Consider the following 288,358-nt stretch of genomic DNA (forward strand, 5'->3'; position numbering starts at 1 on the left):
ATAGGAATGAAAAATTATCATATTGAAAAAGAAAAATGTTTTCTCACCTTGAAGATCCAAACTGCTGATTTTTAAGCTACTTGACAAGACTCAATATGACTTTTATTTTTTACCTCAAGATATCTCAATGATATAATCTAAATTTTCAAAGAATCTAATCACTTGCCATCCAGTGGATGTCACCACAAAATGTCCTGTGTGACTCTTTTGATGTATTTTCCTATAGCAGCAGTGAAGAGCTGCCTGGAAGAGCTCACTGCTCAGACTCTGCTGAGTCTAAGAGCACCAACACTTCCTGCATTGGATCTGTGGGTGTCAAGACTTTACTCTTTTTTTTTGGCTTGTAAAAGACCAGGTGATTCATATCCTATCCTCACACTCAAGGCAGCATGTGTTTGTACTGCCAGAGGGGCATGGGAGATGTTGGGTTTTGTTGGGAAGTAGTGATTCCCGCCAATGGGTTTATAAAAAAACTACTTTTGTATTTACTTGCTGGGAATAGTTACTAAGCAGATGAACTTCAGGCAAAGTCTGGGTTCAGGAGTCAAAAAGGGAGATCTTAGAACAAGTTACTTATTTACCCATGCCCAATGAGCTATCTTTGGCCCACAGTGGCTTTTATATGTGCATGACAGAGACATTTTAAATTTGCCATCTGAGTCTACAGGATCTCTTCAGTTACGTGTGATTGGAGTGACTGGGGTGGATGAGCGGGGTTGGGAGCATTACTGGAGCTGGGGAAATCTCCCAGCTGTGCATTCCTGACCTGGGTAAAATTCAGTTGCTCTCTCACAAGCTCCACAATTGTGCAAAGTCTCTGCAAGTTGCTCGGACTCACATTATGCTGCATCACACTGAGTGAGTTTTGAGGGATGACCAACAAAGGAACATTTGAGCTGACATGGAGCACCAGAACATTTGGAAGTTGAGAACAGATATAGCCAAGGAAATGAAACTTTTGTTATGTGATCTGCAACTTAATACCCCTGTTGTTAAATGGCCATCCTTACATTAAAAAAAAAAAAAAACAAAAAAAAACCAAGAACACCTATTGAGACTTTGATTCTATTGATTTCTTCCTTTCTGCAATTTGAAAACTATGTTTTAAACTAGATTTCCTATGTTTTACAGTTGCCAGGTATGGGATTAATTGCGGGTAAATTTTAAATCAGTGCAGTGAATGGTATGCCCTGGTAAGGTGAATCTGTCAACAGGATCCTTACTTTGCTTATAGATCAGTTTTTGAAATGTTTCCTTTGAGGAAGTTAGTTAAGGTTTCACAAAGCTATTGATAGGAAGTCTAATAGGGAAGATCAGTGTAAGATCAGATGAATCTCTATTGCTCGCTGGGGTCTGTAGAGAAGGCTACACTCAACAGTTTTGTATAAACACTACAGTGACTTTTTTTAATTGCTTCAATTCACATAGCTCTGGTCACAGAGATCAGTCTTTCCTGATGCCAAACATATGTAAAACACAATGACTTTTATTTTTCTTAACATTCAATGTCAAAGATATCTCCTGAAGCTCCAGGATGATCCACTAAGCACATGACATTTTGGCTCCAGAAAAAAATCGATTGTTTTTAGACTTGGGCAAAATTTTCAAAATTATATAAATGTTTTTGAGCCCAGTTCCCATTGCAAATTACTGCCCTATTGATCTCTGTGGGCTTTTGACTGACCAGTCACTGAGTGGATTTAGAAATGCATTTTATCTTCTGAATTTTATTTTAATTTAAAACCCACACCGTTGCAATCTCATACAGATACATAGAGAATAAGGCAGTCACATTGTTAGAGGGATCGGTGCCTGAGTGACTGTAATGTTGCACTTATTTTAAAACATCAGCATCACTATCTAACCCACTAAGCCCCTGAAATATTGCCATGATTTCCCAGTCTATCTGATCTTATGTGCCAGCAGGACTAATCATCAGTTGTTAGGCAAAACTGATCTGCTGAATATCTTACTGATGTTGAACTACTGCAAATTTCTGATGTCAAATTCTTTTTTAATTTGGTCTGTTTTGGAACAGAAGCAAGAAAAAAATTGTTTGGATGGTTCTTCAATAACCAGTGCAAGATTACCTTGTGCTCTTGGTTAGTTTAAAGAAATCTGGGTTCTACACCATAGAGAATTCTTGAGTTTGGCTCTTATTAACCGTCAGCTGAAATAAGTTTGAGTCAATGCACACTGAAATGAAACTTTCAGCTAAGCTCAGGTAGCAACTGGAGCCTAAGTTTGCCTCAAGTGGCTACTTTTACATCTGTGTTAATGTAGAGAAGCTAAGCAGTGAAAAAAAACCCCAGTTTTATCTCTTTCTGTGCTGTACTTGACTGGTTAGATTAATGTGCTATTGGTTAAGCAAAAAGGTCTAGGCTGCAGAAACATACACACACACCCTTCCTATTGTGAGCTCCATATTTGAGCTACAAGGAGGCAAATGCAACAAGGTTAGAAATGGTTTTCATTCTAATTCCCTATTTTCAGTGACTCATTACTTAAAGAAGTATTTGAGGCTGAAATTTTCCCCACTTAGCTTCTACCAACATTTTTTTTTTACCTATTAGAATATTAGGGGGCAGTTATAAAAGAATAGTGGAGAAAATTTCTCTGTTATTCTGACTTCTGAAAGAATTCTTGTGACATTAATAAATAAATAAATAAATATTATAGACAAGAAAATTAAGAATTTAAAATAGAAATTGGCATGGAAATATTCATTACCTTGGAGTATATCATGCTCTTACTGTGAAGAAAACTAGTCCTGAGTTAACTAAGCGTTATGGATTCATAAGATGGCTTTGAGCACCAGTTATGCCAGCTATAGTTAAAGAAAGGTATTCTTGTTGTACACAGTCTGTTGGTTTAGAAACAGATATTGCTTGATAAAATTACTCTGTGAGAATTGTAAAATATTAAATATTCACAATTACCATGTTATGCTTCAATCTTTTAGCTTTGAAGAAAACTACAACTTAAAATATTTGGAATATACCGTGTCAGCTTGTGAATTTGCAGGCTGTACAAGAGAGGGGTGGCAACAGCAGTTGTAAATACACATTGGTTTGCATTCCAGCCGAGCACCTACCTTGTCTGCCAGGCACATATGCATGTGTCTGTTTCTATAAGCATGTCTTGACATATTAGCTACTACAACAGGAGAAGCAGCATGTGCAGTAAGTTTATATAATGTTTCTTATCCTATTTAAATCTGCAGCTGCTGATTCCCTGATGTGTGCAGAACTGTGCTCAGTAAAGCCTTATTCTGATGGGTTGTAGCAACCTAAACAAAACTGTACAGCACTGTGGCCTGTTCCAGAAATAAAAAAAAAAAAAAAACAAAAAAAAAAAAACCAAAAACAAACAAAAAAAGAAACTTAATTTTGCATAGTCTTTTTTGGATGCAGATTCTTCTTCTCAGACCATGTGATCTTATACCAATCTTCTGATACTAATGCAAATCATGATACTCAGGCCTGAATACCCATCTTCACTACAGAACAGAACTGCACCAAAAAAGAAACAGTTCATGTTTTGGCTCACGTTAATGTAAACCAGCATATAAGCCAAATATGACATGGCTTTCCTTATACAAGTCAATCGATATAGGTGATTTCTGCCTTCAGGAAATTATACAAGAAATAGCATTTTATTATAATATGATCCTATTGTTATAGATGTGGGTCAGTCTATTTTTATGTGTGCTTATATAATGCAATTATTTGTCCCCAGCTGAAACTTGGCTTACATTCCATAGAGAAGAACAACCCTACTAGTTACCAAAAGATTAGGTAGTTTAATATAAATAAATAAATATCTATAAATATATATATATATATTGAGAGAGAATATACTATTCTTGCTCATTAAGATATATTTAGGTGGTATCTCCTTTTCATTGGATTGATGCTTACAACGATCTCATCCAAAGCAGAAGACAGAGATATTATGAATGGAAAGATATCATCATAATGTATGAGACAGTTTTTGACCAAAACTTCTGAACTGAGAATTGCAGTTCAGATATTCACATAGGCTGTAATGTAAGGTGCATATCTGAATTCAGTGTACATTTAATAAAAGCAATAAACCTTTCATGTACATGTTTGAGTCCCACTCTAAAGGACATTCTTCACTCCACTGGCTTTCTATAAAGCCTTGGCTCCAAACTCAGCACATAACAGAGGTGCCATAAGTTAGCCATTGATAATAGCTCAAGGTGAATTTGTGCCTAGCAGTACACTTACACAACAACATCACTGTAATTATTTCGGTAAGGTGAAGAATATGCATGGTGCTTTCAGGATGAACAAATGTATTTATGAAACTGCTACTTGCATCCATGCGTCCCTGAATGAGTGGTGAGAGGGCAAGAGACTTTCTCTTTGGAGCCATATAGGTCCATCATCCATTTTTAGCCCATGATCCTAAAGTCTTCTGTGTTTTCTTGGAACTTTTAAATGTTCCCTGAGAACTCATCAACACTCCCAAATGCAGCGTTCATGCGCTGCAAATCTAAAATTCCTTCAGTTTGAACTTCATTTTTCCAGTTTAAATATTTGGAGGTTATGTAAAGAAGGGTAGATGTGCTCCCCAGTACAGTACTATAATGATATTAATGATTATACAGTTGATGTTCCCATGCTGCATCATTTTCTTTCTAAAATTTAAGGCACAGAGGATTTTGATTTGCAAGAATTCCCTGGGGGGTAAGAAGCTAGGAGGGCTTGATGTAAAGTGCCACGTGAAGCTTATCTTGGAACATGTGAAAATGAACTAGTTTCAGCAAAAGTATCTTTTCTGAAGTTCAGTTCCTCTTGAATGCTTAAGAGCATGCATCAGTTCTGTTATCAGTGGATATTGAAATCAAATCATGTTGTGGGAAACTGCAAATGTAAACCAACATGAGTTGGTTCTTCCACAAATAGGCATCAGCCTGCACAGACTACTAACGTATACAGCTCTGTGCTCAAAGCAAAAAGAATATCCTGCCTGCTTTGTTGTGGTAGCCAGGAGACCAAGTTCTCCATTGAAGCGTGTTTGTCGAACCTTGAATTCTACAGCAAACAGGTACTCCCACCTCTTATTATTGTCTGTAATTATTTTACTAAGAATATTAGTTCGCATTTGTCATTATATTCTAGATAATAAATGAGATTTTGGCAGACTGATTTCCTAGCATGAGGGGTTTGCACATAGCTTTAAAGTCCAGAATAAAAACTCCCTTTTACTGACTGAAGCTACTATTTACATTTACATATTCACTTACATATATAGATCAATGAGAGCACAATGCCCACTGTGCCAGCACAGGAAATGTATGAGTTGACTCCACAAAGCCTGATGACTCAGGATCATTGGCAATGGAATATAAATTTCTCAGAATCTGAATAGTCCATTCGTTGTCAGTTGCAGAAACATGCTCCATTAATATTCTCTGTTGCTTGTCAAAGAGGGGAATGCTATTGCTGTGTGTCCACATGACACAACAGCACTGGAAAAATGTTATAAAGGACTCACTTCTTGTTGTTCTACATGGGTTGTTGGACCTAACAGCAAACAGGAGATGCTTTGTCTGTTGCTTTAATTGCAGTCACATTTGGCAGGCCTAGTGGATACCTGTTCTGCTGCAATCCTAATTCTGAATTCTCAGGTAAGGAAAACCTCTTATCAACATCCAAAACTGCTTTGTTCAATGTTTGCTGCATTTCTGGTTTCCTTCTACTGCCTTTAACTGTTGGCATCAGGTTTTTGCATTAGCCTCTACAAGGAGAGATCTCTTTGCTCAGAGAAAACCTCTGCATTATCTCACATACATCAAGCATGTATTGCCTGGTATATGCAATCTGTCACCATGAGTACTAAAAAATAAAGGAAAAAAAGGTGCCATTTACTTGTTTGAACACACTAATAGATAAAAAGTTTCGAAAATAAAGAAAGAAGACTCTTTGCATACTTTGGATCATTTGCTCTTATGTCTAATACAAACAATATTTGGGATTCTTTCCTCTTCATCTACTGCTGGACCAATTTATATTTTACTAGGAATGTCCACATGTGGCTGTGAGTCACTAAGTCTGACACATGTTGCTCTGAAAACTGCTCTATTGCTCTCCAGGGAGAGCAAGTTAGAACAAGTTCTCACCCTGCCATTGTATTTTATGGACCTTGGATGGGACTTCCTCCTCTTTTCCCCATGCTGTCAGGCTTTACTGTCCAAGCAGACCCACAGGATGAGCTATTTATTCACTTCCAGATATTTTTCAGCAGCAGTTATAGATCTAAAAATTCTATAAACAATCATTAAAATAACCTCTGCTTTTGTTGCCTATTTCAACAGAATTGTTTTCCACCTAAGAAGTGAAGACTGCAACCCTTTCTCATTCAGCTTCTGTTCCCAAGAGTGATGTTTATTCTGTGCTGCCTCATCAACTTGCCTACTTTGTGCATATTAAAAATACAGCCTTAGCTCTCAGAGTGACTACTAGCTTTTGGATGACAGGTCTGGAGTATCCAGCCTGAACAGACTGTCCAAAGTAATGCTCTGATGCAAGGCTGTTATAATCTTATGCACAGCTGGAGTCAAAGCCTTCTACTATGGGAAATGATAACGGCCCTCATATGCAGAGTGTGCCCACATACCTTAGGAAAGAGCATGCATGAATACAGTTCTGTGCCAAAAAAAGCTGTGGTGGTTACCCTCTTACCCACTCATAACCACAATATTGCTCATTATTATCCCTTAAAACTACATCTAGGAAAGTCCATTTTTAAAGACTGCAAATCTCCTGTTACTTCCCACTTTGCCCAGCACAGGCTCCCTCTTCCCCCTTTCTCTTCTTGACCCACTTACACTCTGCCCCTTTCCATACCACTTGTCCTCCTCTGTGGTGTGTCTCTTTTCTTACTACCCCCTCCTTTCCTCTCCCTCAGGACCTTTGTTCTTACCCATTTCTTTGGGCCTATCATCCATTCCAGACCACAAAATCTCTGCTGTATCTTCATACCTCTTGTCTCTGGGGCCACCTCCTTCCTGCTTCCTTCAACTCATTTAAGATCTGCCAGTGCTCCAAGCTCTCCCCTAATGTCCAACTCACATGTCCAAGCTTCTAACTTCAGCCTTCTTCTGGTTCAAGAGACCTCATCAGTATTCCTAATTTGCATTTGACTCACGCTTACAAATTACTTTTTCTGCTTTTGCAACTCATTATTCTGGTCCGAAGCTCCCCAAACCCTTAATATGCAGCATGGCTCTGGATTCATTCCTGAACTGACCCATAACTTTCCTATCTGCCTTTGAATTTCTTTAGGATGAAGACCAACTCTGGAAAGCTCTGTAGTCTTGCAACTTTGTGAAAGTAGGAATTTTCAAAGGCTTCATCAATGTCTCCAGAAACAAGGTCTCCCAAGCTGCACCTACACATACATCCAGAGCACGTTGGGCTGAAATCTCTTTGGAAAACACTGCAGTTTCTTTCAAGTACTCATGCTCAAGTGTTCTTCCCAGAAAAAAAAAAAAAAAAAAAAAAGACTGTTGCCCACCCAAGTCTCACTGTGGTCGGGAGTTGGGATGCAGTCAGGCAGGCACACAGATCTGAAAGCTAGGAGGTATTACTGGCTCTCCAGTTTAGCATGACATTTGTATCAACTTTGATAAATATGCCAGGATGAGTGGCAAAACTGATTATATTGATAAGTCGAGTCATTATTTCTTAACATCAGTGTGGACATCAAGTTCTTTGGACAGGGAGACAGTACTGTTGAGAGGAGCTGGAATTACCATGGACCGCAATATGCTTGCTTCAATTGGTAAATAACCACATACACCTTCTCTCTTCATTTGCAACTTCTTAAAGCTTTCAGACTTCCATTTTCCCGGCTTAGAGCTTTACATAACATTTACAATATTTTTTTCCCCAGTGATTGCCCTCAAACCATATTTCCTGTCCTCCAGGTTGGGGAAGAATCACTTGACAGACTGATGACTGTCACGGGTGAGAAAGGTCACACAATGAGCTGCACAGGTTATTAGAAGTGTGATAAAAAGGTCCCATGCAGGCTATTTTTGATTAACGAGGCCATCTTTAAGGCATGCTAATCTGTATCATAGAAATGAAGATCCCGGAAATGTCAAATTATTTAGTAAAAAGTAAATATGGATTCTCTTTTTCTCGGTTTATGTAGATACTTGCTGAGGAGCCATTAGATCACACAAACCCAATATGCAAACTGAATGGGTAATGTACATTACTTTACTCTCACCCCCTTAAATGGTACTCAAGATTTGGATTTTGGAAGCCATGTATATGGATGTTCATGCACATGCTCTTAGAAAAATAATCAGTATTTGGCTACAGCACAAACACCTATTCAACGAGTTACAAGAATACTCAGAGAGAGACCAAATTTAGCTACTCCAAAATCTGTCATTAAACATACTGCCAAAATCATATTAAATGCCATACTTACATATAGAAAACAAGTGTTTGAAATTCTCTGCCTTTGGAATACAGATGGAATTCTAGTATTAAATAAAATGGCAACAGAACTAATGTTTAAAGAGCATATGTGAAAAATACTTAATCTATTTTTACTCAATAAATTTTTATTGACAAAATAATGGGTTTATTATACATCATGAGCTGACACACTATGATTAGGGCAAGGATCGAAGAAGAGACAGAGAACAGAAGGTACCTTTATTAATTTCATATGTCCTTTTATTTTAATCAAAGAGTTATCCGTTTGACCCAATAAGGCAGCTATGTGCTGTTTCAAATCCTTGGTTTCAGTTGCTACTCCCAATATACATCCTTCACGGAGGTTTTCCACTTGTGTAATTTTCTGTAAGGGGCTACTCTCTAATAGTCACACACATGAGTATGTTTCCCTTTAAGATTTTCAGAGGAAAGGGACAAAGTCTTTCAAGCATAAATAAAATAATGGCAGATAACCAGTTGTACTCTTAGAAATGTATTTTCTTAACAGGGTATGTTATACCATCCCCCAAAACATCAATATCATCTGGAGAATAATCAGTACAGGTCAAGCATCCTAAAGAGTTTGAAAGTACACCAAATTGCACCATTCTTTGAATATCTTCTGCAGAGCCCAGCTAATTTAATGCTACAATAGAATAATCTAGTTCTTTGGCAACTGTCTGACTTAAGACATTTCAACAACATTGAACATTGGGAACACTGGGAAATAATTTTCAAAAAAGTGCTGAATGACTTCAGTTACAGTTTATTCTTTGTTTCTAACACATAAATTTCCTCAAGTAAGAGTGCACTGGTGGAAAGTAGGAATTTTCTCATCCTTTACTATTTTTTGCATCTGTGTTTTAGAAGAGTTAAAATATATGTTATCACTAATTACTACAATTAGGTTAATACTGTTTTCTGTAATTAGTTTCTAATGAACATATGTTTATTGATGAAAACTGCAGCCTATATGCAATGCCTTTTGAGCTGAAGGGATGTGAGTATTCTTATCATTGCTCATAATAAAACAACTATAATGTATTTTGCTTAGGCACCAATTCTGCAAATACTTAATTATGAGCCCCTTTCTACTGCTGTGAAAAAAATCATTTAAATAGACAGAAACTGTCAAGATAGTATGGCAAAAGCCTGATTGTCTGAACTGTTTGAACATGGACATAGTTTAAGGGAACAGAGTTGTCAAGCTTGGTTCTTAAATATTCTAACACAGGTTCTGAAGTAAATACTCTGCTGAACAGAAGCTGAGGCTAGGAAGTCTTGTAAGAGATGGAGCATCTCTGTCTCGTGTCCAGTGCAATGCTGTCCCCGTCATGGGGATGAGAGGGTAATCCAGTATGCATCCATAATACCTAAAAGGTTGTACTTAGTCTTGTCATTTGTATTTATTTCTATTGATATTCAACTGATACTTACTACTGGCTGCCTATTAGTATTTATCATTAATTCTGTTCTAGTAATTTGGGCCAAAGTTGGAAGTGTATTTGTAGAAGGGAGCATGTATAAAAGCAAGACAAAGCTTGGTCATTGATCACTACTGGGATTAACAAAAGATGTATTGAGATTTTAGAGTTATTTTAAGAGATATATAATAATATGCTAAACTATCAAAAATTCAGAATTTACTTTGTCAATTTTTGCCTTCAGGACAGAATTACTTTTAGGGAGATGCTGTGTGGTCGGAAAAAAATTTAGGATTAGTATAATTAAGATTGCGTTCTGTGTTTTTTATACTTTGCCTCAAACGACATATATATATATATATATACAGTTTAAAAAGTATCATATTTACATCTGATCACAATCCTCCATCCTCCCTCTTTCCCAGTACACTTAGGCCTTATACAGGTCTATGTTGTGTAATGCTCTTTTGCTAACAGATCTCCTTGCAGGTGAAGTTCATCCTGGGCATTCCCATGAAATAACAAGGGCCTTCAGTTTTCACTGTTTTCTGAACCAGGGACAGAAAATAAATGAGGATGATATTTGTCTTTAGGAATACAGGGCACCGATGGAGAGTATTCAAGAAGGTGAGCTGGCTAGGTTGTAAACGAGACGAGGCCCATCACAAGGAATGTGTCCATACCGCAGGCACCCCGTATTTCGGGAGCGCAGGAGGAGCCTGGCTCCGCGCTGCCTGGCTTCAGACCATCTCCTCGGGAATCCCCTCGCCGGCCGCGGCGGAGGGCAGCCCCTCTCCCGCAGGACCCGCGCTTCCCTTACTGGTGCCCAGCTGTTCTGCCTCTGCCCCAGGTCTGTTCTGCGCAGAGGATGGGGCCAAGAGCCACAGACAGGCTTGCCCGGTTCCCCGGCGCCCAACACCTAACCTCAGCAACACCTGGCGGGACCCCCTAGGACCGGACCTCCCCCTCCCCGAAAAGTGCAAGGCGTTATTTTTGAAAGCGCCCAAAATAGCGCGCGACTGCTGCACAAGTCTCCTTATTATTCCTCCAGCGTCGGCAGTAAATCAGGGGGAGGATGCACCTCCGCCGAAGCCCTTGTCGGCAGCCGCGTTTTCGGTGAGGGCGATGCCCGCCGCCGGTGCCGGCTGCCGGGTGCCGGCTGCGGGCGGCCGGGGCGCAGCGGCAGCGCAGGCGAGGGAGGAAGAGGAGCCGCGGCGGCGGCGGCGGCGGCAGTTTCCCCTTTCCCCAGCCCTGGCTCCGCGGGCGCATGCTCACTGTGCCCGCAGCCCTGGACCATATTTGTCAGGACTACTCGAGAGACGGAGAAAGAGAGAATTTGGGGGGGTAAGGAGCGGCGGGTTCCGATCTGATCCGCAAGCCGTTTAGGGAGCCGCGATGGCAAAGGCTGGTGACGGGTTTTAATTTTCCCCCTAGGTGAGGATGAAAGTTAGAGAGAGCGCGAGAGATAAAGGGACAGACGCACCTCCTCTCCCTCCCTTACGAAACGTATCTGGGGAAGGGGAGGGGGGCTTCTCCCCGACCACCTCGAGCAGAAAGGATGGAAGTTAATGCCGGGTAAAGTGGGCAAGTGACTCGCAAGTGGCTGGGGAGCGGCCGGGGCACCGGGGATCTCACTAAATCATAAGTGTACGAGTGTGAAAGAGGAACAAAAGAAAGAGAGAGGTGCCTGGTATTTCTTTTTCTCTTCCCAAACACATGAAGGGAGTACATGTATATATATATGCGCTGTATATTTATATACATACACAGGCACGCACGCACGTATGTGTATGTACATATATATATACACGGGGGAGGGAGCTGTGGAAATGTGTTTGGGGGGGCCTTTTTTTTTGGGGGGGGGGGGAGTGGGTTCCGAAGGGAGGGGGAAGGGAAGGGGAGAGACATTTTGCAGACTTGCCCCACCAATGAGCTTGTCAGTTGGCTCCATTTAATGACACTTACGGGGCACCGCCGTGCTGTTGGGAACAATGTGATGCGGGTGCCGCGGCCGGGCGGCGGGGGGAGAAGGTGGGGGGGCACGGGTGTGCATGTGAGCGCCGGGCGGGGAGGGAGCGGAGCGGAGGGAGGGGGCTCGCTGCCACCCGAGCCCCCCCTCCGCAGCCCCGGCTCTTTGTTCGCACAGGCTGAAGGACGGGGAGAAGTGCGGGCTGCGAGGGGGCAATGCGCAGCGGAGAGGGGTGCGAAAAAGGGTTTTTTGGTCGGAAGCGGCGAGAGGTGGCGGCTGCCGGGATATACCGGTTGAATGTGCCGTGGGTCCCCGTGTGCGAAGGCCTCTACCAGCGCGCAGCAGAGAGTTTGTATTTTCCGTCGCTCCTGCACTTTGTGTGATTGTGTGCGAGAGATATTTAAAATATAATCATCTCCCAATTTCCGCCATTTTGGGGAAAGTTTGCACACACATACACATACAAAAAAAAAAAAAAAGGCAAGCTTGTAGCAATTTTTTTTTTTTTTAAGAGACGGAAAAAAAAAAAAAAGTCTTTTGCTCGAGTGCTCAGTTCCTGCCTCTGTGCGGTGCGTGCGCCGCGCTCGCTGCGGCAGACATGTGAGGCGGCGGGGGAACGGCCCCTGCCCGCTTCGGGCTGCGTGCGGCGGCGGGGGCCGGCGCCTGTCACGGCCGCCGGCTCCGCGGGCCGGCCTCGAGGGGCTGCCGGGGGCTGGCCCCGGGGTGCCGGCGGTGTGTGAGAGCGCACATACACGTGAGTGCGTATTTTGCCGACGACGGGGGCAGGGAGCGGGGGGATTGGGGGGGGCAGGCAGGGGTAGGGAATAGGACGCGGCTTTTCTGTTAAGTTGCGCGCTCTCGCCTGAAGTGCGGCCGGGGTGGGGGAGCGGCCCCCCGCGCACATGCCCGTCTCTCCCTCCCCGTCTCCGCAGCCGGTGCATATAACAACAGGATATAGGCACACTTGTTCTCGCTAGCGCGTGTGGGGCGGTGTTTTTTTCGGTGGGGGGGGGGCGGAAAGCGATTTTTTTTTTCGGGGGGGGGGGGGAGGGAGCGGCGGCCGACGGGAAGGCGCTCCCGCGGAGCGGCCGCCCGCCCCTGGCCGGGGCTTCGGAGAGGCTGCCGGGGCTACAGCGCCCGGGGCGGGGGGCGCCGCGTCGGGGCCGCAGCGGCGCCCGCTCCCCACCCCCATGGTTTTCCCCCCCTCCCCGTCGGAGCGGGCGCACGCGAGAGCGTGAGAGAAAAAGTTGCAGCGCGGGGCCGGGCGCTGGCGGCTGCGGGGCCGGGCGGGGGCGAGCCCTCCGGGGAGGCGGCGTGTGCCGGCCCCTCCCGCGGGAAGGGGTGACTTCTCTGCCGAGGGATGCCCGGAGATCGGCTGCGAGCGGCCGAGGAGCGGGTCCCCGCAGCCCCCTAGAAAAAAGAGAGCTCGCCCCCCTCCTCCTCCTCCTTCTCCTCCGCGCTGGGGGAGGGGAGAAGGGAGGAGAAGGTAACATTTTTTAAAATTTTTTTCCTTTCGCTCGGAGGCAACCTCCTTTTCCCGGATCCCGGTCCCGGGGGGTGGAGGCGAAAGCGGGGGGGGTGGGAAGAAAAAAAAAAAAAAGAAAAAAAAAGCGAGGGACCCGGTAAACAAGCAGAGTCCCTCTCTCGTTGTGCAACTTCCTCAGGAACACTTAACACCCAGTTCCTCTCCCACCCCCGCCCGCACCGCGCTCGCCCCCACCGCCGCCCCCTCGCCGGGGCAGGGGGGCACTCTTCCCCCGCTCTGTTTAATTGCCCGGGGCGGGGGCGAAGGATAAAAAGGCAAATTCGGGAGGGAAACGGAGAGACTCGAGAACCGCTTTCCCCGAGCGCTCCTCCCGAGGAGCCGGGCGGCCGCTTTTGTCTCGGCGGTTCTGCCCGAGCCTGGGGAAGACGCGGACCTGAGCCCGGGTTTTCTCCAGAAAGTTTCAAGTGCAGCAAAAACACGCCGCAAAACTGGCCAAGGAGGGACCTCTGCTGGTAGGCCGCGGGCTGCCGGCGCGGGGAGCGGCGGCCGCGCCCGCCGGGCCTCGCCGCAGCGTTCCGGCCGCCGCCGCGCTCCGCCGCGCCGGGCGCAGGGGCAGCGGGCGGGGAGCGGCCCAGGCGGCTCCGGGCGGGCGCTGCCGGGACCGCCGCGCCCCGCCGGGGGGCACGGCCTGCGCGGGAGCGGCGGGGGGCGCGCCCTGCGGCCGTGTCGCTTGTCCCATTCGAGAGCGCGGCTCGAGTCCCCGGGGTTTTTAGGCTTGAGGAGCGGTGCGCGCGTTAGGAGGCCCCCGGAGATGCGGCAGCTTCCCCCGGGGCGTGAGGGTCACGGCCCCTTCCATGTCTTTTAATTACCTGTGCTTTAGCAGCGCGATGTAAAAGCTTTACAGCGAAAGGCAGCAGGAGTTACATTTCAGTTTTGTTCTATTTTCTTTATTCCGTATAGTTGAGTGGCACTGGACTGATCATCTTTGCTGTTTCTACTCATGAATGGATGCTCAGTCGTGGGTGCTAAAAATCAGGTGGTGAGCATAAATAAGGCTCATGATATAAAAAGTTTAGCCTATGTCATTTTAGGAAATAGTCAGTGCTCAGGATTGTAACACAGTTTTCTTAGTGCAAATCTTAAAGCTGTTCAGGAACCAATGCTTTTTACCATGAAAGCTACCACGTTCCCAGAAGTCTCTATGATGATGTCTCTGTACAAGAGAAACTCCCTGAAAGCAGTGGCTGAAGGCAGCAGAGCTTTCCACTTTTATCCGGGTGGTGCCGGGTAGGTGTTATTTCCCGGTGAGACTTCAGCAGCTTTGGCTGTGGTCTCCTGAACTGGTGCTGTAGTGAAGATGGCTGAAGCAATCGTCTCAGATGGTCCTTGTTGTCAGTTGGGCAATGGTAATAAACTCTGATTTAATTTGTGGTGTATGTTTTCCCTTCAGTTTAGAGTATTTCTTTAAAAGTTTCGATAACTTGTGATGACTTCTTTTCCTCTAACTTGTTGAGGGTTTTTTTTTTTTTTTGGACATCACCTGTTCTGCGAAGAGAGATGGTTGAGTTTTAGTGGGCTGTTCAATTTAATCTTGTCTGTTTTTTAATACTGCTGGTAAGGAGGATGATGGATTGTGAGTGATGGGTGTGAGGAATCAGTGATGAGCTGGCATGAGGCTTACTGAAGAAAGTGTGTAGTCATAGCTTGTGTTCCAGTAGTAGGACCGCTCATCACAATGGGAGATGCCAGCAGCTCTTTATGAATGGGGGAGAAGGGGGAGTCTATAAATGCAGTAACCTGCTGCATGTGTTTAGGAGCTACAAAATGTGAACTAATTGTTTATGAACAGCAGAGCTTGTGGCATCTGATAATAACTGGCAGATGAGGAAGAGGAGGGCATGAGTCAGACAAAAGGGATGCTCAGATGCATATTGTATTAACTTTGGGTAGGAAATAATTTGAAACAGGTCAGGTGATAGGAGGTGTGAAGATTCGGTGCAGGCGGTGTCTGCATAGGGGAAGGAAGAAGGAACAAATAAACAGAGAAGTTTTTTGTAACTTTCTGTGCCTGGTTCAAGCAATTAAGAGAATTTAAGACATAGGAAAGTCTTTTTCAAAGTTGTTGTATACAACTCTTGCTATCTGAGTAGGTTAAATCTCCACTCAGGCCTGCACAGACAATAATAGAAATAAGGGGACCATGAAAGCTTTGCAGAGGAAGTGCTTTTCTAGTGTGAGGTACAGGCTGTTTATAAACAGTGGTAAATTTCATTAGATGACAGAATAGCTTTGGTATTGGGTAACTATTGTTGTAGTGTCTTGTGGATATTTGGAAATGAGGCAGTAGATGAAGGCTGTGTGTAATTGTTACCCAGTCTCCAGCAATGGTACAACAATAACTGTGTTAACTTGCAGACTTGGATGAGGACAGCAGGAACCTCCTTTAAATGCTGGTGCAGACCCAGGCTTCACAGCATTTTTTAGTGCTTTTGTGGCTAGATTCTTCCTGTAGGGAAAAAAGGTTTAAAGCCAAAATATTGGGAAGCAGGAGCGAACATACGCAGTAGCCTTGGAGCACCTAGTAGTCAGAAGAGTAGCAACGGATAAAATAAGATTAAATAATGCTAAGGGAACTTCATCAATAGGAACTCTGGTCCTTTTCCTGTTCCAACCTTTGAGTGGCAAAGAATTTTAAGCTGTGTCCCTTTGTGAATACATATAAAAGCTATATCTGATCTTTAAAATACCTTGCTTGTAATAAACTTCATGAGCAACAGGCAAAATAGTGAAATTTACTCAAACAACTTTTTGATACAGAGAATAGAAACATGGTAGAGCTAGTAGTTTCCAAACAAGATTCCAAATAAGAATTTTGAGGAAAATGAGTATCTGAAAATACTTATTTTAATGAAATATTAAAATAATTAAACCTTTAAACAGTACAAGGAACAACACATATTAAAATGTGGTGGGTAGCATCAAAGAATTTTACCATTTCCTGCACTGTTCCTATTGTGGTTGTTTTTCTGTAAGTGAAGAGTCTGGTGCAAAAATATGAAGGGTGAGAAAGAGACAAGTGTGAGGTGTGCCCAGCTCAAAGAGAGGACTGTGAAGACAGAAGCAGGGTTCACCCCAGTGGGTTTACAGCCAATTGGCTTTGTTTTTGCTGTCATGAAGCTCAAAATCACTTCTGTTGTCAAATATAGGGGACTTACATTGCAAGGAGTAATTCTGCTTCATGTGGCTTTGGGAGTGTAACAAGTCAGTGCTGGTAATATTCACATTCTTACATGTTAAATAAAACTAAGCTGAGTATCCACTTGTCCCTGGTGTCTAGAAGTTGATGTATCTGCAGCTCTGGTACACTGAGTTGTTCCCTTCAGATCCACTTTGTTTTCCTTATTTACTGGGTATGGGAAAATGTGTCCTTTTAGCTCATGAGTGCTACACCAGGCAGCCTTGGAGATGTCTAAAGTAAATGTATACAATATTAGGACAAAAATGCTAACCTGTTGCCTTTATTTCTGAACATCCATCAATGCTAGTGTCACCCAGACCAGTGAGGCAGAGGGAGCATGGCTTGCCTGTACAAGGATATTGTCTCTCTTGGGATCTCTTTTTCTCTTGGAACTCACTCTTGATGTCACTTGCTGTGATCTTCTCTGGCTCTGTGTTCCCAGTTTTGGGTCTTCTCATAGGAGCTGTTAGCTAGAGAGAGGATCAGTATGGGGCGAATCTGCTAGGCTGTCTTGTCATGGCAGCTACACAAATCCTCAAAAATACAGAGATGCATAAGAAGAAGAGGCAAATATTGCAGACATGTTATACCAGGCTCGCAACAATGACTGGTGGCTTTACTGCTGAGCTCTTTCTGCTGCCCAGTGACCAGTATTGAGTTGACCCCACTGGTTAGAAATCATGCAGTTATCAGTTTAGATGTTAAAAATTCGGGTACGGGTCAGGTAGTTTTTTAAAGTGCTGAGTGGAAGAAGGACTCCTATTACTACTTTCTGATGTATTCACTACATAACCCTATAATTACTTCAAAAACTACTTCTAAGTCTAATTGGCATATTCCGTCCTGCTTCTTTGCTTTATATCTTTAGTCTCTCACCAGATGAAACTACCTAATTTTTAGTACTGTTATTCTCAGTAAGTATCTCTTCTGTGAGGTACACATTTATTGTTGAACCTGTTGGTAAAAATTAAGGTTTTTCTAAAGGATGTGTCTTAATCTTATTAAATGAGCTTGTTTATTTTAATGGCTTTATTACATGTGTCTGAAACAAAGCTAATGTTGAACTATTAATATACAGCACACTTCTCTTAAGGCTGTGAGGGCTGAGATAGTTACATCCCTGAAGGCAGATTTTGGAGATGCTTTTGGAAGATGACTGTTCCAAGTACTTACTATTATGTCCTTTCCTTCACATTAGATGGCATTCACTGACAGGCCCCTTATTCATCTAGTATTTTTACTACTTTTCTGGCAGTGCAGCAGCAGCAGCAATGATACCAGATGAAATCTCATAGAAGGAGTTATACTAGTTCAGAGAACTACATCTGAGCTTTAAAAACAAAAATTTAAAAGAGTAGATAAGGCATTCTTTAGTTTTCTTTGTTCTGAGATTTAGATGTAGCTATTGCAATGAGTTCTTCCTTTTTTAGTACCTCAGTGCTGTGACAATTTTACTGATCTGTATCTTGTTTCTTACTATCATTAGTAGAGAGATAAAGGCCTATCTTTCATCTGTTCAAACTTAGGAAAGCTGGAAACAGATACTTTGTTAAAAGTGATTCTTTTTTGTAAATTAATTTCTCTCTGCGTTGCCCTGTGACCTTTTCATTCCCACCAACAACACTTCTGAAGGCTGCAGAATGTGAAACATACACAGATTGTGCCTTTGACATTAATTTCAAAAGGAAAGCAATAATGAATGTCTTTAGACATCTTCAGAATGTATCATTATTGCTGTTTGTTACCTGAGGAAAGTTTCTTATGTGCAATTAAGTCAGACTTTGTATGTTTTCTTGAGACAAGTATGCCCTGAACATTTCTGTTACCAATTTTTCATTACCTTTCATGGTTTACTCCCTTTCTAAGTAGGCTAGACTCTTTCAGTTTTCTAGCCCCCAAGTAATTTTCGTGTCTGTAATGGGAGTGGCACTATGGGAGATGACAGCATCTGATGGAGCAGCTGTACTGTCTGATGCTCCTTGCTCTCAGCAGCTGCTGAGAGGTAGCATTTCTCCACAGCCTTCCAAGTCTTTTCCCAACTTCTATCATACCTTCCACAGAAATCATTGGAGCATATTTTCTGTAATAAACCACAGGAGGGTTGAGTGAAGTGTCCTCTAAATAGAATGATAATTTAAGATTATTTAGAGATTTCAGTTAATGCAGAACACTGCTTTGCCTTTACTTAGCCTTACTAATCCTAGGGAGCTTGTTCCACCAATGTGCTTGAACCAGCATGTTTTGTGTCCTTAAAACTTCACGGGTGCCTGGAGAGATCCCATTTTTCAGCTACTCTTTAGCAGCTTGGGTCATGTATTCTTGAGGGAAGGCCTGTGCTTCTGCCACTGTGCTGCAGTTCAGTTTGGTCAAGCCTGCTTGAATTTGTTTGCAGTGGTACTTGGTGCTCAGATCAAACAGAGATTCTAAGTTGTGTTGCAGGAGCTTGCCCTGAGGTAGGGTGGTGGATTTTGCCTGGGATTATAAAAGATGAGATTTATGGCTTTGGGGAATTTCTCAGTTTGCAGAATTTGTTTAGATTTATTGATGTTTTTAAAATGAATTCTTGTACATTTTTCTTATGGTTTTCAATACTTTCTCACAGAGAATTACTTAAAGGTGGGAAAGACACGTTGAATCATTTGGTTCTTCTTACTTCAAACTTGTCATGTGAAAGATGTGAAGTTTGCTCAAAAAGCATTCTGTGAACCCCACCTATTGTATGAAATAAAGGGGAATGCAAAGGCTTTTACTCTTAGCAGTATCCAGAGCAGGTCCAGCTCCTGTTATCTTGTTGATAACTGTGTAGTTGTTGTAGTGTAATGAAAGAACTCATGGAGTGAGTTGCTCAGGTTTTTAAAGACTGCTGCTAGAAATGAAGAGGAAACCAAGGAGAAATGAAAGGGAGTTCAGACTGTGTGCCCCAAACCAAACTAGTATGTGTCTGTAGTGGTGATGTTACAGTGACTGATACGATTTTTCTGATGAATACAATGTAAATTCAATTGTTTTTCATCCATCTAAGTTAAGTAAGTGTTTTTCTCCTCAACCTTTCAATAAAAAGCTTCTAGATGACCTGAGTTTACTTCTGCTTGGTTTGCATCTTTCTCTGTTATCAGAGTGAACAAATAGCGCTTTTTTTTTTTTTTTTTTTTTTTTTTGTGAAAAGTCAAGATCTCTACTATTTGCAGATTCAGAGTGGGACCTAAGTTAGAAATTAGGTTTTAGGGTTTTAGAAAACAAGGTTAAACTCTGAGGAAGTTCTCTATCTATTTGAATTTCAAATATTGATGCTTGCAGCAAAAGTTTGCAGTCTCCAGATGGGGTATGAGGCTTAGAAAGTGTTCATTTAAAAGTTCAGAGAGTTTACATTCCAAAAAGTTCGGAAAGTGCAAATTTCAAAAGTGTTGAGGTTTTGCTAATAGTTCACAAACAATGACAGCTAATTTTGCCACAAATTATTTCAGCTGCTAGGCATAGTGCAGCATTTCTTCAGAAACAAAGTTAATAAGTCAGATTCCACATGGCACAAATAGTAAATTAGGTTCCAGGCCACAGATTTAAGGATTGCTGGGTTTGTGAGAAGTGGACAGGAGAAAGTTGGTGGCGCTCACAACTGGCTGCTAGAAACACTTGCAGTTCAGTGCAACTGATGGTGTGTTTGTGGCAGGTGAGCTGAAGCCAGGGGTCAGAGGCAAATGCAATGTACTTCTGTTGCTTGTGCAAATTTTTTATCACAGAGAGGGATGTCCAGATGCACTATTTCTGAAGGTAAATATTATCTTCTCTCCATTCACTGTTCTGAAACAGAGGGATCCAGTAAAGTCAATTCTTGCAAAGCAGTAGGTTTCTCTGGAGTATATATGTGCTTCTCTACATGGAAATAAGTTTTAATAAATGCAATTCAAAATTTATTTTTATGGAAACAGATAAAGTATATTCAAGTGTCCTGAGTCAGACCAGGAAAGTGACAGTTTCAAATTAATTTTGAAATTTTAATTTGAACTTAGGGAAAGCATTCACATCAGCATGCTATCCAGTATTAAGGAAATGCCGTTCTGTTAATCAGTGCTAAATGTATTTAGTAGAGGCATGCAGTCATGTCTTGCCTTTCCTAGAACAGATGTTTTTAAGTGTGCTTGACATGTTTTCCTCATGTCAATTTATTTGCTGTTTGAAATTTTTCTTTTCTCTCCAGTACAGCCCCATTGCCTCCTAGTGTGTGAAACAGGTATTATTTTCAAAGTTTCAGAAAGATTTCCCCTTACTTTTATTACATCATGTGTATTATCACCCTTGTCATCAGTTGTCCATGTTACCAGTGTGCAGAGGGAAGCATGTGATACAAATCTGTGAAATGCATTAGAAGAAATATCTGGTGATACAAGCATTAAACCACTTACAGAATTTTCAGATAACTTTTTTTTTTTCCCCAGTACATGCATCATGAATGAATCTGCGTCTAGTGGAAATGGTCAGGAGTTTGATGTATTTAGTGCAATGGACTGGAAGGATGGCATAGGTACTTTGCCAGGAAGTGACCTAAAGGTAAGATACGTAATTTTTTCAATAAAAATATTAAATGACAAAAAGATGCATTTGAAAAGCTGGTGTGTAGGTATCTGTTTTTATGAATAAAACATGAATCTGCAGTTCTGAGTTAAGAGACTGTAGCCTGTTAGGTTTTAGCTCTGGAGTTTCTTGATTCAGTTTGTGGTGCTGGCACAGACAGCCATCATCCCCGTAGGAAGGCATAAATTAGCACTGCCTCACTATACAGACAGAATTAATCAAATGCACAAAATCCCAAAGAAATCTCAAAAGTGTGAAAATGCAGTCCACTTAGAGCATTATATTACTGTCTCACTAAGAATTTTCATACTGTCATTGACTCTCACGGTCTTGCATTCTTAGGTCTTTTTATTTCTAAAAATAGTTTATTTTTGCTATGCTTTTGTTATGTGGGTGCCTAGAAAGATGAATAAAGTGAGTGCTTCTGAGCCGGTTGCAGCTTAGAAATTTGAATTATATTGGAGTAGTAATTTTGCTTACATTTTTCACACTGGTTGAGTTTCCTGAATCAGTCATAACTCTTTTGTTTTCAGTTTCTTTTTATTTATCTGTCGTCAGAAGGTGTCCTTTGCTGTGCTTGCAGTTTGGATATTAGAGACTGTCTTGTACCTATTCCCTCTTAATTAAAGTCAATATTTTTGTATAATTCAAACTAATGTGTTTTGCTTGTAGTTTGTGTTTGAAAGGAATCTCACAAGAAAATACGTGGCATTTAAAACAACTTTTTATCTTTTGATACCTGGTATGATTTCTATTGTTGAAGTAAAAATTTAAAAAATGTTTGAAATTTGGGACATACATGTTGTGAATGTGTTTTTGTGTTGGTGTTTATGTAGTTTGTTTGTTTGTTTTTGTGGGTTTGTTTGAATTTTTGCTTTTAGTCACAGAACAGTAGAATAAATTTACAGAATAATTTTCTTTGCAGAGGACTTCAGGCCACCACCCAGACTGAGTACCCCAGACTTCAGGCTGGGTTAGATCAGGTTGCTCAGGATTTGGTTATCTGCAGGGCTGGAGATACCACAGTGTCTCTGGGCAACTTGTTCCAGCATTGTTTATGCTCATAGTAATTTTTTTCTTTTATGGATACTTTGTTGGAATTTCTCCTTTTGTATCTTATGCCTGCTGCCTCTTGTCCTTCTCCCGTGCACATCAGAGAAGAACCTGGCTCCATCCCCTCTATATCCTCCCATTAACTGCTGGAAGACAGCAGTAAAATCTCACCTTCTCTTCTTAAGACTGAGGAAATGGATTCACTCAGCTTCTTGCATGTCGTCTGCCACAGTCCAACCAGTATCTAGTTTGGTGGACTTGCTGCAGTATGAGAGTGCCTTTCATGTAGAAAGATTCCTAGCAGACACAGCAGCCTGCACATGCTCTCATCAATATTCACTAAAAGAGAATGTTGTGTTCCCCTGTCCTGCTGGCTGCCCTCTTGCTCAGGCAGCCTGGGGTACTCCTGGCCACCTTTGCTGCCAGGGCACATTGCTGTCTCACATTCAGCTCACAGGTTTTCTGCAAAGCTGCTCTCAGATAGTCAGCCCCTGGTCTGAACTAGTGCATGGAGATGCTCTGTCTCAGGTGCCTGCTTTGGTGGACCTTCATGGCATCTTGTGAGCCCATCTTCTTCAGCTTGTTGAGGTCTAGATAGACGGGCAACCCTGCCCTTCATTTCATCAGCCATTCCCTTCAATTTCACAGTTTGCATTTCATAGAGAAGCCTTTCTTGTACCTTTGCTAGTTTATTCTCTGGCTGAGTTTTGGATTTCTTAATTCCATGACTGTATACTACAGCAATATCACTATGTATCTTGTCTGTGAAGTTTCCTTTTCCATGTTCTGCTTACCTCCTTTTCCTTTTTGAACTAAGTCAGGAGTCCCTGGTTCATTCTTGATGGCCTTCATCCACGTTTGCCTAACTTGTACATTGACATGCCTCATTCTCTTCATGTGAAGTCCTTGGAGAGAGAGACAGATTTCTTGGGCCTATTTCCCCTTTAAAACAGTCTCCTGTAAAATCCTGCCAAGCAGATCTCTGAACAAGCCAACATATGCCTCTTCTGAAGTCCAGTGCTGCTCTTTCATTATTTGTTTCTCTGGCTTCTTTCAGGATTTCAGACTTCATCATGTCATAGTGATGATGATAGCCAATGTTGTGATGGACATCCACGTCCCTGAACAGTTCTGTATTTTTAAGTCTAGGCTTTAAAAAATTCTTTCTATTTTAATATGCAACATTGTGTGAAAGGGAACCATAGTATTGCAATATTTGAGCAATACAAAAGGGAACAGTGCAAGAAAATACAATAATCTCATATAAATCACTGGTTTGTGCTTTTTTCAGTTGTGGTTGCCCTGTGTCATACAAAACTGAAGCAAAGTTAGAGTCACTAATGAGTAGAGGAATGGAAAAGTTTCCATGTAAAGTGAGGGAAAGGAGCTGGGAGGTAGCTCAGGGTGACTTCAAGAAATCATATAGAAGATTCTTAACTATGTCCTTTTCAGGAAAGCATGAGCTTAATTTTAAGGCTGCTCTTTTTTCTTTTTTTTTTTTTTTTTAATTTATTTATTTTAATTTGGAAACAAACATATTTGTTTTTTGTACAGAGATTCTTTCTTTCTTCCAAGCATTAGGGGAGGTGCACTCAGAGATGCAATAGTAGTGCACCCAGAATGGTGAAATATACAGAGTATAGGCCAGGCAGCTCCTTTTTGGGTTATTATTTGGGGGTTTGCTTGCTTGTTTGCCTTTTGTTGGATACAAAAGCAAGGGGTTGAAGGGATGAAAGGGATGAAATTGAAATGGAGCCATTTTGACTGACTGAAGGAAGAACGTTTTCTAACAATGCAGAATTAGCCCAAGAAGGTCACTGTACCAGAGAACATCAAGATTCAGTGAGACTAGGTGTTCACACAGATACCAAAAGCAATTTGAGCTGTTAAAATACTAAGGACTTCTAAGCTTTTATGATAATTGTAACGACTCATATTTCAGGACTGCTTCTAAATAGTGATGGTTAAAATGGTTAAAAATGACTAATCTCTTGAAATTGTGAATGTGGTCATGGAAAATATGTTATGCTCCTTGTGGAATTCTCAGAATAGGGTCAATGAGGATTATTTACCTGAACTCTCCTGGTCACAGAGTATTTTATTAATGTGTCCTGAACCTAAAGAAAATGACCTTACAAAGCAGTAACTTTTTGTAAGCTTGTATGTGTCTTTCAAAAATTGTACTAGACTTGTTCTACTAAAGGTATTAAATGATTGTTTTGTATTTACATTGAAATGCGCTAGAAAAATCTGGTGAAAACACTGTAATAGCAAGATACTTAAACACAAATATTCTATTTTTACAGCTTGGTAATAGATTAGAGTGTCTGAGGCATTTCATAGCAAATAATAAGCGATAGCTTAAATAGCCATTGTTGACAAAGTATTGTTTAATTTCTCACATTTAGTCTTTTGTCTTCTTAAAATGTTAGGGGAAATTGAACAGTCATTTTGGCAAACCTGTATTGTTATCAGCATATTAACATTAAGTTAAATGTATACCAAAATATTGAAATGCTGCTTTCTAATATAGACATTTTAGGGAGTTACCTTATTGAAGTCCTTATTTTTAGTTGTATAAATAATATAGCATTTGCTTGTCTTTACTGCTTGCATGATGACGTGTCATACTTATTTTAATGTATGCATGTTTTAAGATATCTCTTTTATTGTGTGCTTTATTAAAATCCAGCCTGGGGTTATCAGGCAAGTATATATGAGCAACGATTCTTTTTAGAAACACTTCATTTTTGTGAATATGAGTTCCTGAATGGTGCAAAGTTGGTAAAATACTATTGTAAGTAGAGCAAAATGTTTTTGAAACATTTAAAAATAACTTTTCTCAATGTTTTCTTAAAATTTCTTAAATCTAACTTTTCTTATGGTACAGAAGAACATCTAAATCAGGAATAGATACTTGGATTATTTCTTTTTGTTATTTCCCAGTTGAATCAAAATGAGGGAGCCAAATAAGATATCAAGCTTCCATTCCCAGCCATGACACAGTCTCTTATTCCTGAATCTGTTTCTATTCCAGTAAAATGCTGAAAATGTTCTTTTCTTACGACTTTGGGCACTTTTAATTCTTAGGGTTTTGTCACTTGTAGTTGGAGAAAGCTGTGGAAATACATTCTTATACAGATTTTGTTAAAAAATCTTCAGCAAAAGTCGAGTTCACTCCTTGAATACTGCTTTGAGCATGCTATGTGACAGATAAATAGTGAGTAGTTGTGGAAAATGCTAGAATTTCACATCACACAGGGAATGGGGAGAATTAAAAATTGTACAGTATGATGCACTGAAGACTGAACAAAAATTTTAGCATTGTATATTAGTTCTTTCAAGATGTGTAAATAAAACAGAAAACTTGAATTCCAGTAGAATTTAAAATAGTTTACAAATTACAGAATGCCTTCATGTGGCAGGCAAAGTAATGTGTGCTCATCTGAAAAACATCAGTGCTTACCAGTTACTCTGCATGGTGTGAATGTAAATGTGAAACACTCCTCTTTTTTCTCTTTTTTTTTTCTTTTTTTTTTAAATCTCTGTGCTGAGTACACACAGTAACACCATGGCTTCAAGATTTAAATATACTCATTAAATTGGAAAAGCTGTAATAATTTACAGTCACTTCCTACTGTAGTGACAGAAGTTTATGAAATACTTCTTAATGCATTTTCTAGTGCAGTGTTTGGAAAGTGAGCAGTTATACACTGCCTGGACAGAATTTTGGTTATTTCCAGCTTGCAAATTGTCCTTGAACATAAAGGAAAAAAAAATAAAATTTAATGATGAAAAAATTAACCTGTAAATAAAGTTGGGCAGCAAATATTGTAGGAAACCAAATAGAATAGTGGATATGAATGGTGGAATAATGGCCAGTGGTGTTTGGTATTTCCAGCAGTGCTGTAAAGAATGTAAGAGTGATTTGGATTGCTGTGTTTTGAATGCAGGGGTGCCGCAGCTACTCAAGGCAGTAAAGTACATCTTCCACCTGCCTTTTCTGAAGTTGCGTTCCAGCTTTCCTGGGATAATTAATGATTTTAGAACAACTTATTTTCTCACACTGTTACGGAAACATTGGTAGCGTCTCGGGCGATAACGTCGTACAGTTCTTTTACAGTGCAACGCTGTTGCTGTTCTCTCATGGCGGCATGGGCTGCACTTGGAATCCGGAGAGGCAGGGAAGGTCCATAAGAGTGGTGTCCATGGGAAATGTCAACCTCCTGTAACTGATTAAATCACTGCAGGCACTGGGAAGGTGCTGCTCCAGAGAGAAGTTGGATTCCCTTCAGGGAAGGTGGTAAGGAATAGCTTAGGTAGCAGAAAGCAAGTTACATGGGGACTTCCTCTGACCATATGTGAACCTCAGCAGATCTACCTAGTGGCCTGGTTTTTCCACATGAAATTAACTTTATTCTGTTGCAATCTAATGTAATTAATTAGCTCTTGCTCTGCTTCATTGCCATAGATTTCTGGTTAAAACTTGGCAATGTCATAAAATGAGTGAACCTTATGTAAAGAAAAAAAAGACCAAAAAAGGAAATTCCACTATTAAAATCATTAAAACTGCAAAAGCAAGAAATGCTGGATTTAAGTTTGCCTTTGGATCTTTATTTGGGTTCCCTCGTGTGTATTCATGGTAGTCTTCCCTTAAGTGTTAACACAGTATTTTACCACAAAACCTTTTGTGCTATTTGCTGTAGTTGCTGTTAAATTTGCAAACAAGTGGGCAGAGGGTTTCAGGAAGGAAAAGTAATAGTTTTGTGGCTATTGCAGGTAAATCCCACACAGGAACACTTAGCACCACACTTGTTTCTACTGCAGCCTTTCTGCGCAATGCTGAACAACTCACTGGAACCAAATTTTTGGCAGGTAGCCATTTTTTATTTGTTTGCTAGCTTGGGCTTCCCATGAGATAGTAGTGTTTTGTGTCTAGAAATATTCTGGCCAAAATAATTTGGAGCCAGGGTTGCCTTGTAGGTCAACTTCTGGATCAATAAGCGTCATCTTGGCAGGCCTTGACTTCTGGCTCTGTTGCTGATTTATGTGTCACCTTAAAAAAGTCTGTTTAGCTGCAATTTCCTACTCAAGTGGAGATAATAAGGCAGACTGAGTTTGCAGTGTAGAGAAATCAGTGGGAAGCCCTCTGGTACTGAGATAATTCTTGAGCACTTGAAGTGGGATGGGGGGAGGTTTGGAAGAGCCTGAGGAGTGTCTAAGAATAAAGTAGATAAACATTACTGTAGACAAGACTGAGGTATTGGTATATACTGGGAAAATGTCGGTCTCTCTTACTAAAGGGATATGTTTTCTGATGGTACCTTAGCTTTCTGTTCAGCAGTGATGAGAGAATGCTCCTATTATTTTTATTTTTGGAAGGATATAATTTGATAGCAATTCCTTCCTGCTTGTGCCTGCCCAGATAGGAAAAAACCCTTTCTTTTTGGATGCAAATTGTTCTCTCTTCTTTGTTACTTCAGGATTAGCCTATTGCAGTGCTACTGAAGCATATTAAAATCAGCCTAAGATTGGTGGAAGTGCTTGCCTTTCTTGCTGACAGCATCTTTCCAGTGAGAGTGGGTCTGGCCTTGCCCCTTGGTTGTGGTGAGGAATTTAATTTCTGCTGATTGTGATTTAGGGAGCCCTACATATGCTGTGATCCCACTTAAGTTGGTCTTTTGCCATACTTGCAGAGTAGCAGTGTGCAGGCAGGATCCTTTCTCGTGATTGAAGAAGCAGAATTGGCAGGTGTGGGAAGAGCACAATTCCCCAGTATTCTCTATCCCTAAAAGAGTCAAAATTTTGTGACGAGGCAAGTGTAAGGGATCACGTGCTTACTGAGTGCTTTAAAATAAGCTGGGAGCAGAGTACTCAGAAGGATGAAGAGCTACCAAAGGGAGTTTTTTTTCCTTTTGTAAGTGGCTGAGAACAGAGATTTTGTTTCAGGAGTTACTTTACACTGCATTGTAACAGTAATTGCTAGAGTGCCTAAAGCTTTTTTAGATACGTGTTCTTTGTTGTACTTTGGGGTTTTTTAAAAAAGAAAATAAACAGTCATTCTGCTTTCAAACCATGTAGAGTAAATAAGACTGGCTTTACTGCTTGAAGAAAGAGTATAAAAATACCAGCAGCTGCCTCATTTTTCTGAATGCTATTCAGCCCTTGCCTGGGGCAGGGGTTCTGTGGAAAAAGTAGTATGTGATTGTGCATGTAAAGAGTGTATCACACACACAGGGAAGAGGGGTCTGGCTGAATGGACAAGCTCTGGCATTTAATAACTTATTCAACTTAAGTAATATGTTAAAAATAGTTTAGCATGTAGCAGGATGTGGTTGGACAATTCAATGGCGACAGACAATTCCTTCATTTTAAAAAGAGTGTAAAATGCTAGGAAAGCTCTGATTTATTTGAGGAGTCCCACTGAAACCACTGTGACTAAACAGCGATTAACACCAAGAATGATGGTAACTTTTTGCTAGCTAGAGATCAGAGTGTAGTTCTTGTATCACTGAAGTCCCAGGTGTCAGTCCTCTTGACAAACTTCTGTGGAATTCTGTGGCTTTAAGCGTAGCTACTTCATAGGCATCAAGTGTACTGAACATTTACTCAATTTACTTGTGTTTTGGATATTAAAAACTTGGCGAATTTCTTCTGAGAATGTCCACAATCACTGTTGTGGTGTCAAGATGTGTTTTGTTGCTGAAGTTACTGTCAGAATGGAGCAACAATTGTCTTTATTGCAATGAACTCTCTGTCCTTGTCTTGCCCAGTAGATGGTGATGTTGGCTGATTTTTCTAATTTATTTTAAAGCTGTGCATTAACATATGTGGAGGTTTTGTTCTTTTTTTTTTTTTTTTTCCTTTGCACTTCGATTGATCTTCCTTTATTTTTGGTTTTTTTGTCTGTCCTCCCAAATAATAATTTTACCATATATAAAACAATAGCAACTTTTATTCTGATTTGATACCTGTGGGAACTGATGAGATCTTTTACATTCTTAAGAGGGCACAAGTAACAGCAAGCATTGATAGTCTGATCTGTGTTGCTCTGAATTGGTCACATGTAACCGTGGGGACTTAATTTGAAACTAGATTGTATGCATTTGTTCCCAACAGGTTTGAGGTCTTAAGACTTAATCTACAATATGATAGATATTTTTCATTGTTTGCAATTTTTTTTCACCCCACAGAGAGACAAATGCTCAATAGTACTTTTATGAAATGTGGAAAAGAGAACTGAAAGCCCTTTTAGCATTTAATTAGCCCTACATAAAACCACAGTGTCTTCCAGCCAGCAGGATAAGGCAAAGAACATCCATTAGAAATGGAAATTCTCTAAACCCACTGGAGTTATGCTTTGTCATGTTCCCTGGAATTTCTGTGGTTCAGCGTAGCACATGGTGGGCAAAGAATGACAGGCTGAACAGGAAGATGGAGAATATTTTTGTAAGAACAGAAGGACCTTGTGCTTAGCACAATAAAATTGAGTTTGAGGAGGTACATAATTCCTTGCTCTATCATATACCAAGAGAGTAAGTGTTAGGGTACTACAGCTATGTATTCAATAGGGTAATGTGGCTTCAGAAAAAATGGGTACAAACTGACAATGAATACATGGAAATTAAAATATAAAAGGAAGTTTTTCAAGACGGAAATTCAGGAATGGACTTTCAGTTCACTGGTAACAGAAAACCTGTCATCTTCTGAAACATTTATGAAATACTTTGTGTGATACTATTGCTTGTAGTAGCCAAAAGCTTCATATTAGTGGATTATGATACTTGTTTCAGTCCTGTGTAAATTTTCAAACAATTTTAATTTTTTGGAAAATATTTTTTGAAAGTAATTTTGGTCCCAGTAGAAAAACTTAGCATGTGGATGGACAGAAATGGTTCAGAAAGTATTGATAATGTTTGATTATTGTTTATTTAAGCCTTGGCTTCCCTCAATATGTTCATTATCTATTGAATGAATATTAAAATTTTCCTGGGGATAAAATTAATAGTCATAAAAGCTAAAGTTTTAATATATCAAGGCATCATTTCCTGAGAACGTGAAAATGTATCTCAGCTCTGAGTGGAAGGAATCTCTAATGATGTTTAAATGGATGCTTGATCCTTGTGGATCCTTGATCCTTCTTGATCCTTGTGGAAACTGCAGACAAGGCAGCTGAGTAAGTTCTGTGTTGTATACTTACCTATTAGCAGCTGGACTCTTCCTGCCATCTCAGTTACAATATGTTTGCATTAAAAGAATTGCAGTTACTTGAACATGTATATTTTTGCCCTCATTACTTGCCTGTACCTGAAATTTTGGAAATTAAATTTCCTATCCAGATGCTATATTTATTCCTGTTTCTCTTCATGTGAATTTGTTCAGGAAAGCCGTTGAGGTTTCTTTCTCTTCTCTGCTGCTGTCTGATCTTCTAAGACCACTGGCTTCATAGCATGGGACAGAGAATCACCTTAAGAGATTACTTAAAATTTGCCAACAGGCATTTGACAAAAGCCAAGTGGATTGAATTTATACACAATAAGCTTAATAATTTATTATCTCTAAAACATTGAAGTGACAAAAATCAGTCTTTTTTGTGAGTTTATTTGTTAAGTGCTTAGTTATGGCGGCCTTTGTTTCCATCAAGGGGAATTTCACCATTTGATGCAATGAAGGCAGATTGAAGGGAAATCCTTTTATCCAATGCAAATTTCTGTGTTTACTAAAGGAGTTTTGTGACTTGAAAACAAATTTTTATTTCTCAGAAAGCTATGGATCCATCCTCAGAAGCTGGCTCAATGGCACTGTCACCTGCTGTGACATTTCAAACTGTCAAGACACCTGGGGAAGTGCTTGGGAGGACTGCCCTTACTGTATTTTAGCTTGGAGGAAATATTATGATGAAAACTTTACATTTAGGTTTTCTGTTGCCTACACTCCAAGTAGAAGAGACTTACAAATGTGTTGAATTTTTTTCATAGGCACATAAACCACCATTAATCTAGATCCTTTTTTGTCATGCTTCCAGCAGTATACACTAGTTGGCATGTTGCTCTGGCAGCTATTATCCTGTGACGACTTTGTGCAGCATGCTGCTTTGTACATCTATTTATCCTGTTTTTAAGTAGTTAAGCTTTGTCACAAGCTGTTCATGTCTTTTCCTCCCCAGCTAAAACCAGAGTATTACTTCCCAGGTCTGAGGTGTTGCCCTGGTTAGCCACAAAGAGCTTGGGGTATGCATTAGTGCTGATGCTGTCACTGGGAAAACAGGGAGTGAGAGCAGTCATGAATTCAAGTTTGCCTCCAAACAGCAGCTGACACCGATAAAGGCAAGGCTGCAGGAGTTACAGGAGTAACCAGGAGTTACAGTGATCAGTGAAGCAGTGCCCAGTTGGACTGTTGGGCCCTCCCGCCTGCTAAGGCAGTGGCAAGTTGTCACTCCCCATCACTGAGACCGTCTTAGCGTGGTTGCCTGGCTTTGAGGAGCTCCTTGAGGAGCTTTTCTTTAATAGTTCAGCTCTTGCTGCTGTTAACAGCCTCCAGGGAAAGAGAGGCTGGGAGCTGTCTTCCCTGCGGTTGTCTGTCTTCCATTGTTTGGTGCCTGTCAGTCAGCAGTGAGCCCTCTGGAGCCAGATGGGCTGGCAGGTCACTGCATTACCTGGGGGGATGTCCTTGCATTCCACAGTAGGCCCCGGTGGAGGAGGAACTTGTGTGTGGTATCAGGCCATTGATTGAACCATGCAGAAACAGTCCAGGTATTTAGGTATCCCAGGACTGTTCAGAAATACCTTTGGCATGTGGAAGTTCCAGCTGACACTGGATGAAGGTGTGGGAGAGTGTTTCGAGGAGCTGCTCAGTAACCTCCCTATGCCCAGCCTGTGGTAGGCTGCAGCAACCTGCAGGTGTCTTGGCTCATGTTCACAGCTTGCCTGCTGTGACACAGCTTTTGCAGAGTTGGAACTCTTGAAAGCTAGGAAGGTTTTCCCTCTGACATCCACTTGTTGCAGAGGCAGCAAAGCACAAATAGCAGAAATGAGCTTAACCAAAATAGGAACAAGACTGAGTGCGTAAGTCAGCTGTAAGACTCTTCTGAATAGTAACTCTACTGCTTTTCTGTGGTTGGAACAGCATGAATGTCTCTCCACAAACTGAAGCATCAGCACGTGATGTTTAGTGCATTTGGTTGCCTTTCAAAGTTGAACTCATGGTGTTTCAGTCCAGATGGATTTATCAGCAGTTTGTCCATGCTTTCATATCTGTAGTGAGCACAGCTGATCACAAGCAAAAATCTTAGCTCCAGACATCTTATGATTGTGTGAGAGCCTCTTCTTCCCTTTCTACCTCCTAGCCTATTTCTTAGCTGTTCACATTCCTTAGGACCTGTTGGCTCTTTGCAAATATTAAGGCTGGAAGGACTGTATTAGTGAAAGCACACTTTATACGTGTGTGTATATAGAGGTCACCTTTGCTTGCAGCCAGAATGGCTTATTTTCAGTACTGTACCATGGCAGGGTCCAAAGTGAGGGAGTGTGATGTGTTCAACAGCCTCTGGAGGCACAGAAAGGGTCAGTGTAGTGCCAGGCAATTGTTTCCGTTCCCATTTTCTCGAGGTAAAGTTGCCTGACCAGAGAAACAGAAATAGGCTTCATGCTATGGTGTTGAAGGAATATCCTCTCTGGTGGATGCTGGGGAGCTTTGAAGGACTCTCTCTGATGTAATTTTCCCTGTTGATAGCTGTTGATAAGAGCACCACACTGATAAAGACCTGTTCTCTGTGGCAAAGGCACCCCTTCACTGTTCAGAGCAGGGATCAGGGACAAAACACTGCCTTGAGCTAAACCCATGTCACCAGCTGGGCCTGCAAACCACATAGTGACTGGGAGGCAGAATTATTTTCATGTGGCAGTGCTGTAATCACTACAGCATTGGGAAGAAACTTTTCTTCTGGCAGCAGGACAGCTATAACTCGTGGTGCTCCAGTGTAAGCACAGCATGTGGGGCATTGTTGAGCCTTGCGTCTGGCTGACAGTAATATCACATTTAGCGTGTAATTAAACACCTCATAAACTGCCTTGAGATGTTTGTTTATGTGTGCTTTTTAGTGGGGAAGTACTGTGTTTTCAGAGAATGCTGAAATTTCTGTACTCTGTGAAGCATTTGGTGTGTGATGTTCATTCAGCTCCCTTGTCCTCAGAAAGAATACTCAGTGTCTGGAGTGTGTTATTTTGCTGGCAGTGAAAAGCATATGGCATGGGGATGTTTCCATGAATTTCTGTTACTGTTTTTTTATATGTGTGTGTGTAAGTTAGATATTGGAGGCATCTGAATCAGTATCTATTGCGAACTAATATTTATAGATATCAAAATGAATTCAGATTTGGCTTGATAGAAACAAGAATGGCTTGTTCTCAATTCCATGGGGATAAGCAGAAACAGAAAATAGGCAATATGATGAGGATACCATGTAAAAACTATATTGAATAGAAGATACTTCAAGAGACTTCCAGTAAATTTTTACTATGCTCTGTGTGCTATTTGTTTTGTCTTACAGTTTCGAGTCAATGAATTTGGGGCCCTGGAAGTAATTACAGATGAAACTGAGATGGAAAGTGTTAAAAAGGCAACTGCTACCACAACCTGGATGGTTCCAACTGCTCAAGAAGGTCAGTTAAGAAGCAGTAAACATTTTCTGTGGTAGACTGTAGTTTCTTTAATGCATCAACTTTCCTTAAAGCTTGCATCCAAAGAAAAAAAAACAAAATAATTTACTTACTTTAATGGACAAAGTATCTCTTACGAAGTAACCCGTTTCTTGGGGTGTAAATTAGTATGAAAATCAATTAATTTCAAGTTGAAAGGAAATAATTCCACCGTTAAACATCTGAAGTTCAATTACAGCCACATTTTTTTTTCCTTACAGTAATTTTCTCTAAATTTAGAATTGGTATTTTCCCTCTATTTAATTTGCAAAATAATAAGTTTCTTTTAATTACTGAGAATTTTAAATTACTGAATTTTTTGTTTAGCTGGTTCTCACAGACTGCCCACAGATTTTCCCAATGGCCTAGAGTTGATTTGTGCACTGCAAACTGCCTTGGTATGGTCAGCACAGCTGCTGCCACCGATGTTAGATGTGCAGTGTGTACCCCCACAGATGCCTTGCTCTTGCCAACTACACTTTCTTTTGAGCATTAAAATCAGTCTGCAGTAACAGTTAATGTTTATCTTAAATGGTAAAATTCTAAGAGTTGTAGTATCTTTCTGCCAGATCAAGTGTCTCCTGGATTTAAAATACTGAAGTAAGAAACACCTGTTTTGTTCAAGGAAAGTAAGAAACACCTGTTTTGTTCAAGGAAAGTTGGTTTACATGATCATAAATTACTGCAATCTTTTTACACTGACTCCAGTAATGATGGAGTAGTGTGAAAGAGAATATCACAACTGGTTTTGTGATTATTTACAGCTACCTAGTTTTTTTCCTCATTGGTATTACATTTTATCAACTTTCTTTTAAAATATGTATACTGTAAGGCCTTTGAAAAGCAGACATCACAATTTTTGTTTCATAATCATCCCTATAAGCACGAGAAGTCAGTGAGAGCTTTCCTTTGCTGCTCCCTCACTGTTAGTTCATAATTGTCATGTGGGACATTAACACTGATAGGAAAGTGGTTTGGGCCCTCCCGAGGTCTGAAGCTGCAGACCACTGTTAATGTGTTCTGTTGCAAGGCAGTGATAGTTAATTCAGGTTTCAAATCTGTGATGAGAGTAGCATCACTGTGACAGTGTAGTAGCACACCAGGTTTTCTGCTTAGACTGAGAGATCAGTTACCGACAGCAACTGCGTCCCCTCCAGTCTGACAAACTTAAACAAAAAATTCTGTTTCTGCTGAATTGAACTCTGTTTATGGATGTATAAACATATCGAGTAAGCATTCTGCTACTACCTTCCACCATCCTTGATTAATTTAGTGCTCCCCAAAAGCAAAAACACTGCTAAAATTTTCCGTTGTGAGAAGAAATAGTTATTTTGAACCACTTATGATGTTGGTGTGTAAATATAACATACATTATATATTCTTCTGGGGGAGATAGCCTGCATGGAAGAGTTCATTTGACTCTGCTTTCAAAGACAGTACAGTGCTTAAGCAACATAAATAGTCTGTGACTTGAAATTTGCCTTTTGGGGAGGTACAAAGACCACAACCTGCTCTGGAGGCTGGGGTACTTGACAGTGCTTCATACTTGCTTGTGAGGGAAAGTAACTGGGCTCTCTCGGGGATACAGCCTCTCCTAGGCGCTGTGTCTGTGGGGAAATTGCAACTTGGTATTTGAAGATGTCTTTGTTACAAGTTGAGCGATGTTTCACTTCTGGTGGACCTCAGGCAGGTTGAGCAGTAGCTGCTGCTAGAGGCTGCAGACTGTAGTCAGCAATTTGCTTCCAGAAATAATTTCAACTAATGTAAAGATAACTCGCCCCAACCCTTTTCTCCCAAATTTAGGTATAGGCCTACCAGCAAGAGATGAGGTCATGGATTCTAAACAGTGATGACTCTCTGAGCAGTCAGTGCCCGTTACAAAATTCAGTCCTTCCACAAGTAGCCACATCAAGCTGTGGCAGAACCATAGAATAGTGGGTTCCTTTCTCCTGATGCAATGTGAAAACCTGACTTGCTTGTCAGCAATGTGGACCTCATACACAAACACTAACTCCTAGGTCTTCATTCTGACAAGAGTGGTGTGGCTGATGTTTTTCTGTTTGCTTCGCAAGGCCTGCTAAGGATGTTTGGGAATGTATCACCTCTGCCTAAGTGAAGTTAACTTTTGTCATTGTGCAGCCTTTTCAGAAAAGACAGGGATCCCCACAAGGTTGAAGGAAACTGCAAAAGTGGATGGACTTGTTTTCTGTGAAAACTGTTACCGCTATGGTGCCATAGAAGAATTTGTTCCTGAAGGGAAATTTTGCAGCCAGAAATGTGCCCAACAAGTAAAAAACAAGTAGGTACTATAATAAAGCATAGAAACAAAGAATTTGGCATAAATGCAGCACAAGAGTGAAGTGGTGAGATAAAATGTTCATGGTGGGGCAGAGGGAGATATTCAGCAGACAAGTTTCAGTATCACCATTTGTTTATAATGTTCTTTCACTGTTTTTTGTGTAAATACCTTAACAAATTTGGTTTTGTCTAACACTGATATTGAAGGTAGTCTTTTTTTACTCAGTGTGCTGTGTTCTGCTGTCAGATGCAAGCAGTAAAACAGTCTATGGGATGCATGAATCAGTGTCAGACTCCCACCCTGTTTCAGTCATTGGAATTAAGATAATCAGTAATGAGATGGTTGGGGTGGTAAGTTAATTATAATTAAGTGCAAGAGCTGTTTTGTAGCCGACAGTGAGTGAAAACATGAACATACTGCAGTTTCTCAGTTCCTTTTTTTCAGTTAGTGCATTTAATCTCTTCATAAAAGCATGTTTGTGTTAGTGTGTCCATTCTGTATTGCATATTGCTACATTATGGCAGTTTTAAACATTTATGATTTTGTACATTTTCCTTCATTTTAGCTAATTGCTTCAAAGTTTTCTGTTCTGATTTCTTGTTTAGCAATTTGTACAGTCACATACCAGCTTTCTCCAACTGGATTTGTCAGACTTAACAATTACCTTTGCCTTCCTCTCTCTAAACTGCCCTGCAGTCCTAAACATTTTACAGTTTGCTTCTCCAGGAGACTTGATGGTACATGAGAAGAGACACACTGTTTAAAACATGTAAAACTTGTTCAGCATAAGCTGACAGCTTTCCTTTTACAGTTGCTATTGTGTGTCTCTCAGATTAATTCTTTTGACAGACTTAATTTTCAGTAGTATTTCTAAGAATATATTCAGTATTGTACTATGGGACCCACACATTTACTTGCTTTTTTACTTGTTTTATGAATATGAGAAGTAAAATAATATTGGCTTTGTGTCATTGTGTTACTTCTGTGATAGAGAGCCAAAGGAGGAAAATCCCAGCATGGAATGCAATGGGGAAGATGATTCTAAAGGCATTCGAAAAAGAAAAGCAAAAGTACCTCTCAAAGAAGAGTCCCGGGATAATGGGGAGAAGAAGGAGAATCCAGATGAAATTGTTAGTATGCATCATCAACCCATTCCTGCAAGTATTTGGGTGGGAGTTCTGCCTTGTATTGCAATGTCAGTAGCTCCATCAGTCCACAAAGAGAAGAGACTTCATCACTCTGCCAGAGCCACAATAAGTAGTTGGTTTGTTTGCCAATTTAATCATGCCTCAGCAGTAAATTGTAATTATTGACAATGATTTGATAAAAGCTGGTTTTGGTCTCCTTCCCCTACTTTTTTAAGAACAGAACAAAAAGAATTTAAAGGAAAAACTATGCTAACGTCGACTTGCCATGTCTTCAGCATGGAAAAAGAGGAGTACATATTTCCCAACAACCCTGTTACTTTGTCATTCTGCACATGAATAAATAACTATAGACCAATAATTTACTTACAAAGAAAGCTATACTGCAGTTAAGAAGGGAATACTTTGGATTTTCTTAATGTGATTTGCCTTTAAAAATCATAGCCAAAAATTTGTTTTGGTTTTGTGTTGCAGTTTATTTTACTTTTGTGGTTTTTTTTTTCCTTTGGAATTATTCTTCATTTTAGAAAAAGCTTACCCCGCAGTATCTTCCTATAATGCTTGTTTTCTTGTAGTATGTGTTTTCTTCCCAACAGCTGTGACATTATTGGGGGTAGCACAGTTTTTAGTGAGAAGGGTAGAGTTCTGCTACTACAGAATTGTCAAAAGGATGAAGACACTAGAGTTGTCAGGAGGGAATTTGCAGCTCTCTATATAGCAGTATCTTAGGCAAAAGTTAGGGGATACCTTATTTGTGTCCACGCATCTGCCCTCCCAGATGAGTACTTACTCTGCTCATCTGCTCAGGTGTTCACAAAAGTGTTAATACAAAAGCAGTGAAAAAAATTAAAAGGATCACAGTGCCATTTTGTATTTAATAAAGCAATTGTACATTTGAAAAAAAAATACAAAAAAAAAAACAGAGTAAAGCTGTGAGAGGTTTTCCTTTAAATAATTTTGGAAACATGAACATGCCAGAGATGCTATTATTTATCAGTGTCTCAGGTCTGCTGAAGGCTTCATGATCTGTCTCTGGGTCAGGCAAGGCTGGCTGGCTGAGTGCCAAATGGTGAGAGTCCTTCTGCCTGCCATTTTCATTGTGTTTGCTGTGATTTGTCACTGATGGCTCACTTTGCTTCTATTAGACATCTGCACGTTTGTTTAGGTAGGAGAGAGCTGGGTCAGTTTAAATGAAGTCACAGTTTAAACTTCAGTATCTTGATTTTTATCATACTAGCCTTCTAAGCTAATGAGGTTACTGTAGTTTTTTTTTTTTTTTTTCCTAATTTAGGAGGATAAACCTGAAGGAAGGATCTTGAGAGTCTCACAGAGAGCCAGGAGAAAAAGAAAAGGGGAGATAACAGTTTTGAAACAAAGTAAGTAAGATTATGAAACAAAAATCTCAACCGTCAGTTCTCCAGGTAATATCCATATCTTATTGGGAATTGCCAGCATTGTTTCACAGAATTTATATTCTCTATTGAATTTTTTTCATTACTGTAAAAAGACAGTGACAGTGTTATTTACAGCAATTACATTTTAAGGAAGCATAGGGGAGGATCTGGTGAGTGTAAATGCAACTAATGTGCATTTTAGGTTTTTTTTTTCCTTTTCATCCCTCTAAATAGTGCCAGTCTTAGAGGGAATCAGCTCCATTGAGTTCCCAGATGCTGAAAGAAATGTATCAAGCAGAAGTGAAAGTTTACTTTTGTTTCCTTGGGGATCAATTTTGCATCTTCATTATATGCTGGAAATAGACACTTTTATGGAACTGTTTAGGAATAATTGCTATAATCAATCCAAAGGGACATATACTGCATCAAGCAACATAATAAAACATATTTTAAATGAGTGCTGTTCTTTCAAGCCATTTGTATGATAGATAGATAGTTTTAGGAAGAATGGGAGAATCAGCTGCTATTATATCTCAGTGGTACACCAACCACAGACCTATATCTTGCCCTCCAGAGTGCTTCTTACAGTAGATGGGGAGACATTAACAGAGGTTGCCTGGCCACTAATCAACACAGAACTCCAGTTAGCTCTGATGTGCACCAGGCAGATTAACTACTGGTTGAAGATGCAACAATAAATGTTATGAAAGATCCCCCTCCCAAGACAGCATCGCTCCTGAAATGTTTCTACAATTGCTTCTAAGGCTGAAGGCCTTCTAAGGCTGAAGAGATAAGAAGCGTGTGAGACACAAGCACAAAGCTGATGCTTTGTGGAAATCACTGCTGCCCACTGAAAGAATGATTTACAAATTTCTTCTGTTGTTTTTTTAAATTTTTATTTGGGAAAACATCAATATAAATGTATGAACTGGTATCAAAGACCAATTTGTATTCAGAACCAAGTACAATTAATTTCTCTAATGGAACAGATAAAAACTGGGTAAATCCTAAATAAAATGAGTGTGCTCTAATGGTGTTGAGAGGTCACTATCACTCTGAATTTTATTGTCTTTTGGTTACATTATTGTAAGCTTTCTTCAGGAAAGTTTGCCATCACTATTGTTATGGTTCATGTTTTAATCATAAAAATGCTAAGCCAGACTGTTATTTAAAGGATTTATTTTTCCTGTGAGTAGCCCACAGTCTGGATCAAGCCAGAATCACAGTGTGAACTGTGATGAATCCTTCTGACAGTGTGAGCTTATGGTCTGAAATGCTAAGCTGTCTGTGCAGAGGAGGCATTTTAGGTGGAGATCAGAAGAGCAGAGTAGAGGTGTATGAAAGTAGATACATATGTGGCCAGGCTCCAGCCATCTGTTCTTGAAGTTCTTGGCTATTGCTAGTGCAGGTAGTGCCTTATTTTCAAGGCCTGAAAACTGTGACTGTAGCCATTATTAAGATGGACTGTAAGCAGTATTGCAATTACTGTGTAGTGTTCATACTGTGTGAACAAACCTGAAACTGGAGGTTTCTGTCATATGCTAATGACATCCTGAGGAAAAAAAGCACTGGTGACAGTTCTGAGGACTTGCAGAAAATACTGTTAAATCACTGCCTTTCTACCCAAAACCATCAAACTACAAAGTGATGGAGTAGGTGAGAAACAGTCTGAATACTGTTAAAGAATAGAGTATTTCAACCCCGATTAAAAAAAACTTACTATGAGCAGTATCCACTTGAAAATGCTTTCCAGTTAAAGAAGGACATGGGGGGAAAAGAAATCCCTTAAAATACTGAGCTATTTTAACGAATTTGAACTCAACTTTTTACACATTTGCGAACTGTATATCTTAATGCTTCATAGGAGCAATAAGGAAAAATGTGTTGGAGCAAGACTTTGTAAATTGTTCTTGTCACCTGAAGGAGCTTTTTCTTGTTACTTATCAAGGTTTAAACTGCTGGAAATGTTTCTGGACAAACCAGGAACCTTCACATTCCTGGTGCCTTTCAGCCTACAGAACTTCTTTTTCTGAAATAAGTTCTGAACAACACCATGAGTGCATTTCATAAAATGTAAATTTAAGAATGTTATGAACTTGTGTTGTGAATTTTTCTTCTTGAGATATTAACAGTTACAGAATTATTTCCCTGTTTTATGCTTCTTTTTAGCTGTACCCTCTAAAGGAAGGCAAGTATGGTGTTGGGCATCCTATCTGGAGGAAGAAAAGGCCATTGCAGTACCTACTAAGCTTTTTAAAGAGGTATGACCTTTGAAATTTAAGTCAGTCAACCACCTAAGATCATGCAATTCCTAGGCAGTCAATAAACAAAAATAATTTGAAGATTTTATTCTTTTCTCGGGAAAATCTGCAGAATGAAAATAATGCCGTGTCCATCAGCAATTATGAAAGCAATTATCTCTCTCTTTTTTTCAGAGAATTCTGTTGTTATAGATGAATGCTGTCAAATCAGACTGCAGAAAGCAGATGCTCTCCCAAAATCTGCAGTTCTAACCATTCCTTCTAGTCTCTGAAGCTAAAAAATGTGATACATACCCACACTTTTTCATGCTGTATCATTTTCTTTAAGTATGTTTAGAAAGGTGGTACAAAGGCCATCTTTTGTCTTGTTGTTTTGATTATATTACCTGTCTTTTCTTCAGCTTCTGCTGACATTATATTTTGTTACTACATCAGATACTACTTGTCTTGTTCTCCTTTGGCCTGTCATCTGGTTGGATGTCACATCATCATGTCCTGCTTGTCCTTTGCCTGCTATGCTTTGTCATTTCAGTGCTTTCATTAGTGCCACCTCTCTTGCTTGGAAGAGAGCTCTGTATCCAAATCCACAAGATTTCTGTGCTGTTATCTTCCCTTGCAAAACCTGGTGAAACATATGAACATACCTCAGCTGCTGTACTCCTGCTATATGTTACTTTTTTTTGGATATTTCTGTTCTTACTTGTAGTCTGTTTCTTGCATCCATTTCTTTCTGTATGCTTCGTAGTTCAGCTATTAAATCTTCTCTGTGGGAATTAGCTTTTCAGCTTACACATGCAGTGTGTTGCTGGTCTTTAATTGGTGGTTTAGTTGCTATTGAGTTAGAAAAGTGAAGAACTGGGATTTAGGTTTACAGAATCCATAGATTTGTAGGTGCAAGAACAACAGTCCCCTGACTATCTTCAGTTGTGAAGATAGTGCTATATACTGGTTCAAAAATTAGCAAGAAAACAATCAGGATAAAGAGTGCCCTAGTGGGAGGATAGATTTACAAAGCATTGCTCTGCCTGTCTGAAGGTCCATGAAATGCTGTTGCAGTACAAAGTCTTTGCAGGGCACTGGACGTGGTGCTAAAGTCTGGAGTTATGTGATGTTTCCTCCACATTATACCTTTCCCATCCAGTGCATCTTAATTTAATATTTTCTTCCAAAGTCTTTAGCCCCTGGGTAATGCTTGATTTAGTGTGCAATATTTAAAGCCTGTAGCAGAAAGAAAATTCTTAATAACACTCAGAATTGGCCAGGTAATGTTTCTCCATTTTACAGATTAATAAGCAAGCCACATAAACAGGTTAAAAAAAAGCCCAAACCAAACATCATAACCAATCATGAATCCTTGATTACTGTTTGGATTTTGAGAGTTACTCTTTTTTTCTTTTTATTTTACCATTTCAGAAGCCGTAGTTTTCACTGTGTTTTGTATCCTTAGTTAGGAACAGTCAGGATGATGGAGGGTCCTTGCCATTTCCTTAGACCTTAGGGTGATTTCTAAGCTGTGTCTCACAAGGTTTCCCTTCCTTCCAAGTAGGTGGTACCTCTCTGAGTACTTCCCTTGGTACCCTTCTCTTCCCTTTGGCTGCAGAGGTACTGCAGCTGACTCAGGAGCATGTGTCTCCTAGACAGAAACAGAAGAAAAAGGGGACATTTTAAGATGCTTTTCCTCTGGGTTTTTTTTTTTTTTTTCTGTAACATAAAACTTACTGTGAATTTTCTAACCTGTGGAAAACTGTCTTCAGTTTTGGTTACTTATTTTTCTGATCTTTCCTCCAATTTAACCTTAATATCTGCTCCCTTCTGTCCTCTTTAACAGAGGGATGATGATGCCTGCTGGTTGAAAAGGTGGTTGATCCATCCTGCTTAGCCTTGTTTTCACTTTAAGTTTTTTGAAAGATATTCTTCTGGGTTCATTGTAATGTGATGTAAGGGTAGTCATGTTCCTGCAATGTAGAAATTCTCCTGGAAGACTACATAGTCTGGACTCAGCATATAAAGGACAGCAAATAGGCATCTCTACATACAAACAGTGTTCAATATTTCTGCCTTTCAGTTCATCTTTCATGGCCTGAGATGTGGAACTGAAAAGGCAAATCAGTCATTGTTGAGATTATTATAGGAATGAAGTCCACCAGGAGGGTGTCACTGTACAGGCTGAAAATTAAATAATCAAATTGCTAAGATGTTTTACTGTAAATTAATGAAAAAAGTTGAAGATAAAGGGTGTCATCTTTGCCTTGACGCTTTTGCTAATTCTTCCTAATTTTCTTACATACTCTCAAGTTTCAAGTCATTGTATTTTTCAAGCAATCATCAATTTCTCTTTTCCTCTCCACATTTTTGAAAACTTGAAACTTCAAGTGATTTATTAGTTCATTCAGAAGCGTGAATAATAAATAATGATTGTTCTGTTCCTTATAAAGATATTGTGTCTTTCTCTGGTATACTTTCAGAAGTATTGAAACTTCTTTTCCATTTCAGTATCAGTCTTTCCCATACAACAAGAATGGATTCAAGGTAGGGATGAAGCTGGAGGGTGTGGATCCTGAGCACCAGTCAATCTACTGTGTTCTCACAGTGGCTGAGGTAAGCAAGCAGCCACATTGCTGGGTTATAGTAGAGACTGAAATGAAATGAAACAACAGCAGCTGAAAACCCTCACTCTAACCTAACAGAGAGACAGAAACTTATGTAGGAAGATGGTTTTTAAATTAATAATGCTGTATTCTTTCTGCCTGATAGATATGTAAAGAATATATCTGGTGTCAATGCAGCTATACATATATTTAACATGCGCAGCTACCGAAAACAGTATTAGACTAGTTGGATGATGTGTGGTTTCATCTGTAATCCTGTACTTTGTATTTGAAAGAAAAATTAAATAGAAAAGAATCACAACAACTGATACACAGCAGTTTTATAGAAGTTTGATAGTGTTTGCAGTTGCTCCATTCACTGATACAAATACCTAAAATTTTCTTGTGTTGCTGTTGTGCTGCAACTTTTTCAGGCTGATGGATGCAGAAATTGCCTGTATTGGCAACCTGTGCAAGTTAACATAAAATAGAAACCCAGTTTTTCTTTTTGCTGTGGGTCATGAAACAGTTTTTCTGATGAACAACTTCTTTGCTTTCAATAGCGAACCTGCTTCTGAGGCATATTTTGTATATCTTTTAAACATACCTTCCTTTCATTTTTGCATGGTTTTAATGGGTTTTTGGATTTAATTTATGAATTAAAATGGGGAAACTAGAGGTTATGTCACAGTACAAATGAAATATAAAATAGGGTTGATGTTGAGATTTTCACTGATAACTGCAGTAAATTTATGGCATTTGACACTCAGGGAGATGTGGAGAACTTCCATACAGAGACAGTATTGTGTCCTGTTTTTCTCCTCCTCTCAGTGGTTGACTTATTACTTCATGGAATAATGAAGTTCTGGGGAATACCTCCACTGATTTCTCATCTTTACTTAAACAGTTTTCAGTATCACTCTGGAGAGCCTTTTGAACATACTTACTGTTCACTGCTCCCTTGCATATCAGTTAATCAGAATAGCTTGAGAAACTCATTACCTACACTTTGTCCTCAGTTGTATCAGATGTATTCATGCTCTTCTGTAGGGCTTGTGTTTTACTCTGATGCTGGGTTGAACCATTGTCAAGTTTTTGAGTGCTACTGACAACAGCCAGCTTTCAGTTAAATTCTTTTGACCAGAAGAGGAGGCACTCAGACTGAGAATAGCTTTGCCTTTTAGTTCTCTCCTTTTTATCGAATGAATTTATTCATCTAATGCTAGATTGGGCAGAATTAAAAGCTGACTGAAAACATACAGTTATTATATATAATATTGAATGGAAGTGGTTATGTGTAGGGCAAAGGTCTTAAAACATACTGTTGTATGCTGTCAATTCTTGCTTTTAGGTTTGTGGCTACAGAATAAGACTACATTTTGATGGATACCCAGATTGTTACGATTTCTGGGTGAATGCTGATTCTTCAGACATTCATCCTGTTGGATGGTGTGAAAAAACAGGTCACAAGCTTCATCCACCTAAAGGTATTGCTTAGTTTAAATCTCTGTCTTATGCAGTTCTGAAATGGAGAGTACCTGTGTAATGCTGTAATATTTTTTTCTGGCAGAAATGTTTTCATTTGTTTAGTCAAGGGTATTTGAAAATGGCAAATTAAATACATATCTTGCCTAAAATTTCCAGTTTGAAAGCATGCCCCTTTTATTCAGTGGAAATTCAGAGAAAGCAAGAAAACAAAATGGGCCATCAGAGTCATCCATAAGGCATTAGGAAAAAAAAAGATGAGCAGCAAACTTAGACCCCAGCTTATTGCAAGGAAAATGGCAGCATACTGGTGACAAATATGCTTAAACTGGGGTCTCACAGGCAGCTGAGGATCCTTTAGTGGAAGGTCTTAGGACATTTTTGCTGCTGCATAATGATCCCTGTTATTGTACAAATGTTGGTACAGACTAATAAAGACTATCCTATTTCCACAAAGATTGAATCTGAAATAGAGACAAAAAGAGGAATGAACAGATCAATAGGGAGAAAAAAAGGTAAGATTGCAAGCCTGAAAGTGTAATTCATACATGGATTATGTAAATGGTATACAGGTATTGAAATGTGTGTAATTTACTCGCATAATTTACTTCCATTTCACATTGTGTAACTTCTTTTGGCAGTTGGAGGGCATCTGCACTGAACTGTACTATGAAAAATAGATAAATGTGGTCCTTTTGGAATATGGAGGGAGTATGTGGGGATGAAGGGAACAAGTCCTGAAGTCTGGAAAGTGAGAAATAAATGACTGTGCCATTTTGGCATACACAATGAGGGTAGTATAATGTGATTTAGAAGGGCTGGAAAATGAGGACATGTACAAATTCAAGAGGGTGTGCTTCCAGAGAATTATAAAACTGTAGATGTAAGGGCTCAGGTGTGGAAGGTGAGAGTAAAGCCACTGGAAGTGTAGAGGCAGGGGGCCTGCCAGTGTGTGAGAGGATGGCATTTCTTTGTGTGAGCCTTGAGAGACATGAGCTGCTCTTCTGAGACCTCTGCAAGCTCCACTCTGGCTACAGGGTGCTACTTGCCTTGGGACACGGGCATAAGTGGCCATGTAGCAATAGCAATTTCTTGAACATAAATAAGAATATCTTAGAAGGTTGGCCTTCACTGATGTAATAACTTGTATGTAGCAAATGGGTAGTTCCCAGTTACAGCCTTCCTGATGTTATTACAGTGTGCTTAGTAAGTTTTGCATCTCTGATGAGGATTTGGTACCTTTTTTACATCTTATGTGTCTGGTTTAGAAAGCTTTTGTTAACCATGAATGATTGCCTCTGGAAGAACTTTGCGGGGTTCTGCTTTTTCAAGGGGAAGGATAATATGCCAGTTGAAGGTTCTGTTTTAATTGGGGTGGACAGATTGGTTGTATTTTCCTGTGTTATGGCATTTTAATAATGATTTCTGTAGTGCCCATTGCAAATTTTACAGATGCTAAAGCCAATGAGAGTTATGACATAGCACACAGTATTTATATAAAATAGCGCCCCAGAGAAGAACTCAAAGGTTTGTGTTAGTAGCCTTTAATTTTCCAGATAAAATACAAATTTATGACCTTCATGGTATAAATCCGAAGCAATTTGGAACCTGGTGGTCTGCCTTGGGGGGGCAGGGAATGGGGAATGAGGGACATGAGATAGGAAGAATATTATTCTAGATGTTTTCTGAAATGTATTTCTATCCGTGTTTATTAAAATGGAAAGGATGGGTAACTCTTAGTGCTGCTGGGCAGGACAGGTCTTGTGATGGGATGTCTCCCATCCCCAAAGCAGCAGAGGCAACAGGCAGCTTCTGCTGGGCTTCCAGCAGATGTAGGAGAGCTAAGGGGCAAAATTGAACTGGGTATCACAGAAATTAAAAAAAAGATGGTGTTCAGGACACTATTCATTTTGTGTAGAGGAGGCCACTTTATCTCACACAGGCAAAATCTGCAGCAAGAGGATGGATGTACATGTATATATATGCATGTAAAAATTGCATTGACTGATCTATATCTGCAGTGAAAAATCAAATTGACCTTTGGTCTTGTTATGAGAGATGAATTAGGAGGTTGAGATCTCCCTTTCTCATTTGGTGACAAAAAGACCCACACTGCCCAAAAACTGCTTCACAGTCTACTAAAACCATTTTTTCCCATGGGCTTTGTCCTAGTCCCATTAACTGATCCCTTCACTCATGCAGTAGGTGGAGTTTTTTATTGTCTACTGTGAGCTTGGACTTAGGTTTGAATACTCTCTAGAATTACAAAGTGAAAATGAAAAGCCTAAATATTGTATTGCTTTAAAATGGCTTTAAATAGTACAGCATTTGAAATATAACATACATACATTTGAAATAAAATATACATACAACATAAAAATGGTTTCAAAGCTTGATACACAGCTGTACTGTATCAAGACAAGAGACAACTGGAGTATAAGGAAAGTATTTTTCTTTGAACTTGTAGGTTAATTTATGTTGACTACTATTTAAAATGAAAAGTGAGAAACCCCTATGCAGAGAAGGTGAAGGGTTTTAAACTTGCGGTTCCTGGGATAACATGAGACTCTCAGGTTAAACAAAGCAGTTGTCTCTGGCATATTTGAGTAATGCTTCAAGTATTAAGAGTTAAGAGGTGACACATTTCAGTAAAGGCAGTCACTCACTGAAATTTGTTGTGGTTTGGTCTTACTTTACTGGGTTGTAACATATTGACTAAAAGAGATGTTTCTACAACTGTTACATAACAGAAAAATGAAGGAGGAAACCTATTTGCTTCCAACTCCTAGTATTGTTTTTTAGATTAGAACTACAAATGTTATTTGGAGGATTATTTTATGCAGTTCAGTATATTATGAATTATTTGTATTTTTTCCCCTAAGAAACTAAACATGAACAGAAATACAGATTTCATTTCAAGTGTTGTATAAACAGAATAAAAAATGTATAATGTCCATACAGGGGACAGTTTATACTGTAAATTGAGAAGGGGTCCTGAGGCATTGATAGGCTAACTGTTTGGTATAACCTAGGGGGTTTGTTTTAAAGCTAGTAGTGGTGATGCTGTATTAGTGATAGCCTGATGATGTAATACGGTGAAGTCTGGAGAAGGAGGGATATTTTTTTCTTGGACTGACTGGCACGGTGGGAAGAACTCTGGGACCTGTAGGTCTTTTTTCTAATTCTGAAGTAAAAGCAACAGACTGAAAAGCAGCTGGAGAACACTTGTTGGCTCTGTGTGTGTGTCAGTGAGACCAACAAAGGGAAGTTAGGCAGTACCTGTGAGGTAGACAGGTGGTGGTCAGATAAAGTTTTCTTGGGGAGAGACAAAGAGGTGACTTTTAGCCTGTGCTTCTTGGAGATGTTCATTCAAAGGGAAGAAACAGAAGTGTAAAATTGGTCTCTTACTGATAACGTGTGCCCTGTGTCTCATACCCATCATTTCTTGCCCTTCTTTTACAACTCTCATTTAGGATATAAGGAAGAAGAATTCAGCTGGCCTTCCTACTTAAAGGCATGCAAGGCTCAAGCTGCTCCTAAATCACTGTTTGAAAACCAGAATGCAGTAAGTACTCACTTGTTACTAATGGTGTGGTTGTGAGTATGCTCATGTGTATGGTAGAGACTCACAGCACATTTCAGTGATGGCAGACTTGAGTCTGAAATATAAAACAAAAGTGTTTACAGCAAAATGAATAACATTCTAACATTCACCACTGCACAGCTAACCTCTGCAGTTCCAGTTAATTACTCTTCTACTTATTTGTTTAAACTTCTGATGCAATCTTAAATTAAAGATTTGTTATTTGTACTCTGTCTTGCACCATAATCTTGTGGAACAAGAATGGTCTTTCAGAGGGAGTATCTAAGACAGCTAAAACTAATACATTTCATTTTAGCAGCATGTTTAGGACGTTTTTTTCTTTCATAAACTAGAAGTCTTAGTGTTTGAGCATCTCTCATGTCAGCTAATTAGGCTGCTGCCACTCTGTTGGGACAGTTAATTGTGAAATTTGGAAATGGCAGGAATATAGTGATTTTGGATGATGGGGAGATTTCTGGATTTATAGTATTTATCTTCAGTTAAATGTCTTCCTCTCTGTAGACAGTGATTCCGTCGGGATTTCGAGTGGGGATGAAGCTGGAAGCCGTAGACAAGAAGAACCCGACTTTCATTTGTGTTGCCACGGTAACAGACATGGTGGACAATCGTTTTCTGGTTCATTTTGACAACTGGGATGAGAGTTATGACTACTGGTATGATGTTCTTGTTTTGTATCCTAGTGAGATGTATCAGAAATGTGTTTGCTTTAAGTGCTGTTTTCTGTGATACTTTCCAGACTGGTGATACAGTTACCATACCAACATTTGTTGGATTTTTAAGTATGGCCACCAAAGTAGGTCTAAGTGGAGGAATTGATTTTCCCATGTCAAGTTGCATGTAAAAAATGCTGAGGTTGTGCTAAATGGGTGTTTGTGTGTGCTGCTGCATCTGCAGTTGTGGATTGATTTCAATAACATATTTTCTTTGAGGTTGATCTCTTCAGTGGAGAATATACACCATGATAATGAGACTAAGTGTACTTGGAGTTAGTTTTACTTATAATTGTAAATTGAACGAAAGACTGCATGTATTCATAAGGTTCTTGATCCACTTATGTTGAAACCGAACTCTAGTCATGTTCTATAAAGCATCAGGATAGTGGCAAAACCTGGTTTTAGTCCTCTGCATTCTATATTCCAGTGGAAACTGAGATCCTGCTATCCTGACCTGTGTTAGAGGTAACCTTTATGCATGTTTTATGGTGGAGGGGCTGTGTGTATCTATAGGAAAGTCAGTGGATGGAGCAGGATGTACTAGGACCATAAAGATAGTTATGGAGATTTAGGCTGTTACAGTACAAGTTTGTATTTGCACTTGGACCTTCATTTGACAGATCATTTGGAGCAATGTAGTTTACCGTACAGTCTTTGGGAGAGTAAGTTACTGCACAACAGGTAGAGCATTATTATGGATCCCCTTTATGGCTGGGCAGGCCTTTTATCCCCTTTTTGGCAGTGGCAACTGAATTATATAGCTGAGCCTATAAAATAAATGAAGAAAAATTTCTTCATCTGTATTTGATGACTACTTTGGCACTACATCAATGAGAATGTCACAAAACTATAAAAGTAATTTCTAAACTTTATGAGTCCATCTCTTGAAATAATAATTTTGTGGCCATTGTGACAAATAAACTGAAGTAGAACTGAATTATTGAAGCAGTAGTGAACAGAGAGTTAGGTGACGTCAAGAACTGAATATCAAGATAATAGGCCATACAAGTCAAAGACCAAAAAGATTAGCAATTATTTTCACAAAGAAGTAACACAAACCATGTATTTTCTCTACAAAGCATCTGGAAACTGGGGACTGGGGAAACTTAGTCTGAATATCTTGGCACTTAACTGTTCACTAATAATAGCTATGACATTAATTAATAACTAAAGTGACAGGCAAAGCTTTTAGGGAAAACACAGTGCAATATAACCCATAGTTTGTTCAGAGGTAGCATAGGCATCTTTCTAAAATACTGCACTCTATATAGCAGACATAAACTGAATTTCAGACTTGTTAATATTCCAATGTCAACAGGAACTTTGTCCACCAATCTTTTCAGAGGAGGCAGAAGCAGTTTTCAAGTACATAACCAAGCTTTACATTTATAGTATTAATTAAAGTTATAGTATCCTGAAGTGGTTTTTCTGAATTTTATATGTAGAATACATGACATAAAACCCTCCTAAAAGGATGAAGAAAATTTGAAGTGGAAAGCTTATAGGTTTTCCTGTAGGTTTTCAGAAATCATTTGAGCTGTGTTTACACTGAGGTCAAGCTTAAGTTTTGCTCTTTTGTGAAATTGTGAAATACCTTTCTGGAAGCAGCAAGAAGATGCTCCTGGAAGTACTGTACATGGAAATTAAATTCTCAGTAATGTGGCCTACCTCTCAGCATTGCATCAAGAATAGTGAGTAGAGAAAGAAAGAAAATGAGAGAAAAGAGCGGCAAATGAAAATAGCAGTGGAGTGTCTGACCAAAAGAGAGCCTGAAAATGTAACCTGAATGCATCCCACTCACATTTTTATTTTTAGATATCAGGTTTGTAAGGGCCTTAAAATATCCTAGGTGCATACATTTCATGTCTACCAACTTCTGTCTCTAACTAAAAATGAAAAGGTTTTCTGAGATTACCCAGAAGGGAACCTCACAGTTTCCTTGTGCCTGCATGTAAGTTTCAATCTCAGAATAATAATGAAGGTGAAATTACTTATTTTGTGTATGTTGGTTATTTTCAAACAAGTACCTCGTTTCTCTATATTCCTTTTGTGTTTTATTTGGAGTAGACTGAACTTTCTCATTGAGGTTAAAAAAAAACTTTCCTATTTTTGGATACCTAAAAGAGAGTTGACTGATATTACTGACTTCAGGCAACAGAAACCCATTACGATTGCCTAAGGGTTTTTAGGCTCCAGGCTTTCAGCCTGAAGATACTCTTCCTTACTTTCTTTCTGAGCATTAGAAGATACATTTTTGGTTGAAAGTAAGTACCCTGGCTAGAATTAGTTATTACAGCAGCTCTTTAATGCGTGGTCATGCTACTTTCAGTGTATTATAAATCCTATTAAATTTTCTTTTGATAGTGGCTTTTAGATTGGACAAAAGTGAACAAAATTGTCAAATTCAAGATTTTACTTAATGAAGGAAAAGTTTGACCTATACAACATAAGCCTCCAGGTCCTTTCCATCTGTTCCATCTCTTTTGATGAAAAATAATATTGCTTTGAGAGCTGAAGGCATTCTCTTTCAGTGGAACTTCTCAATTTTCTTACCATTGTCTGAACCTGGAAATGGAGTAGGGAATCTTTCAGTATGTCAGAACTATGAATTTACTACAGATCCATCCTATATTTATTCTTCTGTTCCCTTACATCAGATTTGCTTACACACAGATTGGTGTTGCCTTATCTTCCTATTTTTTTTTTTTTTTGTGACCAAATGGAAACACAGCCAGAGTTCATGAAAGAGTTGAAGCTGTGCCAGCTTGTTGCTGTTTGCCCACAGGAGAAGTGGTGCAATGGCTGTGCTGGACATATTGCATCCCAGACTTGCTGCATCAGAGACCTCTGGGTGCCCTCACTCATCCTTGGCTTGGTCTGAACTTCCCCTGCAGAGAAGGTTGTACAGGCAGTTTTTGGGATCAGCGTACCAGGAGTGTGTTAAAATACAATGGCTCATGTGCTGCTTGCTGCTCTGTTCCTGTCTGTCTTGCATAGAAAAATTATTTCTGAAGCCTGTTGTGAAAGTAAAATAGCTTTTGATTTTTGGAACAGACTGGACTTTGTTGTGGGACTAAGAAGCCAGCCCTGTTCTCCATCAATATTTACTACTTTCCTAGCAGCCAAGTCCTTAAAAGTTGTACTCTGCGTGTTTAATTTTTGAGATAATTAACTTTGCTCCACTCTCTCTTTGAAAGGAACCATCTTTTTGGAGGGGTTATATTATGTCAAAAAAAGATAAAACAACCTTAAAAAAGCATGAGTCACAGTGCATGCATTTATTTAAATAGAATGAACCATTATCTGACCCTAAATTTCTGGTGAATCTCCTCACAGCTTTCTTATCAGACTTTAAATAGAAAATATGGTAGTGCCATACCACCTCTGGATGCATGCTATAACCTCCTGGATTACGTTTTGAGAAGCCCTGACCTAAAATGATACCAGCTTTATACTTGTCAGTGATGAAGTATTCTCTCAATTATGCACTAGATGGGGCTGCAGGATAGTTTTTATAGTTTTCTTCTTTTTTTCTCTCTGTCGGGTGACTGACATGTCACAATCAAGAACTTGTGTAAGTAGCATTCTTGAGGGCACATTATTATTTATGGGTGTATGGGGCATGTGTGTATGAGTGTTTTTTGATAGGTAACATTTTCATTACAGACTGTATCTACACTTATTAAAATGAATATCAAAATATTAAAAGGTTTGTTTCCCAAAAGGGAAAACCAGAAATAATTTCAAAACAGAAAATTATTGTAACACATGCACTTACTGTAAAGACAATGCTGACCATTTAATTAAAAATGGTTGTCCAGATGTCCAGAGTATCAGGTGGAAACCTGTTTAAGAAAATACTTTGCTGAAATAATTATGTATTAATTTTTTCAGCAGCAAGCATTATCATCCATCTCTCTTGATCTAGTTAGGATGAGCTGTATATGTGAAACAGATTTTTGGGAAAAATTAGCAGGACAGGTGAAAGTGATCAGTAGAACAATACTAAGTTGTCTTCCATGTGTGTCTCCCCCACTGGGATGTGCCCTCCTGCTGTGAGTTAAGGACTGTTGAACCTTACACGTGTTCCTTTCAGGCAAAGTTGTGCACACACCAGGGAATCACGTTGTCAGCTGCCCTTGGTTTTCCTTATTGCAGAACTATTTCCTAGCCATTTACATCATGTAGTTCTTCCCTGCTTTGATGTTTTTTTCTGTAGTTAAGATGTCCACAACTCAGCAAGCTGTCACTTGTTCTGTCCCTCTGTGTGGCTCTCTTACAGGTTCAGCTGGTGCACTCTGCTGCTTTTGGCTCCACTTCAGCTTTCTGGATTAGCTTCAGTTTCCAGTATGGATATTAGATTTCTTTTTCTGTCTGCATGTTCTCACACAACAGAAAGAATGGTTCACAAGTGACATGAATTGTGTGGACATTGCAATCTTGTTTTATTAGTTGAGCGTGCATTTGTCACGACTCTACTGCTCGGCAGAAGGTAATGTTGGTGCTCTGCTGTGGTCCAGGGGTAGGTAGGTTTGGAGGTGCAAAATCCTGCTCCTGCTAGTGTTGGTAACCTTTTTTGGCCTAGTAAGCATCCTCACAATTCATGGATCATCCTGTTTTATGAAGCTTGTGAGCTGGGTGATCTGCCTTCTGTTTTGGAACAAAGGAGATAAAAAGCTGTGGGATGTGGCAAATTGATTGTGAAAGGTCAGCATAGCCTTTAGCATTCCAGTTGACAACTCTTTGGGGCTTTATCTGATGAACTATTGTTGTTCTTCCAAGCTAGATGTATATCCATTGAATAACACATATTAAAGCATAATAGTTTTACTTTAAATTGAGTGTAACTTTTACTGGTCTCTAATTTCTATTGTTAAATAAACTGTTAGAAGCCGAAAGGCTGTGTGAAATCAGTAGGTGAAGATGGACTGTGTGATCTGATTTTGCTGGAACAGGGATCTTTCTTTTTCCAGAGTCCACTGCAGGTGCAGAAGCTGCTCATAGGCTTGTCTGTAATGACTGGGTTTTTTCTTTTAAAGCAAATCAAAGTTTGTAGATGTTTTATAGTGCTGTTTTGCAATGCTGTTGAATCACAGATTGCTTTGTGTTCCATGCTCACTGTAATGTCAGAGCGTCTCCTAGGAATGCATCTTTCATTGCAACATTCCTTGGTCATTTGCTTCTTCTTGAATCTTCAAGGCAAGAAGTGTGTGCAGTGGCATTCACTTTTCAGAGTTTTATTAAAATGAATGTTCAAACTATGCTTGAGAAATCAAACCAAACCAAATACATTTAGAAGGTTTGTCCTGATAAGTGTTTTTACACATCTGCTTGATTATTTTAATTATAATACTGATAATACCATAGTGATCCTGACCATGGGACCTGTTCCCAAATTTAACATGCAGGACTTTTGAAAATAATTTGTGAACTTTACTTCAAAACATTTTAGAAAGTAAGAGGATATGTCTTTTCAGTGCAGAAGTATGTCTCATACATGTAAAACTCCCAGTGTGAGAGGGATCAAAGAGAGGAGTGCTGCCCCATGTTCTTGTTAGCTTCTCTTCAGAGTTACTGTAAAGAGAAAGGAAGAGGCCAGAGGAAGCCTGAAGGACTCACTGGTTTTTTCTTATTTTTTTGGAGGTAAAACATTTCTAGAAATCAGGTGCTGAGTTTTAACAATGCTAAATTATCACAAAAGGTCTCTTGCTTTCTTTTATTGATGGAAACTTCAGCGATTTAGAGAGTACCTGGTGTGATACTATGAATACTAAATACATACAGTATAGCTTTATATATTGTAGGAGGACAAAAAGTTGGTATTCATGAACTGAATTAAAATCCTTGGCTATTGTCAGAGCCATTACAGAGTCTGTCTAGGGTAGGTTTTATCAGCTTGGAATTATCTGATTGGCATCATTACAAAGAAATACTAGCAGAATTGTTTCACATATATATAGCCACAAGATAATGATGTTATGTTGGCCAGTATTTTTCATCATTAGCGCTTCACTCTGTTTAGGTAGAAGGCTAGAGGAGTCCTTGTGGTGAGACCATGTTCTGGAGCACCCCAGCCTGCATTTCTGTTGTAGAAGATTATCCATACTAAGTTTTAGACATCATGTAAAATACTTTTCAGATTTAAAAAAAAAAAAAGGTTATTCCAAGTATTTCAATTATGATGTGCTCCTTCATTTTTCTTCTATGCAGTGAAGGTTGAAAACTGCAGTGTGGTACAGCGCAGGGTCCAGTCTACAATCTTTTCTGTGCTGTATTTCCTTTGCAATCCCTAAAGTAAACTGTGTCCCAGATCTGCAGACCTGGTGTTTTGAATCTTAAGACTATGGAGTGCCTGCATAATTTACCTTTAGTTTCTTCTTCTCTCATGCACGGTTCATTGCACCCTTTTAGGTATTGCACATTACCAGCGTATGATATTTTAGAAGTATATTAATTAAGGGAACCTAATTAATTTGAACTTCCAGCATGCTAATACTTTCTGGGTAGATACAGATAACGATTATTTTATAACACTCAGAGAGAGCAGCCCCACACTGTTCGGTATTTTGCATTAGTAACTCGGATTGAGGTACAGTAGAGAGATTACCTATTATTCTCAAGCCTAATGATGGAGACATTGACTTCAGAGAGGGATTAAATAGAAAGTAGTTCATGAGTGGTTTGGTGTTTTGCTCAGTTATTATTATATGAAGTATGTGTCTTCATGCATGGTTGCTCTCTGTTTCTTCTTTTCTCATTAAGTATTTGAGAAGTGTTTAGAAAACACGGGAGGCAGACATGGTGTTTGAATCTAGACAGTTGCTTGGCTGCTTAAGGTTGGTTTCTTGATCTCTCCCTGGGGAACTGGGAATGAAGGCCTTAGCTACTTCAGCTTACTCAGGCTTCACTTTTTTGGCCTTGCTGGGTCCTTGCAGTGAGTGGGACACTGAGCTTGTGGCGACTGGAGAGATGGAAATGCTGGTGGGGTTCTCCAGAAGAGAGAGGCGGGGCATAGCTGGAAATATTTGATGTCAGCTACTGTAACACGTTTAGGGATAGGAAATAGTGGTGGAGAGAGATGGTACACTGTGAAACTGAATTTATTTAACTAAAGAAGAACTTAGGTGGGGTAGGCTCCTAAGAGAAGCGAGGTCCTTAAGGGCAGATGTATATGGGTATTTTATTGCTATAATATATGAATTTTCAGCTAAATAGAGGCAAACGGTGTGTTTGCACAGTGTAGTGCAATGCCATGCAGAGTGATGCTGGCCTTTTGTGTCAGCAGCGTGTTTCTTAGTCATCTTGGCTACATAAATACAATGTATTTCATTAAAAAAGCACTGTCAATTATTTGGCCAACTCAAAAACCTTCAGTAAGTATCAATGCACACATAGTTTTACTTTTCCTGTAGATCAGTTTTACTTTTTGCTTTTACTAATAATATTGAGTATGAATATAATAATTGTAGTATATGCATTATATGTTGTGTACACTGTGTTTTATTGTGCAAAATGTGTTATATTGTGAAATAATATCCTAATATGTAATAAAGATAAATAGTTCCATATATAATAATTTAATATTACAGAAGACTTAAACAGGTTTTCTCTTGTCTGCTTTTAGATCAGTTTCTTTACAGTGTGTGTTTCTTTTGTTTGATTTTGTAAGAGGACTTGATAGCCAGCACTCACTTCTGATTTTGTCTGTGCACAATGCACCTGACCCAGTGAGCACAGTGAGACCAGTCTCTCACTGTGTGACACATGCCAGCACATGTAGCTCACCCTGCCTCCGTTAGTCTTCATGCCACAGGCAACAGCAGTAGTGCAGAATAGGATGCACTTTACAGAAAATATGGGAAGTTGTTAACCCTTTGAGTAAGAGTGTTTGATCTGTTTTTTAAGAGCAGTTTGCAGTCTTGGATCACTAATTATTTCATGTAGTTTGGGGCCTAAATGCCCTTTTTTTTTGTTTGTTTGGTTTTTTTTGTTTGGGTCTTTTTTTTGGTTTTTTTTTTTTGGTTTTTTTTTTGTTTTGTTTTTTTTGGTTTTTTTTTTTTTTTGTTTGTTTGGTTTGGGTTTTTCCTTATGTGCTGCTGGGTGACAGTAACATGTTTATAGCTCCATTTAAGTCACTCAGGATCCAGTTCTGAATTTTTGTTTGCTATTGGCACTGCATTGCAGTTATACATGATTTTCTCCTCTGCCTTCAGGTGCAACTTAGACCATTAATCAAGATCTTAAAGTTTTTGGTTTCAAATTTTGGTCTTGCCATTGCAAGACTCCATCTGTCTTTGATGGGATTATGGTGTTCTTGCAACTAGCAAACGTGATTCTACCAAGAATCTCTGCTTGGGAATTTTTCAGATCCAGCATCATAGCTTCTCAAAAGAGATCTACCACTAATTTAAAGGACTTGATTTTCTTGATCTTCCAGCAAAATTGTAAATAAAAGTTTATGCTTGTATAGGTGGTAACAAGTCTGTGTTAGATGTGTTTGTGTCTTCAGGTTATGTTTGCAGTTTAAGTTGAAGGTGTTGTGGGTTGTTAGGAATTTAAGTCTCTCTTGTAGGTCTTGGTTTGTTAAGCATAATAGGATGTCTGAAGAGCTGCATTTTCAGGCCCTTTTTTTCTCCCCTTCCTCCAGGTGTGAGGCAGCTAGCCCACATATTCATCCTGTTGGATGGTGTAAAGAACATAAAAGAACTCTCATCACCCCACCAGGTTTGTAAATTGTTACATGTCTGAAAGATTTAAGGTGGCTATAGTCATCTAGCATCGTTAAAATTTACAATATGGTTTCTGGTACCTCTCCTGAATTTTTTTCTTTCTGTAGTCAGGAATTGATATTTGCAGAGCTGTAAATTTTTTTACAGGACTTAATATATTGAAAATAGAAGTATAATAGATGTTTGGCATTAAGTATGCAAATATATACTGATTTAGTAAAGAGATATCTACTCATAAGATATCCCTTGAAATCTGAACAAGTTTGTAATTTTGGCTGAATGGCTGACAAGTACTGTAAGACTCACATTCTGAAAATGCTGATAAAGCAAATTCCAGATGTGTAAGATCATTGTATAAGACAAACATCTTCATGTGAACTGAGTGTGCAAGGTAATGGATTAATGAAAAAATTGTATTAACATGATTAAAGAATCAAACTTGTAAGGAGTCTTTGCAGTGAAGGAAAATGCTATGAGAGAGATGATAAAGGAGAAAGGAAGTGTATTCATTAGTGTGAAATTTGAGATGTTTTTCAGGACTGTTGTGTATGGCTGGATGACCTAAATGCCCTGTTGCAGAAACTGGCGTCTGGGGTCTGCGAACATGGAAAGTTTTAATTGCTTAAAACCGACTACGACAAAAATTCTAATAGCCAGCAGTCTTGAAAAGTCGGAAGCAGTCTGTCTGCCAGGAGGTTAATTGCAGCCTATTATTCAGTGAATCCCTTGCAAAACAAATTAGAATTGGTTTCGTTCTCTTCTAGCTTATGAATTCTAACATTTAAACTTCAAGTCAAACTTCTGGTGCAGAGTAAAGTTGAAGGACAGGCGCTGCCTTTTCTTTAACAGCCAACTAGAGTCTTTATAAACATGGCATTTTCTGAGAAAGGCAACATCTTCTTTGATGACGTCTGTAGATTATTCATAAATGTCCAGGCTATTTTGTTAGAAACTTAGTAAAAAATTGCTCACTAAAAGACTAACAAGTAGACAGGTGTTCTCAACTGTGATACAAAGCTATCACTGATTAGGTTGTTTACCAGTGAATGACTGTTCATTACTTGAATTCATTTCCTCAGTTAAGTGGACAGATTTTTCCAGTCCACATTATTTACATTGCAGAGGGAATCACAGAATATCCTCATATCCAAAGCAATTGTGTACAGTAGTTACTCAATAGTGTGTATGAGCGGATTGTTGACTCTTTTAACCTGTATGGTGAATTTATCCAAGACAATTTAGAAGAGCCTTTCTTGCAATTATTTTATAAGTCCAATGTATAAATCAAAAGAGTATTGTTCAAGTGCTCGGCACTCTGTAAATTATACATTAACTTCATTTTTTTGCACTGCTGTATTTAATTTTGCTCATGTTTCTTCTGTGCCAGATTATCCACACGCTAAGCATTTTTCTTGGGAGAAGTATTTGGAAGAAACCAGTTCATTACCTGCACCTGCAAGGGCTTTTAAAGTGGTGAGAAAATGCTTAAATTTCTTTCATGCGTTTAATTAATTGTTTAAGAAGATAACACATATATGGTGTTCCTATGTTTCCAAATGTATCCAATTAATTAGTTGCATATAGGTGGTTTATTTTTATGCAAGTTTGCAGTTCACTGTTAGAAATCAGATTATTATAAATAACTATTAATGTATTATTTTAATTATTATAAATGGGATTAAATGCTACAAATGTATTACTAATGAGTGTAATTTTCTATGGAAAATTACTGCCTACTTATTACAAATAATGAGATAGGTACTGAGTCATGATAACATATTTTGAAGATTTGTATTTCTGTACATTTTATATGGTGCAATAGATACAGTGTAAAAATGAATGAAAGAGATTAGTCTGCTTGTCCATCTAGTCAATTGTCTTGGGCTTGTTTTCAATGCCCTTTAGCAGACTTTTTCTTCTGCAAACTTGCAGCTATGGATGTGGGCATCCATAGGCAGCTCCCCAGATTAACTATGGGTTTTGTGAGCATCATCTTTTTCTTTTATCTTTGTATTTGCTAGTTTCTTTCAGTGATCCATCTTTTTGAGCTCTTACCATTTCAATGATGGTCACTACTGCAGAAAGGAATCACACAATGGCTTGAGCTGGAAGGGACCTTAAGTATCATCTGGTTCCAATCCCCCTGCCATGGACAGGGACACCTTCCACTAGACCAGGTTGCTCAGAGCTCCATCCAGCCTGGCTTGGAACACTTCAAGGGGCTGGACATCCACATTTCTAGGCAACCTGTTCAAGTGGCCCATCATCCTCACAGTAAAGTATTATTTCCTAATATCTAATCTAAACCTACTCTCTTTTAGTTTGAAATCATTTCCCCTTGTCCTGTCACTACATGCCCTGTTAAAAAGGCCCCTCTCCATCTTGTAGGCTCCCTTCAGGTACTGGAAGGCTGTAAATAGATCACCCCTAAACCATCTCTTTTCTAGGCTGGAAAAACCCAATTCTCTCAGGCTTTCCTCACAGGAGACCTGCTCCATCCCTCTGTTCATCTTGGATTGCTGTTGGGAGCCAGCATTGGGTGCTGGTACCTCCCAGCCCTTGTCTCACAGCACACTGAAGCATGTTTGCCTCAGCTTTTCATATCAGAGACACTAATTCTCAACTTCGCTAAGAGCTGGATTAACAAAAGGCAAAATGTGGTGATTATAGCAGTTCCTGGGGTCAGTAGATTACCAGAGGTTATTCATGACCTGCAGTTTATCACCCCAAGGTGTGTCTGTCTTAGTAATGTTTCTCAATCTTACATTCTCAGCACAAATACCCCAAGCAAGGATTAGGAAGTTATTTGGTTATATCTGAGACAGTAACACTGTTTTGTGTTGTATTATGGGAGAAAATTGAGTTCTTAAGCTGCAGCTGAAGGAAAAACACCAACTCTGCAAAGTCCTAGAGTGGCAGAAACATTATTTTCACAAAAATTAGAATAAACCTCATAACTTGTCTTGTGAATATGTTCCTTTAAAATGGAAATAATTTGCTTTAGTTTTCATAACTACAGACGACAAACACAAAATCTGATACTCCTACCAAAGAAACTAATTTTATCAAAACAGTATTACAAACCCAGGCATTTGGTCCTGTTTGTTACTGTTATGCTGTGAATTAGTTATGTTTCCAGTAGGAGACTGAAAAAGGGTTTGATTCATGAAACAAAAATACATACCAGAAAACACAAATATGTCTCCTGTAGACAATTTCATAGACATTTCAGGCAGCTGGTATGTAATGCCTTATTAAATACTGTAATGAAACTGTTGGCCAAAACCTCTAGGAAAACTTTTCTAGAGAATTTAGGAAAAAAAACGGATTGAAACCAAATATACCCATTTACATCCTTGGATGGCTTAATCCAGTCCACTCCAGGAGAACCTGGAATCCCAAAGTGGTTACTTTGTTTCACTGTATTGATAACAATAGTTTGAATTATGTTTTTATGCTTGAATTTCTAGAAGAGGGACATCAGATTTAAAAAAAAAAAGGCATAAAGTTTTTGATGGATTATATATATTTTATAGCAGCATCAGATTTTGAGGTTTTGTTGTTCACATAGTATTGTTCTTCTTTTCTAGAAACCTTCTCATGGCTTTCAGAAAAATATGAAACTTGAAGTGGTTGACAAGAGAAATCCAGTATTTATCAGAGTAGCAACCATTGTAGATACTGATGACTATAGAATAAAAGTAAGTTTCTCTGTCTTATTGTACTATCCTACTTAAGTAAATGATGAGGACTTTGTACAACTAAAATCCTGTAGCTGTAAAATTAACCATAGAAAGAAATTAGTGGTATTGCTCTGTCCTGCTAAGCTTTTGCTCTTGCATTTCACTAATTGATGGATGCATAATTCCTTTGGAATGGGTTGTTTTATTGTCCTCTTAGATAGTTGTGCTGAGGTGGGTAGTTAGAGAGCAGAGTTGAATATATTGGAAAATTGCTTCAGGAATAGTTGATAGGAGACAATTGTCTATTCTATCAAGAAATGTGATTATTTAATATCAAGTGTCAGAGAGCTGCTTTGATAGTTGTATTAGGGACTGTAAAATATTTGGTTTAGGTTAATTGAATCCATCTCTATAATTTCTAAGGGGAAAAGAGAGATACATGTGATATATGAAAGAGCCCTGATCTTTTGTCCTTTCTCAGTGATTTCTGCAGTTCTGAAGTTTCTGTTAATTATGGGCTTTGGATTGGATTAAGCTAAGTTAAGGTATTTTTAATGTGTTTTGCAGAAGTTGTGTACTTGAATTAATTTTCTTTCATTGTACAAAACCAGTTTCCACTCTGAAGGCCTTAAGTGTTAGAAGGGCTAACATATACCAGATAACCAATTAGAAATGAAGGATGTGTATGTTTGCAGTTCGTACAGATTTACTAGGCATACCTGTTACTTCAAGTAGGAGAAGCTGACATTTCATTCTGAATCATCTGAATTAACTGCTGGTAGGAAGTCATCAGAACTAGTATCTTCACACCTACACATTTTCTACTTCAAGTCGGACATGCAAAATAAAAAAAAAAAAAAGGAAACAAAAAAACCCCATCCCAAAATAAAGAAAAATCCCACTCCCCAGTCTAATGTATTAAATGACAGGATTTGTAACTTCTAGGGCAGTAATTTGACTCTGTAGTGTCTGTTGAAAGAGCTCTGTTTGTGTGTGTGTCTGTATGTATGTGCATCCACACCTGGGTGTGTGAGAGATCTGAGGAATTTACTGGTACAGAGGTCATGCAAGATTTGAAGATATTTAGCTTTCATGTGAAAAAATGTGTGCATAACCCATACTGCTGCTGTCCTGTGAAATCACATGATTCATTTTCTCTTCAGTTTCAACTCTTAATCTTGTATAGCCTGATTTTAGTAAAATTGTTGCTTGTCTGATGTGGGGATTGTTTGTCTTTTATAGATAAATTCCTTTTTTTGTAGTCCTTTGCTTTACTGCTCTTCTCTTCTTAAATCCAGTTCAAACAAGAGATTTAAAAACATTTGGATTTTTGTGTGGTTTTTTGAGAGATGAAAAAGGCAGAAATTCATGCTTTAATTTAAGTATTAATATGAGAACTAATGTGAGAACTGCATTATTTCTGGGATTTGAGCCTGACAACACAGTAAACAACCATATGACATATGGTTGTTTACTGTTTACTTTAGTGAGAGTATGCCTGAGTCCAGAATGTAAAGTACATGTATTTTCTGTGTAACTTAAATAGTTCTCTGAAAGTGACTTCTCTACTGGACATGTCATTTCTAGAGACTGCTCAGGTAAACTGATTTTATGGAGAATTTTCCTGATCTAAAATGCACTATTCTCCTTTTTGTATTTTAGGTTCATTTTGATGGCTGGGATAGTATTTATGATTATTGGACTGATGTTGACAGCCCTGATATCCATCCTGCAGGCTGGTGTACAAAAACTGGACACCCTCTTCAGCCCCCACTTAGTAAGGGAAACCACACTGTAATGTAATGATGGTAAAAGGCATGTGTGCTGTGCTATCATTTTTTCCCTGGCAGTGCCATTCAAAGAAAAGAGGCCACTAGGATATGCAAAATAATTGCAAATGTGACATTAAGTGCAAAATCAACAGTCAGTAATTAATCACTTTTTAGTAGATGGCTTTATTGACCCTTACTGCAGTGGAAATACAAGAACTACAGTCAAAACCAGAAGTGATGTAAAAGATCTGCTGTGTAAAATCCTGGCCCTCTCAAAGCCAGCACTGAAACTGCTGTGGCACTCAGTAGGGGTGTAGGGTATCACTCTTAAGATCCTTTGTTCACATGTCTCTTGATGGTTACTCTGCTTTTTGGCTCAAAGGAGTCCAGAGTGCAGTGAGAAGGCACTGCTTTCAAATGCTGTGGCAAATCCTCAAAAACAATGAACTTCCTTTTCTTCTTCAGCTGAGCAAAGAGGGATTAATGGTGCCCACTTTGAAAAGAAATCTAACAGAAGCATGGTACCAATAATAACACTCGATTTACCAGCTTATCCTCTCTGGGGATTTTGTTTTACTTGTTGAAGAAGTGGGAGAGGTTGGAGGGAGAAGAGACTTTTTGATTAATATATCCCTGCCTTGTCCACTGTGTTTCTGGATAATGTCAGTGAGATCACTTTAGCCAAACTTTGAACAGATGAGTTTTTAAGTGAGTGCTCTTCTCTGAGATTGGTTTTTGTAGTGACTTTGAGGTATGGTTTGCACAAGTGCTGAGTATTCACAGCTGTAACAAGGTCAGAAACAACTGTGCTTGGAAAATAAGAAATGCTGAGCAATGCCAAGTACTCAGGAAAAAAAATAATGTAAAATAACTGAGATAAGTCACACACAGTGTGAATGTGTTACCTGAAAAATCACAATATTTCAATTCAATGTCTCTAAATGCCAGGAAGAAATTATTCCTATCTAGGGTGTGATCAGAGTATATTCATTAGTTTTCTGAGCACTCCAGCAGTACAGTGATGACTGCCTGTTAGGAAGTTAATCATTCTGCCTTTAGAATCTGAATAGAGTGCCATAAGTGCCAAAGCACAAAGTGAATAACAAGAAGACAGGATACTGCATATCTGCTTCTTAATCTGAGATGTGCTGTCCTGTGTGCTGAATGAGCAGCCCAGTGGGAAAAGTAGTCTGTGGCCACATAAATGAAAATTGTATCATATGGCAGAAGAGCTGAATAAGGTTACACCACTTCTATTATGTAAGATTGATTTATAAATAAAAATCTTAGCCTAGGTAGGAGTATAAAATATGTAAATTCATTTTTTTTGGAGACATTAAAAGAAACAAGGTACAGGTGCCCAGCATATGTAACATGTCATCTCCTCTAGCTGGTGGCTTAGGAGGCACTGCTCATCCCTTTTAGGATGTGATTGGTAGAAGTAAATTTCTGTTAAGCTACAAAAGTTAAGATGGATGATATGACAGGAGAGGAAGTTGACCATCCATTAAATAGGAAAAAAGTAACAATCTACACAAATACTTATAAAATAGAGTGATTACTGAATAAAATATTAATCCAACGATATGACTTTGTTTTATAACCATATAGAATATTTTTTAAATGTTAATATTGCTTCCAGGTAAGTTAAAAGGCATTTCCAGACTTCTGGAGGGGTTTCACGAGGAAAGAAAAAAATATTTTGCAAGACAGTTTCTGTCTCTGTCTGTATGATAGGACTTTCAACGATGAGGTCCAGATCCCTGCCTTTCACATTAGCAGCTTTGTGTGAATGCTGTGCAATGTTAGCAATATTAGTCTATAGCAGTTCCCAGTATTCATATATTCATACTGTTTTCAGACGTAATTAAGTCATCATGAAGGATTATGACCTTTCTGATGGCAGTTAGGGAATGAAGAGCCAGGTATTGGTGTTGATTTTAACATTGTTTCACAGTGATACAAACAGCAGTTTCTCGTGTCAACATGGACTACTAGTTGTAGCTCTTTTAAATTACACTTTTAAAGAGTTCAAATTTTTTAAGTGAAGAGAGAATAGTTATAGGGAGGTTTTTTTTTCAAAATCAGAACATCAGTGAAGCAAGATTTCTCTTTACAGAAATGTCCCTATTCAGATAACTTCTCCTCCGAGTCCACTTGCTACATTATAAGCATGATTTCTGTATAAAGGTAGAGAAGGTAAAATTCCCTGTTCTCTCACCAATTACAGTCATTAAAGGCTATAGAAGTCTTTGGACTTCAGTGTAGTGATAGTTTTGTAATTTTTGCATAGCTGGAACACTTGGTAAAAAAGCTTTTAGACTGCTCTAATGATACATAATAATTCTGTCTTTCATTATCCATCTGCGAGCAAGAATCTTTCATCTGGAAAATATTTAAATAGACCTTTTCATGTCTATGTTGTTATCTGTAGGGGATGTTTCAAGTTCATGTGCTGTTCAAGAAGAACTGGTACTAGAGGGGGACAGTGCATTCCTGCAGAGGCACAGCAGGTGTTCCCAGTGTCATGTGCTGGAGCACGGCTGTCTCTCACTTGCTGTGAAACTGTGGGTTATGTGTTATGTTAACTTGGGCCTCAAAACTCCTTATGGCATGCATCTTTTAATATCTCTGCAGGCATCATTGTTACAGGTTGATGAAAATCAGGTAGACACATCAATTCAGAGAAGTGAAAATGTCAGAAATCTGATGGCTTGTTCTTTTTAGTAGTATTTTCAGCTTTTGTTTTCACATCTTTTTTACTGGAAAACTTCAGCTAAAAATGTGTAAGGACAGTACACATTACAAACACATCCCTGTCTTTAGGAACAGGGATAGGGTAACTTAATTTTTCTGTGCTCTTAAAAGACAACCAGGTTCCAACTAAATGTAGATAGTAGAAGAGAAATTTGATGGCATGCATCTCCTCCAAGATTTATGTTCTTTATATAAATGTAGTTCTGTTGTAGAGATTTATTTGCACAGAATAAAATTATTTCTCCAGTGGGTTAGGTTGTTTAAATCTCCATCATGCTTTTACAGAATGTATTATTAAAGTGTTTCTATTTACTTATTTCTTCATGCTTGCTACAATGCACGGGTATTCGTGCATACATATAGAGCTTTTAAATATTAAATCATTTTCGTAAATCTCATTTGTAATTTCACCTGGCATGCAGGTCCCTTGGAACTGGTTGAAGCTTTAGAGCATGGAGGGTGTCCCACAGCAGGATGTAAGGGAGTTGGACACATTAAAAGAGCAAGACATATCGGCCATCATAGGTATGTTTTGTGAAATTGATTTTATTCTTTCAATTGAGGGATGTGTGCAGATGGTTCTTCTAAATTGTTGTTCATAAGAAAACAGATCCGAGCTGGAAAAAAAATAGGAAATCTTGTAAACCTAAATATGCAGTTATTTCAGTTGCCATGGTGAGCATGCTGAAATAAACATTAGCAATCTGTAACTTCATTTCACCAGGGTGTGCTGAGATAAGATTTGCTGTACATTACTTTTTGTCACAATTGGTAGATTCAGTTACTCTGTATTTTGTTCCTTTGAGGATTCCTTGGCTTGCTGTCCAGTTTGCAGAGTGTTACAGACAGATACGTATAAAGCAATAACTTTTGAACCTTTTGAAATATGAGGCCACTGATTTTATTATGGCTTGGATGTTCTTGTTCTGCTTGGTTGGTAAGGGTAAGGATTTGCTTGTTGGCTTGGAGCAATGCTAGAAAGGAAATTCCAATTGACATATTCCTGAATGACAACTTGCTGCTTCTATTTAGTGCTTCTAAAGATGCTTTGTTGGACATCTGTCTGAAGTATAATACAGAAATATGGATATCCCATCCTAGAGTGTAGTTGATATTAGCACTGGAGAATGGAATGGAGGGGACAGAGAGACAATGACCGAGTAAATGGGAAACATTTCCCAAGTTGAAATTTTATTATTTTAAAAATATTTACAGTGTGGGGTGAATCCAGGCTGTTTCAGTAAGGGATGTACAAATAATATAGTATGTTAAGTTGAGAATGAAGAACCATAAATATCATCCTGTTAGCTTTTAGCAAATTAGAGCTTCCAAAAGTTGTAATTTTTCCATTACACAGTCATAAAATTCTCAAATGTCATATCCCTTTGTTCTTCCTCCTCTCTGATGTGGTTAGTGGACTGTGTTTTAGTTATTTATCTTTAAAGTACCTTTTCAAACTGCCTTGATCCAAGAGCGAGCTCTGCAATCTTTTCACATTTTTGATAAGAGAATTATGTCCCATTGACTCAAATTATGCTACAAGGTTTTGCTGGTGAATCACTATGTGTTAAGGTCCTGACTAATCCCTATCAAAGATACCTGGCCATCAAAACTCACTGTATTACTACATTTTGATATGCAAAAGGAATCTTCTGCTGCAAGTTCTTCCCTGTCTGCAGCAGAAGCATTGTTTGTGCTGTCAGGAGCAGAAGAGTTCCTGATGCTAGGACAGGCTTTATCCCCAGGAAGGGACGTAGCTAGGATATCTCCAGTGACAAAACTTGTTGCAGTATGAACTGGGATGGAGTTGCCATGACACGGTATGCCACACCACTCTCTTTCAGACTATTCTCACACTATTCCAGTTGTCTTTTTCTGTCTGTTATTTTTCTTTTGTTTTTTTTTTTTCCCTCCCAGTTTTTCTACCTTCCCTTTTGTACTTTCCCTTAAACTCCTTAAACAGTCAAGTCAGTCTGTAACCGTATTGTAACCTTCTGCATTCATAGCATTAGTCTGTTGCATCCTGGGTTTAGTCCACTGCAAATGTGAACTAAACTAGATTTGCCTAAAAAGCTTCCTGACTGCTTATCTGAAACCCATTTGATTTCACATTCTAGTAGACTTGAGTCTTGTATGATTTTATTATTGCATTTAGTCTGGGAGGCAATAAATTCCAATTCCTTATCAAGTGCTATCTCAATTACTTAGAATCAGGTGGACAGTCCATGGGTTTCAGCCCAAAGTTCAAACTTAAGAAAAAAAAAAAGTAAATTTTTCTGGAAAGTTTTTCATTTATGATCTCTCTAAATAAACATTGGCAATAAAAGTTCTAATGTTTTAGATGGAAAGGATGAGTAAGAGCTATATGTCTATTTACTTTGTGTAGCCTTTGCTTTTATAGCTACCTTTTCCATGCAATTTAAAGGTCGTTATACTTATTCATCCTGAATATTGAGAAAAGAAACAAACTTGTGGCATTTCATTGTGCTTCTTTTTTTACTGTAGCCTAAGCAATCCAATTATTTGCACATTAACTGATAGTTCTAGGGTATAAAAATATAACCAAGGAGATTTTGTTGAAAATAAGACAGATATTTGCTGTTTCATAGCAAATATATTTTACCAGTAAGTTTCTTATTCACTAGCTATTGATTTGCCCTCTGTGATGATATTCTAGTTTTGTTCTTGAGTAAACAAGAACAAAACTAGAATATTTTCCACATTTTTCTATGGAAAATATTGAGATTTGTTCTCTTCTGGAACCTACAGACTTGAGAGTCCAGGTTTCCACAAAAATTCTAACATTGCACCACCACTTTTTTCCTGAACTAACCAAGAGATTTTGAAATTTGTACAATTTTCCACATCAGGTAGCATTCCCATAGCTCTTTTATCTTGGCAACCTTGAAATGTATTTAACCTTGCTTATCTTGCTTTTTGTGATGAGGTGCAATGCATAAATGCCTGTGTGCAGAAAAGATGATAATTTAAAATGCTAAGTAGTTCTGAAATAATTTTGAGAGCTTGTTCCTTAGGAATCAGATGAAAGCCTTGGTGGTTAATTATATAGCAGTGCTAAAGCATTTACTTTTTGGAAAAGTTGATGTTACTAAGGACTTGGTATCTATCAACAGTTGATCTAGAGTTACGTGTGGCACAGCTGAAACAGCCTGATGTAGAGGTTGTTAGCATTGTGCAGATCACCTGCATATTTATGACTGTGAATTGTATACCCTGATGTTTAATGCATGCAATAATTCTCAAGTTCAAGCAGGAATGTGAAGAGGTCAGTTGTAAGTAGTTCATTAGAGTTTTGAGTCAATTCTTCATGAGTAAAGATTTTTGCCCGAAACTTCAAACTTCCCATGCGTTATGTGTAAGTTGAAGTGAACTGAAATGCTGGGGTAGAGGCTGTGTTGTATGAGAACACATGTTATATAAACATGGAAATCTCAGCTCAGCAGGAGGTCACATATTTTTTTTCCAGTGGTTTTTGATGCTAGTCTCAAGGTCATTTGTACCAGCCAAATCCATTCTAAAGCACTCTTGATTTCTTGATTCACATTTAGACTGTTGAAGCAGCTTTCTCCTGAAAAATGACTGCTTTGATGATTAACATGCACTATAATTTCTGAAAGAGAATAGTTAATATTGATTGTTTTGAGACTAGTTAAAAAATGTTTTCATAAAGTCTGAAGTAAAGAGATCACTTAACAAAATCCATCAGCAAAAATAAGGGCTGCTCTAGGCAGTCTAATCCATCCATTAGTCCAGTCTGGAGCTCTCGTACAGCTCTCATACAGCTTCATCTGTTGGCAGTGCTCAGCAGTAACTTGCACCTGAAAGGCACTGAGGAGCTGGCGTTGGTGACATTTCCAACCAGTACAGCTGAACCAGGAGACCTGTCTATAGCTTGATACAGGTTTGCAAAATATTCCAAGTGTTCATAAAGACTAATAATCTAGATTTAAAAGTACTTGTCGTGGTTTGACATGGAAGTGATTTTTTTTTTTCAGGAAGTTGGGTCAAACCAATCAGTGGTCAAGTTTGGATATTGGCACCTGAAGTGACCACTGAAGATAGGGATACGCCTCTGAGAACACAGGGGGTTAAAAGCAAGAACTCCCAAGAGCTCGCTCTCTTTGGTTCCGGTCAAGGTGCTGTGCAGACCTCCCCTGCCCAGCCATGGGGCTGGGTGGGGGAGGGGAAGCCATGAGGCCTGGTCGAGGTGAGCCGAGGGGTAGAAGGACTGGAACCGAGCCAGCTCCTGTGGACGGAAGGGTGGAAAGAAGCGGAGATGTCTTTGTCATTCCCCCCCCAGAGGGAAGAGATAGAGAGTCCGGACGGCACCGGTAACTTTGCCGGCGCGGAGGAGAAGGGGGGGGGGGGAAGGCGCCCAGCCTTGGCCTTGGGAGTCAGCTGCTGGGCAGAGATATCAGCCGTCCAGGGAGTCTGAGCTTTTAACCCTTTCCTGAGAAATGAAGACTTTGTAAAATATTGCTCCTCCTTGATTTGAAGTAGAAGAGAGACAGTCTGGGATCCGAGATGATGGAAAAAGAAATTTTCGAGTTGGAAAGAGATGATGGAGTGGCTTGTGGCTGGACTTCTCTTGTTAACCATAGACTGAACCAAATTCTCCTAACAGAAGCTGCACTTAGGGTGGTGCGTTGGTGTGCCAAGAGACCTGTTTCAGTGATCACCAGCAGAGGAGTAAAGAGAAGGTGTGGAGAAGCCCTCTATCTTCAAGGAAGAAGAAGAGGAGAAGAGGACCTCTGTTCTTGGACCCTCAGCCCCAGGGGAAAATGGGGGGGACTGTAGTCCCAAAATGAGAAACTGAACTGTTGTCTCTTTTGGTCCACGGCAAAGCATCCTTAAAGGAGCCCTATGAGCAGTCTGTCCATGCACGGTGGTGAGAGCACTGTGACATGGAAGGAGAGTGTCACCATGGCAAATTTTCTTCGGGCGATTGCCATGTGTGACATGGAAACACAAGGGTGGCAATTGTGTTTCCTGGGGGGGGGTCTGTGGCACAGGAGAGACTCCTGTCTCCCTTGAAAGACTGAGTATTCGAATATCTGAAGGGTGGCAACTTGATCAGGATCCTGGGTGGTGTCTCACTGTTGAGTTTGTTTAGGAATTAGGTGGGAGGAGGAGGGGTGTTTTAGAAAGTCTTCATCCAGGATTTAGTGTTTGTAGTTTTTATAGTAGTAGTAGTTTAATAAAGTTCTTTCCTTAGTTACTAAGTTTGGGCCTGCTCTGCTCTGTTCCTGATCACATCTCACAGCAATTATTTAAAAAAAAGTATATTTTCATGGAGGCGCTGGCATCGTGCCAATGTCAAACCATGACAGTACTTCATATGCAAATTCTTAGACCTAACAGAGTGCTGCCTTACTCTTCTTTAGGTTAAGAGAGATTCCTGGCCTATGTTCCCTTCTAATATTAGGTGTAGCTGAGAGTATTCTGTCTGGATTCTGTACTTCAGAAAATTTGCATACTGCTACGAGATAGGAGCATCTTCAAATGTCTGGAGAAGACTAAGGTCCATGCCTATCAGCAGCCCAGTTTTATCCTCCTACCCTTGAACTTTACAGAAAAGAGATAGGTATGTAACTGCACCTAGAGATAGATCTTGAGTGTGATAGAAGAGCAGTTGCAAATAAACACAGTTGGGATATGCTACTCAACACTTCTTTTTCATCAGACAGTTCTAGAAAAGGCTAGAAAAGTAAAACCTCTGTTGACTTGAAAATCCCAGGCCTGTAATCAGAATGGTGCATTGTCTTTTTCTCTCTTCATCTTTCATGATTCAGTAAAAACAAAAACTTATTTTAATGCTCAGTTTTTACTCACCATATGTAGGACTCTGGAAACAGTGGCTCCCTTTCCTTGGAAAACTGTGTCATGGACACACATACTGCCAGCCAGTCTGCTGCCAATTCAGGTGCCCTGCAGACAGCTAATTATTGTGCTGTGCTGATCCTTTAGCCTTTGGAGATGGCTGATTACTCTCGTGTGCGGGGGGTGTGTGTGTGCCAGGTGGTATTAATGTGAATGTTGGTTTACTGAGGCAGCTCCAATGATAATTGAGATCTTTGTGTTGGACTGGTTCCAAAGCTGAGGGGCAGTGCCGGGGGCTGTACATTCCTGTCAGAAGAATAGCAGAGGTCTCACATTGAGTAACTACTGCTTTTGCTTCCTGCCATTCTTCCTGAGCCTCTGGCAGACCTTGGAACCCTCAAGCCCAGGACATCTGATCATTTTGGAAACTTAACTTCTGAACTTGTGCTGTTTTTAAAATGATGTGCTAAAGCAAAATGTAAGCTGGAGTAGAAATCCAGGTTTAAGGTGACAGAAGAGTTAAAAATCCTTACTTAATATTAAATAACCTAAACACCAAGACTTCTCAATACTTGAGATGAGTTGTGTTAAAAACTTACAGTCCTATATAAATAGAATACTTCTATTATGTAGGAATAACAAGGTTAATTTTTTTCATTCTTTGTAGTAGACAAGTTAAAGTCAACTGAAGGCTGGAGGTATTGAGATTCAGGAGGATTTACTGATTGATCCAAAGCCATACAAAGGTTCATTCATGCTGTGTTTTGTTGTAACCAAGCTAACAGTGGAAACCACATGGGTTCTTTTTGTTGCCTCAAGGAACAGTAACATCAAAAGACTATCAAGGAGTTTTTTAAAAACTGTACAGCAACTTGAATGATTAATTACAGAGAAAAAGTCATCTGAATCTAGTGTTCCAGAGCATTGTTAATATTATAACTATTGTTAACTGAAAATGTCATTTAACTTCAGTTTTCCCAGAAAATACTCAAGGGAAAGGTAGTATATAAGCAGGCAAGTTTTAATAAAGGAGTGAATTTTTAGGTTTTTTCTTGGGGTTTTTTGGGGTTTTTTTGTTTTGGTTTTTGTGGGGTTTCTTTTGTTTTTATTTTTTTTTTTAATTTAAAACTTTTTAGTGTTGTTGGTAAACAGAAAACCTGCTGGAGTATGACAATTATATTGTCAGATTTCATTGGGAGTGTAAGGCTTGCTTAATAATACACAACTGAAGTTAAATACCACATTGGTAGTGTTCAGTGTTTCCTTGTGTCAACCCTTTAACTTCTCAGAAACATTGCTCAAAACACCACTGTGAGCCTAGGAAGCTGAAAGAAAATTACATGCTTTTCCCTATAGCAGTGGCAGAACTGAGATTAACCAATATATTAATGAATTTCTGAAAACTGTATTTCATCACAGTGGTATGTATTTGTCACAGCGAGAACTTAAATCACGCTAGCATTGGTGCCTTAAAACCTTTTTCTGAGCAGAAGCCTGTATCTTTTATCTTGTATTTCTTTTGAAAGGGAAAAAAAGACATCATTGTGATAGATGCAGCAGCGTAAGTCATCGGGCAGAGGCTAGTCCTAAGACAGACAAAACCAGTAGGTTGAGAATAAATGTAAGTAGACATATATAAATAGATTTAAAATAAAATGCCCCATTCTGCTTAAGAGAAAGTAGAAATAAAAGGTGAATGTTCCAAGTTAATTACTATTTGTATATTTTGTTCTATGTCTCTAAAAAATTTCATTAACAAAAGCATACCATATTTCAAGTTTAGTGTTTTATAGCCAGTTGGGTGGCTGGAATCTAATCTGATTTGGATGTGTAACAAAAAGCTCCTCAGAAGAAGGCAAAAAGATTACTTGTGTGCTTCATTGGATCACCTGGGGATATGGCTGCATGTCCCTTTATTGCACTGTACAGACTGTTATGGAACAACATCTGCTTGGAGTAGCCTTAACAGGGATCTCATCTTGATTAGAAAAGCAGAAACTATTCTATTTTCTTTCCTCCATAATTCAACTTCAGCATAGCTATACAAGGATTTTTAAATAATAATATTAAAAAAAGAAAAAGTTGATACTGTTTTGTTTTCAAATGAGCCAACTGAAGAAATCAAACATACTGTCAATGTCCTGTCTTCAACCCCAGCAAGGGCTGATTGACTTGGACTTAAGAAATTTTCTCCTTTTATGCAAGTGCTGATAGAAATGTAAATTTTCACCAACTTTTTGTTTATCTTGGCAACATCAAAATTAGATTACTAATATTGGTCCAACCCCGTTACAGGAGCTGCTATATACTCATTCTGAACCCAGAGTTTTGTTGGTAAGGGAAGAGGAGAGTGTACAGCATATTTTAAATTAGAAGGCCTTTTTCTTTTTTAATACTGTGCCTTTTAGAAAGAAAACTATAGTGAAAGCTATTGTTTTTCTATTAATTTTTGAAATTTGGAGTGGCGGGGCTTATGGCTGTCAAGGTAGAGTTGTTCATATTAGACAGTTCTCTTTAGAAATTATGCATGTAACAGTAAAACAAATTAAACATTGCAGTGATTTATGCAAAGATGGGTGGTTACAGTAGCTTCTTTCTTGAAAAGAAAATAAGCAAAATTGTAGAACATGGGGTTTTTACCTTTTAGAATTATGGAAGTCATTGTAACAATACAGGTGAGTAGGAAAGCATAATTTCAAAATACAGTTAATGTCATAGCTCATGAGCCACAAATGGAGCATCATATTTATTACAGTCTGTCCTGTATCTTAGATAGTTTTGAAAACTTGAGTGTGATGCTATTCACTATTGTAACATGTATATACTATCAGAGTGTAGGATATTATCACTGATGTGTTGAATATGTGGTCTGGCTGACTAATCAGTTGAACACTGCAGAGCATTCTACTGAAGAAAAGTCCTAGTTCAGCCCCATGTGTTTTGGTTTGTGTTACTGTTTTTCCCTTTCCTGCTTCTTGTGCAAACACAGGTTTTCTGACTTTGGTACAATTTCCTCATTTCTTAGAGCAGTATTTACAAGTCATTGTGTCAATGTTCATTGTCAAATTATTTCCCTAGCAGGAGTGCAGGGAAACAGGGAGTGTTGAGTGTTAAAAAAGACTGTAAAAATATCACAGTCTTTTAATGGAGTATCACAAAATGGCATTTGCAAAGATGGGACACTCACTGCAGTAAGGGGATGTGCACTATTCCTCATGGTTTGCCCTTGAAATACAGCTTTTGTGTAGACATTACATAATAGAAATATCCTCCATCACTGAAATAAATAACCATGGTAATACGACTTTATTTGAAGAGACATGGGTATAGTCAAAGGCATCCTGTGTTGTATGTATAAATACCATTAAAATTATGAGGGAGCATGCTAAACATTTATCAAGCAGTTTTCCACAGTGAATGTTGTAACACAAATAAATACAATTTGTGTTGCACAAGTTGCTGTCAAAAGAAAATGTAAAGTTGAGTTTTTTTATTTGATGGATTTATTAACATTTTAAAGTACGACTAGTTACTACATTTTTTTAATTCTTCTTTATATTAAGTTATTGCATCTACTTCCAGGAAATTCCAGTGTCATTTTGTTTGAAATCAATAAATGTCTGAGAATAAGGAGTAATTGTTCTTCTTCAACTTCTAGTGCAGTCAGCTGTCCATATTCAGAGATGAACTTGAACAAAGAGAGCCTCTTACCTGACCGATTGAGTGGGGAGATGCCAGCAGCGAGTCCTATCCCCAGAAACAGAAAAGTGGAAACAAATGAGAGATCCACCTCTCCTGTAATCAAGTAATTATGATTGAAGCGATGTCCGTGACTAACAGCAGTATTTTATTTCTGTGTTCTCCAATGCGATTTATAACTGTGCAATGACTGAATGGTTTCAGAAAGGCCTGCCTATTTATCTACATTTTCATTTACAGGGAAGAAAAATAGTTTTTCCAGTGCTTGTCAAGAAGGGCATGGAGCTGTCAAAGACTGAGACTGATTTTACTGTCTGTAGTTTAACAAGAGTTCGGTTTCATCTTTGGTGTAACTAGTGGTTAACTGGAATTTAAAATTGAATGTTGACCAGTTGGTTTCACTTTAGAAAATTATTTCTTTGTGTTCCTTTTGTTTGCTGTAGTGGCATTATTGATGTGACTGTAAATTAATGTAGCTCTTTGAAGAACAGCCACTATTCTGTCATTTCAGTGGAAGTGGGGAATCAGATTACTGGGACTGAGTTTTGCAAGAATAATGGTGAAGTCTGGAAGCTTTTAAACAGGAGCACTGGGAAAAAACAAAGGAGTGCGATACCAAGATGATTATTTTCAGCTGATTACTTTATCTCAGAAATTGTGGATACTGATCCCTGTGCTTGTTTTGGGCTATCTGGGAAAATAGAGAATTTAAGAAGGAAAGGAAAGGAAAGGAAAGGAAAGGAAAGGAAAGGAAAGGAAAGGAAAGGAAAGGAAAGGAAAGGAAAGGAAAGGAAAGGAAAGGAAAGGAAAGGAAAGGAAAGGAAAGGAAAGGAAAGGAAAGGAAAGGAAAGGAAAGGAAGAGAGGCTTTCCCTTCTTTTCAAGGGTTACATTAATGTAAATGTAAAAGTGTGAATGATGTGAAATGTGAAAATGTGAAGATTTCCAGTTCCCACTGTAATGACCACATATTTTCAATAGATGGTATTTCAAATTGCCTTCTCAGAGACAGTTTCAGCTTCATGCTTTAAAACCCAAAATGTTCCACTGTATTTGATTGTTTTGTATAAATGTAGGGTTTTAGAAATCTGAAGTGACTTAATTACTCCCTGGCAGGTAGCCTGCTTACCACTACAGTGAATCCACTAGCACTTTGAGCAAAGTCCTCAGTGGCAGGGACTGTGTCAAGTGCTATTTTTTCATTGTCCCAATTAAGAGGCTGCATAGAACACTTTAAAGGCTGCACAGTGGTATGTTATGGGACAGAAGGTATAGGAGGAAAATAATACCTCAAGGTGTTCTTGTGTAACAAATATTTGAAGTGGATAACTTATTATCAGAAGTTATATTAGACAAATTCTGTTCCTGTTGAACTGCCTAATCATTTTACCATTGACTTAATGGAGAAGAGAGTTCTTTATTTTGATTTCTGAAAATGCCATGTATACAATTTTTTTAGTGGTAAGTAAAAAAATTTCTCTGTATTTCTTAACCAAAAAAACCACCTTGAATGTTTTCAGTTTACATTTTGTGCAAGAGAAAATAAATTAAACAACAGTTTTGCTGCTTCCACTTCTAAACATTTTGTTAATTTGTTTTAAACAGTGACAGAAAATGCCCCAGCCCTGGTCATGTAGGTATGAAATCTTCACCTCACAATCGACCATCAGGGAAAACTGTACCAGAAACAACCAAGCTGGAAGATGCAGAAAATAAATCTCCTTGCAAGAAGCCCCTGTTATGCAATGTGAAAGAAAAGAAGGCACCTGGGTAACTCTCAGTTCCTTTCAAAGTATTGAGTGTTTGGAGTCAGTTCAAAATGCAATTTACCAAGCAAAGCAGTCCAGTGATTTGTGTGTGGAATTCTTAGAAGCCTTGGGGAAGGAGATGGAAGCTCTTCAGCTCTCTTTATCTTAGAAATAGAGGGGAAGGGAGTATCACAAGGTATATAAGAAATAAGAAATACATGTCAGAGGAGAGGAAAAATACAATACAAATGTTGGAAATTGAAATTCTTCTTCCTAGGTTTGTGTCCAAATTAATATATATATACAATTATGTACAAACATGGAAAAATTAAAAGTAGTTCTTTAACTTTCAGCATCTGGCACGCATTCTTGACAGAAAATGGCATGAGAACTTTTTTATACCATAAATATTATTCTCCAGTGCAAGTTTGGAAAGTATCTTTGAAGCTAAAAATACACAATTCAGTGTTTTCATGGGGATATGTGAGGCAATAAGATTCCCTACATTTTTAATTACGTACAGTTCCACTACATTCTTTTATTGACTATTTTCAAACAAAAATAGATGACACCCTGGAAGATGATGTGTCATTTGTTATATATTTACATGAGCTACATTATTTTGTGTTCATAATATATGAACTGTGTTAGCAATAACAGTGTCTTGAGAGACAGACAGGAGAGTTGGTATTTTATGGTAAATAGCCCACAGTAAAGCTGATGATTGAAATGTAACTATCTTGTTAAGAGTTGGACTTTGATGATCTTTACTGGGTCCCTTACAACTAAGGATAATAAACAGCATTCACTAGTCATACTCCAGTGAATTTAAACAGCAAAAAAAAAAAAAAAAAAGATGGCTGCAAGTGTAATTTTGAAATAACCTGTGTTAAAAAATAGTTGTAATTCATCATTATAATCATACTTACAGTAAATTCACTTTTTTTTTTTTTTAGAAAAATCCTTTGGCTTTACAGACTATCTCTTAAGATTAATTGAAGAAAAAAAATTTTGTCTTATATTTTTAGAGGATGTTATCTTTAGAAGACTTAAGATAACCAATACTTGTGCTATCTGTTCACTGTGTTGAGTCAGTTTCGTTAAGAGAATAAGTCTTGTGCCAGCTTTGAACCACCCAGAGACTTTGCAGCTTGTATTTCAACTGTTTGAATACACTGATGACTGGCTGCATTTTATCATCTGGCTTTCCTCATTCATTATGTATCCAGCAAAGTCATGGAGGACTTTCAGTTGAATAATCTCCCTTTGAAAAAGGCATGAAAAATAATGTTCACAACATTAGGTATATATGAACTGCTGGGGTAATAAAATATTGAGCATCTGCTTATTGCAATACCCAGTGGATCTTTTTAGATGTGTATTCAAAGTACACATGCATAATTGAAGACATAGATACACACACTTGTGTGGTCTTTAGTTGCTGAGCTCATAGTGTGGATTTAATTATGTTTGACTCCAGTTCAGTTGTGTATACCTTTGTATTCAAAGGTAATCTTTTGCTTCATAGAAGTCTTTCATTGAGGAGCCAACCACAAATGATCCCAAACATGAGTTTTATTTTGTTGTGTTAAATCTAAGTGGTACTCAGCTAACCTTTGGTTCCACTTACTCCTTTTCTTTTTTTTCTCTCTTAATTTTTTTGCCTCTCTATGCATCAAACGAGTATGCTAGAAAATTTTGGTTTGCAAAAACATAATTATGTACATAAATACTGCAGTGTGTCCCTCTGGAATGTTCCTGAGATTAAAAGTCATGATAAAAATTACATGCCTACAGCATATTCAATTTTAAAATATTTTCAGAGGAGCAAAAGAATTTCACTGTAATAAAAATTCTTTACTGGAAATCTTTACAGTGAGGGAAGCTGAACATTCAGACTTGGGAATCAAATTATACTTGCTCTTAAAAAAAAATCTATTTGTCTTCCAGCCTCTTACTCAAAACTTTCAATTCATGATACGGTCATATTTAACTAATGAGGTCAAATTTCTGTATGTATGCTGCTATGAAAATTGCCCTCAAGAAAATAGGGACGTACTTGTTTCCTCACAGGATTTGGTGATCTCTCTTCCTTAACTGAATTACAGCTGTCATTTCCTTTGCCTTTGGGATTAATTGCACTATTTATTTTAGCATGATACTTTAGAAAGTTTTCTGTGTTTGTGGAGTTTGGAAAATAAGTTTTAAGTGAATAAATCTTTCTGAGGAAGATACTGTGAAGAAGTCCTTTGTGGCACAAGAAGTTGTGCCTGCTGTATGCATTCCACCGGTATTAGTTGTTATACTATTATTATTTTTGTCCTGTCATACTAAAAAGGCTGGATTTCCTGATCTGCAGTATTCATTTTGCACCATTAGTAGTGTGATAATTACTTTTCTGTTGAAGTCAGTGAACCCGAAGCTCCTATTTGAATTAGTCACAAATGTTTTCTTGTATGTAATATATAAATGGTATTCAACAGTATAAATGTAAACAGTGGAATTAAATAGGTCAGTTTCTTCTATGGATTTGTGCTTTGAGGTTAGCTAATCTTGATGCCTAACAAAGTGTTAGGTGTGCATCTGCTTTTCATCTGTGATTTTGAGATTTGTTAAGGTCTTCTTGTTGACTCCTTCTGTGGTAGATAATAAAGCATCAGTTCATATAGTAGTGGGATTTCTTGTAGTATTGACTCTAAGAATCATTCTGTCTGATGCCTATTTTTAGAAAATGCTCATGATGTACTTAGTATCTCCAAGTGCTCTGAGTATCTGTGATGGCTTAGTAAGAATTGGCCAAAGTGTTCTGAAATTCTTAAAAAACAGAAGTAAGTAGACACATAATGTCATCAAATTCATATGACTTCACATTTGTAAGAAACCAGGAAGTACCAGGAAATACATCTGGAAATACCTTCTGAAGGTAGAGTTTGAAAAGGAACTTCCCAAGGGCTGACTTTATGATGGGAATGTACACACCTCACACATCCCCACCTTGAGAAATTCCCTTATTTCCACATCTCTTGCCCAGTTCTTTTCAGTAGGAGGAAGACATTCCCTCTCTGCAAATTTTTGGGCTGGCAAAGCTTAGGGAACAGCTGGATAAGAAGTAATGCAAAAGCAGATGCAAAGGAATATAGATATTTTCGGTGATATTTTCGGGATCATTAGCAGCTGCACAACAGGGTGTCAGTAACTGCGCTGACAAGGAGTTGATGCCCTGTAGAGATGAATGTTGGGCAGAGGAAAAGGAGTAAGTATTATTTCAGACACCTCCTGAAAATGGCCTGCATAACCAGCCAGGCTTTGTAGGACATGCAACGATAAATGTGGGTTTCACTCTTCCCACCTTATGATATGCACACATCCACTGCCTCTGTTTGTGTATCTTTCAGTTTCAGTTATTAAGTCAAGTGTGTTGGTATGGTTTACATAATCTTAGTTTACGCTATTCTTGAGCCTTCTTTGCAAAATTCATGTAAGTAGTCATGCCATTCTGTGTAAGCCAGAAATAAGATCCTCTCTATTTTATAATGATACAGCATCCTTTGTGTGGGAATCCTGGTGTGTCAATAGTATTGCTGGCAAGAGATGTCATCATGCTTAGTGATTTTTACGATGTATTAATAAAAATTGAACATCTTCTTTTCCTCAGTGGAGTACTACAAACAAAGGATGCCATAAAGCACAAAGAGTGTGAAGATGAGGAGACAGAAAATAAGCCACTCATTTCAAACGAAATCAAAGGTAAATTGGCAGTTTTTCATTTGTTTCAGATGAAAATCTGCAGAAGTAAAGAAGTGTGATGTCCCTTGAAATTCCCATGAAACTATTGCAAATTATTTTCCACATTCACTGTCTGTGTCCAAAAATTTCTTGACAGCAGCACTTTCAGCACTGTGTCCTGGTTTGGGACAAATTTAGAAGGGAGCTTCCAAAGGGATATTCCTTAAAGGGCAAAATTCAGCAGCCCTTCCCCCTGCCTGTTAGGGAGATTATGTTGTAATCATCAAAGCTTTTCCAAGAACTTTATCACAGTTGTAAGGATGAGTGCAAAATTAATAGCAGTATCAAAAAATCTTATTTCAATAATTTTTTTCCACTGACTTTTCGAAATAGTTTATTAAACCAGTCTGAATTGTAAAGGTATAACATTCACTTATTGCCTCAAAAAGGTATTGAAAGTTAAAGCATTTACACATTACAGATATAATTCAAAATTAAGGTGACTTAGTTAACCCAGCCTCAGTCTTGTTGAGGGTGATGGCCAGATTGTGGCTTCTCATTGGTGAGACAGGAAAGTTCTCATATGGTCTCCAAAGATTTCTTCCAGCGTGGACTTTTCTTCTGTTCAGTGGTTCTGTGTGGCTGTATGTACTGCTGTAGCAAAACTCCTGGCTGTTCACAGATCCAGTTGGACAGACTGAAGCAGCTGTTCATTAATGAGTTTTATCCTCATTGTTTAGAAAGAGAACAACAAGAACAAATCCAGAATATCTGTCTTATATTTGCTAATATTTTCACATGTGAACCTTAGTATCAGGCTTGTTATTAGACTGAGTCAGTGCATTGTTGCAGTGCAGCTTTGCTGCAATAATTTTATTAACTGATAAAAGGTCAATGCAAGTTAAGTGTTTTAATTTCCTAATCTTAATTCCTTGTGCTTTTAGATTATTTTCTATAGCAATTTTTGTACAACAACAGTTTGTAAAGTTTTCATCAAAATTGAGTAATTGACTTGAGTAACTCCGTTTCTTCAAGAGCTACATGTCTTTCCTTTTAAGTGAACTCATCTCTGTAAAATGCAGGAAATTCTTTGAGACTAGTAAAGCTTGCATAAAGACAAAAATAAGGTAGTGGTTTATTTTTAAATATTAACCTGGTGCATTTTTTTAATCTTAAGACATTATTTATTGGCCAGTACTTTTCAGATAGATCTGAGGCACTCTGGTGAGTGTGTAAAATTGGAGAGATTCCATCTATTGTAGGAGCTGTAAAAAAGCTGTGTTTTGAAACACGTAGTTCAGAATTCTAGAGAAAATGCATCATTAAAAGAAGCAAGTCTCTAAAGCAAATAGAAGAGACTTTTTAGTAATTTTTAGCTATTTTGTTTCAGCAGGAAGGAAACATGCAGTTTTGATGTTAACCTTTGCATTATTTGAAACAAACAAAAAAATTCAAATAATTGGGAGCGTTTTAAATGGTCTGGTATTGTTCTTTTAATTCTAAGAAAACTGGCCTGATTTTGTGAAGCATTTTGAATTTCACAAAATTGACTGTTTTTCACCAACAACCTCTGCTTGCTAGGTTCTTGGATAGTTAGATTTAGGAAAATAGAACATTTTCTTATATTACTGTCTGGAAAATTTTTCCTTTTTAAACACATAATGTTATGTTATTTTGTGTTTAGGTAGGATGACACATTTAAGCTGTAAGATGGAAATGGATCATTAAGTTCTTGCTATCACAGTCATGGAAATCTCAAGATAAAATAATTGTGAATTTATGAACTGTCACTGTTGGTACCTTTGCTTGTTGCCCTGTTTTTTTGTCATGTCACTTACCTTGTTATTCTTCAGCCTACTTTTGCTATACTCACTTGACCAGTTCCCTACTGATAACTTTATAAAATGGGTACCGCTGTCTTCCCTTTGTTTGGAGAAAGATTATTTGGCGCTAAAGAACTCCACTGAAATCACTGCCCCCTCATACTAACTTTTTTTACGGGCATCAATCTTGTGCTTAAAAACCTTATATATGCTAAGAGCTACACCCATGCAGGAGGCAATGAGCAGTGTTAATGGTCTCTCAATAATGCTAGAAAGTATTTGCCACTTACTTTCTATGAAATGTAAGTTTATATTTTGTTCTGTGATAACTAACTAAGAAGATGGTGATGAACTATCAGAGAGAAGGGATAACAAGGTGGCATAAAGTAAGAACAATGTAAAGGCAGGTTGGCTGATGCTGAAACAAAATGTCAGCAGAGAAGACATGGTTTAGGTTTTAAAAGTGTGAACTTTGTGCATCTGGCTGCTATCTCGTGGAGCTGGCAAGTAGATTTTGTTTTTTCACTTAGGTGGTTGAAGAAGCTATTCGTGGCTCTGTGATGGCTAACCTCTGGTGCCACTCAAGTTACTCTTCTCCTAAATGTTCCAGTTGAGATGTAACTTGGAATGTATCTCATATTTTCTATGGCCCAGAAAGACAGATTGCCCCTCTATGGGAAGCAGGGCATGCAGAGTGAGAAATACTCCAGAGCATGTGGGTAGGGAAAACTTTCAACTGTCTGGTATTAGAGATATAGATTGTAGTCAAAGTGGTGTGTTCTGGGCTTCCTGTTACAAGGTTACCCACACTAAATCTGAATTTCTCTTTTTTTGCTGTTGTGGTTATATCTGCCTCAGGGCTAGGAACTTTTTTTTTTTTAATTTTTTCCATCTAGTTGAGTAAACTAGCACATCACATGCTCCATTTGTGCTCTTTGCCTTACCTGTGAGGCAGACACTACACAGACTGAGAATGCTGCTCTCTGTGCCTGTACCTGTGTGCTGTTGTGTGCATACACACATTTAAATGTGTGAATATGGTGTGTGATTTGTGTGGTATTTTCATCACACAGCATTATAGTCGACTGTTTATGTGGCACTATCAATATATTTCATGTTGTGCTAATGAAAGGAAAAAACAGCTGAACACTTACATTTTCAACTCATGAGAGACTTGTCTAGAAGGAAAAGATGAGAGGGTAAAGATGGGGAGGGGTTTCGAGGAAACAATTAGAAAGATACTGTTCAGTAAAATATGCTTTACATTCAGCAGAGTTGCTACCTTTCACATTCTTTACTCATTGAGATTTTTATTAGTATTAGAGTCTCTAAGGAGCATTTGAAAAACAACAGTGAAGTGTAAAAAGACATTTAGGGAACTCTCTTTGAAGAATGAGAATATAATGGTTAAGGAGTCTATTTAAAAAAAATGAATGAATGGGCTGACAGTGCTGACTAAAAGGCTTAAGAGTCAACTTTAGAATTACATGAATTAATATGAAATGAGGATAAATCTTGAAAGTAGCAAAAAAATTAGGCTAGAGGAGCAGAACAACACAAGCAAATGTAGTAACATCCTATGTTAGGTGTATTATAGATCAGCCCCACTGTGCTGGCAAAAATCCATAATGGGAATTTATGCAAATGTGTGAAAACTAGAACAGTAAGGATTGGGAGAACTTATGGTTAATAGCAGCTTCTCAAAAATGAAAGTAGAATGGAACTGCAACAGAAATGAACAATCCAAGCAAAAATAGCATAGGGATTTGTGAGTAACTGCATGAACCATGTCATTAAGAGTAACTTGTCATTGTGAGTAACTGCATGAACTATTAGGCATTAAGACTGTATTTTGTTGGCTGTTCCGTCAGAAGTGAATTTCAGAGGTTTTCCACAATTTTAGTTGGCAATTGGGAAGCACTTGGGCCTGAGTTCAGAGAGCAGGCATGGTGCTTTTGCACTGCCAATGGATCTAAATGAACAGGGATGTCATACGCAGTTTGACATCATTTGAGATATGACTCTTTGCTCTTTCCTGCTGCACACATCTGCAGCTGCTGCTTTTCTCCAGACAACAGCAGCATGTGTCTGAAGACACCCTCCCACCAGTACATTACCTCTGGGGACAGTGGGATGGGAGATCATTCCTTCCATTATGGATGAGTGAGATAAAATGCAGCACGGAGGAGTTTAATGTTATTTTCCAAACAAAACATTCAATTAAAGTGGAAGCAGAGAATTTGCAGACATTTGCGTTTTTTCCTCAGAAGAACTGAAAAGCATTTTGTTGTGGATGAGCCATAAATGTTGTGTGGGCTGGAACTGTATAACTGATTCACTTGGAATTTTGTAGCAGTGCAGTGCTGCTTTTGATTTTCTAACAGCTCAACCCCAAAATTAAGTTAATTCTTGTATTGCTGTACTACTATTAAATGTGAGTGTTATTTATTGTACCAAAATATTTTAAATTGTTTGACCTTTGGTGCGTTATGCTAACAGCTCTGATGGCATGGAATTATGCTGTGTTGAAAGAGACTCCTTCCATGTAGGAGTAGTTATATTTATAGAGCCAATATAATGATAGTCATGCTACTGGAAGAACAGTCATGGCACTTCCAATTCTGGTATGGCGTTCATGGCATTTTACTATTCAAGGAAAACAGTACAGCTTGTGTAGGGAGGCCCATGAATAGAAATGAATGTGCTTTTACTGAGACTGATCTCATCATCGACTGAGGGATTTAATTCTTATTTCTTACTTCCTGTTGCTGAAGATGTTGAAGAACCCAACACGCAGAGGCTTCTCTCTCAACCAGTTATCGTGTCTTCTAAGTTGCAAATCCCTGGCCTACCCTTGCGCTGGGAACAGCAGAGCAAGCTCCTTCCAAGTGTAGCTGGGATCCCAGCCAGTAAAGTTTCTAAGTGGAGTACAGATGAGGTAGGTTCCCCTTTTGTCTTCTATCTTATTACCACTGTCCTTGAAGGCCGATTCAGAGCTTTAGATTATCCCCATAGATTAAGAATAATACATGTGTACTCAGACGATTAGACTCAGCCAGACCTAACGTAAATGATCCCCAAAATGCTCATTCCACTGCCATCCAGCCCCAGAAGCAGTATTAATTCATATGTGTATTCATACAGATAAATATGTGTGTGTATATATATATATATAAAAGCATATTCATTGGTCTTGTAAAGAGAAGTGCTAAATGTATGGCCCAGCATATCAAGTGCTCATGGTCTCCACTACCAACATTTAGTCACCACACAAACATTCTGGAGGAATGGACCCAATTGTAGGGGTCTGCATGAAGCAAGAAGCTATTTCTGGTGCATAGTTTGGATGTGGCACACTGCTTTGGAGAGTGAGAATATAGTGTAGAGAGGAACTGTATGGATATGGTCAGGCCATAATACCTGATTTTAAGATTAGAGACTCTGTTCAGGTATGTAACAATGCTTAGACAGACAGAATCTTATCGTTGCTTTACTTTCACAAGAACCTGTGACTGTTCTCTGCACCTAAGGCAGTTGGATCTCATTTAATCAGAGAAAAAAAGAAGTATGACTCTATGCACTTACAGAAGAAGGTGGAACACCTAATATGAGACTGTAAAAACAATAGCTAAAAGACTTTAATGTCTTCCAGACTATTTTGAGAAAAAATGTGTCCTATTAAATCTTCTGTTGTATGCTTTGGTGGCAGGTCTCTGAATTTATACGAAGTTTACCAGGATGTGAAGAACATGGCAAAGTGTTTAAAGATGAGGTGCGTGAATTTTATTTCAAAAAGACAGAGACAACAAAGCTTGGTAGAAATACATATAAATTAGTAGGATGAAGTGTATGGAATCATAGAATCATCAGGGTTAGAAGAGATATTTAAAATATTAGGTCTAACCCTCCAACCCAGCACTATCCCTCTAATCTCTAAACCTTAGCAACCAGCACCAGATCCAGATGCCTCTTAAACTCTTCCAAGGATGGTGACTCCACCACCTCCCTGGACAACCCATTTCAGCGCCACATTGTGTAAAGTCAGATGCAAATGTATGGAAGATCAGGTTGGTTTTCAGGTCATGAAGTATGAAGAAAGTAAAGAGAAAACCAGTCAAGTGATGGCCCGTGTTTTTCCAACTTTGTTCTTGCCAATTGAAATTACTTACAAACTTTGTGATTTACTACTGTTCTCTCTTGATCTGGTTGGACAAGATTTATAAGCAAATATAAATCTTAGTTCTCCAGTATGTTAATAAGTAAAACAAAGCAGAACAGTGGTTCGAGATAACCATCTCTTAAAACTCATTGCATCTTGTCCGATCACATTTAGCTATTGATGCTCTTCCTCCTGATATAGCCAATTTATGAATATGATTTAACTGAGCAAGAATTGAGAAGATCTGAAGGTTCTGATGAGGTTCAAAGGAGCATGTACTCACTCTGTGAGCATGCTAGGTGTGCATTTCTGTCATCTGAGAAGACTGTTTTTCCAAAGTTGTCATTAGGAATGGGTAGGGCTTTTAGATACATTAGGCCTTATAAACTAGGTTGTCTTTTTTTTTTTCTCCTCCGAGGTTTGTTATTCCTGATTATGCTTAGCTTCAAGAAGGCAGTTTGATCACAAATGCCAGAGTGATCAGGTGCTTATCCCAGCCAGATGACCCGAATGGGCAGAGTTAGCCAGACTTTCAAGTGAAGAATAATTTTAGTGCTTAGACTTGGGAAGGCACCTCCTGAGGAAAATGCATACAGATGGCCCCGCTAATCTCCTGCAACAGAAGTTTGCAGGCTGTGCTGTAGACTGTAATGACTATTATAGCTGCTTATCAAAGGACTGAGAGGCTGCATCTCTGGGCATTTGGCACTAGCTCAATTGTTGAGCATTTTACTATTCAAGCCTGGATCATCCCCTGTGTCACTTAGGGTGTCTCATCAATGAATTTAGAAATAAAAATTGGCATATTGCTAATCAAGTGAGCAAACAGCAAGTGCCGCGGAGATGCTGAATCCGTAACACTTTCATTCTCAGAGGTGTGAGAAAATATTTCCCTTCTCTAGGATTCAGCATCTCAGGCTTTGTCTGTGACTAGTAAATTAAATGTCCTCCACTGAGATCAATGAGGTCATTGAGGCATGGACTGGCTGACATCAGTAGGTAGAAGATGCTGGTTCAGACTTCTACTATGGAAATGAACCCTCAGCCTGCTTCTGTTAAGATGCTTCAGCTTTTTATTCGGGGGTCCCCAAGTTCACACACTTCACGAGTTCTGAGCCCACCAAGTCTGGCTTTGTGTACAAAATGAGTAGAAAGTAATTGTGGGTTACCACATGATTCTGTTCTGACTGCAGTGTTCCTCAGCTTAGAGTGCTGGGGTGTCCTTTGCTGCATATCTGAGTCAGAAAACTTGTTTCCTAGCCCTACAGAAATTTAGTCTGTTTTTATCTCAGGTTAGTATCTTCAAGGCTAAGCAGTGCTCCTATCTAACCATAGTTGCATTTTACATATAGCTATCCAGCTTACACAAAAGTTTACCTATAGATACCCAAGTGATCCAAAGGTTACATAGGAAATGTTGGCCCCATTGAAGCCCCTGAAGTGAGGACCCTGGGGACTCTTCCTGTTGGGATTTAGCACTCCTGCTGAGAGAGTGATTTGCTTACAAGAGAATGTTCATTTGTAATGTTTAGTAAAATATCAACAACACAAAGAAAACATATTCCGTGTTCTGAAATGTTCTGTTATGTTTGTGTCAAAGAGGCAGTTTTATTAGCCCTATATTCATCTGGGATCAAATTCAATTCAATTTGCTATTTAGTGAGCAGAGAAGTGGTGGCCTGAAGGGGATTCCAGCTCTGTAGCTGGGAGTAAAATCCAGAAGCTTCTCCTATGGATGCTTGCATAAAAGGAATAGCTAAGATGTTCAAAAGCATTGCTGTGCTTCAATATAGTTGAATTATACTTAATTTATCCACTTTACTTTTCAATAGGTTTTATATTGTCAGTATGAAAATGGGAACAGTTTAGCTAAAAATAAGCCAGATGGTTGTTTTCGAGCAGGAAGAAGATCATCCTGTTCTCTTAGACTAGCTGATCTGTCTAAAGGTTGAAATCAAAGCTCTCCTGAAAGTATTTGAAAGTGCTTGTATTCAGCCAGTCCTTAACTTTGTCTGAAGTTAGTGGGACTTTTCATGTTTTCTGAAACTTTTATACTGCTGCACTGTCAGACCTATTAATAGCTTTGTGTGTTTTTCTTTTAAAGCAAATTGATGGAGAAGCATTCCTGCTAATGACCCAATCAGACATAGTCAAAATAATGAGCATTAAACTGGGACCAGCCCTAAAAATCTTTAATTCCATTCTGATGTTCAAAGCTGCAGAGAAAAACTCACACAATGAACTTTGAAGATAATGGAAAGTGTGCATGAACCAGCTTTCTCCACGGGAGCTCATGTTTTATTCAAAGCACAAAGACTCACTAGAAGTGTTGAGTAAGGACTCTCAGAAAGGAAGAAACTTAAGTTCAGCACTGGTGGACTATTTCTATTCTCCTGGAGCCAGTACACGTCTGATCCTTCTGGGAAGTGTTCAAGCTTTTGGGAAGGTACTGTGCAACAACTGAGTCAGCTGGTCTTATTTACCAAACTAATGGCGCTAATTCTCCATGGATGGTTAGGATCCCTAACTCTCTCTGGACACCAAGAAAACCTTCATTAATTATTTATGCTGTATTATATAAGGGAACGTTAATATTTTCTAAGGATTCTTGAATTGTACTTCATGTACCCATTTTACTTTTCAGAAGATTTTACTTCATTTTATCAGAATAAAAACTGATCAGCCAAAAATTAGGCTACAGGTAGCCAGATGAGACTGTTATGGCTAATGTGTATTTGTGCCATAGTTTGAAAATGAAACACTTAATGTTACATATGTGACACTTTATGCTACAGCATATTACTTTACAGATAATAAAACTGTCTGTTTGCTTGTAACAAAACAAACCTTGTTGGGGTTGAAATTATAATGCTTTTTTGATAACTGAATGTTTTTACTTTTGCACGATTACAAAAATGTTACGTGAGTTTTGCCACCAGCATCTTTAATGTATTTTATCAAAAGACCAGTATAGAGAAGGCTGCAACTGAAAAATAAAGTTCGACTTCATAGAAGATTTTTGTTTATGCTGCACAATAGAGTCCCAGCCATTTACATGGAGTCTGCTACAGTTTTTCAGAACATGGAAGAAAATAGGAGTATTTTGAGGCAAGGAAATTAGCAGAAAAGAGATTACATTCAATCGTGTCTGCACTTCCCAGTCTTCAGCATAGTTACCACAACAATGGAGAAAAACTGTGCTCAAGCTAGGACTGCTGCCCTGGTTTCATATTCAACCGAGGTCTGATTTCCCAGGGGTGGGAGAATCATTTTACTCACCACTTTCTAGCTGAAAACTCTGATTTGTAAATGAATAAGGCATATGGGGAAAGGCAAAGCACAGGGAAAAGGATACTTAAATGCTTGTGGTGCACCGGTGCTAGGTGTAAAATACATGCAATTCACTAGGTCATTAGCAGGCTGCAGATGTCACCAGCAGGTACTGAGGTGAGGCAACCTCCTTTCTTGGAGGATTATTATAGGGGAAGTCGTTGCACGTGATATATATACACCCAAGATGTAAACCAGATGCACTTTATATGGGAGAAAGCCTAGCTACCTGTATACTGAGGACTGCTCCAGAATGTTACTTTGCAAGAAGAGAGAGAAGAGTTGGATCAGGTTTTTCGGCAGCCCTCTGTTTAGTGCTGCAGTGGGCAGTTGCTCAGCTGTAGAGCTGAGAACAGAACATTCCCATTGCACAGAGTTTGGAGAATGTTACATCTTCCCACAGATTTTGCTAGGCTTTTCTTTGGCTAGAGTTCTTAAGTTTTCACTCTCTGTGTCCCTTCCAGATCGTGTAGGTGACTGGTACCTGCCATAATATGAGGTGAAACAGGGTCAGTATTAAGTAAGTTTCATTGCTCTGTTAATTTCCTCCCATAGCATTGCATAAATAATATTTTTACATTTTGTTCAATATGTGTATGTTCAAATTGCACTCTTATTGTACTACAATACAAATAAAACCTGAACTGGAGCCTCTGTTACCTTTGTGTGTGCCCAAGACTTCCAGATAAACCCAGCTGCTCCTGATGGATGTGGTGTGGAGTGATTCCTCACTGTAGCTCAGTTTGGCCAGAAGTTTTAAAAGAGCAACTTAGCTACTGCTTGTAGCTCAATCTCCCTCAATCAACACTTACTCCCAAAGCTCACATCCTGCTGGCCATTACAATCAGAATGCCATTTATAGCCCTGGACTTTGTCACCAGCAGCAGTTGAAGTTGCACAGGCAGATAAGTAAAAAGCCAAATTCTTCTGTTTTCTTTCATTCTCTCCTTCCGTGTAGTTTACTTTCCTTTACCCCCTGTGTCTGTCCTGTGTGCCAGGTCTACAGCCTGCAATGATAACCAACAAAGAGATTTGCAGCTCAACAGAGATTACCTGGGGATGATAACACCTCCCTGAATTTTTATATACAACTACTTACAAAGTACTGTGGTTTAAGAAATGGATTTAAATTGATACTGTTTACAAGATGTAGAATAAACATCACTTGAGCCTAGTTTTTTTATTCATGCAGCTATCACATACAATAATGAGGACATACATAATCCTTACTTTTGTATCCCATGTGATGAGGTAGCTGAGCATAGCCACCTCTGTTACAAAAACTACAGCTAACAAATTCACTTGGACACTAAAACCACTCATCAGACCTACTGAATCTGCATTGGTTTTTGTTTTGTATCAGTGGTAGCCCAGCCCTCACACTGATAAAGGTTCCCTGCGTTCCATGAGAACCATCTGAAGCCTATAGCAGGAGAGTTTGGCCGTCAAATGCAGCCATCTCCTCTCATTCTGAAGGATCTCCCACTGTAATCACCACCTTGGAGTTACCCCTGCACAGCCAAAATTTAACAAAGCTTCTGAGGTCTTCCAGGCTGTGTGTTTGAGTGTTTAAAAAATCATCGCGACCACAGGTGCTGCTTTGCCTACGCTGACATTTTTGAAATTGGTGGGAGATTGGTCTCTAATAGAAAGCAGTGTTTTAATAAAAAGCCAGTTTTATTTCTAATTAATGCAATGGGTCCTGGCTGCTGTTCCTATCACCAGGCACTTGTCCAAAGCCATGCACTGCCAGACAGTATCCCCTGGGATTTTCAGACAGGAGTTAGGAATAGTGTTAGGAAAGAGAGAAGGCTGTGGAAGAAGAGAGGAGAGGGCTTCTCCTCTGTGTGCGCAGACAGAGTCACCATGTGGAGAAAGCTGATTTGTTCCGGGGAACAAATTTGGAAAGAAAATGAGTCGTTCCCTCTGCAGCACCAATGCTGTGGTTACCAATGCACATGGCAGCATCCCAGATAAGTAATTCTTGCTACTTTGAGAGCCCATCTTAGAATCCCTGTTTAGTAAATTCAGGATTAATGTTAAAACAGAATGCTTAATACAAGAAGAAAACAGTAAAAAGTCATCATCCTGCAAACTGAAAATCAGGCCCACCATTTTAAACCACAAAAATTATTATATTCGGCTCTCAGCAATCATAATATTATGAAGTAATGGTAATAAGTAAATGTTTAATTTGTGCCATTTCAAAATATTAATTGTATTACCATCTAAAGCAGTGAAATACTCATGTTGACTCACAAATTTTTTAATTCTTACAATCAAAATATCTGAATATTTCAAATGCTCCATATAGAAAAATAATAAATAACACATGAATTGAGAAAATTTTATTATCTCTAGACTGTTCTAAAATCTATATTTAAAATAATGAAACTGCTTGAGTTTTAATTTGTTTTTTAGAAGTAGCCAGTACAATAAAAAAAAGGAGGTCATTACTAAACATAACTTCTAAATATACATACACTTTCACTAGAAAGAATGGCACAAAGGGATTTATTTTGATAAAATATCAAATGCTTCTGAGAGAAGTGCTGGGTGCACCATCAGATACCGGATACTTGGGTGCCTCCAGCTCTGTCTTTACCAGGGTGGGCAGGGATGCTGGGTTCCTCACCTCAAAGACCAGGGACTCCAGGAAATTCAGTGTCCTGTGGATTCTCTTTGGGTATGGGATATTAAACACATGGAACGCAGCCACCAGCGCCGCCAGAGCCATGGTGCAGTCATTGAGCTGGGCTAACTCTTCCCTTTCTATGTACAGGGCAAACTCGCATGAATTCATGTTGAAGGGGTTTTTCACTTCCAACACTGGTGTCACTGCCTTTACCTAAATTTAAAAAAGGGTATTTCAAATGATGCCACAAAATTGCTACAATGAACAGATCAGAGAAGGAAGTAAGCCTGATAACACTGCTTTGAAGTTTGGTAGTATTTCTGTGAGTATTTCTACTCAAAAGATAGGCTAATGTCACCTCTTCCCAGAACTAAGCTGAGCCACCAAAAGGCCAGGTGATGTGCAGTTTATAAAAGGAAGAGAGACCAAGGCTGCTGGTTGTCTGTCTCCTACCTTCTTGTTCACTGCAGCAAACAGACTGGAGTCATCTCCAAAGACCTCTGGCAGGACTAAACATGCAGCAGTCATTTTCATATCTGTCAAAGGCAAGGACTTCTATCAAATTACAAATGAAAACTTCCTGGCACTGGAGTATCACCCTGGATAAACAGACTGCAGCCTACGTAATAGTTAACAGCTCAGTAGTAGAGCTGTTGTTCAGTCCACTTTGAAGAGTAGTTTGTACCACAGTCAATATTTAGGCAACTCAGCTGGTAATGAACATTCGTGTCAAATAATTCATGGGTCTCTGCTACTCAGTATTACAATTCAATTCTCCTCACAATACGTAAGTTGGTCTTTGGGTTGCTTTCAGTTGAGTTTGTAAGCTGAGTAGTCTTCCTGCTTTCACTGCCCTTCCCCAAACTCCTCTCTCCCCAGTAAACTGGAAGTCCGGGGAACCCTGTTTCCAGGACTCTGCTTTGAATGCTGTGGTACCAACTGGTGCTTCAGAACCTCCTGGCACCTGATACCTGCTATCCCTCTGGCTCAGCTGTTATTGACTATAACATCTTTTTTGCAGGTCAGGCTTCTGGTGTCATGTGCTTCACTGAACTTACTTTGCCATGCATTTATTGTCTAGGTGCCAGGTCAAGTTGTTTGTTAGAGAAGAACAGAAAAGTAAAGGCCTTGGGACTTTACTAAGGTATGAGTCAAAATCTCTGTGGACATGCTGCATAAGAAAAGGGAAAATTACTTACTATACCCATAGATTTCCTTGGCCAAAGCTATGAAAAGAAAGTCCATAAAGGCTTTCTGGATTAGACTATTCATTGAAGAATTTTAATCTATCATGAGTACTTTTGTTTTTAATCTTAGCAAAGGAAATCCACAGAATTTTAACCTACACTTCTTGCTTCTTTCAAAGATGACCTGGCAATAAATGGAGTGGAACTGCTATAGGACACTCATGTGTTCATATGGTGTGACCTTGGATTGATATCCTGGCATTATGCCTGTTTGATAGAAAGTGAGTCTAAGGAGGACTTCTCAGAGATCTAAGCTTGGGCACAGGCAGTGGCAGCTCGGGAAGAATGGCAATTCTGAGTGACTGCTTGGAAAGTTTTGTTGCTGCAGGACCACACTCCCCAGACTTCTCAGACTGAAAGAAGCTGAGTGTCAGCAGGTGTTTGCTCCCCCACAGCCAGGGTACATGGACCTCACCAGAAGTACCAGTCTGTGCCCTTTTTCCTGCAGTGTGTCTCTGCAGAGATGAGGTGCCTGAAATGGTTAGTGAGAACTACTTCTTTCATTTTACTGGGGTAAAGATTATAACCATAGAAACTTGACTTGTAAAGGAAATTGTGTCTTTTAGGCCATTTCTAAAGCAGAAAATTAGTTTTCTGTGGGTATTTTTAGAAAATAATAAGCACTCGTATCTAGGAACACATACTTCTGCTCATCTAGCAATGCTTATTTTAAGGTAATTACTTACTTTATCAGATCTGCAGCCTTTTATTCAGTGAAAAAAAATTCAGTACTTGACTGACTTAATTTTCCTACTAATTTAGTAGCTTTTATTCTCAATGCTTCACCATCACTCTATATTTTCAAAGAAACCATAATATTTTTGAAATGTGTGTGCAGTACAATTGAAACTAGTTTAGTTACATAAGTAAGAACAATTAGCTACAACAATATTCTGATATTCAGAGCATAGGAGATTTGTACTGACATTTCAGAACGTCTTCCTCTGTGTGCTGTTTCAGATTTTCTTGCAGCATAATGTTAATTGGATTATTCCTCACCACATACAAGGACAATATGTTTTCTGAATAAATCTCTAAAATCTCAACTGTTTTCTTATAAATGTCCATGTGTGTGAGAAGCTGGAACTCCCTAAAAAGCTAAAAGAAAAACAAGTATTTGGTATTGCAAACTTTAAAACCAAAACTGTAAACAATGCATGCACTTTGAAGACAGGATAAAACTAGCTCAGTTAAATAAGATTATAAACTTAAGAGGGTGATGTAATTTTTTTTCAAAGTAGAGAAGGAATACATCAAGTAACACCAAACAGTGACACCAGTGGTACGTGTGGCACATGTCTACAGATGTATCACATTTATAACACAGGATTCAATGTCATTATTAAAAATAGTTCTGTTACCTGATAAGGGCATCTTAAGAAAGGAAATTGTCTAAGAATATCTTTTAAAGGTGTCTTATCTCTGATCATCTTTCTCCGTATTTCTATTGTTGCATTCATTCTGTTATCCACTTCTTCCCAGTTCCTCTGAGTCTTCATATACTCTCGATTAAGCCACTTAATATGTAAATCCATTGCACTGCCTTTAAGATGAGCAGGTTCTTCCTATGAAGAAATTAAGGACAGAATTGTAACAAATCAGCATTTTTATATGATTATTTCGCTTTTTTAGCTCACGTTATTTAATGTGACTACTGTGATTTGAGCATAGCCAAGCTCAGCAGAAAGGGTAGTGTGGTTTCAGTTCCAGCTCTCTGAACTCACTCTCGTATTCTAAGTTAGACTAAGGTCTGTTTTCATATAAAACTATACCTGTCAGCCAAGTCCCCCAAGCCCAAATTGCATATTTGAGACTGTTCATGAAATTCCTGTTCCTGTGTCTGGTTTGTCTCGTTGTGGTTTATTGGACATGAGTAGTCAGTTCTAATGACAACTCAGTATTTAGCAATATTAACTCTGTATTACCAAGAGAATTTTAGTATCTTCCTCTTACCCATACAGGTCCTAAAAGCAGGACACCTAACTTTCCCATTTATGCAGCTGAAACTTTTACCCCCAAGGAGTCCAGCTGAACTAAAAAACCTCTTATTGAAAACCATTATTTGAGCAGTTTGACTTTTAGTGCTTTCAAAAAGTATTTTTGTACATGAGGATAGTTAACAACCTTCCTCAAAATTATCGTTATTGTACCTGATGTAATTCCAAAGCCAGTAATTACTAAGAGGAGGGGTGGCTATCCAAAGCAGTAAACCAGCTGGAGTAGCCTGAGTGTGTGTAGCTTATCCATCAGTGGACACAGTGAATTTGCTCACTGAAACAAGCTGAGGGACATGGAGCTGCACAGTTGGTACAGTTACCATCCTCAGGCTGCATTGCTGCTGGCTTTTCCTGTCTGTATTGTCACTGATGCAGCTGTGACTACACATGTGGGTGGTCTGTGGGTCAATGCCAGAGGGACTTAAGACACTTCAAAATGCTCCCCAGAACATTTCCGACATAGAGCTGTGAAACGCACAACATCCCAAACCACTTTGCAGTGCTCTGCATGTGCAATTAAACTTTCCATCTTAATTAACATCCTTCTTTGAAATCATGCAGATATTCCAAGAATGGTTGTACAGAGTACGCAGTGAAAAACCTGCCTCTCTCCTAGTATATATCCATAGGTACCAATAACCATTGGCATCACAGAAGAAAGTAAGTTCTGCATGCAGGACAGTTATCTAATTTGACCCCTGCATGACTCCCTGGCCCTTGCAAGGGTTCTGTATTAGCACAGTCTGCACTCTTCCTAATAGGGGATTTCAGTCTTCATTGCGTTACGGCAGTAGTGTTGTATGAGTTTGCGAGCCCCAAGTTGGGCAACTCCCTGGGGGCTCCCCTGGGAGGGGACACCCTCCCGGAGCAGTTCTGTGTCAGGAACGAGAGACGCATTGAACTTTTTCGGTCCTCAGCCTCAGTTTGTTGTTATGTTACCAAAACTTCAGCACACTGTCTGCACCAGACTCTGTGTGCAGGAAAAACAGCACAAAAATGGCTAACAATCTCTTGTTCCAAGACCTTTTAAGTCTAATTAAAAACTAAGCTACCCAATTAAGAAGTGACACCTAAATTATTTTTCTTTCTAACCCAATAACTGACCCCTAAAGACCCGCAATGCGGATTTTTCTACTCAGTTACAAGATACCACCTACACCCAAGAAGAAGAAAGAAGAAGAAAGAAGAAAGGAACTCAAGACAACACCCTATATCCTCTATAGGATCTTGAATACATCTATAACATACTAAAAATCTTGAATGCATCTATAACATACTAAAAATCCTGAAACCTAAATTTTTCACCCATATGACATACTACACTACTCTCTACAATCTCTACAATCTATTTCACACTTTTGTGGTTTCTAGTTTACCTTGAGGCTTTGGAAGTTTTCTCCATGAATGAGGGTCAAAGTCGGTGCTCCCCTGGGGGTCAGGACACCTCAGAGCAGAGAGAGAATATTCCCAGTGCCCTGGGTTTCCACAGTGTTGTGACCAGCTTGCGTAGGCATTCCCGGCCTCTTCCTCAGAGGACAGGAGCAGAGGTGGAGAGACAACTTAGTACCACACCCTCCCCACCTGACTGGGAGAGGTGCTGAGAAAAAGTATAAATGATGAGTATAGGCAAGTTCATCAAGACTTCACTACACTGGGGGTTGTGGACTCCCAAACTTTATATTTAATAGCCTTCAGTCTTTATAGTTATATAGCCTGCAGTAGATTTTTTTTTCTCCTTCAATTACTTCTCCCAGTCACTTTTCCAACTCTCATAAAATCATACTTTCCACAAAATCCTGCCTTAAATGTGGCAGTTTAACTATACGCTGTCAAAGGAAATGCATTTATTTGTTTTTCTCCTGCTACTTCTGCTTCCTAATTATCATACTGCATTCAAAACCTATTCAGATGTCATATTCTGTCCTCAGCCATCTCTTTTCCAGATGAGACCATCCTAAGCTATTTAATCATTCCACATATGAAAGCTTGTCCATACTTTCAATTATCCTTGTTACTGTCTTTGCAAGTTTTCTGATTTCACTGTAATCTTTATGAAATAGGTGCAGTGTAACTTAAAGTACTTGTTGAGATGTACTGGGACACCACAGGGGCATACAGTGGAACAATGCATTACCTTTTGTTCCTTTCTTAAATAATTCTGTGTAATCAACTTTTTTTTTTTTTTTTTTACTGCTGCTTAGCATTGTGCCAGATATTCTTTGGCCTAGTATAAAAATAGCATTTGTGAATGGTGCTAATAAGGTCAGAGCCCATCACTATAAGTGTTGTTAGGATTGGGTTTTCTCCTTGTGCCTTATTTTCCATTGATCAGAACTGAATTTTATTTGCTGGGTTTTTTTTCCCCTGGAATGGGGTCCTCCTGCAGTTCTTTGGTCTTTAGTATCCTTGGTAGCATCATAAAATGTAATCTGCCAACTAGTCTACTTTTTCCATGTCATTTAGAAATATATTTAACTGCTTAAACTAAGCATTCATAATATTTTCCACTGTAAACCCCAACCATTTCTGCATAGCCTTGTTTGTTCTATCTTTTAACTGTTTATCCATTCAAGGACCTTCCTGTTTATCCCCTCAGATTATACCCTCTAAGAGCCTTTGAAAGGCATGTGCTAAAATCTCTTCTGAATTTAAAGTAAACTATATCAGCTGGATTGCCTGTGTCCTCAGGGTTGTTGAATACTTCAAAGATCTAATGAATTTGTGAAGAATTAGGTCTGTTTACCAAAAGTTTGTTGATTCCTTCCTAATGTGTTAATCTCTTGTGTCTGCATTACAGTTCTTGCCAACTTGGCCAGTGAAGACAGAAGGTTTCTTGGTCCATATGTTCTCTAGCTATCTCCTGAAACTCTAAAAACTGGCATCAAATTAGTTACCTCCAATTATCTAATACAAGAAAAATTGTACATCACAATTTTAAAATTACCTGTTTTACCCTTGGACACCACTGAAAACTTTGTGCAAGTACTTGATCCTGGAAATGTGTTACTACTCATTTTAGTGAATTATTCTGTCCTGTTTACTGACATGCCAGTCTTGAAACAGATGCCCTGATACTGCCCATGAAGAATGGTCCCAGTAATGTGATCATTTGAACTCACCTACTGAGAATCCTTGCAAAATTTCTCTAGTTTTTCTGGTATAGCTTTACATTCTGCCAGCCATCCTGTATCTAGGGAGTATACCTTGAGCACTCCTGCCCCTTAGCAGCATCAGGCTTCCTGCTCACCCTGCGTGAGAAAGCCTTTATAACCAGGGCAGAAAAGGCAGAAAGCCACAAAAAAGAATTCTGTGTAAATGTCCACCAGATCACTCAGAGTCATCAGAGCTTTGTTTTGCTGCTGGTGTGTCGTCTCTGCAAGCTTCCTGCATCAGCCTTTGATGGCTTCTGGTATGAAATTTATATTGGTTACGGCCATGAATACCATCCTAGTATTCACATATTCCCAACTGGGCCATTCAGCTATTCCTTAACCTGCTAACTTGCCCTTGGACAGGTTGTCCCTTGCTTCACTGTGACCAGTGCACAGAACTAAGGGACGACCCATTCTTGTCAGTCTCAAGATACCCACGCTTTCTCACACACACAAACTTGGGCAGTTGTTAGGGATTTTAAAATTACATTTATGTTTTTATGCTGTGCAAGAGCTAGCTTGAAGTCTCTGACTCCAAACAGCTCTTTCACTACTGGTTTCTCTTGTGGGTCTGCTTTCAGGCCTCCTACCAATAAAGGAGGAACTTCTTCAGCCAGCTGATGTGGAACATGGTGGCTCATTCCCTGAGGGCCTGTCACCTTCAGTGTCTTACTTGCAGAGATAAGAAAGCAAAACAACTCGACCCAGTGTGCTGCAACCACAGACTGACTGACTGGGCTGCTTAGAAACAAACACCAAGAAGAAGTTGTGACCTTTACGCCAGCTTCTCTCCAGCCCCCTTGTCAAGGCAAACACTGCTTGATTTGATGGACTTTCCCTGTCCTTGAGACCTAGTTTACTTGATGATATTATTAATTAGCTAAAGGAGACCATTTGACATTTTCAGCAGTGGCAATGGCAAGCTATCAATAGAAATATGGCAGTAGTATAAGGAAGAATTGCTATCATTGCTGTTTATTAGGGGGAAAAATAGCAACGGAAGGCCAAACTTTGTAGCGTAAATCATCTGTTACCTGGGAGTAATACAAGCAGAAGTCAGTGTTAGAATTGGTTGCCTCGCCTTAAAGCAATCACTATCTGTAATCTTTCCAACTTCTTTGATTGTGAATAAATTGGCTTTTAAGGTAAGTGGGAAGGTGAGAGATGGCTTTCTTTTGGTGGAAATAAGTTATCTCAGCAGGCACCCGTTTGATTGGAGAATGATTCCAAGTATCATTTAGAATATTTTATAGCTAACTTTAACATTGCAGGAGGAATCTGGGTTTGGGAAGCTGGTTACTGAACTATCAGCCCACCACTTGCTTATTTAGGGAGGACTCTAGATCCTCTCCACTTCAACCATCACAGTGAGAAAGCCAGTTACAGCACAGCAATATTCCAGTAAAATTTGACTATAAGGTTAAAGCTCAGTTATTTTGATAATGTGCAAAACCAATCCTATCTAGACCAAAGCTGGGATGTCTTGTCTCAATATCTGAAGAAGCCACAGCTAACAGTTCAGCATGTATACCAGACAGAACTAAAAAATAGCCTCATTAAAGAGGAATCTTTACTTCTTGAGGTCACCCAACCCCTCTGGCTAGATTTTCAGTTGTGTCACCAGTAACATCCATTTTAGTTGCAACAATAAGAATGTTAATTGGTGATATTTCATTATTTTTATATACAGAACTTTGTCTTGCTTAGCAATGTACATACTTAGTTTATAATGTAAAGGGATTCCATTATTTTTAAACAAAAAAAAATTTGATAAAAAAAAATTCTGGAACCAACAAAAATTTATCTCAGTGTCTTTAAATAAGAAGCTGCCTTATCATCACAAGCTTATGAGAAGTGCAGCAGAAGAGAAAAAAGGCAAAAGGATGTGGAAAAGAAGTTAATGAGGTAAGCAGAGGTTACCCAGTACCTGTCAGAGTAACCTAACCCTCGCCTGCAGGATGGTCCTGCCAAGGCTCCAACTCAATCTGTTGGATTCACACTCAAAGGGTGACAGCAGTAGAGAGCCCATGCCCGCAATCACTCTTGACTTCTTGGCATCTCAGGTATCTGTGACTGAAGACTCCAAGTCTGGGAGGCACACAGGTTGTAAGGCTCTTTGCCTACACTTCAGACGCCTTTTGACTGTGACTCCTCACCTGCTATTCACAGTTCTACTTGGAACCATATACAAGCAGATTGTGTTAAGATGCTGACATTAAAGCAAGAAAACATACAAACAAAAACTACTGGACTCCAAATTCCTAATTCCTCCCATCTCCTAAAGCAAGAGGATAGTCACTTAATTGGAGGCAGATTTCTAAATAAAGGCCCAATTCCTAAATGTCCTTTTGATGGATCTGGATTCTTCCCAAGATCCAAGATTGTATTAGCACCTTCTTATAAAAAAGCCCCAGTTAGCAGGGCACTTTTATGAAACAGTGTCACAGCCAAGACAGTGAAACTGCTACATCAGTTTGCGAGGAGGGAGGGAGCAATTCTTATGCATGATGTGATCTCCAAGGTCTAAGCTTTCAGTTACTGTTGAAAGCCAGCATCATAAATCGTAAAGGACATGAATGTTAACACCAAACATGACTGCCTAATCAAAGAGTGATGAAAGCGCCTCTGGTGTGTACAGCAGACAACTCATTTCTCTTTACATGGGTTTAGACCAATTCCTGAATGTTAAATGCAGCCTAATTGTTGCTAAGGTCAAATAGCAACCTCTTTTTTGAAGAATGCCAACAGGACCTACTGGCTCCTCAGTTTGAGAGAGTGAATTCAAATAGGAGCAGAGGAGTTAAAGAGGTATATATGAGGACACTACTGCATGCTGTCAGTCTGCTCAATGCCAACCAGTGATCCAGGTTCCTCACCCGGGATGCTCTGGGAATATTCCTTTGAGGCAACTCCTTTGGATGGAGACTAATCTGCTTGCTGGAAAGCAATGTAAAAAATATGTGATGGTAATGACAAACATCTCCTGGAAGAGTGGTGCCATGTAGACAGGTCAGTGACACCAGCACTGAATGGGAAGTCCTGTAACACCATACATTAGGACTGGGATGCTGACGGGTAGTATTGTTGGTACAGCTTCCATCTTTCATTATTATTGCTTTTGTCAACAGAGCAGCTGTTAATAATATTTCCTTTGAAAAACACATTTTGAATTTTCCTTGCTAGATGCCAATGCATATTCCAAACTAATGTTATTGCTAAGAGCATTGATGCTGCTAACACTTCTTGGTTGCTGGGTCTACTTGCATTAGTTAGCATCAACACTCAAAGTACTTACACAAGAAAGCCTGACAGTAGTTAGGACTCTTGTTTGGAATAATCTTTTCCATTAATTGGCTTTTATAACTTCTTCAGGGTGAGAAACAAGCTTTCACAGTTACTTAAGCAAGCATAATCTCTGTGTCTTGATATTTGAATACTGAAAAGTGGATCTTTCTATTTTGAAACACGTACAGACACAAGGCATCATAAAAGCACAGTGTATAAAACAGTTTTTTGCTACCACTGTTGTAAGGGACAGTCCTTTTTTCTGTGGTGACAGTCAGGATCACTGGAATGACATTTACTATGATGAACATTGGGCTGTTTTATATCAGGAGGAGTGATCAAAACACTCAAGGACAATTAGAAAGTGATGGTCTGCTCAAAAAAAAAACAAAAAACCAAGCACTGGAGACTGATCTGGAACAAGCATGACTCTAAAAAGGCAGGCTGTAAATTGGGCACTGCTCAAGGCTCATCTTCTCATCCTGGATGAGTGGGAGAGAATTGAAAAGACATTAAAACCATGCCTCACCTCTCATATCCAAACACTGCACACAAAGACAGGTGAAACAGCATGGACAGGCTGCTTTCAAGCAAAATGAGCGTGTAACCATCAGCAGGATCCACACTGACTTGTACTCCTATGAGATGTTTAATTAAGGCAGGCTTTGCTTTAATTACACATAATTGCTCTTTTGAGCCAGGTAGACAACTTCAGAGCTAGATTTACGTGCCACAAGTCACCTAAGTCAATCTATATCTGACCACAACAACTGCTTTCTGATTTTGTAAGCTGCATAAGCAAAATGACAGAAATCTGTTTTCCTCTACCAAGGGACAACCCGTGTTTGACAATTTAACTCACAGAATGATGAAGACACTGGCTGACACAAATAAGAAGTTGAAGTGCAAGATGTGCAAGATGTATGACGGGGATTTGCATTTAAAGCTTTTGCTTTGACTTAAAAGCATTGTAAAATATTAACTAAGCAACACTACATGCTCAAAGTTTGATGTACGCACCTCAAAGTTTTAGTGGAAAAATCACATTACAGCAGTTCGGTACAGCCATTGAATGATCAATGATATATGCATGCTCACATTCTGGCTGTGCAAACATTCAAATGCTTAATTTGGAGACCATTAATCTTAGAGGGAAAGGTGCTATCACCCCAGTTTCATTTGTGCATGGCATTCTCAGTATAGATGGCACCTAATGCTGTACCTGCCAATAGTGCCATAAGATTGAGCCAAGAGAATTTCTGCATCTCATACACAAGCTGTTCATCCTCTGAGAACTTTACAGATATTTAGCTCTCTTTTTCCCTTGGTGTTGCCTTATTTTTCTCATTCCTCCATTTTTCTCCAGCTGTCATTTTCCAAATCCTATTCTTTCTAGAGCCGTTGAAATCTTGTTTCAAGTTTCTGACTCCTGCAGTGGCATAAGACCATTGACAAACATGATGTTAGTTATCACCTCAGAGAAAGGCATATCCCTAGGAAACGTCTAGCTTGCCTAATTTATCTAATCTGAGATAAAAGAGACTCCATCTCACAGGGTAGACTTTACTCAGTCCGATTCCTCCTTTCATCAGAAACGACAATTTCCAGATAAAACCAACAGGATAAATTTCACCATTTTTGTACTGCATGATAACACCAAAGCAAGCACAAAAGGTGCTCCTCCCAGGCCAGGGGTCTTCTCTGCTTTTCATTTAGTCCTCTTGGCACAGAATTTACACATTCACCAGTTTCAAAATTCCTGCTTATCTTCCCTGTACAGGAATATCAGTAGATGTCCAACTTTGTGAGTTAAAGTTTCTGCAGAATCCTTCCACTTCTCCCAGACAAAGTACTCATCAAAGCATTTCTTTCTCTATCCCATTGACACAGAAAGAAGATGGTGTGACAGTGCCCCTTTTATAAATTGTTTTCATTTTGTTATTCCCAGCTCTGCTGGGTGTGGCAAATACTCCCATTTATCTGCAAACATCTACCGCTATCTTAGCTGACATCTTGTCAGATCCTATTTTTCCTTTTCACACCTAACTCCAAATTTATTTGTGTGGCAGCTTCAGAGAAACCCTGATGACCTCACAAACAGGCTGTCACAGGATGTAAGAAATCAGAGGCTTTAGAAGAGGGACTGTACTCTCTCTCCATTTTTGTTTAAGATCAAGAATTAGTAGCAGTCTTCTAGCCTGCTATATTCCCTTACGGTTCAGGAAGCTTAAGATACCTTTGGGTAGTCCCTTTGCTGAGATATTTTCTTATTTAATGTCTGGGATGGATTGAAGGAGTTTAATCCAGCTGCATAGATATAGCTATTTAGTGGCTTTTGAGATATCATAAGGGTATTCCAGAAGCCTCTGGGAGTTGCAGAATATGATACTGGACCTATGGGAAGCACACACCTTTCTGAATTGGCAGGTTGAGCCATGCAGGATATCTGTGGGCTTTTTAATTTCTGTTTTCAGCTAACTGAATTGATTGTGAAGTCACACATTCCATGAACAGCACTGCTTGAGACTGGCAACATTTCCAAACTGAAAGTTCTGAAAGGGAAAATTTGCCCTTTGGTCACTACCCCTATGAAAACTAAAATAGTGTTTGAGCCATAAGCTCTCAAGGTATGCAAGCCAGTCATTAGTTCTAACCCCATTTCCTTCTCCATCACCTTTTGCCTTCTGACAATGCTTTGGCCAAGGACTAGGTAGGTCCTATCTTTCTGTTTCTTCTGGCTCCCGCAAATCTAGGGCACTTCCTATTACAACTGGCAGGAGGTGGTTTCCCTCACAGCCTGAAGGACCATAAATCAAACAAGTCCTTAGGGCAGAGGAAGAGGGTTTGATGCTAAAAAATAATGAGAGCAGTCAGAACAAGCCACTGAATGGCTGGTTTAGCAGTAATCCCTCCCTTGCTGCAGAGGGGAGACTGGCTTGCTTTTCTTATGTATTTTAACAGTGTGATCACCCTTGTCATGGAAAGTACCTTCCATCTGCAGCAGATGAAGGTCATTATCATTACAAAATACCATTCCCTGGATTACTGCAGCTCCGAGATATTTGCCTGACTGTGGAAAATGGCTGAGAAGGATTCTCACAACATAGCCATAAAATTTGTTCTTTATAGAGGCTTTCCTGATAAAACTCTAAATATCCCTCAGACGCAGAGGCTCAAATTAATGTCTGCCAGGCACAGTCCAAGCTTCTTTCCCTGGTGGTGCAACCTGATGGATATTTGTAGGGAGCATAATTTAAATAAAAATCTCCTTTAGTGACAGACACCTCTAGCTTGGGTTTATGCGCTTACTTACCATCATCCTACTGCCCTGCACTTCCTCAAGACTTTTCACGTGATGCTAGTCACTAGAAAAAGAGTTGCTACTCTTCAATCGTGTTTGAATATAATTCTCTGTAATGAGGAAAGCATCAGCAGATGTTTTAAAGAAACTGGAGCAGAAAGATGCTGCGCCTGGAAGCAGTGCCCTGCCGAGTATGCTCGAGCTGCTTTTGAAGGAAGAATGCCTGGTTGGAAGATAAAGGGGCTTGGGCAGTCCAAAGGGCAGACATCATCTGGCTCAAAAACAACACAGGAAGCTTGTCCTGGCAAGCAGCTGGATTTTCACATGAAGAAGTAAAAAGATTGGTTAAGGGTTTTATTAGTAGTAATAACTTCATTACTCTTCTCATATAAAAAGAAATACCAGGTATAACAGTGAGACATTTCCTATCAGTAAATAATCTTTTCATCACTTTAATGCCATTAACAATCCAAGACTATACAGACATAAAGCACATATGACAGAGTGACAGCTTATGACTGCTCAGAAACTAAAGCTCTATAGAGAAGTCAGCTGTGAGACTTGTAAGTAGGTCATCTGCTGGGAACAGATGTGCTCTCTCATCTGCATGGCTCTGCCAGTCGGCTTTGACCTTTAATGCTCTAAATGTCCTACTCTGCCTATCTAAAGGAGAGTGTGGTGACCCAAAGGGACTAAGAATCCTTCACTAACTAGTCTCCTTAAGGTCTCCTTAAGGTGGAATTAATTTTCACACATTTTACCTCAATTAATTTTGATGTGCTGGCTTTTAGTTCACACAAGGCTGATTCCCTTGGAAAAGGGATGAAGACAAGGGGATCTGGCTAATGGCAATGTGAACATAATTTGAATTTGCCTGGGGTATTGGCTTCTAGATAATTTTTTTTTTTTGAGATTAAGACACTTTAACAGTTTATATTTTTCAGAGAGTAATCAGTGCCAAGGATGGGTAGGAAAGTGTCTTTATTTGTGTTCCTAAATATACAGAATGAAAACCCCCACTGCTTTTGTTAAAAATAATATTAAACATTTTGTTCCATTTTGCAGATATGAAGTGACATAATTTAGGATCTCAGAGTCAGACACAAATGCTTTCAATGGGGAAACACATTTAAAACTAAGGAAGTTATGATTCACTCCAAATTATGGAATACATTCTTAATCCTTAATAGGGCCCACAAGTGTTGATTATTGCATTTGTATTTGTATTTCATTTATATACATGCTCAGGATACAGGGAACATGAGAGAAAGAAAGGAAACTTGTTCAGGGATACTCAGCATACTCTCACCACCTTTAAGTTTAACCCTTAATTTGCTTACAACATTCAGGCTAGCAAAAAAGGTCTAGGCCTTTGGAAGAGATGCAGTATTTGTCTTTATTTTCTAAAGCAAACAAGGATGACCAGTGATGGCCTTGGACAATGCAATTAAAGAGAGTGGTGATTCCTGGTCTGCAGAAGCACAGCACGGTTACACCCTCTCTACAGAAAAATGAAGTTTAGCATGCAGTCCCTAGAGGATCACTCCAAAGCCCTTCTCAACGGGCTCCTAAGACACAAAAGACCCTCATGTGCCCTTTCCAAGCTTTAGCAGATAAAGGATGGCTAACTCTTAACGTGCACACAAAACCAGGAGCTTATACTTTCTTCTTTACTGAATTGGAGACTGTTTATTGTTTTGCACCAAAGTCACAGGTTTCTTGTTTCACACATGCTGCAAACCCTTCAACTAAAGTAGGTAAGAAGGGGTGTGTTTATTCCTGAACATACTAATCCGAAGCGAATAAACAGAAGTTACTGAAATTTCTAAAAACCAACCCAAACGTGTGTTTGCATTTTGTATAGGAAACTAAAGCTACCATCAATCACAAGGGCAATATATGCAGAAATGCATCCAATAAAGTACTCTTGTTCCCCTAGTATAGGGTCTGGTAAACAGCAGGATGAACATAGATAAGCTAAAGATAAATATCTACTCACATATCTTCTTTATCACATTTATACAATTGCTTAAATTTTACCATGTTTTAATTGCAGCATGAAGAGGTGTGTGCAGCATTGGCAAAGCTGGAACGTTAATGAATTTATGAAAGTGTATAAATTAATTAGTATGCTTCAGACACTTACTGGTCAGTGATAACGCTCTGAATTCTCCAACTAAAGGAATACACAGCAACTGCATGCACAGATTTGTAAACATCTCTGTGTACATCACACATCTACACAAACAGATTTTACATAACAAATGTGACAGGAGGATTTTTGCTACCAGCTCAAATACCTCTTTGCATTCTTATTTGTACAGAGGCTTCAGCTAGTAGACATAATTCCCTATTGTTTTTCACTCTAATTGGAGATATATAATCAAAAGCAGAATAGAAATAGTGCATTAAAAAAAAAAAGACAGTATTTTCTGTCCCATTTACAACTCTAAATGACAACAAACGTGCAAGGCGTCCAATATCAGGTTTGCTCTGTTATTGATACCTAAAAAAGTCAAGGGTCTGGCAATATGACAAGCTCTATACAAAAGGAGTTTAAATGGGATGAGATCAATTCTCCGCTTTACTGGCTGGTGGCCTTATTGTCAGCAGAGGAGCTGAAAGACTGAACTCAGTCAAGCACCAAAAATCTTACCTCTACCTGCCCCTGGACATCATCAAGAGTATTTTCAGCAGAAGATTTTCTGCTCTGTCCTCTCCTGTGGCCAAACTTGCATTTGTTCCTCAGGACTTGCTCATCATCTTCAATGGGTCTCCTCACATATTTGAAACGATCTTTAAGGGCCCGTTTCCACAGCAACTACAGGGGGGGGGGGAAAATAGCTGTCATTACAAATATCTGTCAAGAATTTGCCCCAGCCTAAAGCAGGTCAGTTTTTTTTAGCTAACTGGAAAAAAAAAAGTGTTTGCCATTAAGAAGAAAAAGGCTCATAGGGCAGCACCACTGTTGGCTTCAGGATTGAAGGAAACAAAAGCACCTGTGGTAGATGGCTCTACAGCACCCAACAGCTGGGCTAATGGCACTGTTGAGGATAACAGCAATTGAATCTAAGGGCTACCAGATAAACTGCACTGTTGTCCATGCCTCAGCTCTTTATGCTCCATTCATGACACTGGGTTGTGAAACTACATAATGAAGTAAATCAGCTCACAGATGCCACAGAAACTGTGCTGTGGGGTTTGGGTGGGGGGAGGGGGTCGGTGACTTGTTTTGGGTTTTTTTTTTAGTTTAGTGTATTATTTCTCCTTTGCCTCTGGCAGTATCTGACGGTTTGCACAGTTGTATGATTATTGTGTCTAACAGAAGGGAGTGGGAAAGACAAGGGTGGTACTACCTTTTGCTGGGAGCCTACAGTTATACTGGATCAAGGGTATTTTTCAACTGAACTCAAAACTGCTGAATTAAGAGAATCATTTAAGTAGGTCCTAGCACTTGTAAGACACCTCAAGGTATGTAAAGTGCAACTTAAAGGCATTTCTGCATTGCAAGCAGATGCAGGTCCTGTTTAATGCAGCTATTCATCACTCCTTGGCAGCCAAAGGCAGAGCTTACATGGCCCCAGCGCTTCTGTCACCCTCGTGTATTTCTTTACTCAGTTATTGAAAAGTCACTGCTGAAAGTTGTATGGACAACAACTTCTTCATGCATCCTTAGGGACCAATGGCCATTTACATGTGACCCAAAGCTGGATGCCCCATGTTCATTTCAGCAGGAGCTAGCCACGCCATTGACACCCTGGGAAGCAATTTCTAAGCAAAGGCTGTTCAACACATCTGCAGGCACAACCTGCAGTTTTGAACAGTTTTGTCATTCCTCAAAATCCCTTGCATATTCCAGTTACTGGGGAGTATTCAAGAGTCAGAGGGAAAAAAATCAGTCAGAAAAGTGACTACAAATTAAAGGATGTGGAGAGATTCAAATATCCGTTACTTCATTTTCTAAAACTGACTCCAATATTATGCTCACTTAATTCTATACTCAAGCCTGTACCCACTGACATGCTAAAACACAATATAAACAGAAGAATGATTACCCTAAATTTCTTACCAAAATGGTGTCATTTATTAGTCAAGGTCACATGATTTGAAAGGTTAACTTGGTGTAAACCAGATTTCAGTAGAAGTAGACTAAGTAGTACAGTATCTCTTTTTGCAGTGAGTCTCACATGCCTGCCTTTCTCACTCACAGGAGGGTTCTTAAGAGACAGTGGTGAAGGTGGTGAATGCAAGTGACCTTGCATTTCTCCTGCTGAGCTTATTGTTCCCACTCCCTAGGTTCTAGCTGACCTACAGGCCCCTCCATCCTAAAAGCAAGACCTCCATTAATGGTGAAAAATTAGAATGGAAGAGCTATGAGACTACAATCCCTCTGATCTCTTCAGCTCTTCTTGAGCAGCCCTGGGCCTACCAGGGCAGGAGTGCCCTTCCTAGGGGGGACACTCTCTGCCACCCCCCTACGGGTCCTTACCGAAGTATCTTTTCACAGCCAGTCACACTTCAGCACCCAAGAACTGGAAAGAAAGCAAACCCATCTGCATTTCTAGTATGCAAACTTCAGGCTTAAGGTTCTGCCAGAACAGAAGTCACATCACCACCAACCTAAAGATAATGACTAAAAATAGAGTACAACTGCTCATCCAGTCTTCTCACAAGGCATAGTCACTGCCTCAAGATGAGTATTACACCTCAGCACCATTTTCAGAAGCAGTAAGGCGACTACATGCCTTGAAAATCCCACTTGTTGTTCACCTGAACCATTAAGGTCCATAAATACATTTATAGTCCTGGCATTATGCATTTTTATGCAAATAGATCTTCATTATATGCTTAGCAAAATTTATGCCTAGCTTGCTATTTTAAGGCTGCTAAGAAAAGCAAACAAAAGCCTTAGTTTAATGCTTCTTTGAAGTGTTTAACAGATGTTATAATATTTTAAAATATGATCATCCCAGAATATATTAGCAGCTGACAATTTAAGCATCCCTGTAGTTGAGCTTCACACAGTTTCTTTCTTTTGAAAATCTTTATTTAGCTAGAAGATATTTTTGCTTATTCTTTCACCTGAAAGAATACGCTGACAACCCATACAAGGCTTTAAATATCCCACAAAGTTGAAAACTTTCAAGTGTTTCATTCTCCAGTCCCCCCAATAAATTAAGAATTTTAATTAAATCTATTTCTATAATAGGATTGTCATAAATTTAGGCAAGTCCCCTCTCACATACCTATTTCCAGAATGAGACTGCAGACACATACATTTATATGGTTTCCCTTGTGGGTAATGTGTGCTCTAAAAAGGATGCTTTTGTTACCATTTTTGAACCAACAACTTTATTTTCTTATAATTTTCCTGCTCTCCCCAGCTTCCTCCAAACACCACCCCGGGAAGGTTTACCTTCCTGGTAAAGGAGTAGGAGGATTAGCCTGTGTCTATCTGACATAGGAGGGAAAGGATTACACGCAGATTAAAATCAGTAATTTACTAGCAAATAATCGCTTTGTGCGCAGCGGTTACATAAATCAGGCATCTCAACATCAGCATCCTGGGTTTCACAGGCACCGCTCCACAGCCACGAGCTGAAGGGAGCTGCTTATGCAAAGCCTACCCAAAAGGGCAAGTGGTGTGGAGCAGAGAGCCTTCTCTCTCCCTTCCTCATGTCATGTTTTCTTGGAACCATACGATTTTCAAAAGGTTGGCTGAAATGAAATGGAATAAGGAAAATTATTCTTTCCAAATTGCTGGGTTTAAGCCTTGTAAAATGGACAAGCACAGCTAGATAGAACATCTTGCAAGTTGTCAAGAAACAGTATTATGCCAATTTGCTTTTGACTGCTGTGTTTATGACCTTCACTTTTTCTATACAAGGTACTTGTCTGTAACTTACAAATGCTGTGCTGGTTACAATACACATTACAAAACTAATAAACGATTCCATGATTAAATGAAGACTTTTATTTTTTAAAATGTCATATGTTCGTTTAGGATAGCATTGTTCTGTAAGTAGAAGGAAATACCATGGGAAAACTTCCTTATGTAGTCACTTTAAAGCACTCCTACCAAAAGTTAATCTTGGAATTAATTTCATTCCAGGTACCCACCTTCTTAAATGAGTTCTACTATTAGTAGAAAATTTTTTCTAAATCATTATTTAGAATTTTAGATAATTCTTACTCCCTGCTTCTAGACTGACCTCATACGTAACATTCTTTTAAAATTCATAGTACATAAGTGGCTTATTCATTACTTTATTTGTAAGTGAATTTATTTAGGCTCATAATCATTGTCCTGACTATACTGAATTGGATATTCTTTGAAAAAGGACTGATGTTACAGAAGCATTTTTTTTTTCATACTGTAAAATTAAATGGAAAAATTTTTAACTGAAAAAACAGAAATGTGAATAATCTACTAATAAATCTTGAAACCACAAACTTTTAATAACCTCTAATTGCAACAGTATGAGATTGAAAATATTAGACTATAGTGCCACATAACGTACACATTGTTTAAATTATTTGTTTAAAATAATTTGGAGGTGTAAATAAGTATTTTGGGAAAAAGTCCAGTATTTTAGAAACAACCCCCACAAAAACTGGAATGTTTAAAGTTTTGCATGTAATTTTTTTTTCCTGTCATGAAATTATCTGGTAATTTAGGTGCTCTTATGTTTGGTTTTTGTTGTTGTTCCTCTATGTTTGCCAGAAATCTTTCCCTTTTCCAGTTGTTCATTTCACTAAATTTCTGCAAAAATGTTGCAATAAAAGCGCTGACATTTACAGTTCAAAGTTTCTCCATCCATGCCTATCAATAACATCAAGTTCTTTACATTCTGATTTTCTGCGCTTGGCCAGATGCAAACGGTAATTCCAGAATCCCAAGATCTCTCATGGGATGAGTTTTCCCTTTCCTTACCCAGGAAGCCCAACTGCCTGCCCCTGCCCAGCCACACAGGCATGCACATCGGCCAGGGAGGAACCCAGAACAGTTTCTGCTGCATCCTTCTGGCAGCCAAAACACATCCATTTCTGGTGAAGGGCTTTAAAATGCAAGACTTGTGAGTTAAAGTTAAAATCATACCACTGGCAGACCTTCTCAGGACATCTCTTTAAGAACTACTGCAGCCTTCTGCAGAGCCCAGCAAATGCTGTGGCTGCTCCTCCACCCCAGAGACTGAAAAACTGCTTTCCTTTTAAGCATAACTTTAGAGTTAAAATGAATCTAGGAACTGAGACACAGAAAAGCAATAAATAACAAGCACTAAATGAATGTCATTAACAATACAGTGGTATAGAGCATTTTACATGGCAGAAAGATAATACTCAATAGCTGAAGTGAGCTCCAGCACACCAGAGGAAACACAAAACTTGGTACTCCAAACTGCACTTAGACCTTTTGGTTTCTAAAATGCATGCAACAAGTTATTTTTCCAACAACTTTGAAAAGAAATTAAAAGTCCAAGAATTGAAAATGGACTTGTTGGTATTCTAAATAGTCCCCAATAACTTTATTGCACTACCACTACTGGAAACCATTATTCTCAGAGGCCAGCCCAGCTGAATTGCCATGTTTGGTGTCTCCCATTCTCCAGCCTTACAAGACACAAAAAGGAGGTGGTTGTCTATCAAACACTGGCATTTGTGCACAGCTGCCCACCTGAGGCTCTCTTTGGAGTCCACAGAGAAATAAGAACTTAGAGTGTTATTCCTCCCTTCCCAATGTTGACACCAAAACCACATTATATGAACTGCCTCCACAGAAGTTTATCAATAAATGCTATTTAACAAAGATTGTAACTAGCATTTTTGCTTGAAATACTACTCTTATGCTAGTTTTCTACATTTATCTATCAGTCCCCTTTTCCTCTGAATTTTATTGATGGACGATTTCTTAAATGTTTTCAATGTACTATTTTAAAAACTGTAATAATAACAACTGTTTGATTACTATAGATAAACAACTTAAACGTATTCAAAACCTCTCAGTAATCAATATTTTACATCTTACATTTTAATACTATTATCAGGAACAGCGAGCAACAATTATAGTCCCTTAATAGCTGGAGGAATTTTAAAAGAAAAGTCTACAAAAATTTTGATTTTTTTAATTGCTGAAGATCTTTTCAAGGAAAAAAAAAAAGCATGTTTGTTGTCAATTTTTTTGCTGTTCATTTGCTTCTTAAATGTACATTAATTAAATTTTACTTCAAGTCTTGTGATAAGTAGCTTTGCATATATTGTAGGGTTTGCTTTAAGCTGTTACTGTTGTAACACACAACTGTCTCAGATGAAGAAAAATATGTATTTACAGCATTTATGATCAAGAAGGAAGAACAGAATGTCTAACAGTAGGCCAAATAAAAATGCTAATTCATTCTCACACCCTCCTCTGAACTTAAGAATGCAGGCATACACCTTTCGTCCAGTTTTTTCTCTCTCAACACAGGCAATGGAGAGGGGCTGGATCAGAAGGCAGAGGACTAGCAATATTGCAAACTGCTATTTGCAGCTTCCTTGTTTGTTTATTTATTGCAGTTATTGCCAGAATGCTTTCTGAATTTCAGAATTTCAGAATGGGGGAAAAGATCAAAAGATAAAGAAGAACCACTCTGAAATCTCTGCCCCATCACATAACTTCTGCCAGCACCAGTTCTGCCATCCATGTGGCACGTAATGACTATTTCCCAAAACACAGAATTATAAGTAGTTTCACTTAGCCTATGGTCCTTCTGCAATTAAAGCCCTTTGAAAACGTAGCTTAAGAATCTGTTTAAAAAGAGTTTTAAAAGTTAAAGGCTGTAAAATTCTCTTCGGAACAAGCTGAATATCATTCCAGCTCCTCATCACAGAGGGAGCCAGATGAAGCCACAGCATTACTCAGGACCCTGCCCGAGGACCACCACTGCGGTATTCCAAGAGGTATCCTGATTAAAAATGAGGACAGGCTGTTTCTCTCTGGTCCTTTTGCTCCCTCTCTTCTCTTTGAGATGTGTTTGTTTTCTTCAGTCCCTTCCCTTCAACAATGCCTGGGCTCAGGGGAGAACTAGAATAGTTACGCTTAAGCGTCAAATTTTTTTTTATTCCCAAAATTATTTTGCTTTCTACAGTAATGGCATGTGAGATATATATTTATATATGTTTAAACCTAACAGTCCCCACTGAGGCTCACAAGCTTTTACAAGACGGTATAAAAGTATCACATGGCAAAGCAATGATGTGAACTGAAAAGGTGACCACTGTCCTCCAAGACCACAGATATTCTGGATCACAAGTGAAAAAAATGTAGTTCAAATTTAAATCATCTCCTTCCACTGTTTTCTGCTATTTCCCCCAATGATATTCCAAAATTTGTTTTTATTTTTTTTAATTAGACCTAGATTCCTTAAGCCACTAGTATTAGTGCATGTTGTAGTTTCATATCTAACACACAAACAATCATAATACATTGCAAGAGCATGTTAGTTCTCATACAGACAATTTTCTAAAGAGCTGGCTTCTTTGTTTTTAAAAATAGAAAAAAAAAAATCAGATTTAATTTTATCCCTGGGCAGAAATCAGCCCAGAAAGAAAATATACCCAACAAGCAACCAGGGATTTCATCTACAGACAGGTCGGCATGATCTCATGGTAGCTTTGAGGTACAGCTATACCTGCATTAATCTTTAATTGACATAATGAAACAAAAATGTGATTTGCCAAACACAGCCAAGTGTGTGCGCTCTGAATAGAGCCAGCATATAAGAAATTGATATTGATTTCCTCTGAACTAGATTATTTTCTAGCAATTAATTATGTGGGGAAAGCCCACAATACTTACAAAGCCATTCCCATCTTCATCAAGGAATGGGTATGCCTGGAGCAGAGCATTGACAACAATGTTATATTGCTGACTGTTCGGATACCTGTGCAAAAAAGATGGCGACAGAAAAGAAATACTTGGTTTTCTAGACAGTATTAAACACTGGAGTCTGTACTGATCTAGATTAAATTATTTCTGACTATTTCTCAGACAATCAATTGCCCTCCAAGTAACAAAGCTTAAAGGCTTGCATGAAATCTTTCTATTGGTTTCAGTAGGTGTCAGGCCCTTAGCCTCTTTTATTTAAGCAAATATATTAGACAATAACTTTACATCCATTTGAAAATTTATGTCTGCAGAAAACAGATAATGCCCCCAAATAAATTTAATGGTGTTTACTTACAGTGATCCTTCCAGGTATTTTGTCATGTCTGCTTGTAAAAATTCAATAATTCTTATTCTCATACTGTGATCAGGGCATTTTTTTTCTGCTAATATGCACTTGACATCGTAAGGGAAGTCTGGCAAAACATAAGAACTTGTCCACTGCAACATCTTGTGTCTTGCAAAAAATGATTTCAGGTTTTTTCTATAAAAGAAAAGATTGTATCATCACCATCACATCTTTCTTCTATGGAAATGCAGGCAGGAGGGAAAGAGAAATACATGGAAAACACAACACAAGGGAAAGTTAATGCTATAGAAATTCAAGGCCCGCTGTCTTTGTTGCTGCATAAAGAATACCTACAAAAGCAGTGATCAATACATACAGAGTTAAAAAGTAGATGTCAAATGTGGAATGTAATAGCCAGCAGACAGTAGGAGGTGCTTCCTAATTGAAAGCAGAAAGCAGAAGTCAGTGGGGGCTTGCTGGTGTTGCAAAACACCTTTATGTATCTTCATTTATTTTTCCTCTCTAGTAAGACAAACAGCTTAATTGAATAAAATACTATATGTGACATAATTTAAGGCAGTCCTCCCACAGGGGAGGGCAAGGAAGGGATGAAGGCAGTTATCATCAGCTCATGTCTGAAAACAAAGCACACACAGCCCAGTAGCTCCTGTCACGAGAACACAATGACTGCTATCTACAGAAGTCACACCTCAGCTGGGGTGAGCTTGAGGCAGGTTATCACCACTGGCTGCCCAAATCCTCATTCTGAAAGAACACAGGTAAAAGTGGGTCCCAACAGCCAGTTATAGTCTCAATACTTTCTTGAGTAGGTTGTCCTGTAACACTCAGTCTTTCTGACCTGCTTATGCTGCCACATCACCTTGGTATTTTTTAATATATCTTGTGGGCTATCAAAAACTCTACATCCCTGATATAACTGCACCAACGCCAGTCCTACCATGAATGACAATGTAGTGATGAGGGAAAAAATATATAGCTTCAGTACTGTATTCTGCTCCCAACATCAGTAGAAGTACTCACAGCACTACCATTTCCCCATGTAAAACAGGCACAAAATGGGCAAGGCTGCTGTCTTTTCAAACTCACCAGATTTCATGGGACACAGATTGTTAACAGTAGATGCAAGGTGCAGTGAAGTTCTGTTTATACTTTGCAGCCTCAAAAGAAGGCAAAGTTGTGCAGGAAGCGACAATGTATCCACACAGACATATTCATGTCCTTTTTTCATGATAAATTAATATAAACATAGGAAAATAAAACCCAACTTAGATTCTGAAATCACTTGGAAATCCCTCCTATGCAAAGTGCAGATGTTTGATGGAGCATCAGTGGGGAGCTCTGCAGCCTTTAAGTTTGCATCCTGTACTTTCACCGACTTTTCTGATGGAAGTGACGTAGTGCACAGGCTGTAAATTACTACATGATGTTTTCAATGTGCTATCGTTTAAAGTAGCTCAAAAGTAGACAGAAGTTTAAAATTTACAGTACTTTTCATCTAAGCAGCACTGAAATTCCATTTGTTGGTAATACCACTGAAGCCAAAAAGCCATTTCAAAAAGTGGAGGGGTTTATAGCAGGTTCCATTTGGGCAATCTGGACTACATTCAGTCACTTGAGAAAATAAAATTTTCTAGCAGTTGGGATGGCTAATAATCAGGGAATCATGGTAACTCTCCCATTCACGAGTCCCTTCACACTTGCCATGGCAACAAAAATACTCCAAGTTTCATTTGTCTTTATTTACCTTACCTAACATAAAATAATTCCTTGCTCTCCAAACAAGATCCAAAAATTCCTCTGGTCTCCACAGTGCATGAGATTAAATATTTTACTAGTTTTAGCTGGACTCATCGCTGTTGGGAAATCATGTTAAACATATGCTGTAATATTTCACAATGAAATATAAGCTTGTTTGAAAAGAGACACAACTCCACATAAACTTTATCCTCAGAAATGCTCACATGCAAGCCTGTTTAACTAAAAGAACAGTTCCGTTCAGCTGTAATGCTGTTCTCCACAATCAAGGAAGGTTCTGGCTCTACACATAAATTTCAGTGCACATACAGTATTGAGATTTAGGTACAAATATATGTAGCCTGTTTCTGGCTACACCTCTTCTAGCTAACCTGAGGCAGAAATTAGATCAAAATCTTGAAACTGGACCAAAAAAAAAAGTTTCAAAATCTCAAATTACTTTTTTTCTTCTCTATCAGTCCTTGAGACTTTTGATTCTACAGCGGAATCAATCCAATAGCTAGCTAAAGCAAATTTCAGTGTCCCTCTTCCTCCACTGTCACATCTGATTTAATTACACCCCTTTCTCACTGGTACTAGGAATCCTACAGCAAGTTACAAGGAGCTGCAGTGACAAAGTTCTTAATTATTCTTTTCATTTCGTTTTCTCACAGTTTAAGTCCCTAAAATGACTTCTCATGAGGCGAAACAAATACCAATTCAGATGAAGCAAGCTGATCTCTCTTTGCTTAGCGGCAGTAAGAAACTGCATCCTAAGAAGCACCTTCTCAGCAAGGAGACAACTATTCACAGAGCTTTTACCACTCAGTTTTTGTAGATTACCACTTCAATGTGCTCAGTCACAGTCCTGTCTCACACAGCTATTTCCTTCTTTGTCTCCATTGTAACCTCACTCTGCTCACTCACAGCATGCTTACTGAGTCATGAAGCTATAAAACATCATTATTTTGGGAGGAGTTATTTGTCTCCTTCAGATGGAAAAATACCTCACAGCAAACCAGCCAACCAACCAAAAAAACAAACACCAAAAAACCTCAAACAGCCCTCAAAGACGCATCTATTTGAATTATATAACCCTTGGCATCCCTAATCCCAGGGAATACTTTGTTTTACTGCCAAAAAACAAAGAGTTACACATTTGCCGTGTCACCAGACCATTTACTGATATTTTTAGATTGCACTGGAGAGAAGAGTGGGGAGTAAACACAGCATCATCTCTCCAAATTCAGTTCCATGCAACATCACACAGACACACAGAGCTACCTGCATTAGCTGTAACAAGTCAGTAAAAATAATCTTCGTATCAATACTGACAACTCAATCAAGATAGCTGTGTAAAGTGCCAAAGAGATCTAGAAACAAGATCAAATACTAGACCACAATAACACTTTAGGTTTTTTAAGCTTCTTGAGCATACTGGTAAGAAGGATTAGTTTCTTGCATTTATATAGTTAATTTAGAGGAAAACGTGATTTAAAGACCAACTGAGCACACACATAAATTGGCTGTGGGGCACAAGCTTTTCTTATTGTCTGCTAAAATCCATGAGTTGGGCACCAATTGCTGCATCAGCTCAGATCCCATTTAGTCAGAGAACATGGCAGTTAAGAAGAAATTTGCTGACTTTGATGGGTTGTTCCCCTTTTTGGTATATCCACATAAAAACTCAGCACATGGGTGAAGTTTCAATAGATTCCCATTATTCACAAATGAAGGTGTAACCTTTCACATGTCTACAGCACACATCAGCAAGAGAATCTGGTCTGAAGGTCTGTAATCTGGAAGAAAATCCATGTCAACAAATCCAAGGAAAAAACAGAGGAGAAAACAAGGAACTTGTAGATGTGAAAGAAAGGAAAAGTCTTCAGCTGCAAAAAAACATTCCATTTCCCTAACACATGTATAATATGCTTTCCATTTTATGACAACATTTAAGGTTGCAAAGGCTATTTCCATCAAAAGGAAGAAATTATGAGAAATGAAGTATCAAAAAAACTTTTCTTCCTCTCAATGGTCAGATAAAAAAGGGCACTATTTTTCTATTCACAATTCTGATATCTGTGCCTGAAAGATCCTCATGCCAATCTCTTCCAGAGCTTCATTGTCATTTCCAACTTTTGAGCACAAATATAAGGTTTTCCAGTTATTCCCTCAAGCCTGGGATTTGCAGTCTACCTAGTGCTTGATGATGTCTTATATTTTTTAGTTCCCACTAAACATAAGGGCAGGTATCCTTTAGACTGAAAAATATGTTACCCACAGCAGTGTTAGCTTCGGCAAGGCTGGCATGTGGGAGCTGTGAGATGTGCCAAAGCTGCCCATTTCCCAGAGCAGCTCCGACTTCAGCTTCCCCTGAAGTACCCTTTCTATAGAAACCATCATGTTCAGTATGACCATGAAGTTACAGACAAAATTAATCTGCTTCCAAAAAAGTTTGCGAGATGCAGACACAACCTTCTTCTAGAAGGAGCCCAGGCTTTTTGACAGTCTGAGGAGCTACATCACATAAGGGAACGCTTTGCACTTTCACCTCATGCGAGGGCAGCAGCTGTGGGTTACAGAAAGGGGAAGAAAAAATGCTCCTTAGGGAATCGGACTGACAAAATTGCCAGTTAAATCTGGCCATTTAAAAGAAACAGGGTTTATTCATATTCACCCCTGCACAATATGTTATACTGTATCCAAAGAATTTTATGGGTTTTTGGAATTTTTGTTGTGTTGCTGTTATGACTTTGCTAGACCTTAATAAGGCAATGCAATTAGTGTCTTCTGCAAGTCATTTGTAAGCTTGCTCATTTCTGGTGTGGAAAAGACATAGCAATTTATTTATTTTTTCCTCCAAACTTCTGTGGAAGACTCACAGCACCATGTCAATAAATTCAGCTCTGATGACCTGAGGTGCTCCAAAACCATGAATCCTGTTGTCCTAACATTCAAAACATTGAGGCAACAAGAACAGACAATAGCTATTATTGTGAGTCTTCTAGGTCTTTTAGGTTAGTATCCTTAAGTATCCTGCTGCAATAACAGAGACATGAAATGCTGACTTAAAACAAACAAAAAAAAAAAGTGGCAGAAATTCTTGCATCCATATAAATTAAAAACCTAAATTTAAAGCACCTCCCCCAAGTCCTGAACAAACCAAACCAAAACTCACAGATGACAGGTTTCATGAAGATGCAATAACAATTGAAGTGAAATTATCAGAAATCATAAAAATGAAATTGTTTCTCTGGTATGTTATACCAATGGTATAATCAGACAGCATCTGACATCTGTACTTCTGAACAAAATAGACAGGCAGTACTTCTCTCCTATTATTGACCACCGTCAAAGACTTAACATGGTTTTTTAAAGTCTGCTTTTTTTGTCCTTATGAACTAACTGAAAAAAAGATCATCAGAATTATTTCTGGTATAAGTGATGATATCAAGAATAAGGTCTTTGCTTAGAAACTAATAAACTCTTAAGCTATACATTAAAAAGCACAGTCCTGCTGAGTTTTCACTGTAGGCTTATAACTACCTTTGTGTGCATATGTACATTACATAAAAGTAGTATTTGCCCTCTTGTGTAAATGGAGCAAAGTAATTTGAAGTAATTGACTAGGTGACGATTTTTCATGCTAGCTGTTCCTTTTCTCTTTTCCTTTTAAAATTTTCTTTTTTTTTTTTTTAAAGCAGAACCGTAAGTGTGTGTCTGCTATCAAACAGATGAACAATACTGATGTATAAGTTATAGGGGAGGCAAAGCAAGGAGCTGTCTACAGATCATTAGCAGAATGACTTATAATTAAAGACACTTCAGATGCAGCTACCCAGCAGTCAGGGCAGTTGCTGTAGCCTGACCAAAAAAGATATGAGAATGGCCTAGTTAAAGACATTTCCTCCACTGAGGAAATGAATGACCCATGCAAGCCACCATGGCCATCTTAGAGATGGATGCCAAATTTGTAAGGGTAAAGGTAATTGCAAATCTTCCAGTTTGTTGTCCTTGCTATCAGCTCAAATTTATGCAGGCACCAGCACCAATATTCTGTCAATGCTGGCACCAGCATTCATATTGGTATATGAACACTTAGCAGGCCCAGGTTTAGCTGAGCACTGACCACATCTTCCAAACTCACAGCAAACAGGGAAGTTCAAACCTGTTGAGGCTGGCTGGAAGATCTGTTATCCTGCAAATTACTCCAAGGCATTCAGACAGTAAACCTGTTACACAGCACCCAGGAGCTACAGAATATATTTTTACAGAAAAAAATAAATGTACAAATAAATATGTACCAGGACATTACTCTTGAGGGAAAACAGCTGGACCATCATAGTGGAAACAGTGGAAAAGGGATACGTTAGGGACGTCATTTTGCTAAGCAAATATGTTGAGGAAAGGCAGACAGAACATATAAACCAACCAATAAAAGGTTGGTTTTCCACAGCAGCATCAGGCATTTACAAATAATAAAAGCCTCTGTCTTAGCAACAAGATAAACCCCAGGCTGTCAGGAGCCATAAAACTGCTAGTACTCCAGTGCAGAAAAGCAGGAATATGGGAAGTGTATTTACTGAATTGTCCTCTCTGTCTATCTTATTGTCTTCACAGACAGGCACTGCTTCAAGATTAATCTTCTTGGGAGATTAACAAAAAGATGGGCTGTTTTTACTTCTGTCATTGCTAGCAAAGCATTATTCCATTGAAGTAGGTTGCAAACCTCATCTGGTTTTATATATGCCCAATTTCAATAAAAGAAAACAAATTATACAATTGCTTCATCTACTTAGTCTTTATTTTTCTGTTTAAACAATTTTCTTTGATATTTTGGTAATATTTAGTAATATAGAAGAGTGTATTTAACAGTGTTGTTAGGACTACCTACACAGGAAACACAGAGAAACTTGGAGCTAATTCACCAGCTAATTCACTAATTCACTTCCAGCAAAATCATACAGTTATGGAAGCTGTGGCTCCATGAATCTACTGGGAAAACAAAACCAAAGCCAAAACCAAACCACAAAAACCCAACACCAGAGACAAATTAAAATGAACAAACAAACACAAAAACAAACATAAAAACTCAAAACCAAACAAAAAAAATCAACCAAAAACTTTAAGTTTTTCTTTTTCAGATTGAATTAAATGAATGAGGAGACAGAGGCTAGAAGTATAATCCTGGCCAAATAACAATAATTTAAACTGTACATTGTGTAATGGTTACTCTGATTCACACAACCCATTTAAAACTCTTTATACAGCACAAGGCAAATTAATTAAAAATAAGCATTCTTTAGAAGCAAAGGCTAAATATTGCAGGATAATATTAGTGGTTTATTCCAAGGGTTTGAGTGATTTGGGTCTGTTTCTTTGATAACAATGCTGACAGGACCTTTGGAGATGTTCTTTTAAACACAGAAGTACCAGGACTTTTAAAAGCATCACATCATATCTACAGGGGAGAACAGCAGAGGGAGAAGTTGTAGCAAGGGGAAATAAACGGGGATAATGATTAAGCAGACAAAGCTTTGGAAACATGAAAATAATTGCCTTGAAAGAGGAACAGGGATCTCTTTCAACACTGACTGCCCATCTCAAAGAAGAAAATCAAAGGAGAAAAACAAAACAAAACAAAACAAAAAAAATTACATTGTCTTGCCTCCAGTTTCTAGGCAGGCTTATTTTGATAACCAAGGAAAATAAGTGTGCTAATGGAATCAGTATGCCTACCTTCCCAAGTGCTATACTTAAGATACCTCAAGCACACAATTTATTGAATAACCATATTCCACTCTGTAATGACTAATTTGTCAGATTGCTGTTGAAAACACATCTGTAAAATACAATTTTAAAAAATCAGATAAATAAAGACAAACCTGTATTTTGCCCTCTGCATAAGATAACATGAAACAGTGAGCAAGGACTGAGGATGGAATCACACCATCAGGCTATTTGCAGTCAAATTAATTTCTGTTCTTGTTGTTTTCTAAATTCAGCTGGATATACCTGAACCTGACCTCCAGTAATTAAGATCACTTTTTGTAAAGTATAAATGAAGCAAGATGAAGCATTTATGTATTTGTCAAAAGGTAAGGAAAATTTAATGAATATATTATAAACTCACTTTTGCTTTAGCACTCTATGATCAATTACTCCTTTTTCATTTTCAGCTGAACACAGATATTTCTTCTGTTCTACCAGAAGACCAGAAGAATTTAACATCTGTCTGTCAGTAGCCCTGAAAGAAAAAAAGAACAAAAAAATCACTCTCAAGTCTTGTGCTTAGGTGCTCAGGTCTTTCTCAGCTTATAAAAAAGAGGACGTTTACAGTTCTAAAATACCAGTGGCAGAAACAGAAAAGGAGAAAAATCAACATATCAAATATGCTCATGCCTCTTAATCAATTTCTCAGTTCAATTATCAAACTCTGACAAATTAAAAGGAAAAATGTAGAAAGTTCTGCCTGCTTATATTCTAATTACTACACAGTTACAAATCCCAAGAAAATCAGCCTTGTCTTGTCAGAGTTGCAGGGTAACATCCATCTTCATAACCTGGCATCTCCTAATTTCTGGGAAAACTAACCATTACAGCACACAAGGGGTGAGCTGAAAGAGCTAATTACGTGACATTTCAATACATTTTTATTTAATTAGAATCTTGAAAAGTTGTTTTTTCTGGAAGTTAAGTCAAAAGCTTCAAGTCAGATTTTCATTACTCCAGCCACTCTAGAAGATCTCCGAATGCTTCCTGATCTTACAGTCCACTGTTCCTGGCCATTTGCTCCAGCTGTAGCTCATCACTAGCAACAAAAACTCTGGATATCCACTCTGCTATGAGCCAGTCCACTACTTTCCATTTAACCTTTGTGTCCACTTCTCTCCCTTTGCACATTCCTGTTATTTCTTGTTTTGGTAAATGTGTTGGTAGAAGTCAACATCAGCAGTTTTACCCTGTACTGGGGGAAAGGCAGAGCTAAGATAGGGAATACTGTTATGCTGCCAAGAATTCATGGCAATCATAAATCACTTTTTTTCCTGACCTCATATCTTCAGAACATCTGAACTCTAAAAATGCTCTAGAAACTATTCCAGCCTCAGTTGCACTCAACACACAAAAGATTATTGGAAATGACATTAAAGTTTGCTATATTTATAAGGGGAGTTCTCCCTTTTCATGAAACAATATATTTCAGCCATGCAGTTAAATGAAACAACAACAACAACAAAAAACCAAATCTTAGTATCTTCTCTGTGTGGCTCTCAGGAACAATTGATTGTGAAAATGGAAGGCAGCTTATATTTACCTGGCAATGTCTATGTGTGAGCTCCTCATTCACACATAAGCAGTTTCTACTGTGTGACTGCGAACACTTGCACTGAACCAGTGACAGACGCAAGATTCCATGTCCTAATCCAAACTGCTGGAGATGTAAGCCACATTCTAATTAGCCAAATCTACTACTTCCACACAGAAAGTGTTTGCCTATTGCACTCCAAATTCCATGTCCAGACAAGGACTTTGTTTCTGTTTCTGTCAGGGAGGAGAGGTCAGCACAATTCACACACAGTCACAGGATGAGTCAAGGACACCAGGATAAAGAGGTGGCAGCCAGGAGTGCACCAAAAGGCACCAGGGCATATATTTCTCATATAAAGGCATTTATATGAGAAATACAACAGGGAAATACTGCTGACAGCTCTTGGAAGCTCCACAGTGATTTCAGCTGACCCAGAAAGAGACTGTGATGATGATCCTTTCTTCCCTGCCCTAAGCAATGCCCTCTCCACCCTGTCACTGGTCCTGGCAGGGTGAGCAAGTTCTGGGAAATGGCCTGACTGAGAAATAATTCTGCAAAACAGAAAAGATCGTGTGTTTTCACCTGGGCTCAAGCACTGCATGATAGGAGCTAGGAGCATGCAAACAGATTTCACCGTTGCTGTCTGGCACCACAAGGGGATCACACACCCAGCTGTGGATGCTACTAACTGCAAACCTTAACGTGGTTTCTCTACTCACTGCAATTCAGGCTAACATCAGGGAGCAACGGAGGAAATGTGAGTTCACATATACTGTGAACTGTCAGAACTATGAATTTTACATTTGTTCGAAACAGTGTCTCATACACTTAAGTCAGGACTCCTTGAAATAGATCAAAAGAAATGATTCTTACAGGATTTTGTTCAAGATGTACTGAACAGACAAAAATAATTTTGAACTACATCACTAAGAAAAGCACTGTAGTGTTAAGAAAAGAGAGTCACAGCTGTCTGCATATAAAGATACAACTTTCAGTTTTGTAACAAAATACTCTTTTCACTATAGGTGCTTTTCCATAATTTTATACCCCAAAATGCACAGAGTATATTGACTTTTTACTCATCCTAAAACACATGACTGAATGCATCTTAAACTTGTTTGAATTTTATTCTGTCTTGCTGACACAAAAAATATTTCAGGAACAGCAGCTTATTTACTCAACTTCCCTGTAAATAGAAAGATATCAGCAGCTTATTTTCTAGGAAGGAGACTAGATAGGGAAAGATTTTAATGTAAATTATATTCACTAAGATTTGGTATTTTAAGCATTTAAATTTTTTTGAGTCTGCTAAACTTCACAGCAAAACTGCTGCACTCATGCTACTGCAACTGCGTGCTCTTTGTGGGATAACATGGCTTAACCTGAAAGAGCTGAGAAGCACATGGGCAAGTCACATCTGAGACACAGGCTATCCAAACACCCCTGACAAAGTCAGAAATCTAAATATCCAAAGCAACATTCTAACTGCCCTAAACATAAGGACATGTTTTCTTCTGAACCCCCTGCTGAAATTACGGTATATCCGCCACACTTTGGATGAAGTACAGGACCTATATGTGGTAGTCTTCTTCACAGCAGACACCTCTACCCTTAAAGAAGGAGCTTCTTATAAATCAAATAGGCAGGCCCTTGGTGCAGAGAACTGAGACTGCCTGTGATAAATCTTACATGCAGTGACTTGGTCTTCTTCTGCAATCCCCTTTCCTCCAGTGGTGCAGGATCATTTGCCTCAGGAGTTTCACAAATACTTCCACAAGGACAAGAGGATGTATCTCCCTGTGCAGTTTAGTTCTGCTCATGAGCTCAAGTTGTTTGGAAGTAACTCAGTTATCACTGTTTATCACACTTTTGTTTGGGCTTTTAATCAACTCAGAGTGCACAACCTGGACTCCTTTTGGATGAAGGCAAATCTCTGCAGTTCTAATCCTCTGGGATTAATCCTACTGTGACTAATGCAGCCTTAGTGCTACAGTCCTTTCCTTTGAAAAAATGCATTTTGGATCCATGGCAAGCTGTTCTCGAAAGCCAGGGTTCTTGGGTTTAAAAGGGACCACTTAGAGGTCAGGATTTCTCTCCTCAGCCAAGACATTCAGAAAAGCATAACCCTGCAAGATTTACAATAGATCAGAATGGAGGTAAAGGATGGGAGAATCAACAAACCCCTCATCCAAATACCCACAACGAAAACACCTAACAAACTCTGCCCCCTCCTCCCTCCCCTAAGAAATCCCAAACAAACAAAGAAAACCTGCCTAACCAAGAGCCAGAACACAATAATTGAGGACAATCTCCCTGGAATCTGTTTTCTAAAAATCTACCTGGTTTCACAATAAATTTCAATAATCCCACTGTGGGATTATTAAATGCTTACATCTGGACCAAATCCAGAGTTTCATTTGATAAACTGACTTTCAGTACATCTGTGACACAAATACTACCTCTGGCTAAATCATTATTATACTCCAAGATTTGAAAGCATTTAAAAGTAAGTTCTTCAAAAGCTTAATATAGAAAATAGAGAAAATCTTAGATATAATGAAAGTTTGACAGTTGAAAGCGCTTTGTTCAAATAAAAACTAGGTCCTAGAACTGGATATGAAGGAAGTTTAAATTAATTAATGGTGTGGTTCAGGAACATTGATGCCCTGTTTAAAACCAAGGTAAGAATCTAATTTTACATTTCACATTTGTTACAGATACTCAAAATATAAAAACCAGGTACAAATGAAGAGCTAGTAAATTCCAGTTTTAAAATGCCATGAAAAGAACACAACTATACCAAGACCGATATTTGCTATGCCATCAACAAACTCACCCACTGATTACTTCTAAAAATTTTTGAGAAGCTGTTTCACAACAGTGTGTAGGGGATTCCAGCCCACTCTTCTGTTGCTGGTATTTTTTAATCAGGTCCATCAGCACTGCCTGGTGCCCAATCTTCTTCACCAGCTGCTGCACCATACGATCATTAAGAGCCAGAAGAGCTGCTCCACTTATTTCTTCTTCTACAGATTGAAGGGGATAAAAGAATTACTGTAAAATAGCTTTATAGTTACAGTTACATTCTATATGCCTAAAAACATGATGATGGAAGATGGATCAAAGGGAAGGATGCTTTGTACTGCTGACAGTCATCTTCAGCTATCACCATCCTTTCTCAAACAGTGCCAGGAGTCCTAATCACTGGCCAGATATCTTCCCCTGACATAGAGCCAAGCCTGAAACACACAGAAGCAGAGGTGACAATTTTAATGCTTTAAATCAGGCCTTGCTTGAATCACAGGAGACTGCTGCTTGCTGATGAAGGAAATCAAGCTTTTTAACAGAGTACACAAGAAATAGGCTGTTCACATTACAGCTTCTTGTGCACTCTTCTGTAGAGTGTTTATATACTCAGACATAAAACATTTACACACTGCATTTGCATTATTTCAAAATATTTCTACAACATACAATAGGCCCTGTCAGGACTTTTAAACTGCCAGCTCTGATTTGAGGTGTGTCTATTTATAAACAGGCTTAATTTCTTCCCCCAGGATTTCTCAGACTTTGTAGCAAATTTGTACACTTATGTTGATTTATCAGATATATGTCAGCTCTCACCCTAATAAATTTCTATAAAAGTATAAAAGTCTGGGTTAGCATATCCACACATGTCCCACACCAAAACAAGGTAGGCAGTGCCAATAAAATGCATAGCAAGATATATTAAACAAACAGCACCACTCCCCCAAACAATAAAAATGCTTACCACGGAACTTAGGAACTAGCTCTCCTAAATTTCTCTGCTTCAACCAGTTGCAGACTTGCTCAACTGACCAACTTTCCATCTTCAGTTGTTGCAATGCTAAATTTCCCGCTGAAATGAAAATAGGGGATTATTTTGTGCTGAGCTCTAAGCCAAACTCCACCATTTCATAGCAAAAAATGCACTTAGCAAATAATATATTTTCATGCTCTGAATAAAAATCATGCAAAATAATTCAGCTAATGCCTGTTGTAAGTGGCAGTTTTCTTGGATCCCTTTCCTCACCTCCTCTCCCGTCCCTGGTTTCCCTCTGTTCTGAGGCAGCCTCATTCCTTATAAAACAAGACCTGCTCCGGTACCATTAACACCCAGGTTTCCACACAGAGAAGAAAAAAGGTGTGAAATTCACCACCACCATCAGGCTCATCAGGAAATGGCTGACATTTTACAGAAGGAAAAAAAAAAAAAAAAAAAAAACCACCAAAAAAAAAAAAAAAAAAGCCACCCCACCATCAGATAAGAGTCTGTCACATCCATGCTTACAGTCAGTCAAGGACCTTAACCCTCTCTGCACCGCCTGGCAGGGCAGGTACCCAGCAAATACTGAACCCTGAATTACCAACAACTAGGGACAAGACAGGTGAAAGGGAGGGGACTGCTCCTGCTGTTATTTGCTGGTTCCTTTCTCCAGGCTCCAGGGGTACCTGGGAGGATGCAGTGGGCGCCCTGGGAAGGCAGAGTCTCTGGGGCAGCCGGGAGGGGTGCACCCACCCTCTGCATGAATCCTGCACATGCCGTGTGCCCCCTGCCTGAAGGACTCACTCGGGTGACAAGGGGGTGCAACACGCCCCAAACCACCAGCGACCTCCCCAGAGGAAGACAACTTATAAAGGCACAGCTTGTTCCACACTGCAAACTTCTCAGCAGCAGCAAACTCTCTCTGAGGGGAATTTTCTTATCAAGGTGTTTTAGCTCTCCTATCTAAAGGAGCACCAAGTGCTCCATGACCATGCTTGCAATCCACAGCACAACACTAGTGGAGTCAGTTTTTTAGACAAGCATATGAGTGTCACCAGGGCGACATATGAGTGTCTGGCATGGTTGGTCAAACATTTGCTTCCATACCCTGAGCCTGCAGCAAACTCCAGGCTAACATGAGGATTCACCGTCACAAACCTCATCAGCATCTGTGCTCAAAAGAAAAAGAAAAACAGAAATAGAAAAAAAATCCTTGAATAAAATATTTCTGTTTTCATCCTTCAGCAGCAGAGATCCTCCAAAAGACACACTTCAACCTACACTCTTACGCCTGTCGACTTCAGCAGCTTAGAAGGGTTAAGTTTAAAAGGAATGCCTTTCTGAATTACATGAGTGGGTTTAATTTGATATGACAACAGTAGCCATACAACTCCTCCCCCAGGCTAAGCAACAAGAACAGGGTGTGAAAAGTCATTATTTGTTGAGAACTCTGGTGTAAATTAAAAATCACACCTTTCTGTCACACTTCTTACTTCCTTGCAAAGAGTAGCACAGAAAAAAATTCTCCAAAAACTTGAAAGATAAAAACCGAGTGCAAAGCAGAAAGATACTTCCCTTAACAACCAAGCCGTGTAAAAGGAGAGAGATACATTAAAATGTTGGAAAGGTCACTTCTTCACCCTATAAGAAGACTAACACCCTAGAACAATTCTTCTAAAGCAGACAGGCAGATACCAACACTTCAAAAAGTGTCAAGCAAACTCTAGCCATGCACAGCAATATGCACATTTAGCCCTGGGTGGCTAATTCTACAGCAAAATAGCCACTTGCACATGGAAATGCAGGCTGCACACTTTATTAAGGGAAGTGATGATAACTGAGAAGCTGGATTTTTTTTTTTTTAATCAGATTATGTACTTTAAGGGTCATGAAACATAAATACTTTGAAATGCTTCTCAAAAGTGATTTCAGTTACTTGCATCTGCTATAGATAAAGCAACCAGAAAAAGAGCACACCAGTCTCCTATCAGTGTTATGGAGACAACAAGGACTGAGCACAGATGCTGATATTTGTCTTCATTAATGATTCTATTTATTACAGTAGTATCAAAAGACTATCTAACAAAGGGTTGCCTGTGTTGAGTGTGCTGAAACCTGTAAATATTTGTATTACTCAATCAAGTCTTATCAGTCAGAACAACAAAAACCCAATAACAGTTACATTTTTAGAGAATAATTTACAGTGTAACTTCAAGTCAAAAGCAGAATAGTTCTGTGTGAGTGCTCTCTGTTTGTTAGTAATATAGCAAATCACTGGGACCCATTTCTTCATACACCTGGGGTCAATAACTATAATTAAGATTTAACTAGCCCTGGTTAATGAAATTAAGTAATGAAATCAATGAAAATTACTTTTCCCTAGAATGTGACAGGAGAACACTACTATTTTCTATAAAATTCTTCAAAGCTGAAGGATAAAAATCTCAGGTTTTAATCAGATCAGACTAACAACCTATCAATGGTACAGATTTCAGCTCCCATACTTGGTTACACAATAGCAAGAGATGGGGATCCTGACCAGCATGCCTGTGCTGGCAGATGCGTACTGCACGTGCACCAAATTACGCCATAGCTTGTCCACAACTGCCATCATCTTGAAGACACACTTCTAAATTAATAAGCCAATATATCAAAACACTTGAAGCATGACAAGTGAGTTACTGTGTTTACCTGTGAGAGAGCCTATGGCACCACAGACTACAAATAGCACAACTTTTGACAGGCCTCTATGAGGTTTTCACCGATGTCGGAGTTATGGTTAATTTTAGCACATTTTAGTGCTAAAGGAATGTGTAAGGCATGTGATGTGTGCACATCTATACATCACAGCTGTGTGGCACATTCTGTAAAGGGCCAGGTCTCAGAGTTACAAGTGTGATGAGTAGGAGTTGGTGCATACCATAGATATAAGCAAAGTATCCCATGTGCAATTTTATGCTCTCTTAATTTGGCTTCATCTTCCAATGCACTACAGAGACTGTATTGTTTTCTTTCCACTTACTACCGACCTATTTTTTTAAACAATTAAAAATAGATTCAAACAAATGTATTCAAGACAGAATATGCAATCTCAGATCCAGTGCTGAATTATCATGTAAAGAACATCAGTTGTCCACAAACCTTTTCAGTAACATACAGGAAAAGGCTCTGAGGTAGCACTTCTGTCACATTCCCCATCCCTTGAAGAAAATGCCAACAACATATTGCTGTCATTTATCAGGTGTTTATGCTAGCATGAACCATAGTGCAGAGATGCCTGAAAGAAAGGGGAAAAAATCCCAATATCAGTGAAAGAGCAAATCTTAAAGTCAACTCACCAGTTCTCATTTCTATGCTACTGTAGAGGAAGACACATGCAGCTGCAAGACAAGGAGAGATGCAAACATATGGCAGATGCAAGATAAAACCTGTATCACATAGGAGAAAGGCTATATAAGAAAATCTAGGAAGAAAACATGCACATCCATTAGTCAGCTGTAGATAAAGGGAAGCAAGCCAGACAAACCTTTCAAAATTTGATCAGAGCTAAGGGAAGTTTCAAGGGTTCTGAACATGCCCATCCATTGAGCTTGTCAAGTAAACAAATCCCTCCTCAAGAATTAACTCTGAAGAATATTATAAAAAAATAATCTTTTTCCTTAATACATGTGCTTCTGATTAAATATGACATTTCTAATTCTCAATTTTTTGCTATATGAACTTTAAAAATATTTTCATCTGTACTATCTGCAGTACTACTGGAAAAATGAGCTGTCCCACTTCAACAGCAAGATTCAACACAAGAATCAAGTTCTCTCTATTACAGGTGTGCAAGTTATTTGGCAATTTGAAAGGAAGAAAGTTAATCTGACTGTGATTTAAAAGTAATATAAATGAAACTCCATTCTTGCTATCACTGGCAACAGTATACAAGGGATAAAATAAGACACTTAGCTGTAAATGCCTTCTTTAAAAAAAAAAAAAACCAAAAACCTTCTGGAAATGAAGGCCCTGTAAAATCAAAACTTTTTATATTATCCTTTTGTCATGGTTTGACACTGGCCCAAAGTCAGGCACCCAGAAGAGTCGCTCTCTCACCCTTTGCTGCTACAGCTGGGCAGAGGAGAGGAAAAAAGTTAATGAAGACTTCATGAGTTTAGGTAAGGATTGGGAGAAAAAAAAACACTCCAAGGGCAAAACAGGCTCAACTTCAGGTTGCCAAGTGAACTTATTACGAACAGAATCAGAAGAGGATAATGAGAAGTAAAATAAGCCCTTAAAGCACCTTTTCTCCCCCAGGCTCTCCTTCCTTCCCACTAACAGGGCATGGGGGTTTTTGGGTCAGTTCATCACTGAGATTTTTTTTCCACTGCTCCAAGAGAGGAGTCCTTCCCCTGTAAGGCTGTGGAGTCCCTTCCCACGGGAGACGGTTCTCCATGAACATCTCCTGTGGGTCCACTTCTCATGAGTAGCTGCCCTACCACATCTACTGCAACGTGAACTCCCTCACCAGGCTGGCAGTCCTCCCAAAACTGCTGTGACATGGGGCTCTCTTTCTAGGGGATGCAGTCCTCCAAGGACAGATTGCTCCAGCCTGGAAGCAGAGCCCCTCTCTCCACTGGGTCTCTCACTGGATTACAGCCTCCTCCAGGCATCCACCTGCTCCAGCATGGGCTGTGGGTGGATCTCTGCATCCCCTGTGGACCCTCATGGGCTGCAAGGGCACAGCTGCTTCACCATGGTCTCACCACAGCCTGCAGAGGAATCTTAGATCCAGTGCCTGGAGCACCTCCTCCCCCTCCCTCTCCACTGACCTTGGTGTCTCCATGTTGTTTCCCTTCCATGTTCTCACCTCCTCCTCTCCCCTGACTAGCAGAAACACCTGTGACTTTGTTTTGATTTCCTTCTTAAATATGCCATCACAGAGGCATTACCAACCTCTCTCATTGGCACGGTTTTGGCCAGATGCACATCTGTCTTCAGAGCCATCAAGGATCGGCTCTGCTGGACATGGTGGAAGCTTCCAGCAGCTTCCCACAGGAGCCATCTTTGTGGCCCACCTGCTACCAAAAACCAGGCCCTGCAAAACCAATACACCTTTAATAAAACCGTATCAAATAAAAATGCAATGTTACAGTGAGAACAGGTTAAAATCAAGTAAAGGTTAAAAATTTATGAATCACAAAAATGAAATATCATGTACCAAAAAGAAAGCAATCAGACTGAAGATGTTCAGTATGACATGGACACTGCTCCAGAAGACTAAAGAAAAAGAATAATTTCATCTTGTAAGTGATATCATGCTGACTTTTCTCCCCAAAGTACAAATTTCTCACCAGGGCCATGAGTACTGTGTTGATCATGTCACTGCTTGCTGGCTTACCAAAGGACTCCAGCTCTTGTCACAGGGCAATACAGAGACCTGGGGCACTGTTGCTGTGCCCTGCAATTCCCCACTAGCCTGAACTGGCAGTCATAATCCAGCCCACTTCTTTGCAGCCATTCATGAGGTCATGCAATCAGCAGTGCAGGCTAAACTGAAAACATCGTGTTTTGGTTGGCCAATTGTGTGAAAATAGATGGTGGAATCATATCTGTAGATTTATCATGGTGTACATTGATCCTTGTTTCAATGCATTGGAACAGTGAAGATTTCTGTCTTAATGGAGCATTGGTTTGTAAAGTTAGGCCAAAAACCCAAACTGTGAGTAACTAGTTACCTCCAAAAAAAATTTAGACATGTACCTATCTCCTTTCCTTCAAATAATTTTGCTTGAATGATACTGGCTCTGCTTCTTGAAAGGTTCTCTTTCAAGTACCTCTTGAAAGGTTACTCTTCAAGCTTTTCCAGTAAATAAAACTTAGTAAGACGCGGAATACTCAACCAACTGAGGCTGATCCTCTAATTGCTGAGAAGGATGGATACAAAGTTCTATTATTTGCTTGCTCAGCTCTTGATGTAGAACCACAAACCAGTTCAGAGAGCTGAAACAGCAGCCAGTTGTAGTGACCTCGAAAAAATGCTAACTGAATGCTAACTTAATGCTAACTGAAAATAACAACTTACCAAGTCTATTCTGATGGAAAATGCTTAGTGACATTTTATAAGTGGTTCAACTGGCAGATCCTCAAAGGTGCTAATGTTCAACAAAGCTGCTTTCTGTTGTTCCCAAGGGATGGATACAGAAACATTTCTGGCCCGGGCAACATCTAGAAAGTGATGCATATCCTTAACTGAGTCTGTATAGCTGAACTGTGGCATAAGTTGGGGCTCCCATGTGGATACGTGGCATTTACATGTTTTTCCCATGAGTAAGTGATCTACATAGCGCTTACACCTTCAGTACACAAAAGGTGCTATAAAATATCACTTGAATTTTGTTCACACACTTTAATTGCTTTTATTATATATTACAACTTGTACTCAAAGTTAGATTTTTCAGCCATGTTTTGTCAATGTAAGATTTTGTCAAGCAGTGACTCAATCATGCCCAAAGTCAAGACTGTGCCTCTTGCTGAGAAGAGTCTTGGCCAGTCTCTGAGAAATATACCATCATCAGGTACAGCCACATGTCTGAGACAGCCCAGCCTCAAAAAGAGCTACAAGCCAAATCCAGAAATGTTTATTGGGCAGCAAAGAAACAAGAACCTCACCAGAATTTTTTAATTCTCCTGCCATTCAATCAGTAGGACAAATCAGCTAGGTAGAGGAGTGAGAGTTACTAGGAAGACATACAAGCAAATCCTGAAATGAACAAAGTGCTCCTGCTGGTAAACACAGGTGCCAGTCTACAATCAGTTTTGGCCCAGAGGCCATTTCTCAGATGGTCACAGTGAGACTGAGGAAGGAGGAATGAGGTCTGACCTGCTCAAGCAAAGACACCTCTGGGTTTTGTTTGGCTTGTCCTGGAGACAAACAGCTGTGGGCTGACAGCTGGGGGCATGGCTCTCTCTTTTACGCTCACCTTCCCTCCTCCTGCCGCAAACTGGGCAAGACACTCCTGAGCAGGACGAGACATGCACCTCCTGGTAAGAGATATTGAATTCTTTTAGGAATCACTGAGTTGTGGAGTGGAGCACCACTGCTAAGCAGTGCCTGATGTTACCCAGCACTCCTGGATTGCTGGATTAGCAGACTGAGAATTTCTGAATAATATGTTACTAACCACTAACAGTAGTCCTCCAGTTTATTCATCACATAAGTATGAATAGGATGATTAATAATTAAGTTTTAACACATTTCACAATGCACATTTTTTAGTTTATATGACTCATTAAGTAATGACAACTCCAGACAGTCACAGATTTTTGTGTTAAGGCATTATGTTGGCGTATGAAGCCAGGTGAGGTGAGTGTAATTGAGCTAGATGGTAAAACTAAAACAGGCTGTCTCATAGGTCTATTTTATACACTAGAAGCAACAGTTTAATTAATCTGGCATCCATTGGTTCAGACTCTTTTTGTTCAAGTTGTCCTCAAGGATTAGCTAAGTAATGTAGTATTAATTCAAAAAAGATGCCCCCACATGGTAAATTCATTTATTTAGTTCATTGATATTTAGGGCATGCACAGCCTATTTCTCACAACATACCACACTCAACCAGTGATTTCTGCCCACTGCCTCAGTGCTGCTGTCTCCTCATCATATCCAGATGAAGTCATGTCCACATCTGATACAGAATGTTAGTTGAAACCATGAATGGAAAGATTCATGAATAATGTCTATCTACACAATGGCAATAGGAAACTGGAAAGTTTGAATAACTGTAAATTCCTATTTTGTTGGGATAATATATAAGCATGACATAAGTAAAAAGATTCAAAGGCCCCTTCAGAGGACTGCTTCCTCCTGCTTTTTGCTTCTATTCCAGCTATGCAAATTTATGATGCCTTGAAGAAAATCCTACTCCAAAAAAACTGGTATGTGTATAAACGTTTGTTCTAGTGATAAGGATGTAAGCTTTCTGGTCTAAAGATCTAGCAAGATTGTATCCTTAGACAGTATATCAATTAGTGGACCTACATTATTGTTGATGGCTGTAATTAATGCTTTTCATGACTTCTGAATTATTTATGTGAGTTTCACTTAAATAATTTCACTCACAACTGTGAGTTGCCTCAGAGCCTCTTGGTTAGCACTCAGGACCCATGAAACTGCTTTTAAATCCTTGCTTCAGATTAGGCAGAGCAGGGATTTGGGGGTATGCCTTAAACCTTCAGACAGCCACCCATTACAAAATGGGGTGAGATTGTTGTTTGGAGGGGAGGACATGTCAGGAGTGATATATCCGAAAAGGACGATCTCAGCTTAAACACCATCTCCCGGAGAGAGGCCAGAGTGGGGATCTCAAGGGCAAGTAAATATTTTCCTACAGGTTGAAGATACTGTGTATCAAAGCAGCCATATTGCGGTTGTGCTACTCTTCTGTTGTGCATTAATGAAGCTAAACTTCTTTTCCAAAAGTACTAAAAGAAATCAGCTTTGTGATTCAGTCTAAGCAGTTACAATATATGTGGGAAAATGTAAGACACTGCCAATTGAGCTTTGTTTCACTCATTCTGTGGCTCCTAAACCTAAACATTTTATAAAGAAATATTTTCTGACTGTAGATCTTGTTTACATTGCAGGCAGTCAAACTGAAGCAATACAACATCAAAAGAGGTGAGAAATTCTTCTACATGTGCCTAAAGTAGAGTGCTATCATTTCACTGTTAAAATGCCAATAATTTAAAGCAAATGCATGCCCCAAACAGCCATATACATTGTATGCTATTTGTATTTACTTATACACTGGCTGAACATGAGAAAACATACTGTGGTATACATGGTTCATCAGTCAGGGTGTGGCAGAGTTGCAGAGACAAGACTCATGAGGCATAAGAAGTATTACACTGATTATATGAAAGATTATGATAAGATTTATTGCTCCTGCAGTAGCTAAATATTGCCAATACAGTACATAATACATAATACAAGCAGGTCCAAAGTGTTATAATAGAAACAGGTTTAGCTGCAGGTTACACACAGGGTTACAGACTTTGGCCTTACAGAATGCACAACTGTAAAGCATCAAAGTACCTGTGGAGCTACTTTGGGATTTTATCTCTGTATGTTACTTGGTGCTTTTACTCACTTAGTAAGAATTTGGCTTAAAATATCTACTGGACTAGTGACCAACTTAAATAATGATGTAGACAAACAGCCATTTTGGAAAGAGCTGCCCTGATGTGAACTCCAGGTACTTACAGTTTCTCAACTGGAAAGCTGTCAAACCTCAGTTTGGGTACTCCTGCAGACCAGTCTAGCTAAGCAGGAGGCAATCATGGGCACTGCAGGCAGGATACCTTCAATCACCATTGGCTGTTTTTCACAATGAACCTGACTGAAACTTCAGATGCTGAGTGAGTGAGTCTGTCATCGTTAGAGATGCGCTGATCTCTGTATTTGCAGCAGTTCTTACAAATCATATTGGTAGGAATGCCTGGTAAGGCCTGAATGAGGGGAGAGTAGGTTTTCCTGCAGGTTAGACTTGCCTTTGGGATTCTCCAGATATTTAATATCATTCATATCTTATTGATCCCAGACTCCTGGGCGTTGGCTAAAACTGTGGTTTCTCTGTCTTCTGAGGGTGATATTGCTGCTGCTGTTCACTCATGCTCAGTCTTCTGAAAAGTGGGTGTTCATCAGATCCAAATTCAGTGCAGAAGAGATTCAGTCTATAGGTTTGGTATGAGTCTCATGGGGCTCCATGTACATGTTTGCAGTGGAAATGGCTGGGGCAGTCACTTAGGCCACCAGTACTTCAGCCACATCTTCTTTCTGCTTGGCAACTTGTTACTCCCTGGTCTCACACAGTCAGTGGAAGAGAATGTATTCATGGACATTTTAATATAAAGTCAGGGCTGAAATTCTCCTACAGCATTTACCTTGGACTCCAGTGAGCAGACAGGTTTCATTACCATTTTGATGTGCATGAGATAGTCTTCAGCAATAGGTAAGGGGTGAAGGGGGAAATCAGCATTACTAAGCAACTTGAATTATTTCAGTGTCTGGCATTTGGAATTTCTCACATTACACTTGAAAATCTTGTCTTTCTTATAAGTGCAGCCAGATGTTTCCTTTTCGTATCTTCTTGCCTAAGTGTAGTTGGGAGTTTAGAATCTCTAATAACACCCTCAAAATCTCAGATGTCCCATCAGAGCTCATGCTGGTCCAGTACCATGCAAGGCTGTTGCTAGAGCACAGCACAGAAGTTTGAAGGTTTTTTTCCCACTGAAAAATCTGACCACCTCAGGATTGCTTTGTCCTTCATGTTGCCCTGTCCTACACCAGCTAAGGGTTGTTTGTGATCTTAATTACCAGAGATACACAGATATTTAGTTTAGATGGCTGAATGCATCTTTAGACTTAAAGGGCTAAAAATAATGAATGTAGACTGTTATTACTTGTATAATTAAAAATTGTAATCAAGGCAATCAAAGGCTAGCATAGTGACTACTAAATGAAGATTCAAATGCTACCATACAACAATACTTCTATCACTCTTATCTGAGAATTTTAAGAAATGTTTGTAGAGATTATCAACTGTATTGTCAATTTTGTTTCACAAAGCTGTCTGCAAATCTAATTTTACTGAGAGGAAATGATAAGCTATATTTGCAGTTTTGACTCTTAGGGTCTCTTGACATTGAAGTCTTGTCACCAAACTGCTCCAAAGAGATTAACAGTTTTTCACCAATACCTTAATAATGCATGTCCCTGCTAGGATAGCGAATTAGGAAAGAAGCCACAGCTAATTCTGCATTACTTTAAAGTACTGAGCTATAAACTGGGTTAGTTTAAGAACTATTTCACAACCACATCATCCTTCTTTGCTGTACAGACAGTAAATTTCAGAAAACAGACCTCCAGCTGCCTATGTTTATGTGTACGTGTGCAATGTTGTTATATTGTCTTATTTACAGTAGGAGTTTTTGGAAATAACTGGCTATTGTTCCCCATTTGGAATGATAAAGTAAAAATAATTGTAGTGTTGGTTTTGATTAAATCAAAGAGTGACTAAACTGTATAGAATTTTGGCACAGTAAAAAGTATCATAGAACACTATTGGAGCGAACAGCCTTATTTGACATAAGCAAGTGGTAACAAAACAGGGATTTTACTGCAGTTTTTATTGACAATGAATTCTCTCTAGTTATTTTCCTCCAGTTCTGATATTTATGGTTGAAGAGTGCCCTTTTTTCTTTTGAAAGATTCAACAATAATAAACTGTTGAGTTTCATGGACTTCCAAGCAAAAAAATAAACTATGTTATTGTGCTTGTCTGCTGTATCCTCTCCCGCAGAAAACCAGGCCTTATTTTATAAATGTTGTTCAAAATACAATGTGTAATTGTTCTGCTGACATTTCCCATGTCACTGACTCTGACAATTAGCAAAAATATTTCATATTCAGCTCTTGTTGAAGCAAGGGAGCAAAGACCCGGAAGCATCTTGCTAGCCCCTGTACCGCATGGAATTGATGGTTTGTACTTAATGAAGTGCTACAGTCAGAAGCTACTTTGGATTACACCTGAGTCTTTGGACTCTAGTGTGGCAACAGTGAAGTAAACCTGTGTAGTCTCTGTGGTACAGATAAAAACTTTGTCAAAGTTGCTGTGTTCAGCAAATCCCTGTGACTGTCAGTTCAGTGTGTAACACCTTCAAGAGGTGGTGAATTGATTTGCCTTGGCGAAAAATCATGACAGTTGATAACAGCATTTCAGCGGGGATAGATTTTCTCTCTTACTTTTATTGAAAGTTCAGCCCACACTAAAATAATCTGCATCAGAACAAATAAAATATTTCAGCATAAACAGTGTCTGATGCCCTGATAATTACAGTACTGGTAAAGTAAAGAAAGAAAGATTAATTTCTCAAGTACGACGCTTTAAATATTCCCAGAGCAGATCTTTCTTTTAAGTTATGCTTCTCCAATAAAAAGAACATGAGCTATTGCTTGAAAGAATGGAGATAAGTTCTATAGTTTTATCAGCAGTGATAGCTAAAGGTATTGTTTTACTTACACTTATTCTTAACATATATGGGGGTCATGGAAAGTGGTCCAGTAGACAGGTAGAACAAAATGTTAACTAAGCCATGTGTTCACTGCTAAAGCTCTGGTGCAGGACACTTGCCAGTTATTCTTATGATGACTGGCATTTTCCTAATTACATGCAAAATGATGTATTAATTGGTTTTGCTATAATCTCAGTGGGATCTCTTATTAATTAATTTATTTATATGCATGCTAAGACATCAACTTCAGTCAAAGCAATTTATTATTAGCACAGTCTTCCTAATGCTTCTGGGGTTTTGAAGCCTCAAGTTACTAGTTTTATCAGAAAACATTATTCACCTCTAGTCCAAGGATATAATATTTAATTAACTTTGCACAAAAAAATTCCAGCAATTATATGTCAGGAAAAAATTTACACAAATGATGTCTACCCCCAAATATTCTGTATGTTAAAGTCAGCAGTGGGATTATATTTATTTCAGGCTAAAAAGAAAAAACAACCCAACTTTGCAAAAACCTGAAGTCTATTTCAGAAAATAGACTTGGATCACAGAGTCACAGAGCATTCTGGATTGGAAGGGACACGTGAGAGTCATCAAGTCCAAATACAGACTCCAAACAGGGCAATCTAAATGTTAAACCAGTGCTGTACAAACGAGTTTTGGACACCAAAATCTTGAGGCCAAAAGTATTTCCCTAGAGGCTTGTTTTAGTGCTTACAAAGAAGACATTAAAATAAAATGATCTGAAATTTGACAGGGTGGTAGTCTTGGTATTTAAGACCAGCCTTTTCTGTCTCAATAACAAAATGCCTTAAAAGTTATAAACTGCCTAAACTGCTTCTTAAAAAAATTAGAATTCATTTGGAACTAATTACTACATTTAAAGGAAAAATAATCAGACGATAAGTCTTGACATTTCAACTTGCATGTAGTGTATTCTTTCAATTCAAACACAGCTGATTTTTACCTACTTCAAGGGTAGGTATATGAAAAGCACCTACCTTCTTTCCTTTATCTTTATAAAACCCTTTATTTTGCTGGTGGCAACCATAATTATGTCACTTTTGCATCACTTGATTACAAAGAGGTCTCTGAATTTACCTCTAATCTTCTAAGCTTTATGATCAAGTTTTTCTGTCTGCATTAATTACAAAACTCTTGTTCCAATTCTCAAAAATGATTTCAAAATAATAAGCAGTGCAGATTTCCTCCAGTCTTACATCATGGAAGCAATTTCTGCTATTTAGCTTAGCTTTAATATCTATTTTTGAAAAATAGATGAGGAAAGATCATTAGAGTCTAAGGATTTGTTTGTTTTTCTTTTTAAAAATCAGTTCTCATGGTTTCAGTGTGTTTTAACCCACAAAGTTAAATTGGCAGAGCAGGAGTTAGTACTTTTGATTAGTTAGAAGTTAGTTAGTATTTAGAAGTTAGTACTTTTGATCTCATTGTGTACAATTAAGTTTACCACTGGATATGACAAGATGAGCTGGTAACACTGATGCAGGGAAGGGAGGACCATGATAGTCTGGGATTAGATCAGTTTAAATGGATCTGGAAATCTCCTTGCTTGCACAGAGTGCTGGTTGTGCTCATGTGCATGACCTACTTCAGATCACCTGGCAAGAAAGTACAGACCTCTGTGAGCTTTGTCTGAAGGAATGCAAACTCCAGAGCCCATGACGCTCATACACACTCATGTTCATCTGCATTGCCTGCTGTTTTGGCAGGCTGGCACCCTGACATGACTGGCTGGGTAGCTCATTCATGCAGCCTCTACACTTCTGGGCCCAACTAGATAACATCTCCTGATGGAAAGTTTTCTCTGCAGTTGAAAGCACTCTAAATTTAATAGAATCTTAAAATCATAGAATTATTTATGTTGAAAAAAGACCTTAAAGATCATCTAATTTCAAGCCCCTGACATTTGCAGGGGACAACTTCCAGCAGGCCAGGCTGCTCACCTTCAAAATGTGTTTTACACAGAGCAATAAGCCACTTGCACCCTTGTCTTTTGGGAAGAGGTGACAATTTGTTCTTTTGAAAAATCTTCATAGCAATGGTCTTCACAAAGCTCTCAAAACAGTATTTGCTTTGCAAAGTCATGTCTGCCCTGCAGTGTGAAACCACTGGAAAAAATTGAGCACAGTGTCCCAAGACCCAAAAGAGACAGAGTAGCACCTAGTTCTTTGTTTATTATTATGTGGGGCTGGAAAAGGATTTATTTGTGTGACACTCCTGCCTGTGGTTTGGGAAAAGGTACCTGAGATACTGCAGTACGGAGATGATCCCAGGATCAGAATGGAGCCTGGTAACAGTCATCTAAAAACCAGTCTTCTTGTCATACAAAGCTCTCTAAGAAGAATCTTCATCTGTCAGATTTCTGGATGATACTTCTATTTTGGGATGGGAATCTGGTCAGATTTGGGTTTTGTTATAAATAGTTTGTTTAACTTTCTCAATAGATATTGAGTATTTTTCACTCTTACCCAGAATATTGCTTATGTCACGGAGAGATCATTCATGCCCATGCATTCAAAGATTTTCTGTACCTAACCATGCCACTAGACAGAATCCAATTCCTTCTTGTTCTGCACTAAGTCTTGCTTATGGGAGGCTGGATATATGCTTGCTCTGCATTCACAAGAATGGCCTCTTTTTCCTGTCTGCCCTGTGTACAGTGCAGACTTTAAATTATGATCATCATTATTATATTTAGAAAAATATTAAAAGTTGATCCATGCTCTTTTAAAAGTGCATAGAAATGTATAAAGTATCTTGTAAAGCTCTGTGGAGTAGTATGGTGAGGGGTCTTTTGGGTTTCATAGCACAAAAGTTTTGTGTTTCAGCAGAACAGCTGGATGGCTTTCTGTATATGTGTGGGGTGTCTCTCATACAGAACCCAGCCATTCCAGCTGATGTTCTGCTTACTGAATGACTAAGCATGCACAAATAACAAGGCACTGAAAAGGTGACAGGCTTAGGTCACCACACCTTCTAATTTCAAAAGTTGGTATAACTCTGTTCATGTTGATGTAAATGTTGTGCATGTCTGCAGCTTTTGCACATGAAAGCACTCTGTTGTAGTTCCAGCATCAGAATCACTATGTTTTTCCTTTCAGAATTGGTAGTTCTGGCCTTTCAAACACGAAGAATGCAAAATGGGAGCATTTTAGTGAATGATGTCAGTACCTACCTTGCTCCATTTAGAACTTTTGAAATAGGCGTTTGTTCATCAGCATGTCTCTTCTCACAAAAGGTATAAAACTGTGGCTGCCAAATGCTTCTCCCTCCCACCTTACTGCCTGTCTTTTGTGATAATAACCACTCTTACTGGGCATTCAGCATCTGGCAAATAACAGGAGCAGAGGAATATTTAATGAGCTACTAAAAGATTGCATAGCACAGAAGTATCTGTGGATTTATATGTTTGAGAAAAAGAGCATCAGGACCATGTTGCTGGCAGTCCACAATGTTCAAGGAGACTGGACAGAAAAGTTCACAGCTAAGGAATTAAGAAGTTTGATGTTGTGGAAAGTGTGAATAGTCTGAGAACATGCTGGAAAGCATATAATGCTCCCCCATCCTTTTCCTCTGAAACTGTTCCCCTGCCTTATGTGGCTTCATCTGATGAACATCTCTTTCTCATGTAAGTTTTGGTAACCACAGATCATACTACCCAGAATTTTCACTTAGATGAAATTTCACTTAGAATTTTCACTTAGCCACATTCTGAGCTGCTGCACCAACACTGATTTCTGCCATGTCTTTCCATCTCTCAAGTGTAATCAGGAGAAAATTTGCAATAATACCTCCCTGAACAGTATGGCACAAAGACCTTATCCATCTTTTTCTCTCAGAATAGTAACATTGGGCATTACCAGTAACATTACCCGGCAGTCCTGGCAAAGGCATCTTTTAGGGACCCTGGCAGAACTAGTAATAATAGTAATATGGCTTGGATTCAGTAGCAAAGCAGTAGCCTTCTTTCTGCCTCAGTTTACCTTACCTTCAGCATCCTCTGTGCATTTTCAGTGTAGAACTGACTCTGTGAGGTCTGACTGGTTCTGTGGTCTCACATGATTGGCCATCCTATCTTTCCATTCCTTTAGAGGAATCTGCAGAAATATCACCCAAATTCAACCATTTGGTAATTATAGGACTGGCATCTTCAGGGTGACAAGCATATCACTGTACTGCACAAGAATCTGCACCCAATCCTCACTGAAAATTTGCCACTGCCAATCCAAGCATCTCACCCAGGAAAGACTCAGACATCCCACTGACACAAGAATCACTTGCTCCTGCCAAATGTTGCCCAAATGTTGTTGTTGATTCTGGAAGTGCTCTTGATCCTATATTTGGAAGGGTAGAAATGACATCAGCTGTATGCAGCAGTGTGGCTGGATACTGTTAGAACAAAATCAATATATATAACATTGTATTTCAGGGAAACACTAGTAATGTGGCCAAGTGCACACCATCCTTAGAAGATAAGCACCTGCAGAACTGCCACTCAGGGATAATATCCGTGTAAGACATTACTGTTAATAACATTACCGTGGATGTATTATGAAGTAAATAATAGTCAGCTGAGATATTGGTGAATGTTGCGTATCTTGCTTGGCTACTGCTGCTAATCAGTAGCTTTTCAAAGGGGGGAAAAAAAGTAGCTATAAAGTCTCTCTCTAAAGTGAGAAATCAATGTCATACTGTATTAAATTATTATAAACCACGTCTTTGGTTCACATTGTCTTGCATTTAGTATTACATCCTGAATTCTGTACTGATTTACCAGAAATAAAAGCAGATAATTGCCTATTGGAAAGTGGCAGATCTAGAAGACCTAAAACTTGAAGAGCATTATGTATTGAAGGTTCCCAAGTGTTTGACAAACTACACAAGAATTCTTCATACTCCTATTTCTATTTTTAGCTATCTTGAATAGAAAAGGGCAGCCTTTGCTCACAAGAGCTTTCTTCAATATTTCTTAATACCACTGACAGTTTTTAATGTGGATAAGATAAAAAATAACTCTGTGTGTGTGTGTATGTGATGGTGTGTGTCCTGTGGGCTGTGAGGGTGTTTGTTTAAGGGGATCCTGGGTGCCAGCAGCTGGGGAGACTGAGAGTCCAAGGCTGTATACTTGGTGGAATGTGTTTAAGTCCAGCAACCTGAGGGATTCCCACTGCGTATATACATTTCCTGCTAGGAGAACTACTTAGAGTTGAGCCAGAGAGGGGAACAGGGTTCTGTGTTGCTCTGTGTGGCTGACAATGTGTGTGTGTATTTGTGTTGTGTATGTGTGTGCTCACCTACTGGGTCACATGTACTCCTGTGACTACTGCAGACATGTGCTACTGGTCAGCCCTGGGGACAGGAACTTGTAGCAGCCTTGCTGCTGTCAGGCTGCTGGGTTTGGTAACTGTGAACACATGCTTTTGCAGCTGATGACACTTTTCACTGAGCTGCGCAGCTGCTAAGATCAACCTAAAGCAAGGCAGACCATATAGGTTAATTCCTGCTATGACTGCTGCCAGCCGTCCAGAGACTTCGACACACAAAATAGTCTGCTTCCCTAAAATCTGTCCCTAGAGAAAGTGTTAAGCACTCACAGTTGGGTCCATTAGGATCCATATACAGCAGCCCTAAGACTAAACAAACTTCTCTGGTTGTATAGAAGCACGTACATTAGTATGAAGATAACTTACTTAGGAAATAAAACACAAGGGTTGAAAAGTATGGGTTCAGCTCCTCTCAATCTAAATTTCACATGAATGCCAATCTTACTCAAGATTCAGACTGTTAAATCTCATGCTGGCTTACACTCCCTGGTTCCTAAATGCTAACTTACTGTAGACATGTTTAAAATCAGCCTTAAAATAATTATAGATGATAAATTTATCTCCAATATGAAGTGGTTTTATTGTGAGCCACAGATGTGTCTGTACTGATGCACACTTTAATGAAACTTAAAGCTCTGGGGAGCTACAGAAGTATTATATATATTTATATCCTCCATACAGTAGAGGATTATGAAATGAATTGATGATATCCAAATTTGGATTGACCTCCTAGCATTCTAAAATGTTAAAACTCCCAGCATTCTAAATCTGCTCAGCCTGTTCCTTAATTATTCTGATTGTCCTTTATTGAATGAAAACCACAGACTGGCAGTGCACAATGACTCATCTAAGAAAGAGATAACTTGGATTTAGACCATCTTTAACCTGAGGGTGGTGGGACTACCCTCACATCAGGCAGAACAGCCGGATGTGAGACTCAGGACATATTACCTCCAGCTTCAGCAGCCAGAGCAGATTTGAAAAAGTAGAACACAATTTTATGGAGACAAAGAACAAACAAGAGACAACCCTAACAGGCTGCAAACAAGAAAATTTACCCTGAAAGAAATACATATTACACAGTGCCATGATCAATCATCTTTATTTTTCTAGGCTTATTTTTATATATTATAGGTATAATAAGTGTATAGGATGAGGATTTTCAGGAAATATTTCTAGGGTCTGAATAGAGCATTGAGATTGCACATATATTATATAATATTCACTTATATGAAAAGACTCTAAATGTTAGATGACAAGGATTATGTCATGGTTGTTCCTACAGAATGCTGACTACTGTTAGCAAGAATTGATTTAATTGTGGATCATCTATTGTTGTTTCCCAGAAATAATAATTTTACTCAAGATTTTCTTGAACTAAGATGCACAAAAGACAAAAAAAATCAAGGCCAACGAGTTTGTGATTTTCTTAGATGAAATCCAAGCAGTCTTTCTTTCTTCCTTAAAAGAGTGTTTGCAAACAGGGACTGTTTTAGGGCAGGTGATTTTTAGATAAACAGTTCAGCAAACATATGGATTCAGTCTTGCAGCTACAGCAGCACCCATGTTGATTAAGAAAATGGCAAGTACCTTGTTTTATTTGAGAAGGAACATATCCAGGATGGCTGGTAAAATGGTTATGTTTTAACAACTAGAGAGAACACAAAGATTAGAAACAGATACTTACATGTACAGTGGCCTTATGATTATGAGTTTTTTCATTTCTGTAGGACAGTCCTACAGGAAAAAGGTATTTAATGGTTAACTACAGTGCCCAAGCACAATGCACTAGCATTTTACAATAGTTGTATCTGGCTATTTCAAACCAAATTTTAAACAAAACTGTAATGCATTTTATACGTTTCTAGACTGTTATTTTATTGAAAACATTCTTTAAAAATAAGATTTTTCTGCCTTCAAGAAAAAGGAGCTAAATCTCTTCCTGAACAAAAGTATTGTCAGAGATGGTACAGATTCACTAGGTGGCAGCATAGCTAGCAATTTTCTGAAAAATCTCTCATATTCTATGTATGTTTTAGATGTTTTTTGGCCAAACTGGATATAAAAACAGACAGAAAAAATAGCCTGCTAGGAAGCCAATATTATTAAGATTAATTAATTACAATAAGTCATTATTTCAGAACATGTATTAATTTAAGGCTATGCTGTGTATCTGATAACACGCATATATTATGGTGTGGTAAAAATCTAGAATAAAACAGGAACAAAGGAAATTCCCAAAAAGGGTTCAGCCATAGCTTTTAGCCAAGTCTACAGCAGATGAACTATGAATTGTAGCTTTAAAATGCTAAAAGGAAAAGAAAATGTAATGTGCAGCTGTTAAAAGGTATTATTAGTAATTTGAGTTGGTCCTAAGCAAGGGAGAAATATAGTAAAAAATTGTAGACGTATAACCATGCTATAAGCAGTGCCTGTACTCTCTAGAACCAATTGGTATAGCGCAAACAGTGTCGTGCCAAATGGGAGAACAAAGTAAGCCGAGAAAGAAAATTGCCTCTGTGTCTGATCATTTTCCAAGCTTTAATGATGCTGTGGACTCAAAACCAAAGTCTCCTGGCTTTGTATGAGACTGAAAATGGATCTTACCAATTTGCAAGATTCTCTCTAATTTCATGGTTAGATTGTAAATGACAGCTTTTCCTGCTTATTTTTAGAGGAAAAAAATGGCTTCAAACATTCTCAGCAGGGAAAATTAATATCAAAATACATTTTCAGTGGGACTAAAATAATTCAGTCTTCTCAACTTCCAAGATTCAGATGAACCAATTGATCCTTCTCACCTCTGTACACACCTTACAGTCAACATTCATGAAATCAGAACGGATAATGATTTACTAAAATATTCTGTAAGGAAGCTCTTTCCTGATACAGATCACCATAATTATCCAATAATCTCAGTTCTTCAATGTGCTTTCAGACACTTATGCTTAACGTATGACGGCGGTGCCGCTGCTGCTGTGAGCTCATGGTCAAGCCAGCCATGCAGTACTTAGGAAACCTTTTCTTTGTCTAATTTCTTTGTCTAATTTTCTTTGTCTAAATTATCACGGTGAGATTCATTACTTTATATCCCAAACTTTAGGACTAATCCCTGCCCTGCTAAATCAAGCATCTTTTCTTACCAGCTTCTCCAAAGTATCTTTGCAGTGTAGTTTGAGGCTGTTTTATGTGCTTTGACAATTTACTTTCTCCTAGGGAATGGACAAGACTAGTGGATGACAGATAGTGACACAGTCCTGAGCTAAATCCCATTTCTGGTATTTAATCAAAAGGATTGGTTGCCATTCACAAACTGCTTGAGCTGTGCACTTGTTTAGAATCCCAGCATCATCCCCTGATCAAATTACAGTTGTGGTCAGTCTGGACTGAAGCTTGCTTTTAGACTGGCAATCAGAAGACCTACATCTCTGAAATTACATATAATATGTTGGAGATATGCTGGAGATATTGCTGTTCATGATTAAATGGAACAGATTTTGCATTTTTCTAGTGCTTGCATATATTTTAGAGAAAAGGAATAACAGAAAAAAAGTGTATTTAGAAAAACTCTGTAACTTTAATTCAAATTAAGCATAACACAGCCAACTAACTAAAATCATTATTTCTGAGGACCAGTAGATCAAAGATAAAACACTTAAATATATTTATTTATTTTTAGAAACTGTGCATATTGTTGTGTAAAATATAAACCTCTGTTTATTTGTTCAAATCCATTTTCTTGAGGAAAATTGATACTATCTTCAACCTTTCTTTTTCTGAGTATGGGCTACAGGACCAGCTGTAAAAATGTCAAGCCTTGATGATAATCTCACTGAAGAGCATGAAAATCTTGCTGCTGCTGCCGCCACTGCTGCATGGAGCATGAAGTTTCTCCAGTTTCTTTGAGTTTCTTCAAAGTCATCAAGACTTAGACACAACCTTGCCTTCTGTATCTCACAAGCTATTAGCTGGATCTTTGGCTTTGGAGAAGGGAGAGGCAAGGAAACAAGATTCCTCTATCAGCTGTTGTGAAAGCAGATAAACCCCACCTTGCAAAAGGCTTTAAAAAAAGGAACAGCTCTAAAGCTGTATAAACAATTTGGATTAAGCAACATTAAACACATTCACACCTGCTCTCAGGTTCTGCATCTTTAGCTCTGAAAAATGTCATCCATTTGAAGAAAAGCAGATTTTTTTTTCTTTCAGTAAACATCTGCTAGGAAATGATAAACTTATTTTTGTCCTCTTAATTTTCCTGTTGCCTTTGTCCATTTATCACCCTGTTATTTGAAATACACATCACTTATTACCACTGGAAAACAGCCACAAATAATATTAAGTTCTTCCCTTCTTTGCCTTCTCTTTTTGGCCTGTAAGCTTAGGGTTTTTAAAATAATTCTACATACAATCACTGAGCTTTAAAATACAAACAAACTGGAAATCAGGAACAATCTGCTTCCAAGTACTGAAAGCTGGAAAATGTATTATTCTGTTTTATTGTTAAATGCATGAAACTCTGAATTTCATTGGAAAGCAGTCAAACTCAAAATGTGAATGACAGACAAATCCTTGTTTAAATTACTTACATGATTTAGACACCAATTAAAAACAATCACCGAAGAAGAATATTTGAAGTGAGATTTGATTTTACAAGATATTCAATTACAGGTAAAGTATTGCAGGCTTGATTTGAATCAATCTGTAATTTAAAAGTCCCGAAGATTAGGAAAAACAGAGTAATGAATTCAGACATTCAGATGAGGAAACTATCAGGTGTATCTAGAAAACAATGAACAGGGTAGAAAATCAATGAGTCATTTAACCGTATAAACACATGTTAATATTTGATGTGTACTTCAAACACAGCATTGTGATCCTGGCAACATGACCCAATTCCAGAAACATTTCTGAAGTCAAGGGAATTGCCTGCATAAATAAAGGTCCTTGATCATGGGTAAGGTTCTCTGTTGTTACATGCAAAGCCGATGGGATTGTGTGCTGTACTTAAATCTTTGAAAGGTATATTTAAAGGAATGTAGAATTTTCCTGAAGAAGTTTCTGCAAAATCATCAGCGGTATGGAAGGCATTGAACAGTATTTCAATAAGCCTCGCTGCCACACAGTGGTACCACCATAGTGAAAGCGGTGTTTGGGCTTTGAAAGAATCTGAGAAAACAATAAGGGCAGAGATAATAGGAGTCTGATATTTAAGTTTACAACCCAATGGAAAGGCAAATGGGTGTATTAATAAGGTGACTGCACCTGTATTGTTGTAATTGCATTATATATTGATAAATTTCACTTAGGGAACATGGTGGATCCATGCTGAGCAAATGCAATTAACTTCAATTGGTATAAAAATGTGTGTTCGAGAACAGATCAGGATTCGATTCAATTTACCATTACTGTTTTTTTTTTTTTTTCCTTGCAGTTATTGCAAAGGATAAACCCTGGCTTGCTAACTTGAGATGAAAGGTGTTAATATCTAAGAACAGAAAAGGATCAGACTTATTATGTAATATGGACAAAATTCAATTATATCGTCCCTCATCTGAGAAATCTGCCTGGAATGAGTAAACTTAAATTTTCTAAAAGTCGTAGCTGTAGAGTCACAGAATAGTTGAGGTTTGAAGTTACCTCCAGAAATCATTTGCTCCTTGCTCAAGCAGGGCTACCTGAAGCCATTTGCCCAAGGCAATGGCTTTTGAGCTTCTCCAAGGATGGAGACTCCACAACCTCCCTGGGCAACCTGTGCCAGTACTCACAGCAAAACAGTGTTTCCTTATGTCCAGAGGGACTCTACTGGGTTTCACTTTGTCCATTGCCTCCTGTCCTGTCACGGAGCACCACTGAGATGAATATATGGCACACTGTCAAGAAGTGATAAAATCAGTAAGGGACACTGCAATCAATAGATATTTTGCAGTAGCTCTGCATATTGACACATTCCAGTGAAGTCAGATCATCCTTCCTTTAGAAGAGGACTAAGCTGAATGCTGCAGAGGACTTATATTCAAATGAATTATCTATGTGGAGACTGTGCAAAACAGCAAATGAAGTTTAAATTTATGCCCTACCTTGCCTCACAACAGCCTCTCTATGCTCATGAGACCTGAGACTGGATTCTTGGTGACTTACTTTCATGTTATGGAAATAAGATTCAAGATTTCTTCACAGGTTAACAAACTAGAGCCATTTGAATGGAGTCCAGTGTTTTTAAAGTATTTCTGAATGTTTTTCACTGCAATGTTTCCTATTTCCAGAATTTGCATATCTGTAGACTTTATAGGCATCATCACAAGACTAAAGGTAGGTACTTTGCCAATATTTCTAACATCCCCTTTTGACTCATCATGACCTGAAAAAGCCACCTGTAAAGAATAGTTTTGTCATTTTCTCTACTTCTTTTGGTCAGAAATGTGAAAGGCACAGGTGTTAGAGAATAAGGCTGAGGGTTGTGGCACATCAAAGTTCTGTTGCCTGTGACATTCATTATTTTTATTCCAGAAAGCTAATTTTCAACACAAACTCCTCTAATTAATAGTATGTGTGAAGAACTTACACTTGGACTAACATCTCCCATACTTGGATAATGAAAGCTCATTACTCCACATGGTCCTGAGCCAGCACTCTTGAACCCTTCCTCTGTCATGAATCTGCATATGCTAAGGTAGGGAAACAAAGGCTCTGGAAATAAACATGAAAGCATGCTCATGAAATCATACTCTAGCATGTTCTTCCATCCATGACAATCTCTGACTCCAGAGGAGAAAAACACTGTAGTAGGAAAAAATATGAGACCTGCCTGGCATTAATCTCAGCTTGTCAAGTGTGTTTAAAGGCATCAACATCACAGATAAATCACAGGATTTTAGCTGAATTAAACTGGTTAGCAGCAAACTTCAAGTATTACAAATCAGAAGTATTTTCCCCCCTAAAGATATGGATTTAATCTGTAGGAATAGTAAGATGCTTCAGGTCCCATGGTAAATAAACAGTTGAGTTGAAACACAGCTGATGACTAAATGAAAAATGGAAGCTCTTATGTTTCAGTCAGTCGGTGTACAGACCTGCTGTCTAATGGCCCTGGTGAGAACAGGAGTGCTGTGACAATTGAAAACTGTAGAAGGAAACCTACTTTAAAAAAAAAAAAAAGGTAAATATTCACATTGGAATATCACTGGGAGACCAAGGTTAACATCATTACCCTGTCATCTACATGATGGCTTTCATTAACGGATAAAATGGTAGTAAGAATTAGGGAGTACCTTCCTCTGTCATATCCACGTCACTAATTTCACATTAAAGTCAATGACATTTTGAGAGCAGATGGGTACACAAAAAACTGTCTGCTTATATATAAATAACTACCAGAACTGCTCTCCTGAGGAAGACATTATCCAGCTTTGGTCAAGCTGTGAACAAAAAAGATATTTTCAGAAGAGACAGTAAAATAAACAAACTAGACTCTGACAAAATTTCATCTGCTTCAATTCAACACAAAGAATGAATTGATATTTTGAAAAACTTCATTAACAGAGGCTCCATCCAGCCTGCTATGTGCTCATCAGCAGATGTGCTGAAACAATTAGCAATATGCTCAGGTAGTCAAGTATAGCTTTTTGTTCCAGAGTATCTCCTTTAATTTAAATACGGTTGGAAAATTGCTTTAAAACATCTTAAAAACTAAGTTCTTCTCTTATCAGGTTAATATGTTTTGACATGATCCCTTTCCATCTTTTGCACTTCAGTGGAAGGTATCACTATTTCTCTGAAGAAAATAGCGTTGTACTTAGGATTTTGATATAATAAATCCTGGGAGATGTATGGAAATAATGAATAACAGACTTCCCTTTCTCAAGATCCTATGTTAATTACCATTTAGACAGATCTCATTTTCACAAATAACTATTCAGTTATAACCCATTCATAAATGAGATTTGAGACAGTATTATGATAAAACAGGCTGAATGGTAGATTGATATGATGGTCGTAGAATTATTAATAATGGAAATTTAACACAATAATGAATGGCTCCACTGTTAATTTTCTTGTTCTCCTAAGCATTTTATGTCAATAATTTACTGGAAATAGGCAGCAGATTACATGTTCATATCTAAATCATCCCTTACAGTCATTTAGAATCCTTTAAGCAGTACAGAGAACATTAAAAACATAAAAGCCTTCAAATGGTACCTTTGCACAGAGGTTTTCCCTATCCCCCAAGTTTTGCTTTTACATTTTAACATAGTAGCTACCTCCACAGTCTCTTCTACGACAACTTCCTGACCTAACCTATGTTGAGAATCTGCTGTATTCTGGGTTACTTGTTCATAAATAAAAATGTTGTTTACAGGTTTCTGACTCATGTCTACATAAATGACAGACAGCAGAATGCCCTTTTAAACTGGGCTAAAAATGTAAAGGATTTCTTTCTGGTTATTTTTTTTTTTTTGTATCTGGGACATATCTTTCAGTTTGATTGCTTCAGCATACAATCCTCTAAAAGCAATGTACCTTCCTGTATATCTTGCTTGATTCTTATGGGAACACTTAAATCCCTATGCACTGCAATATTTCTGAGGAAGGAGGGAAATACGTATTTTTTTTCAAGCAGTAATTATAATATTTGTTGTATGTATTTATTAATAATCCACTATTTATAAGCACAAGTTCCATGCCAGAAAAAAACACCCAAAGTATTTTCTAAGGTGATAGGAAAAAATGTAAATTATTGCAACAGATTATCATGCATATGTTGATGGGGCATATGACTATAGAAATAGCTCTCATGCAGACCCAAATCGAAAAGGCATGAAGTCACTGTCTGCTTTCCTTCAGGGCTTAGGACATTTCTCCACTGTTTCAGAACAGCTCCTGAGGAGGACAAGCAGAGTATCTGAAGACCTTACTGCTGGGCTAAACTGTACTCTGAAAACTACAAAATAGTAAGTTTTATTAAATAGTCATATTTTGGAAAAACTATAATAAGAATTAAGTCTCCAATCTTATTATTTTTATAGCACAAAGACCCCAAGTCATCGCTGAGTGAGTTTAGCAGAATACTCAGAACACTGTGCAAACCCACAGGGTTTTTAGTTGTTTAAACATGTTTATTCATGTTTAAAGTTAAGTATGTCTTGAAGTGTTTATTTTATGGTGTCTGCATCTTGAGGAGGCTCAAGCCACACTTCATCAAGAGAAATATTTTGGGTACTAAATTTAAAGGAATTCATGTTAACAAAAATTGGGTATTTCCCTTAATTCTACTGTATTTACTTTTAGTTTTACTCTCTTCCCTCAGTTTTAGTCAGACAAAACTGCTCCCTGAGTCCATACTCTAGCTTCTAACACCACTGAAATGTAAAAACCAAAACCAGGGCAATCCTTCTTCTCCAAAAATCTACCCGAGCATTTAAGCAGTAAATGGTCTGTCCCTGCTGAAATCTTCACCAGATTAAAAAAAAAAAAAAAAAAAAAAAAGTAGCTAAAACGAGATGTTGAGAGGATTGGTGAGAAAAAAAAATTACAGGGACTAATCTTTTACACAGGGTAAAGTCCCTGAAATATCAAGTAACATAGACTATAGATTTGTGTTTTGCTGGAATCAAAATGTTGGATTGGACATAAACACCATTTTCATAATTATCCTCATAGGAAATGCTAATTTCCTGGTGTCTGCTTTAATTGCCATATTTGGTTGTCTTTGTTACAGAATTATTCAGCATTTGTCTCTTAGAAATAAGCATAAAAAATATCAGAACAGCAAACTACCATCTCCTTTTCATAAAGCTTGGAAGTGATGACTGATATTTTACAGTACATTTCCAAGAAGACCTGATGTTTAGGTTTTGTGCACCTTCTCAAACTTTCAAAAAAAAGCCAACTTCTGTCTAGACTTTCAATGGGACTAATTTTTTCGGGAGACTTGCATAGTTGCATCACAAGGAAGACCCTCACGACAGAAAGGACCCTCATGCTTTCTTAACAAAGCAAGCTGCTGTTCACTTCCAGTTTCTATTTTGTCTAGAAACAATAATATTTAGGAACTGCACAGGTAGCAGTTGTAGGTAATTATTTCCACATTTTACATAATAAGACTGAATTTATTACATAGATATGGCTTTTTCTCTATGGATGTATGTGACAGAGGAATAATGGATACTTCCCCTAATGATGCATTTTGGTAGGGATATATGTTTTCAAATGAGTAATCTATTCACCTCTCCTAGTGCTTCATAGTTTTCTCCACCCCAACAATAGTGAGAAAAATTTGGGATGGCATGAAATGGCATGAAAGCCGAACTCACTATCACCACAACTGAAATGATCACAAATAATTACTATATGACATATAAAATACTTCAGTGACACCATTCAAAATTGGGAAGCAATTATACTTTCTCCATTACTTAGATTTCCATTCAGAAGAGCAACAATAATTTTCTCAAAGATGATCCTGCTTCACTTGCTTCTAACTTCCTCTAAGTTCCCAGTGGAATTTTATCTGGAGATAGTATGACTGATGCACATGACAGCACTTGCATGGGAAGTTTCTTACGAAATTAGTAAGTTAAGTCACACAGTATGTTGCTATTTGTTATCTTCCCAGAAATAAATGATGAAAAGATGGCAATCCTGTAAGCCATCTTCTATTTTGCTGGCACTATTTCTGGCATTTCAAATGCAGAGAAAATCCTTATGCCAACAAAGGAATACTCTACCGGCTGTCCCAGCATCCCACCTTCTTGCCTTGACTTGAAAGCTCAAACAGAAGAACTGTGTTTTTTGATTCAGTATCAGGAAACCTTACATGCAGGGAAGAAAAAGTGTCTGTATATTTTTTTCTTTAAAAAAACTATTCCACTAGTACTTTATTTATCAAGTCCTTCTGATATGATGGACATAAAAGCTGCATGTTACTTTTCAACTTTCTTTCAAGATGGTGCTGCTGCTTAAGGATGCCAACTAAAGAAAGTCTCCCAGACATAGGCCAATCTTAAACTACTTTAATAATAAACTGACAAGAAAGAAACAACTTCTGTGGAAAAAAAAAATCCCCTCTATACCATGCATTAGAGTTCCACTTCACAGGTATTTTTCTTCCTTTATTCTGTGCATAGTTCAGAGCCCGTTCACTTACATGTGCATAATAAATAATGGTTCTATTTCTGTGATTTTTATTAGATGCCAACACTGTAACATTCTAACATATTCAGGTATTCATAAAATATAGCCAAAATAAATTTTTGTTATGCCAGTGGAACATGTTTAAGAAAATCTGATTTCTCAGACCACTTCAAGACAGATTAAAACCCACTCAATTCAAGCACTTGTTTAATACTTCAGCTGTTAATAAGAGAATAGATATTCCATAAAATTCCTTTTTTATATATAAAAAGGCATATATACTCTCAATGCTAGTATGGAGAAAACCTTGAGTTTCTACTTAAAGAAATTACCAACATGATTTCCAAAGCTTTATTTTTTATAGATACAGGCGTTCATCATACTTGGAGTGCTGAGTTTCTATCCTTTAAAAAGTTAGACTGTTGGAAAGTATGAAAGGATTAAGTTAAATCAGCATTTTAAGTGCTGTTGACAGCTCACAAATCATTTGGAAGCAGACATTTCTGTCTGTATTCTCACTAGGTTCAGAAACTGGTTGAGGCTCAAGCCAATAAATGGCAAATTACATAGTATTGCATGCTGTGTAGCTATTGTTAAGATAAATAGTGACACATGCCAAGATTCTCTGTATGATTCTGACATTTTCTTGGCCCTGTGTTTCTTGGCTTTCTTTGCTGTTATCAAATATCTGCACCATACTTCTGCTAAACAGGATCTCACTGATTTCCCTCAGTGGCATACAGCTGCAAATGGAGGAGATGCTATCTGCCCAGAAAAGCTTCCAGCTGAGTAAAGACAGTGTGTAACAGACAAGAACCAGGGACTAAACTGGCCAGCTTGAGAATCAGTGGCATTGGCATTGCAGCAGCTGAGTCATGTTCAAGATTTTTCTAGGCAATATAAAATGAGTTTCACACTAGTGTTACATGGACACCACTGAAGTAGCTCTGCTAGTATTGATGATGAACTCCTGGTAGGCCTAGTGGCACCAGAGGAAAAAAAACCCAAACAATTAATTACCTGTTAACCAACTTGCTGTTTGGTAATAGACACTGGCCTAAAGGGCAAGGAGCTAACCTGTCAGTATAGCGTGTACAAGCCAGTATATACCATGTATAGCATAGGATAAGAAAAAGCAGTAAGGACACCTCTTCTAGACTTCTCATGGTGAGGAAAGGTGGGTTTTGTTTGAAGATAGACAGTGGGACTATTCAGATCATTTATGACTGAATTTTGGTTACTAGCTTGTATGTCCTGAGTACACGGAACAGCCTTGATATTTAATACTTAAGAAACTATTTCAATCTTTGATGGGTAAGCATTTTCTCATGTACAGATTAAAGAACTTAGATTTTGTACTTTTAGAGGCAGAAATCAGTCATTGAGGCAGAGTTGTGTTTGCAGTTATTATTTATTGACTAACAGATAATTTATTATCACAAATCAATTCTTGACAGTCACTCACTGCTTATAAAGACCATATTCTTGTCAACTACACTAAAAATTGAGTATGAACAAATCTATTACGAAAATGATGGTTTGAAGATTTCTTTTATGTCTTAATAAGAAAGAAATACAAGATGTAGACTTTCTTTTCATATATAATACGGCGAAAAAGGTATGTAAGATAACAGTATCACAGTACAATCCACAAGTAAGTCTCAGCAAAAATAAAATCTTATGGTGTAATTTATTTTCACTATAATGGTCTGGACCTGACCACAGCTCTTTACCTCTAGTGGGCATCCTTTCAATCTTCAGTTTCATTCATGTTCCCAATTCAGGATATTTACCTTATTATTACACTGGACAGTCAAGTGTTAATTTCTTAAAAATTTGAAGTCGAAATGGATCTGGATTTTAGAAATATATCCTGTTCCAAACTAAAAGAATGCCAGCTTTCTCTTTAATTGGATTAAATTTATGGAAGACACACAGTTTAATCCACCCACTGCCTTGCTTATTACAGTAAATAATGGCTTTTCATAGCATGAACTGAAAGGTGTAGGCTGGAAGGGAAATTAGTATAATACTGTTGACATCCAAACTTTCAAATAAAAATATTCCATGCCTTTCAAAGGTAGAATTTCACTAATGAGGCTAAAATTACTGATTCTTACTATTATCTCAGAAGTAACCACTTTCGTAATTTATGTACTAAAATGTTTGTTTTACTGAGTGTTAGCAATATCAGTGTTGACATTTAATGCCTGAAATATTGGTCTTAACATTGTTAGACTCTCCAGAGATGTGCAGATGACTGAGATCTGAAGAGCCTCGGGGCCTTATTCTCTTCTTTCCTTTCTACTGCAGATCAGGTGCAAATTCCTTAAATCAATAGCTTTAAGGTCAGTATAAAACTGTTGTATTTAGGATAAGGTGCAGACACTACCCATCTTTAAGAATGCATTGGTAGAATTTTAGAAGGCTCCAGGCAACACAGGCAAGTAGCAAATCTGAACTTTATCTGCTTGCAAAATACATCTTCCAAATGTCCGTCACTAGGGTGGGCAGCTCTTGTACTATAATCCACAGAAATCTCCCACAAAATTATTAGCTCACACTAATATAAATTATTACATATTATTACAATTATTACATTTTCTACATATAACTTATAGATCATGTAAAACCCAATAATTACGTGGTTCACTGTCAGTGAGTTTTGCACATACAGCAATGCAAGGGGACGTCTATCCTAGAGATGCTTCTCACCTAGTAACAGTACTGAAATTAGTCCTCCAACCTATTCACTCTGTCCCCAAAAACCACATTCTGTCACTTGACATGTTTTTTTTTTTCAGGATGGGAACTGCTTGAGACCATAAATTATCTGAGGATTTATGAGGATGGTTTCTTCATTGCAGCTAGTATGGGGCTAGCTGTTGGGAATTGTGCTGTTGATAAAATGGGGATGCATTAATTACTGCCTAACAGTACTTATTTAAGAGCCAAGGCCTTTTCTGCTTCTCACTCTAATCCACCAGTGGGGAGGTTGGGGGCGCACAAGGAGTTGGGAGGGGACTGGATAGCTGGGGTAGCTGACCCCAGCCGATCACATGGATATTCCGTAGTGTATGGTATCATACTCTGCAGAGCTGGAGGAAAGAGGAAGAGGGGCATTTTGGATGCCATTTGTCTTTCCAAGTCACTGCTCTGTGACTTGTAACTCATGTGATGGAGCCCTGCTCTCCTGGAGATGGCTGAACACCTGCCTGCCCATGGAAAGTGGTAAATGAATTCCTTGTTTTGCTTCACTTGCATATGTGGCTTTTGCTTTAACTATTAAATGTCTTTATCTCAGCCCATGAGTTTTCTCACTTTTGCTCTTCTGATTCTCTCTGCCATCCCACCAGGGGAGAGCAAACGAGTGGCTGTGTTGTTTAGTTGCCAGCTGGGGCTAAAGCACAACAAGAAGAAAGGTATGGTGATACTCTACCAGGCCCACTGTTGGAGGGAAAAGAAAGGTCAGTAGCAAGAAGAAGAAATTTTTTGTCTTTTAGATTTAAAAGCCCCAGCTCTTTCAGAGACAGTACAAGAGCAGTGGTGAAACCAGCAGTGGTTCATGTCACATCCCTGGTCAACATTTCATCATCTACTGACAGCACAGGAGTGTGAAGTTTCCCTATCTATTCCATAATGACATTTTCCATAAATTCTAAAGAAAATGTCTGGTTTTTTTACTAGTAGAGATATTACATCTACTTGGGATTTGGTGGGCATGTATCATCCTTTCATCCATGCATCCTGTGATGCACAGCTGGATCTTTCAAAATTTGACATCTCTGAAGTACACAACTGCCCGCAGACCTGTCCTCTCAGCAGCTGACATGACATACATCTTACATCACACACAAAACAAATTACAGATCCAGCAATAGTTGAATGAACAGATAGAAATCTGACACATGAAAGTGATTCTTCACTTGTTGAAACAAAACATACCAAAGAGCTGAAATACAATGTTCCAAACTTCTGAGGAATAGTACCTGGCTCTTTGCTAGTCTGGAATCGCAGGCATGTGTGTCTCCTTTTCACAATAAAGTGACAATGGAGGGTGCATTTAATGCAGAAGCCACTGCAGCCATCAGGATTATAATCTTTATAAAGCATACACTGAGAACTGACAACACACTGTACAACCACAAAGCAACTGTAGTCACTTATGATTGGAAGTTTTATTGCAGGATGGATGGCAGTTCCTAAATGACTGTCTTGAGGAAAGCACTTCCCGAGAAAAATTTAGATATGATTATACCCAGTTCAGTATTTTTCTTTTTCTGGGAGATGCATTAAGTAAAATTGTGGTATATTGAATAAAAGGAAACCTCAACACTCAAGTCAAATTAACTTTAAAAAATGAAATAAAACCTGCTATCAATGCAAAGCAAGTGCAGAGTTGTTTTTATTTTCTCCCCCAAAAGACATGTTTGACTTATAAACGTGGAGGTCCCAAGCAGGCTGGAGTCCTTCCCTCTCCCAAGCGCATCTGCTGCATTACCTCACCCGACTGGAAGGTGCGAGCACCAGGCAGATCACCCTTGCAGTCCCTGGCTATACACGAGGGGTGGGCGGGCGCCCTCAAAAGAAACTCCCCAAAATAAGCGTTAAAATGAAAAGCTGAATCATAAAATGTAATTGCATCCGAGGTAAAGAGCCCCCACATTGCGGTGAATCACTGCGCTCCCACGGTTTCCGTCCGGCTCTCACACGGGGTCAGGAAAGGTGAGCACCCGGCCCCACACCCGGAGGGGCCCCGCTCCCCTCTGCACCGTCAGGAAAGACCGACACCCGCCGGGAAAGGCCGATTCCCACTCCAGGTGCGCCCGCGACACCGTGACCGGCACCCCGCGCTCCCCTGCCGCGCCGCCGTCCCCGGCCGCCCCGCCGGTGACTCCTCCCTCGCGGCCGCGGCCCCTGAGCCCGGCGGGGCGGAACCGGGCGCGCTACAAATCCGCCGCTCCGGCGGGGTTGCCGGCAGAGCAGCGCGGGGAGGTCCCGCAGAGGCGGCGCTCCGGCGGCCGGTCCCGGCGGGAGCGGGGCGCGGCTGCCCGCGCTCTCCCTCGGGGAGCCGGCAAACTTCCCCGGGGGCGGGAGGTAGAGAAGGAGCCGCGTCCCGGTCTCGCGGCTCAGTCCGCCCCTTTCCCCGGCTGCCGTCCCACCCCGGCCGCTGCCTGCGGCCAGACTTGCCTAGCGCCCGCTGGGCTGGTCCCGGCTGCCTCCCATCGCCGCGACTGGCGAGCCCGCCTCCGCTTCGTCCCGTGGGGAGCGAAGGAAAACCAGGGGGTCGTTTCCATAGAGATGGGGCCGGAGTGAAACTTTGCTGCGGGCGGGCGGCGAGGGGAGCCCAGGCGGCGCTGAGCGGAGCGGTCGGGCCGGCTGTGAGAGCGGGGTCCGTCCCTTTCCGCCTCCCCCGCAGCGCCGCCGGGGGCGAGCGCCGCCCGGGCACCCTACTGAGGAGCCGGGAAAGTTTTGCTCCGCGGAGCCGCCACCCGCCCACGCACCCCAGGGCGGCTGCTCGGCGGCCGCTCCTCCGCGGCGGCTCCCGCGGAGCGCTGCTATGGCACCCGCCCGTCGCCGCGGGGCGAGCAGGGGGAGGCCGCCTCCGGCTGGCCGTGCGCTGGCGGCGGGGGGGCGCGCAGCCCCCGGCCGGCGGGCGTCCTCCTCCGGCCGGCAGTGACCGCCCCGGCCCCGCTCCTGCCTGCTCGCCATGCCTGCCCCCGCCCGCCTCTCGCTGAGTACGGTGCCGGGGAAGGGCGAGGGGAGCCGCCGCCCTGTCACTCCCTGAGCCAGCCGCTGCCTCACCGGAGAAGCCCCGTGTCTGACGGGCACGGCGCAGCCCCGCTACTCGCTGCGGGAGGGCTGCGGGCACCCGGCACCTCCCCACAGGTAAGCGGCGAGGCGAGTGGGGGTGAGTCTGGTCGGGGTCTACCCCTCGCTCCCGAACTTCAACGCGCCCGCAGCCGTCACCTCTCCTCGGGAGTGGAGGGGCTGCGCCCTGCGCGTTCCTGCCGGCGGTGGCTGGGGCACAGGGAGATGCTCCCCTGCCCTCGGTGGCGAGGGGCAGAGAGGGAGCCGCACGGGTGGGTGGGTGGCTTTTTCCCTGCCAGAAATGGACTTTCTGCCTCCCGAACGGAGCGGGCTGGCGTGCCGGCAGCTGCCGCGCTCCGCGCAGCTGCTACACACCCTCTTTTGTCTGCGCTTGGTCCGAATACTTCAGTGCTGCCGTCGCCTGCCCCGCCGGTCGGGATCCCGGCTCGGCCCTGCTCCGCCGAGGGCTGCCCAGGGCTGCGACCCCCGGGCCGCTCCCCACCCGGCGAGTTGCCCCCTTGCCTTTATTTTCACGGGAGCTGGGCTTTCCTTAACCTTTGTTTGCGGGGAAAATGGTGGTGTGCTGGTTATCTGAAAGGATGAGAGACAGATGGGGATGACAGGGGGGTTGCCTTATTCCCTTGCGTGCGAATGTAACTCAGTGCTAAATAAATCGCTCACCGGGTAGACATAATCTTGCTGCTGAGGCAGACTTTGAAACAAAAGTACTGCGAACAGCTCGGGTGCATGGCAGATACTCCTGATAGCCTACTAACATAAACATTGTTAGTGTTTGCGCTTGAATTCAATACATGTGCAGCTGTTGTGCCGATCTGGAATTGCAGTAGCTGTATCTACTTGACACTTAATAGTCTTTTGTATGCAGTAGTTATGAAAAATAATAGGGGTTTTATTGTTTAAAGGCAGAAGTACCCAGACAAAAGTATTCCTTTAGTGCAGCGTTCTGTGTAACGTGAACTACAAAATAACTTGTAGTGATGTAGTGGACTTGCACTTCAAAATGCTCTTAGGACGTGAAGACAATATTGCTCAATAAAATTCTGTCAGCAAAGGTTTCTCTGGCTTATCTTGATGCTAGATCAATATACTAGCAGCTATTCTGTTATTTTTCTCTAAGTAAATGGTGTATACAATCCATGTGATGGAAACCAAGTGTTCAGATAGGAAGAAGCAGTGCTTTTTTTTTTTTTTTTTCCATTCCTTTTAGTAGTTTTGGTGCACCTTTGTAGAAAGTGTGAAAAATACTCCAACATTTAAACCACAAAATTGTATTTCCATTGTGTGTAACTGTAGTTCCTTAATGATGAAGCTAAAGGGTCATTTAAGTTTGGAATGGTTTAGTGTACTTTTGTTGCCAGGAAATGTACTTCTAGCTAAATACTTGTTAGAAGATAATTGTAAGATAATTTTTAGTAATTCAAAACATGAGTTGCAATTAGGTGTTTTGTCCTGAAAATAGAAAAACCCACTCATGGATAAAGATATGAGGTACTTAACTAGTAATTTGGGAAATAAAATAATATATAATTTATATTTTGTTGGCATAGAAACATATTTGTTGCTTCTTGGTTGGATTGCAACAATGATCCAAATGAAAATTGGACTACTGATGCAGTTGTTCAGCACACTAGAATTATTTTATTCTATGTACAGAAATGGTTTTGCTCAATATAACCTCACTGGAATTCATTTTTATTGAAGTTTTGTAATCAGATTATAAAAAGTTGGCTGTTGGAATCTAATCCTGTGAAGTATGGACTAAGCAAGCCCTGATCTGACGAAGGACTGAATAGTTTGCTCACTCTCAAGCAGGCATGCAGTTTCAACTTCATCCCTAATGATCACCCAAGGTCTGACTTCATTGCACATGGCAGTAGGTCCTGGTAACTTCTGCGAAACTCTTCATTGTCTTGACTGCACTGCTGGACCTTCCCTGGATCAAGCCTTCTCTCAGTGTGTTCTGCCTCTGCTTCTCTGAATGCTGGATCTCTGACACAAAATACCTGTGCCGTGTGCAGGTGCTCACCTCAGCCGCATCTCATGGGTTATATATTCTCTGTCGGCCATCACCTCTCAGGGGTGAAAGGGGAAAATGCAAAGTGAAGATCGGTTGAGGCGTGAAGTACATCAAATGCAACAGCAGGAGGAGACTGCTACTTCTTGTGTTTTTGTTCAGTAGATTTTAGGAGCCAGAAATCTGAAATGCTGAAAAATTAGTGAAAACTCCCACTAAAATTACTGAAACCAGACAAAGTTATGATATAAAATATATTTAAACCTGTTGTCATGAATAGTTACCCATTTTTAAAAAATTAACAGTTGAATCCTCAGTCTTGTTTGTAATAATGGTACAGATTGTAGTAGAAGGGGAACTTTGTGTCCTAGCTAGTGATGATACCTCAATTTCATTTGGTGCCACTGTGCTTCATAAACAGATCAGTTACTTGTAATCTACATGCTTGATCTCATGATACTGGAACAAAGGGGCAGTTGCAGATAATTTTCTAGTTGCAAGATAGGAGGGTAATGTAGGAAGATGTGAAACATAAAGGCATAGGTGTCTAATGCCAGTTCAGACATCTTAAGGTGTTTCAGACCTCTGTATGAGGCTGGTAAACAAAGTCTAAGGAGAGTACTTGTGGAAAGGCAGCTGAAAACCCGGTAGAATGATCTTCTTTGAATTGCAGTTCTATGTAAAAGCCTTTAAGAAGACGAATCTATTCTCTGAAACCTTGTTAAAAATTCTGATGCTGTGTTACAATGGATACGGGAAGAAATCCCTTACTGTCAGGATTTAGGGAGGTCCATTGTCGGGTGCCCATTTATCAACAGAATCTTTGTATTGCTTCCTGTGTTTCTAACTGCCTTTGAGTAACTCAAAGGTACTACTAAATAGTTGAGGAGTAAAAAATCTTTTTAGAGAAGTTGCATGTCCTCTCCAAGCCTAGAAATAAATGGAAATTGCAAGTAGTGCTTGAGTTTGTGCTCTAGTTTTGCTTAGCACATTAGTTGTACTGCAACAACACTGTAAGGAAAAGTTTCTGGTTTTCTTCTTTACTGGGTAAAACATAAGAACCTACTTACCCAGAGATTGTGTGGGTTAAATGGACTGTTGATTGCATGGAAGGATGAAATGCTGACAACATAATTGAATTAAACTACTGAGCAGATGTTTTACACTGCTGTTGCTCTGCCCACTAGTTTTACTAGCTCCTCAAGTGTCCACTGTTTGTGGAGTGCGAGAATAAGCACTGTTCTAAACTTTCATGCTGAAGCTTCAGTCTAGCTCTAAAGCAAGATGTTGTTACTCTATTCCATCATTTACTATTTCCACATCAGACAATTCAGTACGAGGTGCATATATATATGTAACTGCTCTCCAAATAGGGGTATCTTGCCAGAGGGAGCCCAAGTGACCTGATGACAGAACTTAGTACTGAAATACTGACATTATGTTGATCTCCTAGTGTAAATGAAATTATATTTTCCCTCCTATGTACTTTTTTACATGATCAGTGATTTTAAACTACATGATTCATAGATACCTTTTAACAATCAAGTTTTTCTTTTTTTTTGCATAGCTAGCCAAATGGGATGGATAACCTGTAGTACAGAGCTACTTGAAGCCTTTTATCTGCAGCAGGAGCAGAACGTGCTCGTGGTGGTTTTAAAATGATTCTGTGTCCAGAAGACCTGAGAAAGAAGGATGTTTGTCCTCAGTCATTTCCTCTATCCATCAGTGTTTCTAGTTGGGGAAAGCTGTTATTCCTTTTTCTGCATGTTTTAGTACCTAAAAAAGTGTGACAGGGTGGTGCAGCAAAGCCACCTAACCAAAACTAGGTATCTGAGGAGCATTGCAAATGAGATGTAATGATACGGCAGAGACTTTCAGGAAAAACAGACTTGTGGAAAATAAAGCAATAAACTACCTTTTTGTGTATAAAGATTCTGAAAGGTCTTATGGGAAATGTAAATGGTTTTCACTTTATTCTCTTCTGTGTCTGTATCAACATCTTATCATTTATATACCACTGGAATTGTTCCTTCTGTTGGAAGTGTGATTATTTTCCTCCAATTGAAATAAGTAGAAATAAAGGAGATATTTCTCTAAATTGTCTTTTAATTTTTCCTCACTAATCTGAATGATGAAGCTCTTACTGAATCAGGAAAAACAAGATTCTGTCACTTTAATGAAGAATGCTTTAGATACACTCAATAATAATCTCAAGAGATGTAAAATATAGCTTGGGTTACTTTTCATAGGAACTAGTTTAAAGACAAAGAAGCAAAGAGGAAAAATCCCTTTTTATAAGAATTTGTTTTTTGTAGTTGCTGTTTCACAGATACAGTTGGGCTGAGCATCCCAGTGTTGTGGTTTTAAAACCAATTGATAAAAAGTGCTGAAATTTGAGTCAGTTGAAACTACATTCATGCTGGCTCTGAAATGGGAAGGACATTTTCAACAAAGCATTGATACAGTTGGATGCTAATAGCCTACCACTCCTGACAGTTGGTGAGTTTCACTAAATTCTTTAAGTAGTAGAGGTTTGTCCTTTGATACCTACAAATCTGTAGCATTAGCTCAGAGAGTGAATGTGGTATCAAACCAAGATTTTTTAGAGCTTCTCAATAATAGTCATACTAATTTTTTCTAATAAAGGGGAAATTCCAAAAGTAATTTTCTGTCAGTTAAAACCACCATAAAAGCACATTAATTGGAAGCCTGTTATAAATGTCACTTAGTATGTTTAATTTGGTGTCATAGTGGTAACAGTAATATAGGGTTTTTTCACATTCTCCGTCGGAATGTGTCTGAATAAATCGTTCTGCTTATCTGTAATCAGTTGCACATTGTTGAAGAATGTTTGTATCTAGTTGGTTTTACCACTTCCATTTTGCTATGTATTAAATGAGGAAAAAGTGCTATTATTTGTCCATCCATCTGGTTTAAAACTGTTGCTCAAAATACTGGTGTTTTCTTTCCTTTAGGTAATTCAAAGTAACAAAGGCATATCACATCATATGTGATGTACATGTGAGATGTGCAACTTTATTCCTTCATAAAGAGGGATGAAAGCAGCCTTGTGTGTTGGGGCAGCATTTTACTGCAGCAAACAAACTTTCCCAAGGGCTCTTCCTTGGAGCACACAGGGTGTACACAACAGCTGCTCTAGCTGCTGTCTTTTGCATGATCTTGTGCTAGACAAACTTGGTACATAAGGTGTGAGGTGGCCCTCTGCTTGGAAAAAGTGACATGCTCTGCAAGTGTGCTTTCTTCACATGGATGTCACGGTGGGGTCAACTGAATAAACCTGATACAGTTTGATATTTGGCAGAGGTGTGCTTCTTGCTATAAATTATTGTGTATTTAACAGTTGGCTTGTTTCACCTGAGGTGTGACTATTATTTTTGTAGGAAAAAGTCAGATGACAGAAAACGGACCAAAAAAAAAAAAAAGAAACAATGGAAAGGGAGAAGAAAGAGCAAAACACAAAATGGAAATACTGAAGATAGAAAAAGGATGAGATATAGTAAGCTGCATTTCTAAAGAGAAATTATGCCACATCCAGTATTATAAATAGAAAGAAACTCGAATAATGGAGATAAGAATTAAAGTAAGAATAAATTATGTGGTGGTATTTCTTTTTTGAAGCATCTCATGGAAAATCAGACTGGAAAATGGAGAGATTAATTCTTGTCTCGCTGAGATGCATTTTAAATGAACTGTCTTTGTTGCGTAGTAAGTAAAATGTTCTTCAAATATGATGTTAAACACTTCTTCCAGAAGATACACTGTAAGTAAATAAATTCAGACAGACATTAGAAAGGAAAGGGAGCTAAGAAGGATAGTTTGCTTAGAGACATAGAAACTGCATTTTGAAGTACTTGAAAGTTAAGTGAACTGTTGTTTTCATTTTCAAGCAGACTAATACTCTAAACCCAAAAGTTATCACCATGTTGATCTATGCAATTTGTCATTGTCTCACAGAAGACCAGTGAGTGCAATAAGCACAGTGAGAACATCCTTCAAACACTGGATAATTAACTGATATTTATTGTAAATACTTAGTTACCCTACTTACACAGATTTTTCTTTCTGATATGTTTTTGCTATATCTGTGTAAAGAAACTAATTAAACCAAGACATGTTTTATGGCCATGAGATCAACCAGAGTGGTCTGGCTCTGTGTGGGTGTTATACCGTCTTTCAGATGGTTATATCCAAATTGACTGTTTAGAAAGAGCTTCTGGACTGAGCCAGCCTGAGAGAGTGCTAGCTGACCTTGACCACAAATGTCCCTGGCATCTCTGTGATAGTGTGAAAGAGACACCACCTGAGCCCGTGCCTAGGGACATCAGACAGTACTGAGCACGAGATCCGTGACTTTTTAGAATGTTTTTCCATCTCAGCTGAAACTATCTTACTACAATGATCCCAATATACACAGATTTTAAATAAAAGTAGTGTGTTGAAAGCTGTGTTTGGAAGACATTGTCTGCTTTAATTATGTTAAAAGAAATCTGATGTCAGTTTGCTATCACACTAGTAACTTCAGTAATACGGAAAATGGAATTTGCAACATTGCTTGGATACACAGAATTTGTGGACGTGGTGGAACAACATTCTGGGACACCAAGAGAGTGGCCACCTTGTGGCAAAGAAGGCCAACAGAATCCTGAGGTGCATTAGGAAGAGCACTGCCAGGACAAGGATCCTGCTTCTCTACTCAGTTCTGGTGAGGCCTAGTGGGGAGTTCTGGGCTCCTCAGTACAGGAGAGACATGGAGCCCCTGGAGCAGGTCCAGCAGAGGGCTGTGGGGATGACTGGGAGGGGACTTATGAAGAAAGGCTGAGGGGGCTGGGCCTGTTTGGCCTTGGGAAGAGATGACTGGGAGGGGACTTCATCAATGTGTATAAATATTTAAAGCGTGGTGCCAAGAGGATGGAACCAGGCTCTGCTTGGTGGAGCAAACCGCTAGGATGAGAGGCAATGGACAGAAACTGAAGTTCCAGCTGAATACAAGAAAGAATTTCTTTACTGTGCCGTGACTGGGCTGGAACAGATTGCCCAGAGGGGGTGTAGAGTCTCCCTCACTGGAGATACTGAAGAACTGTTTGGACACAATCCTATACCATGTTCTCCTTGAGAAAGGCGGTTGGACCAGATGTGATCACTTCCAACTTGACTGATACTGTGACCACAGTCCCAAATGGATTGCAAGAGATTTGCCAAACAAGCACAAAACTTAGACACAAAATAAACATCTAGCTGACAGCTTCTTAATGTCACATTTATTTGCCTGGTAATAATAGCCTGTACAAAAATGGCTAGCAGATATTAATAATAAACATTCAGAGGCCGAACAGACTCTTCTTGGGAATTGCTGCCTTGCCTATTAATACAGTTTATAGACTTTAGAGCAGTAGAATCACTTTGCATTAATTCAGTGCCAAAGTGCTTTCCCCAAACCCTTCCTATGACCCCTACAAAGTATTTGCTTTGCTCTTTGCCAGGAAGACATTTCTTCTCAAATTACTTTGCAGACGCCTATTCTGAATTTATTGCCATTCTTTTGCTAATTCAATATTGTTCTCCTAGGACGTGGCCTCATTAACTGGTGCCCACGGTGGATTATCTGCATACATTGCTGGAACATAGTTCAGTAGACTATATTATATTAGAAAGACATGGGTTCAATCCAAGCCTGCAACCAGTATGCATACCAATTAAATTACACACAGAAGCATTTACTGATTTAGGACAAGTAATGCTGTGTTTTGCAGAATGCCAGTTTGTAATTTTTTTGTTGTCATACTGGATGTACAGTTGAAATGGTAATAAAAAGAGGTTATAGCTGAGACCATAGTTCTTTTTTATTTAAGTTCTTAATCTTTTGAACTTTTAAATTCAGTTAGATTGGTGGTTGGTTGGTTTTTCCCTGTGAAATTTGGAGATTATGACTAGATGGCATTGCATATTTTGTATAATTCCTGTAAAAAATGTACAATTATCACAGAATCAGATTTACACTACACGAGGCTAGGCCCAGATTAAGTAGTATAGCTTTCTGTTAATGTTTTGTTGTGCAGCTTTTTATAGCATGCTGTGTGATTATAGATTAGGAAAAAATTCTCCACTGAAAGGGTTGTCAAGCATTGTAACAGGCTGCCAGGGGAAGTGGTTGAGTCACCATCCCTGGAGGTACTTAAAAAGCATGTCAATGTGACATGTAGAGACATGGTCTAGTGGTGGACTTGGAAATCAGCACTAAGGTAACGGTTGGGCTCACAATCTCTGTGGTCTTCTCCAATCTAAATGATTCTATAGCTTCATGACGTGACCGTTGTGGTTTTACCTACTTTCTCCAAAGAATTTTAAGAGTACCTAATCTTTGCTTTTACAACTATTTTTATCAGTGTGCATGTTACAAAGTATTTACCCTGCGTTAAGGAAGGTAAACTCCAAAGGAAGAATGTGCAGCTGAAAGTAGTCTGTGTGAGCCTTAGTTTCTGCAGTCCTTCCTTCCAGAGTTTAGACCTAGACTCTGGCAAAACTCTTTATCTCTTTTATAGAATATTCTAATTGTTACTGATATAACAATATAACCAATATTCTGATATAGAATATTATAATTGTTACTAGGCAAAATTTAATTCTGAGTAGGTTTGTCATCTTTGTTTTCAGGTTTGTGCTTAGGAGGTAATTTTCAGCTGAGGATATTGAGTGCTTGGGAAATGGGCCTAACACATTGCTTAAAACTCCTTAAAAAGCCAAGATCGGCATCACCCTCAGGTTAAATATGTTTTTTTTAAACCTTGTGACTGAAAAGATGGGCTTCAGAATTCAATTTGGAGCTTTTTTCCCCTAATATAGCTATTCTCACAGTTGAAGAAGCATTTACTGGGGAAATGGGGAGGAAAAAGAAAAAGGAAATTACAAAAGGTCTTCTAGACAAAGCAGACTATGAATTCAGATGGGAAAAGTGAGAGTGTCTGGTTAAACTAGTCTGCAATTCAGAAGGCCCTTGGAGAGGGTGCTGATGTTATGGAAATTTGGATTGGAAGACTTTTCTGATAAGTCATGTGCTCTGAAATTAGTTGAGAATGTTGCCCTTCCAACAGTAAGACTCTGCTTGGGAATTCCTGTATTTCCAAAATTATGTGGCTGAAAGTCTTCTAGAACTAAGAGGCTGTTGCTTCTCAGGTTAGGCCTGAAGCTTGGAGGTCTGGGTAATGTTTTTTTATGTGGGTTCTTTGATTAGCTTTATATTAGTAGTCTCGTTGTTTTGCTTAATCGCCTACATTTGATTCAGTTACAGGCATTCAGTAGCTGTGTGCTGTAGCAGAAAACTCACACAAACTGACAGAGTTTATTATACTTTAGTAAAAAATTGTAGGTAAACAACTGTAGGTAAATTTTCATTCCTTGACTAATGCAGGACTGTGAATATAATGGTATTAGGAAGGCAGAATGTAGATAGATGGATAGGTCAGTAGTACAGCAACAACCACAAACATCAATTATTCTATAGCAACAAGACTATAATTTTTGCAAATAATATACTTAGTCAAGTAGTAGGGAGGCTCTTATCTGAGTGACTGGAAGAAGTGGGTGTTACGTAGTGTGGCTAGAAGTATGTGTGGCAGTAATATCATATCACTGCTTTCCTTCATATCTTTCAGTAAATCCACAAGGAATGATAAGGCCAGGTGTTTGCATTTGCCAAGGTTAGCAATTTAGAAGAGAAAAAACATGGTAGGAATAATGCTTAGGTCATCAGCAGTGACAGCAGAGACTTTGTCAGAGCAGTTAAAGGGCCTTAGAAAGGGGTCTGATCTATTGTGCCTGCTGTTCTCCAGAAGTTGGTAGCTTTAGAACTCTTTGCAAACACTCAACTTAAAAGCTCTTCAACAGCTGCATTGTTCTGAAAGATTGTCCTTAATATGGTCATATATGGTCATATGCATGTTTGTACTGCTTCTTGTCTTCCTTTTCACCTTGTTTCTGCTTTTTAGACTGGGATGTACTGGCTGATGTGCTGTGGGTAGTGCATCCTAGGAGGGTGTTCCAGCCAGGCTCCAGCCTACATATGCTGATTCACAATACGGAAGGTAGACTGAGGGTCCGCAGGATCAGGTATTCACAGAGCTTGTAAGATAAGCATGAGGTTTTCAAGATTTTTTAAATCTAGATCTTGAGGCAGTTAGCTTCTTCAAAAGCTGAGATTTTGAGCATGTAATCACATGGACCTTGAAGTTAAGGTACTGGGCAGGTTTCTACAATTCCTGTGCCTAAAATCTCATTTTGATAAGAAATTACCATCTCAGAACAGCAACATCAATGAGAGCATGAGACAGAAAATGTCTACAGATCTTACTGTATACATTTCTTACTGTTTTAGTTACTGTGTGGTTTTCCTTAAAAATGGAGGTCAAAACAATAGAAATGGTTGAAAAAGTGTTTAAAATCACTTTCACATACACCACATGTAAAACCATGTGGCTGTGATTAATCAAGCTCATTGTGTGCAAAAGCTAGGGGATGACTGTTGCTGAGCATAACTTGCTTTAAACAGATTTTTCAGAAGGATTATCAGTCATCATGATCAGACTGTAAAAACAGAAAATATGAGCCGTGGCAGAGATCTGAAAAACAGACAGAGAAATTATCCTGGATTCCATCAAAACCCAAAAGATTATACAACTTCATGTTACAGCTTTGGGAGAATGATAAAATTGAAGTTGATGAATGGCTTCTGTTAATAATTTTGTATTTGGCTTGTGTTTTAGTTTTCAGGATACTTTATTGTAAAACTTTTTTATTGCTCATTCTTGGTATGGATTTTGTTTGTTTTTACAGAGACAGACTGCATATTTATAGTGCAGTAACTCTCTGCATTCTGTCTGCATAGCTGTTGAAGAAGGAACATGGAAAAAGCATGGCTATGTAGACAGGCTAGTATTGCATTATTTGAATGTTTGTCTGAATCTAATGTGGCTTTTCTGGCTTATATGACAGTAATTTCTGTTTTCCTCCAGCAAACCTGCCTTTTCCATATATGAGTGTGTACGTATGTTTGTGTGTGGGTGTCTGTATCTATATCTATCTATATCTATATATCTGTATCTATATATCTATCTATATTTATATATTGGGACAAGACTGGGGAATTTCTGCAACTATTGCTCCTCTCTTCATTAAAAAAAAATAAAATCAGGCAGGATATTTGCTTTATATGGAGCCCTGTAGGCCCTTCTTTTTTGTTTGCTTCAAAGAATAATTGCAGAAGCACCTTAATGCTGTAGCCCTACTTTATGATGGGAACCCCAGCCACTTCTGTATTGTACAGATATAGACAAGATACCAGAGTGTAGTAAAACATGTAACAATCTCATGGACGTGGTGTTGTATATAAGGTGTGATAGTTGCTGACCTACTCTGTTCCTCTGTGAAACAGTCCTTTATATCCTTCAGGCTTTTTATGTCCATACAATGCTTTCTCCTCTCTTTGTAGTGTAGGAGATCCATCCTATCCTCCTTTGCTTCACATCTCCTGTTTTGCTTTTTCCTACATCAGAGCAGAAATGCTTCAGGAATCAAATGGTAATTCAGCTTTGCTTATATCTAGGGTGCACACAGCTAGGAGCTGCATACTGGACCACAGAATTACTCCTTCAAAGCTAATTTTTAGAGTTGTATAAATTAAACAGGTCAGCAAAGATGTAAGAATTTGGATTATCTGCTATTGTTATATTTTGCATCAGTATAAATCCTTGATTTTAATGAAGGTTTTAATATATGTCATAAAACTGGTGGAGGGCTAGATATTACAGATTGAGTATTGGATGATGGCAGTCAAAAATTGTCTTTTCCTGCTGTGAGCTCAGGAACACTGTAAAAAGATTGAATTATTCTTGTTTGGTTACTGTTGCTCTGGTAGTGTCTTGAGGTCCTGGCTATGTGAAGTCACAGGCAGATTTCTTATGTATTTCAACAAGGTTAGGATGTCATTCAGTATGTTAGGTAGTCTTGGGCCTAGTGCTGGTTCCTACATGGCCCAAAAATGTCAAAAATGTTTTCTATGAATTATGCCTCTATTACGAGCGAGCCAAAACAGCTCTCAGCAGCTAGAAGTGCTTTAGTTCAAAGCCATGACAATCAGTTTTTGCTAATAAGCTGCCATCCTGGGAAACCCCTAAAGCCTTCCAGAATGTTCTTTCTGCAAAGATGACACTCTTGTTTATCTAAGCCATGTTAAGGTTGTATTTTTTGTTGTCATTGTCCTAATGTCCCTGAACATATGCTTTTATCAGCTGGATTTTAAAAGGTATGTGTTCTAAATTTCTAAATTATATGAGTGACACGCCAGACGTAGAATGAACTTTGGAAGTTCAGCTATGGAAGGAGAGATTTTTTTCCACCTAATTTCTTTTATTATAATAGAATATTATGTACCATATGATAGGTTAAATAAGTTAATCAAGATATTAAGAAGATGTGTAGTTTTCTTATTAGTGATATTCAAACTCTTAATGGCAACATAATGGGGAAGATGTCTTTTCTAGTCCAGGAGACACAAATTTTAGAGAACTTTTAGAAATGCCTTAACACAGGCGTTGGCATGAATAATTTCATACCACAGGCATGAACACTTTCTGTGGTCAGTAAATTTCAGGAGATGACATGTTCATTCTGGAAAAAAAAAAAGACCATTCATGAAAGCCCATATACCTCATTGCAAAAATAGTAGTAAAATTTCAGTAACCTTTGTATGCCAGTAATCTCTGTATGCTTGAGCAGTTAAGATTGGAGTTATAGGAAGGATTATATAGATATGTTGAGAACTTGCTTTCTTCCTTAGGGTTCTGCAACCCCGTTTCTGGGGTTGGAAACACTAATTTTCTGTGATCTGACCGGCTGCTTTGTATGACATAAGGCTGTGAGAGTAAGAGGTCTATGCCTAATAAAGCTTCTCTCAGAATACACTCTGATAGCTATTGGCTGCATTTTGGAGAAAACCTATTAAGTTCTTTCATCTACTGAGCAGTATTCATTGATCCAGAAAAAAAACCTTCCTCTCAGGTTCAGATGTGAAAAGAAGCGACTGAGTGTGCACGCTTCCATTGACACACAGTCACTGGGGACTGAACTGCCAGACTGAGGTCTTCATTTTCTCAGCCACAGGTCAGAGTTTCAGCAGCTGCCAAGGCATATTTGGGCTTGCTGTGAATATTGGTGTTTGTGATTCATTAAGCTTAAAGGCCTAAGAGCAGCCAGTTGCTAAAGTGGTGTAAGAGCTGTTGCATTCCTGTGCTGGACAGTTTGTACTGTTGCTGTAATTGAAATATCAGTGTTAAATCTGTAGTGTATTTCTGAGCTGTTTCACATGCAGAGTTTTACACCTGAAATTTATACAACAGCATCTACAAATAATGTATTCAGATTGCAATTGTGTTGTTGTAGAAGCATAGGCATAAGAATCTTATCAATGAGGGTTTTGTTCAAGGCTTTGCCAGAGTTGGCCTGTGACTTTGGACATCTTGTCTGACCCTGCCTTCCCAGAAATGCATAGAAATCTTGTTCCCATGTTATATGCATCCCTTTGGAGAATATGATCTTTAGTGTCTTTCTCTTCAGTTTGCCTGGCTTCAAAATAGGGATATTTCTGTAGGAAGTATGCCATTCTTACACACCCATGAGGATTTTTTGAGACATTTGAATGACAGGTGCTATGCAAAATCAAATCAGTATTATATACCATGAGTAGAAAGAGCCCTGTGAATGTTGGTACCTGAGCAAAGTCATTAATCTAGAAGATGTCATGCACCAAAATGTATTGGAAATCAAAATATTGAAACTGCAAATAAAATAACAATTGAAATGGGAAACATTTCTAACAATGAAGAGAATGAATTTAAATATCTTCTAAGAGCCAAGTCATCTCTATTAAAATCAAGACTATCTTTCTGAAATAAGTAATTCATGGAGGAGTTATAGACTGAATACAGAAATCAGAACTGAATTTCCTTGCTTATATATGCAGAAGAAAATTATCTTTTCTGGCCTAAAATATCCATGCATATAGATATTTTTTTTGGCTGAACAGTCAGTGGTAAGTTTGTGGCTAAACAGTGCTTTTCTCTAGAGGGATTTAAATTCCATCCAACATATTATTATGAACTGTTTAATGTAAGCTTGTTATATAGACAAACATAATGGCTCAGTTCTTTACTTTAGGCAGCTCTCTCCAACTGTACAGATAAACACATGTTGGAGATACTGCAGTTCTCCAGCATGCATCTCCTTGGATAAAGTTTATTTTGCACATGCTCAATGTAGTGAATGAAACAAATGTGTTTAAGTAGAAGCAAAATTCTGCGGACACATCATGCCTCTAATGCATTGTTTGTGTTTGGCAGAAGTAGGATTGATGTTGGTAAGCCTGTCAAACATTCAGTACCTTTTGTGATGCCTGAGCTAATATGGCAAGGGACATGATGTCTATCGGATGTGTGATTCAGATATTTCCATATAAGATGGGATAATTGACACAAACCCTGTAGGTACAGGGAAAGCTCTCATGCCCCAACTTGTAAGGAGCAAGGTTTATTGTACAATGTGGCATACAAGCAGTTTGGTAATATTCTTCATAATTTGAACAAAGACTTGAATTGTGTGTCTTACATGACATACATGGCTAAATCATTCCAGCATTTTCAGAACTGTTTCTCAGTTGAAATAACAGTCTTTCTTTTGTCTTTCTTTGCAGTTTATAGGAAAACCAATGTGAATTGCATATGTGATCTAACTTTGGAGCTAGTGGTGGAGGTTTTTTCAGCCTACATTATTCCATAGTTCTGTGATTTAAGAGTATGTGATTTTGATTTATATGCATGAAAGAATGAGTTTGAACACTTTGGGGCCAGGTAGTTGGATACAGATAGATAGATAGATGATAGATAGATAGGTAGATAGACAGATAGATAGATAGATGGAGTTTGAGCCATTCTAGATGTGAAGCAGTCTATAGACACCTTTACTGACTGTGGAGGTGAGGTTCACTGCCTGTCTTAACACATCTGTGAAGGTTGTGGCTTCTGCCCTGTTGAATTCCCTTCCTGAATTCCTGGTTGTGCATTGATCAGCAGTTCATCAGGAAAGCCTAAGCCTTACTTCTGGGAATTGAAGGAAAAATAGCTGAAAGTTTGACATCCTTTTTTTTTTTTTTTTTTTTGGTCTTAAAATATCTTGTTTGTGGAATATAATTTTTTTCATTACCAGTCTTGCCTAATATCGCAAGAAGTTCATCAGTGCTACCTTTCCAATATATTTTTGACAGATGGAGCATTATGTGTGACCTTGGTATTAATTCTGTTCCCTGGCTTGACTTCTGACTATCTGGAGACATCTGCCAGTAAGAGGCAATAATTAACTGCTTGTGTTGTTTAGGAAATGGTACTGGTCAGAAAAATAGTTGGTTGCTAGTGCTGGAGCCATTGTATGACTAATTGCCAGGCTAACCTTGAACAAAATAAATCTGTAATTAAATATTCAAGGATATATTTTATCATCACGATATTTAGTGACAGAGCTTTTTGGTGGCAAGGTCCTGCATTTCCATGGGATTCTGGGAACAAGTCTGACTGGAAGACAGGGAGACACCCTCTCTACTATGGGGCTAAATGAGAAGTTTGCCTAGAGGGGAGGGTGGCACATGCAGGACAGTCAGCAAGGATGCTCTTTCTTTCCCTGGGAAAATTACCCTTTTTGCTGGCTAGTACCTTTGATATCTGTGTTGCTGGAAGGAGACCCAAAAGGAAGAAGTGTCACTGTAAAACTGTCTTTTCTCTTTCTTACAGGCAACTCCTGTTGGTTGAGTCTCAGTTACTCTTGTCCACTGTTAAACCTCAAGTGTGGGATTTGGAGATTCTGGCCAAAGAACTGATGAGGATAGATCATTAGGACATCATGACATTTGTGTTCTTGGTGAGGTGTTGGAATGCCCCACTGGTAGACCTGAGAAAAGGAAGGTTAGACATGCCAGTTTATCCCAAACAGATATAAAATAGATGACAACGTGGTCTGGCTTACTGTGAATGAAATATGATTTTTAAACATACTTAATCCCTCTAGTATCTCATGCAAATGCTATCTCAAATAAACAGGATAAGGAGGGAATCCATATTTCATAAGCAAAATAATGCTTTGGCTATTTTAACAAAGAAGGTAAATATTACCAAACACACTGTTGATGAAGAAATTGGTTTGACTTGTTTATGGGATAACTAATAAATTGAAAAAGTTTGCACTAGCACCTACTGAGAATACTATGGCGAATTACTGTGTTGCTTGTGTATTTGCAAGGTTAGATCAAAATGTGGGAAAGATTTCTCACTTTGTTACATGTCAAAGCAACCCATGATGTGGTCTCAAAGAATCATTGAGAGTTTGACTGTTAATTTCAGTGGAACCAGAATTTCATATGCATAATTTAATAACATAAATATCTTGCTTGTTCTAAAATTCTCATTTGCCAGCCAAAACTCTTGGGCTTCAACAAATCCTTTGTATTTGCTGAGTCTAGAACTGGGCTCAAAGTCTGATTTTCATGATTTAATATGAGTAAACTTTGTTATTACCCAGATTCATAACTTAATATGATTGTGCAGTTCTTTCTGACTTACTATTTTTTACAAGAAAAATAATTTATATGAGAAGGATTGACAGAATATTATGTGAAACATTCAGAATTATCCCCATTCTTAAATATGGTGTCTTGATTAATAATGGAGGGCTGATGTGTTAGTCTGCAAAATCTGTGTTGCATAAAGAAAGGTTTTGTGATATATTTTTCTTTAAATGTTACTTTACAATTTTGCACAGAATAGATCATTATTCCTTGTGTGTGTGTGTGTATCCTCCTGTTCTTTCATGTTACTGTAGAGCCTGAACAGATAACAGAACTCATGTCCTAGTTATACCAACAATCAGCCTAGAATTTATATGTATTGAAGAAGTTTCAGATTTTCAAATAAGCAGTTAAAAATACAAATGTCACTGTTGCTATATATTTCCCACCAGTCTCATTTAGCAGTCAACCAACCAGTTTTTGGTGAAGTTTTCACCAAAAAACATCAGATGAAAGTTTCATAAAAGACCTAAGCTATTGAATTCTGGCAAAATGACAAAGAAGAATTTACAAAAAAAAATAACCAAGTAACTGAGTAACTTGGTATTTTAAATGGACTTTGGAAGAGGAAACTATTTCCTTGCAATGTTACAGAATACAATGTATCACAGGAAAGAAGAGAGGCAGGGCCATTTTGAATAGTTGTCTTAACAGTTCTTGGAGTAGTGACAGAATCAGCTGGAACTTCTGGACTAGGTTCTGTCAAGCCGTCATGATTCATTCTGGTATGCAGTTTTATGCATTATAAATTGCAGACTCAGATCATCTTTTAAAGTAAAATATTTGGAAATAATTTAGATCTACAGTTATCTATTAGTTCTAAATTTCATCTTTCCTGTAAACCAAAAATGTCAGTGCAGAGTGAGGCACAACGAAAATACTAAAGAAGCTCAGTATCTTTGGTGGATTATTTTGAAAAGTATTATTAGGGAAAATACAAGAATTACCAAAGAATGACAGATTTTAATAACCATTTCTTCATTATAATGCGTATGGAAAGAGAGGTGAGTCATACTCCGGATTCATTTTTTCTTTTTTCAGTGAGCTATGGGAGGTTTCATTATGCTCAGTTTGATTTTAACTGCGAAAGCCCTTCATCTGGAGTATATCTGACTGTAGTGATCATTAGCAATGATTATATTTTAAATTGAGATGCTGATGGCAGAGGAAGTGGGAGATTTTACAGAAAGGACATACAGCAGGCTTAATAAAAGTTTTTAATAAAAGCAGACATAAAAGTTTTTCATAGTGATTAAAAATACACATTCATGGTCTACTTTTATGCAGGTTTCCTGAAAATCTAAGGATTTATATTATAGCACATTATTTAAATATTTTGACAGTTGTATATTCTAGTCCATCATTTGTCTGTTAGTGAATGACAAGTCTTTGCAGTCAGAAATAATTTTGACTCAATACACTTCCACAAAATCTAATGGAAATGATTTGTTGTCAAATCATTACAAAATAGTAAGCGGTCTGCAGTGGACCTTTCATAAAGATCTTCCCCTAGAACTGTGCATCTCATATTCCAATTAATCATGTGTTCATTAGAAACTGGGCTCTGTCAGCTGCACACACAGAGTTATGCTAAAAGATAACTCTGCTTGGATGAATGTGGAGAAAAAGAAGCGCTGGCTCTCAAAATGTGAGGACAGACATGAGGACTAATTTTCTCTTGTACTTTCCCTAGGATTCAGGTTCCTCAGACAAACGGCAATCCTTGCTACCAGTGCCTGAAGGGCAGGGCTATTAGATTTCATGAGAGCCCTTCAGCTAATAATGAGCTGTTCAACACAAAGCTGATTGTATCTGCACATTGCAGTGTCAGAGATTTTGTTAGCTGCTTAACCAGCACCATGCTATCTGGGGAAAGCAGCACCTCTGCAAAAAGAAATAGGAAAGTGTTGTTGCAGCCAAGGCAGCAGGATGTGCTTCTCTGCTTTCACGGCCCAAGCAAGCACCATTGCATGGTGCTTTGTTTTGGATTTTGTTGTCTGTAGCTCAGAGTTCAGTTTACTGCACTTGTTTGCATGGTGTTAGTATGTCCAGTGGCTGCAATTCTGGCTGATCATAAAAGGGGAAGAGACTCTTTATGGTCTGCACAGAAGTTCCCGAGTGTCTGTTCAAAGGCCGGACAGCAGAGAATATCCAATGACTGTTGCAAAAGTGCTGTTAATATTGTAAAAGCAAATACTTAATAATACATGCTGGATTTATCTGTAACCCCCCTTGTTTTATCTGAAAGTAATAATTTAGTCACTTTTTATTTGGTGAAAGCTCCACATGCACTGAATATTAGTACATCTGTACTAATATACAGGTAGTCCATTAGTACACGTATCCGTTACATTACATTAGTACACCTATCCATTAGTACACATATACTGAACAAAAAATACATTTTATTTCTTTTTACTTCTGTAAAACCTATACACTGTGCACTTATATAATACGTTAATGAATTAAACAAGAAATTCAGCTTCTTGACCAAAAATCTGTCCAGTGCTGTACTCAGTAAACTCCTAAGGCCTGTTTCTTGGATGTGAACATGTATGGTAACATACTGACAAGTAATCTACCACAGAGAGACCAGGCTTTGTTTCAAGAGGACACTGGGAGCAAGCCAAAATAAGGCTTTTAGAGTTCAGAACCATATGACAGACCTAGATTAAAAAGAAATTCAGAGAAAATAACTTTTTTCTGGTCATATGATACTTAACTGCAGTCAGCTTGCTGACGATGAAAATACGCTGCTGAATGCACCTTTCAGTTAATTTTAATATGAACAACTCCTCAGGATAATTAATGCACTGTAATAGAAAATTAAAATCTAGGGGAAATTTAGGGGAGTGAAGGTAATATTACATTTGCTGGAAGCATATACACAAATGTGCCTGCAGGAAAGAAGAAGCAACATCTGTGTTCTCTACAGTCACCAGTTAGGTGAGGCAAAGGCCATTTTTTTATTGCATTTACTTGGAAAATAGGAAGGATATACAGGCAAGGAAATTCAGTACACTAAAGGTATAACAGGGGAAGTGCTGATCTCTTCTCTCTGGTGCCCAGTGACAAGACCTGAGGGAATGGCCTGAAGTTGTGTCAGGGGGGGTTTAGGTTGGATATCAGGAAAAGGTTCTTCATCCACAGGATGATTGGGGGTGATTACAGGCTGCCTGGAGAAGTGACCACAGCACCAGCTTGACAGAGTTCAAGAAGTGTTCAGACAATGCTTGCAGGCACGTGGTGGGACTGTTGGGGATGATGCTGTGCAGGGCCAGGATTTGGACTCAGTGGTCCGTGTGGGTCCCTTCCAGCTCAGAGCATTCTATGATTTTGTGGTTTTCTTTTGAGATGTGGATTACTGTGTTTTGTTTTTATAGTCTGTGATACTGAAAGGAGCTCATAGGTGCTGTTTTTACTGTGTATGTTACTGCTGCTAAAAGCTTAAGAGTTGGAACTATTTTCATAAAGTAAAAATGGAAGAAATTTTAGACAGCAGGACTACTTATAAAAATAATTTTCCCACTTTTTGGCCATGTGTCTCCTATTAATTCCTTATGACTGGTCAAAGTGTCAATTCTTCAAATAAATTAAAATACAAACTTAGAAAATCATACAGCTTACATGTTTCTTTGATAAGCAAAACAATATGAAATTACACATATGATTAGATCTGCCAGTTTCTGGGGAATGACAATTTTCCCCTAACTGCCAAGCAGCAAAATGAAAAGCTATGGTAGTCTGGCCTCAGCTCTGCAAATTATTGCCAGTTTTAGCAGCCATTTGTCACATGAAAAATCACACTGATTTTAATGGAGGGAATTCCAAGATTTAGGTGCATTAAAGGCATTTTATTTCTGAACAAATTCTTCATCTAACTTGTAAGATTATAATGTTATTTTTCATACAAGATGTAATAACTGACAAATTTGCTGTAAAATTGTTGTGATTCTAAAATTAAGAAGAAAGTGCACATAAGCAGATCAGCAAATAAGCAAATCGGGTTTTCTGTAGAAGTTTATGCTAAATTTATAAAGATAAAGCATACTTCTATCACTATAGAAATAACATAAGTTCCCATAATTCCTGTGGGTAAATTAAAATGGAACTTTTACTTTTTAAGGTTATAAAAAGATCAGTGTTTTCAAGTTCCACAATAATGATTATCAAATTGTTTAATAAGCCAATTTAATGCTGAAGCATGAATGCTTAAGAATAAAAAACAAGATCTGACCTCTTAAGATTTAGAATAACTCCAAATGCTTCTAAGCATATAAATAATAAACCATAGCAGCAATCATCTTGAAAAGCAGTAAGGCACACACATCAAGAATTACTGAGAATAAAAAAAAAATAGTTCTGAATTCCATATAACATTCTGATCGCATTTAAACTGATGGAAACCTCCTGTTGCTTGAACTTAAGATTTAACCTTTTGTCTTTTTGTGTGCTTTCAAAGCACATATAGGCATTCAGATGTCTAATTGATAAAACAAATTACTTGAAAATTATGCAGAGCATGGGGAAATGAAGGTGAAGCATCGGCAGAAAACCTGGAGAAGAAATTAACGCTAGAATTTGATGGCTTCCATACCTCTTCCTTTCCAACCTTTTTTCTCAACTAAAGATAAGTTCATATAACACTCCTATGACTAGGTAACTAAACAAAGTATGGGCTTATCTTAATTTTTATGGCATGCTTTTACTTATAAAAACTTTACCACTTTATTTACTTTACCGCTCTCTTTCTGCTGGGAGGGATAAGATGGATTGCTTTTGTATTTTATTTCAAAATTCTCAGCAGTCTCCCAGGAGCATAGAGCTAAGACTATGAATGTGAATTATTTTTTTTCTTAATGGGAAGCTGGTAGTATGGATCATGTAAAGAAGGGCTATTACTTAGGAAATGTTCATTTGACTGTAGTATTGCAGGCCATCCACACATCAGCTTTAAGCAAACGGTTATGGGATGGTATGAGCAGCCATTCCATCCAGCAGTTCCAGAGCCTGACAGTTTTTCCTGGCTGCTGGAGCCCAGCCTGAGGTGCCCTAAAACCTAGAGGTCTCCTTCCCAGATGGTGGACACAGCAGCTGCTTTCCTATGTAAAGGTTCAACCAGTAGCAAGGCTAAACAGGTAGCCCATGGAGCTAAACAGCCCCATGGCTGTTCAGGCTGCCAGAGACAGGGTACTGTCTTCAACAGCATCCACACGCAACATTTTCAGGAGTGATGTTACAGCCAGGTTCCCTTCCTCCCCTTCGACTGGTAAGGATTGGCATTCAGTAGTGAAAGTACACGCACTTTTGTGGATCCCCCAAGCGTTGGTGTGGCCCCTCTGTCCGCCCAACCCTTCTGCCTGGATCCCCTTACCCCACCCCATGGTTCTCTGCTCACCAGCTGGTCCCGCTAGGTGCTTGTTGCAAACAGTCCCACAGGTACTCCACACTTGTGGATCCCCAAAAATACCAACATGAATTTTGCTCACCTCATATCCCTGCGAGGTTCCAGAGCCATGCACTGGCTAGTTCAGCTTGAGAATTGTGAGTGAATGCACAGGCATACCTCATGCACACCCCTCAGTTTCTTAATGGCCCCTCAATTAGCATTTGGAGGTTTTTGGCATTGTCTGTTTATCCCTTGTCTAACAGTTTGTGTCCCTGTGCTTTTGTTTATCACTTCCCCTCTCAGATTACTATCCTCGTGAAGAGGTCCTTGATTTGATAAAGTTAATGAAGTTGATACTTTCTACATGCCCTGCATAAACAGGCTGTGGTGTTGGTGACAGTGACAGCTTGAGCTCTGTAATGTGTTCTCAACCTACCCAAAGGCTGGGCAGGCACCTGGCTAGTTAGACAGTGTTCCTGGTCTCTGACCCCAGTTCAGTGGCAGGTTTTGCAGTGGTGGTGTAAGATGTTAGTCCTGCAGCTGTCCATCCCCGTGCTTGCCAAAGGCTTCCCTCCGTTTTGGAGCAGCAGGTGTGAGCACATGACAACTCCTTGGTTGCTACAGGTCATATTTTAGCATATATACAAATCACTAATGAAGATTAACAAAGTGTTTGCATGTTCCATTGCAATTTGCAATAACTTTGGCCCTGGCACATCTGATTCTGCTGTTCCACAAAGGCACTGCAAGACTGAACTGAGAAGTTTTGGGCTTGGATGCAGCAGGGCAAAGTGCACTTCCCCTGGTGGCAACACTCAACCCTGCTGAGATGGAGCTGGAACATCTTAATTGCTATGAGCTCCAGTCACTGTTTTAATAGCTGTGTAAACATAACTTATCTGTATGTTTCTTAATCTTCATTAGCATTGTATCTTGCTAAATTTTGGTGTGTTTTTATAAATGTTTTTGTTCTGTTTCCTGGATTTTCAGTTGCCTATTATACAGAGTTCAGTGTGAGAAACATTGCACTAGATTGAAGAGCTGATTGGTGCCAGCTCCTAGAATTTTTGGCATAACAGATCTCTATCTCATATATTGCAACCCTTCCAGTAAAACTGAAATCCAAAATTGTTTCCTAAATAGGGAAAAAAGTGAGAAAGATTGAGGAAAGTGTATGAAGAAAGCACGTAGTGCAGATAGGATGCAGGAGAGCTAGAGGCACAAAGACCCAAGTGCACAGAGGGTTAGTGGGACTTGCAGTAGTGTATGACTTGTTCTCAAACCTATTCAAGGATTTTATAATCTGCAGTGTACTATGTGTTGGAAATTGCATTTTTTTAAAGAGATGCTAAGACCCAACTCTTTCAAGTATACCAACATTAAGTAAAATCTTACTCAAACGAGTAGCTCCAGTCTATTCCACTTGAACTGTTTGCAATAGAAGTAATGCATCTTGGCAACTGTAAGTGCCCCAGAACAATTTCTGTGAGCTACTGTAATACTCCTACATTGAACAGACTGTAGTTCACAGCAGGATTTCTCCTTTAGCGTGGTGATATCCCAGATGAGTCAGAGCAACAGCATCTAGTCCAGCCAGCAAAATACTGATTATGGCAAGAATGGATGCAACTATAGGCAGCAAATCTCTATTCTGTGTTCAAGAGAATGGCTGCATTTCAGTTCGAGGTTGATGCCATGTCTGTTTTAATTTCTTTATTACAGGGGGAAGATTGTTTTAGCCTGTCTTCCTTTTTTGGGCTGGAGTTCTTTTTCCCCAGCTCAGCAGATATCCTGAGAGAATGTAGACCACAGGTCTGTAATGCAGCTGTGAATTTTTATGACAGCATGGCAACAGATGTTGTGTATTTGAATTCATTTTTGGATGCTACTATTTTGATAAACAGCATTCAGGGACTTTTTACTTTGTTGCCTAAGTGTTTTCTAATTTGGCATTATGGAGTGGAATGTTGAATTCTGAGACTAGAGAAAATGATAAGTTATGATGGCTTTATCACCAACACAGATGAATTGAATAAGTGAACAATATGAACATTTGTGCAAAAGTAACTGTATATTTCAAAAATTCAACGAGCACCAGGAAAACAAATGTTTTCAGAGACAGATGTCTCGTTCATTTCTAGGTTTTAGGGCTAACCCAAGGTTATTGTATGGATGCTTTCTTCCTTTGAGTAAAAGCTTTATACTGAGCTTTTTGTTTCTTCTGATTTCTTTTTTTATTTTTTTCTGATCAGGTATACTTACTGTTGCATTGCAGAGATCTTACTTAATTTCTCATAGCACTTCCCACAGTTACATGTGAATGAAACAACTTCTAGGTGAAGGAAATCAGCTATCTTGGGAACTGCTAAAGGTTTCCTAGCAGGGAGTGTAGGGAGGGCAGGATTCAGTCAAAGTCAGCATAGAGGACCTGGACCCATCTGTGGAAGATCTGCTTCATAGCTTAAGTGTGCCTGTTTAAGACATCTGGCTGTTAAAGTAACAGACATGGAGATTTAAGGAATTACTTGATGGAGACATAATGGTGGTGGGAGAGAGATTTGATCACTCCCAGATCTGCCTTCTGGAGCTGACGTGAGACTTGCCATTGACTTTCTGTAGCAGTTCATTACAGCCCTAGGGGTTTGGAGATCTGACCTTACTGTGGGATGAGAACAACTGGATTTGGCCTTGAGAAGTTAAGAAGTTTGCTGCAATGTCTGGACATCTCTATGAAATTGTTCTGACATGCAGTAAATAAATTTCAATTATGTGTTTTGTTTATTTTGGTTTCTTTCCCCACTCCTGACATAATTTTTCCTCACACATTTGTCTTCTAAAACAAATTATTTTCAGCTTTAAAAGATGGTTCATTTGGCTGCTGAATTTCTAATTGTTGCTTTCGGCATGTGAACTTTGGAATTCGTTGAAGGTTAATGGGGCTGGGTCTGTGAACGACTTCTAAGACACTTATGGAAGATGAGGAAAAAGGTTTGTTTAAATTCAACAGGAGGTTGCATTTAGGTTTAGGTGTCTACAAACATCAGAAGTTGGAAAATCTGTGATGTGGGATATGAATATTTGACTAGGTGAACTATGTCTGCTAAGGCTTGCCCTCTGCTTTTAGTCTTTCCTAGACATTTTGACTGGAAACTGGAATTTGGCATTTGCCTTTTGGCAGGTGGCATCATGCAGTAATCATAAAGTCTTTTCCGAGGAGACATAAACACTTTATTTTTCATTGTCAGTTTTAAGGCTGGTTGTTAGGACAGTGCAAATAGTTCTGAAGTGCTTTTAGCTTCAATATGTATTATTCATGTATTAAAGAGTAGTAGGGGAGTCAGTGTAGAGTAGAAATCAGTGCCTGATGTGAGTTTCAAATGCTAGACTTCTGAGTGCTCCTGAATATGTTAACACATTTATTCCTATTTTCTATATTGCTGTATGATAAATCTCTTGCAAAAAACAGTCTAAATGACTACATTAAAAAGAGAACCTGCTGTACAAAAATATTGGCAGATACAAAAGTTAAGAAAAAATAAAATGTGTCCTTTGGCTAGTTGCTCTCAGTTGTTCCTGCAACAAGTAAAACAAGGAGTAGAAAATACTTGAAAGTTTGTTTTATTTTAATTAGCTATATGTGAATTCTAAGCATGGATTCAAAACTTCATCAAGGTGTTGGCCTTGCTGTGAGTTGGAAGATTCATGTGTAGGCCTGAGGATGCAGTGTAACCAACTTCCTCTCCTGATGATGTATTTGTAACAATATGTGAGGTGGGGGGACTGAGGGAAACATGGGAGTTGTGGGATCGTGAGTTTAGCCATGGCCTTTCACCTGTGATGAGCAATGGCATCTGTTGCCACCATCTGTTCTGTTTCTCTGCTTATCTTCCCATGTGTGATACCAGGCAGGGAGCCCTAAAAAGGGGGAATAGAGGTCACTTCAATGAAAGTAAAATGAATGCTGTTCAGAAGTCCCCAGACAACAGTTGGAAGGATATGTGTGGTCTTTTGCCTGGCAGAGAGGAAGATGCAACAGGATACTAAAAATGTGATTAATATCCTGCAAGGAAGTTTTCCTAACTGAGCTTCTATCCAGAAGAAGTACTATGTTGTCTGACAAAATACTGTAGTGAAAATAAAGTTAAGAAACTCCATCACCCATAGAGAATATCCATTTGGTGGAGCTTCCTGATTTTAAAATAGCTTTGCAGCTACTGTTTAAAAATCTGTTCTTCATAGAACTGGCAAGCAGGAATATGTAAAAGTTTTGGCAACCAAGAGTAGATTTCAGTGAGAGAACAATGGGATACATTAAGGGAAAATAACTGGTCGCTGCAATAAACATCTTCAACTTTTCTAATAAATCTACTTGATTTGGGCAGCAGCTTTTTAGCTCTTGGCAGGCTTGTAGGATGTTCTGTAGCAAAGACAAGAGTTTGGAAAACCTCAGGGGGCAAGCCTGGCTGCAGTCTGTGACAGTTGGTAATGTATGAATCTAAAAATGGTGTGAGTATTGTTTAAAAGTTTATTACGAGCAACATAATTTGTGAAGATCAGAATCACATTTTATAAATAGATTTTTTAAAATCAGATGATTTTCAGTTCTAGATGAAATATGTCTTCTGACAGAAGTTGTGTGATTTATGACTCATTCTGTACCTGAAATATTTTGGTTAAAGAAATTACTTTTACATGTGAAACATTTCATTCTGACTCATATTATTGACAATAATATGAAAGAAGAGTTGCTGTAAAGTTTCTTTTCATCATGTTTTTATTTAATCATTGTTGGAAATTAGAAATAGGATGGAGCCAAAATGCAGGATATACTACATATATACCAGAACAGCAGTTTTGCTAATTAAAACTGTTCGCAGAAGATGCAGTAGAGATTAAAAAACTCATGATCCCTCTATGGGCATCCATACCACATTCAGCAGACAGGTTTGGCTAAAGTAATAAAAATTGAAAACAAAAGTTGAAACAACCAAAATATTTTTTGAGTGTTTGGAAAGTGAAACTTTTTTTTCCCCTCACAAAAGGATGTATTTAGTCAAAATTTGCTCTGAAAATTAACTTTTTAAACTGGTAATGACACACAGAAAAAAATGTTGTTTGACCCAGAACTAGTTTTGCTTGCTTAAGATTTTGCTAAGAAAGAGAAAAGCTATTTATATTCACATCTAAACAATTATCTGAATTGTTTCATTTTTGCAATCACTCCTGGGGTACCAGGCCTGGGCAACTAAAAATTCAGAATGCTGAGTTGGTGCATAGGTTGCTAGATATCCTCTAGAAATAATAATATTTTATTCTAGAAAGCTAGCACAGTTAGAAAAATTTTCTTCTTGCATGCTACATTTTCTCATTTTCCATGTGGTGTTCCTCACATTTGTGTAGCTTCCAAAATATGGTAGTGTGTGTGAAAGGAGTGTGTCAGAATATCCATCTTTTAATTGACAAGTAAAGGTCTCTCCTTGTATAAGTCAGTGCAAATTTTGCAATTCATATCAGTAATTAGGATTTCATGCAGTGCTGTCACAGCCATCTTGATTTTTGTGACTCAGCCATCATACCTGATTTATTGTTTTTCAGTCATGTATCAGAATTCGAGATTACATTCCATAATTGTGGAATGAAAAAATGTTTTGGCAATGATGTGAGAAGTCTTGGAAAGCTGAAACAATTAGAAATTGAATGAAAAGACCTACCTTTGCTCCATACTGAGAGAACACATCTGTAAATTTGTGTTCTCAAAATTCGAGATCTCACCAGTGTCGTTATTTGGTATTCATAATACTATTTCTTGTGAGAGGAGCAACTTAATATCACAGATTCACAAATTCACAGAATGTTCTAAGTTGGAAGGGACCCACGAGGATTATTGAGTCAAACTCTTTAAGTATATGGCCCTTATCCTTTAATATAATTTTGTATTCCTTGCACATCTAAAACTTCCACAGAAGACAATCATAGTTTTATATGCAGTTTAAAAAAGTAGGACCAGAACTATAAATGTAGGTGATTTTTTTTCTAATTTAGTTTAAATAAATTACACTAAGTGTAATCCCAAAAGTCATTTCCAGAATGAATTTTACTTGCTTTACAAATGCGAAGTTTTTGTTGAGAATTGGGCACCAATAAGAGTAGCATTTGCGTAGCCATAAGTCTTTGAAAAATCTTCTGAAATACAGCAGGTAATTTCAGAGATAAAGAAAAAAGGAGAGAGAAAAATTGTCTCCATTTCTCCGCCTTCTATTTGGAGATAATTAAGTTCAGAGGTTCTGAAGGAACATTGACTGTGTTCCAGGATAGCCTCCACACCAGAAAATGAAATTAATCAGTCATTGCCATATTAAGTGAAAATGAATTAGTTGCAGACAAAACACTGTACTTTCATTAGTCATGTCAGGATGCAAATGTGAAGATATATATCTTTGCATAAATGTTCACAGATAAACAATATAATTGAATTCACTATTGAAACAAACTAATTAAATTCATTGCTGTTATGCAACAGATAATCTCTTAAGTATATGATATTTGGCTTACAAGAGTAAGCAGTAGGTTCTTTATCTGTGTTTTGTCTTTGATGATAGGAGAATTTAATTTTTGTTACTTTGGGGTGCCTGGATTCAGGCAGTGACTCAGGAAGACATCTGTGTTTATGCTTAGCACAAATGGTCTATCTAAATTTCACTGGCTGAAAGTTTTTCTTTTGTTTTAATAATGTTCCCCTGAGGAGTACAGTATGCAATCTGATCTCACAGTTTTAGAACTGTCCCTCAAGATGGTTCCAATAAGACCGCTTTTGTCCAATGACTAGAGACAAAAACAAAACTTATGCCTTACATATTTTCAAGGAATTTTACTAATTAGTGTCAAAAAGCAACCATCACTGAGCATTTGCTTTAATTTCTGAATTAGTAACTAGTAACAGAAAACAAAAATCACATGTTAACTAAAAATTATTCAGAATTGAGAATAATTGAATTGAGAGAATGCAAGTATGTGAGTGGTGGTGATGTACGCAACCTGTTGGGTAAGAGTTGTGGTCTCCTGCACAGCTTGGAAAAGAACAGTGGATCACAGCGTGTCTGCCCCACAGAGAGCACAGTCTTACATAGACATCTTGAGATACCCTTCAGTCATAGAATTGTTTAGGTTGAAAAAGACCTTTAAGATCATCCAACCAAGAGTCCAGCTATCTGCAAAGTCCACCACTAAACCATGTCCTTAACTGCCACATCTTCACATCTTTGAAATACCTCCAGAGTTGGTGACTCAGCCACTTCCCTGAGTAGTCTTGTTCTAATGTCTGGCAACCCTCTTGGTGAAGAAGTTTTTCCTAATATCCAGTGTAAATCTTTCCTGGTGCAGCTTGAGGCCTTTTCCTCTCATTCTGCCGCTTGTTACATGGGAGAAGGGGCTGACCCCCAGCACACTACAACCTCCTTTCAGGCAGTTGTAGGGAGTGATGGGGTCACCCCTGAGACTCCTTTTCTCCAGGCTAAAATCCCCAACTCCCTAAGCCACTCTGCATAAGACTGACTTGTGCTCCTCAGGACTCCCTTTATGCTGTTTGACAGCAGCTGGGAGTAGAAGGCTCTGAGAAACAGGATTTAAAATGGCACTAAGTAGAATTTCATAAGAATGGGATTAATCCCTAGATTTTAGATTGGCTTTAAGAACAGCATTAAAGAGAGAATATTTTTAAAACAATCAAAGAAACATTTTCACTCAGTTGGGGAAGCCTTACGAGGAGTGGCTGAGGTCACTTTATTCAGCCTGGAGAAGCGGAGACTGAGGGGAGACCTCATTGTAGGCTTCAAAATCCTTATATGAGGGGAGGCAGAGGGGCAGGCACCAGTCTTTTCACTCTCATGACCAGTGACAGGACCCGAGGGAATGGCCTGAAGTTGTGCCAGACGAGGTTTAGGTTGGGTATTAGGAAAAGATTGTTCACCCAGAGGGTGGCTGAGCACTGGAATAGGCTCCCCGGGGAAGTGGTCACAGCACCAGCCTGACAGAGTTCAAGGAGTGGTTGGACTCAGTGATTCTTGTCAATGATTCTTGGTTCTATTCCAAATCAGGATGTGCTATGATTCTCTATTTGTAGAAGTTATTCTGACTGTTGACATGATACAAAGCATAAGTTTCTTTTAAATTTTGTATAGAGAAAGAACAAAATGCTTTCTGAGCAGTTGAATATTAAATGTAATATGTGAAGTGATTCCTATGAAGAGGACTGTGTCAAGAGGCCAGCCTCAGTGTTTCATAATGCAGACTGTTTAGGCAAAAAAATCTTATATAATTTGTTTACACCATTAATATGTTTATTTTCTGTTTGTATAAGCAAATCAGTCTTGAATGCATGGTTATATTCAGTAATGTAGCACTTTTGTAATCATTTGATGCTCATTCGATGCTAAGTCCACAAATTACATACACTGCTAACAAGAGAGAGCTTTTGAATAAACTATTGCTGCTGCCTGTATATGATAGTGATACATTGTAATAAATACTGCTTTCTATGTACATTTATGATATATTATTTTTTTCCCTCTCCACTGTAATTTTCTACAGGAAACTTCTTTAGATGTTCATAGGTGGGCTGTGAATTACAAGGAAGCATTTTTTCAAAGAGCAAAATTGAAAGACTTTATAATTTGATCCTTTCAGCAAAAGACTGGTAAATCTTTGATAGTAATTTTGCTAACACCTTATACATTAATAGGCTTGTTTTTTATACACACAAACACACCTTCTTGATATATAAAGCCTACTGTAATTTGAAGGAGGAACTACTGAATTTATGCATCATGTAACATATTTTAAATCTGCTTTTTATGTACAACTCAAGACCCCAAGCATACTGGACTGCTGAAATAAAGAGTGAAAAATGCAAAGATTTTGTCCCAAAATAATGACAAAGTGATTCCTATAAATACATTAGGGAAGTGAACAGTATAACCTTTTTATTCTTTTTTTGATATTTTTTTCTTCTTTTTGCATTGACAAAAACTATTAGGCAGTAAAGCCCTATTGATCTACAGACAGCGAAGATGGGAATTCATCAGTTAAAAGCTAGTCTGAAAATCTAAAATCCAAGTCTTTATAAGGCTGACATATGGAGAGAATAAGGCAGAAATGAGGAAGGAACAGCTGCCCTAGGGAAACAGTTACAATTTCTTAGTGATTAGTAAATAGGAATTTGAAGACTGTGTTGTAGGGTTAGAGAAAAAGAGCCATGGCCCAGGTAATGGATTGAATCTGGGAAGATCTAATGCTCAGATGCTTAAAGAGGAACTTTTTTGTAATTGTAGGTTCAGACCCTAAGGGCCTACTCTCAAAACCTCATAAGTATTTTGGGAACTCAGTTTCCATTTTGAATGAAGATTCCCGGGTAATTTCTGAAAAAGGTTCTGAATCACTTTTCAGAATTTTGCCCTCAGCTTTTTTATGCATTAATTATTCCATAAAGAGGAAATAGAAATTCAACTTTAAGAAGTGGTTAAATTCTACTGGTGATAATCTGATGATGATGTCATTTTTATAGGTATATTCCTGAACATGACTTTGTTGTGATATTGACTAAGAGTAGGTTTCGGTATGGTGTGATCTGGTTATGATTTTACAGTAAGAAGCATGAGTCAGTACTTTTTAGCTCAGATTAGCATCTCTTTCTTACTGCTTCCACAAGCCAGTAGAGTTGGCACTGAATGGATTTAATCTACTTACTTTATCCATGAAATAAAGGTTCTTAACAGTTGAGCTGTAATGCAACCACATGTGCTGTCAAGAGAAAAGGATAAGAATAAAGATGTTGTGAAAAATATATTCCTTTTGCAGCCTACACAAATCTAAATCTGTAAATCCTTCCTCAAAACACCGGTCGAGTTCCTGTCTGCCCTCCCTTTGCCTTGTTCTTACTGGCCCTGTTCTTTTTATAGCAACAGGTTTCTGTGATAACAATTTCAGTGAAGTACACGAAGCTGATGTGGGGCATATGGTTAATCAGTGGTAAATCAGGGATGCAAATTGTGAACAGCACTCATTGTGAAGGAATGGGAATGGATAAACATATCCTGCACTGCAGAAAATCAGAACAGGATTGGATTAATCAGCACAGCATGTATTAGGAGGAGGCCAGGGCAAGCCCTATTCATTTGAATTTCAGCTTGTCACAGCTCTCCAAGCCAAAGTGTCTGTAATTAAATCAAAAAAATCAATGTTAATGCTCAGCTGGGTCACACAGCTCAAATCAAAAGATAATCAGGAAGTGCTGGAAAATTGAAGGTTTCATACAAATATTCTGTGGGCTATACTGCCCTTCACCAATGTTCTTCAGTACTGTTTTTTCAGAGCAATTGTTACATGGTGGTGTGATGCAATTAGAGCTGTTTGACACTTACTGAGAGCAGGTGTCACTATGCTTATTTGTGAGTGTAAACAACAGTGGAATGGAATGGAATGGAATGGAATGGAATGGAATGGAATGGAATAGAATAGAATAGAATAGAATAGAATAGAATAGAATAGAATAGAATAGAATAGAATAGAGAAGGAGTTTGGTGCTGTAGCATGCATGAATTGTTGCATCATGTATGGATTGCACATTTTCAAGCTAGATGGGACATTGGTACCTCAATTTCTGTCCAACTCTCAGAGCTTGCAGGACTTGTGGCTTTTAGAGTGACATGGATGTCCCAGCAACTCTGAAAGCAGTTTATGTGACACTATGGTCCTGCTTTAGGAGTTGCATGACCTATATCATACCTCAGATGAAAAGAAAATTAGAATCTTCTTACAGATACTGATCCTCTGTGAGCAGGATCACATGGAGTATTTATGGCATCAGGGGATGATGATGATGATGATGCCATAACATTTGTTCATGATTAATGACTTGTTGGAATGAGTCCAGAGGAGACTGCAAAGATGGTCAGAGGGTTGGAGCACCTCTCCAGTAAATGCAGGCTGAGAAAATAGAAGACTCTGGGGAGACCTTATAGCACCTTCAATGCCTAAACTGAGTCTACAGGAGAGCAGGAGAAGGACTTTTTACAAGGGCATGTAGTGATAGGGCAAGGGGAAATCGCTTTAAACTGAAAGAGGATGGGTTTAGATTAGATATAAGGAAGAAATTATTTACTGTGAGGATGGTGAGGCTCTGGAACTGGTTGTTCAGAGAAGTTGTAGATTCACCATCCCTGGAAGTGTTCAAAGCTGGGTTGGATGAGGCTTTGAGCACCCTAATCTACTGGGAAGTGTCCTTGTCCACAGCAGAGTAGTTGGAACTAGAAGATCTTGAAGGTCACTTCAGCCTAAACTGTTCTGTCAATCTTTGATGATAACAAAAATCCTCTTTACTCACATTTCTATAATGATTTCAATATAAGTGAGAATGTTTTATCAAGAAAGGTTCTTCATGCAAGGGAGTCTTCTTTGGGAAGACCTATGAGCTGGAGAAGCAGAAATTTCTTCCAGGCTAATTTAGAGATCTGTCTCACTAGTCCCAAAGCCAGGCGGACACATCTGGGTTTGTCTTCTAAGATCCTGGCTCCATATAATGTGCACGCACAAACTTCCTGCAAAATGGGTACATTATTTTGCTGCTCAGATGGGGATTTTTCAGTCTAGATTTCTGGATCTACATGTCGATTATGAACTGAAAAGTTAGGAAGAGTACACAGCAGTTGGGTTTGTGTTTGGATATTTAAGTCAGCTTAAATAAAGCAGTTCCTAGTATTGTCTCCCTCCTTTCAGCATGTCTGACAGTGATGAGCTGAATGTTGTGCTCCTGTTATGGCAAAGGCATGTAATAACAGCCCTTGGGAAACCATCAGGGTCAATATTGTCACTAACTATTCCTAGAATGGGGAAGGCTCCTTCTGTCTGAGTGGCACAAGACTGCCACATGTTATGAGTAAGCATGTAATAGAGGTCTACTATACAAACATCTTTCCGTAGCTTGGAAAATGTGACTTGGAACTATATGGAGGTGGACTGTCCACGTGAAAAATCTAGACACAGCTTTTAGCCAATCTTAAGTGCTCAGGATGTTTGTTCGTGGTTTCAGTTTGCAGCAGGATCCTTCAAAGATACTGAATAAAACATTGCAACAAATAGACATTTGCCAATATTAACAACAAAAATACCAAATGGTCTGTCCTGTTGTCTGACAGTACAGAAATTATATTTCAAATTACGTAGTAGGCAACTTCTGAATTTAGCTTTCAGTAGCTACAGCAGAAATGCTGAGTGCCCTCTGTTCTGACCCATTCTTTCACCCACTCATCAACTCAGCTGTGAAAAATTGCCAAAGGCTTGTGTTGAACCTTTTCTCAAATTCACAGTTATTTGAAAGGCAGAAGCATCAGAGTTTGCAGGAACCTGGAATGCTCTCAGTTGGGATGTGCCTCTCTTCCAACCACACCCTGGGATGTCAAAGCAGCCTGAGAAGCCATATGAATGTGTTTCAGGGCAACCTGGTGGTGTGTCTGAGGCTGGGGCGCTTATGACCCACTCTGTTTGATGGTGGCTGTGCTAGTTGGCTATACTGAACAAGCATAGAGCAGTCCATGACTCCTGAGAGAACTGCAGCAAGCCTTCTTGCTTCTTGCTGGTGTCTTACGGATGCCCTAGGATAAGGCAAATGAAAGAGTAAATGAGAAGTCTAAATGAGAAGTCTAAATAAAGCACCAGTGAAGTGATTATTTTGGCCTCTGGGCAGGTGATGGTAGATCCTTTCTATAGAGAAAGAATAGTGATGTGATGTGAAAGGAGAAGGAGAATCTTGTTCTGTAAAATCTTGTCCTCCAGCTGAACCTGGAGGATGTGATCAGCTGCCAAATCTGCCAGAAGCTGCAAGTGTATCTGACTAGTTAACTCCCACAGACCTTACATATTTCCTACAAATCAAACAGTTCTCATAACCAGATGCTTTTTTTACTTTTCTTTTTGATTTTATTATCATCTGTCATGTTTTTTTATTGCTTGCATAGGTATATTTGTTGGTTTGATTTTTTCCTTGCTTTCTAGCATGTTTGCATTTGTTATTTTAATTTTTTGACATTTGCCTTGGTTAAATTACATTCTATCTCTGACATTCCAGGCTGTTTGCTCATAGTTGCATGATCTGGTTCATCTTTCTGCCTTCTCCTCTACCTCTTTATTCACTTTGTGTGGTCCTCAATGTTTGCAGCTCTATCAGCCACTATTTCAAATGTCAAGCTCAGTTTATGAGCTCAGTTATACAGAACTTTTTTCTTTTGATATTTGCTCTGCTAATTCTTGGGCACAGTTTTAGAAAAAAAAAGCCAGTTGTCCTTTTACTTTATCAGGTATCTGGCTTACTGTACTGTTACTGCACTTCTTTCATTGCGGTTAAAGTAGTAATTACTCTATTCACATTTTAGTCACATAATGAACTTGAACTCTTGTATAAATATATACATATGCACACTAATCTGCTGTCTAACCCATTTACTTTACCCATGGTTTTCTAGGAAGTGGCTTTTCTGCAGAACCAAAGCCCTTGAGGTTTTCATGAGGAAGTGAAAGAGCTTAGTACTTGTGTTCAGAATCGGCGCATTATGACAATATCTCATAAAACTGGACACTGGTTGCACTTCAGGCATGCTCTGGTTGGACTAATCTGGACAGTACTGACTGTTCCATAATGTCTGCTATATTTTAAAGCTTCCTCTTACTCCATACTTATATTAGCTCTGCTGCTGTATTTCCTCTATAAGTAACATGTGTTGAATTGTGACCTTTGAGCACAATTGCAAGAGGAATCATAAATAAAGATTTGTTAAAAAGTGTTCTGTATATTTTCTGTGAATTTTAGTGAATGCCTTCAAATATGCATAGATAATTTTAGTGTAGCTTTTACTTGTTGCTTTAACTGCCTAAATAAATCTATTTGAAGTAATTTGGCAATGTGTTGCTAGCCTTCTACTGAAAAAGTAATTAACTGGTGTCATTGTATTTCACTCCTTCCCCTACACTCTGAACTGAAAACTTTATGGTGAGCTGCTGACAGCTTCCTGTAGCTATACTTTTAACTTAATCTCCCTCTCCCAGTTTCTTCATCCTGTTTTTTTTATACAGAGTTGGCAGTTTTGCAGTAGATTCCTAAAAGAAAAAAAGAGTAACCCATACTGTATCTGTTGTCATTCAGTAGTCTACTAAGTTTTACTGACCCTTGCTTTCTTTTCTCCTCAGCAATGTGTTCAGAAATTTGGCTAAATGTTTAGACATACCAGACTGACTGATAGCTACAAATGCTCTGTGATTATCTGAGAAGATTCTAAAGCCAGAAATTTAAATTTCACCGTAACTATATTTTCTGTCTTTTGGACTTTTAACTTCTTGTTGGAATAATCTCTTTATAGTTTATGCTGTCTATATTTGTATCACAGATCAACAGTTTTTAACAAGGTGCCTCAAACAATCATGGTTATGCATTCACTTTAGATTAATGTGCCTAATTTGTAAGTGCTTGATTCTGTACATTATACTGGTTTTGTGTAAGTCAGGAGAACATTCATTAATGTAAACTGATATTTATATCCTCAATTAACAATAACTATATCCAGGCTAAAGCAAAGTAAGTAAAACATTAATGGCATGAGGTGATGTAGCAATAAAGTAAATGAGGACCTCAAGGAGCAAAAAAATTACTACAAGTCTTTATGAAGAAATTGCAACCTATAATACATGCTAATAATAGTTTGTATCTCCTCCTAAATTAAGATGCTAGCTAGCATCAGTCAGTGTTGACATCTGTCATGATCATATGAGTCAACTGAGATAATGTTTTAAATTACATGGGCAATTACAGGGTAGGTCAAATATGTTAAAACACAAATATATAGGCATTACAAATGGAGGGCACTGAAAATGCACAACATACCAGATAAGCCAGCATGTTATCAGCAGTGCATCCATTAATACGTCCTTAACTAGGGCTCCACACCTTAGCTAGCATTACTGTTGGTCAGTCCTAATGCGCTAGAAATATTCTAATTTTTCTAAGGCCTGGCAGCTTACTGTTCCACAAGCTCTCTCTTAGGAACTCAGTCTAACTGGAACCACTGAAGGGAGGTGTTTTTCTGCAAAATAGCAGGACAGGCATATGCTGATTCATAGAGGTAAAATGAAGTAAGAGCAATTCAGCCATATTTCATCAGACTTGGTCCCATGGATGAGCTGTGTGTGTTTAAAATGTAGGGCAGTGTGGAGTGTAGCTGTCTGAGGTGAGGGAGGTCACAAGTTATGTGCTGTGTGTGAAATCCCATGTGTGAACAACACTTGGACATTCTGGAAGCAAGTAGAAGTGAGGATGAAGCAGTTATTCTGTTCTGTTTAGCTGACCTTTCTTCATGTACTACCAAGGAATTGTTTGGCTTTAGCCCCCAATAATGTTCACAGATTTTTGATGATAAAAGAAAAAAGAGAGTTATTATGCAAGTCATGTATCCTGTGTAGGTGAATTCTGCTACCAAAGCTTAAGATTCAGTTCCAAAAATTTGGCCCACAGTGTTTCAGCATGTCTTTCTCTTAGTATCTCACTGCTCATAGGTTACTTTGCTCCCAGTGAGTTCCTACTGTTCATACTACCCTTAGTTTACCCTTACTACCCTTAGGTACTACAAAGAGAATGGTTATTATAATGCAAGTGATAATGGAGCTGGTTACAATTATGGAAGAAATTGTTTGTGATGGATAATTTGTGTAACAGAAGTGGCTTCATATTGACATTTCTGTTGTTTTACACATGTAAAATAGTAATCTGTGTCTTGAAACTGCTGCTCTTGTGTGTGCTTTATAACTTATGCTTACCCATCAATAGGCTGAGTAGCAGTGTGGATGCTTACAGGTTCTACTGATGCCCCCATGTGGATGTCTGGCAGGATCATTCTAGTCTGCAGCTGAAGACATAATTGAGGTTTACTGTTAATTTACTAATAGTTTATTTCTGTGTCATCCATAAATGGACAAAAAAGTTTGACTATGTGGTATACCAGAAATACTTTTGAACTATGTTTTCCATTCTCTGTGAAATAGTGCTTGACTGTCCCTTTTTTTATCTAGCATTTCAAACTATTGTTGACATACTGGAAATAGCATCATACTAACCAGTTTGCTTATTTTTGTGGGATTCTTGAGACCTAAGAAAATTTTCGCTCCGTTATTAGTGTCCTAATAATAGCTGTGATATAATGATAGCCTAATTGATTTGCTAACATAGGATAACCTAAACCTCATACACTGATTTTTCCACCCCTGTGAACAAATATAATGCTATTGTAATTGAGAGTCCACCTGTACCTCTGAATCACCAAAAATTAGTATTAAGGTGCTGGAAGTGTCTTTAAATGTGACAGCTCAGGTACTGTGACCTTGCTAGCTATAACAACAGAGACCTTTGGATGGGCTGATTTGTGTTGCTACCTGGCAGAGTAGATTAACTTGCATGAAGACCTTCAGTGTAAGAAACAGCCTAACTCTAACCTGTGTTTTCAGAAGAAATTTCAGAAGGAAATGACAGACAAGGTGAGGGTAATGATAGCTTAGGACCACAGTTGCACCATGGCAAATGTTTCTCTTGGCCATATAAATGCTCACACCTTGTGGCTGGGGTGCTCAGGGACCCCACATTCCAGTTCTCCTTCTAAAGATCCCTTGCATGGACTTTACTACATGGAAAGAAGTTTCATAGTGGTGGAGGGGCCTGGCACTCGGGACACCTCAATTCCCAGACAAGTATCTTGGCCACTAATTTAAAATTACATTGCCGGGCTTAATGGACAAGTAGCAGAACTAGGTCTGTGGCTTTCGCAGTTACTTTTTGGTCCTAGGTCCTTAAGTTCTCTTGAGCACTTAATGTAATTTTTGTACCTCAATCACGCACTGAGATCGTCTAATACAGTTACACGGTATAGATAACTAAGTACTCTTCAGAGTTAGACTCTTGCATTATTTATGTGTAAAAAAATTGGTGCAAGGTCTTTTGACAGTAAACACAGTGTGCTAACTCCTGTTCCTTTGAGTTTGCATGTTTTATAGAACAGGAAGTATTTTCTAGGTCAGGGCAAAAGTGTTGCTCAGACATCTTAGTTGTGGAGCAAATAGATTTGATTTCATATCTAATATGGGTTTTACTTAAGCCTTCTGTTAAATACTTGTTCCATTTTGTTCCTGGTGCTATTTGATCTTACAGTCATTGGACTTGTATGCAGTTGGAAATTCCAGTTGTTAGAACCTGCAAATTAACTTGATTAACTGAGCATGTAGTGCAGGTAAGGACATTTGTTTGGTGTTTGGTCTTGAGAGCTGCTTGCTTTATACATTAGGTGTGTGTCCAGGCTGGAGATTTTGCCTCTGACTAAATCAAGTTACATATTGCTAGTTAAGCTGATGATATGTGAGTGTATAATGGTAGCCAGAACACCCCAGTGTTGCTACGCTTTTACCTCCACACCAAGTGTCAGTCACTGTCTTATTCAAAATTTTGTGTGTATGAATTGAAGAAGCAGCAATTATAGGGCTTGAAATTTAAGGTGTTTCCTAACATTTCCAGTCTTGTTTCATGTTTTTTTGTATTAGGAAACTGAGCTTATCTGGAGTGCTGAATCCTGGAGTGTCCAGTCATGCTTTTCCTTTGCAGTAGACAAGATACAGCAAATCCTTTACTCTGCTTTTATACATTCAGTCTTCCAGAAACATCTAGAGACCTTTATAAAATGTATTTCATGACTTGTGGTTGATAGCTGGACTCTTATCTGCATTGTGTGAACTTGCTTCACAATTTAGATTAGTTCTATGCATTTTGGATTTCAGTTGTAGGGTTGATAGGCTATAGTATTACCTCAAAATTTTCACTTTCTTCTAAAAGAAGCTCCTTTTTTTTGTTGGTGGTGTGTAAAAGATAAAAACTAAAAAATCCCCAAATTAAAATGAATGCATAAATATCCGCCTGCTTCTTTTACACATTTTAAATTAGTTTGTGCTTATAAAGTGATTATTTTCAATAAAATTATTTACTTTCTGTTGATACTGAAAGCGACAGATTGCGTGGCATAAAAAGTTTAAAATACTACTACATGACATAAAAAGTTTAAAATAAAGTCTACTTCTCTCACCTATAGACATATATAAACCAGTATTTCTATCTGAATATGAATGCTAATAATTTGAATGGATGAAAGTATCTAAAATAATTATGAATATTTGGCTAAATAGTCAATATCTGCTTCCATTTGATTTTCACTAGAAAATGGGTTTACATGAACTAAAGTGCTAAAATAGCTTGGAAACAGATTTTGTCACTTCAGTCATTAAGGGCAGTTGTCACCTTGCTCAGTTTAGTCTAAAAAATCCTAGCTGTTTTTTAGTAGAAAAACTCTGACAAACTGGATAATGAAAGAAAATAAAAGCAACAGTAAAACCTTGTTATCCAGTTTTTCTTCTTCTTTTTCTATGTGCATATTCCGAGGATTTTTTTTTATTCTAGGAAGAAAAGTAAAAAACTTTATTAATCAATAGCATTTTAAACAGCTTTTTTTCAAATAGTATGAAGCTACTTGCCATTTTTGTTTCCCCAGTCTTTTTTTAGCTCCTTGCTTTTTCTGTTGGTCTGTAATAGATTTTGGAACAAGATGTGATATATATGTGTATAAGAAGTGGAAATTTTTATGCATAAGTAAAGAAGTTATAGGTGCACACTTCCAAAAGCAAGTTACAGCTCTGAATTTACTGATAATTTAATACAGTTGATACAGTGGTTATGTAAGCATTCCACAAATAAGTACATGCAGTGCCTGAGATCTTGTGTTTCTTTAGTTCATCATCTAGGACTTTAACTAAAATGGTACAGATAGAGAGAGACAGACAGCTGGGAATTCAGGACATCACACATGACAGTGGTGAGACAGGTGGGTTTCCACTGTGTGAGACAGGTGCTTCGTGACCTGAGAACACGCTTGGTTCACTCTATAATGACTGGGAAGCTGTTCTAGACATAGGAGACCTGGCAGCAACCTCGTGTTTCGTGAGTTTTACATTGGTAAAATCCACGACTTCTGTAGACTCGCACCTGCTCTTCTGCAGTGTGCCAGTAGACATAGTTGTGGATGGAAATTTAAAAGTGAGTTCAACTGGGCCAGGCAAAAGCTGGCAGACCAAATCTAGGCCAAGTCATAGAGCAGTGTCTTGAAAACAAAATATAGAAACTCAGGTTCCTTCTTTCCCTCTTTGATGTGTGTTCTGTGCTTTTGTGAGTAGCTAACGAGCTCTGTGTAATGCTGCCAATATTGAATGTTGCTGATTTTGCACAGAATTACAATATATGACCCACTGAAAGGATCAAGCTGAAGGAGAAATAATAGCAAAGAGGATAAGCAGCTCAGGCATTCATCTTTATGCAGTATTGCTGGATGTTCACCTTACATTTGACCTTGGCATAATAGTTGGAATAATTAATGTATATGGCAGATATGGTTAGTGATGAAGTAATTCAAAAGGGATTTTTTTCACTGTGATTTAAAGTATGGAGTCACAGCACTCCCCAAATCTGAGTAATAGGCACCTCCCTTACCTTGCAATTATATTTATCAGTATTTCTAAGTTTGCAATTTTTAGTTACAATTCCCTAGTTATTGCTTTATTATTTTTTCATATTTGTTTAGACCCAAATAAAAGCCCGGGTGGTTTCAAAAAAAGGAGCTTCACATTAATAAAGTGTGAAGAAAGATGTTTGCAGACTGCAGCAAGTTCAGCATGGTGCTCCAGGGAGGCCAGGACCTGAAGCTGTCTTCTGAGAACATACTGAGCTGAGAAGCTGAATCCTTCTTCAGGGATTCAGCCCTGAGGAAGAGGAGACTCTGGGAGGACAAGCCCCCAGTACCTACAGAGGAGTGATCAAGAAGCCAGAATCAAGCAGATGTTCTTAGGACATGCGACAATGACACGCACAAGAGGTGAATACTGGATAAAGGAAGGAACTTTTTCTCCCTGAAGCAGAGAAAAAGATTTGAAGATTTCTAAAGGACATAGAGGGTTGTATTACTGCCAACAGAAACAGAATCCTTGTGATGACTTGAGTATTCATCAGTTGTATCTCTGTAGGAAAGGTCTGGTCCCTGTCCAGTTGAGAGAATTACTTAATGGTAATCACATATAACTTTGTTAGACTAGTTTGGTGGTTTGGTATGGGTTTCATTTCCCCCTCCCCCCAAATAATAGTGGAGGGTAAAGGCTTTCTTATTGTAATTGCTGTGATTTGGTGTAATTTTATAACTTCTCCACTGAGTTGTTATGCAGACAGTGTAAGAGCTTGAGGAAAGCTAGGTTAGGAAGTTAGGTTACTCACAGGCATTCTTGTACTTTCTTTGCTGTGCTTTAGTACAAGGCAGTGGACTGTCATAATGATCATGATTGAGAGTGCCACGGTCCAGGTTTACTAATGAAACAGAATGAATTTTAGTGCAAGTAGGTATTTGATATATCCACTATGGATTCAACGTGTCTCCTTCAAATACCTGCCACAACTGAAATTTGCATCCAATTCACTTTGATAGAAAGGAACTGTGACCCTTTGTACAATGCAAAGGTACCCTTTGTGTGTGCTTCAAAATGACACAGTATTTTCATAAAAATATGTATAAAAATGAGATCTTGTAACTTTCATTAAAGCCTGGACTTGTTTTTTAAAAATTCATTTTCCCTTCTTAGTTTGTTTGAGCTCTCAAATTTGTATGGTAGGACAATGCAGAAGTTCTGATGTGCCATGCCTAGTTGTCTTTCACAGTTTCTGCAGAGGTAACTGCTGGGCCCCTGTGGTCTTGGTTCAACCAGTACAGTGCAGATTTGAAAACCATTGCCAGATCTAGATTTTTAAAATAACTGGATCACTGTCAGACTTCAGATTTTCCAACAGATGTGTCCTTAATAGCAAGCTTTCATTTTTCAGTTATGACTGCAAAGATTTGACTGTTGAACATGGTACTATTGTAAAGCAAATACAGACTGTTGGATACATCTGCATGGTCTATCAACATGTAGGGAACCTTCTCTTTTAATGTCTGCAGTGGACTTTGTGCTTACTGCTGCCACTTGGACACCCTGGTGCTCTTGCCTTGCCTGACCTGTGGGCAGCTTCCCTTTCCTTTTTTGTGCTGTGAAACCACTTGCAAAATTTGGCCAGTTTCCACAAGCTGATTGGCAGCCAGGAGGTTTTAAAGGGTGTGATTAGTCCCTAAGCTTATCCCTTTACAGCCTAAAAGAGACACCATTAAAGGGAATTTGAACCCAAATGCATTGGATTCACCTGGAGATTTCAAAGCTTTAATGTTTTAAATGTCACATCCTTGGCTTTAGCTAGCATGACTTTGAAATGCCAGCTGAATTTACGAATATTTTTACTGCCACATTCCACAAGCTTTCTTCTCACCTATTATCAATTAAAGTGCACTTAAAATACCCAATAATTATGAATGCAAAAGATAGTTTTTGCTTGCTTGGTTTGTTTTTTAATCTGTTCAGCCAGGTCATTTTTTAATGAATGGATAGGAGAACGGAGAATCATTTAAGGTGGTCCTGTTGGGTGTGCTGGGCTGTTGGAGGGGGCTGCTTGTTAAACTCTGCTAAATAAAAAACTGCTGCTAAATAAAATTGTAATTTGAGATGGTTTTCTCTGCTTCTTGTGGAGCTACTCTCTGTTTGGCTGTTGCTGTATTGTCTCTACCAGAATGATTAATCCCTTTGGGCCTATAAAGTTGGATATTTTTACCCTTGAAATAGAACAGATTGTACCAGATGACAACTTCTATGCAGAGATAGCATATTGATACCTACATTGTTCATCAAGGGAAAGTACAGATGTGTTAAATACAGCTTAATTTATTTACTCAGTTGTCTTCTCTTATGATTTTGTCATTTGCATTCTTGATTATGAAAAATATTTTATGAGTAAACAGTCTGTCACCTCCTTAATTTCTGGGACTCTTAAGTTTATCAAATGTGAAAGAAACCTTCCCTGATATTAAAATTTGTGTTCTTGTTAAAATTCAAAATTTAGTAACTTAAATTATAACAAATCAAATACTGTTGGGAAATAAATTTCCTAATAAGCTGAAATAGTCAGATAGGAAATGTTACAGTAATAGAAATCAGATTCTGATTTCACACGCTACTTATTACTGCAGTAATGTTTAATCTTTTTGCTGATACACAAGAATTGAACTTTCCAGAAAGCTTTGCATCAAGTTAAACTACAGGGAAATAACACGTAGAGTTCTGATCATTTCACATAATTCTCAGTCATTTTTCAAAGAATAAATGAGAAAAAAAAGTTTGCTTCCTGTCTTTACTGGGAAGAACTTAAAATTAAGTGAAAGATCTCTGTATAATTCAAATTATTTTGCACATATTCAAAAGACTAAGTTGTAGGTAGAAGTAAGAATTTACATAATACCAAAATAGTTGAACAAATTAGATAAGGCACTGGTTTTCAGGCATTTAAAGTAGAAGCTTCAAGCTTTAAAGCTTACTGCAAGTTGAGAGTTGATAATAGTTACTGAGAGATTAATTAAGTTTTTAATAGTTAGGCCATCTCTGAAAAAAAAGTTACTTGGCAGCAGTATGGGTCATTAGTCAGGAAAGATGGGTATTAATGTGGTGGCCTCTTAGGTCAAAGAGAGAAATAAATAGCAGTGGAATGAGAGGTTAGTTGGAGCTACAAGAACGTGCTGTGAAATTCATTCCTTCCAGTTGCTCTGTGCTCTGCAGCCACCAAAGGGACTGAGCAGAGCACTACCTGTGCTCCTGCCCTATCAATCACTTGACAGTACCCTAAAGTCCCTTTCAATTGTCCTGACACCCCTTTTTTCAATCTCATCACTGCCAGCCTGGAGTATCAGCAGTGAATAATAATCAGAGGGCTGAATCAGCCCAGGGAGTCTCTCAGCAACATCCTGTACCTGGGCCCCAGGGAGGCAGCAGACCTCCCTCCCTGGGTCCAGGTGACATATGGGGCCCTCTGTCCCCCTCAGAAGGGAGTCACCCACTAAGACTGCCCTTCTTTTCTTCTTAATGTCAGAAGTGGTGATCCGCCTGACAGACAAAGTGTAACTGGGAGGCTCCCTGGGCAGATCATTTTCTTCTGTGTCCTCTGGCTGTCCACTGGCTATGTCCCTCTAGATCCAGGGCCTCCTACCTGTTCTGGTACCTGGGTAGGTTATGGGGGTCTGGAGGAATTTTTATTACCTCCCCGAATAGGGACCCCTTTCTACTCCCCTTCATCCACCAGCTGTCCTCCTATTGCCCAACAGTGGGAGGCATGGGAGTCCTCTGACTCCTGGTGGGCCTCCCTCAAGGATGGAAAGGTGGAACTCCACCAATCTATTTATATTTTAAGCAGCATTTAATGAGCAGCACTCATATTATGCCTGGTATGTGACAAAACTTAACAGATTTGCAGAATAAATAATATGTATCTACAAGGTCTATTATAAATACTGTATTTTCTAAAATACGGTTTTCGTATTAATATGAACTTTGTTGTATTTGGTTTGGTAAAGTTGTCAGCATGAAGTGAAACCATCTCATACCAATATGTATTTTAACAATATTGATTTTATTAGATGCAGAAGAGATGAAAATTGGATTATTACAAATTATTATTTACAAACCTAATTGTGATTTTTTTCCTGTAAAAGAAAGTACAATAATATTAATGTGAACTCAAGAAATAGGAAAGAGACTCTTCCTATGTACAAAACATGCTTGTATCTTTTGGCAGACAGATGTTTTTCTCCCCTGAGCCCAATTTCTGATGCAGTTAAAAGGAACAGAGGAATATGAGAGGAATATGTTCCCCTGAAATCACAGAATCATAGAATGGTCTGGAACCCAGCTGTGTGCCTTGAAAGATCTTGCTTTCTTTCTCACTTTAAGAAATCTCCATTTCTGTCCTTCAAGTAATAGGTAATAATGAATTTGAGTTGTGGTTTCCCAGTTTCTGCAAAATTTGCAAATAAGAACTTTCTACAGAAAGATACCCCAAGATGTAATTCTTAAGCATGTTTTTATTTGCTCTGATTTTTGGAGTTAGAGGGGAGGTCTTGCTACAGGTATGTTTAAAATATTTTTAGCAAGTAGATGTAAGCTTTTTCTGTTCACCCTTTGGTGCAGTTCAGGTAGCTGTGATAAGCACAGCACAGTACACAAAATAACAAATCCTGCCAACAGGCACAGTGTGACTTTAGCAGTAAACTGCTGTACCTGGGCACTTCCTTGGCAGCCCTGAGAAGGAGCAGAGTGGGTTCGTGTGTGCCTGTAAAATACCACATGAATGTGGAAACTCCTTGTTCACAACAAAGGTCTGGCAATTGTAAAAGATAAATGGAAGAAACTAGATTATAGCTAAATGATTTTGCATTTCAGTAAAGATGTGCTGTAACTATCTTAATTTATTTAATAGAGAAAAAGAATTATATTTAATTGAGTCATGACAAAATACAACATCTTTTGTAATGACTAAGTCCTGTGTATTTCTGCCCAGACATTCAAAACATTGTTTTATGGAATAATGAACTTTTGTTTTGGTTGAAACCCATAAACATGTAAGAACATGAGAAAGTTTGAAAGACTATCAATGTCAAATAACTTTCTTTGGGGTATTTAAAATTTTTTATCTTAATATTTTTATGAATCATTCAAGACATTAATTTGCACTAAGACATTAATTTGAAGTATGGAAATTGTCCAGGTAGCATTAAAAAGGAAATGAATTACAAAGTGTAAGTGTGAAAATTCACAGAGAGATTATGAGCATGAAACCTGAGAGTACAAGTGAAATTTTGGAGATTTTTGGAATAATGTTATGATTTCTCTTGTAAAAATTCAGAAAATGCAGTATACATATCAGCCTAGACCTTTTCAAGTCTTTCCTTTATAAAGGAAAGATTTTCCAGGAAGAGAGGAAGCCCTCTGTCCTTTAATAGTGAGGGTACAAGGAGGGAGTTCAGGTTGTTAGTCTCTCTGTCTGTCATCTGAATTGCTGTTTCCAATTTCCTTCCACTTGGCCACCTATTTCAAATGCCTTATTAATTTCCTAATCCACTTAATATATAGTGGGTTGGGCCGATTGCTGTTTGTAGATGTGCTTATGTGACACCTACTTGCAGTGCTGGAAATCTGTGATAGTGTCATATAATAACGGAGTCTGTCTCTCCTAACACAAGAGATCTGTATTTTTTTTCCCAGAGGTGCACTGCTAAAATTTAAAACAAAATTACAAGTTTGAGAGACCTGATGAAAATTACTGCTTGTAAATGGCAAGCAGTCACTGATTTTCTTTACCTCTGCTTTTCAGCACCTCTCTTTGTTCACTCAGTCCCACTTTGGTTTTGCTTCTTAAACCGCCCCCGGCTTTGACACAGAGCCTTTTCCTCTGCAACAGGCTGTCAGCCTTTCTTTATCTCTGAGCATAATAACGCTACCAAAGAGGACATAATTTTTTCATACCTAACTTACAGTGTCTTAATTTTACTCTATAATGTCAGCTCTCATTAATTCTAATACTAGTTAATTAAGCACAGAAACGATTTTTGAGTCAAAAATGCCTTGTAAAATAGAATTATCTTGAACTGTGCTGTTCCATTTGTTAAGTTTGCTCATTAAAAAAGCTATCACATATGACTTTCTCTTTTAAACCCTTGCTGGTTAATGTTTCTCACATAACAGGCAACCAGGTACTAAAGTAAGTCTAAAATGAAATAAAATTTCCTCATAAAACTAAGAAAATTTGAAATTATTAATTTGAAATGTATGAAAATGTATTGTCTGATAAAACTTAATGGAGGTTTTTGACTTGTAGTCCAAGAGGAACAAACAAAGGGGGAAAAATATCTAGATATGTGAGGATCAGCATTATTAAGAAAGGCAAAAATGATTCTTTAGCTGAGACTCAGGAAATCTGAATAGACTTGATAAAAGCTTATTTAAATGCTGTAATAAATATGTATGAATATATGCTGAAATATATCAGGAAAGATCTCTTGAAGGGGAAATGTAGAATGAACTGTAGTCACAATCATTGTGTCTCAGAAGTTTTAAAAAGAACTAGTAGCTAAAGTGCTAAAATTATCAACAGGGTAATAATATATTATTGACTTTGCTGCAGACCAGTCCAGAGATAAATTACCTGGTAAGACTTCTGGATATTTTATCTTTATTCCTGATCTATCACTAAGAGCACTAGCTTTACTGTCTGTATCACTGATGGAAGCTTTATTATCTATATTTACAGTGAAAAAGGACTTCTGGAAAATAATTTTTTTAGGATACCATGTGAATCTTGAAACTGTGACTATGTCACAACTGGAGCTATAGTAGTAGCTTTTTTATAGTCAGGAGTGTTTTAATTATCAAGTAATATTTGCATATTAACAAAAAGCTATTTATTTTTGTAGGGACAACATTTGCTTGCCTCAACATTTCTGCTTCTTTTTTTCTCCAGGGCACAATATAGAACGATGATAGCAACTGGAGGAGTCATAACAGGACTGGCTGCCTTAAAAAGGCAAGACTCTGCCAGATCTCAGCAACATGTAAATCTTGCTGGAGTACCAGTTCCTGAGGAGAAGAAACCCGTTAGACGCCGGCCCAGGACAGATGTGGTAATTGTCAGGGGCAAAATCCGTCTCTACTCTCCATCGGGATTCTTTCTTGTTTTGGGAGTGCTTATCGCATTCTTTGGAATTGCAATGGCCATCCTTGGATACTGGCCCCAGAAGGAACAGCTGTTAGGATCCAAAGATAATCCATCTGTAAATGAAACCCGGACCCCGAGAAACCAAGGAAGCCTTTTACTCCGCTTCTTTGAACAGCACATGCACTCGGATAAGATGAAAATGCTGGGCCCTTTCACTATGGGCATTGGAATCTTCATTTTTATTTGTGCAAATGCCATTCTGCATGAAAACCGTGACAAGGAAACAAAAATAATACACATGAGAGACATATACTCCACTGTAATAGACATCCACACCCTGAGGATCAGTGAACAAAAACAGCTGAGTGGTGCCTTCGCTGGCTTGTTGGGGGAAGCAGAACTCCAGCACAGCGGGAGCTCCTGTGCATCACGGCTGGCTGCGAACACAGTTGCACCTTTCTCTGGCTTCAGGAGTAATCTTAGAATGGATAGTTCTGCTGAAGAAGATGAGATTACCCTAAATGAAGACAGGACCACTAGTAGCCTCCTGCCACCTCTGCTGGCTGAGCAGCCTGGTTCAGTCTTTGGACTTTACCCTCACTCCAGCAAGGCTTTAGATGACAAAAATGCTAACTCTATAAAGTGTGAAACAAAATCCATTGTATCTTCTTCCATTAGTGCTTTCACATTGCCAGTAATTAAATTGAATAACTGTGTTATCGATGAACCCAGTATAGACAACATAACTGAGGACTCAGAGATCACCAGGAGTCAGTCTAGAAATCTGTCAATGGATTCTCTGGCCATTCCATTAACTGATACCAATGAATCCTACAGACCGGCTGCTTCCATGCTGCCACGACACAATTCCTTTGTGGACACTCCATCTGATCCCTTCAAATCTTCTATGACTCTTGGACCAAGCACAGGAAAGCTTTTATCTCCTGGTGCTGCCAGGAAACAGTTTGGTTCCAACACATCTTTGCATCTTCTGTCTTCACATTCTAAGTCCCTGGACTTGGACAGGGGTCCGTCTACGCTCACTGTCCAGGCTGAACAAAGGAAACACCCCAGTTGGCCCAGACTGGACCGGAGCAACAGTAAAGGCTATATGAAACTAGAAAACAAGGAGGACCCAATGGATAGGTTACTTGTGCCACAAGCAGCAGTCAAGAAAGACTTTACTAATAAGGAAAAGCTTCTTATGATATCAAGATCTCATAATAATTTGAGTTTTGAACATGATGAGTTTTTGAGTAACAACCTGAAGCGAGGAACATCTGAAACAAGATTTTAATATTTAAATTGCAATCTAGAAGATAGCATATGGTATTTTTTAAAAAAGCATTTTTCAGTGAGACTGTACAAGCCTGTTCTTAACCAAATGATTAATAGCCCATTAAAATTGGCTTGTGTGAACAGAGATCTTCATCATTGTAATACAAAGACTTTCTTAGTAACATTCGGCTGCAATACTGTACATTGTCATTGCTTGGATCATTTTGTCATGACTGATTCCAATTACTCCCAAGTCACTATCTCTTTTGTTCTATATACGCATGTTACTTTTCACCAATTTGACTCCAGGAGACTGCGTTAGGAAAAAAAGCTCAATTTGCCTGTAAGTTCTCTTGATTTAAAGACTGCAAGAGACTGAAAGCAGTGGTCTTGTGGTCTAGAATGGGAAGTGACCAGGAGCACGTACTGGAATTGGGAAATCCAGAGCTTTATTCCTAGGTGTTGTCTTTCACATGCAGTATATCTCAGTAACTGCAGTCTTGCCATTGTCCTAATGAGGAACTTGTTTACATACTGGGGTGGATGGATAGAAAAGAGTGGATATAGTAAAACCATTTTTGTGAATTCACTGTAATTGATCAAGCTGAATACCAGTGTTGTGAATTATTAACTATGCTTTGTACAGTAATCTTTCTACATCCATTGTAATTTAATCCTGTATTGCTGGAAAAGCATATATAAAGTAAGAAATCTGAATTTTTTTCTGGGACTGAGTCTCTAAACCACTTTGATTGGCCACAGTTTTAAAATCAAAATAGAAAGATTCAATTAAAATCTTAGGAAGATGATGAATGCCAACAGGATTTTAGAAACATGGTGTATAATAAGATGATATTGTAACTTGCATCTGAAGACAATAATGGAGAATTAATATATTGCCTCTCGTTACAATAACAAGATGCTAAATAACTAGATCTCTGTGTTCAAAATACTGATACAAAGCATACAATTCAATATGTACACTAACATAGTATGAAAACCCCTTGCCTAAATTTTGATTTATATATTTCACATAATTATTAATGTGATGGTTTACCAAAAGCTTGGCTGTGTCAATTTGCACTACAAGATTTTGTAAAAGGAATTGACATTAAAACAGTGTTTTTCTCAACAAAGCAAACTTCACAGTTGACAGTTGTAGGCTATTGCTGAAGAAAAGGAGAATTGGAATGTGCATATCAGAACGTTTTCATGTATTTCATTGCTGTTTAGGCCACGATCCTGCCATTACAGCTGCGCTAGGGAATGTCCCTTCAAAGCTGCAAGGCTCACCCAAACAGGGTGTTGGTCTTAATTGGTTGAATTTGATATATTCACTTATCCTAAATACTCAGGAATTATTTTTAATGGCTTTTCCCAAAAAGAATCAAGCTTGTTAAAATGTTGCAATTTCTCAATTACTTAGATTATGAAAGATCAAGGATAAAATACCTTCTCTTTTTTTTTTTTTTTTTTTTTTAATATTCAGCTCCGTATTTCAACTGCGCAGTGTTTATGTATCAGGAGCATTACTTGCTCGGTGAGTTGAGGCATAGTGTTAACTGTTAGAACCTCAAGCCTATATATTGTAACAGAGTTGGCTAAATATTTTGCTATGAAGCTTTTAATAACTCACTGGTTTGTGTTCTTAAGACATTTGCTATTTTTTGCAATAAAATGTCTCTCTACACGTCTGTTGTAAGACCTGTTTTTTCTTCTGTGATCTCTAATCTTACATACCAAAGTATAATTGGGTATCATGACACTGTACACAACATTGTGCCTAAATTACTAGCCTGCTGCAAGATATTTCTTCGTGAGTAATTTATTTCAGTGACATGTCTACACATGGAAAGGCTGAATGCTTTTTACTGATGAAATGTGAAATGTATTCAAAGTGGTTTTGCTACAAGAAACTTTGTGTGAAAAGAACATCATTTTAGTTTGGCAGTAAATATTATTTTAAAAATGGAAAACACTATTAAAGATTTGAGTGGTATAAGTTTTTTATTTCTTTAATAGCTACATTAAATCACAGCTTAAAAGACTTTTCACATACTATCGTATGTGGGAATGGTAGTTCCTTTGTAAGTATAGGGGTGAGCTTTTAATTTTAGCACAGATAGTGGCTACTGCAAAAAGTACTCACTTGGGAAAAATTTACCAAGGTAAAGCTATCAAAATAGAACCATATAAAGAGACTTCATGGCTGACAGACCTACTACAAAAATGTTCCCATATTAACATAAAATGAAGTATTTCATTCAGATAATCACAGGACTGTTGAGGTTAAAAGGGACCTGTGGAGGTCATCTTGTCCACCCCCCTTCCTGCTCAAGCAGGGCTGTCTCACCATGAGCTGGTTGCCCAGAACTGTGTCAAGATGTTTTTTGCATAACCCCAAGGAGAATGACCTTACAACCTCCCTTTGTGACCTGTGCCAGTGCTTGGTCACCCTCACAAAGAGGTTATCTGATGGTCATAGTCACCCTCCTGTGTTTCACTTTTTGCCCATTGTCCCTTGTCCTGACTCTTTCCAGAGCCTGGCTCCTTCTCTTTTGTACCTCCTTTAGGTATTTATACAAGATCCTCCTAGCCCTCTCTAGGCTGAACAGTCCCAGCTGGTTCAGCCATTCCTCATAGGACCCTTCATCATATTGTGGCCCTTCCCACAGTCGACTCCAGTACGTGCATGTCTTTCTTGTTCTGAGGAGACCAGAACTGGACCCAACGCTCCAGGTGTGGCCTCACCAGTGCTGTGTAGAGGGGAAGGATCACCTCCCTTCAGAGTTCATGTAGGACATGGCATAGTTTCATATTCCTTAGGTGGTTCCAACTCAAGCTCAGGTTTGGAAAACTTGTAGATGTTCAAGAGGCCTAAACATAGTCAGACATCAGAAACTGCAGTAGGGCAAAGATGTCTGGACCCTTTGCAATACACAGGGGTATACAGGAACCTTACAGTGGCCAAAATAGGAGCTGGCAAGTAAGGAACTGATAAAGACAAAAGCATGTCTTAAATAGTATCTTTAGGCTATAAATATCTTATTTCTGATACAGTTCACAGACCTTTTTTAATTTCGATTGCCATTATTGATGTGCAGCCCCACAATGAGTTTCTCAGATACACTGCAGGATGAAAAAGAAGCCAAAGTCAGGACAGTTTTGTCATCAGAGGAAACAATTGTGGAGCTACACCACAAACTTTTTCCTAGAATAAGAAGCTAAACCTTACATCTATTCAGAGGACCTGTTATGGTTCTGCATCCTTTATATGTAATAACTCAAAAAAATCATTTAGATCATACAATCAATGAGTTTTCTCCATCCTCAGCCTAAGACTATTAAAAAATGTAGTTTCTACTTCTTAGGTAAGCTTCTTAATCACTGCCTTTGGATCAGACTGGTGGTTACCTCTGCCCCTCCTGAGCAAAGCACATTTTTTGGGCAAATTTCATCAGGAAATAAAGAGCAGCACTCTACAATGATAGGGTTACAATGCTGGGTTACAATCTCTTCCAGAATTGCTTCTGTATTTTACATGAAGTGGTTGCTGGATAAAATCCTTGAAACAGGGCTTGGGTTCTTGACAGGTTGATAGTTTAACTACTCCCTGGTGATTCCAATTTACTCTTCCTGGGAGGCAGCGAACCAAACACTTCTTGCAGAGCAGTGCCGAGTTCAGCAGGAGGGATTGACAAATGCTTTCAGCTGCTCAATTGTACATGGCTTAATGGATGGGAAGGCATGAGTTTTCTCAGCAGCAGAAGGATTTTGGCACAGTGTTACTCGTCCTGATGGCTGCCCTAAGGCTGGAGCTGTGTAAAGGATGGAAGAGTGATCTGACGCCCTCATTATGGTTTTGGAAGAAAGTGGAATTTTATGTTATTAACTGAGCAGAATTGTTGAGGTTGCCAGGTTTGGAGGTAGACATCTACAACTGTCCTGCCTCTTACATTACTTAAATAAATTTTTTAACCATATTATATTGCTTTTCTCAGATCCTAAGTTGATTTTGCTCATTCTTAAAATGCAGCATTGCTGGTTCTATAGTTTCTACTGAGAGAACTTCGGGAAATAGGATTAACCTGCTGCAGCAGCTTCTCACTGAGAAGAGTTTCATTCTGCTTATGGAGTTCCTGGATTGCTTTAGTCTTATAATCTTAAATTATTTCTTTATATGAGGTTTTTTCTAATCCTTTCCAGGAAATTCTGCCTTCATCTTCCCAGCACTCTTTTTTTTTTTCTTTTTTCAGTTTATTTTCCTACCAAATATGGTATTGTGATTAGCAAAGTATAAATCCTTTAGCAAGACTGTGCATGTATATATGAGAGTGCAAATAAAATAAATAGCCTATTACATTGTAGGAGTGCTTCAATTAGTATGATTTAGCTACTCAAGGGCAAATTTATGCCCTTTGTCTAAATCTTTTCAAATTAAACTCAGGAGCAAATTGATTGCAGTTATCACAGCTATTCTGTTTAAATTTCAAGTGACACTTACTAATTCCTCCATCCATGTTCTATGTATGACCATACTGATTTATATTTCAAGATTCAGTATCTGAAATAAACCTCAAGTATTTTACAAATTCAGTAAAGCCCATTTCTTAATAGTATTACTTTTCTGAGTAACAGTTGGCAGCATTACAACCCTAAGTCTCATTAGGAATGGAAATGAGATAGTTAGAATAATTTTATTTTAGAATAGCCAGCAGGTCAAAGGAGGGGATTTTGCCCCTTTGCTCTGCTCTAGTGAGGCCCCACCTGCAGTGCTGCATCCAACTCTGCGGTCCCAAGGACATGGACCTCTTGGAGTGAGTCCTGAGGAGGCCACCGAGTTGATAGAGGGCTGGAGCACCTTTCCTATGAGGAAAGGCTGAGAGATTGGAATTGTTCAGCCTGGACAAGAGAAGGCCTCAGGGTGACCTAATCGTGTCTTTCCAGTACCCAAAGTGAGCATACTAGAAAGATGGGGCAAGACTATTTACAAGAGCACAGAGTGACAGGACAGGGGGACACATGTTCAAATTGAAAGTGAGTAGGCTTAAATTAAATATTAGGGAAAAATGTTTACTGTGAGGGTGGTGAGGCACTGGCATGGATTGCCAGGAGAATTTGTGGATGCCTTATTCCTGGAGGTGTTCAAGGCCTGGTTGAATGGGGCTCTGAATAACCTGGTGAGTTGAAGGTGTCCCTGCCCATGTCAGAGGGTTTGGAACTAGATGATCTTCAAGGTTCCCCTCCAAGCCAAATTAAAAAAAAAAAAAAAAGTTCATTGAAGTTGAAATAAAGGATCTCACTGGATTAAATAAAAATCTGTATGTCTAATCTGTTATGTTGGTTCTAATTCAGGTAGATAATGTTTTAGTGGAGAGTTGTCTACGACCACTGTGAATTGTCCATAGGAAAAAACATAAAGCCATTGTTTCCCCTTATCAGTTTTTATTCCAGCTAGTGTAATTATTCAGGATAGCATTCACAGAAACATCTAATCCATTTCTGAATCCCACTAAGCCTTTCAGTTCACTGGTATAATTTCGAAAACTACTGCAGATAATTATGAGTTGCCAGTAAATATATTTCCCTTATCAGTTGCCAATTCTTATCATCACTGTAATTTCATTGCAACAGCCAACGACTCCACTATTAAAAAAAATTGTTCCATATACTGTGTAAATATATTGATATTTCTAGGGGTTTGTTTTTCATATTTTTAAATAAATTAATCACTTAATTGGTCAGAGCTATCCTGTGATTCACCATACAACTTGTTTAGCACTAGGATCTTTTTGTTCTCAGAATAGGTTCCTACTTCGTAGGCAATACTGTACCTGGTTTTGGCCTCTAAATTACATGTTTTTTTCACTTTTATGATTATATTCCATTTCATTCCAGCCCATTGGACAATTCAGTTTTCCTTCTGATCTTTTTTATATTGATGACACTTATCTACTCAGTGCAGCCCAACAGGACTTGTTGCGAAGGGCTGCTTTTTAGAGACTTTACTTGACTAGCTCACACTTGGGCTGGTCGGACTGAACATCCTTTGATGATTGCAATATGTTATGGGCTTCTGGAGGACAGCTTCTCATTTATTTGCCTCTGAAGGGAGTCCAGTGTGTGCTGTGAGATTGCTCTTTGGGATGAACTGAAGTGTGGTACGTGAGGCCAACTTGGAGATTTATTTCAAAGGAGCACTACCAACCTCAAAAAACCATTTTGCTCAGCCACACCCTCAGTGACTTCTGAGAATTGCATCAGCACAAATGTACATTTTTCATAGATCTGATAATAAATGCCATCTGGTAAGATCACTTTCATGTCATCCTTTAAAAACCTTATTGATTATCTCCCTGAAGACTTATACACCCCCCCACCAGCCCAATCTGCCACCTCCTCATTTGATACTCAGCATATTTTTCCTCCAAATTCTCTTTTCCCTCTTGGGTAATGATTTCACACGTGCTACTGCATGAAATACTTTCCTTAAGTCAGAGCAGATGAGCTCTACTGCATGTTTTGTCCAGAAAATTATTATTTCAGAAAGAGATACCAGTTTAGTGTGGCACATCTTCTCTGCAGCTTACCCTGCTTCTTATTTTCATTCTAGTCTTTAGTGCCTTGATTTTTATTTTTCTGAAGCCTTCCATATGACCTGTATCTGACAGGTCTGAAAGTGGATAGATAACTTCTCCTTCTGTCTGCAATTTCATAAGTAAATAAATTTAAAGGATTATTACTTTTAGCATACATTGCCTTCCCTCTGTCAAGTCTGTAGAAATCTCTTGCTACAATGTGTTTCACATGCAGATTTCTTCTGTCTACTGTATTGGAGATTATGTGCCCTCACACTGTGAGAGCATCCAGGGCTTGAATTTAGCTTTCTCACAGGTGAGGAGTTTCATAGCTTCCATTTTCACAGTTTCTTCCATTTTCCACACTTTTCTATCTCCCATTTCCAGATTGTTTTTTTCCTGTTGGTGACTTCTTCTTTGCCATTTCTAATACAGTTACCCTAGTTAAAAAATGAGGCAGAGTAATCCCTTAGCATATAGGCTTAATCTGGAACAAACCTGTCACTTTGAGTGGTTTTGAGGCAGGGGTTGTTTCATTTTAGAAGGAGTTAAAGGGTGGCCAAACATGGCACTTCAGTCTTTGCACTGTGTTCCCACACCCACTGCTCTGTAATATACATTTCCCTACTGTGTTTCCTCACATGAGGTGTTGGTTTTTTTTGGTTTTGTTTTGTTTTGTTTTGTTTTGGTTTTTTTTTCATTTTGGTGACACTGTGATTAATGCATCTGGGTCTGGAGTTATTTCCAGAAGCTTGTGCAGTTGAGGTGTACATTTCTGTGCTGCTGGTTTAAAAAAGGTCTGTTTTACCCAAGATCCACATCACCAGCCTAGCTGACTTCAATAACTACTTTTCTTCTGAAACTGTCAAAATTTGTTCAAAAGAGAACAACAGTAAACTTGAAGTTCCAATGTAATTTGCCCTTTATGTTTGAAGTTAATTAGATGAGCAATTAACTCATGAGCTCATGAGAACTTGAGTTTCAAGGGGCATCTTGTCTACAGTGCACGCAGTGCTTAACAAGAGCCAGTTAGTATTTGCTACAGTGATTGTTTGTGGTAGAGATATTTTGGCTCTTGTACCTGGGGAAATCTCTGCTCAGTTGTCACAACTACCATTTGCTCAGTCTTTTTTTTTTCTGGGAAATTAGGTTTTATACAAAGTAAAGGTAAAAATTCTAGGTAAAGACAATATTTAACTTGGTTAGCAATTATCTGCTTTTTAATTCAGTCACCACAGGAAAAAATATTCCTGTGCTTCTACCTACTTATCTGGATTGTCTGGAGGTTTACAATATTTGTCCAATGTAATTCTGAAAACAGTGAGCCAGAACTGTTATCCAAGATGAGAGTTTAATTTTACTATGGGGACTTCAATGGAATATAATATTTTCAGTAATAACCTGTATAGTTTCCATAGTATAGTCACAGAAGTTCATTTTCTGTTAAACATGTATTTTCATTGATATGCTCTCATAAATGCTTTTTATCACCATACAGAAGTACTTCACCTCTTTCCAGGGTGCAATTTTTTTAGCATTTTTTGGAAATAATTGTATTTAGTCACGTTTTATTCCACCTTAAAGGAATGTTGCTCCAATTATTGTTGATTACTGTCTGACCGCAGTGACCAGTATTTCAATGTTCTCCATTGATTTAAATAAAAATATGTGAATGAAATATATGAAGATCACCTTCTATCACACAGAGGGTACAATACAGTTAAACTCATCTGGCACCCACAGAGAATATAGTATCATTTTAACATCAGGAAACACTCTAATATATGATGTGAGCATATTGTGTTACCTCCAGCAAACAAGTGTTCTTTATTATCTCTTTATCTCTTTATTATCTCTTTATGAGGACTAGGAAGAGAATTAGATTTATAATTTTATTACATGGCAGCAGTCTTTGATTCTTGCATAGAGGAGCCAGATGTATACAACAGATTAGGAGGGGTTAAGAATTAATAAAATGGACATTAGATTCTCATTAAACTGTACTTTGTAAATCCATATGCCTTATAACGAACACTGAAATGGAGGGCTCTTGCTTATTATCACAGAAAACAGTCCTGATTTTTCTCCTAAGGAAGAAACTCCACCTGCTTCTTTTCCACTGAATTTTTGAATTAATACTTTTATTCTTATGGCATTGTTACCTATCTCACCGTTATCTAAGACTGACAGTTTTTTGCAAGGTTTTTTATGCTTTATCTTAGTGCCTTATTTTACTCTGCACTTTCCTTTTGCAGGCAGGACAGGTTAGGGCATTTCTGGAAGCCGTTAACAAGTCCCTGATATTTGCAGTTTCACCTATATCCCAGGCTGCCAGGGGACAGATGGGCCTCAACTGGTTGTGCAACTCACCCTCTCTTTGTAATATCACAGTGAATCAGATGAATTGTGATTTTGGACAGCATTAATAGACTAATGGTTTTTAGAAACATAACAGGCTGTAGCTTCTGATATCCATTCTGGTAATGAAACCCTGTGAGTCTATGGAGTACCTCTCTGTGATTTTCTGTCTGTATTTACTCTTGTCATCTTTCAAGCATCCAGTGTCTTGAGGATTGTCTGTGAATGAGCACACCATTTGCAGAAATCACAATCTCTTCCTGAAAAGAGAGCAGAAAGTTTTCTTGATATGTATTATTGGTATGTCATTTATTCAGCTTCTGTTACTAAAGGTAGGCTTGGGTGCTTCTTAATGACTGTGTGTTTATAATAGTCAGTTACTCTTTCCTCAGAGATCTGCAGATCTTAATTAGTTCGCGTTATAAGCAGCTTTCCAGACCTAAGGCAGATGGAAAAAAATGTATCCCTGAGCTCTTTTATGTCTTACTGACTTCTGGAACATATTGAAAGATTAATTTTTGTAAATTAAATTATTTAATTTGAATCATGTGCTAGATCATGTATTCATATGAATTTACAGACATAGTAATATATGTATATACACACAATGATTGTTATTAGATCTGAAAGCTAATCTACTTCAGAATATTCTGCTTTTGTTGCTCATCAGAGAAAACAGCAGGGTGCAGAGGGAATGGGGAGAGGAAGATACATGTGTCCAAAATTATGGGCTGCCTTTATTTGTTCCTGCTTCGGTGGAAGTAAGCACAATATAAATTATTAAAGCAGAAACTCATAAAGTGTGAAATCTATTAATGAGATTAAAGAACCGTAAAAGCAGTCTAGCATCCTGAGTCTGGGACTGTGCAGCCTAAAATAATACCAAACAGAGTCTTGAAGAATTCAGGCTACTATGTTATTAAATTATCTGACTTTTAAAAACAAGGTGACATCTCTGATTTTATTGTTTTTGGAGAATCCCAGAAAAATTAAAAGGTTAGTGCACTGAATCAGAAAGAGATCTGTTGCTGGCAACAGACTTGGAAAGTTCATTGCAAACATATTTCTGTTCTTATCACACACTTGCAGATGGAGTGAAGCCCTTTCCTCATCTGGTGACATATGTAAGTAGAGGGGGTAGGTAAGTAGCAATTTATTTATTGATATAAACCAGTGATTTAAAAAAGTTTGATAGGAAAAGTGACCATGGTTTTAAAAAATTCGATGGTGAGATACATTTGATTATTTTCTGCAGAGACAGGTTCAGGCAAAACTGTCAGGGGGTCCATCCTGATGAGTTCAAGAAGAGCCTCTTTGTGTTCTAAACTCCTTATCAGAGGGAAGTTTAGGTACAGCTAGATCCAGAATTGATCTAGCCCCCTCCTTCCTGCATACAGTTTATGTCTGAAGGATTATATGTGCACAAACAGTCCTTTTGTATCACCTTAGCAAATATTTCAAAGAAGATTGGCATCTCTTACCAAGAATCTGTTGTGGCAAAGAATGTCTCAACCTCAAGAAGTAGCCTGCAGAGGCATCCCTACTCACAGGGAGATCTTGGTGTGAAGCCATGCAGGAAAACTCAACGGGCCCTGGGATGTCCTCTATTTATGGAGTAAGATTATTGACTTCCAGTCATATTTGCTTGGCAGCAAGATATCTGGGACACTATTCCAGAAATAGTCCCTATCTGCCGTGTTGCCATCCATCCCTGAAGTCCAGAGTTAGCTGGATGAAGACATCACAGCCCTCACCGGTGTTTATGGCATGAGCAGGGGAGAAGCAAATCATACACATTATTGACAAAAAGTAAGAAAACCCTGTGAAGATATGATCTCCTTAAAATGTGGTCTAAAACATCATTGAGATACATGTTTTCAAATTCTCCATGCAACAAGAAATCACTCTTTCTTTTTGACATCCTGGAACTCACACCTGTGTACTGGCTGGAAAGGGACTGGCCACTTCCCAACACAGTTTTGCAGCCCCTTTGAGTCAGATCTCTGAGAAAATCACTGGCTGAGACTCCTTACAGAGTGAATATTTATCAACATAAGCAGTAAATTCCATGTAATCACCCTAGTTTCCCTTCTTCCCTACCTTGACATCAGAAATGCAAATCACAGTAAAGAAACACTGTAACTTTTCAGATGTGTTGATACCAGTCTTTGCAAGCATATGTAGGTGTTTGCAGCTTGAAAGGCATTTAAATGCATTGTAAGAAAACAATGCTTTGCAGAATAAAAACTAGAATTTATTTAAAAGATAACCACATAAGCTTCAGGCATAGCCCTTACTTTTCAAATGGAGATGCAAAGGATCTCATAGGGATAAGGTATAAGCTTCACCAGAGACAGGACAGGTATGAGGCTTACAAAGCTTTGTGACAGGGGTATGCTAGCCTGGATCATGGTTATAAACTTGATTTCAGAAAAAGAATACTGCTTTTCACTGAACCAAACAAATAATTAATTAGCCATAGATAATCTCATTTGCAAGGATATTTTTCACATTTGCTTTTGATGATATCAACTCTTAAAAGTATTTTCATCCAGGTGCCAGGATAAGCAATGTGGGAGTACTCCTAGCAAACACATACAGGGATCATGTAGTCCAGCTAACATTAGTTTTCCAGTTAGTACCTACAGAAAAGAAAATCTGCCTTGTATTCAGGTTAGATTTCTTTGTGTTATCTATCTAAGAAAACCTTTTGTATTTAATAAAATATAGATTCAGAATAAAGAAACATGCAATGGGAGACAGAAAGGATTTATGTTACTTAAAACCTGAGCACAGTGAGATATGAAGAGAACACTGGCTTTCTTGAAGTGGAAAATTCTATTTGCTGAAGCTGACAGATCCTCTGTAGCTACTTATATCACCCAGGCTGAGTCCTATGGCAAAGAAGATGGATCATTTCTAGGTGTTCAGAAAGCTCAGCCATGACCTGCAAAAATGTTGACCTGAATGTCATCCTAAGGAGCCCAGGGCCTGGTTTAGTGAAGTGCTTTGCTGTTATTGCCTACAGATTACTTTCTTTCTGAATGAGTGTCTGCTAGGATAAAGATGTAAGTTATAAGTCACTTTAAAGCTGCAGACATTTGGAGGACAAACATATTTGTGTTATCATTGCCTTTCTTCATTTTCCCCCTTAAGATAGTGTAGTCTTTTGTCTTATATTGTCAAGGTTGTAGAAGCAAATGATACTGCAGAGGAGTAAAAGTTATTTAATTTTTAAAACTGGCTTCTCTGTGATGAAATTCTGACACAGAACTTGTAGAAATTGAATGAAAATGGTTTTGAAAGACTTATGCTTCTTGTCAAAAACCACAGTCTTGAATGAATTCTGAATAAGTTTGGTATAGTGGAAAGACAAAAATATCACTATCTGACAGAACTAACTACATGACATTTTGGAGAATGGATAAATTATATGGACAAGGATTCTTCTCATTTTTCTATTTATAAAACAGAACCTGTTGCAGAAATGTGTTCTGGCCCCCTCCTTCCTGCATACAACTGCTTGAAACGTGTTTCTTTTTTAAATTTTTGGAACTGGCCAGAAGAGTTAAAATGGCAGTATCTCCTCATAAAGGTGTTGGCTTCTCCGTATCTGTTCATCATTTAGCATCTACTCTATTTAAAAGAACATATCCCCAGAATACAAATCCAGTTGAAGCAACCTATTTTTTTAATGCCTCTCTAATAGTAGGAAAAAAACCTTAATAACTAAAGTTAGTGATGATGTGAGTGCAATAAGCAAAAGTCTAAAACAGATTGAAGACCCTTTAGTTATTTCATATATGCTGCTAAGTTGTAAGGGGTAATGTTTTATTATCCTAGGAACATCAGGTACATTTGGAACTTTACAAAGGTGACAGAAACTTCAGTATTTGTGTTTTACAATAAGGTTTACATCAGTATTGGGTACAGATCTTCATGTAGTCAGCCATATCTCCTGCAAATCCAGTAGCTGATACTACAACTGATTCATCTATCTTAAAATGACTTTTATTTTCCAGTAGAATTGCAGAAAATGTCAGTTTCTGGACTTCTGCTTAATACCATGGGAAAAGCTGAACAATATCAGAAATACCAACAGGACTAGCAGGATGCAGACCCTGAAATTATCATAAGGTTTCCACTTAATCTTGTCTGTCTGAATCAACATAGTTCAATTTACAATAAATTCCTTCAAGATTCTTTTGTTACTCAAGGCTGTGGGTATTATCCTAAAGCTCAGAATGCAGTACATGCCTTTTTCAGTGTGAAGGAACCATCTGTTTTTTCTCCTACTCAAGTAATACTGACAAAGGACATATATAACTGCTGAAATGTTATCTCAAAGGAAAACAACATTTGCTTTCCCCAAGCAACATAAATAACATATTGAAAAGTATATGAACATCCACAGCATATATGTGGTTGGATATAGCAGAATTTAATTAGTTAACAAAATTTCAATGTTTTATTGGTCAAAATTGAGGTATATATTTCTTTTTTTCTTAGCTCTATCACCTTTATGTATTTCCCATCACAGTGAAAGCTTGGCTTTAGCAGATAAGAAAATGAGAGGGAAACATTTGTCCAGCAGATTGTCCAAATCCTTCCTGTTTCAGACACTTGTCATTCCAATTTTTGTGCTTAAATTAACTGTCTTTTCCTTCTGACTCTGTCCATAATTTTCAAACTGTGGATGTTTTCAGTAGGAACATCAGCATCCTTCATTGTTTATGGGGAAGGAAGGATTTAACAGGTACTTAAAGCAATGCAACAATATCAGGGGCACAGCATAAAATTCAGAGCAATGTGTCTGGCACATTCCTTCTTGCAGTAAAGCCTTTCCATTGCAAGAATGGCTGAGTTAATTTATTTTCCATGTCATTCTATCTCTGTTCCAGAATCTCAGCGTATCCTTCATAGCTTCTGCCTTACAATAGTGATACCACAAGCCTCAGGCTACAGATATCCTTGCAAAGGTGCCACCAAATACAATGCACGCTTGAAAACATGCTAGTTCCTGTTAGAGATCTCTTTGTAGAATCCCAGATATAAGTTCTGTTTGCTTTTGGAGGAATGAGCATAGGAAGAAATTTGTCTTTGTAGCACTTCTAGAAAGTTAAACTGTTTTGTAGGGTTCATAGAATCATATTTTTATGAGCACTCATCAACTTAAGAGCTGATGCTATTGGCAATATTTCTAAAGCACTGACAAAAAAAAAAAAAAACAAACAAAAACATTTTATGTGTAAACAACAGGGCATTGCTCACATCTCATATTAAAGGGACAGAAGTCCCTTCAGTAAATTTTCTCCCGTTTTGCTTGGTTTAAATGTTGTGGGATGGAAAATGATCTGCTTAGTGTTTAGGCCTCTCACAGATACCTCCCTGGCACTGTCTGATTTCCTGAAAGAAAAACCCAACTCACAACTCGATAATAGTTATGAGGAAGGTGGCTGCAGAACAGTTTCTCTCCTCCAGGGAAAACCTTGGCAGTGCAGGGCAGGGTCTGGAATCTGACTTCAATTTCATCATCAAGCCTTAATTATAAATATAAAAGAGATTGAACAGAAAAAAAAAATACAGGATTGTTTGGAGTGTGACCACAGTTCTGGATATACATCAGGATGCAGAAGGAGGCTGGCCCCTCCAGTAGTGGCTTTCCTATTTAGTGGAATCATCCTTGCTTCCTCCTAATAAACATGTGATATATTTATTCTCCTCCACTCTTTTGATAAAAATAGGACAACAGTAAAATATTGAGTAAGAGTGAAAGTAAGAGAAATAAGTCAAAAAATATCAAAATGGAGTAACTGGAAAGTAGAATTTTTTGTGAAATGCTTATTTTGAAAGAGAAAAGAATGGAGGTGAATTTCTGGTTTTGGTTCCATGCAAAGCTATTAAATAAAGGGATAATTAGCATTTTTTTGCTTTTTTTTTTTTTTTTTTTTTTTTTTTTTTTTTTTTTTTTTTTTTTTTTTTGCCTGGGCACAGAAGCTGCACTCCTTTGGTCTCTCACATCCTCTTCATTCAGCCAGGTTCAACACACATTTTTCTACAAATGCCACAGCAGGTAACAAATGGAGCTGGACATGAAGTTCTGCAGCAGCCAGCCAAGGAGTGAGATGCTTGTTGTATGGGGAAACTGCCAGAGCAAATGGAGGGGAAATTGCCAGACAGGATCAGAAGTATATGGAAAAATGAACAAACTGGCCAATTGCAGAAAATGTCAATTTTTTTTTCCCTTAAAGTTAAGCAGCATTCCTCAAGAGGGAAAGCAGGCAACTGAGACAAAAAGGAAGGTAGGATATTTCTCCTCCCAGTCCTTGTAACCCAGAAGAAATTTTTGACAAACATCAGGGATAACTACTCTGTGAAGAACTACATCTCTCCCACCCAGTAAGCCTGGCGAATCAGCAAAGATACCACAGACTACTGCAGAAGCTTAGCCTGAAAAAAATCAGCATCAGGAGATGATTTCAAGTCTAGAGATAGCAGAAGTGCCTGAGGTCTTGGCTGCCCTAGATTATGAACCAGGTAGGAGTCTGGTGACAAGAAACTGGACAGGTTGCTGAGCAAGCAAGAAAGCTGTCACAGGAGTGACTCTCCACAGGAGGGGTACAAGCTGGCCCAGAACAGAGCTAAAGGGGCTCTGTCAAAGACAGTGACCCAGTAGAGAGTTGGAAATTGTGTATTTTGGGAAGTGGGGGATTGAGGACTGCTGGAAAGAGTCCTGGAAAGCAGTAGGTGCCAAAGAACTGTCTGCTGTAAACATCTTGCCAATTGTCATGGTTTGATTATAAGTCTTGCACTATTTGGAGACTAATTTTCTTGCTCTTTGTGGGAATTGATGTTCTCACTGGAGGGGAAAACAAAGCCTAGAAAATCCCTTCGTTCTTTACCTTCTCTCCTACCAAAACTTCTGTGATTGTTGTTTGAGCATATTCTGCATATTCACAAGAGAGAAAATTATGGAAAAAAGCTTAAATTTTTAAATTTAAGCAGTTATTTGTAAAGTACCTGATTTTTTTTTGAAGGGAGACTCTTGATTTTTTTGAGCTCTATTTTGATGACCTGGGCCTGGAGATAATTGAAGCAGCCATAAAAGCTCGTAGGAGGTTAGCTCCTTGTGGAAACAGGGAGATCCTTGTAGAGCCATGTGCACCCAAAGGAAACATACATGTTCATCTAATGTGAAACATGTTATAGGTATCCCAGCAGTGAGTCTGAATCTGTCTTGTGGCTGCATATGGAGCTGGTAAAAGGCTGAATGAATTTATATCACCTTGATTAACCACATGATTGTAGATTTATCTAGCTGGATTCCTACTATAATAACTTTTTTTGGTGCTGTTTTTCTTCAGTGTTCTTACAAGAGAACATAAAAGAGCAGAAAAGAAGAGAAATTCAGTTTCAAAGTGTAGTTTCTGTGTAGAGATGGGGAGAAAAAAGTGATGTTTATTTCAGAATTGGATTTCAGAATGATCTGCTTCCTTCCTCAGAAGTGATTGATGGCAGAATTTGGCAGGAATGGAGACCTGTACTAAGAGCCATTTAATTCAGTGAGTGTCAAATCAAAACACAGAGCAGAAGAACAGAAAAGGGTGAAAGAATAATATTTCCTAGATGTGTAAGGTATTCTCATTCTCTGTCTTCTTGATCACTTATTTATTAAATCTCTTTTTGCAACAAAGCAATGTCAAAAGGGGATATTTGACTTGTGAAATAGGAAAAGGGAAAATAATTTTGCTCCCAGGTGTAAGGATTGTTTACATAACTCCAATGATCAGCAGAAACATTTAAGTAGCTACAGACCCTTCACTCACCAGGGTTTCAAATAAGGTGTCACAATATTTGATTTAACACTGCCTGGTAGGCAAAACCTGCAGGAACCCTATAGACTCATATGTCTGTGATATTTTATGAGATATATTCTGCCTGAGACCGGCTGTGTGACCCTTGAAGGCTGCCACAATGCATTCTTGGTGCACACACCAGCTGTATACAAGCACACCAGCCTGCAAAGGGCCCCACCTGAGGAAACGAGAGGCTCTGTTCTGCTTCTCTCCTAGCTCATGAGTCAAATGACTGCATTAGCTGGTGCTGCTGAGGCAAATGAAGTAAGAACTCCTAAACAGATCATTCTCTGGTGTTTTTGTCTACACTGCCCTGAAATCTGGCTGTCCTTTACACTTGAGAGATAGAAAGGCTCCTAAGCAACTGATGCTTGATGGCTAAATATACATTTTTACCCACAAAGATTGCCATCCCCCCCTTGCAGGCTGGAGCAGAGCCTTTAAATGACCTGTGGACAGAGCAAACAACACCACACAGAGACATAATCACATAGATTATATAAATAGTTGAGAGACCCTGGGGCAGAAAGGAAAATGTACATGCTGGCTCTTGGGACAACCATCCCTGGAAAGAATGGTTCTTATGGAAGAAGATACAGGATAAGTATACTTGTATTTTGATTTTCCCTGAAAATATAAAATACAAGAAAGCACAATTTACAGAAGGAGTCTACTGTCATCATTTGGGGAGTGTAACATCAAACACAGCCCAAAGTGAGGCACAGAATGGAGGCTGCTTTCCTCTATGGCAGACCCCTGTGGGGCTCACAGGTTCTTGCAGGACCCAGAGACAACACCCCCACCTCAGGGTGGTGCACCCTGTAGTCACCTGCTTGAGGCTGATTCTCCTGCAGGTTGCAGAACAAAAGACATAAGACAGCAAAGCCTAATTATTATTTGTAAATGAATGGAAGATTGAAAGATCAGAAGGAAGAATGCTTTCACCAATTAAAAAGGACAGTTGTTTTCTGCTAAACATATGTATACCTTTGGCATCTTGTTCTCATGAGTAAGGCAAGTGAGCAATTCTGGTAAGATCCTAAGACCCTCAGGTGAGAAGCCAGCTTCAGCCTGTCAGTTAAGGCAGAATTCTGTTTAAAAGGCCATATTAGTGATCTGGGTGAGGAACAATACAAATAGGTGACTTGACAGTGTATTGATCAGCTGTTCCCGTGGCAAATTGCCTTTCTGACTTTTAGGAATGGAGCCACTGGGTTCCTTTCTCAAAGACCCCCTCTAACTGCTGTTCTTCAGTGTTTGTATGAACTTTTCCAGAGGTCACCTTATAGTTTAACTGGATGTACACACTGATCTACTATTTAATTGCTGGCCCTCTTGGCCAATTTTCCTAACTCTGACTAGACAGCATCTATAGCATTCTGACTGCTGACCTTAAGCAAAAAAAAAGTTTTATTCCTCTATTGTTCTGTGTTTTCTCAAACAAATGAATATTTTGTACCACTTCTGCAATCCCTTTGAACATGAGTTTTTAAGTGACTCAGACACTAAGATTTATGCTGATAAGACAAAGACTTGAGGCTGTACTTTTGTTATTCACAGCAGAGGCCAGAGATCTGTTCTTAGCCCATGAAAAGGTGTTTGATGTGCAAGTGCTATAGCAGAACTGCAATGGCATATTTTCCATTTTATCAGCACTTTTTATCAGAAGCTTTTCTACATTACTGAGCCTCTGGGAACACAGCTGGAATTTAGAGACATACCACTGGAAATGTGCTTACACATCTGATGTCTTATAAGCAAAATTGCTTGTATGTGGTTGAAGCCAAATTTACATGGTTCACTCTAGTTTTTTAAGGCAGCAAGGAGAGATAGGAACCTAAATACCTTAAAAAAATTAGGTCTTGGTTAAATTTTACTATTTAAGATGTGCTCTGGAATTCGAACATAAGATGTGCAAGAGCAGGTGCGAAGATTTACTGTAAGTAAATCTAGCCAGGGTACCTGTGAATAGTAAAGGCAGAATTATTGACATTTCTACTCTTGTGCAAGAATTTTTTAGGACCATTCCTGACCAATATTACAGGCTGGTGCAGCTATCTAGGCAAGAATATTGTCTTATGTTTTTATGCTCACAGAAGAGGGAGCATGAGCTTGATGCAATTCACATACATTCAAACATTGTGCATAAAGAATATAAAATTGTCACACACACACTGGTTGCTACATAGTCTATTGTCCTGGGAAGTTATGTTTCTTTCCTGGCCAGCTCTATGAAATTTCCCAAAGCCAGAAAACTCCTTTATTTTGTGCTGAGAAAAGTTTGCTTTCTCTTTTTGTCTTTTATAAATTTAAAAAATTATTTTATGTCTGATTAAAGAAACATAGAAGTGGAGAAAACACTGGTTATGATGCTGTTTGCCAATGGTTTTGTTTCTTCAGGTAATTAGAGGAGGCAAAATTCAATGCGGAGAAGAAAGCACCATGAGACACCTCCCATGCTCTCCCTCCTGCCCATACAGCACAAGCTATTCCTTTTTTTTGGGACCTTGCTTTTGTGTTCTGTGTATTTGTTTAATTTGGTTCCATTCTTCTTTCTTTCTTCTGGGTGAAAAATTTTACTTTGATGAGTAACACTATATAGTGTTTAACTGTGAGCAGTATCAGCTGCCAATGGCATCTCAGGCAGTGAGATACACAAATAGTAATGAAGTGATATAGAACTGAGAGAGTGAGGTAAAAACACTTTTTAATTGAACTTAATAGGGGGAAAAAAGTATAAGGAGGCAAGAAAGATTAATACATTAAAGGTATAACAGAGGAAGCACTGATCTCTTCTCTCTGTGGATCAGTGAGAGGACTCAAGGAAACAGCCTGAAGCTGAGCCAGGTGTGGTTTAGGTTAGATATCAGGAAAAGGTTTTTCACCCAGAGGGTGGTCAAGCACTGTAACAGAGTCTCCAGGACAGTGGTAACAGCATCAAGCCTGGCACAGTTCAAGAAGTGTTTAGACAATGCTCTCAGGCACGTGGTTTGACTCTTGGGGTGTCCTGTGCGGGGCCAGGAGTTGGACTTGATGAACCTGATGGGTTCCTTTCAACTCAGCATATTCTATGGTTCTGTGGTTCTGTGACAAGAGGAATTGGTTTCAAGCTGTCCCAGGGGAAGTTTAGATTAAATATTATGAAAAATTTATTCACTGAGAGGCTTGTCAAGAATTGTAACAGGCTGCCCAGGCAACTGGTGGAGGAACTGGTGAAGGAATTTAAAAGACATATAGATGTGGCACTTGGGAACTTGGTTTAGGGATGGAATTGGCAGTGCTGATTTAATGGTTTGACTTGATGACTTCAGAAGCCTTTTCTGACCTAAATGATTCTATGAGTCTATGTGGTGGTAAAAAGAACATTGGAATTTGTTGTCTTGCAGCTGAGGCTCCCTATTGCTTCTGATATTAGTTTATTCTTGATAGCATGCTTATTAAAAAATGAAAAGCACCATGCTGAGGCAGATTTTTAAGGAAAGCTGGAAGGATCGTAAAGTGCTGGATGGGTGTTTGCCACTCAAGTTACATGTGGGTAACAGTAGACAGTGGGTAGTATGCAGCAATGGACTTTTCACATAAATGAATGCTATACCAGAATGTTGACTGGTGGGAGCACTACTCCCATTAAGCAGTAGGAACAGTTTCTTGCTGGTTTTGGGCAAAAAGGTTTTATGTAATTAGAGTTCTAATTAGAAATGCCAGGTCTAATGTTCTATTGCCTACTTTGGTTTGAGGGCTATAGGAAAATATTAACTTCTGACAGAAGTTTGCAACCACCAATTACTTGTGAAAATATTTGGATGGAAAGCAGAGCCTCAATCTTTCAGTAAAATGAAAAGCAATTAAAAGAAAAAGCAAACCATTATGCTATTAATTTCTCTCAGTGATGTGTGCCATTAATGTATTGTTATCACTGACAACATTCCCTTATTAGGCATTCAGCCTGGCATTTATTTATTCTATCATCCCTGAACATAGCTGTGTCATAAGAATGCTGAAATGTAAGAATAAGTCATATTATAATGCTGAAATGTAAGATTAAGTCATATTATAATGATGAAAGTAAGACTTAGATCCCAGCTGACCAGTATTTCTGTCCCTCTTTTTACAGATGATCCAAAGGGTTAGAAAAGACAGATTTGGATGTTACTTTTCTGGGCAAGCATTCATAAATTTGCCATTTCCTCTTGAATCAGTGGCTCCTGCTGACAGTTACAGAAGTTAGTTAACACTCATTGTCATACAAAACTACTGTGACTCAGCTGTGCAATGGAGAGTGAAACCTTTTCCTTTCCCTTCCACATAAACACACAGACATATATTAGCTGTGCTTGAAACAAACTTGAAAGTGAGGTTAAGTTGCCCAATGCCTCCTTACATTTAATAATTCAAAGAAGAAATGAATCTCTATAGTAAGTGAACCAGCACACCTAAAGCACCTCTAACCTTCTGCTGGGGACTATTTCTCTCTGCTTATAAGGAAGGGAACCTTGGGAAATTACTCTCCATAATTAGGCAGTATGGGAATTTAAAACTAATTGCAAGTCACAGCATATGTGATAATCTAATCACTGAGGATAGCACTGGGCAAGAGTTCTGTCCACCTAACACATTGGGTTTATCCATCTGTGAGAGATGGATTTTTTACTAGAACTTAGAGTGACATATACTGCTACAATGACAGTGGAAGCACATTTCTGTAGCTGTGACCTGCATCTTCCATTGCTACATCTAGTTACGCCTCTACTGAAAAAAAAAGTGCAGTATTAATTAGCTATACATGTTTGATTATTAGGGTAAAACCTTAAGCTGTAAGCCAATATACATAAGGCAAATATTTGCCTTAAACCTATACACTAAATTCAGTAATGGAATTAATTTTGATGATTTTATTTGATGAATTCTTGGAGTTCTTTCCTCAAACAGCAGCATACTACTGTTCTAAAAATTAGTTCTGGAAGGTAAGCCTTGCACAAGTCTTTCCAAAAGAAAATTTGACAAGCCCTTTTCTCCTCCCAAAAGGCAAGGATGTGGTACATAGATATAACCTCATGTTTTGCCTTAGTTCAAGTAAATCCTTAAAACTGCTGATGTTGAAACATGACCTGTTCACCTGCAGAGGTACTTGACAGGTTGCAAATCTTTTATAGCTTCACATCATTGCAGAGTGTAATGTGTATAATGATTAATTAATGAGAACAAGGCTGTCTAAGAGGTTGCATGAAGACCTGGGGGTCTCTCAGGCACATCCTAGGGTGAGGACCTCACCTCAGGTGAAGCAGGCAGTTGAATTCACCAGGCTGTCTTTGGTTTAATTTTTCTGCTTTATCAAACTGGCATTCATTGTAATATAATGCTGGACTTTGCTGAGAACGGCAAACAACCCCTATGGAGGAAAGAAATCAGAACAAAAGCCTGATATCTGGGCTGTCTTACTGCATATGCAGAAGATTTAATGTTTTCATTTTTATTACCACTATGGTTGCTTGTGATGAGTTAAATTTTTCATCTAGTACTTTTTTGGCACAGTTCCACTTGCAGAACTGAAATGACATATCCATCTATCTTTTTAGTCCCTGGGTGATACAAGCACAATAAAAAAACCAAATCTTAAGTTAGTTTTCTGTCATGAACAGAAATAAATCATAACTAAATCTTAACTCCTCCTCCTCCTGCCAAAAGTCCTATACTTAAAAAAACACATCTCACAGGCTTCCTGCTAGTTTTAAAATAAGATTCCACTTTATTTTCCTAGTTTTTCCGTTTTTATCTTTAAAATCTTTTTACTGCAACGAGGTATATGAGCTGTTTCATAATGTATGATTTTATTGTAAAATATTGGTTTGGAAAAGAAATACCCAGACAAATATCCAAGCTTATGGTAGGCAGATATTCACCTGGTTAGCTATTACTAATCTAAAACTAGGGTAATCCAAATTATCTTTGTAACTATGCGTTTAGACCCAAAGCAGAGTTTGAAACCTGACTTTCCTTTTCATTGCTTGTTTTTGTGCAATAGTTTAGACATTTGAATGCTTCTCTGAGCTGGCATTCTTAATAGAGTGCATGAGAGTTTGCAGATTCCCATGTCAGTCACACTGTTAACTGCTGAGATGCCTTTAGAAACCCCACATTTCATAATATTTCCTTTGTTGACTGCCCCGGTGACAGAAACTTTTTAAACAGAAGAGCAATGAAAAACAAATACTGAATAATCTTATTTATACACGAGTTTTTCTATATGTGGAGATACTGGCATTTATGAAGAAGAGTAACTCCCAAATGTTAATGCATCCATCCAAAGCTTTTCTTACATTTGCCTTGTATTGCTATGTTAGCCTTGAGAGCAGATTCAAATATCTATACTAAAGTTAATAGTTCTCACACACTGTTGTTGATGTGATACTGGAAACTGCTGTGTCCACTTTGTGAGCTGCACAAAGTGCAAGCCGACAACCTCTGCTGATGGCAGAGGAAAGAAAGTGTGGCTTCATGGAGAGCCTGAACTGCTCTGTTGTCTTTAAAGGTACTTGTTATGAGAAGCAAGGCACACTGCCAGGTCCTTATATGGGAGTTTGGGCATACCTTTGAGGCTGGTAGACAGTTCTGAAGACCTTTTCATCTGATATACTTCACACAAAGTAAATTCATTATGAAAGGATTAAGCAGCTTAGGTATCATCCCCTTCACAACTGCTTCTTTCTCTGAAGAGGTGCCAAGAAAAGGTTGTTTTTCATAAGGATACTTTGTATGAATGGTGTGCAGAGAGTGGTCATATCCTGTGGACAATATGAATTTTAAAACAGTTGTGACACCAGGATCACTTTTCTTCCATAAGTCCCTCTGAACTAGACAGAGCTGGTACTCCTCTAAGGAACAAGAGTGAATTTCAGTCACTTCATTATTCATACAATAGGCTTTTTCATTTTTCATGAGGAAGGATATCCTCTTAAATGAGTTTGGAAACTCAGTGAGTATTTTACTAAGCACATGCATAAAATATGGTAGGCTGAGCAGAGAATAACCCAAATTTCTAATTTGCATACTGTGGCATCCACTGAGAGAAACTTCAAAATTAGTTTTCAACATTTGCTTTTATTTATGGCACACTCTGTATTGCTAAGGATCACACAGAGTGCAGCTGAGTGGTGCTTACTTGCTGTCTGGGGTTAAAACACAACAGACCTTAATTAATTCTAGCTTGATCATATCAGCATGTCTGACTCACATACTGTACCTAAGTTTAGAGTAGCTATGATTGGACTGAAGTTCTGATGTTGAGAATACTTTGGTACAAACCTTTGGCATTTATTTGGTACACAGAACTAAGGGCTGAGCTGTTGCTAGCACAAAGTTCTGTGAATTGTGAATGTGAGGATGCTTTGCCTTTCCAAATTAAGAATGTCAAAAATTCTTACTTTTTACATCTAAGTGAAATGCAGTATGCCATAACATTAGATTAGTTATTGGACTAGGTCAGGACCCTTGGATTAAGTCCCAATAGGACTATTGCTTTTTTTCATTTTTTGAAACTTCCAAGTAAAAAGGCAAATTAAATCAAACTTCTTTTGATTAAGTATTTTAGTAGAAGACAGAGCAAACAAAAAAGGAAGATTGCAATTGTGATTTTGTTACAGTATAAAATAATCTTACTGATGAATACTTGATAGGAGTAAAGAACAGCCCCCATAATATGTGGCAGACATCATTGGAGAAATGTAAATTATGTATTTATAAACTCCATAACATGATCTACTCTTGGTAATAAAGCTGAGGTTTTGGTAATAATTTATGTCAGTTCTCTGTGATATGCAAAGGAACAATATTCTCAGAACTCTGTGTTTATTTATAGGGTTTTGCAAATTATGTAAAAGCTTTTTGAGCAATGCTTTTATCAGCTATTTCCCTTATGTCTCTGAAATTTTAAATGATCACCTTTTTTTCTGTGATGCTACAAAATTGATGTAAACATTTGCAGTGATTCTTACTGAAAGCCTGGAACTTGTGCTGTCTAGCAAGCTCCTGGTTTTTTTTTCTGGGTTTTTTTTTTTTTTTTTTTTTTTTAACTGCCTTGGAAACTTTTCTTTTTTTTTTTTTTTTTGTTTTCACAGAATAACAGCAAAATGGGGATAATATTTTTGTTCTCAAACTCTCAAAGAAAGTTTCCAGCCTGAAGTGTGGCCAGGGTGAAACAGTTTTGTGACTAAAGCCCACTTTCTTGAGGCCTTATAGACAGAAGTCCAAAATGAGCTCTCCTGGCTCACAGCAGGCTTTGACCTGCAACCTCCTGTTGAGTGGGGCCTCTCAGCGCCAGGGAACTCTGGAGTTTTCTGTCCCTGGAGGATTGATGAACAATCACAATGGATCCTGGGCCAATACCTCCACTCCTTGAGGCTTGACCCTTCACCTGTTGATTTGGGCCATTACTGCAAAGTCTTCATAGTGAGCCCCCTAAGCTTCTGTTCTTGGCTCAGATCAAAAGAAAGGCTTGAGCAAGCTTTAGGTATGAATGCTGAACCCAACCCTTCAAAATAAAAAAAAAAAAAAAAGACAATAAGAAGAAGAGGGGCAACTTCTTCATGATAAGCGTGTCTTTGTAGGAAAAAGGTATAAGGTACCATGTACTGTTGTACCTCTGTATTTTGCCATGAAAATGAAGGTGTCTTTGAGAGTTTATATTGCTTCATAGTGAAGGGAGACCAGATTTTCTGCATGAATCAAGTGGAACTGACTTTATAAGATATGTCTGCTTCCCTCCTATCAAAATAAAAAGGGAAGCAACTCATGGCATCTCCACATAGGAAATATATCAATTGAAGCAGGAAAGTATTTCTAAAAGTCATAGGAAAAAAACAAATGGTAAGGAGTTTACACATTTTTAAAAGAGCTTAGCAAGTGAAAAAATGAGCATTCTTTGCTTGACAAAATTGAAAAGGTTTTAAACAGCTTGGTTACAAAAGGGCAGGTTTAGCATAGGCAACCTTTCCCATCTGAACACAGAGCAGGATTTATTAATTAGTAATTACTTCTATAAAGGACAGTGTCATGCTGACAGCAGTAATGAAAAATTAATGATGAAGACTTAACATTCTAATCTGCTGGATTACTATAAGGAGGCTGCCAAACTTGGGCGACCAGCCAGTGCTAGGAACACAAACAAATATCAGAGTTCCCATAGAAACTGGGATCACCTTGGAGATGATTAATACCAGTCTGACTTAAAATGGGTGTTCCAGAGATATCACTCTTGACTGATTTAATTATGACCTGGTGTAATATAGTTGAGCATCTCTGAAGAAAAATAACTCTCTATTTCTCAAATTCTTCCTCCGACTCCTTGATGGAAGTCTAAGAAGGGTATTATTTTATTTTGTTTCTTTGCTATTAAGAGAGAACAGAAAACCATATAGGACACTTCCCAGAGTCATGCATGTCACGCTGAAGCACAAACAGTTATACGGAAGACTGTTTGGAATATTTAGAATCTTTATTATTTTTTTCGTGTCTGTTTGTTTGTAATCTTGTAAAAGCATACATTGCTTATATCTCTGGTACACTGAGCAATTCAACTATCAACAGTTTTCATACTTAAGCAGAGTATATCAGCTGGTGCTAGGAGATTTTTTGCAATTCATTACAAAAATGGAGCTTTGTGAGTAGAATACTAGTCCAAGGTTTTACAGTGTAGGCAAAAATAAAATGTTAATTTCACAAGAGACTGTGGAAAAAAAGGATTGTTAAAAAAGCCCCAAAAAAACAAACAAACAAACAAACCCAAAAATAAAAATAGATCTTTTCAGCATTGTCATCAGAGACTCTAGGTATTCTATGAATAAAATACTCTGTGCTTGCATCACCATATCTATCACTTGTGGTGTCATTCAATCTCTGTCTCTCAATGAACAAAAAGTGAATATCAAATCTTATGTATCCGCATGTTTTTCTAAAAGACCTAAACTCCAAACGTGCTAGATCTGCAAGAACTTCTACCAATATAATTGAACTAGCACAAAATTCAATTTTCCTTCCATGTGTTGTTGAGGATCAATTTTTCATGCACATTTCTAATACATTAAAAGTTTAAAAATTAACAGCAATTTGTGAGGGGTGACACATTTACCAAAACAAGCTCTTATCTCATACTTACATAAAGCATTATTATTGACAGCAGTACTCAATTTGGTTGAAATACCATAAACTTTTCAGTGCTAAAACTTCAGTAGTTTTAAGCAAATATTCACAATGTGATTTATTCCTTCTTTTAATGTTGAAAATGCTTCCATGCTTATGTGTTTTTAGAATACTGAAAAGAATTAAAATATTTCTCCCAATTCATGAATACAGTTAGGAAACATTTCCCCATCCAGAATCAGAATTAAAATAGCCTTGGTTTTCCTCCACTTCTGCATGTGGTCCTATATATGTCAAGTGAGAAGAGGATGGAGACATTTTACAATATCAAAATAACTATTATGACTTTCAGCTTGTATTCTTCATGAGTGAAGCTGCTGGACAGACCAGATTTTGGGAAATTGATTGTTCTAGAAAGTAGTAACACCAGAACTGCAAATGCTAAATGTCCCAATGAGAGTAGCAATGGAAAAGTAATAGAAAACTAATCTAACTGTACCAAGAGCTCTGCAATGGCCTCACAGGGAGAAAGTACAGATGAATCAGAAGCAACATCAGATTTGAAAGCTGAATTTTAAAAATAAGTGGTTGAAGTAAGCAAAGGAAAAATGGAAGGATATTAAAGACTATGCAAAGAGACAGTCTAAGAAAAGCTAAAAATCATTAATTTTAAAGTACCTGAAGTCTTAACAGAAAGACAAAATACTTTTTCTAGCTATTCAACAATGGAAGGATGATATTAATGGGTGAAGGAAAGAAGTCTGAAGTGGTTATCTTTTTGAAAGACTAACCATAGACAGTCAACTTATACAAATAGTGTGGTAGTTAAAAGAGTATAAAGCCAGTCTAGCATTTGGATAAAAAGTTCAGGTCCTTGGGTTAGTTTCTGCAAGATATTTTCAAATTACTTAACAGTTCTCAGATGATTTACACAAGCCTGAGAGCAGGTAAAGGCAATTTCAGGACAGAGAGTTGGTGATATAAAGAACTGTGGCTCTTGGGTAGGTTTTTGAAAGGAGGGAAAAACGTAGACATACTAACCTCTGAAGAAGTTGAAAAAGAAGAGCCAGAGCTTTGGCTCTGGTCAACTAAATATCTTGAAAATTTTGTAATAAATAAGCAAAGCACATGTGAAAATTAGCAGATAATGAGGAAAAAAGATTTTTTATGAACAAATCACATTGGACTGCTAGGACAAGAAAATATGCTTTTTCAGTGGGAGAAAAGTGGTAGATGTTTTACAGGTACTGAAATTGTTTAATTACATGTTCATACAACCCATCCAAGAAAATACATGCTTACTGAAATTAATAGCTATACAAGAAAACAGGAGCAAGCATATGCTGCATGTCTATGGTTGTGAAAACATGAAGTCCAATTAAAATGAACCCAGCAGTGAGAATCCTCATCAGAAAAGACTGAAAGCATGGATGGAATAAAAAGCAACAGGTTAAACTGAAGCAAGTATGATATGTATTACAATTAAGAGGAAAAGAATGGCTAGAAATCTGCATCGAGAATAGATATACAAAACCAGTGCTCCTCCAAGTTTTTGGAAATTTGAGTTCTGTCTGGATCATTTGCTCTCATGCAATGCTTTGCATTGAAAATATTCATTCCTTCCCAGAAAGAATTACCATTATGTTGAGAATCAGCTCCTTTCTTCTCATGAGAGGTTGCAACCAAGGGTCACAACCTGCTCTCACTTTCAGATGAAAAATTCTACTGCTCAATTCTTTGTGGTCTACTTGATGCCTTTTCATGAATTCCCCACTTTCTTCCCTGGAACTGTGTCTAAGGGACACTGCTCAAAGGTTTTCAGCAGGAGGTAATTTTAAGAAAAGGATACTTAATTTTTGTCACGAATGATGTTGGTTTATCTTTTTGTACTGCAGAGCAGGAGGACAGATGACTCTCTCCATTCCACTCCATTCCAATCCATTCCACCTCTATTCTTCTGTAGTTCCATGTGAACAGGATGAACTGGCTGATATAATTCTTTATATTAAACTGGAAAGCTCACTGATGAAAAAAGCAAACACTTAGGAAGGGCTGAAGGAACATGATTTGTCTCTTTCTTCTGCCTATCCATTTTTAAATTTAATTTAATTCTATCAAAAAATGCTGAATTCTCTGGAGGAGAATACAACTAGTTTCTTCCTGTACTAAAAAACTTCCTAATTTCTTAAATTTAGTTTTTATCAGGTACCCTTGCTTTTGCTAAGACTTTCAACTGCCAAAATATTTTATGGCAAGAAGGAAGACCGGATTTTTTCAAGAGAATAAAATATCTATACTGAATTTTTTGGTCACTGTCTACATGTTATTATGAATCATAATAGATTACATCTACCTAGATGTTTTCTACTAATACAACCATTGATCTAATTTTGCAGGTGGCCATGGCAGAACAGGGTGTTAGGTCACTTCTGATTGCCTTTTTATATGCACTGGTCTTACTGATTTATTTCAGTGGAGTTGCTCTGATGCAAACAACAATGATAAGCCAGTCATGTGTTCCATATCTGGAGCTATATTCAAGTTTGATTTTGCTAATTTAAGGTCTTTAAGCATAATTTAAGGCTTGCAATTTATTCTTCATGTGCTCTCATTTCCTTAGCTATGTAATTAATAGATAGGATCCCACACTGAGGCATGCATGTGCTGCAGTGGTTTGTTGAAGATGTAGAGTCAGAGAACTTCTTCACAAGAGCCTGCTCTTCTTCTTCCAGCTTCCACTAGGACAAGTCACAGATTTGCTGGCTTTATGAAGGCCAAAGTATCTTCTCCTCCCTCCAAAATCAGGGGAAGTCTATCTCCAGCATGGGGGATGTTTTACAAATTCTTCTTCCCTCTTGTATGATGGAAAGAACAATCCCTTCACTTTCCCCTCTGTGTTTTTAAGAATCGTGTCATTTATCTTCATAACAGCCTTGCTAAATGTTTTCCTTGAGGACATAGAGACAACACAAAGGATGTACTCAGTGTTGCAAATACATCTCTTGAGCTGAAATTCAGAAACGCAATTCCAAAACTATTTCTGCCTAGGGAACATGATACCTTTTGACACCTGTGTCCTAATCTCATCCCAAGCCCCCTTCAATTCCAGTCTGAATCTAAGTGCAGCCTGGATCCCTGTTAACACTTACAGTTTTGTGCATGTATAACTTTGCTGATGAGAATAGCTTCATTAGCCTCAGCAGGGCCACTTGTGGCAGAAAATTAGGCAAATGCATAAACATTTCTAAGTTTGCTACAAATTATGCTCTTCTCAACAGTGCCTATACAGCAAACATTGGCTTGTCTGAGAGTCTCATTGTGACATGATACACCTTGTCAAAGCAAGAAATATCTAAATTTTGGTCATAATTTGCATGCAAAGTTTTGAAACATAAACAATTTTATAGTTAAATCAAAAGAGGTTAAACCAGATCAAAACTGAAGTTCTTAAAACATTATATCAACAAAATTCCTATCATGACCCTCTGCCATCGATCTCACACAGAGATCAATTTCTGGGAAGTTGGTGCATATGTAGCATCAATGCTTCAAAGGCTTGCGTTCATTTATCTGTACTTTAATGTATTACTAGAGAGGCATCTTCTCTATTTTCTCCCTGCCTTGAGTGACATGAATCTATTTGCTTGTATTTTGTAAATTTTTTTTTGAATAATTGTGCTAAATACTGCAAATGCCAAAGAATAATTCAGCAATCTGCTCGTATGTTCCTCATAGCTCCCTTGCTGAGTAATGGAATAATACTATATGGATAGTAGTTCAAATTATATAACTAGTGGATACATAGCATATTAAAGAGAAATCAAGTGTTTGTGCAATGTTCTGTGTTTCCTAATGCATCCTAGAACTCGTATCAATGACAAATATATAACAAAAAACAATTTGTTGGATTCTGTGTGTTATTTTGAAAAATGGGAGGGAAACTTCTCACAGAAATACAACCCTATGTCAATATGAGAATGTGTTCTAAAGGCTGATAAACTTTTTCCATGTAATTATGATTTATAAGCTGAAAGTTGAATGAATCTTCTCTCTTTGAAGAATACCATCGGCAGATTATTCAAATGCTCCAAAGAGCAGTCCTCAGCTACTTTCATGAGAGTTTAAATAGGTTTTGTGGTCCACCCATGAGAAACCTTAGTGACTTCAATAAAAATAAGCTGTACTGAGGCAGATGTCAGTGCTCAAACCATGGTTTCTATACAATTATATTTTATCAACAGATCACTTGGGTGCAGAAATAATTTGTTCGTATTTTCTTGATTAAAATTATTTTATCACAGTATTTTCCATTCTTTTGTGTCCTGATACTGTCTTACAGAATACTTTTTATTTACTGATAAAGCTGATAAGGACTAGAAGTAATTTTCTGAGCATGTCTAAATGTGCACATTCAACTGGCTGAAATTTAAACACTATTTTATTTTCCTAGGGTAACTTTTATTCATGCCAGCACTGAACTTCAACAACTCTTCATGAAGCTACAGTCAATTAAAAAAAAATTATCATGCCTACAATACCTAGCCAGGTGTAAAATAATAAGCATATGTGTGAGGGGTTAAAGACTTGTTTGGCAGAAGAAATGGCTGCATATGGTATCAAGCATATCTGGTGGTATTCCACTGTGAATCAGTGCCACAGCAGAAAGCAGAACAAATTAGTCCTCTCTCTGGCTTCTTAATTTGCTCACATTTGACTACTTTGACTTCTAGTTTAAGATAGAAAATAAAAAGACACTGGGTATCTTATTGATCCATTTCTATGTACATACAATCTAGCTTCAGGCCAGGGTTTTAATCACTTACGCCTTCTTCTGGAGACACACAATGGTAACTTCTGCTGCTTAAAACCCAACAATGCATTCCCAGCACTAGATTTGCAATAATCATTGTACAGACTAAGAAATGAATTTATGAGTGAAAGCACATTTAGAAGGAAGAAGATGAAGAAAAATTGTGATTTTTTTGCAATTACAGAGCTTCTAAGACGGGCATTCTCTTAAGCTGGCAGGAAGATTCTTTTCCTTCTCTATGTACAGGGTTCACTTGCACAGATTTGAGTGATTATCAATTTTAGCAGGGAGTTATGTGTTTCATACTGCATTGTTACTTTCATGACACATAAAACCCATGGAAACTTTGGTGCTGATAATAAGAAGGCCCATTATAGGAAGGCTAATAAGATTTTGGAGATGTTTAGGCTATATGCATTATTCATACACTATAAATGAAAAGTGCTGAAATTCTCAGCTGACGGTGGAAGCTTTAGAGACTCTGATAGATGGTTAAATATTTTACACAGCAGTCATAAGGTTAGCAGTGTCAAGTGAAACCCATATATTTTCACAAAGTTGTAACAGTAATATTATAAGAAATGGGTACTACAGCAGGTTTCTTAACAATGACTACTTTAGTAGTTAGATTTCTACTCCCTCTACCTGGTTCCCTAGATCAGCAGTGGCAGTTCTGCCTGTATTTGTCTTTCTCTTCACACATCTCCTGCTGCTCACTGACCTTAATGGTCCTTGGAGAGGAAAGTGTCCTGAATTTCTCTACTGGTAGAAATAATTGATGACCATGAAAACTAACAGTGCTTAGTACTTCACAGGAGACACTTTAAAACTTTAAGAATAGTATCTTTTAAAAACTGTTTAAAAAAAATACCTGATGAGAATCTGGTTGGCTTTGCATTTAAAGTGCTTCCTAGACAAAACTTGACACATCTTTAAAGTCCCACCTCAGAACTGCAATGGGTAAAGTGAAAATTCATCTCAACTCACCCCATTGTAACTGTTGTTTTTATTTGCAGGTCTTTGACTAAGAAGTGATGGCTCCAGGAGTAGTGGAGGCCCCTACACTTCTGCTAAAGGAAGGGTACTGGAATTTATTTCACTCTTTCCAGGGAGAAATGTGCTTTATGCTATGATAACAATACAGGGAGTAATAATACCATACACAGCCCCATGAGTTAGTCTATTCTGCTTTCGAGCTATGCAACAGACTTCCAAAACACACTTTAATACCCTTTTCCTACTCTTTTAAAACAACATATATTCTGATCCTGATTCTGATAAAAGGGCACATTTTAAATCTCCAAATATAGCTTCAAAGATAAATTTAAATTATTTGATAATGGTTAATCAGCTATGTTTTTCATAACTAGTGACATAAGACCTTTGGCTGATGACCAAGATGGAATGTCTTCAGGAGTGGGATTTTATTTGATGCACTGTGACTAGTTTAGGCTACTATTGCAGGAGATACCTGGGGCTTTAAGCCTATATTTTGAGATACTTAGACCATGAATGCCCGAAGTTGATGAAATTGAGACACCCGACTGCAAATCATGGGGTTAATTACTCCTTTGCCTTTGGTCTCATGGGAATCAGAAGGATCACTGAGGTGAAGCTGCTGTGTCAGACAGTGTGTGCGTCATAGTCACTGCATTCCTCACTGGAGAGAGTGCAGACCTCAGAGAAGTTTGAAGGAGAACAAAATTTAGGAAGTCATCAAGTCCTTCTCATTGTTGGCCAGACTGCCAAAACCAAGGCTGTCTAGTGACCAGGCCAGGTCGGCAGGATGTGGTGGGTTGGTCCCTGACTGAGTCCTGCCTGGCTGTCCTCAGTCAGGGAGAGGGGCGGCTGGGGGCAGCCTCAGTCTCAGCCATCTTTGTTTAGTAGTAGTCTGCTGTTTTTCTACTATGTTTGTGTCACTTCTTTTGCACCCTCTGTTTCTATCTCTCTTGCTGCATGGAATCTTCTGGCTTTCCTCAAAGAGAAAGTTGACAGAGTACCTGTCCTTCCCCTTGTCTAATCCTTTTGCTGACTTCCACTCCTTCAACTCTCTTCTCTCATTTTCTGGCATACACAGGGATGGAGATTTCTGGGCTGCTTTCCTTTGCTGCCCTCATCTGCACTTGAACAAGTAATTTTCACCTCCCCTTTACTACTTGCAGTTATTTCTTTGGACACTTTTTACTCCCAAGTTAAACCTAACTAAAATTGACCAATGAGTGTCAACTCCCTTCAGACTCTTCTGCTCTTCTCCATTTCATGTATCAGCGCCTTGACTGTGCTGTGCACTGCTGTCCTGGCCCTCACAATTGTCCATTTGGCTTCCCTGTCTTGCTGCTTTCATTAACCATTATAAAATTGTTCTTGAACAGAGCGGGACACCGCAGTTCTCATTCAGTACTCTGGTGGTTTCAAACCAGTGGTTTGATTCTTGGTGTGCTGAAACCACTCTCTTCTGTTGAAAATATTTTCTCATATGATCTGTATATTCACCCATACTTGGAGCCTGGTTGTCACAGGTCAAGAATGATCCTTTTCATGCAATTGCAAAGCATTTGACCCAATGGGATCATCTTCAGCTCTTCACAAGGGCCCCGCGAGCTGCAAAAGCACAGCCTGCACTTAGAATTAACTGATACGTGTTAGCATTCTGCTTAGCATGACCTGGGGAGGCAGATTCTGTCCTTGAGATTTTCACTTATGGTTTTAGGAAATTGCTGCTGCAATGTTTCCCAAAATCTGGAACTGAGCAAATATTTTTGTAATTGAAATCTTTAAACCACCATTAGCTACACTACATCCTCAGTAGTCATAGATACTTTCTTCGAACTCCTCCAGATTAAACCAAACCTAATTTACAAGAAACTTTTCAGGTTGTTTGCCCATTACTGCAGAATTAGTTCCTTTGAAATTTTGACAATGAGAATTCAAAGTACATAAACACCGCTGTGATTTTTGAAACCGTGCTGGTGCTTGTATTGATCATACAATAGAACAAAGTGTGTCTAAGCCTTAGCTCATTATGAAAGTCTCTAAAACTCTGGAATTTATTACTCCCATGTTGGCTAATTAGCTTGTATGTAAAATTTTAGCTTTCATTTCTGTCTTCTTAGACACCAAAGTTTGCCTTACGACAACAACCATATTAAGTGGATATTGTAATGCTTGACTACAAAAGAGCATTTCTTGATTTTATGCTTCTGTGTTTAAACATTTGCTCAGCGCTGAGTATTATTTTACCAGCATTTTTAGAACTTCAGCCAACCCCAGGCCATTATTTGAAGCCATTTACTTTTTCAGCTGAGTGTACTGCAAGTACACAAAGGAAAGAGAAGCAGGGTTCCAGTAAGAGCTGTTTCTAAATGGTTTGCAAGGCTTTGAAGGCAGCTGCCTTCTGTGGACTGCTGTCTGAAGGGCATCTGAGAGGGTGGCAGATACATACAACTTTCCTGCATCATTTCCAGCTCTACCTCTTCTCTTGGTTCCTTCTCCTGTTTACTTACTGGATCCATGAAACTCAGAAAACAGTTCTGGCAGACCTGAGTGCTTGCAGCCTCCTCCAAGCTCTAGTAGTTATTACAACATGCCTTCCAAAATAATTCAGCCGCCTGCAGGTCACTTTCTGCAGCATTTGCATTTTCAACACACCATGCTTGATTCCTCCCATTTTCACAATTATTGCTATTGCAGCCAGTAGTAAATTTTAAAATTTTAAAAGTAAAAAGTTTTGATCTGGGCTTTTTAATTACGCTGGGAGTCAGTCAGCAGCAGGTCTCAGGACCAAATCTATTCCATCTTCTCATGGCTATCTGAAGAAAGGAACTATTGTTCTGGCAGCAACATCTTTAGGCATGTAGGTATTCCAGCTGCAAGTACCAGCTTCTCCATGCCTGCACTTGCCATTGTGGGGGAATGAGAATATTCACACTTGTTGGAACAAAATGGAAAGAAGTATACATTTTTCTTTTTGGTTTGAAAGAATATAAAACCTAGCTCATTTTCTCTGTTAATTCTACAAATAGGCCACAACATTTACTTTATCAGCAATGAATATGCTTTGGTCTTGTTTTTAAACAAACTTACTAATCAAAACTGTAGATGTAATTTTCTAACATTCAAGTGGTTTATTCTTATAGACAGAGTGAAACAGGGAAAAGAATGATGAAAACTAATTATGGAGTTTGGTTAAAAACTTACCTAATAAAACAGCTAAGAGGTATAGTTAGCAAAAATGTTAGGTATAAGCCAGTCTTAAGCAATTTCTGGCATTAACCCTGTCTGAAATAAAGATTCTCGTTAGTGGGCTCTATGGTATGCTAGATCTGGTCTTAATTAGATATTAATCAGCATGAATGTGTATAATTTACTGACACATCTTCAGATAAGAGTTCAACTCTGATGTGCTAAAAATAAAATTATTTCTGTCTTGAGGAACTGGCTGACTTACAAGAAAAATAATATAAATAACAGGTTGAAGAAGCCTAATTTGAACGGAGGGACCACTATCATTGTGTATGTGTGTGTTTGTAGCATCTGATGTAACAAAGCCCTTGTCCTAGACAGGAATCTGCAAACACTATTAATATTAATTCTATTAACAACAGGAAAACTAACACCATCCTAAGAAAGAAGCTCTAATCTTATCACTATCAGTGTGTATAATTTAGAGATTAAAACGTTAATTCTTTGCAATTCAAATCATCTATTGCACTCCTCGTGTCAAACCATGTCTTGTTTCTCATGACATGACTTTAGTGACATTTTCCCTTTCCTGCCTGATGAACTGCAAGGTCTTGTGATAGAATTGTGTCCTACTTTGAATTTTATTTTTTTTAATCAAGTGAAATCTTTCAGTTTTAACATCATGTTCAGGGATAAAACTATGCAATTTCTGGTCAAATATGTTCTTCATGTAATTAAGTTGGTAAACCAAGGCTTCATAAACAGGATAACACTAAGAACAAATTCTGTTCAGAATTCTTCAGAATTTTACCCAGGATGTTTTGCTTCTGCAAACGGATATGTGTACATTTTATTTACATTTATTGTAATTAGAAAGTGTGATTTTTCTAATTAGTAGAAATATTTCACCAGCACCAAGTTAGAAGTGCTGCATACCGTGTTATGCCATATACTAAATTAACTGTGTTTCTTAATTTACACTGAGTAGATAAATCTGTTCTAAGGCTTTCTTTTTCCTGATTTGCCTTGCTACTATAAACTGACCATAAATACATGGCTAATTTCTCAACAAAAAGCTTCTCAGAGGTAACCAAGTGACTTGAAACATTTATTCTCTACTCCCACAGACAACAGATGCAATGCATGTAAAATTTAAAAGGTGCCTATATAGTCATCTAGCAAAACCCGAAACCTTATGAAGCAAGACTGTGATCTAAGTTGCTTGCTGCAAGCGTGTTTCATTTCAGGCCCAATTTATTCTGAGTTAATATTTAATTTTGTGGTTTAGGTACTATCATTATAACAAGCTACATGTATGTGTTTTCAGGGTGATGATGGATGCAAGTGGCTTACAATTTTTTTTTGTTTCTTGATAAAACTGTCAAGATTTCCCTGAAACATTCTAGTTGCATTAGGCAATTCTCTTTGATATCAAGCAAACTATGGGTTTAATAAGTGCTACAAACTGTCATTCTGTCCAACTCATGCAATAGCTGGACATAGGCAAAAATAGAAGTGAGTTTGATTTTTGTTTTGTTTTCACTGGAATCATTGTTGATGCAGTCAAATATGTCTAGCTGGCTTTTCTATAAATGTGTCTTGCTAATATATCTTCTCATACATGTGTGTGCATTTATGTCAAGATGGAGAAAAAAAACATGTTAATTTAGTGGTGTTTTCAAAGTTAAATAACCCAAAAATTCCTCTTTGAACAATTGCCATTTCCTTGAAGTGAGTACATGGCAGGGCGTAACCAGCAAAATGAAATTTATCACAACAAAATATACTTCCACTTCCTTTATTTAATGTGCCTACCAGAATTCCCTAAAAAGCTTATTTTGATGGTGTCCAGAGTGACAACTATCTGTGTAGGGAACATATTAGAGATATTACATAAACCTGACATGAAATTGCTTTCTTTGGGTAAGAATTTTTTCAGATCTATATGCTTGTACAATTAACCACTGCAACTTTAGGTGAAATGGTTCTGAGGTGTTGTCTCAGGACTTTTCTGAATATTAGTGCTTTGCAGATATCCCTCCCTCAAGAGGGAACTTGAGGAAAACACAGCTGTCATATAGAGGCATGTTCAATTGCTTTCTCCCTACACTTCCAGTGGTAGTAAAGGCAGAAGTTTTTAATTATTTATATTCCATTCCTCCTCTCTTGGTTGAGAAAATGAGCTAGGTCAAGATGTGAAAATGAAACACTGCTTTGATTGAGGAAGGAATGATATTGCAACTGTAGTCTTGTTTGCTCTACACATCAACATACCTCAAGACTTCCCTACACTGCAGCCTTCTTTATAAACTTCCTGGCATCTCAGCACATGTGAAACCTATTTCAGACTCTGAAAATGTCTTTTATGTTATGTAGTAGACTGTCTGGCTTTAGAAAAGGGAAAATTCATTTCAAGGATGCCCTCTATGACTTTATTTTAAAATGAAAAAACTCCAAAAAGTCTTAAAAGGGAAAAACTCCTTGGCACTGGGCACAGTTAAAACACATGACCTGTTGTTTTGATGTTTGCTGTCCTGAAAGAGCATGATCCAAAGGCCTCCAAAGTTCAGGAACATTTTTCTTTATCTTCAGTGCACTCTGACTAAGTTCTAAGTATAGAAAATAGCTACAATATTTTTTCCTTAAAATAGTTTGTTGCTGTGTATTATGAATCTGAAACCCATGCTCAGCACATCCTTTGTCCTAAACATAGTAAAATGCCATGTGTTCTTGTCTGCTCCAGAGTGTGAATCCTTTTCAGTCTTAGAGCTCTAGCCTCTTTCCTTGCAGGCTGCTTATTTCAGATTTTGTTGATCAAGGTACCTACAGCCTCCTTTTCCAGGGATCTGCCTTTCCGAGAGGAAGATAAAACTGCATCTTCTGTCTCAACACTGAAAACACTAAAGCACATCAGCATCTAGACAGAATTCCAGTCAGATGTTTGCTGGTCAGATTGCTTAACTGTTAAGAAGGGAGAGATATCTGTGAGTCAGATCTTCAAAAACTCTGTGGGCATGATTTACCATTGTGGAAATTTCTGGTGTGTTGATAGAGCCAAACTTCAGTGTATAATTTTCTTCTTGAGGAGGTTGTGATTTTCACCTTCTCTGGGTTCAGGCTGTTGCACACCATAGATTACAAGTAAATGCAGAGTACTAATAGAAGTAACCTATGGGAAATGCCTCAAGATGAGTAAAAAAAACACAGCAAAGTTACTTTCTTGAAACACTCTCCCAGCCTTTGATACTTTGCAGGTCAGTCAGAGATGATGCCTTTATATCTAATAGATGTCAATGACTTCACTTCCATGTATTTGTTCAGTCACACACAAAACCCAGTTTAGCTCCCTGCAAACCCAGATGGGAAAAAACAGTACAATCTACAGAAAGACAGCTCAGGACAACTTAGAAAGCTCCCCTGTTTACAGATCAGTAGAAGGATACTAGGCCTAAACTTAGCATGAATGCATGTTCCCAGCTTTTTCTTAACATCCTGAACTTGACTCCATCCCATCAAAATCCACATCAGAGAAAAAACAGCAGCTCTGGCTTCTCATGCTTATCTGAAGACAGAGATCTTTAAGCATTAGATCAGTGAAAGGATCTGGTGGGGACAAGAGCATAAACAACCAGATGCGGATACTATGAGATGAGATGGGAAGAGCTCTTTTTCTGGTTAGGAATAATAGCTTGAGCATTTCTCTTTGAGAATATCTAGTGTGAGAAGTCCAGCAGTGCTGATATGTGACAGAGTTTTCCCACCGTGGTGGCTGTAGCTGGAAGGAAAACAAAGTGACAAAAATCTACTTAGTAGTTTGATCCAAAGAAGTTGATATAATATAGCAAAAGGACTGAACATATATTTTGTTGCCCAAAAGATCAAATCTATGTTTTGCTCAGGTACAGATTGAGCTGTAGAGCTGTTTCTGTGTGAAGAACTGGCCATCCTAATAGAGTCTAAGTTTGTATGCAATGAGTTAAAACAGAACTTCCAATTTCTCTGCTAACAGAGCATAAATCCACTTACTTGACCAGTTCATCTAATGGATATGTGGAAACTTCAATTTTATTTTTCTCTGATTGATTTTATATTTTCTAAAGCAAAGCACATCACACAACTTTTTTCAGAACAACTTGTGAGGAAAAAAATCAAAACAAACCATTAATCCAACAGAAGGATGCTGAATGGAAATGTTTCAAAAGCTGAAAATATCTGGTATCCCTCAATACTCTAAAAAAAAGTATTATAGGGGGCTTTGAATCATCCTCCCACAATACAGCTATTGCAGAACAAATGTTTGTTCATCTTTTCCTTTCAGCTGTTACTATTTTGACTAGTTGCGTAGAAAATCTGAACAATCACCTGAGCCAAATTTAGTTTAAATGCAGAGGGAGTATGTGATGTGAATGTGCAAAGGCCCAATTTCATTAAACTACCCTTTTTTCAGAGCTATTTCTGTTTCAAAAAGAGGGTAATACAAGAGAACAAGGGGACAAGAGAAGTTCAGCATTTCTCCCTGAATGTTGACATAAGTGCCACCTTCCTCTTGCTATCACTGATGTTCCTACTAACTCAATAAATAGGACATCCTGTTTTCAAGCTGAAGTGGAAAATAGAGATGTCTTTTGCCTTTGGCCTAAAGATCCATGTGCCGACTACTTGTACTCAATCGCAGCAGTTGCAACTAGGATGAAACTTGTGTTTTACAAGAGTAATTTTGCTATGAAGCTCCTGGATTTAGAGGGCAGAGGAGATCCAGGGATGAATAAGTTTGTTCTGAGAATCATCTTTCAAGCAATTTGTATTTGCATAGCTGAGCCTCTCTGTTACCTTTCTTAGAACGTCTGCCCAGATGCTGATTAACAATGTTTCACTAATGATTTTGCCCTAATAAGAAAAAAAAATATCCCTCCTTGCCTGCCAGGAATACCAACTCCCAGACCACACTTAGAGGTCTGAAACTTCAAGGGAGAAGCATCAAAACCACCAAAATTTGCTAACAGAAGTAAACTTACATCAGTTGAGTCTCACTCATACACGGGGATTGCCTTTGGCCACTGAGACTCTGAGCTGTGTCTCCAGTGTTGCCACTCCTAATTTCTGCAACTCATATCAATATGCATGTATGCAGGAGTTTTCTTCCAGTCTATTTCTGTGTTTTCCTTCTATTCAATTTTTATGAATAAGAATTTGCTAATGATATCAAGCCAAAAGCTCTGAAGGTTCCAAGTCTTCCCTCATTCTTACATTTCCCAACATGTATAATGGAGACAAAATTGCTTTGACCCCAATTTATTCTGTTTCTATGAAAAAGCTCATTGCTTACATGTTTTAATTTCAGAAGTAACCCAAGTAACACTGCTCAAAGCCTCTTTGAAATGCAAAAAGTTCTTTCAACAATATTGTTGGAGGATTGATTTATTTTAATAATAACAGATACTGATACCAATATGCACTAAGAGCCAGTTATGGCTGGTCCAAATGGCTTTTAAAACACAGACAAGTAATTTAAGTAATAATTTGTAATAGGAGTGGCTTTGAGTAAAATTCTCACATTTGCATCTTGTCACTAATATTAACTGCTTCTTATCACTGCTCTCCTCTGTTTTCTGAAAAGTAATTGCTACTGCTATTTTAAAGACCAGAATATATTTAGGTATTTTTGTTTATCATTGTTTTCCTCATTATAAATTTTTTATAAGTTTGATATCTGAAGGATTTTCATACAAAGTAAATATATAATTTGAACTGAACTCAGAGATGCTATTCTTGGGACTCCTTTCAAAGCTGGAGTGGGACCTCATTTCCTGGAGAAAAAGCACCCACATGGTCAAAACTATCACCACAATTGGCACTAATTGGGAGACCTTGTGGAAGTCTGAGTAAAGACTAAGGTTTTAATAAGCAAGTAGTATGAAACACCCACTCAACACCTTGTGCTGAGCTTCTCCATGGCAGTGTTTGACACATTGTCAGGGCAACTGGTTGCACTGTAGTGCTTTCAATAATGAGAAGGCTTGTTTCCCTGGAATTTCTATTCTGCAACCTTGCACTAAAATCTAGTTTTCCTTAACTCTGTTCCTAAGAGCTAAGAAAGAAAGGCAATGTTATTTTGTCAGGAATAACTCCATTACAAAATTCAGCAGCTGCTGTTCATTGGAGACAGCTAATTAAATAATCTATATCACCTCTCAGTATTAATTAGCGAGTTTCAAAATCTATAGACTAAAGAGCCTAATCAAACTTTGTCAGTTCTTGCTGTGATTCTCTCGTGTCCTGAAAACTGCTCAGTGTTTTTCTACCTATGAATTTATTACTTTTTCAACTACTTCCAAGTAAAGGGTTTTAAAAATCAAAGTGTAGCAGATGTTTCAGGAGCCCAGGAGACTCCACAAGGATGCTCTTCAGCACAAAGCACTCTGCAGGATACAGCCACAGAGAGCTCTCCTGCATACTTACCCCAGCACTGAGCATGGCTTCATGTTGCATGAAAGAGGAAGCCATTGCCTCTGGGGCAAGATCACCCCAGTGACAAAATGGAGTATAATATTTCTAATATTGCCTGAATAGAGCAGAAAGCAGAGTGCAGGGGCAAGGAGCTGCTACCAGCAACCCTCCACTGTGGGGTGGGAGGGGTGTCTGGGGAGAGTAGGGGAGTACTGAGGCTGTATTTTACAAGAAATAGTGAGGGCAACTGACTGGCTGGGAGATATTGTTGGCTTCGATGGACTGTATAAATATGCTTTTTAAAGAAGCAATTCAAGCGCAAGCTTTTTAAAAGCATGCGTAACTATTCCTGGTTTGTTTGTGCATGTGTGGCTAATAGCTCTTGGCAGACAGAAAAGGAAGTAGGAGAGACATACGATTAAGTCCTGGGGTTCCCAGCCACCACACAACCTGCTGTTCTCCTCTCAAGGATGTGGCATCCTCATCTTCTGGAGAAGACGGGGGCTTGTCTCTCTTCAACAACAGTGTCTCCAATCTCCCAAATCTTCCCCATATCCTATTACACTGATTTTTGCCTACAGAGACAGCTTGACTCTTAGTTATTTGTGTACTCGCATAGCATAGATAAAGGCTCTGCTTCCAAAAGAATCTGATCCCAAAAATGCTCCTACATGTGAGTAAACACAGCCTGGGACAGAAATTACTAAATTGGTAACAAAGCCTGATCATATAAGTAGAGCTTTAGTTAGGATATTTAAAAGGTATTAATAAATTAGGCATTTTTTTATTACAGTGATTCTGTCATTGTACCCTCTCTAATCACTGTTTCCATTCTTCTAGGGGTGTGTCTGTGTACTTTAAAAAATGTGTTATAACAAAATTCATAATAGAACTTTTCCCCTTAATGATATAAAGAACAATGCATGGAATAAAATCTGATGCTTTTTCTCCCTGCACCTGCATTCACACCTCCTACACGAGTTGGCTAAAGTGGGTGCAGGAGATTTAGCTGCTAAATTATCATCAGGTACATTGAACTCTGCCACTGTGCTCAAGGCGAGCCCCATTGATTCACCACATCAGCCTTGCCTAGGCTGGTCTGTGAGGGAGATCTGGAGAGGGAAGCAAAGGTGCTGGCTTTGCATGGACGAGCTATTTATTTTTGCCAATTTTCCCAGGTTAAAAATTTTTTTCTCTTTCATCCTATGGTACTGGTGCTGGATCTTAATATAGAATGAAGAAAACACCAGCACTTTGCATCAAATCCAATCATGCTTGCATTCATGACAAGGGTCATAAAGATCAGCAGGAAAGTTTTTGTGGGTATAAAGGAAGTGATTTAAGAAGAGGGTGAGCTCAGACTAGATATAAGGAAGATACTTTTTATAATGAGGCATTGGACTGAGTTGCTCAGAGAATCTGTGGATGCCCCATTCCTGGAAGTGTTCACAGTCAGCTTGTATGGGGCCTTGAGCAACCTGATCTAGCTGAAGATGCCCCAGCTCATTGCAGAGGGGCTGGTCTACATAGCCTTTAAAGGTCCCTTCTAACCCAAACTATTCTGTGATTCTATGATTTTAATTTTTGCAGCTTTTTGTAGTTTCTCTTAGTTACCTGTAGTAACTATAATGGGGGTAAGTCTTTTAACTCTGCTTTGTCTTTAGCAACAACAATCATACATAAAATGCTGTGGTCCTTTCATAGCAATGTAACAATCAACTCAACGAAGTGTAAAATCAATGTTATAAAGCCAGATACTGTTTCAAATTAAATTAATTGCAAAAGTGCTTTCTGCTGATTAAATATAATGTTATTAACTCCTGGGCCATAGACGTTTACTTCAAAAATATTTTTTTTTATTCCTAAACAGATTCTTGATTAAGTCATGTGACTTTGTGTTATGAAATCAGATGGAGAAAACTAGAACTTCTTGAAATCATCCCCCTGTGTTGTGACAGAGATCAGCTAAGAGGCAGAAAGCTGAATCAGTGGAACTTGCCTCTCTGGCTGCATCAGTAGGGTCCTACAGAGCCCAGCCTTATGTCTCCTGCATGTTGCTGTGTGCAATTGCCAGGCAACTGACATAATTTAGAGTGGGCCTAAGCACTTGCCAAAAATATCCAAACCTTTTCAGAGCATTCTCAAGATCTCCAGGACTATACGTGTGCCCTATAACCATTTCTGTCCCGCCCAGCTTCTCCAGCTCTCATCTCTTTATTGTCAGGCTCTGCAGCAATCCAATGGTTAGGAATTGTCTTAGCACTGTTTCTTTTGGCCAGTCATCTTCAGTGACATTTTCAGTCTCTTGATAGTGGCATATCCAACAGGGCAGCTCAGTCCTGCCAGAGCTCTCCAGGCTGCCCTCTCTGCTGGCTGTGCATATACTGCTGCTCCCATGCATCTCAGGAGCATTGAGTTTGTTACTAAAAAGTCTGTCTTGGCTTTTTTTCCTGGACAGTGCCACTCTCTGTCTTCTTTTTCTGAAAGGTGTTGAAGTCCAAAAAAATAGGAAGTACTGAACAGAAGAGATTTAATGAAATAGACACCATGCAAACTTTTAGGAAACACAGGAGAACAGATGTTTTTAAGTGAAAGGTGCTCAATCCAAAATTCATTGTACTGTGACCATTGTTTACAGATGTGTGACTTACCTCTGGTACTGAACATAATCATAAATCTAAATTTTGGAAATCAGGCAAACAGCAGGAATACAGTACAATACACTTTGTTTTGCACAATATGAAAAGCAGGAAACCTGGATTGTTCTGTAGCCCTATGTTCTTCATAGAAAAAGATGAACTGGATATTATGATTTCAATAACTATGTTTTAAATAACAAAATAACCAAATAATGAAAAGGAACTATATATTACTGGTAGTTATGAATTCATGCTACTCAGGCAGTTTATGGCAATAGCAAGAGCATCTGCTATTCTGGCCACCTCCTGCTCTATGTTCATGGTTGGTGTAAACTCCATCATTCTTCTTGTCCTGTTGGGATGACTGTTGCAGTTTTCCAATAAATATTTACAATCCCAAGCGAAATTGCAAAACCAGAACTGGTGTCTTGATCATGACAGTAAGATTGCAAATAAGAAGTGGTGTGTTTCCTATTGTTTTGTGCACAGGCAGTTTCTTACCCCTATATTAGGAATTGAGGCAGCAGGCAAGAGCTGAGTAGCTGTGGTCTTCAAAGCAACACCCTGTGGAGAACTGAAACGTCTGCTTGGCAGACGTGGCCAAACTTAGATGTGCAGCACAATACTTCAAGTGGTTGTTCCTTCTGGGGAACTTTATATTTCCCTGCAGTGCTGGTAACTTGTAACTTTAGATCATATTCCTGACCCAGAAAAATGGTAGAGCTTGTGACAGAGCTGCAGCAGAACTGGTAACATACCACATACCGTGGCCTGCAGCCCCTTCAAACTCCACTTCCTGCATGTAGACTTCCCAGGGCTTCTTGGTTTGAAATGTTTGGGAGTGCTTAGGATTTAGCTGTTCCAAGTAAGAACAAATTGATCTGGCTGTAACTCTGCTGCCAGGAGGGGTGGTTAAGGGGTACTTTTGATTCATTAAATGCTTATTAAAAGGTTATGATCACTTGGTAACTCTTTTCCTCCCCTAGTTATCTTTACTTGTATCCCTGCAGCAGTAGAGCTACAATACAAATATTAACAAGTATGAAGAGACAGTCTTTTAAGAACAAAACTGAACTAATTTATTGAGAATGTGTCAGTGAAATTGCTTTCCAAAGCAGGTTAGCAGCCTTGAAAATTCCCAGAGATGCAATGACTGACTCAAATCAGAACTGAAAATAACATCCTATGAGACACATTCAGCATTAGGATTAATTTCCCTCCAGTTCTTCCCTTCAGTTTTTTAAATTTTCCAAGAATAAACACATTGTGTTTCTTGTCTTTCCAAGCAGGAAGTGAAGAAAGGGTTTGAGGATTTAAGATTGCTCCTATACTAGGTTTAGAATTATGACTACTTGTTCATCTGTTAGAAACTTATTTATTCTTTGAAAGGAAAAGAGAATGTTCCCAAGTAAAATTAGACATTCCAATATTCTGCTACTGTTGCAGTGACTGTGTAAAGATAGCTGGGAAATACACAGTTATTGAAGGTGTTATAAGCACATAAATAAAATGTTATTCTGCTTAGTGACAGAGCTTGCACTTGGTTTTGCAGCCATGTTTGACTGTGGGAATTCCAGGATCACTGGAGCAGAAGGAGATATTGATTACTTTTTTGTAGTTCTCCGCTGTGTACCAAATAAGAGAAATATAAACACTAAACAGTAAATCAAATGTTGAAAAAAATAAATAAATATGGAACAGATGGGCAAAAGATGTGTCCAGCTGGCTCATGACACTAATTTTTTTCTTGTTTAAGCAGTAGCATGTGAGCAACCCACATGCAAAGTGGGTTGGGGATTGGGCTGAAACTGTATTTTCCAGTGTCACACTGCATCCACTTTGTCCCACAGACCTTTCATATAAATCAGAGGAAAAGTTTATTTAAAAGGACTTTATGCAAGTAGTCAAATAGACAGGGTATTTCCTGCATCTCACTTGCTTATGAGAAAGTTAAGTGTCAGGGTCCATTTGCACCACTGATGACTTGTACATGTCATCAAAATCATCATAATTTTGTGTCTGCACAACTCTCTGTCCTGTATCATGAGCCTGTTGACAGTCCCTGTGTACTCGAAATCCATGCTCATGTGCTTACCCTCAGCTTTGGGTGAAGTATTCACAGGGACCTCCTCCAGGAGGCCTCTTCCTACAGGAGCAGGCAAACACCCCAACTGGGGGGGTCACTGGGGTATTTCTTTGAGAACAAGTCTCCTTTTGTCTCTGCTACAGCTGCTGGTGGTGTGGGTGTTTAGAGGGCTAGAGAGTTATTAGGGCAGCAGCTTCAGAAGAACACCATGGCTTTGGTGAAGCCTTGAACTATGATTTCAAATTCTGAAGCACAAATACTGTGAATCAAAGTATTTATACTACTTCTATTGCAGATTTCACAGCATAATGTAGAAGGGCAAAGAACTACTTTAGCAAGACCAGGTATTTCTTTTTAGTGTAGAACTTCACTTTATTAACAAATCTTGAGAAAGTGAAGTGGTACAAAAGCTAGATTCTTGTTCTAAATGCAGTCAAGTTAATATAGTGCAACTGATACTAATGTTTGGCTTAGTTGTGCAAGGAATTAATGGGATGGTCGTGGTAAGCATGTGATGTGATTTACAGACCTCAATTACAATCACAAAGAAACAGTATGTTCTGATGAAACCTTTTTCTGTGCATAGAGGAAGGAAAAACAAACACTCTAATTATGCTCATGACATTTGAGAATGTCACTATATTTTTTTTTCTCAAGGAGGATGCAATATGATATACCTGCAATGATCACTTCCAATGTAAATTATTCTATGATTTTATGATTTGCACATTAAAAAAGATCTCTGGGCAATGAATTTAGAAAAACCTAAGGTCGACAGAAAGAAAGCAAGAAAACAAATCTACTACTACAGTGCAAGATATGCCCGCTGCAGTGCTCACTCTTGGAGTGTTCACTTCTGTCACTTTAATATAGAATGTGATTTGTACTTGGCTTCGTTAACAACTGAAATGTTTATTATTTATAAAAAAAGTTAATTAAACAGTGTTCTATTAAATTAAGACTTGAAGGCCAAATATATTGATTGATAAACAATTTCAGATAAATCTTTGGAGACGGATATGGCGAATATGAGTTCAGAGCAGGTATAGCAAAGGCAGTGAAAATACAGACATAAACAGACCTCAGGGATGTGCCCGGCTTGGCTTGAAGCCACTGTACACTAGTGAGGAAGCACTACCAAAATCACTTTGCCCTTGCCACCTCCACCAATCAGGTGACTCATGCAAAAACACCAAAGCTTTTGACTTCATAAATATCCATTTTGGCCTCTTTCTTTTAAGCTAAAACTGATCCAGCCTTCAGTGGCCTGTGGTGAAATCAAACCAGCACTCTAAGATGAGGAACACTCAGCCCACAGTCTATGATTCAATCCAGCCCTTTAGAAAATGACTCATCTGGCCCATTGGCCCTCTTTCCAGCTGCTTCCCTTAGACACAGAGCTTCAGGCTGCATTAATTAATGTGGCAGCTGTAGCATCCTGCTCCTGACTGCCATTTTTTCTCAGCAGCCTTTCCTGTATCTCACTGGGGGTTGTATGTGGGGCACAGGCTACACAGTGTGTGTGAAGATATGCTCTCCTCTGCGAAATCCCCAGAGAATCTCCACCTCATCTTCTGTTCCAGCATCTCAGATTTTCACTGGGAATCGTGTCAATACCTGTCACTAGCTGACTAACTAACAAACCTATCTCAGTCTGTGCTAAGCACAAAGCTTTCATCCTTCCTCTAAACATTTGGTGGCATTTAGAGAACAAAAATAGGTAGAGACAATGCTCTTACCCTCTGATGAGAATATATGTAGGGGAGGAAAGAAACAACAAAGAAGCAGCAAGATGATGCACAAATACACAAAGTCAAAATAAGTTCTCACTTATTTTTCTTGCTAATAAAGATAGTGCTTCTAAGATTTATGATTGCACATAGAAATGGATTTTGTGCTTATGGGGATCTGCCTGCTCCGCAATATGTACTTAGTAATAAATCCACAACTTCAGATACTCTGCAGAAGAGGTAAGAAATAGCAACACAGAATTATTTTGAAAAAATCTATTAAAAAGAAAAATTCTAGTTCAGAAGGATGCACAAAGGATACCTTTCTATTATATTTATGCACAAAATCATGGACCCATATGTTTACTTCTAAACCTACAATAATAAATTCTGCTTCATGAAGTGAATTTTATTTTTTTTAATTGAGGTATCAACTTTTACACTTCTATTTTGCTTTGAAACATTTGCATCTGTTTGTTTCATATTTTGTTAGGCTGTTCCAACTACATTTTTCAAAACTTTGGCTGCCATAATATCTGGAAACAGATTCTTATACTGACATAATCTTCTTTGTCTTCACAATCTCATCCTCATCAGATACTGGCAACACCAGACAAGTGATTCTCTGCTGCATTTCTTCATAACAGGGCAAGTTCAGCTCTATCTGCAGCATAAATCTCTGCTACCTTTCTTAGCTCTTGTAATGGGGAAGACCGCGTTCTTCCAGGTTCACTGTGTTGATTGTACTTTACCGTGTGTTCTGTATCAGAAATTTGTGTTACATGGTCTCATATTTCCCCAGTGGCGTTTTGTTGGCAAATATTAATGACTCCTAAAGGAGTGGTCCCTGTGAAGGGCTTGTCAGACAGCTGGGATCCCTACAGGGAGGAGCTACAGGCCTCCCAGGTCATTGGTGGGAGGTGGGGAAATTCCTGGTGAGTCTGTTCAGAGACTCACCAAAATGGATGGTGTAACTTTGTTGAGAACAGTAATATTAGTGTAAGCATGGGTATCCAGAGCAGTTTTTGGCACAGAGACGGGTCAGCCTTCTGAAAAACAGCAGATGATAAAGAGAGAAAAGAGTGTGAAGAGCTGGGCAGCTTTTCTATGTGGGTGGTCATTTATATTCATTGGCAGGCATCTAATGTGAGACTGAGTTATTGCATATCATGGATAGTCTTTTCCATGGATTGCCCAGTCCTTTGAATGATGAGATGCTAGCAGTGCTGCAAGCATATCCTTCGTATCCCTACAGGAAAGCCAACTGGCTGAAAGGCAACAAAAGCTCTTAGGCTCAGATTATGTTTTGCTCAGTCCCATTGCCATACCCAAGTACTGGGAGTACTTGGGGGTGGAAGAGGTTACCATCTGAACAGCCACTTGTACTGCTCACATGTGGAGCAGGTACACTGCACTGTTTCCTGTTGGTAAGTACCTTGAGACACAGACTGCTCATTGGTGGGGTTGTCTCATGATAAAAATAATCACAGATTGCTTGTTGGGGAATCTCTTTTTGCAGAAGAGCCCACCTAGCATGGCACTGATGCAGTAGGATGTCATGGCACCAGGCTTCAAAAGAGAATCGTAGTTTTTTCACTTAATGCTCATAACGCTTTGGTGTCATGTAATTATGGCATGGAATGGTCAAATAGTTTAGTGTTGTAATTCCAGTCATTTAGGGAAGTGAATTACTTTTGTAATAAATGGACAAGACATACAGTACAAATACATTGCCAACACAACCATTTTATGAAATTGCTGTTCACTCCCTCAGTTTGGGCAAGCCTGATCATTCCATGGGCTGCAAGCAGACAAATCCTTACTGCTATTCCTGTAGATACCATCTGTACTGCCACTGAGCAGTGGGCCCTCCCTAAAAGTCCAGGCTAACTGGTGGTGCTATTCACTTGCTCTACTTCCAGTGATTTAAAACCAGGGTAATCCCCCAGCATCTTCATGTGGGTGGGACTCACCTTCCTCTTCAAAACACAGAGAAAACTTGTATACATGCTGTGTAGCAAGCAGAGGTTTTTGTGGTCACCTGATTTTTCCAGTGGGCACAGAGATCTGTACATTATATTATAACAGAGCTGCCTATTGAACAGAATTTTTCAATGAGAGTTGGTAGCAGAGTGTGTCAGTAGTGATGGCTCCCAGCTTGAGCACTTCAGGTCTTCTGCTCTTCTCAGATATTATGAAAAAATTCTTTACTGTGAGGGTGGTGGGGAACTGGAATAAGTTGCCCAGAGAAGCTGTGTTCAAAGCTGGGTTGGGTGGAACCTTGAGCAACTTGGTCTGGTCAACGGCACTCCTGCCCATGGCAGAAGGATTGAAACTAGATTATCTTTAAGGTCCCTTCCTACCCAAAAAACTCTATGATTCTGTGATCCTATGATTTTACTGTGGTCAGCTAAAAAAAAAAAAAAAAAAAAAAAAAAAAAAAAAAAAAAAAATTAACAGGGCACAACTTCATAAGGCATATACAGAGTTATTACTTTCTTCCTTCCTCATTTTGTGAAACAGGTGATTAAAAAATCCAAACTCAATCTGTCCCAATTTGAACTACTATAACTGCATTTTCATGGAATGCTCAATACTGTAAGAATCCTGTAAACTTATGTCTGTATTGGTAGTCCTCAACAGAACATTTGTTTAGAAGAATTTAGGTCACTAACTGAAGATTTCTAAAGTTTAACTGACATTAGGATCAAGATAATAAAGAAACTATTATGTGGGTGGCATATGTTTTCTACTTATAGTGCCATTCCTACTGTGGTTAAAGGCAGAAAAAAAAGAATGTTGGAAGAATAAAATATTCATTGGTATGCATATGCTGGAAAAAACCATTACTTGGAATGATGCCAAGAGATTTCACATTATTTTACTCTTGTAAAATGAAGGAGATACAAAAACCCACAATATTATTGTTCTTCTGATAAGGTTTTAGAGCTCTTCAAAATGAAAAGTACTGAGGGAAAATTATGTTTTTTATATTAGCCATGATATAAAGCATCACAAAAATGGTATTATTTTTGTAAAAAGCAGCTATTTGTTCACTGTATTAAACACTAACTGGCATAACTGGCTGCATGTCTTAAATCACAAGGTAATTTTGAGTATTTAAGTGAATGGGATATGATTAAATATACAAAACCTAAAAATCAAACATAATGACTGGAAAGTAATCAGCAACTCATTTCCCCACGTTCAAATACTAGAGCAATGCACTCTAAGAAACTGAATCATGCACTGTAGTGTATTTCATCTTGCAGAACTGAACCTGAGACATGCAATTACCATAAACACTCAAAATAATTGAACATTTAAAGAATACATAGATGCCTCCTAAAGGATCATCTATTGTAACTATGCCTTCAGCTAGATGGTGTGCAGTAGATGTATACAATTTCCTTCAGCTGATAGAAAACATGACCCCCACAGATTGCTATGCTATTAAGTGCATAAAACAGCAAAGCCTCCCTTGTTTTCATTCATCTCCTACACAGCTCAGTCTTTTCACAGCTTATTTGAAGGAAAAATATATTTTCAATTTCATTATTTACACAATTGTCTCACACAAGCTCCAAGTGTATGCCAAACAGAGTTGCTGCTCCTGTGGTTAAGAGAAAGGGGCTATTATGAGGCAAGGTGGTGAAGGAGTGGTTCTGTGCTGGAGCCCTGCAGACTGTGCTGGGCTGTGCTGGCACTGTGGGACTGGCACTGGGAGCATTTCAGAACTTGTGTTGTGTTGCAGTTTGATGTGCTTTGGATTTACATATTTTACCTTTTATCAGCTACTTCCTCACCAGCTGCCATCACCTCAGTCAGAGTATTTCCATATTTTCTGTCGGTTGTACTTAGTGGACTCTTTTGTGACCTCTTGGCAGCCCTCCTTATTCCCTTCCCTGAAACAAACCAGCATAAATATGGAGTCATGAGAACACAAAGAGATAAATCTGGCCAAATCTTCTGGTCAACTCTCTATTATTCTTGTTGCTGATAGATTGCAGTGTACTAATCTAGGGCATTTTTATTCTACCTCATACTTAACATTTTCACATCTTATGCCCTGATGTGCTCAAACACTCTTGCCCTGTCTTGCTGAATTACAAATTCTAGAAGCAGTCATGAGGATGGAATGGAGGCAAAGCCAGTGGTGGTAAATCCAAGTTTAAGAAAGCATCTGGAGTGCTGAAGGGTTAGAAAGTCTGTAGTCAAAGATTTAGCCATTACCTATCTGACAGTTCAGCCACATTGAAAAGGGAAAATATTTACAGAAAATATTTAAGCCATCTCAAATAAGAAAAATTTAAGTCATCTCAAGTAAGAAAATTTGAGAACAGAGACAGAAATTACAGGACAGAGGAAAGAACCAATATGAAATTGGGGACACCTGGCCAAAGGCTGGAAGAATGAGGGTAATGGGAATGACCCAGCCTGAGGTAGAAACAAATTGAAACATATTTAATCAGGGAACCCCTCAAGTCTGCAGCCTACTGGGTAATGAAAGCAGATACCCAGTTACAAAGGCTATCACTTTATTAGAGCAAGATGTTCTGAGATTTTAGCACAAGAACCATTTTGGGAGATTCTCTTAATGCACAAAATATCTAAGTGCATCTAGCTTTAGGATGGCACTAAAACAGTTGTTGAAAGAGTGTGTGTGATGTGATTGCCTGAAACTGCTGACAAGGTAGAGGATGATCTCAATGAATCAGGAGGTCTGTTCCAGCTTTGTATTCCCATGGGAAATCTACTCTAAAATAAATCTACAGTTTTGAATTTATGCATTTATAGAAAGCTACAAGGTCAAAATCCTCCCTGTAAAAGGTGCATTTTCTGCAGTTCTTTTGGGATGGCAAAAGGAGAGGCAGAGCCAACTCTGTAAAGCAGTATTTTCTGTACATCAAGAACACCTGGGTTCTCACTTTTCCCTGGGTTTTGCCAGTCTCTGGTGCTAGTGTATGAGTAGCCTATCTTTAAAAGCAGAGACCCTGCCAGTTTATCCTAGCAATCATTTAACAAGCATAGTCTTAATCCCTTACTGCAAATTCTAGTCTCTAGTCTCTAGTCTGTGATGTATGACAATAAAAATTTCTTATTTTCCAATATTCTTTTGCATAAGCTGAGAAAAGAAGATTGATGCAATTATGCTGAGGAACACTGGTAGAGAATAATAATTCTCTGCCAGGAACACAACAGAGATGTGGTTGCTAACATCAGTGTAACAGCTTAAAAGAAACCAGAATGGCTTGTTTTGGGCTCTCCTTAAGAAGCTGTTCAGATATAATTGGCATTCCAGAGTCATTGTACTTTTATGAGTATTTGTACACATCAGTACAAGAATAAAATCGATTTTAAAATCTTGTCAGGATGAAACCAAAGATTTGAAAGAGGTAAGCTAGACAAATCAGAGGACAAATATGATGAGGGAATGTTTGAATACATAGTAAAAGCACATCATCTACAATTTCTTGCTTGTGAATTTAGATTACAGACCTTCTTTCACAGGAAAATGTCAGCAGTTGAACTTCAATGCAAAAAAATTCTACACCTCCTTACACAAATACCTACAGTAACATTTTGGTATCATTCTTGGTTTCCATTCTGCCTGCCCTGGAAGCTGGGATGCAGAGGATGGAAGCTTAAAGTGTCAGTGCCTGTGATAAGAAGGTTTAGTACATACACACACACACCCATACCCATATGCTCCAGTGTGCATGGGATATAAAGTTGTCCTTTATATTTTGGGGTCCATTGTTCATCACATTTTAATGCTGCAAGTAATAAAAAGACCCTTTTTCCTTACCTTCTTTGGTAAACATGGATACAGAAACATCCTTTTTCTTGAGGAACTATGTTTTGGAACCACATTTGATCACTGAGGATTCCAGTTTCTAAAGTCTCATTACAGGTTTTTGGCTATGCCACAGCCTATGGATGGGACAAAGATCTATTACTACAATTACTAGTGCAAAAATAAATAAATAAAAAATCAAGTCTGAGGATAACCAAATACCATCATATCATCATATCATATGTCATATCATATCATATCATCACCATACAAACTACAGATACTTAAAAAATAAAGAGTATCTTAAATATGAAAAGAAATCCTTGCACTACTTGCCAGTAAATAAGTTACACTGATTTTAGTCACAGAAGAAAGACTGAGGAACTCAAATGGACGGACCTGATGGGTTTCAGCATGAATTTATATTTAAGAGATGCATCTTGCTGGTTTACCTTAAATAGAAAATCAACATAATCATAGTATCTCTCAGCATTAAAAGCAATGACTTTGTGAAACTTCAAGTAGTTTTGAATGTATATCAGAGCCCACATACCAGCCTTTCAAATTTTTTAAGGACCATCAAACTGGAAAAAATAATTTAACAACCACAGTCTACAATAATTCTCCATGACATTTCTAAAACCATATTTCTTTGTTTGTTTGAGAAAAGTTCATTCTGAGACTTACATTCTTCATCAGCTGGAGCCAACTATATTACTCTGACTCTTGCTGATGAAAGAAAAGTATTTTTAATTGTTCTTTCTGCTTCAGCATCCAGTCCTTTTTAAACATATGTTGAGAGGAAAGAGCAAGAAGACAGTGCTCTTTGACACCCTGGGTACCAGCAGAGAAACTGTCAGTTCACTAAAATTTGGAAACAACATTTAGACAGCTGTAGCTGTGTTAGAAAAGTCAAAAAACTTTCTCATCATTTTATGGCAAAAAAAGCTGGGGAAAAAAGAGATAAGAGAGCAGGGCAGATCAAAAGAAGTATTTGATGGTCTGTATTCCCCAGTACAGAATTACATACAAATGGCTAAATGAATACAGCAAATACTTTTATTTTTTATTCTATTTTCTTCAAACAGAAACTGAAAATGGAGAGGCCTAAAGACCCTATTATTAAAAAGTTATTACAGACAAAAACTTCTTCTGGAAGTATCTTGGATTATGTGCAATTGGGACTTAAAATAGCCATGAGGAATTGACTAAAAAAGTTTGTTATATCTCTAACCATTTAATCAGTTTCAGCTATAATAGAGATAGGTCTCACATATCTTTAAAAGCTTATATGAAGAAAGTCCTTTACAAACTGAAGACCCAGAGAAACAGTGTAGAACAAGGCAAAGGAAAAGATGATTCACCTCAAAAGAAAATTATTGTGCATCTTGTACAAAACCTTTTCAACTCCAGTGAAAATATTCCCTTTAAGTGGCAGTGCACCATATTGATCAACAGAGAATAGGAAACACTACAGTAATAAGAAATAAAGTACAATTTAACACAATAGGGGCAGACAGAAAATTGCAGATCTTCACAAATTGGCTAAAGAGCTGTATTATTCAACTAACAGGCAAGGAATTCCATTGCAGTAATGAATTACAAAGAATAGCTGAGAAATACTGTAAAAACAGACGTATCAAGAGCTTCCTAGCACTGTAAAACTTCTATTTCCCACAAAGGAAAGACACAGATGTCCTGTTTGCTATCAGCCATGTTTGTATTGCGAATCATGAGAGTTAATTTATAGATTTACAAATTCTTAATTTGAACTTGGGAAGTCTCTACAGCATCTGAATTTTTTTTCTCTCTTCCTAATATGTATTCACCACAATTCTTTTTTTAAAATTTAATATGCAAATTACCCCTTTATACTTGGCTCATGAGCATTGAAGAAGGCCCCAGACAACAAGAGTATCTTGCTGAGTGAAAAATGTAGGGTCAAATCTCTTCCATTTTTCAGGAAGTGGTATTCAGATACCATATGAAGTGGTGTATAAAATATGCCTATCTTTAAAGCTCAAAACCAATTTTATTTTAATTTTTTAAACTTGATTATCCTGGATTGCTTTGATTCCTTCCATGACACCAGTTTTCTCTCTTAATGACCTACTGCAAAGGTGAGGCTGTGCTTCACAAGGTGTTTGAAACTGCTGCAACTGCTGAAGTGGGGCTGTGTTCATGCCATTTTTAAAGCAAATATTTTTTGTTATATAATCTGAAAAACAGATGCAAGCCAGAATTCCATTCTTCTCCTCCCAAACACAATCTGCTTTTAAGCTGCAAATCAATCCAACATGTCTCAGATGTCTGCCTCCAGCTGACTTCTCTCTTTAAACATAAACAGTGCAGATTCCCAAGGCCTGTTACTCTGACAACCCTATAATGCCATCCTTTAGACTCCCCAAGCTCTAAGTCTTCGTTCCATCACAGCTTGAAGTGGACCAGTCTATTTTCACTGCTCAAGATATGGAAAGCTATAAAACCAGCTTCCATGGTAAACTCATCAGCTTATAAAATTGTTTCTGTATGACCTAAGCACCCATCAGTGAAGCAGATAAGTTGCAGCTTTCTTATTTTAAACATCTTATTTTATTTGCAATCTAATTATTCAGCGCTGTTTTACATCTACAGCTGGGGAGGAAAACACCATTAATTTCTGTAGTGACTCAGGCTGAAAAACTGCTGGCCCAGTAGAAGGAGAGGTGACTACATGCACTTGTATGAGGCACACCGGGTGTCTGACAGATGGCCTTTAGCATCTTTAAGTACCTAGTGATATGAAGAGCAAGCACTTCCAAAATGCATTATTGCAAATCATCAAACTCCAACACATGGAAAAGTATGCAGGGAAGTATGCACTTAATGGAGCCAGCCAGTTACCATCTTTAAGAGGTTAACATTTGTTCTTAGCCACAATTCCAAAATTTCCAATGCCCTGCCATAAAGCATCCATTCTTCATAGCAATGGTAACCTACAGAAAGGCCACTACTTGTTACAATAATTAGCAGCTATAGGCTATACATACAATGTCTTTTTATATTTTTTAATTAGAGGGGAAGGAGAGGCATTAATAATTTGATGTGTTGGAAGCTGAGTGCTTTTTCAGCCTTAAAAAGAGTGCAAGGAGAACAGTTTATTTTAAAAGGGGCTAAACGCATGCCTTGCTAGCAGCAAACACGATGTGCTGTTTCCATAGAAACAGAGGTTGGTATTATTAAAGGAAGACGGCTTTCTGTGGCTGGTTCTCCTGAGGGACCCTCATTTACAGATAGTATTGGGTAAACTGGGTAAGTGAGTTTTACCACCTGTTGTTAAAGATCGTTAGATATGCCTCTTTAAAGCTTTATTAACTCTCTGCTAATTCATGACAGAAGTGTGAGGAAAATCATTATCCCCTTCCTATAGGTTCTTCTGGAAAAAGATTTACATTAAAAATCAAAACCAAAGTCATATCCTCCTTTAAACTGAGTTGGCTTTGAAGGATGCTACTTGCCATTATCCTGGTAGAAGAACAGAGACATAATTTTGTCTCTGTCTCATAACCAAAAAAATTTCCCTCCTGTTGAAGACTTCAAAGTCTATATGCCTGAATAAAGAGACCAAGAGGAAACTTCTGAAACTGGAAAACTGAGTAGTAGAAAAATGGCAAGGTATTATTTCAGAAAGCTACTGAGGATTTAAAACTAAAGGTATGCATCTGGCTATCTATTGACTCATATGTCCTGTGGTTAATCTAACTTTTTAATGATATGAGGTACTTTCAGATGTGATAAAATTCAATTATATTTTTGTCAGTGCTCACTGATTTCTATACACTGGTGTTGTTAAAGTCATTGCTGCTCTCGGCCTTTTCAGCTTTCAGGACTGACAGAGGAAACAGCACATTGGGAAAGGTATGGGAAAGAGTTCCCCATCTCCATGCTCTAAATACAGTATGCTAAGTGCTAAAAACCCAGCAAATCATGTTATAGCATCCTGTTGTCCTACATAAAAAATATAAGGCTGATTTAGTGTAATGGGGCTGGAGCCAAACGTTTTTTATTATCACTTTTCTTTCCATTTTAAAGCATAATTTCTTCATATCTTCTGCAAATCCTAAACTGAGCTGCCCATGTTTTCTGGTTACATTCGAGGCCATAGGAAACAGTGGGCTCAGTAAACTACATATTTTTACTAATTATGGACTATTCCATATAAGGAAGATGAGCAACTTTTGTCAAATACAGGAACCACACAGCCATCATGCTCTGGCTATTGTTTCGGGATTTGTACATAATCCAGATATAAATGGTTTGAAAGGCTTGATATAAAACACAGGTCTGGACTTAGCAATATTAAAAAAAATCTAAGAGCCAGTGTGGGATACTTCACAAACTACAAATCTCCTTTGTACAAATCTCCTTTGATCCCCCTGGTTTTTTGTTCATCTAAATTGATACATTTTTAATAATTCCACTATGACAGGAGGAGCTGGCATCACTCTGTCAGCACACTGATTATGGTGCACGAACTACATATCTTGATGTTGCTTCTGGAAGCTTTGTTTCAGTGTGTTTCAAGAAAGAAAAAAAAAAAAGAAAACAAAGAAAAAGCTGCTTTGAAGTATCTGCTACAGCAGCCAGATTATGACTTGTTTTCTGTTCGCTGCCACATTTGAAAATGACATTCATAGAAAGACAAGTTAATGATATGTTTCCAAGCTTCTAATCTTCAGTGGAAAACAGAAAGTCAATGTGCACACAGAAAGGACATATACAATCTTTTTGTCTGTTCTTCTTTTGCTCTCAAATAGCTTCTCTTTTCACTCAGTTTGCCAGGGCAGTTAGCCAGCACTGTTCCTAAAGCTGCCTGTTGCAGCAGGAGTCATCTCTTTAGTCCTCCTACCTCAGCATGACGACCTTAAAGAGAATCCCACTAAGCTCTTCAAAATGCAAAATAAAGTTGACAAAGGCCAAATCCTGGAAATGCTGATGCAAAATGGTAATGCAAAAGAACTTGGGTAAATAATAACTACAGAAAGAAACTGAGACTTGTACTGGCTCTGCATTATAAAATCTGCCCAGGCTGGAGAGACTTGGTAAATTTTGCATGGCACTTCACTGTACCTGCTGGTTTCTGCTCTGAGGCTGCCAGTTATGGGTCAGAGGGATCAGCAACAGAATGAGGCTCCCTTAGGAGCAAGAGAGCTAGTTATCAGAAAACACTTAATTGCTTTCTGTGAGGTATGCAAGCTGAGTTTAAATCTCTGTTCAGAAAAATGTTATCATGAAAAAGCAATATAATATGTCAACAAAAGAGAGAAAGTGAGCAAGCTGCAGTAATTTTGGTATGTTTATGCATACATATATGTATAAATCCCAAATATATGTGTAGCGCCTTCAGCAGGAATGGAGAGTGAGCTGAGACTTAGATGTGTGTGCTTGAGACAGCTGGACATCCATCCCAGCTCTAAGAAAGGTGGGCAGAATGCAGATGAGCAAACGTGTGTGTTTAACACTTTTCTGCCTGCTCAGTGTCTGTGGGTAAGTGAGCAACACCTCCACCCAACAAAAACTGCTCCAATCTGTGTCAACCAGCTGCTGCTTGCAGAAGTGCAGAGGAAGCATCGAGCACCCACCAAGGACAGCTGGGCTCTGCACACCCCTGCAGGGGGACAATGGAGAAGCCTCCCCACAGGACCACGGGGGTGTGCCCAGACTGCTGGCTGCACATCAGACAAATTATGGGCAGATATCAGGTGTAGGGGGTAGAGTGATCCTGGTGATCCAGGTGAGCACAGTGTGAACCACAGAATTCCAGGAGGGACCTGTCCAAGCCGGTCTGCCCCAGAGAAAGGTGGCACACAAAGAGGAAAAGAGAATTAAATAAATCTGCCTAACCCTTCAAAAGGACACCCTTCAGGTTTAATTTTACATGAGAAAGTTTTCTTAGGACAAAGTGAGGAAAAATTCTCTTGAGAAATACATGATTTCATTTTCAAAGAAAAACACCGTACATAGCAGAACAAAATTTAGAATTTGAAAAAGCAAGCATTTGACATTTAGAGGAAGCCTGTACAGCCTTAATTATTTCACTGTATGCCTACAAACTATGACACACTTTTATGATGTACCTTTTTTTCCTAACCATCCTCTCATTCAGCACAAGATTCTCATGCAGCTAGCAGCTATTTAATATTTGCTTTCTTCTTGTTTTTCAGTGTGCAGCTCACCAAATGTCATTTACTGCACTCCATTGCCTCATCTGAAGGTGGAATTATCCTCTGTAGGCTGTGTTTCTCCTTACTATGGTACCTGAGTGCCTCTTAGACCTGAATCTATTTCTTTAATATCCATTCAAGGTGGGAGGGGGTAGTTATGTCATCTTCCAAGATGAGAACCTGGACATGGGAATTAGTTTCCTAGGAGGATTGAGGATGTAATTTGTAGCATCTGCTTTTAAATTACTCGGCCATTTAGTGCCTGCCCCATCACAAACAGAGCAAAGAACATAATTTGCGAACCAGGGAAAAGTATTGGCAAGAGGGGAACAGATTCAGCACTCTTTTTCCAGGAGTGGGAGATTTCCATTCCCCTCAAGATTCACTGTCAGGGACCTACATCTGGGATTAAATGAGAGAGCACTAAGTGAAAGATTCAGTGCCATTCTTCCTGTGTTCTGTAGTGTGTAGGTAATAGCTTTTACCTACACTAGTTAAAGTAATTTTTTTCTCCTGCATAACTAGATTTAATTTGGATCAAACCTAATTGGATATGACAGTAATGAAATTGAAAACAAATCTTTCATGTCATAACATCACCAGGTATTGCAGTACTGGTGGGTTTATGGGAGTCATGGTTTAGAGGGTGTTTTTTACTTCTCAATCCCCTCTGCTCTCCCACTGCTACATTCTTGCTGTGGAGCTGGGATCTGATTCTGTGGATTTTTTGCTAAAAACTCTTCCCTCTTCCTCCCCTCAAAGGCAAGGGATTTTCAAACTGAACAATGTTTTCTGGACTCCTGACACGTGGATGCAAGAAGAGGGCTTTCTACTCTGTGCAGCAGCACTACCTGGAAAAACAAGAAGGCTGAAGTCAGGATCCAGCAGGTTTTGGGAGTGCAGGACTGGGCTGGGCCCCCAGCACAGGGCTTCCAACTGGCATTGCTGATAGTTCAGTGGCACAGCATAACAGAACACATTTATTATGAGAAGACATTTCTTTCTACAGCATTTATATACTGTCCAAAACTAGTTTCAGCTGCCAGTCTTGCCCTATGAAGCTCGTTTTATGTAACTACTCTTCACCAGATCAGGAGCTACAACCTACCATTCCTATCTCCCTGATGCTGGCCTCAGTATGCAAAATCTCTCCCTTTTTATTAGAAATTTTGAATCGGAGATGAGTCTGTTTTGTGAACCCAGCTGAGACTAACCTCTGGAGCAGGATTTATGCAGCTCAGAAATTTCAAGTTGCAAGTTCAATTTGTGGTTCTCTACACAAACATAGCAAAAAGAAGTTTTAGCTGTGAACATCCTCTGGTTACTACACCTCTGACTATTTCCCTGCACATTTCCCTTAGGATGTAGGCAGATATTTTAAAGTAAAGAGCATTTAGTAACCTTGACTGGCCACACTATAATGCCTACCATATTTTTTTTTCCAGCATGTTTGGCCTTATACATGGAAAGACAGCTTCTATTTAATTCACTTGAGCCTGATGTGTAAACCTGGAGTACCTTGGTGAAATAAGTAGAGCTACAGCCAGAGCTGAAAAGTGGAACAAGCAATTGGGAGTCTCATGCAAATTCTCACAAATTATTCCATCTGATGACTTTGGAGACAAAAATAGATGTCTGAAAATTTGCCTTTAATGTAAACTGAAACTTTGAACTCCACAGCAGAACTTGTTGCAGAGCAAAGATCTTGTTTGGGTAGTCTATCTTGAATTTTAGTAGTTGCAATATAAAGACTCTTGAAGAAGATACTTGAAAAGGAATGAAGTAAAATTAAAAGGAAGATAGTAACCATAAGTCTGACATGAGGGATATGGCATCATAAGGTATACCAAGAAGCTGAGAAATTTCTCTGGTTTTTAAAGATGGTAGTTAAAAAATACTTTTTGCAGAATATTAAATGACACTGAGACAGGCTCTACCCCAAAACAGACCCTTCTTAGCACTGTGGGATGATGGAAGAAACCAACAGACATTTTAAGAAAGGGCTCAGTGAGGGAAATACCACTTGCCCTGTATATTTCCAATTGCCCTATTGCATCAGTGCTTTTGGAATAGAACAAAAATGATTTCACTAGTAGAAAAGTGCCAGAACAGGGGGAGGCAGCTTCACAGAAAAAAAAAAGAAGTGGTGAAACACTGTGTTCAGAAAGTGATGATATTTTCATTCCAGCCTTATACTGCAAAGAGTGAGATGCAACTAAACACTCTGTTCCATGGAAAAGCCAAACAAAACCCCTGGTCATAAGTAATAGTGTCTTGTTAAAGTGCAAAAAAAGGGGTATATCTTAATCTGAAAACAGCATCTTCTTCCTTACCCAAGCTGTTGTACATGTAGTTTCCGCTGATTTCAGTGACATTTTGGAAAATTTTTCATTTGTTTCTTTTTTTTTTTTCAGAGTCTACAAGCAGGATGAACACAAAATTCTCCCTTCTAAAAAGAATCAGCTGCTGATGCAGACAGGAGAATACTCTATCACAGCCAAAGGGAAGTTCTTCTATCACCCATTTTGCCACACCTGGCTGATCCTGACCACAGGAATTGCTCAGGTCTCCCCAGACCTGAGTTTCTTGTGTTAACTGCACAAAGAACCAGGTCAGTAGAGTTTACTCTGTAAACTGTTTAAGTTAATTCATTTTGATTGGAGCAAGTAAAGGTGCAGTTTACACAAGAAACAATTCACACAGCAAGAAGAAAACAAGCAGTCCAGTCACCAAGTCTGATGGACAGTAATTTCCCATAGAGGAGCAATGCTAAGTGAACTAGGGACAAGTGGTTCTTCCACTTTTCCCACCACCACAGCTGGGTTCAGACCAGAGCAAGTACTGGCAATCAGATCACCCACTGTCTCTTGCAGGAAATTCTGCCCTTTAAGAGCCAGAGTTAGAGGTTTAAAGCTACTCAATTAGGCAATTTGGGGAAATTATTTTTTTAATGCTATGATTATACTTGAGTCACTGAATAACAGAAAATCCATATCTTCCTATGTCATTTTTATGCCACAAATCTATGTTTTGCTACCATCAGAAATGTTCAGAGAGTTAATGTGGTGTGACAGCAGTCCAAATGAAATTAATCTGCAAATTGTCATAGTAGTTTGAGGTTGACAAGAATTTCTTCCCAGCTGGAAACCGCAGAGGGAGAGCTTTACAGATCACTTGGTCAGCTATATGCCCCATTAAACATCACTGACTGATATCAGTGAAGGCTTATCAATCACCAGAGTCCCAGAGACTGTGAAGAGATTAGGAGTGGCTCAGTTTAGTATGGAAAATAAAATCCCTGATGGGTTTTCTACATCCTCCAGTCTGCTTCGCTTTGTAGTGGAATTTTAATAAGAGTTCAAGAAAAAAAGATGGAGAAGAAATGAGGGTGCATTTCTGTCTTTTCTCACCTAATCCTTTCTCTAATGCTTTAGGAAATTGCTGGCACAACCAGATTATCAGAGTAACGTCTATGTAATTGCAACTTGTCTGGTAGTGAAGGCATTATACTTTGGTATGAAACATATGCTTTCCTTCTGTTACCACAGGTGTATGTGGCCATAACTTTGCCCTGATTTCACAAGATGAAGACAGAAAATGCTGCTGTGTTGCTCTATTTCCCTTGGTCATAATTGCAAAAATTAATGTAAAACCCTTCCATCCAGTGATTGAAAACAATGAAGCTTTTCTTTCTGATGCTCTCATAGATAAGCTGTCAACTGCCTTGATTTAGCATCAGCAACAAGTTAGGACTGTTTTATTTCCTAAATAAGCAGTTTTCATGCTTTAGCACATACTCTAATATAGATCTTTTTACTGTTTGCAAACTATATTCAGATAGAAAAGTAAAATGAAAATAAATCAAAACTTGAATGTCTCACAAATAAAAGCCAAAATCCCTCCTTCCCCTTTTTTTTTTTGCAGCCTTTTCTTTCAGCTGGAAGATGAAATCTCAAAAAAAAAAAGCTCAAATAAGAGATTCTAAATATGCAGCAATGAAATGTTAATTGCATGTTTAGAAAAGGTCAAAAGTCTTAAAACTCCTAAGCTCTCTAACAGTTTTCTACTTGAAAAGTAGTCTGAACCTGGGACTATCCGTTTGCATCCCTGCAATGTTAATTTCAGGACATGAATGGAAACATGAACTCCTAAGGTGCAGATGCCAGGTGAATGCCATTCTGAATCAGTGACAACAGCTTTTTGGGAAAATACAGCCGTGCTCCATGTCAGCAAGCAGAATGATCACTGGTCCATTACCAAGTTAGTTTGCATTCTGGAGCAAACCTAGCCAGGATTTCCAGGAAGAATCACATTCAACATGAGGGAAAACATGCTGAGTTAAAGGGAGTGAGTTCTAATGCCAGTAACTGATTCTGCATATTATAAATATCTTCCCAATCACTGCTTAGGCAACATTTTCTTATCTGCAAGGCATCTGGTCTGTGTACAGGCACAGCTGCCTATCTTTGAAACTCAACAACACATCATTTTACCATTCCAAAACCAAAATAAGGAGCATTTATTAAAGAAATCCCAAACTTGCAGAAATAAGTGTCTAATCAAAATGGATAGAACTGAAGAGGTATAATTTTTTTATAGAGAGTAAATTTCTAATGCCATTCCTAGTTTTAGTTTCAACATTAGGTTTTGGAGTCTTTTTATCAGTATCAGTGCACTCAAAATTGAAGAGATTTTCAATTTAAGACAGTAGAAGAAAAGAAGTCTTAACAAACGTCAGCTGTCTCAAGGTGAAGATGAAGCATGTTTTAAACATCAGTCTAGGAAACCTGAATAAATGAGCCCACTAAAGCACCTACCTATTCCTCTTGGCTTTACTTCTAAATGTACCCTCTTTCCATGGACGAGGAAGGCTGTGTGAGCATCAATGCACATAGCATGAGATAGAGGTAGGTGATATTATTCTTCTATTTCCATGAAAATATTCTTCTTCTATTTCCATGATGTGGAAGCCCATACTTTTCAAGAGCTGACACACAGTCTCACCATTTGAAGTGTGTTACATCTATGCTTGATATCTCACAGTGGCAGCATCTGACCCATTGGTTTTGGTTGTAAGGCAATGAGATTTCTCTCCTTCACACACAGAAAGAGAATGGAAGGAGAACTGAACTGCTTGCCCTCAAGTTTTCACAGCAATAGTAATTTCAGAAAGTTTTGACCAGACTTTTCAAAGCATTTTGATGTGATTGTACTTCTAACCTCAACTCCAAATGAGCTCACCTCAGAAAACTGTGAACAATGGAAGTTAAAATTCATATGACTGCCTCATAAGTAATGCATGATTCCCATGAAGAAAGCAGGCAGTCTGAGCATTTATTTGATGTAATTTAGATATGCTGTAAAAGTCTCTTCTAAAAGTTCCTTTTTCCCCTAAAAAAATGTATAACAGAAAGGCTGAAACATGTAGCTTCAAGCATGACATTAATTTTGTTCCAACTATACTAACTACATAGCAAAAGCTCTTGAGAGTTCTAAAATGTGCGCATGCACTCTTTGGTATGGATTGCAGAAGCATGCTTGATATTGAAGAAGTCTTTCCAGACAGATATACTTTGATAAAATACATATTTAAAGGACAATTAAATTTAAAATGTTCTTAAGAGATATTTCTCTATTTTTCAAATTCTTCTCCTTAGGCAGTAAAATGTCATTTAACTTTTCATAATAAAAGCAATATAGCATTTCTGTGTATAACAGTACTTCTTAGTTTTTCAGGACAAAATTTCTTGTTATACTGAAGGAATTATTCATCATAACAAAAAACACAATAAGAATCTCACCCATTTTTTTGGCAAACATCTAATTAATACCTGAATGTCTGGAAAAAGGCCCGGAATCAACAGCCCTTGGTGCCAGGTCAGCTTTAGGTATGTATAAGATACAGTAGTGATGACACTGCATAATTGCACCTGGAAAAGGCCAAGCATTTGCATTTACAAGTGAGAAACAGCTGAGTGAGTTGACAGGATGCTCTGTGCCCACTGGGAACGCCCCCAGCCTTGCAAGCATGTCTGCAGTGCTCTGCTCAGGTCTCTTTTGCAGAGCAAGAGGATTGGTGCATGACTTTCGGCTTCTCCCTGTCAAAAAAAAAATGTAGAAATGCAGTATTTCCACATTCATATAGAGAGATCTTAAAATTTTGCCTTCTTGATAAAAATCCCTGTGGAAATGTACCATTCATCTTTGCCTACTGTCCCCTCAGTCACTCTTTAAAAACTGTCTGAGGAGAAAGAAAAAGACCAAGAGATGACAACAGAAATTACAGGAACCATTTGAATTTTAGTCACTTCAACATTAACTTGGAAAAAAAAAATAATCTACTAATGGAATTGCAGTGGATCTGTATCAACATAATTGAGTGGAATTTAGTCTTGTGCATTACAATGTGGGCTAATTATTTTTCCTACGTCATAAATGAGGGCTTTTCCAATTGCACTCTAACAGAACATGGATTATTTTACTCTTTTGAAAAAAATTAAAAGGCCCTCTTGTTTTCCCATCAGTTCCAGTTAGTAGCATGAGTAACAGAACTAGTCCTGGTTCAACCTGTGCCACACTATCAGATAAATTCCCAAGAGCACAAGGGAGCAGAAGAGGTGACATTGTGTATCTCGATAAGGGAAAAATTCTGTGATTTTCATACTTAACAATATATTTCTGTACAAACATAATCTGGTATACCTTAGTACACTTAGAATGGTACTTCTATCTGTAGTCCTCTGCACCTGAATGTACAAAAATGTGGTACAGTGCAAACAGTAGGCTGAAATAATTACACTGGGCATCAGAATGTGCAACACGTTGTCTGTCAAATTCCAGTCTCAGATCTGTGGCTGTGAAATTCTAAGGAAACTATTTAAGCCCTCCCAGAAGGAAATTCTAAGTCAAGGCTATTTACACTACCCATGGGCACTCACATCAGAGGCATGGGAAGTCTGTGCTCATGTCATCCAAGACTGTGAAGGAGTCACATGAGGAGCAGGTTTGATTGCAGGCTGCAGTTCCTGGAGACCCACAAAAAACTTAAAAATGCAAAATTTGCACCATTTGCACCTATTTGCTCCAGTAGGAACTGGAAAGAGTCTTTATTTATTCATAGTAAGACCTTTTCTTCTTCCATTTGTCCATGAAAAACTGAATGAAAAGAAGTAAAAAAGAAAAAAGACAATTTTTTTTAAAGTGCTATGAGAGACCTGTCAAAAAAAGCAGATTCCAAATGGCTCCCAGAGCAAGTAAACTGTCCTCCACCTTCAGCTTCCTCTCACAGATGTACACTGAAAGCCTCTGACTGAAGCCAGTAAGGTAAGGGGTGACCTGAAGACCATTCCACACATGTGTGCACGCACATGCACACAGAGTAACCATTTCAAAACATCAAACAGATGGCAGGGGTGAAGAGAAATCATTCTATGACTGTTGGATCTGCACTGAGGATTCTGGTCTGAAACACAGACAGGAGGAATCTACTTCCCCCAAAACCCCTGACATACATGTTATTAAAAAACCATCTTAACAATCCTTTCTTATGCACACATGCAATGACTGTAGTGTTTTATACATAGCTAGTAAAAGAAAATATATTTCCAGATGCATATTATCTTTTTGACACTTACTAGGAATACATTAAAAACTATTTCCATTCTTTATCCATTCTATATCTACTGTTTGATGATACAGTATTTCAGATGTAGCTGCTGCAGCCCACGTCCTAGGCTCTTCAGTAGTGCTTATTTGGGCAGCCAGCATCTCCAGTTCATCTGTTGTGAATAGAAGTGATTTAATTTTGTAAAATGCTGCTCTGTATAACTGGACACTGACGATCCTGTCTGATGATCCTGTTTAATCAGTGTCCAAATGTTAGAGACAGAAGATAAATTCTAGGAGCTTTCCTAAATGTTATGATGTGGTGAGGGATTTCACTCCTGAGCAGAACTAGATCAGCAGGCTGGCTGGTAACTTTGTTAATCTTCTAATGCTGATACGTTTCAGGAATCATCTTGGATTAAGAAGAAGCACACAAAATGTTTTTGCCTGTGAAGCCTCCCTGAGACTAATCTATCTGTTCACCTGTTTCACTTCAGTCCTTTGCTGCTTTTTTTTCAGTTTCTTCCCTTGGGTATATCCCACTTAGCCATGCAGCCAACATATGGTCTATGAAAGCTATTTCAAACAGCCCACAAAAACTACTATACTTTTTTTCTCAATTGATCAGAGTAATCCCCAGTGAATTTTACATCAAAGATCCTTTTGAAAATTTGAGCTGCAAATTACATTGGTTCAGGTAATGGAGACAGAGTGTGGGTAAATAAATAGCAAACAACAAGATTTGTCTTATTCTGTATTGCATCAAATTAAATGAAAATGTCTGTCTCACTAGTTTTGGTGATTTCTTATTTCTCATCATTTTACTCTAATTTTTTCTCTTTCCTCCCCCTCTGCTTTTCACTATAACCACTACCATCTTCTTCATTTTCCTTTCTCCAACCTGTTACAGTGCAGTCCTGCTGCATCTCCTTTCCTTAGTTTTGTAAAACTTATTTACACTTTACACATCACTCCTATTACCCTGCTGTTAGCCCTTGTCACCCAATGGTGACAAAAGTGGTTATACCACTATTGAGCACAAAGCTTCCCCTCCACAAACAAACTTCAGCTCTGCTGAAAGCTCCCTGAGGACATTTCTGACCCTATATCCACTTTTCCAGGTGTCTGGAACATCACATCCATCTTTATTTTGACTAAACAGTAAGACTCCAGCCAGGACAGATGACTACTGGGTTAAAAGCAGAGACATCTTACTAACATCTACTAACTGGGTTAGTAGAGACATCTGCTTTCAGAGTCCAGAGCTTCCATTATTTGCTTCATTCACATAGAACTGCTGTCTTGCTCAGCTACAAGAATCTCATGATGCTCAAGACCAGCAGCAGTCAGTGAAGCTGTTTGCCCACCCACCAGCATTGTCAGGTATCTTGCTTTATCTTGCTTTAAAGGTTCTTATCCTTTATTTATGCAGGATATATATATCTGTGTCAAATCTACAAAAGACTGGATAAATATACAGATGACAGAGATTTGCACCAGAGTTAAAAAGAAATGCTAGATAAATATTTAAACACCTGGAAAAAAATTCTAAAGCCTTTTTTAAATTCTTGCTAAATAGTTCTGATAACAGATACATTTCTAATGCGAGGCATTTGCCTTCATCTTGAGTTCTTCTGATTTGGCCTCATAAAAGTTTGAACTGCCATGACAGTGAATCACTAAGCAATACAGCTGTGTTCATTCAAAAATTATCTGTAAATGCATATGCTGCTGACTCACCTTCTGGACAGTATTTCATAGCTACACTATAACTGCAAGCCAGTTTAGGAAACAGTTCTGGGAGCTACAGGGAATATTTAACAGGTAAATTTTTCTAAACAGTATCTATTATATGGTTTTGAAGCTCAGATATATGCTCTGAGAGCTTCCCAGGACTCACCAGGTCTGATCCCAGGCAATTAAACAAATCAGGAATTGCAGTTGCCTATAATATGGCAAAGGGCTAATCTTGCATGGTCCTGAGCTTGTCTGTTCCTGATTTGACCTGATCAGGTCATTGGAACAGAGAACCATGGGTTGCTTATAATGTTATTTCTAACCTCCTCGTCAGCTTCAAATCAAGTTCTTGCCAGACATAATTTTGATATAAACAAAATTACAGTTTACACATGCCCACTGCATAACAATTCCAATCCAGCCAATGGCACTGAAAGATACAGCTTTTGTAATTTGTTGAAGAAGAAATGCTATAAGATGAATAAAGCCCTAGTGGGAATTAGCAAGACTTCCATTAATTAAATTCTATTTTAAGTGTAGCTTATAGTGTCCTTACTGCAAATGGAAGTTTGGTAAATAACTGTACTGGAAGTAAACATCACCACACTTTATTTAATTTCCTATCTTTGCTGCAAAAACACCATTACAGCTCTTGAGTGTCCTAACAACCTAATGAGAAACAACTGTGTTTTTTACTATGAAGCAATTTTTTTGCAGTCATTTGAAGTCTTGAATTGGAGCAGTACATAAAGATGGTTGTTTGAAAGGAGATTTCTGTTTTCAATCTATCATCAGCAAAGATGCACTTCCACAGCTTCATCCATTAGACCAATTAGGTTACAGGAACTCATCCTGCATACAAGATTTTCACATAACCTGAATATTTTTATTATTCTGTTTCTGGTTCCACAGAACAAATCAAAGCCATTGAATTAGTTTCATTTGTAGACATTCATAATAGTATAGGCACATTATGAATCTGAGTCTACAGGCTATTTTCAGCTGCATGAGTGTATCCATGAGTGCTATCAGCCATTACAGAGACTAAGAATATTTTTAAAAGATTGAACAAGGTTCTTGTCTTTTTTGGGTGAATATTTTTACTTTGAATTTCTTCCTGATTTAAATCAGACTATTTGCAATTTGTAAAGCATAGTATATTGAAATTGGGCATAAAACCCCCCTGTATTTCCACCTAAATAAGTTTTAGACAAGTTAAAGTGAATATTTTACTTAAAAGGTGTGAGTCAAGCTCCCTGTCAACAGGATAATTACACTGCTCTAAGTGTCAAGAAAGAAAACATCAGCATAACATTCAGCAAGCACTTCCTTACCTTCTTATTGTACCTGTTTGCTTCCACTTTTACAGTCCAGGCAGTGCTATTTAGTACTTACATGTGTCTTGGTGAGGTGAATTCTGAAAAATGGACCTATCATGAACACTGCTTTCTTCCTGAGGACAGATAACTTCTCATCATGCTGCTAACATTAGATGTGGCTTAAAAAAAGATATGTAAGATAGCAAGAATACATGCTGACTTAAGAATTGTGCTCATCACTATGAGTGCCAATAACCTTTTTCAGTGAAACAAGGGGAGAGAATCTTGTGCTGTAAAAGGTTGAAAATAGACAATCTGGTACTCATTGAAGGTGCTGAGGAAATTTCAAGATACTGTAAAAGGCTTGATCATTTTCTTCTTGGAATAGCATGAGATAGATTAGCCAAAAGAGTAGCTCCTCAAAAGAAGTGGAAGCATCTGGAACTGTTTGATTTCAAGAGCAACACAATCACTGCAGTCACCATTAGAAACAAAAATCTTGCACTTCTTATATTCAAAAGCATCCTTTGGAGATGATCTCTGGAAAAAATGTGAATGGTTTCTGACACTGATATTTTTGACGGATTATAAAATTTGAGAGAATGGCCTGAAGTTGTCTCAGTGAAAGTTTAGGTTGGATATCAGGAAAAGGTTCTTCACCTTTGGTGGTGACGCATTAGAATAGGTTCCTCAAAGAAGTGGTCACAGCACCAAGCCTGGCAGAGTTCAAGAAGCATTTGAACAATGCTCTCAGGCACATGGTGTGACTCTTGGGGATAGTGCTGTGTAGGGCCAGGGGTTGGACTCGATGATCCTTGTGGGTCTGCTCCAACTCAGCATATTCTGTCATTCTGTGATTTAATTTCAATAATCCCAGCCAAATGTTATGAACACACTCTTTTTCTTCCAGTAACCCTCTGAGACAGCTACTTTTAGTCCTCATCAGCCTTTGCCAGGAACTAATTGTGGCAGTGGACTCAACAGACAAGACAAATGAAGGGGCTGTCTACGCAAGTCTTCTGTCTCTCAGAGCTTCGTCATCTTCTGGCTGCTTGAGATATTGCAGATTTTGTCTCCTTGGAGCCTTGCACTGATGATGGTGTTGAAGGACAAGGCTGCATTATTGCTCAGAAATACCCTGCAACCTAATTGTGGTGCAATAAGGGCTAGAGCATCAACGTGATGCTCTGCTTACAAATCCTCTCAGCCAGGTCAATTAACCTAGACAGGATGTTGTGTTAATGTGTACTGCTTTTGTGCCCAAGGTAGCTTGGTCATACTGCCAAGGCACTGCGCTATGTCACGGAGATGTGCCCAAAGACAAAACTTGAGAAACTATACAAGACAAAAGAATTAGGAGGAAAGAAGAAACATTTTGCTTCCAAATGCCATGATCAAAATCCCTCAACAGAACAAACAACAAGAACTAAGTCTTCCATTGTCAACCCCACGATGTTTTTCAGAGACAAATGTGACAGAACTGCAAAGGGAGGCAGTTTGGGAGGAAATATTTCAAACTGGATGAACCAGGTTGAAGACTAGATATGGCCTTCAGGAAAAGGTTTTTGCATGTAGATTTTAACATCTGTAAGAAAACAGATCAATCTTTTCCTTGATTATATAGGTTCTGTAGGCTTCTACAGAAAATAAAATTACTAGTTTGCACATCAAGACTTGGAATTAAAAGTTCATTTTTGCCCCTACAACTAACAACCAAATGTGGCAATTGGAATTTCCCAGACAAGAAATTAAGTTGTTTCCATCTGATCTCTACTTTTCCGCTCTAAATGGAAACAAAATTGCTTTCCATATGGAACAATTTTTCATTGAGAAATGGTTAGAAAATACATTTCATTTCTGCAACCTGTGTGTTACATTGAAAGATCATTCAAACTGAGTTTTAAAATGTTATAATCTGTCAAAGAATTCTGGGCTCAATGATGTCTTACTCATTCTAACAGTCCCATCTGCTTTCCCAAGTGAATACAGATTAGAAGGACATGGGATTTTTGCTATGGATTGAGAAGTAGGCTTTCAATTCCTAAGAAATCAGAGCTTCCATAAAGAAGCTCATATATCTTTACTAAGATTATGCAGGGACAATTGTTTTTCCTTTCCTAACATGGTCAGGTGTGTGATTTAGTAAAGATCTGGAGAGAAAATTTTTTCTTTATGAAGATTTTGCCACTCAAAATGTAAATACTACCTAAAGATTTCATATAGCACTTAGGATTTTTGAGGTATTCATTTTATACAATAATGAGTCAGATTCTGGCAGGGTAATGTCTGTGTTAGAGCAGATACTATGCATTCAATTACAGATTACATGTATTCTTGGATAATGCAAGTTTTTCTGCCCTTTTAAGCATTATTTCAAACCATTTGAAATGCTTTTGAAACCTACTTTGAAATACATTATTTTTATCAACTCATTAGCTAGAAAACATTATCTTATATTTTATAAAATTATTAACTTTCCTCAAAGTACTTACATGTTAATACTGTAAAAATTTGAACCTTAAACTCCTGTTTGCTTAGAGTGTGCTGATTATGCCAGTAATGAATAGTACCTATTTATAAATACAAATATTTTGCATTTCGATGCTACCTTTTGCTGAAGATATCAAGCACACATTTTAAGGCCAGTATGACCGTTGTCATGGGGAATAAATGCAAAAAATGGTCTTTAAGAGATATTCCGTGGGAAAAAAAAAACAAACATGCAAGACAAAAGCCCCAAATCCAACAACACAGAAACAGGGAACAGACCATTTTATGTATAATACTTTCCCTTAAAATGTTTTAATATTATTTTAAATACATATATAGATATACACTCATTATTATCCAAAAATTAATATGTGAACCCTAAACCATATGCAGAACATATTCTGCTTTTGTTTTGGCATGATCAAATTCTGGTTTGGTTTAATTTTTATTAAATGGGGTAAAACTGAAGTTTCAAGCTACTTCCTTAGGTTACTTATCAAGTTGATAAGAACGCTTGAAAATACACATTAGTCATTGAGAAAAAAACTATAGGAGTTCACTAGTGTAGTTTCAAGTAATG

At 38.5% G+C, this 288,358-nt stretch overlaps 3 protein-coding genes across 16 annotated transcripts; 2 read left to right on the top strand and 1 right to left on the bottom strand.

The window, feature by feature from the left end:
- The first annotated feature begins 11,093 nt into the window (after positions 1–11,093).
- L3MBTL3 (L3MBTL histone methyl-lysine binding protein 3) lies at positions 11,094–91,324 on the top strand. Of its 9 annotated transcripts, none has more exons than XM_068184466.1 (22): positions 11,094–11,254; positions 21,037–21,148; positions 33,774–33,885; positions 36,061–36,220; positions 37,212–37,350; positions 38,657–38,741; positions 40,929–41,020; positions 43,514–43,618; positions 44,960–45,095; positions 48,567–48,658; positions 49,199–49,350; positions 58,058–58,134; positions 59,527–59,612; positions 61,730–61,840; positions 63,485–63,599; positions 66,774–66,876; positions 75,851–75,997; positions 77,495–77,659; positions 81,293–81,384; positions 85,961–86,124; positions 86,896–86,958; positions 89,450–91,324. In XM_068184466.1, the coding sequence occupies exons 1-22, from the start codon at positions 11,178–11,180 to the stop codon at positions 89,591–89,593; spliced, it is 2,529 nt and encodes an 842-aa protein (XP_068040567.1). In that variant the 5' UTR covers positions 11,094–11,177; the 3' UTR covers positions 89,594–91,324. The 9 variants fall into 9 exon arrangements, with proteins under 9 accessions (XP_068040567.1, XP_068040570.1, XP_068040568.1 ...); XM_068184469.1 differs by having other exon boundaries at positions 11,205–11,344; XM_068184467.1 differs by lacking the exon at positions 11,094–11,254 and adding an exon at positions 11,352–11,485.
- Positions 91,325–93,173: 1,849 nt separating this feature from the next.
- Positions 93,174–132,634, bottom strand: SAMD3 (sterile alpha motif domain containing 3). Of its 5 annotated transcripts, none has more exons than XM_068184475.1 (11): positions 132,496–132,634; positions 129,340–129,447; positions 128,404–128,593; positions 124,392–124,505; positions 116,513–116,698; positions 116,128–116,212; positions 108,949–109,113; positions 95,919–96,122; positions 95,484–95,655; positions 93,764–93,846; positions 93,174–93,523 (listed from the first exon to the last, which is right to left on the bottom strand). In XM_068184475.1, the coding sequence occupies exons 2-11, from the start codon at positions 129,416–129,418 to the stop codon at positions 93,206–93,208; spliced, it is 1,596 nt and encodes a 531-aa protein (XP_068040576.1). In that variant the 5' UTR covers positions 129,419–129,447; positions 132,496–132,634; the 3' UTR covers positions 93,174–93,205. The 5 variants fall into 5 exon arrangements, with proteins under 5 accessions (XP_068040576.1, XP_068040579.1, XP_068040580.1 ...); XM_068184478.1 differs by lacking the exon at positions 132,496–132,634 and adding an exon at positions 131,291–131,535; XM_068184479.1 differs by lacking the exon at positions 132,496–132,634 and adding an exon at positions 129,696–129,801.
- Positions 132,635–163,434: 30,800 nt separating this feature from the next.
- TMEM200A (transmembrane protein 200A) lies at positions 163,435–215,495 on the top strand. 2 transcript variants are annotated; one of them, XM_068184435.1, is made up of 2 exons: positions 163,435–163,778; positions 212,335–215,495. In XM_068184435.1, the coding sequence occupies exon 2, from the start codon at positions 212,351–212,353 to the stop codon at positions 213,824–213,826; it is 1,476 nt and encodes a 491-aa protein (XP_068040536.1). In that variant the 5' UTR covers positions 163,435–163,778; positions 212,335–212,350; the 3' UTR covers positions 213,827–215,495. The 2 variants fall into 2 exon arrangements, with proteins under 2 accessions (XP_068040536.1, XP_068040535.1); XM_068184434.1 differs by lacking the exon at positions 163,435–163,778 and adding an exon at positions 182,106–182,318.
- Positions 215,496–288,358: the final 72,863 nt, after the last annotated feature.

The sequence above is a fragment of the Anomalospiza imberbis genome, chromosome 3, assembly GCF_031753505.1.
Source record: "Anomalospiza imberbis isolate Cuckoo-Finch-1a 21T00152 chromosome 3, ASM3175350v1, whole genome shotgun sequence".
Lineage (NCBI taxonomy): Eukaryota > Metazoa > Chordata > Aves > Passeriformes > Viduidae > Anomalospiza > Anomalospiza imberbis.

Coding starts and splice junctions, on each gene's coding strand:
- L3MBTL3 (XM_068184466.1), top strand. CDS start 11,178: ATGCTCACTGTGCCCGCAGCCCTGGACCATATTTGTCAGGACTACTCG. Junction 33,886..36,060: donor GGTTCCAACTGCTCAAGAAG/GTCAGTTAAGAA, acceptor GTCATTGTGCAG/CCTTTTCAGAAAAGACAGGG. Junction 36,221..37,211: donor GCCCAACAAGTAAAAAACAA/GTAGGTACTATA, acceptor CTTCTGTGATAG/AGAGCCAAAGGAGGAAAATC.
- SAMD3 (XM_068184475.1), bottom strand. CDS start 129,418: ATGGAAAGTTGGTCAGTTGAGCAAGTCTGCAACTGGTTGAAGCAGAGA. Junction 116,699..124,391: donor CATAGAGTGCTAAAGCAAAA/GTGAGTTTATAA, acceptor TTTCTTTTATAG/AAAAAACCTGAAATCATTTT. Junction 93,847..95,483: donor AGAGGAAGACGTTCTGAAAT/GTCAGTACAAAT, acceptor TGCCTTTGACAG/ATATGAAAATGACTGCTGCA.
- TMEM200A (XM_068184434.1), top strand. CDS start 182,272: ATGCTATCTGGGGAAAGCAGCACCTCTGCAAAAAGAAATAGGAAAGT. Junction 182,319..212,334: donor GCAAAAAGAAATAGGAAAGT/GTTGTTGCAGCC, acceptor TTTTTTCTCCAG/GGCACAATATAGAACGATGA.